The sequence below is a fragment of the Lathyrus oleraceus genome, chromosome 4 (assembly GCF_024323335.1).
Source record: "Lathyrus oleraceus cultivar Zhongwan6 chromosome 4, CAAS_Psat_ZW6_1.0, whole genome shotgun sequence".
In the NCBI taxonomy this organism is placed as follows: domain Eukaryota; kingdom Viridiplantae; phylum Streptophyta; class Magnoliopsida; order Fabales; family Fabaceae; genus Lathyrus; species Lathyrus oleraceus.
Window position 1 is genome coordinate 136,382,144 of NC_066582.1, and position 279,384 is coordinate 136,661,527.

General features: G+C 35.4%; 4 protein-coding genes, 2 non-coding genes and 1 pseudogene across 6 annotated transcripts; 5 read left to right on the forward strand and 2 right to left on the reverse strand.

Annotated features, from left to right (window-relative positions):
• Positions 1–404: 404 nt before the first annotated feature.
• Positions 405–1,364, forward strand: LOC127074086 (ethylene-responsive transcription factor ERF026). The gene has a single exon (XM_051015367.1). The coding sequence runs from the start codon at positions 462–464 to the stop codon at positions 963–965; it is 504 nt and encodes a 167-aa protein (XP_050871324.1). The 5' UTR covers positions 405–461; the 3' UTR covers positions 966–1,364.
• Positions 1,365–55,273: 53,909 nt separating this feature from the next.
• On the forward strand, positions 55,274–234,427 carry LOC127136401 (uncharacterized; annotated as a pseudogene).
• Positions 72,218–73,140, forward strand: LOC127074090 (dehydration-responsive element-binding protein 1E). The gene has a single exon (XM_051015372.1). It carries the CDS (start codon positions 72,276–72,278, stop codon positions 72,996–72,998), a length of 723 nt encoding a protein of 240 aa, XP_050871329.1. The 5' UTR covers positions 72,218–72,275; the 3' UTR covers positions 72,999–73,140.
• On the forward strand, positions 103,085–104,015 carry LOC127074089 (dehydration-responsive element-binding protein 1D). Its single transcript, XM_051015371.1, has one exon. It carries the CDS (start codon positions 103,158–103,160, stop codon positions 103,878–103,880), a length of 723 nt encoding a protein of 240 aa, XP_050871328.1. The 5' UTR covers positions 103,085–103,157; the 3' UTR covers positions 103,881–104,015.
• On the reverse strand, positions 162,456–162,562 carry LOC127077981 (small nucleolar RNA R71). The gene has a single exon (XR_007787737.1). It is a non-coding gene; the product is annotated as a small nucleolar RNA R71 (small nucleolar RNA).
• On the forward strand, positions 173,527–176,141 carry LOC127074088 (uncharacterized). The gene is made up of 3 exons (XM_051015370.1): positions 173,527–174,540; positions 175,080–175,188; positions 175,301–176,141. The coding sequence occupies exons 1-3, from the start codon at positions 173,863–173,865 to the stop codon at positions 175,801–175,803; spliced, it is 1,290 nt and encodes a 429-aa protein (XP_050871327.1). The 5' UTR covers positions 173,527–173,862; the 3' UTR covers positions 175,804–176,141.
• Positions 231,104–231,210, reverse strand: LOC127077755 (small nucleolar RNA R71). Its single transcript, XR_007787530.1, has one exon. It is a non-coding gene; the product is annotated as a small nucleolar RNA R71 (small nucleolar RNA).
• Positions 234,428–279,384: the final 44,957 nt, after the last annotated feature.

Below are 279,384 nucleotides of genomic sequence, written 5' to 3' on the forward strand. Positions count from 1 at the left end.
TTTATATTGAAAAAAAAAAATATATATATATATATATATATATAATGAAAGTGAAATCGAAGAGTTACTAGCTGTAGCTATCATGTAGACGAGTTAATTGCATTATCCATATAGAAATTGTATGTTACTTTCCTTTTGCATTATTAATCACAGAAATTGTACGTTAGCTTCGTTTTAATGAGTTGTCCATTAGTCATTGAAATTAATATAAACACCCAAAACAGTCCCCATTTTCCATTATACCCAACCCATCGTCACCATTTTCTTGTCCCAACAAAATCATCACTCAGACTCAGTTACTCCGCGAACTCGCCACGGTTTCTCCTTTATTGCGCGCATTCTACTACTCAACATCACTCATATATCTACTCTTACTATCTTCACTATCTTTATTCAAACCATTCTCTTCTTCTTAATTCATCCAATCATTCTTAGATAAATATTAATACACTTAATCAGCCATGTCTTCTTCTTCTTCTTCCAAAAGACACCCAACATACCACGGAATTCGAAGCCGGGGAGGAAAATGGGTGACTGAAATCCGCGAGCCTCGCAAAACCAACCGCATATGGCTAGGCACATTCCCCACCCCTGAGATGGCAGCCGCAGCATATGATGTTGCGGCTATGGCTCTCAAAGGTCGGGACGCAGTGCTAAACTTTCCCGACAGGGCTAGCATGTATCCGGTCCCGGCTTCCAATTCTGCCGATGACATACGTAACGCTGCCATTGCTGCAGCTGAATTCATGAACGCTGAATCCACCAATGGTGCTGGTTTTGAAGTTAATCCTTCGTATCAAACCGATCAGTTTCTTGATGAAGAAGCTATATTCTCTATGCCAAGTTTGATGGTAGCAATGGCGGAGGGAATGATGCTTTCACCTCCCAGAATGAATCCACCACCCTCTGATTACTCACATGATCAATATTACACTATGGGACAAAGTTTGTGGAACCATTTTTGATCAACCACGCTCTCTCCCTTTATAATATACATATGATATAAATTATAACTAGTACTTTTTTTCCGTTCCTAATCCCATGCACCAATCAAAGTAACTAAACTACTATATATAATGTCTTGTTAATCCAACTCAATCGGTAGTTGCCGGGACATCCGATTAGAGAGACACAGATTCAAACTTATTCACCTTGAAATGGAGTTAGACTAAGAAAAAAATAGTTTATATAATTGATTAGAGAAATGTATCTGGCGCATATCATGCATTGCACTGAGCATGATTTGCTAGAGTTTGTGTGTGTTTTGATGCTTCTGGAATCAATAGTCTAGTAGGCCTGATTGCATTTGTATTAGAATGTGTTGTTAAGTTTTTATTATATATATACGAGGCGTGAGTTTTTTTGGTGGTATATAGTTTTTCTTTTCTTTATATGCGTGATTAATAATGATGTTTAAAGAGTAATAATATGCGACAAAAAGTTCAAACCACCAACAACAGGACAAAACCAAATAGAGAAGACAATCTATTGCGATGCAAAAGTTGTAAAAGGCATGTTTGGTTGCTTTGCGTGGGAGTTGAATGATAATATGTACTTTTTTTTTTGCAAAGGAAAAGTAATTTTATTATAAAATAATCACACCAAATCCCAACCACAAGAAGTTTAGGTTAGAAATTTTCATATTTAGAATCTTTATATCATAATTTTTACGGTATTTTAATTTTTATGAAAAATATTAAAAATATATTCAAATTCATGACGTGGATTATTGTTCAATTCTTGATTTTTGATCTGAATTGTTTTTTCATCTCTTCCTTCTTCTTTTATGTATCTTTGATGATTAAGAAATTTTCATTTATTTGTTTGTGTAATAACTAGAAAGAAAGAGAACCATAATAGTATGAATATTTAAACAAAGAAAATAAATATTTATAATCCTAAAATTAAAATTCAATTCATCCTACTTTGCAACAGAAATTAAATTTCTAACACATCCAAGTACACAAAGACAACTTTTCATATATATATATATATATATGATAACCAGTATCCAAGATCAATCTATACGTCTCAATTCTCTCTATTCGTGCCTTCATTATGTTTTCCATATAAGGAATTTTTTCACTTCCTTTAATGGTTTGGATCGAAAGGAATCCTTGCATAATATGTGACACATTAGTAGTCGCACCCGAATCAAGCCACCAAGTGTTATTTGACACTTCAATAAGATTTGATTCAAATTTTATAGAAACATAAAACATATATTTCTTTTCGAACCACATCTTCCTTTTTGGACAATCCTTTTTGAAGTGTCTGTTCTCCTTGCAAAAATAACACTTCTTCTCCTTTTGAACTCCACCCTTATTAACCTTTAAAGGAGTTTTCCCCTTCTTCTTGTCTGGCTTGACCTTACTGCAATTGACTCCATCATGAGTCGTGAGATTATTAGAATGATCTTTCATTTTCTTTAGCCTCCCTTCTTCTTGAACCAACATGACCTTAATTTCTTGAAAGTTTCATTTTTTTTTTGATGGTGTAATTATTCACCTGGAACTATCCAAACTCAAGAGGAAGCGAGTTAATGATAAATTGTACAAGAAAAGATTCATTCACATCCATACTTAAGGACTTCAACTTTGCTTCCAAATTTCTCATTTGAGTCACATGATCATGAATGGGTCGAGATCATTTAGAATTTTTAGTCGTCAACTCACTCATCAAATTTCCCACAACAGATTTGTCTATAATTTCAAATTTTAAATACTCTTTAACATGTCCACTGATTGAGATTTTTCATGCAATAAATACAAGTAACAGTAACGTGAGAAGTCATCAATAAAAGTGATAAAATACTTTTCTTCTCCCCGAGAAGGAATATCGAAGGGACCATAAATATCAGTGTGTATCAATTCAAGGAGTTCACTACTTCTTGTAGACAAACTCTTAGATATTTGTTTGGTGTGTTTTTCTTTAATGCAATCTGAATATATATTTCAGTCACCAAAATTCAATTGAAGTAATATTTCACCTTTCATTAACCTCATTACTCTTTCTTTAGATATGTGACATAATCTTGGAAGCCACAAATAAGCAGAACTCTCATTATTTGTACTTCACTTACTACCAACAATATGTTCAATATTTAAACAGAGATCCTTTAAAATTAACATCAAGATTAAAACGAAATAAACCATCAACTAAAATATCAGAACTTTCAAGTGTTCTTGTTTTTCTAAAGGTCCCTATTTATAGTCATCTTACTCCAACAATCACATTTTATTTCAAGAGTTATGTCCCAACATCCATGAAGAGAGAGAAGAGAGATTTAAATTTTGAATTTCAAAATAAAATCCCATTGGCTTAATTATCCATCAATCCAAATAATCATCATATTAGGGTATCCTTCATTTAAGCCAAACTTTTAATTACATGAGTCATAATTTATGGATTAATAAATTAATCCAACAGTCTAAAGAGGATTAGAATCAATGGGATACATATGGAAGATACGAGGAAGCAACGAACGAGAACAAAAGCACAACCTTTTACTTCACTAAAATTCCAGACAACTTTGGAGCAAAGAGATGTACAAAATATTCAGAGAGTATGTAAACATTGATGTAGTAGTAATACCATCAAAGAAGGATAAACATGGAAAAAGATATGGATTTACAAGATTTTTTTTAATGTAATAGACGAGAAAAGCTTTGCATTAAAATAAGAAAATATAATAACTGCTAGTCAGAAAAGTTTCGTCAACGATCATATTTCAAAGGAAAAATGATGTCAGAAAGGAAAAAGATGAAAGGAAGAAGAAACCCTACAACTGGCGTACAAAGACAACCCCGCAAATATTGGATGAAAGATATAACACATGGTGGCATGCAGAAACATATTCAGGTGCAGAAGGGAAGTTATAGGAAAAACTAAAAAATGGAACCATAAACGCATTGTGATACTAGGGTAAGAAGAACATACATGAAGGTAGTCGAGAATAATATTCATTACAAAATAACTCAACATAAATGTGTCAAAAAGGAAACAAAACTCGTGTTCGCTCAATTGGAATTCAACACTGAGGAAGAGGAGATGGGAAGATTTAGGAAAGCATACACATGAAGAGTTGAGAATTCAGGCATGGCATACAACATTCAGGAAGTCTTTCACACAGAGGGATATTTTTCAATCAAGAGCGATCAAAATAGAATGAGAAGATCCTTTATGTTCAATCTAATCAATCATCGTTTTAATTATGGTTCATCGAATTTTTAGATCCCTGTTTCACAGAAAAGCTCTGTGAATTAAAAGAATGAATTATCCTAGATCCAAATCCAGGTGTATGCTAGAATTACCAAAGAATAGAGGTAATTGCCTTCAAGATCATACTGAAGATTCCTGATAAAACTTTTGATCTCGTATTACCTCAATTATTCTTCACTGACGCGATACTTACCTTGACGACTTCGAAGATACGGAAGTTCATAGCTACTGCTGGAGAAGATCATTCACTGGAGCACCTTCTTCAAGCAACGAATGATCTCCAAATGATGAACAAACATCGCCTCATGTTAGATCTTATAGATTGTGATGAAGGTCGTATTGCGACTAAATCTACTTAGTTGCAACCAAGTGAAATGAAGTTCTAGCGTAAATATATATGCGGTTAAAGAAGTAATCATTATGGATAATGCTACGCAACCCCATGATGCGAAGTGTTGAACGTTCCAACTATAATACACCTTATCATCAACCCTTAGATTCGAAGCTCTATTACTTTAGCGACGACCTCCTAGTAATATTTCTCTTCCATATGGTTGTTAAGAACTACATCAAGAAATAAAGATGTCCGGGAATAAATACATTCGAAGAACGAGAACATTGAGCAAACTAAAATTATGAGTTACCCGACGATCACAAACTGACACATGAGTCTGTATGAGATAATTCATAGGAAACGGTCTTTGAGCATCAATGTATGGTCCAACATGGCCAAAATACCAGATCTCTATAGTTGGGCCTGCAGGATAACAGTAATTCACTAAATACACACATGGGAGTGACACCCCAGACTCTGGTAGCGGGGAAGCGAAGTCTCATCAAATATGCTTCTGGTCGGCATATATATTTGTTGGTGTAAGCCCTAGAGGCCAATACTTTTGGTACTTGTATCGAATTATTTATTAATAATAAAAGGCTTTTTCTTTATTATGTTTGTTTAATAAAGTCCCTAGAATAGCTAGTCTGTTTAATGTATCAAGTATGACTTAATCATGAGATCACATTAAACATAAGGACATTATTCTTAAAGTATCCGTAGTCGAGCTTTAGTGTGAAGTGGGATAACATTAAAGCATTAAGACTATTATGTTTGTAGACTGATGATCACATCTCATGGATCATGGATAAAGAGTTATCAAGTCTTAAACATAGGTATGAATATTAGGAGTAATATTTACACCGGATTGACCCGCTATGAGAATACTATATAGAAAGTTATGCAAAGTGTCATAAGTTATTCTCATGGTGATAATAGTGTATACCACTCTTCGACATGAAACCACCATGGATCCTAGATGTATAGTCGAGTGCTTTATTGCTGATCCAACGTTGTCCGTAACTGGATAACCATAAAGACAGTTGATGGGTACTCCACGAAGCATGCTGAGGGACATGAGTGACCTAGATGGAATTTGCCCATCCTGCATAACAGGATAAATGTCTATGGGCCCAATATTGAACTGGACAAGGATGACACGGTCTATGCCTTGTGTTCAATATAGACATAAGGGCAAAAGGATAATTATACACATAAGTATTATCACAGAAGGTTTTGTCAGATCACATGACATTTTCGTGTCTTGGGTAGCAGTGATGTGTTGCTAGATACCGCTCACTGTTTATTATGTTAAATGCGTGATTTAATATAATTGCCAACGTCACGAAAACCTACAGGGTCACACACAAAGGACGGATTGATGAGAGATAGAGTAACTAAGGAATACCGTAAGGTACGGTGCCCTTAAGTGAATTATAGAACATCGTAAGGTACGGTGTACTTGAGTAGAATACGAAATATGGTAAGGTACCATGGGCTTAAGTGATTTTGGGCATATTATAAGATATGAGCCAAAATACACTTAAGTGGGCTTTTTAGCTTGAAGCCCACACAAGTGGTTCTATAAATAGAACCCTTGTGCAGAAGCATTCAGCGCGGTTGCATTATTTTCGTTTTCTCTCTCTCTCTCTCTCTCTCTCACTCAAAGCCTTCATTCGTACCAGCTAGCACTGAGATTGAAGGAATCCGTTCGTGTGGACTGAGTAGAGACGTTGTCATCGTTCAACGTTTGTGATCGCTCCGTGGATTTGCATCAAAGGTTTTGATCGTCACAAGAGATCTGCACCAAAGGTTTCAATCGTCACAAGAGGTAAATATTCTATCACTGATCATGACCATTCATAAGGATCTCTAAAGGAGAAAATTTTAATTCCCGCTGCGTTTTGGATCGCAATTCTCCTGCAATATTTAATCCCTCTCCCTACATCATCGTTCGCTAAGGATATTATCAGGTGAAATAAGTGAGTCAAACTCCATCAGTGAGGGTCAGGGTGACAAACCTCTAAAGGAAACTCACCATCGTCTGACCATACTCTTGCCCCAATAGAACCCGATCATAATTGACCCAGGCAAGTATTCACGCCAAAGTAAAAGAGGAACAAGGGTTTCGTTGTCCCATTGATCAGAAGTCATTGTGCCAAAATATTTAAAAAAATAATTGTTTGGCTCCATAATCTCCGCAGTTGTCCTTAAGTCATGCCCTCAGCGAAGCCGACCGTCCCACTGTACCCATCGGCTACGAAGATCCAGATACGTCCAAAGTGGACCAACACTTTATTGGGAAGATATAAATAAGGCTGGCTACACTGATACTCTGGCTATCTGAAGAAAATATGATAAAAAGAGAACATTGTCTCCTTACTACTGCTTTTATTAGTTAGAAACTCTGTAAAATTTTACATTGTTTCGATATTTGGTATCCTAATTATTAAATGCTTTAATCATGAAGATTATTGTGTGTTCTGTGTAGGATGGTATGACTTAGTATTTTAAGACACACTTCACGTTCAAGAAGCACTCATCTAAATGTAGCTAGCGCATCCCCCTTAGGAGTTAGCCAATCCAAGGGCATTATGCGGTGGAGTCCCAAGACGTCCTTCTTGGTCTGAATCATACCTCAGGGGAAGGGACATGAATCATATCTTTTTTTGGAGAACGATCCTCTAGGACGCGGAGCACAACAAAAACATTTGACCACGCCTTGTCAGGTTAAGACCCTACCGTGGGGACAACAAATACGCATTAAATTAGTGAATGTTCAACACAACAAATAAATATATAAATAATTCACTGAATTCTAGGCACAACAAATAAATACACACTGAATTAGTGGATGCAAATTACAGAGAACAAACACATCAATTGAACATGGTATCAAACAACATTTAATGCGTTAAACCATGAATTGCAAGAGACCATTGTCAGGAAAGTTCAAAGAGCACATCAAGTACTTTGACGTAACGAGACACCTCTTTTCCACCTGAAGAAAAGTCATAAGGATTCTCTCACCCAAAGCATACAACACTTTGCAGGTATAATGGTGCTGGCTCACAACCCCTGGTGAACACTGATGATGCCCGTGAGGAAAACAAACTTTACATTTGCGGGGATAACAAGTAAACCCTGACACTGCAATAATTTTCTTGGACTAGAAGTAGCAAGAAACAAGTGAATCAACATCAATCAAAGAAAGTATGTCTTGGATATTTTCTCAACTGCTGGAATGCTAGGTTGCAAACCCGATACTACCCCAATGTCAAGAGACATTCGCCTCCACTTTAATGAAGGAAGACCTCTATAAGACCTAACTTCATATAGACGTCTAGTTGGCCAATTGATCTATATCCTTAACACACGCCCATACATTTCCTTTGTTGTCCAGCAATTGAGCGAGCACATGACCAAGCCTACCATAAATCATCATAACAAAGTTATTCGTGTTCTTTGATATTTGAAGGATTTTCTTGCTCAGGGATTGTTCTTCCCCTTCATCATCAGCTCTACAAAATAAGGACTTTTCAGATTTTAAATATGCCACATGCCCACATACTAGAAGATCTATTAGTGGATACTACATTTTTTAAGGCAAACCTCATATATCATGGAAGTCCAAGAAACAAGCAACTATTCTCACAGCTCTATCGAGGCAGAATACAACACAATGGCTTCAAAAATTTGTGAAATTCAATGGCTCACCAACATCTTACATGAACCACATCTCCCTGTTATTCAACCTTCTCTGTTGTATTGCGACAACGCTTTTGCATGTCACATTGTAAGCAACTTTTCGTTCCATGAATGCACCAAACATATTGATTTGGATTGTCACATTGTTTCTTCCACTCAACAAGTCGTCGACATTCTCACGATACCGCTCAACCTAAAGCCCTTCCATCTCAACCTCTCCAAACTCGAAGTTCATTCTATTTACCCTCAAACTTGTGAGGAGTATTACAAATTTAACTATTTTTATTGAATTTTTTATTATGTTATACAATTATTGAGCTTTAGAAAATTTGTTAGTCTCAATCCAAGTGATATATATATATATATATATATATATATATATATATATATATATATATATATATATATATATATATATATATATATATATAGATAGATAGATAGATCACTTGACCTTCACATTATATTCAATAATTATACATTTCATCTATTCATTTATTACGATCAAATGGATCTCATTCATTCATCATGTAATATAATTATTTTTAAAATAAAAAAAGAAGATAACAAAATTTTAAAGTAGAAATATAATTTAAAATTAAAAAAAAAACTTTAAAAAAACTTTAAAAAAAACTTTAAAAAAAACTAAAAATCTTTTTGGTTAAACCTTTATCTATGTTTATGAAATAAAAACTTCAAAATATTTTTAATAGACACTGAAAATCAATTTAGTCAATTGTATTTTTGATATTTTTAAAATATCATTTTTTAAAGAATTTTTTTCAACAGTGAGTCATTCAATTTAACCCTTTTAATATTTATACAATTTTATTACGGAGATACAATTATTGGAACGAGTCACACAATTCAATTCAATTGACAATTCTCTAAATCTGCCACCATTCCACTATTCCCGTATGATTTTCCCGGTTCAATGGTGAAGTCGTTTTTGAAAGATTGCTTTCAATCGTTTCATCGTCTCTCTTACAATCATGGGAATCATAGGACCTAAGACCTATATATAGGCTGGTGGAAAAATATATAGCAAGAGTGTAACGACTCAACAACTCTTATGATGTTGCAGTCTAAGTTGAACCTGTAAGCGAATCAATTTAATTAGGGATATGCCGAAAATGAGTGCAGCAAACATTGAAAAGTAACCAAAAGATTTTTACTACAAATGGGACATCTGTCCTATGGACCCTTCAATCTCATATCCATTTCTTATATCCAAATCCAATGTTGTGGTTTGGTGAGCTCTTTCTTTCCCCGACACCTTAAATTTGTCCTACAAGATTTTAAATTGAAAGGTGCATGCATAATATTTCTTCCATGTATTGGGGCTTACGCGGAGAGATGTGAGGATGTTAACCAATGTGATAAATTAATCTACTAATTTATCATTAAATCAATTATTCAATAAATAATTTATTTTCATTCATTTATTAAATATAAACAACAATAATAACAATCATTTTATCTCACTAAATAGGGTTGTCTACGTATTGATGATTTACATCTCCTTCTATTTCTCCATCATTTTGTATTACGTATTTAAGATATTAAAATTTTGTGACTTGAGGGATAATATGGTCTCTGACTTTCATCTCTAAATTAGAAATATTTCTTCTTTTGATGAACTTACATTTCATATACTTCGTCTTACTTTTGATTTGACAATAAATATGTTTCTAAAACTCGTTTCAAGTCTCCAACCTCTTATTTAAATCCTCAGTCAACTCTCCAAGAAGGACTATATATTCATCCGCAAAAAATATGCATCTCATAGATAATTCTTGGATGTGTTTAGTGAATACATCCAAAATTAAGGTAAAAAGGTAACAGTTTAGGGTTGAACCTTGAGGCAAACATATTGTAATCGGAAAATCATGTGTCTCTCCACCTTGTGTATGCTCGCAAGCCGATATCCCTTCATACATATTTTAGATAGTTCGAATATATGCAATCATAACCTCTTGTTTCTATAGGGTTTTTCACAAAATCTTTTTAGTCACTCTATCTTACGTATTTTCCAAGTCAATATGATGAATTTAACATCGAACATATTTTAAAAATTCATTTGAACATTTTTATTGTTTATTTAATATTTAATAAATCACTTTTATAATAAAACAGTAAAAAAATCATTTATATAAAATATAAAAGTTAAAAATTTATAATGTAAATGACTTATTTTTTTTTTTAAATTCATGGTAGAAAATCAATTAAAACAATTAAATAAAAATATATTTAAATTGTTTTTTTAATTAATTAAATAAAATGTTATGTTTGATTTTTGCAACCGAAAGAGAAAATTAACTAAATACATGCATTTAAAATTTGATAATTAAATATGTTAGAAATGAGGTTGACTTGAGTATGTCTTGTTACTTCTAAATTGGTCTTGCCGTCGAATTTATTATTATACGTTGATGCTGATTTTTAATTGTGTTTAATTCTTGTAAATTAGCAATTTAATCTTTAACTTTAAACTAATATTTAATCGTGTAGCAAATTACAATTTAAATTTAAAATTAAGCTAATTGTTAACAAAAATTAACCGCTTTTAAGGTTTACCTCTATCTCTAGATAGTCAAAGGAGAATTTATTTTGGTTTTAAAAAAATAGATTTTTTTTTTATATTTTTGAAAATGGATTTTACATAAATATTTTTTAAAATATTACAAATATTTTTAAATTTGTCTTTTATAAATTAAAAGATTAAATTTGTCATTCTAAAAATATATTATTGAAGATCAAAACATAGTCAAAATCACAAGTTTTTCAAAAATTTATATCTCAAACATGATTTTTATAAAAAAAACTATTTGAAATAGCTTCAAAATTAAGTGATTTTTTGAAATTTTGATATCCAATTTTTTTTTCCGATAAAATGATGAAATATTTAAAATAACATTTTAAGAATAATTATTCAAAGCAAATTTTCATTTGAAACTTTTATAAAAAGTTTCAATGTAAATTTATTTTACACCAAAATATGTAACACTATAAAAATCATTTTAAAAAACAACCAAAACAAACGAACCCAATATCTAATTCAAAATATTAATTAATTCCTCTCTCATATCACAAAGGAAATTATAAATCAATTTAATTTAAAGATAATTAATTAATAAAAAAACATGACAAATAGATAAACAACAACAACAACAACAACATAATAATAATAATAATAATAATAATAATAATAATAATAATAATAATTATAATAATAATAATAAATCTTCAATAGTTAAATAATTCAATTAAGTGTATAAGGTTATAACAAATTCAATTACTCATCTTTAACGATTGAAAAATCTAATAATAATAATAATAATAATAATAATAATAATAATAATAATAATAATAATAATAATAATAAATCTTCAATAGTCAAATAATTCAAATAAATGTATAAGGTGATAACAAATTCAATTACTCATCTTTAACGATTGAAAAATCTGCTAGTTATCATTCACAAATAGCAGATAGTAAAAATAATTAAGATAACACAATGTGTTTAAGGTTGATGCAAAATGGTGTGCAAAAACTTGGGAAACACGGTGCATTCCTAATGAAATGTATAACGTTTTCAGAAATGTCGTGTGTTTGAAACTGAATTTGATTGAGGTGTTTTTAAGAACAAATTATTCAAAATAAATATAAAAGTGGGTGGGTGGGGTGTCTCAACTAGTGTATGTTAGTTAAGTTAAATTGACTTAAATTGTTGGTCTAGGGTTCAATCCCTTACGATGACATTTATTTTATATTTATGTATTTGTAATACTTCAACCAAATAGTATTTAGAATATCATAAATGGGATATTGAAACGGTGGTCACTCGTGTGATATAAAATAAAACAAAGGGGTTCGATGTGTAATCAACCTCATATAATATAGGAATATCGATACACTCACTCTAATGTACCATGTACACTTCAGTAGGCGAATGGCCTCACAAAACGTTCAATCCCAAACCCGACTCTTAATATAAAAGAGAATTTCACAACTTAGGATGCTACTCAACACAACAACCTACTTCACGATTTTTTTCAAATTATCTCATAACATCAAATAATTATTTAAAGCAAATACTCTCAAGGAAAATAACTTCAAACTTCAAATCAAAACAAATAATACGCCACGTTCCCGATGTTATCGATCATAGCATAAAAACCAATTAAATAGTAATAATTAATAAAAATAAACAAAAATAAGCTCTAAGACCATCTTCCAAGTCAAGCAACTACTATTGTACTTGATTGTATGTATTCCAGAGGAGTACAGACGCCACAACACCAAAGGGGTGAGAATACATCTTACAAATATTAATGGTGGAAATTAACAACATGATGGTAAACAACAACAACAACAACAAGTATAATAATCTCACAAAATATAATCACATTCCAATTTATTATGCAAATGCTATTACCATCAACTCCTTCATCAATATGCATGTGGTACCGATTTTTTGAGGTCCGAGGTTTGTTACTGGTTGGTCTATACCGGTTCCTCTTGAATCGTGACCCTTTTTGGACATGAGACATCCATGGTTCCTCTCTGAACCTAGCCATCGCTGGACCGAAGTCCTGTCTAACTTCAAAATATATGCATGTATGATCATGTATAGTCAACAGTCATGCAACTCAAGAAATCATAAAAAACATCATCAAAATAATCATAAAAAAATCATCATCAAAAATAGGTTACACTATTAAACCAAGTTTGTCCATATCAGGCATCACTTGTAATCTCACCGGATTACTAACTTCAAATATATAATTTTTTCTAATAAACAGATCTCACTATAATCCAATTGGATTACTAATTTACAAAAATATAATTTTGCCAATAAACAGACCTCATTGTAATCCCACCAAATTACTAATTTTAAAAAATAGTTATTTTACACCTCAAAATAGAGTAAAGTTGTGTTATTACTTAACAGCTCTAAATTCATCAAAGTTATTCATAAATTCTCAAAATTTTGTTATATTATTTATAAGTCAATAAAGTTCTCAAAAAGATCAAAAACAACTCAACAACATTTTTTAACTCTAAAAATGACTCTAGAGTACCCCAAAAGTACTCAAATATGCTCAAAAGTGCTATAAGACCAACTCTTCACAGATGGTAACTCTTCTAACTCTAAGGATTGATAATTTAACTCTTTTGAATTAATAGCCTTCAACAAATAAAAATATTACTCAAAAAGTAACCTTATAATGTCAACAATGCTCCAAACTCAACTTAAGTATATCCCCACTACAACAAAAATGGGTTTAGGCAACAACGAAAAACCACCCCTTAAAGGTATAAAATGTTGTAGTGCCTATATTCTGATCTTCAACTCTAAATAACTCAAAAGCAACTCTGAAAACTCTATAATAATTATACCAAATAAAATAGGACTTTAAACTCATCAAAAAGGTAACAAAAGGTCACCACACTCAAAATTGCTCAAAACTCTGGACCTAATTCTAAAATTGTTTCACATCAAAATAGCATCAAATATTATAGACTTATGATAAAATTATGAAACTCTCTAGTCTAAAATTTCTTTAAACTCTCTTTCTAACGTACTTAACTGCACCTCAAACTGACTTACTAAACTCCAGTTCTATTTGTTTCAGTTCAACCTTATCGATATAATTCCTACATAAATTTTAAAACAGAATGTCTGACTTCAAAATAGCATAGAAAATTATATATTCATAATAAATTATGAAACTCTCTAGTTTGAAATATCATTAAATCATATTTCTAATTCAACTGACTGCACCACAAACAAACTTACGAAACTTAAGTTACGCATGAAACATGATGACCAACACAAGATTGGAATTGACTACATCTCTGTTATAAAAACCAGCAAAGTGCTACTATTATAGCCCTCCTTGATCCAATTTACCTACTTCAAAATAAAGATTATTGTGTTAGCTTTCTAATGCAATCGACGACACATCTCATATCAACAAGTATATTCTAATATCACAACAAATACGTCAATCAAGAACAAATGATATTACAGTGACCATAAGGGATTTATCCTAAATCCCATTTGGTCACCTATAGAATTTTGCCCAAACGCACATATTCAGCCAAACTTATATTCATATTAAGAAAATATGTTAATGCATCAACAAAATCATTTACGATGACCATAGAAGATTTATTCCAAATCTCAATTAATCACCTATAGTACACAAAGAAACTAAGTAATTTACCGATCAATTTAAATAAGATTTTTCTCAAATTTTATTTGGTCAAACACATTACAGAAATAAAACAGAGCATAAACCTTGTCGTTGATGGGAGGGTAAGGACTCCTCACCACCCTGACTGCTTATAATCACCAATTAGTAAAGAAATTCCCTCTTACCTCGAAATTACACCTTTTCCTCTTTCTATGGCTGATTCCCCAAGATTTATGCAAATCCCAATTTCCAGATCAGCCGCTCCCAACTTTTAATTTTCTTTTCACGTAAAACCTAGTCTCTCTCTCTCTCTCTCTCTCTCTCTCTCTCTCTCTCTCTCTCTCTCTCTCTCTCTCTCTCTCTCTCTCCTCTTCTCTCTCTCTCTCTCTCTCTCTCTCTCTCTCTCTCTCTCTCAATATATAATAACCTAAGTTATTCCAAATTCCAAATGAGCTTACACCATCACACTCACACACCCAAAGGTCTGACGTTCATGATTTATTTCAAAAATTCTATTTTCTAAATAAAATATTTTATTTTATTTTATTTAAATAAGATTCTCAATTAAATAAATATTTAATAAAAATCCCTAAAATGTGAATTATTCCTAATAATTCAATTTCCTTCAATTGTTATTAAATAATTAAAATTATTTAATTATCTAATAATTTAAATGAATTATATTTTATTCCTATGCTCTCAAACTCTATATTGCTGGTATCTATTGAATTATCAAAATATCCCTAAACAACAAATAACACAAATAACACACAAGTAAACACACCATTAATTAAATAAATATTAATTTAAAATTGGGGTGTTACACAATTCCTACTAGAACTTCTCAAATCAATCATAGTTTTACGGAATTTGGGACTTCCTACTATTCCTTTCCACCAAGGTTGGTTTTACGAAGCGACTTCCACCTTTGCTTGGATTATCCTCCTGACTACAAGCTACACTCCAATATGATCAAGGAGTCTCGACATTCCTCACATGTATCTCAATTGATCCCTTTCAAAATCAATGTCATTTTATGCTCATTATCTCTTGTACGTCTAAGTATCCAAGATTCAATATTAGTTTACATTGACTTATGTCCTAGGTTACCTACAATCTTAAAGTTACCTCGCAATCATTTATTAATCATAAATAGAAAACATACATACAAACATCATAACATTTTACCATAAGATATATCTTTAAATTATTTTTTTGACGCAATTGATCGGTCATAATTAGAGTTACCAAACTCAAATTATGTTACTTTCAATTCTTCCTCAAATTTTTTAACAATGGTAGTTGAATACCATACAGTGGTAGTCGACTACCATTAATCCAGAAGTCATAATTTCACATTTTTAACATTGTTAGTTGAATACCAGATAGTGGTAGTCGACTATCACTCATCCATAAGTCAAATTTCATAAATTTAACTCCGGTATTCGAGTACCAACGGGTGTTATTCGACTACCACTCTTACCATAACCAAAAAAATGCTTTTTACTATATAATCTTGTATCTAAACAATCCCTAAGGCTCCTTTTTCACCACATACATTGCTCGGAGGTATAATCCAAACATTCAAGGGTAGGAAACAAGCATGCCTTCATAATCAAGCCATCAAAACACAATCAAATCAATTTTTTAAACATGCAAACAAGAAATTTCATAGCCTAGGATACCCATTTTCCCACATGCAACCCTAGGTTGAACTATCCTAATCATCACCTAAAGAATCCTACCCTTAAGTGATCAAGAAATTAAAATTAGAAGAAGGACGAGGATGATTGACAAAGAGCCTTGTTGATCCTAGTACTTTAATTTTTCTCTTCTTCAATGGTCCTTTATTCTTGACATGCACGTAAGATCACCATAATTGTAACAAGTTCTTCTTCTTCTTCTTCTTCTTCTTATTCTCTCTTAGACACCTCCCTTACTTATTTCCCTCTTAGGATAACTCTCTTCTATCTATAGTATCAAATTTGAGAAAAAAGGAAAAAAGGGAAGAGAAATGACGAAACTCTCTAAAAAAATGGTTTATATACTATCCTTGCATAATGACTTTTATGCACTCAAGCTTTAGGCCTAATTACAAATGTGCCATTAGTTATGATAGTATTAAAATTTCCAAGGTTTACTATGAATTTCGCACTAGTCTTCTATTAATTAAGGGGTAGGAGGAAGTGGAATAATACATTCTCCCCTCTTTAATTAAAAATTATGTCCTTAAAATTTAAAGAATTACTTGAGGAGGTGAGGGTAGTTAGCTTACATTTCTGACTCCATCTCCCATGCAGCTTTGTCGAGGTGTGACTCTGCCCATAACACCTTCACCAATGGTATCTCATTATTCCTTAGAGATTTTACTAATAATCAATTATACATCTAGGTTGTGGGTAGAATATGAGATCTACTTCAACTAAAAAAGTATCGGGAATGATAGGTTGAAGAGGATCTAGTACACATTTTTGAAGTTGAGATACATGGAATGTATCATGTAGTCCAGATAGGGAAGATGACAGTTCCATCTGATCGACTATCTCACCTCTACTCATGATCTAGTAAGGACCGATGTATCTCATAATTAGCTTCTTTTATTTGAACGATCCTTTGAGTCCTAGCTTAGGGGTAAACTTAAAAAACACATGATCTCCCTCATCAAATTCCAAGGGTCTTCTTCGTTAGTCTGCATAAATCTCATGCAAATCTTAGTCTTTCTTCATATTTTCTTGAATAGTTCTTATCTTTAGGTGGTCTCTTGGATAATTTACGGTCCTAGGATCTTTTTGTCTCTTGCTTCTTCCAAACACAAAGGAATTCGACCTTTTATTTCCTAAAAAACTTTCTATGGTGCCATTCTGATACTCAAATGATGACTATTATTGTATGCAAACTCAACCAAGGAAAATGTTGATTCTAAATTCCTTCACTCTCTAAGACACAAGCCATTAATCAAGATTAATGGTGAAATCACTCTTGTGGGCATCCTCTAGAATTACTTTCTTCAACTTTGAGTCATCTGGTACGCATATCCTCTTATTAAAAAAAATAACTCCATCCACCGATCGAGTGAAACCAGGATGTTCAACCTTAGATTTTAAATCTTGTATAAGATAATTGGGTTTTCCTTACTCTTTCTCCCTAAAATAACATATGATACTCATCGGGATGATAAAAAATCTTTCTTAAGTCCATATGAAATATAGGTCGAGGTCTTAAAATTTCTCTAGCAAGTTGTGTTCAAACATCATCAACTCTCATGTATGCATTTCCTTCCTACCCAATGCATCTTCCTTTTTATTGGATTTTCCTAGGATGGTACTTGAACTCGAAGTGATAGTCCTTCATGAACTCCATCCATATTCTATGACACATATTTAATTTCTTCTAAGGAAAAAGATACTTTAGACTTTTTCGATTACCAAACATCTCAAAGTGTTCGATATAAAAGTAATGTTTCCACACCTTGAGTGCAAATATAATCGCGGTTATAATACCCCTATGTGTATTTAATCACTTTACCATTCATTTAAGAGTAGAAGTTAATAGCTAATGGAAGATTAAGGATGTTAATATAGAACCTTAATCACTAATGAGGAAGTGATGGTAATCATTAGTAATTAGGGATAAATGACAAGGGTGTCTTGGACATTTTTCTCTAGCACTATAAAAGCCAAAACGTGTGTGTGTGTACATTCCTTGCTTTATAAATTTTTATATATATATATATTATATATAAATATATATATATATATATATATATATATATTATATATATAATATAATATATATTATATATATAATATATATATATATTATATATATATATATATATATGAATAGAGAGAGAGAGAGAGAGAGAGAGAGAGAGAGAAGAATAGAAGAATACTTGATTTCCTAAGGAAACTCCATTGCATGTGCAAAGGGTTAGTGGAGCTTGAAGGGAAAAGCAAGCTTGTTTAATTTTTCTTGTAGGAATCATCATCCTCTCTCTCGTCATCTTATCTAAATTAGGTTTTGAAATCCTAAGGTGGAGTTCTAATTATGTTTGTGGTCTAGGATTAGCACCAATCTAGGAAAATGTATGTAAGGTGAGAATTAGATAGCTTGATATTGTGTGTTCTTGCTTGATAATATTTCAAGTGATATGTTAAACCATGTTTTACTTTGATTAAGGTTGAGGCAAATGAAGATAGAATTATAACATGACCTTCTCCTTGTTGAGTATGAATAATTCATGAGAACTCTCTCACTTTGGATGTGTGTGAATATGTACTTGCATCTGCTGTTTGAAGTGTTTCTATCCTCATCATATGTTAGTACATTAACCCATTGGGTTAAGATTTATAAAAAATGATAAATTGGTGAAAATTTGACTTTTTAGCGGGGTGTAATCAGTTGCACTATGTGTTTAATCAATTACCACCCTTAAAAACTGGCCAAAAATGAGGTTGAACAAATGTTAATTTATTACGTGTTTTGTATGATCGATTACGCGCCCTAAATCCACCATAAGATAAGTTTCGTAACTCTGATTAGGACATGATCAAATGCGTTGGAAAGGTAGTTCAAATATCCCCCATGGTGAAATAAAATGATACTTGTATGCCATATTTTCTGGTATAAAATTTGGATTTTTATGAACCCTAGTTTGTTTGATTGATGGTGTGTTCCTTACTATGTTTGTAAAAAATGTGTGTATTACTTCTTGTGCCCTCTTAAACCCTAACTAGTACATAAGTTGCGTAATATGTGTTATGCTTCGGGGGGTGTGAATGTCATTTAAGAAAATGACAAACATTTGGAAAATCACTGATTCTAGGAATACGTGTATAAAACCCTTGTTGGTTTAGATAATCCTTATCTTGTGATGACATGAGAGATTAAGTGCAGTTAATTGAACTAGAAACTCTTGATAATCATGTGTAATAAGTAATGGAGATCATTAAGGAGAATGTGTGTGATTGAAAAGTGGGTTTTAACATTATAAATATTTCAAGATGAAGAATTGAATGAGTAAAACCCTAATTGCACAATTATTATTATGGATTTTCTCTATGATTGAGTATGATGCTCTTAGACTTGGTTATTAGGAAATAGTATGAGATTCATTGAGAATTGATTTAATAATAAAGATGGATTCTCATAAGATGTTAGGGTCCTAGTGAGCTAAAGAGTAATGGATAATGAAATGTGAGGAAACCCTAGGTTGATAGAGTTTACCTAGAGACATGATGTTTGGACATAAAAGGATAGTTGGTATATGAATTAAACAACCAGTTTCAAAAGAAACCAAGTTTAGATTCGTGTGGGGAATATCAAGGCTTCATGAATGTCGAGAAATTATTTACCATAATTAGGGGAGAGTTAATTAGAGTTAGTGACCTGAGTTCAAGATTATGATAAGAGTTGACCGGGGAAGGACGTTGTATTTAAAATGAACTTTTGTAACTTGTGATCAGGCCCATATGAGAGGCAGCGGTCGGGAAGAGACATTCCATATAGTAGAATAGACTTATGTGACCCGGCCCATGTGAGAGGCAGAAGACGAAGAGAGATGTTCCATTTAGCGAAGGTAGTTTGTGACTCGTGATCGAGCCCATATGACATGAAGATGCCAAAGAGAGATGTTCCTCGTTTGGTAGGGAATTTGTGACTCGTGTCCAAACTTATGTGATAAGTTGTAGTCTGGGAAGGATGTCTCATTTCTCGCGATCTCCTAAGGTAGATAATAGGTTATATGAACCGAATCATGATATTCACACAATATATGATATCTATTTAATATCGAATCCTGAAACTTGCATAATCGTATGATATGTGAAGTAAAGAAAGCAATTCCATGAATAGAATAGGGTACAAGAACCCTTAGAGTTGAGAGAACTTTGTGGTGTAGTTTGGAACCCCACTGAGATGTAGCATCTCAACCCATTCTCATAGTTTATTTTATGATAAGAAGGTATTGAGTGATGGAAGGTGCAGAAGACCTAAGGATCCGAAATATTATTTGTCTTGTTTTGTATTTCTGGCAATGTACTTTGTATTTGGAGTATTTGTCCATGATGTATTTATGAAAATACTTGATGTATAAGTATGGGAAATTTGTAGTCATGTAATTGCACACTATTGTATTTATGTTTCATTACTAGTATTGACATTATGAACGGGGTAATTCTAGGCATATCTCATTTGGGTTGTTATAGTTGGTATCATAGCAGGTTTATCCTTAATGACCTATCGACAAGTGTACCGATAACGTCGAAGTAATAATAAAAAGATCATCACCACAGGATTGTAATTTTTAAAGAGAATTATATGAGAATTTAAGCAATTAAATGGGGGGGGGGGGGGTCCATTAAAAAATGGGTTATAAAACGAGAATTTAAAAGAATGAAATTCAATATGGGAAAGACGATTAGGTCTTAATTATCGAATCCCCTTATTTTTTACCTGTTGATAAACTATATATTTATTGAGTTTCAATTAAATTATCATCTCACTACGAATTAAGAAAACCACTACATCCAATTCCTTGGTGTGCATCTCACTAATTTATACGATAATTCCCTAATTCCTTAGGCCAAATCAAAGTTAAATGAGATATTCTAAGTGCGTTAATTCATAATCAACAACTTCTAGTTACGTATTCCTAGTTAATTACGAAGTTAAATAAATTGCCTAGATCAGATAAATAGACTAATGGTCAGAAATCCCTAAATATCTAGATTGATTCGTACGCCCGTAAGCGACAAAAAACATTAAGCACAAGGATAATTTAAATAAGATAATAATAATAATAATAGTAATAAAAATAATCAATAAATCTCAAACAACCATATGATCCAAAAAAGTAAAAATAAGGTTCATCTAAAAAAGACCTAATATATGGAAGAATTTCTCTCCAAAGACTCCAATGTGCTCCAAAATCTCCCCTTGAATGTCCTTAGAAATCACTTTCTCTCTTAAATTCAGAACCCTTGAAAAAGTAGCAAAAATTCCTTTAAATATAAAATTGTGTGTCATCAAAAAATGGACTATCACACCACGACAAGTCAGTATCTTGTCGTGATGCAAATTTTAACTTTTTCTCTAACTCTTTGTTTCTTCCTTGCCTTAACTTTTTTCTCAATTATTCACACTTTTACATGGCGTTTGATCATTATTCTTCCAAATTTCCTCATAAAAAATCATGTAATGACGACTGTAATCAAAACTCCAAACTTGAATTGTTGCTTTTCCTCAAGTAACCTATCTGCACACTAAACATTCCCTCTGAATTAAAATGCTTATCCTTACCAATGAATGTTACCTTTTTCTGATCAACACTTTGGTTCCCTGCTTCGATTCAATCAACTCAAAAAGGTTCTTCCGACATACAATTACTCAACATGTTTCTCATCTCACAATGATGCACTCAATTTGACAGGGTAGTCACCCAATCAGCATACAAACACATTTAACAATGAATTTGAAAATTTTCTAATTGAATCAATCAAAGTCATGTTTAAACACACTTTTGAGGATTTTACATGTTGTAACGTGGATTATGTTAAGGTAGGATAATTTAGGATAGTAGGCTTAAACCTTTGGAGTTAGGTACCTAGTTTTCCCGAGGTTATTGAATTCCTTCCATCTCACTCTTTTATTGTTATTGTTGGTCCTGTTTTTCACAATTTTTTAAAGAATTCATTTTTAACTTCTTATTTTTCTTGTTATTTTTATTTTTGAACAATAACTATAGTACCGCAACCTCAAACGTATTTGTTGCTAACATCCAAGAGCAACCCCAAACTTATTCTTTTGCATCTAACAAGTAAAACAATTCTACCTAATTTCAAAGATGGTGGAAATAATTTATATTTCAAGTAAATGACTATATAATAAGGCTATGTCCCCCAAAATAATGGTTTAGGCTCAAATTGGTTAACCAATGGATATAATCATATTAAATATGGTGGCTTAAAAAGGCTCAGAGTTTTCAGAAAAAAACTGCTTCAATATGTATTTATGAGACCAATAGACTCAAAATCATAAAAAGTGCAAATTCCAGAAAATGACTAATGCATGGATACTCTCATAAGAAGGAAAAGTAAGGAATGGAAAATATTTGGCTTAAACCTTACAACCTGAGGAATATGGAGATTGAGCATAAGTAGTCAGTTTCCGTTTTCTTCACCAACCTTCAATCTACAAGGGAACTTCACTATTGATCTCTTTCATTCTTTATTTTTTCTAATGACTTTTTCTTTTATTTTTCATGGTTGAACTGGTAAGATAGAAAATTAAAACCTAAAAGAAAAATAGAAGCAAATAAGTTTATTAATTTCAAGAAAAGAAAAGTACAAGAGGAAGAGCTTCTAAAGATATAGCTAACACTTTTCTTTGGATCATAGTACAAAATGGGAAATAAAAAAAACTAAAACTAAAAAAACTCCTAAATCACATGTTATCAGAGTTGAAGTAGTTGCTTAGATCCTGAGTATCATCTAAAATTATTGATTCCATCTGGCCCATAGAGTCCTCCATGGTTTCCATAGTTGTTGAGATCCTGAACGTCATCCTAAAATTTTAGCTCTCCTATTCTACAAGGATTTATCTTGCTCAATGAAGCAGGTATCCGTAGTTTCAGATATGGGAAAATTTTAGTTGCATTTCCCTACTATCCGATTATTTTGTTGGTTGTCTTATCACTTTCATCTTTGTTTTTATTCCGATTTATTTAGTTTCCTTCAAGATCTCATTTCTCAAAATTGAGTTTTATTTGATTCATTTTTAGCATGCATAAAAAATTGGTTAGATTTTATCTTTATCTAAATATTCTTTGATCAATAGCATATGTTAGTGGAATGAAATCTTTATGTGTTTTCGTTCAACTTTGATTCAGAGATAAAATCTAAAAATGCTTTTGAGAATTTGAAATTTTAAAAATTTGAGATTTTATAAGATTGATTCGATTCATTCAGTTTTACACTGAATTTTTGATCCTGGTCAAATTGGACAATAACTAAACTCAGTAATTTGACCCTGATCAAATTTAACAGTTGATCCTGATCATTTTCCTATGAAGAGATTTTTCCTGATTTAATTCAAATCAATAATTGTATATGATTCAAATCAATTTCATTTTTCAAAATTCATGTTGATTCTGCTTGATTTGATCCGAATCAAATTTTGAACATGATTCAAATCAAATCCTTTTTCCAAAAATCCTTGTCAATTTTGTGTCATTTTATCTGAATCAAATTTTCAGCATGATTCGAATCACATGGCATTTGATTCGAATCGCGTTTTGCCTGACCCGAACCAAATGGAATATTTTGCAATAAAAAAACTGTTATTTATTTTATTCCACCTCATTTTTCTCATTTGATCCAAATCATATTTTTCTTGATTAAAATCTTACTAACTTTTTTCAACCATTTTGTGTGGTTTATCTCAAATACATATAAATCATTTTTGTCATCATTCTACACATAACATCAATCATTCAGTTAAGATTTTTTCGTGTGATTCTTAGTGAAAATCAATTTTCCTCTAATTTCTCACATATTCAACTTCAATTGAGTTCATATTTTGATAACGAGAGTTTTGAGATTGATTGAAGAAGGCGGGTACTTGAAACTAACTGTTCTAGGAGATCTTGTTGAGTTTTCAAGTTGTTAGCAAGATTGAGGGATTGTCAATGGTGGTGAAAAATTCCTTTGAAAAGAAGTAGGTTCTTCTCTCCAGCATTTCCTTAGTAGTAACTAAGTGAAAAACTACAGATAAAGAGGAGTTCATCTAGGATCTTAGGACAATTTCTCCGCTCAAGGAATCGGTAGGATCAAGGGGTGGATAGATACACACGAAGGCTTGGTGCAAAATTGGTGTTATTGGAAGATTCAAGAAAAGTATTCAAGTAAAGATTATGTAGAAGAGTTTGACAAGTTTGTTGTACACAAGTCAAGATCCAAATTAGGAAATTTATTTTCTCAACTGTATTGTGGATTTCTGATTGTATGAAATCTTGGAAATATTTGTCAAGTAACAAGGAACTATACAGGTTCCAATGGGAAACCATTGAGGAGTGCACATAGGCAAAGTGAGAACGAATGCCCAAGCACTATAAATATTTGTGTCATCTCTCTAACTATTACTCTTGCATTTAATTTTGTAGTGATTGCATGCTAGGTTTTTCAATTCCTTATATTATATCATTTTATTATTGATAGCAATTTATTACGTAAAGCTTTAGGTTTTGTTAGAATTGGATAATTAGTCAAGCTAGTCTTGTGATTGATAAATCTGAGAATCAATTGAATATTAGAATTCCACATTGAATCAATCGTGTACACTCTTTATGATTACACAAGTTGAATCAATTCATACCAAGCATTTTACTATTATAATTTTTGATACACACTAAGCAAACTCCATCATATCAAGTTCGAATCAAGGAGGGGAAAGACTAAACTTTTAAAAAGGGTACACGAAATTCATTTCTTTGACTCTTCTTATTCTTGAAAGTTATGATATGTGAAATATTTCATCACTATTTATGTTAGAAGGCGTGTTGAGTTTTAATGTTACATGTTGTTATTTTGATTGTGATTGATTGTTATATTTTGTTAAGATTGAAGGAGAATAGCCATCCAAGGCGCAGCGGAATTTAAAAATTTCTCCATTTAGTGATCCTTACGAATGGGCATGATCAGTGATAGAATCGTTACCTCTTGTGGCGATTCAAACCTTTGGTGCAGATCTCTAATAATGATCAAAACCTTTGATACAGATCCACGGGGCGATCACGAACGTTGAACGATGACAACGTCTCTACTCAGTCCACACGAACGGATTCCTTCAATCGCAGTGCTAGCTGTTATGAATGAAGGCTTTGAGTGAGAGAGAGATACGAAATTCCAACTCTTCAGTTGTGTTGTCTGTCTCACTGAGTCCATATGCTTCTACCCAAGGGGTTCTATTTATAGAACCACTTGTGTGGGCTTCAAGCCAAAAAGCCCACTTAAGTGCATTTTGCCCCATATCTCATAATATGCCAAAATCACTTAAGTACTTGGTACCTTACCATATTTCGTATTCTACTTAAGTACACCGTACCTTACGATGTTCCTTAATTATTCTATCTCTCATCAATCCATCCTTTGTGTGTGACCCTATAGGTTTTCGCGGCGTTGGCAATTATATTAAATCACGTATTTAACATAATAAACAGTGAGCGGTATCTAGCAACACATCACTGCTACCCAAATCACGAAAATGTCATGTGATCTGACAAAACCTCATGTGATAATAATTATGTGTATAATTACCCCTTTGCCCTTATGTCTATATTGAACACAAGGTATAGACCGTGTCACCCTTGTCCAGTTCAATATTGGGCCCATAGACATTTATCCTGTTACGCAGGATTGGCAAATTCCATCTAGGACACTCATGTCCCTCAACATGCTTCGTGGAGTACCCATCAACTGTCTTTATGGTTATCCAGTTACGGACAACGTTGGATCAGCAATAAAGCACTCGACTCTAAATCTAGGATCCATAGTGGTTTTAGGTCGAAGAGTGGTATACACTATTATCACCATGAGAATAACTTATGGCACTTTGCATAACTTTCTATATAGTATTCTCATAGCGGGTCAATCCGGTATAAATATTACTCCTAATGTTCATACCTATGTTTAAGACTTGATAACTCTTTATCCATGATCCATGAGATATGACCATCAGTCTACAAACATAATAGTCTTAATGCTTTAATGTTATCCCACTTCACACTAAAGCTCGACTACGGATACTTTAAGAATAGTGTCCTTATGTTTAATGTGTTCTCATGATTAAGTCACACTTAATACATTAAACGGACTATCTATTCCAGGGACTTTATTAATCAACCATAATAAAGAAAATGCCTTTAAATAATTCGATACAAGTACCAAAAGTATTGGCCTCTAGGGCTTACACCAACAAAGATAGTAATAGGTTTTTGTTGTTGTTTAATGGCATATGTTGTTGTGATTGAGATTGTTTTTGTATTGTTGAGAATGTTATACATTTTTGCTGTAGTTGTTACATTTTTATTGTGTTATTGTATTGAGACTGTTATTATGTTATTGACAATGTTGTTGTTGTATTGTTGTATTGTTATTATATATTATCTTTTGGTTGCAAGTATTTGGCAAATAAAGGTTATTTTCTTAGATAATCCCCCTTCATCTGGTTAGAGGCCAGTTGAGAATCGCTTCTGGCCCCGAGGTGAGTGGCACTTACCTCGTGGGCTAGCTTCATTCTCGCAAGAGCTTCTTACTCGGCATGGTTATTGTTGGCTTGGAAGTTGAAACATATAGACTTCTCCAAGAGTGATTCGCCAGGTCCCTTGAGCACGATTCTTGCTCTTCTTTCTTTCAAGTTAGATGAACCATCCACTAATATAAACCAAAGGCATGGGGACTACTCTTCAATCTACATAGTGAATTCGACTAAGAAATGTTTAAGAGCTTGGGACTTGATATTGCTCTGTGGCACGGATTATAAGTCATACTCATAAAGTTCAACCGACCATGAAACCATCCTTCCTGCTAAGTTTAGATTTTAAAGTACTTTCTTACCATGTATTTTGCTTTAATAATGATCTAGCGTCTATGAGAATAAGGCCTTATCCTCCTTTCCGTAATGTCGACCGCCAAGGATATTTGTTATGTTTTTTGATAGCGTAACTCATCCCCTTTCAAAACCTTTCTGACAATGTAAACTGGATTTTCTCCGCCCAACCCCTCCCAAACAAGGACCAAGCTTAAGGCATCATCTGTGACTTATAAGTACAAAATAAAAGGTACTCATTCTTTGGGAAAAATAAGAATGGGAGGATCCGATAGGACATTCTTGGAAAGCTTTATTACACTTTTCTGTCCATTGAAAGCTCTCTGACATCTTGAGTATTACAAAAAATGGAGGACTTGTTGCCTACACTTGGCAAGAATCTAGATAATGATGTAATTCTTTTGGTCAACTATTGAACTTCCTTCGCTGTGGTTGGGCTTCTCATGTTAATGACCGCCTAAAACTTATCTAGTTTTTTCTCGATTCCATGTCTGATTGACACAAAACCCAAAAACTTCCCTGCATTTGTTTGGATTTAGCCAAATGTTGAACCTTCTTACTGATGACAATGTTTCCCTACAATCTTCGTAGTGTCATCCTTTATCCGAAGGTTTAATCACCATGTTGTTGATGTTTACTTCAAGGTTCTAAACTATCTGATTTGAGAACATAGTATCCATGAGTCTCTAGTACGTCGCCCGTGCATTCTTCAAACCTAAAGGCATGGCACCGTAATCGTAATTATTTCGGCTCGCCATGAATTCCGTTTTGGGAGCTTTGCGGAGGCTCATCCTAATCTGGTTATAACCATAATATGAGTCCAAGAAGCTTAACATCCTGAAACTCAGCGTGTCATTGATGAGATAGTCAATGTAGGGTAATGGGTAAGTATCTTTAGGGAAAACCTATTGAGATCTGTAAAATCCATGCACATTCGCCATTTTCTCGACTTCTTATTCACCATTACTATAGTAGTTACACACGTTGGATATTTGATTTCTTGTATGTATCTTGCCTCCAACAACTTGTTTACCTCTTAGGACGGTGCTTCCATAAGATGAATAAGTTATACAATTATAACGTATTCGTCTTACGGAAGCACCATCCTAATTTGGGTTGTCTAGTGCTCTTTGGGTCCTATCTGAATAGTCTTCAGTTCTTCCACGGGCATCAACCTATCTTTCATGGTATCTCCATGTGAAATGAGATCCACATAGTGGACTTTATTTACATCTACGGATCACATGGACTCCATGTTATTTTTCTTCTTCAATTCAGACTATCTCGGTAGAATTTCCTCGCTAACTCCCGATCATCTTTTACTACGCACACTCGTCCATTGCTCAACAGATATTTCATGGTCAAATAAAACATTGGTGAAAATTCTTCCAAAGTGTTAAAGGTCGGACTGCCTATGATATAGCAGTAAGGGGATGAAGTGTTTATAACTATGTATTGCACTTTGACTGTCTTTGCACTCCCGTACTTTACGAAAGTGGTCTTGATGGTGACATAACCCAAGACTTATACTTGCTTTCCAGAAAACCTAACTAATGGTCCTTTGAATGGTTGGAGGAGTTTAGGGTCCAACTTCAAGCCTTGGAAATCCTCTCAGTAAAGGATATCCACCAAATATCCTGGGTTAATAACTACTCTATTCACGCTCCAATCTTGGATATGGAGGCTAATCACCATTAGATTATCTTTATGGGAAATAATTCCTTCTATATCTCTATGAGAGAAGCTGACAGTCAGGACTAAGGATTTTGATTCTCTGGGTGGAGCAATAGCAACATGCATCACCTATCGAGCATATTTCTTTTAGGGTGAACTAGATTCACCCCTGCCTACAAATCCGACAACTATCAGTTTCAAAGTATGGTGATCTAGACTTTGACCATGTTCTTTATGCACTTCATCAAATTTCCTGCACATATATCTACATCCGACCTCTTTGGATAAACTTCTAAATCTCCTACTTCAAGTGGTGATAGTCCTCGGTCTAGTGACCTCGTACTCTACGGTACTTACGCCATTTGTCATGTCAATCCCAATTACATTTCCCTTGGATGGGTTAGGCTCGGGAAGGATATTTGCATGGAATACTTCTTACAAAATTTGCTTGCGCCTTGTATTCAGCGGGGTGAAATACTCATAAGGCATCCGAATGGGTTTGAGTGCAAATTTTTCTCGCACATGTTCCTGATCCTAGTTCTTTCTTTGCCTTCCCACTTATGAATTTAATATACCCTTCTCCTTCACATCCATAGTCATCTTTGTTGCATTACTATCGTCATCTTTAATTTAAAATTTTGCTCGCACCATGATCTCCTGCATCAATAACACTAACTTATGGGCTAGAGACTTATTGAAATGTCCCGCCCCAAGGTCGTTCAGGAAGGCCCCTACAAACATATCTTAATTATGATGAGCGACTTTGATGGTTTCTTTGTTAAAGTGATACAAGTATTCTTGCAATGACTCAGCCTGCCCTTGGCAAATATTGAAGAGACTTGTGTTGACACCTTTTTATGCTTGTTGGCAGAAAAATGATGTATCATTTACCTAGGAAATTGTGATAACTAGTTACGGAGAACCTCATGAGACTCATGTACCATCGTAAAATGGTGTCTTTCATCATGTCTGCCATCAACTTGCATTTCAGTGAGTCAGTAGCACCAATGATGGCCATCTGAGTGTGTTGACCTTTATTTATGATATGCTCCTAAGAGTCACTCTTGCTGTTGAAAGTGGCCAACATAGGTGGTTTGAAATAATATGGGACATGATCATCCCAAATTTCGGTCGTCTGAGATTATTGGTGGATCAAATCCTCCTAGTCTTCGTCCTTAGGTTGGGTTAAATGTTGATTTTGTTGTAAGACATGCACACTGCTTTGCAACAATTTCTTATAACGACATAGATATTCCACGGCGGTGAGTAGCTCCACCACGACAGCCTACGACCCTTAATTAGTGTTGTTGGTTGCTATATACATGAGGGTGAGATTGACGATTTAAGAAGGACGAAATTACACTAGAGGTCATTTAAGTTATTTTTTTGTAACAAGTTGGTCCTTTAATTTTTTGTAACACTTTGACCCTTTAAGTTACACTAGATGTCAGTAACGGTGCAGACATGAAATATTTTGTTTTGTTTTTTCATTTTTTCAAGAAAGCAAAAATAAATCCTTCCCCTCTATTCAAGGACTCTTCTTTTTATCTTTTTCTCATACTGTACAACACAATCACGATAAAAACTTATATATTCTTAGCCTAGTCTAATGTGCAATTATATAAGGGGTTTGTGGAATCTACAATGACGGAATACATGTTGATAATAAGCTTTGTCCAACATCTGAATATCCCAATCATGCCAACCAGCCCTAGTAACTAATAAAATAATGACAGAAACTGCATTTACAACCATCACTATCCTTAAATAATATTCGCATCGCCTTAAAATGTCTCGTCAAACCATGGGATGCCAAGTCTAATTGTGAGATGAATGCTTAAGGTTATACTGGCAGTCTAGTTTGTACATATGCAGGAGCAATCAGGTTCCTTTGCAAACGACCTTTTCTCCCGGTTAATCATATAAAATGGAACAACAACTAATATTTTAGTTAACTTGGAGCTACTCTGTTGAATTGAGTCTTGTAAAATTTCTACTTGTACAACTGCAAGAAAGCATAAATGCATGGAACTAAAGTACACAATGAAACCAAACTATAAACGAAAAGCAAAACTCAGAGGAAGAAACTTTCCTCTTCACAACACCCTATATATCTCTTCAAAAACAAACACAAACTCTAATCTCTCTTGCATCAAACAAAAATCATCACACAAATTAAAAAAGACAATAAAATCTCTTCTTCTTAGCAAACAAAATCAAGAGCAAAGCATGGATACAAATAAAATCAAGGAGAACAAACAAGTATTGAATCGAAATCACAGAGGCGAAAGGTTACATATTGGGAATGAAGGTGGTTGCGAATCCGAATCAGTGGTGATCGTCTGTCTTCGGCGATGGAAAACCCGAGTGTGGTGGCGACGCTGCATTTCCAGTGGGATATTTTTTCCAAGCAGCCCTGCGTGGTGGTGGTGTTCGCCTTCAAAGGTCTTCCAGCTTCTCTCTTCCTCTCTTTATGTTACTGAGTTGTTGTTATTTTACTTCCCCTATTTGTTAATGGTTGTTGTTGCTTGTGTTGATAATATTCTTGTGGTGGTGTTGATGAATGAAAATGGGAATGGGTTTGAAAACTTAAAGATGGAGGTCTTGGTGTTGTGATGAAGAAGGAGGTTTTGTGTTTAGTGATGGAGAAAAGTGGTGGAAATCTTGATGGTGAAGGTGATGTCTAGGGAGGATGAGTGAGGCGGTTAGGGTTTAGGAGTTAACGATGGTTTGGGAGTTGTAGGGAACCAAAGGAAGAAGAAGAGAATGAGTAATAATTCCATGTCAACATGCCACATAATCATTTTTGTAATATAATTTTTAAAAAAGAATAACGGTGCTCACATTCCACATTATCATTTTTGTAATATAATTTTTAAAAAAATTAACGGTACACACATTTCGTTATTTACATGATCACGTTATTACAATTTTTTTTAAATGATCAATCTCTTATAATAAAATAATTTAAAGGATCCCTGATATAATTAAATCTTTAAAAAAATTGTGTCGGAGTTTCGGATGGGTACCAAATATTCACGCAAGAACACTAAGTGATATGATAACCCCTCTAATGCACGTGGAAAAAAAATCCACTGTGAATAACTATTCTCTAGAAAATTGAGTCTCCTTCTTTCTTTCATTGAGTACTCCTCTTATATTTGTTCTTTAATGATTGAATCTCAAACAAGAGTCTTAAGTGTCATTTTTCACTAACGAATATTTATGTCATTGGTTTGGCTCAATGAAAATTAGTGCACTTTAGAACATGTTTAGATGTCTTGTAGTGATCCTTAAATACTTGTATGTTGACAACTTGCCTAGAGTAGCCTTTGGCTCGCCTCCTCTTTGTATAGTTACTTCATTCTCGGCAGTGGCCGGACAATCCATCCCATAATTTTCCGGGATGTACCGAAACTCACTTTGATATTCTATATTATAAATTAAAATTAACGTTTACATTTTGTTTTCATAAACAGGTATTGAAAGTTGCAACAATATTAACAATTTTATCACATAGCAAGATACGTTGATTAACTCAATCGTTTTCCTTTTATATTATGGATAATAACTGTCTTAATCAGTGCATATCCAAACACACCTGGCGGTTAGACTTCGTTAAATATAAAAAACACGTATTAGACCCTGGTTCACTGAATCTGGTTCACTTAAAACTCTATTTATGAAATCTTCTATTTGGTGCTCCCTTAAGAAGCATTTATACATTTTTACTTTAAATACTATTCGGCCTTTAGGTGATGCTTCTACTATTCATTTTTTGGAACGATGAGTGGGTTTATGATTCTTTAGTCAATTTATTGGAATTGTCTACTATTATCACCTCCGTTATTTGTAACAACTCGTTTTATTTATTTATTTTTAGTAGTAATATTAATATGATTATGTTTATTAGAGTATGAGTGTATTTTTTTTTTTTGAGATTAAAAGTTGAGAATAAGTGCTAGAAAGCTCTATTAGGAGTAATTTATTTTAGTTAAACCATATCATAAAGTTATAGCAGAATATGCTAGTTCAATAATAAATTTATAAATTTATTAAATATTATAATAATATCTTATAGTAAATTAAAAATAGTAATTATGTATTTATATAATAAATTGTAGATATATGATTTGGTGTAATATTTAAGTAAAAAATTATTAGAGGTTGGAAGATAATAAAATTACTATAACATAATTTTTATAGTAAATGTATATATGAATTATATGTATATCTAATTTAGTAAAATAAAAGAATATTTATAGTGTCTATATATCAATTTACTTTTTAAAGATAGATTTTAACTTTTACTATATTATGGATGATATTATAGAGGGATAGGATTTGAGTAGTATTATTATTATTATATTATTATTTTATTATTATATTATTATATTATTATTATGATTATTATTATTATTATTATTATTATATTATGATATTATTATTATTATTATTATTCTATTATTATTGGATTATTTATTATTATTATGATTATTATTATTAGGATTATTATTGGTTTATTATTTATCTTCTTTTATTATTATTATTAGTATTAGTTATTATTATTATTATTATTATTATATTATAGTATTTATTTTATTAGTAGTTTATTTTCTTATTAGTATTAGATTATTATTATTAGTATTTTATTATTATTATTCTTTTATATAGTATATTATTTATTATTATTATAGTATTATTATGATTTTATGATTTCAGGATTATTATTATCTTATTATTATTATTATAGATTATTAGGATTATTATTCTATATTATTATTATTATGAGTATTATTATTATTATATTATATGATTATTATTAGTATTATTATGATTATATTATTATCTTATTATATTATTATTATGAGTTATTATTATTATTATTATTAGTATTATTTTAGATTATTCTTAGTATTATTATATTATTATTATTATTATATTAGTATTATTATTATTATTAGTATTATTTATTATTATTATTATTAGTATTATTATATTAGTATTCTTTTATTATTATTATTATTATTATCTTGATTCTTATTTATTATTATTATTATATATTATTATTATTATATTATTAGTATATTATTCTTATTATTCGTTTATTATATATATTAGTATTATTATTATTATAGTATATTATTATTATTATTATTATTATTAGTATTAAATTCTATTATGATATTATTATTATTATTATTATTATTTATTATTATTATTTATTATTATGATTTTATTATTATTATATTATTATTATTCTTATTATTATTATTATATTATTATTATATTATTATTATCTTATTATTATTATTTCTTTATATTATTTATTATTCTTATATTATATTATTATTATTATATTATTATTATCGATTATTATTATTATTATTATTATTATATTCTTATTATTATATTATTGAATCTCATATTTTGCTTCAAACATCTAGCAATTTCACCTCATGTTACACATACATAGTCTATACTACAAAGGTGACATTAGTCATGACACCTTAGTTATTTCTTTTTATGTGGTACAAAATCATAATGTCACTATAAAAGTAATTAATCATGAATGTCACCGCATGCTTATCTCTTATGAAATTTTTGCCTATAAACCGAGTAAAATTCCATCCCATTTTCATTCATTAATAAAAAAAAATCATCTTCACTTTCACTTTGTTTTATGATTTTGAGTTTTGTTGAGTCAAGCAAGGTTTAGTGGTGATATTTTTATTTAATTTCTCTTTTTAAACTATTTTAGAGTCATTGTATTGTTCAAATATTTTCTTGTTAAAAATTCAAAATGTTACTAACCCGTCGATAAATTTTAAAATCTATCAAATATAAAATGAGGTATAGTCTAATTAATATTTCAATTGAATATATGCTTAATAATAATAGAGATTATTATTTAAGATTTTCCAATAATAATAATTCTAGTTATTAAGAATTACATTTAATTAAATCATAAATTATTTTTTAATTATTTTTTAAAATTCGTAGAACTCGTCCGTCAACATAAATTAGGTTATTTTTTAGGTTCGAAAGGGGCATTCGAGGAATTCTTTACAACATCTTCAATAACAAAAGGTAGGAAAAAGAGTTCGCACATGTTAAGATGTTAGCATTATATATATATATATATTATATATTTATATATATATCTATATATATATATATATATATAGATATATATAGATAGATATATATATATATATAGAGATATATATAGATATATACTATATTATATATATATATATATATATATATATATTATATATATATATATATATATATATATATATAGATATATATATATATGAATAGTGGTGGCGCAAGTTCTACTAATTCTCAATTATTACTAAACAAGATTACGTGGATCTTAATTATTTATCTTAAGATTGATGTTTATTTATTAATGTTGTATTGTCAATTTATTTAATTTTATCTATGTTTAAATTATGTTCGCAGGATTATGATTGTTAGACTAAGCAAATAGTATATTACATTTGGAGGTGAGAAACAACATTATTGTTAAATACTAGATATAAGATCACTAATAACAAGAGGGAAGTGAATATTATGAATAGTTGTATTGATTAGATTCTGGCTAAAAAAAAAAGATATGGTGGACTATGTTCTTTATGGTCGTCTCTCTTTTTTTTGAAGTCTTCCACAATACTCCCTCTGTTCTATAATAAGTGATTCAGTTGACCATTTCACATAGATTAAGAAAAATGAATAAATGAGAGAGAAAATGATATTTTTACTAAACTACCCTTATCATATATTGGAAATTATGAAAATAATATTAGTTAGAGGGTAAAATTGGAAAAAGTGCGTTGAAAACTAAAATGGATCATTTATTTTGGAACACTCTTTTATTCCAAATGAGTTATTCATTATGGGATGGAGGAAGTTATATTTATGATATGAAATGAATTTATTGTGTAAACATGAGGAATTTTTACGAGAAGAGTAAGATATAATATTTTGAGGTTATTAATTCGTAATGGACACTCAACCTATGTGAATAATATATTTTATAACTAGAAAGATTGATATTATAAATCTCTGAGGATTGGAGTAGAGCTTATGGTTGGAGTTACCATGATTTGATAGTGCATATAGATTTACATTGAGGAATGTAAAAGTTCACTTCCGTGTGTATGTGAACGCGAGGTTGATCCGCCACTTGAATCCTAGCATGGATCATTAATGCACACTTAGCAAGATAAGAGATCATGATATGTTATAGAGAGGAAAAATTACTTCCTTATTCCTATAATGAGTGGTTCATTTGGAATAAAAAAGTGTCACAAAATGAATGATCCATTTCAATTTTCAATGCATCTTTTCCAATTTTACCCTCTAATTAATATTACTTCCATCATTTTCAATACATGATAAGGGTATTTTAATAAAAATATCATTCTCTCTCTTTCATTTATTCATTTTTTTTAATTTGTGTGAAATAATCAACTGGGTCACTCATTATGGAACAGAGAGAGTAACATTTAACGCTTACGCTCCACGTGAAGTCAAGTGCCACCACTCTTGATAAATGGGAGGATGTTTGTGGCAAGTGGTCTTGTGTCATCTAATCTCGGTAATTGGGGGATGCCATTGATATAATACAATGATTTGAGTCAACATACAATACAAAATTGCATTTTGGATAGATTGGAGATAAATATAGGAGAATGATGTGCTTGAATGTTTCCTATTGTTATATATATATATATTATATATATAATATATAATATATTATAATATATATATAGATATATATATAATATTATAGATTATATATATATATATATATATATATATATATATAATATATATATAATATATATATATATATATATATATATATATATATATCCCTTCATTCACTCTTTTAAGTTTGTACGTAAAATATTATCCTCTATATGTTTTGTGTTATTTTCTTTTCTATATTTTCTATAATGCACTTGTCTTCACTTCTTATATCGGTGGACATGTTAGTACCGTATGACGAGGATTTATGTTTTTTTTAACACACTGTGTAACACCTTGAATAATATGCATCTATAATCATACTATTCAAAGCATTAATACATGGTACTAAGTACAATAATACTGTCTATATGACATCTACTACACTACAATACAAGGTCAAAAACATAGTACATATACAAATCTGATGCTGATGTAAAATACTAATAAAAGAAATGCAGAGGAAACACAAGAAATTGATAATAAAGTCTTCAATCCATTAGGTCATCTTGCATTTTCCTTTGTCTTGACCCGAGTTACCTAAAATATTTAAAATGAGTGTGAAATACAACTATTTTAGTGGAGTATAACTACTACATAAGTTCACTCGGTCAAGGTGTTCTCATACTATATTCTATTCATGAAATTCTTTTCTCAACTTTGCATATCTTATGGTCATGCGAGTTTTGGTTATTCGAGATCTAATCGACCTCGTATAATAGGTGAATATCATTAACCCAATGTCTACCTCAGGAGATAACAACTAAATGAGACATCTTTCCTCGGGAATAACTTTTCACACAAGTTTGGACACCGGTCACCGATTCCCTACTAAGCGAGGAATGACTCTCCTCGACCATCGCCTCTCATATAGGACTGGTCACGGGCACAAACTTCCTTCACCATAGAGAATGTCTCTCCCCTACCACTGCTTGTCATATAGGCATGGTCACGGGTCACAGACTTCCAACAATATACCGATCGATTTTCCCCGGTCATCGCTTCTAAGGTAAGTGTGGTCATATGTCACAGACTTCCAATTAAACCTTTCCTAGTATCTGTAACAACTTTTCATGCATCCGTAAAGAGCCTTGATATTTTCCACACATATGTATACTCTTGATTTCCTGCGAAACCTATTACTTATAACACATACCAAATAGGGTATGGCTACATGTTCTAATAGCTCTAAGCTAGGGGTGTTGGACTTGAGACTTCACGCACAAGAGGGGGATAAATTGTGTGGTTTAGAAAATTGTTGTTTTGAAAAAAATTGGAAAATAAAATCAGAGTTTAAAAATATTTTTGAAAACTTAGCAGCGGAAAAATAAAAGATTAGAAAAGAAAATACGAAAAGTAAAGATTTTGAGGGAAAGAGAGGAACACCAGAAGTTATATAGGTTCAGTAAAAATTAACTTAGTCATGTCCCAAATAATTGATCTTGAGAGTTTTGAATAAATATTGAGAGCTTTTAGTAGGAAAGACTCACGAACATCTTTATACAAGGAAATGATGATTGACCTCCAACCAAATATTACAAGACTTTGGAATATATTACTTTGAGTCTTGTCTTCCAAATAATGAATCCAATCGGCTAGCCCTTTCTTCACAAACGAGGACCTTGGAGCGATTAGTCTCCAAGCTCCTTAAACCTTGCAAGCTTTTATATGGACTGAGCTCAAGAACCATAAACCTTGGTTTTACACGAGATAACCAATAACATATGAGATTTTAACACCTGGATAATCTCGAACCTATGAAGCTTTTAATACTGGGTTGAGCTTCAACCTATCTTAGTTTTAATAATGGGCTAACAAATAACCTAGGAGATTTTATCACAGGCTGATCTCCAACCTAAACTAGGACTGAATGACACAATCTCAAACCAAATATTTTTAAGGGTTTAGCTTCTAACTCAAAAAAAATCCCTAAATGGATAATATTCAACCAAGGTGTATACAAAAGATTCACATGGTGAATTTACAATTCTACCCTTTCAAAAATTAACATTATATCCTCACTCACAAAAGGACGTTTCTCACAAAACCAATTAGGTTAAAACATTTGTAAAAGAAAGTTAATAAATATATATATAATATATATATATATATATATATATAATATATATTATATATATATATAATATATATATATATATATATATATATATAGAGAGAGAGAGAGAGATAGAGAGAGAGGAGAGAAGGAGAGAGAGAGAGAGAGAGAGAGAGGTGTCAAAACAATTTTGGATGTTATGAAATGAGAAAATAGACATCTACTTATAGACTAGAGGTTGGCTCAAAAAGGAAATTGCAATAAAAGCTTTTTATGACATTATAATCGATTGACACATATTCTAAAAAGATTAGATTTTGAAATACAATCGGTTGTAAGTTTATAAAAGGAAGGAAAAGATATCTAGTCGTTGCACATCATTAAGCTGTTATCCCAATCGCTTGTGGCTCAATTTTAAATTGAGCTAATTGATTAGACAAATGCCCTAATCGGTTAGATAAGTCAAAAAAAAATCCTATAGCGATTTTGGTAGTCCTAATTCATTTGGAACAACTACATGATATTTTTGAAGGTATTTTCTTTGGTAAAAGTTATTTTGAAAATCATTTATGTGTGTGTGTGTGTGCTTTTACCCATGTACTTTTACGATAAAGTCTTTATACTTTACAATATGTTCACTCACTACTAAATTATGAGGTTCCTAAGCACTTCAAGACTTGCCAGATACTTCACTTGTGTGGACACTTGGTTGAATAACTTGAGATGAAGATTTAGAGATTACATTCTATTTGGTGGCCATTATTGGATAGTCAAGTCCATAAAACCCTAATGATAAGTGTAATACCCCAAAATTTTCCTACCCTTTTTACCTTTTGATCAAGATTTCATTTGCATACATTGAATCATATCATGCATCATCATGACCACTGCATTCGGTCATTGGCTCACAAGCATGACCACCTTCTTTGAGTTAATTTTAATATTAGGGTTTCTCATTTTCTTTTGCTTTTCAAAATAACCAAACCATCACAATAAATGGTACTTGTTTGTTCTTTTTCTCGTGTAGGTGATCATGCCTTAATTCAAGAGAAACAAAGGTCTTTTGGTCAAGGGAAATGCAAGTTTGTTTCATTTGATTCAAAAGTGGTTTATGTGTTTATTTCCATGCCATATCACTCAATCTTCATGCCATCTTCAAGATAATTCAAGCGCAAATCAATTTCTCCTCAAGGAATGCTCATTCCATCATCATTTTGGCCTAAGATGCAAGAAAACTTCATGTTTGCACAAGTGGACACAAATTTGGTTGACTTAATTTGCAAGTTTGGCATTCCTTTGGTCCAAACACCATAACTTTTTCATTTCTCAATATTTTTGGGATATTCTTTGGGCCAAATGTTCCATTTGATGTCTTCTACAACTTTGCTTCAAGGGTCAAGACTCAATTCAGCCTCTAAGACAATCAATTTTGGGATTTTGCTCAGCTGCCCATGTGTCCACAAAACTAGGTCATGACATGTTTGACCTGTTGCCTAGCCTAGGATTTCAGGTCATGACCTCAACTTTCCAAGAATTCCATTTCCACCTTAAGCATCCTTTAGAATTAGTTCTTTTTGCATTGTATTCTACTCCATGAAAGGATCATTTGGCCTAGAAAAAATTGGAAAACGCACGAGTGGATTTTATTTGGCCTAAGCATGAACATGGTGACCTGAGCTTTGTTTTGAACCGTGACCAATAATTTGGAATCATGCCAAAATCACCTTGGGACCACTTCTCACAGTGCAAACTTTCTTATCATGACCAAATGCATCTCACCACAACACAAAACGACTTGAAGTGTGCCAAATTCACAGAATTCGTGCCATTTTTCACATGGTTGGGATCTAGAATTTTCTGGTTTGGTTCACACGTTTGGGATTCAATTTCCCATGAACCTGGACCTCACTCTCTTCCCATTAAATAGAGCATCATTTTGCCTCATTTTCCAAGCTTAAAAAGCCACATAACCTCTGCCATTTTTACTCTCTAAAAGCTTAAAAAACCAGTTTATGAGTACACTAAACCAAGCTTGTTTGATCGTGTTTCTTTGCCCATAAAGCTTCATCGGAGTCCTTTGAACCTTCTCCAACTGGAACCAAGCTTCGAGACTGTCTGAAATGTTAAGACTATTTTCATTATCTTCAACCTCGAGCTTTGATTTGGACAAGGTGGATACGAGTAAAATTACACTTCAAACAAGTTACCATCCTCTTGGTCTTGATCTTCTGGTGTTAAGCTCTCAGTTACCTTTGATTTATTCATCATGTTGACTATTTAATGTAACTTTGAAACATTAGGGTTTTCCGATCTTTGAGGAAATTCTCTCTGCTCAGAGCAAATCAATTACTCTAATGCAGAGAGACAGGAACAATGATGGTAGTAGAAGCTTGCATGCATAGTGTTTGAGCTCAAAACTCCAAGTTCCCGGGTATGTAAAATCACAGTTCAGAGATTGAAGATGAAGTGCTTCGCGTGCTATTTAGCCAAATTCAAATTCTCCATCCAATCAGCGCGCGACACTTCACCTAGTAGTTGCATTTGATTTTTCTTTTTCTATTTTTAATTCATTTGATTTTTTTCTTTCAAAATTAGTTTTAAAAAGATCCTTTATTATTTTTTATTCCAACTTTTTTTCATAATTTCATAAAAACATTTTCTACCACATATAATTTTTGCATAATTTTAAAAAATCATTTTCCTTTAATTCACATTTTCTTCTATTTTTCATTTAATTTTCATTTAGCATTTTATTTTTAATCATTTTGAAACATTTTTCACTCCAACTTTTGAGGTTTCAATACTTTTAATATTTGTGATTTTCTCAAATTTTTTGGGACATTTGCTTGGTATTTTGATACCTCTTTGACATTTTCCTTTTAGTTTCCATTTAAAACCTCTTTTTAAAATTTGTTTTATCACCCTTTTTGGTTCATTTTTGTGTTGACCTCTGGTCATGTGTGGTTGATTGATGTTTCATCTTGTTCAATTGGACTTTGGATTGAGGCTATGATGATTTGAACTTTCTTCATTTCAAATCTATCATTAAATGGTCATTTGATCATTTATGATACTTTGGATTGATGACAAGTTTATTTCAAGGTATCATGAAGAAATTTGTTTGAAATTGATGATAGATATTCTCCTTGCCTTTGTGGTTGATGATCTCTCTCTCCATCTCTTTCTCATTCTTGTTTGGTTTTGACGTGTGTTACATTGTTTTAGGAGAATGATTTTGTATCATTTCTCTAACATTTATGACACATAGATTGTTATTGACCGACCTTAGATGGGTACAACTTCTACATAAGCATACTTACAATTGCTTAACATAATGGTAAATTGTCCTGACACAATCAATTAGCTTCTAACTCTCACCATTAATCATTGACTTTACTTATTGTCATTTAATTCAGTCATTTACTTCTTGTCAATTAATTCAAGTCATTTACTTTATGCCTTTAGTTTATGTTACATTTACCATCTCACTTCATACATTATTCATCTTGTCTTATTCATTTGTTGCTTCTTATCTTATTTGATTGATATGCTTATTAATCTCAATGAATCAAAACATGATAAAATGGATAGACTTGATCTTTAAGACCTTTGCTTGACTTGGAGTGATGATGAACTCTTGGACTCTTTGGACTTTGGACCTTGTACCTATGACTTAGAACCTTTGCTTGAATTGGAGTGACCTTGGACCCATAGACCCGGTGGACACTTGGGCTTGGCACTTAGCTCTTTTTATGGAACTGATGACTTTGTCATTTTTATTTTTTCTCCATTTAATTTATGTATCTTCATATTGCATTCATATATTTAGGTTAACACACATTAGCACACACATGGCTTTCTCTTGGGCTACCTAGCAATGAGACCAGGCTCAGTACACTTTGCACCCACATGGATTTCTCTTGGGCTACCTAAAAATGAGACATTAGGTTAGTCTTTGTATGATCATGCATTGTGTGTTTCTGTCCCTCTCATTCCCTCTGATTTGGCTTGATCAAAGTCCACTTGATAAACTAAATCCCTTGACTTTCCACACTTCCTCAGTCCTTGTCAAGTGCCATAAGTCCCCTGGTCACTTGATGGGACTTGCCTCTGTTACCTTGGAGTCCTAGCCTCCCTTTGAGTTTAAGACTTCAAGAGCAAGTACAAGGTTTCTAGTGGACCACAGATTTCCTCAACAAGTCTCAGCCATCAGACTCATCCTCAGAAAGTATCTCAGTAAACCTACTTCAACAACTTGTCAGTCATTGACAAGGATTTCATGCCATGAGCCTTAAGCAATAGATAAGGCATGAGAGGGAGAATTCTTATCCTCATTCTAAATATTTTGTATACGGGACGAATAACACAATTGCTCAGAGTATTCACCTCTATTCATAGACTTTAGTGCAATTCCAGTAAGTTCATTATCAAGTATGCAACCGGCCTTGTGGCTCCTCTTTTAAACTCCCTTTTGGTTTAGACACATTTGCAATTCCATTTTGAGTTGACACGTTCATGGTTATACACTCCTTCTTTGGTTAACCATTGTTTATCAGTTACAAGACCAATTCTTCCTTACCATGTTAGACCCAGTTCTTTGGTAAGATCCTTGTCATGTTAGTCCCAGTGCTTTGATAACTTCCTGTTTCCTTTCCTTACCATGTTAGACCTAGTGCTTTGGTAAGATCCTTGTCATGTTAGTCCCAGTGCTTTGATAAGTTCTTGTTTTTCTCCCTTATCATGTTAGTCCCAGTTCCTTTGGTAATATCCTTGTCATGTTAGTCCTAGTGTTTTGACAAGTTCCTTCTTTCCTTTCCTTACCATGTTAGTCCCAGTGTTTTGGTAAGATCCTTGTCATGTTAATCCTAGTGCTTTTACAAGTTCCTATTTTTTCCCTTGTGTTGTTATCCCCAGTTGCTTCGGCAAGCCTTTTCCTTTTGGCTTTTACACCACCCCTAATCATCATCTCTTTCAGTATTAGTCCTCTGAACTACGGAGCTCTGACTTCTCATTTCAATATAAGGATACGTAGGCACGAGGATCTGAATTCTTGATGAGCACCTTTTCCACCTTTCTTTTCCTTCCCCTTTTATTTCTCTGGTTCCTCGAACTACGAGGCTCTGACTTTCTCATTGTACTATGAGAATAAGTAGGCACGAGGGACCCAATCCTCCTTGAGCACTCTCTATTTAACCCATTTTCTATTTTGCATGTACATGAAGATAGCAACACCCATCCAAGTAAGAACATTCAAAATGGTTTCCATGGAGTACCATGAATGTGAGGGGTGTTAATACCTTCCCCTTGCATAACTGACTTCCTTATCCATTTCTTTGTTCCCCTTGGGTTTTATCGATATTTTCCCTTTCCTCTTTTAGGATAAATAAAGTTTGGTGGCGACTCTGTTGTATGTTCGATCGCACGACGCGTTCGAATACATTTCCGTCTAATTTCAATAAGGTTTACATCTTATCCTCTTAACTATTAATTCTTGACTTATCATAATATATTAATTAACATCATAAAAAATGATGTCATTGTTAAAAACAATTAAAAACATATCACCTGCAAAATAAGGTTTCCCAATCTCCCCACTTTTTTATGATGACAACACATCTCTCAAGTGAGGTGGTAAAATAAACAGTGTGTGTGTGTATATATATATATATATATATATATATATATATATATATATATATATATATATATATATATATAGAGATAGAGAGAGAGCGAGAGAGAGAGAGAGAGAGAGAGAGAGAGAGAGAGAGCGAGAGATAGATAGATAGATAGATAGATATAGATAGATTGATTGATTGATTGATAGATATAGATAGATAGATAGATAGATAGATAGATAGATAGATAGATAGATAGATAGATAGATAGATAGATAGATAGATATAGATAGATAGATAGATAGATAGATAGATAGATAGATAGATAGATAGATAGAGAGATAGATAGATAGATAGATAGAGAGAGAGAGAGAGAGAGAGAGAGAGAGAGAGAGAGAGAGAGAGAGAGAGAGAGAGAGAGAGAGAGAGAGAGAGAGAGAGAGAGAGAGAGAGAGAGAGAGAGAGAGAGAGAGAGAGAGAGAGAGAGAGAGAGAGAGAGAGAAAGATTAAACTCCCCCTTAGTTAAATTGAGAGTATATCATACTTGTAACATCCCAAATTCAATTCAATTAGTTAATTGAATTATTTGGATTTATTTTATTTAATTATTAGATGTTGGTGTAAATTAAAATGAATTATATGATTATATGATGCTGGAGGTGTAATGATATTGGTATGATATTATGAGAAATAAATGTGTGGTAGGATGATTAGAAAGTAATTAGAATCTTAGCATTTTAATTAAATAATGGAATTTAGTTGTTTTATTTATTTAATTAGGATAATGAGAATTTTTAATAATTAGGCTATAGCTATTTTATTTAATTGGTTGGAATAAAATAGAAGAGTAGAAATAGTGAGGAGAAAAGGAGAATATCATTAGAAATATTTTTAATTGAATAAAATAGAGCCAAAAAGAGCATGGTGGTAATTTGGAGAATAACTTGGGGGTAATGAGGAAAAAGCCTAAATGCAAAGATTAAACTAATTTTTTTTAAAATTGAGAAGTGTGGGAATTAAGAGAGTTTACAGTACGTGAAAAACAAAAGTTGGAGAAGAAAAGGAGAAGAGAAAAAGTTAGGGTTTTGATGAGGGAAGCCATAAAAGTTATTTGATTCATCTTCATTGCTGGAAATCTAAGGTAAGGGGAGAGAAATGGAATTCAATATAGGTGTATTGCATGACAGGTTAGAGATAAGAAGTCCTTAATCTCATTAATGTTCTAGGTTTTTGGTTGATAATATGTTATATGATGAAATTCTGAAAAATTGTTGGTTGATTGGTGTTTATATTTGTTGTTATACTTGAATACATGTTTGAATGATCATGAATATGGATGTATGAGGTTACGCCATTGATGAAGATATGAAAGCTTGATTTTATTCATGATTGATGATGAATTTGATGTTAAAATTATTGATAAAATTTCTATGAATGATGGTGAAACAAGTGATTTATATGATAATAATTATGCTAGTATGATTCACTGTTAAACATAATGTTTGGGTCTGTTAAATTTGTGAGAAATAATTTGGAATGATGTATGTGGGTTTTGAGATGAGAGGGGTGAAGATCGTAGGAGAGAAACTGGAATTTTTGAGAAAAACTGCAGTGTCAATCGATTGCACCAGAATTGCAATCGATTGCATGCCTTAAAAAATGAAAAAAATGAGTTGTGCAATCAATTACAATGCCTGGAAGTGTGATTTTTTCAAAGTCAGTAGCAAAACGTGATTCCGTGTAATCGATTGCACCATATTGAAGTCGTTTGCACCAGGCAAAATAGTGAAAAATTATTCTTTTATTTTTGTTGCATTGTCCGACGATTTTGGCTGTATCTTTTGATTTGTAGGTCCAAATGACGCTTTGTTTGAAGAGTTAGAAAGTTAGCGCGTAGAGCTACCTCATGGTAGTGATTGGTGAAATGTTTGAGTGGTAGTCAATTACCTACTATAGGGATATTTTTGATGACTTGTATGATTGGTTAGATGATCGTTATGTTTATACGATGATGTGTTGTTGTTTTGGTGAAGTAACATGAATGAATGTCTGTGAAGTTATGTTTGATGAGTTGTTGTTGTTTGTTTTTATTTATTGATATGGTAATATGATTTGATTGTTGTGAGTGATGAACGATGTGATGCATAAATGGTGATATGTGTATGTGGATCCTTTTGGTGAACCTTTTATGATAATGCATGTTATTGAAAGTCATGCATCATGGTGTACAAGCTTCACTCCAGTTTTGGTGTGCTCTGATCCGGTGGTATGGATCAAGAGTGAGTAGTCGGTTCTATGTGGGAACTGGTGAAGCTTTACCTATGGTGATGGGGATGATCTTTGGTGTGATTTGGTCCTATGGTGTGGATCAGGAGCAAGTAGTCGGTTCCTGGTAGAAGTTGGTGAAGCGTTATCTATGATGATGGTAACGATTTGGTGTACTCTGGTCCTATAGTGGGGATCTGGAACGAGATGAACCTGAGTGTTCATGAATGGTACCACATACATAATGAGTCAGTTGTGGAGTATATTTACATAAATTATTGCATATGTAGTTGATTGTTCATGATGTTGTTAACTGGATGTGAATGTGTGAATGTTGTCATGATTTGAGTGTGAGAACATGTTGTTGATTAGATGTGAATATGTAAATGTTGTCATGATTTAGGTGTGAGAACATGTTGTTGATGGATGTGTAATGAATGTATGCTTAAAATTCTTTATACTATTTATATTGGGTTGTTATTTATCACCCTCTTTCCTTTGATGTTGTCCACCATGGACATCTTGTAGATACTCAAGAGTAGAGTTTGTTGTTGTAAGTGAAAGTTAGCTCATGGAGTTACTTCGTTTAGTTTTAGTTGTTAGAAGTCTTGCTCTGATTTTGTAACATCAGGGTCGGGAATGTTATTTGAGTATAATGTTTTGGTGGATTTTATATCTTTAATTGGTCATATCTTGGAGTTGTTGGGAGTTGCTTACGAGAACTTTTATTTTTGGAAAATATGTTACTTAAGTGGGAGTTTGAAACTAAATATCTTATTGTGATTGCTTTATTTAAATAGAAATAGGAATGATACCACCACAATGATAAACTAAGTGAAGGTGAGCATGTGATGATAGATGTTGGTTAACGCTAGTATTTCTACTGCAATATTCCGTTGGTTATTAAATGTTTGTTTTGTTAAAGGTTTTTTTTTGTTTGTGACACCTTAGATTATCGTGTAATTCTTAAAATACAAGTTTTAGGGTTTAGGGTGTTACATAGTGGTATCAGATCCTGGTTGGTCCATCCGACAAGGTTTTATAATGTTGTTTGTTCCCTGGTACGCGACATGCGTGTGAAACACTATCGGTGATTGTTTGTTTTTCTTACTGCTTGTCTTCAGGAGTGGGATTGAAATAAGTAGGGGATAAGCTTATGCTTCTCTGAGATGTTTCAGGTGTGGAGAGTTGGTTTGTCGTGCCATTGTTTGCAAGAGTGAAGGTTGTTGGACAAGACAATGTCATTTCACAGATGGATGCAAGTGATGAGTTGTTCGTGTTTGCTAAGCAAGTGGATGAGTTCGTGAAGGACGAGGTTAAAGTGTTTATGATATTAGCTTTTATAAAGGCAGAAAGTAAAGCTGTGATTGGTGAGTTACATGTGGTGAGTGATTTTCCATAGGTGTTTCCAGATGATATTAGTGATTTGCCGCCAGAGCGCGAAATGGAGTTTTCTATAGACTTAGTACCTGGTATTAGTTCAGTGTCGATGGCTCCTTATAGGATGTCTGCTTTAGAGTTGAGTGAATTGAAAAGGAAACTAGAAGATCTACTTGAGAAGAAGTTTGTTCATCTGAGTGTTTCACCGTGGAGTGGGTTGGTGTTGTTAATGAAGAAGAAGGACGTTAGTATGAGGCTATGTGTGGACTACCGACAACTGAATAAGGTGACTATCAAAAACAAGTATCCACTTTCGATGATTGATGATTTTATGGATCAGTTGGTAGTTTCCTATGTGTTTAGCAATATAGATTTGCGTCCGGGTTATCATCAGATTCGTGTGAAGCTAGAAGATATTCCGAAGACTGCTTTCAGAATTAAGTATGGTCACTACGAGTATTCGGTAATTCCGTTTGGGGTGTCTAATTCTCCTGGAGTGTTCACGAAATACATGAATAGAATATTTCATATGTATTTAGACCAGTCCGTTGTTGTGTTTATAGATGACATCCTGATATACTCGAAGTATGATGAAGAGCATGTGGAACATCTGAGAATTGTATTGCAGTCATTAAAAGAGAACAGTTGTATGCAAAGTTGTCCAAGTGCGAGTTTTGGTTAAGAGAAGCGAGCTTCCTTGGTCATATGATTTTTAGTGGTGGTATATATGTAGATCCATCGAAGATTTATGTTATGTTATAATTGGAGACTCTGAAGTCTGTCACTGAGATTAGAAGTTTTATTGGATTGGCTGGTTACTACAGGAAGTTCATTGAAGGTTTTTCGAAGTTAGCATCGTCGTTGACCCAGTTGATTTGAAAGGGTCAAGCCTATGTTTGGGATGTGAATTGTGAAGAGAGTTTCCAAGAACTCAAGCAGAATTTGACGTTTGATTCAGTTTCTATTTTTCCAAATCCAATTGCACCCTTTGTTGTATATTGTGATGCTTCAAAGATAGGTCTGGGAGGTGTGCTGATGCAGAATGGTCAGGTGGTAGCTTACACTTCTAGACACTTAAGAGTTTATTAGAGGAATTATCCTACGCATGATCTTGATTTGACAATAGTGGTATTCATGTTGAAGATTTGGAAGCACTACATATTTGGCACCAGATTTGAGGTGTTCAGTGATCACAAGAGTTTGAAATATTTATTTGATAAAGAGGAATTGAATATGAGGTAGAGGAGATCGCTCGAGTTTCGGAAAGATTATGATTTTGGCTTGAGTTACTATTCGGGTAAGGATAATGTTGTAGTTGACGCATTGAGCGTGAAATATTTGCATATGTCAATATGGATGGTTCGAGAGTTAGAGTTGATCGAGCAATTCAAAGACATGAGTTTGGTATGTGAAGAGACTTTTAATGGTGTGAAGTTGTGTATGTCGAAATTGATGAGTGGTATTCTTAAAGAGATCAGAGAGGGTCAGAAGACCAATGTGGGATTGGTTGACCAACTTGTTTTAATCAATCAGAATAAGGGTTGTGACTTTAGAATTGATGAAATGGTGTGATGAGGTTCAGAGACAGGGTTTGTATACCAGGTGTACCTAAGCTTAAGAAGAGTATTCTTGAGGAGGGTTACAGAGGTAGGTTGAGTATTCATTCTGGGGCTACTAAGATGTATCAAGACTTAAAGAAATTATTTTGGTGGCTAGGAAGGAAAAAGGAAGTAATTGAGTTTGTCTATGATTATTCGACTTGTCAGAAGTCAAAGATTGAACATCAGAAGTCGTCGGGTCTGATGCAACCGTTGAAGTGGGAGTGGGATAGCATTTCCACGGATTTCCTAACAAGTTTACCGAAGACACAGAAAGGATGTGATTCTATTTGGGTGATTGTTGATATGCTGACTAAATTGGTTAATTTCATACCGATCAGGATCAACTATACTTTACAGAAGTTAGCTAAGTTGTATATTGAGAAGGTTGTTAGTTTTCATGGTATTATGTCAAGCATTGTGTTGAATAGATATCTGAGGTTCACGTCGAGGTTTTGGCAGAGTTTGCAAGAAGATTTGGGTACTAAGCTTAAGTTGAGTTTCACTCATCACCCGCAGACTAATGGGAAAACTGAGAGGACTGTCCAATCATTTAAGGATTTGTTGAGGGCTTGTGTGCTAGAACAAGGAAGTGCTTGGGATAGCTATTTGTCACTAATTGAGTTCACTTATAATAACAATTTCCATTTGAGTATTGGAATGACCTCGTTTGAGGTGTTGTATGGTAGGTATAACACCCTAAAACCTCACATACAAATTATCACATGATTTAATAAAAAGTACAACCACATAAGGTGTCACTCACATCAAACATATCCTGCTCCGTAACACGGGTTACATTATTTCACATAAAATATATCATCGCAACGGAGCCATCATTAAACAATTATATAAAGGTATAACATCATGTGACATTTAGTCTCAACTTCAGCTTTCATAATATAAATAAAAAAGGTTATATCAATCAACTCCAACGAATCAGTTTGAATCTCCACAAAAGAAAAACAATATTTACTTTAATATAAGCAAGATAATAAGTAAAAAAAACATTCCCAACCCGATGTTACATAATCAGAGCAAGACACCCCTAATCAAAACGATAAACTAAGGAAGTACTTCAAGAGCCAACTTCCACTTACTTCGATGAGTTCTACTCCTGAGTATCTGCATGCTGCCCATATAAAGGCAACACTCAAATAGAAGGGGTGAGAAATACATTCAAATAATAAACGACACACAAACAATCATAGTAGATTAAATACAATACAGTTCAAACATAATCCATTATACAACACAACACATGTATTCAAGTTTCACCCACTTAACCACAATGCACAATCAATATGCAATTTGACTCTTAACAATATTATAGACTCATATGCATGAGGTATCGATCTCAACAATGGTTCCAATCAACTGCAAACCCATGAGCCCTACACTGATCTCCAAGCCTTAACATCAAGCTTGAGACAATTACCGGTCACCAACATCGAAAATTATAATCGCCACTTTCACAACAACAACAACTCATGATGCATGAATGAATGTATGATAACAAGAAATCGTATCGTGTTTTTAGGATCATTTCACATGTTATCTGTCTATGTTTTTATGCATTTTATCTCCTTTTACTTCTTCTTTATTTGTTTTGCAGTTGTTATCCGATTTCATTGGAGTTTTGGAAGCCTCACAGAAAAGGAGAGAAATAGGAGCTAAAATGGAGCAAAAGAGTCATTTTTGACCATTTTGTCTAGATGGCGTTTGCCACGTGGTAGATGGAGTTCACCATCCCCAGTGCTTGCCACATCATTTAAATTTGAAGGAATGGTGTTTGCCATTATCACGCAGTAACATAACTGCGCTAGTGAGCAGTTCTTGGCCGTTTTTTCTCACCTATTTTTCCTCCACTCTCCTTGAACGATCAAAGGAAGTTATGAGGACTCAAAACCTCTATAAATAGGACTGTGGGAGATTTTTAAAGGCATCCAAGTTGTGCGGAAGCTCTTCCGAATCGCGTTTTAAAATTAAGCATAAATTACCTGTAAAAGTGAAAATAACTCACATCGAGGGATTGCCACACTTGTTCTATTTTTATTTTATTCTTCATTATACTCTTGGATCAAGAACAAGCCTGCCGTTATTTTCAAGTTGAAGTTAATTCAAGTTTTATTTTATGCAATTTCAGGTTCTTTTTACCACTTTTGATATTTGCATGTTTTACTGTTTTAATTACTTGCATGCCATGCTGCTCTTATTTTTGAATGATTTGATTATGTTTGATTCAAATAATATCATGCCTTGCTAAATTACTCTGAGTCTAGCGTATGAGGACCGTCGTTACTGACGGGACTCAGTTAAAATATTAGGCGCGAATGTATGTTTTAACTATGTTATGGCTTTAGTTTTCAAATGTATGTTTTACTATTTTGGCATGAGAGTGTGAGACAAATCAAGGTTCAATATGATAGCGTGAGAGTGTGAGGAAGGAAACAGATAGTGGAAACAAGGCATCGATCCTAAAAGCAGCGAGAGCACTTTAGGCATCATTTAGGATCCCATTTAATTTCAAAATATGCTTTCTAATTAGAACGAGCGAGCGAGAGCAAAATCCTGTGGTTAGGAGGTGTGATCTTTGTCAATAGCGCGAGAGTGTGAGACGGGACCTTTAAGTCGATATTTTCTACATAATGCAATAGAATCATATTTAGTGCCCAAATTCTACCTAAGCCCTTAGGAACACGAAATCCATATTTCTGACTCATTTTTCATCATAACTTTTAAACTGTTAGAAATTAGTATTTTCATTTTCGTTCATAACCTTATAACCTTTAGCCTTAGCTTTCCACTGCAACAATAGATAACATTAGTTTGACCATTAGCCTTTGTGGGTTCGATAATCTTTTAAAACTATACGATAGGTTGTGCACTTGCAGTCATCATCCGACAGACACGCCCGTCGCGATCAAGTTTTTGGCGCCATTGTCAGGGACTAATTTAGTCAATATTGTGAATCCTTTGTTGTGCAGTATAAACTAAAGCAACAAATTTTCTTTCTTTTTCTTTATCGATTGTATGTCAGACACTCGCTCTTAGAAGCAAGGCGTTAAAGCAACCAATTAACGATATTGAGCATTATCTTAATCTAAACGCCGAATCAAAAATTTTCGTATTAAATACGATCTTCTAGATCCTAACATCTCAATTTCAGAACCAGAACCAATTATGGCCGAAAGACCACAAAACCATACGTTGATGTATTATGATGTTCCATCGTAAGCAAAACCACATAACAACATTGCTGCCCCTGCCTTCAATCGGAACGATTTCGAGTTGAAACCTTCGCTATTATCAGCCGTTCAACAAAACCAATTTTCAGGTAGTCCTACAGACGATCCTAACTTACATTTCAGTGTTTGTGGAACCATTTGAACTTTTCCTATAAAAGTAACAATGCTTTGTTTCCACCAAACCCAACACCTGCTATTCCACATGGCTATCAGAAAGGAGACCGTGTTGCTCCACAAGCACCTAGAAAGTCAAATTTGGAGATCATGATGGAAAAATTCATAAATTCCCAAGCTCAACAAAATAAAGAATTTGAAAATCAAAATGCTCATACGAGTGAACTGATGAAAGAATTGTCAAATAAGTTTGATGTTATAGATACCCATAACAAAATGTTAGAAACCCAGATCTCCCAAGTAGCCCAACAACAAGCCACAATAGCAGCCCCAACTGGATCATTTCCTGGTCAACCTCAACCAAACCCAAAAGGCCACGCTAACGCTATCACACTTCGGAGTGGAACAGAATTAGATGAACCAATTGACCCCAGAATCCAAAACCCGACCATGTATCAAAATTCTGGTAAGGGATCCAAAAAGGTAAACGAACCAACCAAAGATGGAAAGAAAGACGAGAGCGGGAAGGAAAAAGACAAAGAACCACCTTATGTGCCTCCCCCACCATACAAACCACATGTACCTTATCCCCAAAGACTTGTTAAATCCAAAAATGAAGGACAATTCAAGAAATTCGTAGAGCTTCTGAAGCAACTTAATATAACCATACCATTCACATAAGCCATTACGCAAATGCCTTCATATGCTAAATTCCTTAAAGAGATTTTATCCAACAAGAAAAAGCTTAAGGATGATGAAACCGTTATGCTTACTACAGAATGTAGCGCTATCATTCAAAACAACATGCCTCCTAAACTGAAAGACCCTGGTAGCTTTTCCATACCATGTGTAATCGGAAAGTTTATCATAGACAAAGTTCTGTGCAATTTAGGATCCAATGTTAGTTTAATGCCCTTATCCACATGCGAAAAACTCAATCTAGGAGAATTAAGACCAACAAAGATGTATCTATAACTAGCTGATCGTCCCATTAAATTTCCCGTAGGTATGCTAGAGAATGTTTCTGTTCATATAGGAAAATTCTATATTCCTACCGACTATGTAATAATGGATATAAAGGAGGAATCCTACATCCCTATCATCTTAGGAAGATCCTTTCTAGCCACAGACGGAGCCATAATAGATGTGAAAAAAGGAAGGCTAACATTCAAAGTCGGAGAAGAAAAAGTTGAATTCCTCTTAGCTAAATTCCTACAAGCACCAGCTATAGACAAAACATGTTGTTTCTTAGACGTCCTCAATGAATGCATGAAAGAAATGGAGAAGGAACCATTTAAGTATACTGAAGTACTGAAGATTCCAACACCTCCTATATTCGAAGACGATGATTGGCATGAGCCATACGTAGATGATAGTCTGAGAGAATGTCTAGCACTAACACCAAACCCAATACCATACCCCGAGAAACCCTCAATAGAACTCAAAACACTACCCAAAGATTTAAGGCATGAATTCCTAGATACTGAGCTTGAAAGACCAGTTATAGCCAACGCTAACTTAGGACAGATAGAAAGCGAAAAGTTACTGCATGTCCTAAGAAAATATCCGACAACTCTAGGCTATAACATCTTCGACCTAAAAGGAATAAGCCCCTCTATATGTATGCATCGCATTATGCTAGAAGAGGATTGTAAAACCTCTAGAGAACATCAGAGAAGAGTAAATCCCATCTTGAGTGATGTAGTCAAAAAGGACGTACAAAAGCTATTAGAAGAAGGAATCATATACCCGATATTCGACAGTAACTGGGTCATCCTGATTCACGTCATTCCAAAGAAGGGGGGTGTTACGGTTAATAGTAATGAGAAGGGAGAATCCGTTGCAAAAAGATCTCAAATCGGATGGAGAATATGCATAGACTATAGAAAACTAAATAAAGCCACTCATAAAGATCACTTTCCATTACCCTTCATTGACCAAATGCTTGAACGACTAGCTAACCATTCCCACTTCTGCTATTTAGACGGATACTCAGGATTCTTTCAAATTCCTATCCATCCCGATGACCAAGAAAAGACTACTTTCACATGTCCTTATGGTACATTTGCCTATCGACAATTTTCGTTTGGGCTGTGTAATGCCCCTGCAACATTTCAGAGATGCATGATGTCGATCTTTGCTGATTTTATAGACGACATGATGGAAGTATTTATTGATGACTTCTATATTTATGGGAAAAGATTTGAAGGATGTCTTTCGAACCTAGAAATGGTACTTGAGAGATGCGTTAAGGTCAATCTCGTACTAAATTGGGAAAAATTCCATTTCATGGTCCGACAAGGAATTGTACTTGGGCATGTCGTATCCAATCGAGGGATTGAGGTGGATAAAGTAAAGATCGAAATTATAGAACATCTTCAACCTCCGAAAACCGATAGAGAAATTCGCAGTTTCTTAGGACATGCCGGTTTCTACCGATGATTCATTAAGGATTTCTCTAAGATGACAAAACCACTAACGAGATTATTAATGAAAGAAGCTGAACTCATATTCGGTGAAGAGTGCTTAAAAGCGTTTGAACATATGAAAAATGCTCTTATTACTGCACCCATTATGAAACCACCTGATTGGAGTAAGCCAATTGAGATAATGTGTGACGCTAGTGATTACGCTGTTGGTGCAGTCTTAGGACAAAGAGAAGATAAAAAGTGCATGCTATTTATTACGCAAGAGCCTTGAAGACTTGTGTGGAGATCTTACAATCTAGCCTCTTTGGGCCTAATCTATGGAAAGATGTCCACATAGCGATTAAAAATTACGACCGGTGCCAACGCACTGGAAATATCTCTAGATGCGATGAGATGACACTAAAAGGTATCTTAGAATTAGAAGTCTTTGATGACTAGGGTATAGATTTCATGGGTCCTTTCCCATCTTCTTTTGGTAATAAATACATACTCGTTGTTGTTGATTACGTATCAAAATGGATCGAGGCAGTAACCTCTCTCACTAAAGATGCACGAGTAGTAATTAAACTTTTCAAGAATCAAATCTTCCTGAGATTCGGTGTACCAAGACTCGTGATTAGCGACAGAGGCTCTCACTTTATTTCCAAAATCTTAGAAAGATTGTTGTTGAAATATGGAGTCCGACACCAAGTAGAAACTTCATATCACCCTTAAACAAGTGGGCAAACTGAAGTTTCCAATAGAGAAATAAAACAAATTTTGGAGTAAACCGTTGCAAACTCTAGGAAAGATTGGTCTGCAAAACTTCATGAAGCTCTGTGGGCTTATAGGACAGCTTATAAAACCCTGATAGGAACAACACCATTCAAACTGGTCTATGGTAAATCATGTCACCTGCCTATGGAACTCGAGCATAAAGCTTATTGGACGATTAAGACCCTTAACATGAATTACACAACTGCAGGTGAGAAACGGATTTTGGATATCTATGAACTAGAAGAACTTAGACTAGATGTCTATGAGAATGCCCGTATTTACAAGGAAAGAACCAAACAGTGGCATGACAAACGAATTACAAGGAGAGAATTCAATGAGGGTGACATAGTCCTTCTCTTTAATTCTCGACTCAAATTATTTCCAGGAAAACTTCGTTCTAGATGGTCAGGCCCTTTTTAGGTCGTGAGAGTTTTCCAAAGTGGAGTTGTGGAAATAAGAGGTAAAACCAATGAACCATTTGTTGAAAATGGGCAGCGACTTAAGCACTACCACAATGTAGAAAATAAGAATTTTTGGATGAGCTACAAATTATAAGAGTTGCCCGCTCTTTCGAAAGATTAGTATCGTTCCAATCGACGTCGAGCTCCCGACATTAAACGAAGCACTATGTGGAAGGCAACCCACGACCTTTAATTTTTATCTTTTCTTTTTAGTTGTTTTCATTTTTATTATTTTCACTCTATGTTTTTTTCTAGTTCTTTCTCTTTTCTATTATTATTATAACTATTACTGTTATTAGTATTACCTATTCTAACACTTAAATACGGTACCTTTTACTAATAGTATAACCTTTGTTTACTTTCAGGCTAATATAACTTAGGATAACTTATCACTAACTTAGGAGTATGGAGCATGTTGACAATATGAAGGTTGTATTTAGGAGCGAAAATCAGAGGCGTCATTTTGACATGTTAGCACAGAGGGAAATGACACTTTCTATTTATCCAGATGGACTGACCCTGGCCATTTTAGGACTGAGTGACACTGTTATGTACCTTTTAAACCAAGTAGATTGGGATAATTTTGCTGTGAGGAAGAGGTACAACCAATACCATAGGCTCACCCTTGAATTCCTGAGTTCCCTTTATTATGACCCTAATAGAGGAATATAATTTGTTAGAGGCCTGACTACATTTAGGATTTTCAGAACCAAGTACCGTTTCACCCGCCGTGAATGGATGAGTTATTAGGATTTCCTAGTGGCCCAGATACATATACCATTACCCCTGATGATGCCTTTACAAATCTGGACTTTGACTTTTTTTGGGGAACCATAACCAGAAATTATCATCCTGAACCTCACACCATGTTTTCCGAGAATATCCATAACCATGCTATCTGGTACTTTCATAAGATCCTAGATCATACCCTATTCGGTAAGGAAGAGAACATCACCTCTGTTTCTAGGGACGAACTTTTTATCCTGTATTGTGCCTCCCAAGGGAGACAAGTGAATGTCGCTGCCTTTATGTTAGAAAACCTAGACAAGATTGCCTGAGAAACCCACGATACTATTATAATTGGTGGGTTAAATAACCATGATTGTCGATGTTATAGGCTTGAGATACCCGCTTAACCATTTACATGCTTTTGGAGGTATCCGTCCCATGCACCTGAACTTCTGTTTCAACTGTGGCATCATTGCCAATATAGGACCCGCGGAGTTTGAGTTGTTAATTGATAACGAAGTAGTCATGAATTTTACACTATCAAACCATGAGAAAACCAATATCCACAACCATGCTAACTAGTTTTACAACTTAGAGGGCCAAAGTGAGTCTCTAACACCACCTTACATCCCTCAACATTATGAGAACCCATAAGCCATCTTTCTTGATGCTGATTCACACGCCTCTAGTGCTCATCATGTCATTCCTCCCGTCGACTTCGGCACTGCTATACATGCTCTGCAATCTGAAGTTGATTTCATCAGAGGAGAAGTCAATTCTGTTCGAGTGGATCTCCTCGGATTTATGGATGTTGTTAATGGGCGGTTCGATTAGGTCTTCCAGCAAGTTCATTCCTTGGAGAGCTCTTTTGGACCAAAGTGATAGCTAGTATTGATCAATTGTACTAGAGTTTTTGTATTTTCTAGTTTAGTATTTAATTGTCATCAGTATTTTTCCCTTTGTTGTTATTTTTCAGTTTGTGCTTACTTTACAATCGATATATCGACATGAACTTGTGTTACACCTACGTTTAATTAATGTATTTTGCATTTCAGTTAGTTATTTAATTGCTTATTATGTCATCCTTACAAATTTCATGCTTTTTAATTATAACTATTAATTTTAATTCAATACTTTATAGCCTTAATAAAATTTACCAGCTTTAATCTTTAGAAATTGCAAAAAAATTGTGAATTTTAGGTTAATGGCGTTCGCCATTCGTTTCGAATTTAAAAGTCCCAGCATTTTAGGCAGATGGCGTTCGCCATAAGCCTAATGGCGATCGCCATATCAGGAAAACAAAACTTTTCCTTTTTTTTCTTTTCCCTTCTGCGCGTTTTTCAAACCCCTTTTCCATTTTAAAACCCTTGAACTTCTTACTCTACACACTATTAAAACAAACTTTTCATATCCCAACCACTCCACTTCTTCCTAATCACTATAAGTTCACAACCACCTCACAATTCTTTCTATTCACTCTTCTCTTCTCCAAATAGCATAACATTCTCTTCTTATTCCTTTTTCCTTCATTCAAAAAGGTCTCCTAAAGCTGTTCGACCAAGAGGAGATATGGACTTCATGGGGACTATTTTCACCAAGGAAATTAATGGAGAGAATCAGAGGATCAGATACCACGAGCTCTTCAAGAGGGACTTCTTAGCAACACGGTACCCCGACAATGCTGCTCTTCACGATTTGGGTTTATCTGGAAGTGTCCATTGGATGCTTAACAACTTAGGTACGTATCATTTTCTTCCTTTAACTAGTCATACATTTACCCGACTTACCTACGAGTTCTTAAGCTTTTTTCGGTACACCACCCCTATAGGAGGATCCCGAACCACCGACACTGCACATTTTAGGATCTTCAACAGAACTTACGCTATTAACCAAGACCAACTGGCCGATTTACTTTCGTTCCCTCATGGAGACAATTTTGCATGCAAACACCCTTTAGAGAGCAATTGGGAATCCAACGCTCTCGACTTCTTGCAGCAACTAACGGGCAAAACAACCACCGAATGGGAAGGCCTAAAATCTACAACTATTCAAAACCCGGCCATTCGGTATTTGCACCATATTTTAGCCAACACTATTTTTGGTCGAGAGAATACAGAAAATGTGAATTTTAGAGACCTTTTTCTTATTTATTATGCATTGTCCGGAACAAAAGTTAACCTGACACCATTCTTACTCGCACACTTCCAGTCCATTAGTGTTCGGACTGGAGGTCCTATTTGTGTCGGAGGACTGATTACATCCATAGCCCTTGCTTTAAACTTAGGCACGGAGTTGGCTACGCTTGAGCCGTTAGAGACTCCATTTACCGGACAAGATTATTTTCGTAGCATGCGCCTCATTAAAAATAAACCTGACGGCAAATATTTCTTGATGATTAGTAACCGTGAGGTTAGGGGAGTTACTTTACCTTGCACTGCACGCATCAACGTGCGAATGAGCGCTAACTAGACTTTTGATCTTAACGTCCCCGATCCTGATCACATGGAGCAAGATGCTCCCCACCCTGGCACCCATGCACACATCGCACCTACTTTTCCTGACTCTTTTGTAGGTACCTCATCCGGATATCAGTCACGCGAGAAGTATGACTACACCGCCATGAGGACAGCTCTTGATGACGTCCTAAGTGAGCTTAGACATCAGAATAATGTCGAGGCGGACCATGATGTCCTACTTAGGAACATTCAGAGGTAGCTGGACGAGATGAGTGTCTCCATTGATCAGATCAGACAGACTCAACTTGACTTTGTCGAGCGGACCGAGTTCAACATGGCTGACCTCATCGACAATATGAATGGAGTGCAGATGGAGGTGGCAGGTATGAGGGAGTACATGCAGCATGTGCCCAACCCTACTTTCGGTATAAGAGGTTTTGCGCGACACAGAGGCCGCAACCGACATCATTGAGCCCCCTACCAGGTTTCTCTACTCCTTTCTCCACCTTGTACTGAAACATTGAGGATAATGTTTGGTTCAAGTCTGGGGAAGGAGCTTTACCGGTTTTCTATTATTTACTGTTTTATTTTCATTAGTTTCCTAATGAGTTATTTTTAGCATTTGGTCGAGCCATACATGTGTTGTCGAGTCCTATTGCGTGATATGTTTTCTTTTCTTTTGTTTGAAAATTCTCTTAGATTTGACCCCCAATGATGAAATGTTTTGTTCTGATTCAATGGCATGACACACCTTTAGTATAGTTTGTTTCTCATTTTTAGGCTTTGTTAGATAGACTTGGGAAAGTGTCGATAATATCGGTACCGTCCTAACACCCTAAATTCCCTAAGTATGCGATATTGATTTGAATAACCATTATGTCAATACCTTAATTGTAAGTTTCTTTAAGTAACCCCTTGAGTAGTTTATACTAGCAGGTAGCACCATCCTAAAACACACATGAGTAAGGAAGCCGATGCAAATAAGTGTATGATCTCAAACAAAAATACAAAAATACAAAATTATATAATGAATAAAATCTGTGATAATATTTGTCCCTTCTAAGTTAGGTGATCCTCACCCGATCATTTAGCCTAACGGTAAGAACTCTTAAAAATTCAGTTGATACTTAAGAAAAACTTTGCTAAGTAAGTGCGATAAAATTGAAAACGAGATCATAGTTACTAACATGTTCACCTGCCTTGATTGTGTAAGGATAACGAGCTTAATGTGATTGCGCTAGAATGAAAAAGAGGTTGAAAAGTAACAAAGAACTTAGGGTCGAGTTATAATGGCATGATTCAAATTAGTTTTGCATGTGAGGGAGTTTTTGTCCGTTTAATGCAGATGTGTGTCACTATGATATCCTTCTTATTGATGTCTAGTACCTATTTATCTAGCATTAGCCTAGTAGTCTCGTACTACTTAGAGTGTCATCGTGCCTATGTTTCAGACATTGTGTTTTAATCGTTTATCATGTGCTTTGGGTGATTTCTTGAGGACAAGCAACGGTCTAAGTGTGGAGGAGTTTGATAATGAGAAATCGTATCGTGTTTTTAGGCTCATTTCACATGTTATCCATCTATGTTTTTATGAATTTTATCGCCTTTTACTTCCGTTTTATTTATTTTGCAGTTGTTATCCGATTTCATTGCAGTTTTGGAAGCCTCGCGGAAAAGGAGAGAAATAGGAGCTAAAAAGGAGCAAAAGAGTCATTTTTGACCATTTTGTCCAGATGGAGTTCGCCACCTGGTAGATGGGGTTCGCCATCCCCAGTGCCCGCCGCATTATTTAAATTTGAAGGAATGGCGTTCGCCATTCCCCTAATGGCGTTCGCCATTATCACGCAGTAACAGAACTGTGCTAGTGGGCAGTTCTGGACCGTTTTTTCTCACCTATTTTCCCTCCACTCTCCTTGCACGATCAAAGGAAGTTATGAGGACTCAAAACCACTATAAATAGGATTGTGGGAGATTTTTGAAGGCATCCAAGTTGTGAGGAAGCTCTTCCGAATCGCTTTTTAGAATTAAGCATAAATTACCTGTAAAAGTGATAATAACTCACATCGAGGGATTATCACACTTGTTCTATTTTTATTTTATTCTTCATTATACTATTGGATCAAGAATAAGCCTGCCGTTATTTTCAAGTTGAAGTTAATTCAAGTTTTATTTTACGCAATTTCAGGTTCTTTTTATCGCTTTTGATATTTGCATGTTTTACTGTTTTAATTACTTGTGTGCCATGCTGCTCTTAGTTTTGAATGCTTTGGTTATGTTTGATTCAAATAATATCATGCCTTGCTAAATTACTCTGAGTCTGGCATATGAGGATCGTCATTACCGACGAGACTCGGTAGAAATATTAGGCACGAATGTATGATTTAACTATGTTATGACTTTAGTTTTCAAATGTACGTTTTACTGTTTTGGCACGAGAGTGTGAGACAAACCAAGGTTGAATCCTATAGCGCAAGAGTGTGAGGAAGGAACCGGATAGTGGAAACTAGGCATCGATCCTAAAAACAGCGAGAGCGCTTTAGGCATCATTTAGGATCCCATTTACTTTCAAAATACGCTCTCTAATTAGAACGGGCGAGCGAGAGCAAAATCCTGTGGTTAAGAGGTGTGATCTTTGTCAATAGCGCGAGAGTGTGCGGCAGGATCTTTAAGTCGATAATTTCTACGTAACACAATATAATCATATTTAGGGCCCAAATTCTACCTAATCCCTTAGGAACGCGGAATCCATATTCCGGACTCATTTGTCATCATAACTTTTAAACCGTTAGAAATTAGTATTTTCATTTCCGTTCATAACCTTATAACTTTTAGCCTTAGCTTTGTACTGCAACAATAGATAACATTAGTTTGACCATTAGTCTCTATGGGTTCGATAATCTTTTAAAACTACACGATAGGCTGTGCACTTGCAGTCATCATCCGATAGACACGCCCGTCACGATTATGTATGCATCATCAGAACAACTCAACAACATAAACAGTATCACATCTACCACATAACTTCCTGTACAACACCAACATGATAGTTTCACATTGAAACCATGTATCTCAACTCAACATATCATTAAAACATAACAATCAAACAACCTGCAATTATATTAGCAATTTACCACATCAATTTATTCATGCTCAATAATTTATCATAGACACATATAAACGTCTTCCACACAACATTATTATAACCATACCATTATAACAACACCATCAATATTCAACATTTACATTGTTAGCCAATTGTAATTAACATTCGCAACATCATAAAATCATCAAATACACATAATTCTCATCCATTATTAATATTATCACGACCTAATTAGCCCATGAAACTAATTCCATTTGATGGTAAATTGTGTTAGCTTTCAACGCTTTAAATGACAATTGATTTGGACTTACGGATCAAATATTATGGCCAAAACCGCCAGACAGTGCAACAGAAGACAAAACAGGCATTCTTCCAAAATGGAGTCGACCACAAGCTCGAATGTAATGATACGTCTTGTTGTTTTTCTGTAAAAACATCTTTATATTGACTTGGAGTCGAATCCAAACACATATGGGTCGACCCTAACTACTGTTTGGTTTGGTTCGATTAACTTTTAGAAATAAAATTGAACCAAACCAAACCAAATCAATGCGGTTTGGATTGATTCGGTTGGTTCGGTTTTTTACAAGATTTTTATTGTGCCATACATACACCTATAAAGAACAACATAATTTTGTGTTTAGTCATTCATACTTTACCAAATAACAACAAAATTAATCATATTTAGACAAAAACTTCACATTCAATATACAAAAATAAGATTAGACAAAAGTGGAATAAAAAACATAAAATAGTAGTATAAAATATTATAAAAAATATTACAATAAAAAAGAAAAAAATGGAGGAGAGAAGAGATTAGAGAAGATGAAAAAGAAAGAACATCAGAGATGCGAGATTAGAGTAGAAAGATGCATTAAAAACGTAATTCGGAGAGAAAATAATAACATAAAAATAAGAAAATGAAAAATAAAGAACATAAGAGATCATAGATTATAGTAGAAAATATGAGATGTACATGGCAAAGAAGATGAGAAGAATGCGCGATAATACTATTTGAGAAGGTTGAAACTAAAACCCTAAGTGTGAGTAAGAGACTATTTGTAATGTTAAGGCATAATAGGTTTGAGTTTTGGATTAGATGTGGGATAAGTGAAGTTTGGGTTATAACATAATACGGTTTGGTTTAGTTTAGTTCACGTTTGCAAAATACAAACCACAAACCAAATCAAACCGCGCGGTTTTGCTAAAAAATGGCCCAAACACATCCGAACCAAATGCGTTATTTTGCGGTTTCGGTTTGGTTTGGTTTTCTATTTTCTATTGGGTTGGTTCGATTTTGAACACCCCTACCCGACACAACATTTACAGTTAGTAAATTGAGTAATATTTACTAGCAATTCAAATGGTGAACATTGGAAGTCCATCACAAGGGATTTATATTATCTTTTGAAAACATAAATTATTGGCCTTCATTATGGTAGGTTTCATGTCATACTAGAAGGATATACCGATTCAAGTTGGATATTGAGTATTGGAGTATTATTGGGTGAATATTATTGGAATATTTTTATATATATTATTGTAATATCCCAATGATTATTATACGGACATATATATATTTTAATTATATTATACATTTTATCAGTTAAGTGCCTTAAATAATTAAATGATCAAATAGAGTTAAAAGGCTTATTAGATTTCATTTAGAAATTATTTAATTAATTAAATAATTGGGTATGAGCACAAATATGAATGGATATCAGGATGATCCATTTGAGAATAATGGGAACCCTAATTCGCCATCACACCATATATAGGCTATGCTCTCCAATATACTGTATAGAGGAAAATTATATCGTCTCCCCATCTGAAGAGAATTTGAGGCATAAGGAGTATTGGTTGAGGAAGAACAACAAAAGCCATCAACTTCTGGGTTTTAGAATTACCGCCAAAGGGAATTTTCTCAATAGATTCAAGTATTCTATAATCAATTTATCGATCCTATAATTTTATACATGTTTGTATGACTATTTTGATTCCGCATAAAATATATGTTAAAGTATGTTGAGCATGTATATATTAACACAATGGTTAAGCAATCAAGTAAACATACAATTTTAACATTACATTTGCGGGTAATGTTTATGTGAGTTTTAAATACATTCCCATTTAGTTTATTAAATTATAATTGTCTAGTAACTTTGCTTTTAGTTGAAACAACAAGTTGCAAAAGTAACATCTGTTATTTAAATTTGATTCAATTAGAATTACAAAAGATGTAATGTGTAATTTTTCATGCGAACTTTTATGGTCGACCAAAAGGAAGACACAGTTTGACCAGAAATTTGCATACCTGTGATGTTAAATATGTAGTAATTATCAAGTTTATCCACGTGGCTAATGATTGATGTCAAAGACATCAATTATCTGACAAGACTTATTACTAATGTTTGGATCATTACTTGAGAGTACCGCTTACAATTAACTCTTGCAATCAAAGATTGAGAATTGATGGTCTTTTTTGGTATCTTGTCTAGGTCTTATTAAATTTTCATATAACTTATATTGTGCATGTCTACATGGTTTTTTAGCATGCCTACTAATATTATTGTATGTTTGTTGTTCTTTTCAATGGATCCAGTTGCCACTGCTACCGCTCCAAATTTTGTTGCTCAGATTAACTTTGTCCCTATGTTGAGTGGGATGAACTTTAAGTCTTGGAAAGAATTTGTGGAGATCATTCTTGGATGCATGGATTTAGACTCATCTTTGAGGGATGAGCATCCCACCTCCACTGTTGAGAATCCAAATGAAACTAAAATAGAAAAATGGAACCGATCTAACCGAATGTGCCTCATGATGAACAAAAGATCCATATCTGAAATGATTAGGGGCTCGATTGCTGAGAGTGAAAGCGCCAAGAAGTTCCTTGAAACCGTGGAGCAATTATTTGATAAAATGATAAGGTTGAGACAAGTAGTACCTTGTCCAAACTCATTTCAATGGTCTATAAAGGAAAAAAGAACATAAGGGAGTACATCATGGAGATTCCTAATCTCGCATCAAAACTCAAGGATTTGAAGTTAGAACTTCTTGAGGATTTGATTGTGCACTTGGTTTTGATCTCTCTCCCGGCACACTTTGGGAAATTCAAAGTGAGTTATAATACTCAAGAGGACAAATGGTCTCTCAATGAGCTCATATCTCACTGTGTGTAGGAGGAAGAAAGACTAAAGAGAGATAAGACTGAAAGTTCTCACTTGGCTACCAGTTCTCTGAATAAAAGGAATAAACCTTCGGGAAATTTTTCCCAAAATAAGAAGGTAAAGGAACAACCTAAGGAAACTACTTGATTCAAATGTTGTTGGTTACCGCTCTTTGAATGATAATCTTTATATGCTTGATATTAAATGTCCTTATAACAAAATAATGCAAACAAAGTCACATGGTACAAAACGAAAATTAAATGAGAATTCTGCAACTTTATGGCATAAGCGATTAGGACATATATCTAAACAAAGAATTTAGAGGCTTATGTCGGAGGGTATTCTTAGATCCCTTTATTTGTCGGACTTTCAAGTCTGCATTCAATGTATCAAGGGTAAGCAAACAAACAAGAGGAATTTCCATGTTGAAAAAGCTAAGGATGTCTTAGAACTACTTCATACCGATATATATGGTCCTTTCCCTACATGTTCTTGGAATGGGCAACAATATTTTATTATGTTCATAAATGATTACTCGAGGTATGGATATTTGTATTTGATTCATGAGAAATCTTAGTCTTTGGATGTGTTGAAGTCATGCAAAGATGAAGTCGAACTTCAACTTAGAAAGAAAATAAAAGCTGTCAAATCCGACCGTGGCGGTGAATATTATGGTCGATATGATGGATCAGGGGAACAACTTTCAGGGCCCTTTGCGCTTTTCCTCAATGAGTGTGGAATTGTTCCGCAATACACAATGTCGGGAAAACCCAACATGAATGGAGTTGCAGAACAACGAAATCAAACTCTTAAGGACATGGTAAGGAGTATGATTAGTCATTCTTCACTTCCAGAGTGATTTTGGGGAGAAGCATTAAAGACCGCAATTTATATCCTTAATAGAGTACCTAGTAAAGTAGTAGCTAAAACCCCTTATGAGATTTGAAATGGGAAAAAGCCTAGCATTAAACACCTACACATTTGGGGATGTCCAGCTGAAGTGAGGCCTTATAGGCCTCATAAAGGTAAGTTGGATGCAAAGACAATTAGCTGTTATTTTATTGAATACATTGAATGCTCTTACGGGTACAAGTTTTACAATCCCATCACTAGAACAATTTTTGAAATGGGAAATGCAAGATTCCTTAAGGATGTAGAGTTTGGAGGGGAAGGAAGCATAAAGAGTGTTAACTTTGATGAAGAAACAGTTTCTCACAATGATCAAGTCTTTGTACCTATCTTTGTTCCAGAAATAGATCCTGAAATAAACCATGATGTTATTCCTAACATCCCTCAAGAATAAGAGAATACTGAGTTTCTTCCCCAAACACTTCCTATAGTTCAAACTCAATAACCTCAAGAGCCACCATTAAAAACATCCACTAGAGAGAGGAAGAATGCAGTTTCAGATGATTATGTTGTATTTCTTCAAGAACGTGGGGATGACATTGTTTTGACTGAGGAAGATCCTATCAACTTTAGTCAAGCTATGCGGAGTTGAAACTCTCTTAAGTGGGTTAATTCTATGAAGCATGAGATGAAGTCGATGGCTAACAATGATGTTTGGGATCTCGTTAAATTACCTGAAGGAAAGAAACCCATTGATTGTAAATGGATATTTAAAACCAAAAGGGATTCAAAGGGTAACATTGAGAGATATAAAGCTCGTCTTGTTGGAAAATGCTTTACTTAAAAGGAAGGAATTGATTATAAAGAGACTTCCTCTCCAATTTCTTCAAAAGACTCTCTTAGGATCATGATGACATTGGTAGCTCAATTTGATTTAGAGTTGCATCAGATGGATGTAAAGACTGTGTTTCTAAATGGAAACATTAAAGAGATGATATATATGGTGCAACCAGAAAATTTTGTATCAGGAGACCCAAATTCTATGATTTGCAAACTCAAGAAATCCATCTATGGCCTTAAACAGGCTTCTCGTCAATGGTATTACAAATTTCATCAAGTAATATCCTCATTTGGTTTTGATGCTAATCCAGTTGGTAATTGTGTATACCAAAGGTTCAGTGGGAGTAAATTCATTTTCTTAGTGCTATATGTAGATGATATCATTTTGGAAAGCAGCAATATAGGCTCATTGCATGAAAACAAGAGATTTCTCACAAATAAATTTGAGATGAAAGATCTTGGGGACGCCTCCTTTGTCTTAGGAATTCAAATACTTAAAGATCGTTCTCGAGGTATTTTTGGATTGTCACAAAAGAGCTATATTGATACACTTCTTGATAGATTCTCCATGAAAGATAGTAAACCAGGAGACACACTTGTTGCTAAAGGAGACAATTTTTGTCTCAAATAGTTCCCCACTACGGATCTTGAAAAGGAAGAGATGCATAAGGTTCCATATGCTTCAGCTGTGGGAAGTCTTATGTATACTCAAGTATGCACCCGTCCCGACTTAACATTCATTGTAGGAGTTCTTGGAAGATATCTAAGCAACCCTGGTATGTAGCACTGGATAGCAGTAAAGCGTGTAATGTGCTACCTAAAGAGAACAAGAAACTTCATGCTCACTTATCAAAGTCAGATAACTTGGAGATCATTGGGTATTTCTGACTCATATTTTGTAGGATTCCCGGATAGCAGACGTTCCACATTTGGTTACATATTTCTCTTGGCTGGCGGATCCGTCTCCTGGGAGTCTTCTAAACAGACTTTAGTGGCTCCCTCCACCATGGCAGCAGAGTTTCTGGCTTGCTTTAAGGCATCAAATCATGCAATCTGGTTATAGAACATTGTCACAAGTCTACACATTATCAAGAGCATTGAAAGGCCCTTGAAGGTTTATTGTGACAATAATGCAGTTTTGCTCTACTCCAACAACAATGTGAGTTATACAAAATCAAAATTAATTGATATCAAATATCTTGTTGTGAAAGAAAGAGTTCAGGAGAAGCAAATTTTGATAGAACATATATGGATAAACTTAATGCTAGCTGACCCATTAACCAAAGGTTTGACACCTCATGCTTTTCATGGGCATGTTGGTCACATGGGTCTTGGTTTTGAGATTGCCTTGATTGATGGGAGTTTTTTTTTCTTATTTTCTATGTTCTATGTTTTGGTACAAACTTTATGTTATGTTTTAATTTTATGCAGAAATAAAAACTTATGAGGTACTATTGTTATAACAATATCAAGTTTTTTGTTATGTGTAAATATTGTAATTTTGAATTGCACCTAAAGAACTTCAGTTTGATCTCACTAAAGACTCCAGTAGGACTAGTTGGAAATATGCATTATTCAGAGATCACATTGCATGAAATTTCCATGCCACTCATCCATATCGATCTATATCATCAAGTACGTTGATGTAGCGGTCGCCAAGGTTCTGTCACGTTATACGTTAGTGACGACAGCCGTGGTGGTGTCATTATTGATGTGTGAGGTGGACCGAGTTGTAAAGTTAAAATCTAAGGATAAACAGCATTCGGATGCGCACATAAAGAGCTGTGATATAATTATTAAGATATATTGTCCAAGTGGAAGATTGTTGGAATATATATATATATATATATATATATATATATATATATATATATATATATATATATATATATATATATATATATTAATTATATTAGCTATTTTATCAATTAAGTGCCTTAAATAATTAAGTGATCAAATAGAGTTAAAAGACTCATTAGATTTCATTTAGAAATTATTTAATTAATTAAATAATTGGGTATGAGCTCAAATATGAGTGGATGTCAGAATAACATATTTGGGAATAACGGGAACTCTAATTGGTCATCGCACTATATATAGACTATAGTCCCCAATATACCGTACACAAGCAAATTATCTATTCTCTCCATCTGAAGAGAATTCGAGACATAAGGAGTATCGGTTGAGGAAGAACCACAAAAGTCATCAACTTCTGGGTTTTAGGATTATCGTCAAAGAGAATTTTCTCAATAGATCCAGATATTCTATAATCAATTTATTGATCCTATAATTTTGTACATGCTTGTATGACTATTTTGATTCCGCATAAAATATATGTCATAGTATGTTGAGCATGTATATATGAATTAATTTAAATTCTAAAAAATATTACACTAGTCGATGGTGTAATTTCTTGGAAGAGGAAGAAACAAACATGTATCACTCTCTCAACCATGAAACTGGAGTTTGTGGCCCTTGCTTCTGGTGGTCAAGAAGATGAACGGATGATGAACCTTCTGTTGGAAGTTCCATTGTCTAAAGACAATGTTTCAAAGGTGTAGATATATTGCGATAGTCAAACCACTTTCGCTAGAGCATACAATCAAGTGTATAATATAAAGTATAGGCACATAGGTTTTAGACATTCCCTCGTGAGAAAATTGATTAAGGATGGAATCATTTCATTCACATATATACGTTCAAACTATAATTTAGGTGATTAATTTACTAGAGCACTGATCAGAGATTTAGTAAAGACTACCTCGAGAGGTATGAGATTAAAACTTATTGAGTAAGTGTTACACCAACGGTAGCAACCCAATCTAACATTAACCTTATATTCAATGGATAAAAACAAACTGTTAATTTGGATGTTTGTGCAACATTGTTTAATAATGTTAACTATTGCATTTGGAGGATTGAGTTTTTCAAACCCGTAATGAAGTTCAATGTTGAGAATATGTATCTCAAGTAAAGTAGATACAGTATGAAATTCATCTATGTAAATTTTGAGATACTTTCATCTAAAAGTGAGAGTTGAAGTTTCTCTCACAATAAATTCAAGAAACAGGAAAAACGCATGATCATAAATAATGTTAGGCAAGACATGTAGGCGAAGAATCATTAAAGAGTGTGTGTAAGGTAATACCGACCTAATCACAAGTAATAACAAGTTCAAAGCTTTGCTACCTGAAATTTTGATTCAATCTTGTGTTGTTTACTAAGATTAAGTTCAAATAGAAAGATATTTAACTGTATTAGTATTTTTTGTTTATTTTTCTGAAATTGGTCTTGTCATTATTAGAAAATGTGAGAGATTAGTGTAATTATTAATTAATTAGAGATTAATTAAAACACATAATCATTGTTATTTTCCAATAATAACATGACACCTTGCAAGTGAGTAAAGAGTTATAGTACTTAGTAAAGAGTTACAACACTAGATGAAAGGATGTGTTTTTATCAAGGATTACAATACTTAGTAAAAAGTTATAACACTTGGTGCAATTGTTTGTTTTATCAAGGACCACAATACTTAGTAAATAGTTACAACACTTGATAAAAAATTGTGTTTCATCAAGGGTCGTAACATTGTGAAACAACACTAAACAGTCTTATAGACTGTGTCAAATTAAAAAAAAAATATATATTATTATAGAACTTTCTTCTTACCTGTTTAAATTTCCGATTTCTTTCTTCCTTATATTCAAGTTTTAATATGTCTTGTGCAAACTCGAAGTAAGATGGATTATCCTACACATTTCTACGTGTAGACTCTAAGATAAAATATAATACTTGAAATACTATTAAGAAAGTGTGCAAATATTGGCTTTAGGGGTGATAAATTATAAAATGAGCATGAATCAAAATTAATTGGTGGCAAATTTAACATACAAGATAGTTTGGTAAAATCCAATATATAAAATTATGAAAAAAAGTGATATGTCCTGAATGTAAAATAATTTTATAATATCAATCCATCACTATCATGTATTATACTAGGTAATATTGATATTTTTAAATTAATTATATGACATGATTGAATTATAAATCTTTATTGAAGATAGTATAAAATTATTTTACATAATCATATACTAACTTTACAATCGGTGTAATAATTTTAATCTCTAAAATTATTATAGATATATTGATAGAGAAAGTTTTATAGCATCACAGTATTTATAAAGCACAACATTTTGACACACTGATCATTAAAGAATATAGACAAAAAATTTAAAAATAATTAAATTATACATAATTTAATGTCTGAGTACCCAAATAATTATAATTTGGATTTGTGACAAACTATGTGTAATTAGTTAAATAATAACTTAGTTTTAATCAATGCCAATCCAAACACACCTGGCATTGTACTTTAGTATTACTAATACTAACATGATGATGACTTTGTTAAATATAGAAACACGTTTTAGACTCTAGTTCACTGAATCTTGTGAGCCTACTCTCCCAAGAAATGTAATGTTAACATCTGTCTCAAAAAGCAAGTGTAAATCGTTGATTTGCTGTTATGTCACTGGCCCGCAACCAACACAAAAACCAACTGTTCCCGTGTCCGTGTCCACGTCGTAGCCACGTGCAACATTTCCTAATAAACCTCCAAAATATATACTTCCTCATTCTTCTCTCAAGTTCAGCATTTGTTTTTATTCAAGTAATTTATACACAAAGCAAGACAATACAAATGAAATCATCACTAGATGAGTCTAGCTACGGAGACATATCAGACTACTCCTACTACCCACCGCCATCATTATCGGAAACAAGTTGCTACGAAGAAATATTGTTAGCGTCGGAGCAACCAAAGAGGCGGGCTGGGAGACGAAAATTCAAGGAGACAAGACATCCAGTATACAGAGGAGTACGAAGGAGGAACAACAATAAGTGGGTTTGTGAGGTGCGTGTTCCGAACGACAAGTCCACGAGGATCTGGTTAGGAACATATCCATCGCCTGAGATGGCGGCACGTGCACACGACGTTGCTGCGTTGGCTCTCCGTGGCAAATCAGCTTGTGTCAACTTTGCTGACTCGGTTTGGCGGTTGCCGTTGCCGGTGTCGACTAACGTGAAGGAGATTAGGAAAATGGCGGCGGAGGCTGCTTTAGCATTTGCGGTTGAGGAGAGTAATGAACAACTGATGGTAACTAGTGATTCTGATGTTTGCAACAGCGATATTAATAGCATTGGTGTTATGGGAGATGATAATAAAAGTTTGAAGGAATTGTATGTAGATGTTCCAGGTGTATCCATATTTGAGGGGCAGGAAGTATTGCATGACTGGTTCCAGAGTATGGCAGATGAGCCTTTACGATCTCCTACGAATCCATTTATTATATGTGGTAGGGATCATTGGAATAACATTGATATTGATCAGGTTGAGGTGCCTTTGTGGAGCTTTAGCATCTAATCAAGATGTGCACCCGGTTTAGGCTTTAGATACTCTCTTTACTTATTATCTCTTTACTTATTTGTTCATGAGTATACAAAATGTATGTGTCTTTAATTACTATTTTTGGATTATATAATACCATAAATCATGTTAATCCTTACTCCTATTTTATTGTATCACAATACTGTATATATAATTATTAAGTTGTTCGGACAATTCCCTGTTTTGGATTATATTAAACTTAAATCACTGTATACTTAAATGATTACAAGATCAAAACAAAAACAAATACACAAGGCTAATCAAACATATTAGTGAGGGTGTGACAGACCCAAACAACTTAAATAAAAATGTAGAATTAAAATTAAAATTAAAAATAAAAATAAATTTACATCACTTAACAAAAAAATTTTTAAGGTATTAAATATTTGTGTTCTTGATACATATTATTTGATTCTTCGTTGAAAAGCCTTTTTTTTATACTCGTCCTTAAAAGGATGCCTATTCATATCCCATGTTAAAATGACCTCTAGTAACGTCTATCGTCTTCCCTAACTATCAAGTAACATCTTTCCTTAATTTCTGTAACTCCTATACTATCATGGAGATGTTTTGTAACCGTCATTTATGATTGTTCATATTGCCTCCTAGCACCTTTCAAGAGACCGAATCTGACTTGCTCATCCACCAGAGTCGTTATGATATTGGATCTGACTGGCTCATGTCTTGCAAGAATGTTCTCCTTGACCGAGATCCGGCTTACTTAGGATTATGCAATCCAACTTGTTTTCTCCTTTGTACTCGGCCTCCAAAACGCGATCTTTTACATAAGCCCCCGATCACAAGGTCTAATTGGATTGAAGTGCTTAGGGAGAAAAATCTTGGAATTCCTTCTTCCTTGAACCGACCACCTATTCGACAAGTTAACGTGTGATAGTGATTTAAAATATCAATAATATGACAATTTTCTCTCTCCTTGTCATGATGACTTTTATGGGAACCCTAACTTGTCATCATGGTTTTTAATTCGATACAACTTCTTAACCGTAGTAAACTTATTTTCATAAAAAAAAAACTCCTTCTCCATTTGTTCTTTCACCTAGCTAGTGACCTTTCTTTCAAGTTTTGCAGACGAGCTTCCCTTTGCTTCCTCTGTCAATCGTTGTTTTTGCAATCTCAAGCCTCAAGTATTATTTTTTATGTCTTTTTTACTTTTTTCCCCTCTTTTGTTATGGTTATAATACATGATTGTGATGATTCAAGAGAGTTTCCAACTTTCCTTACTGCTCATGAGAGAAGAAAACTCTGGAACAAATGCATGAGAGAAGTTCTAATGGAGTCAACCAGGTCTTTGATTGATAAAGAGGTTCTAAGTTATGACAAATGTGTCATCGACGACAACTATATTTCTAAGTTTCGCTTCAATAATCAGGTTTACTCTACTGGGAACAAGGAGGACATTGTGTTAGAACCCTATGTGGTTGGTGAGAGAGTCTGTATTACTCGGTCAAAGGGAGTGCCAGATGAGTATTTTTATTTTTACTCAGGGGTAATCGAGGACTTTAAAATTCGTATCCCCTTTACTAATTTTGAATCTGACCTCCTTAAAACCCTAAATGTTGTCACTTCTCAGCTACACCCAAATGGTTGCAGCTTTATTAAATCTTTTGAACTCGTCTGCGAGACGGTGGATATAATTCCCACTTTAGGTTTGTTCTTCTCATTCTTTAAGCTGAATGGAGCGGAGAAAGGAAGTTGGGTTTCCCTTAGCGGAATTCCGGGGAAGAGCTTCCTTCATACTTATGCTACCAACTATAAAGGTTTCAAGGATAAGTTCCTTTGAGTGAGGAGTGGGGAAAGGTGCCCCAAAGTTATGTATGCACTAGATGGAAACTATCATTTCCCGATTTATTGGTCGGATAGCCCACTTTCGGTTTATGGTTTTGATTATGACAAATTGAATGCTTTGGAAATCCGAGCTTTAGCCGTTCTGGATGCCTTTTTTTTTCGAGTGGTAAAAGTTAAGGACTTTATACATATGGCCGATGACCCAGAACAAATTTCTAAATTCCTGCGTAATGCTTATATATGTCCTTTATTACTCTTCGACAATCTTATTATTTTATTTTTCTGAATTTTACTTTGTTCTTTTCTTTCCAACTGATATGGAGAATCTCAAAATATCCTAACAGAAGAAGCTGATGGTGGACGCGAGAGTGAGGCGTGGGGAACAATTTGCCTCTAAGAGTGATATGTCAGGTATTCATACTCAAACTCTTAAAAGGAAGAAAATGGACATTGTCAAAGTAGCCCATGTTGTATTATAGCCTTAGACTGTCTCCATTCCCCCCTAGGGAATCAAAATCGGGTTCTCCAAAAAGGATGAAGACCCTAATGAGTGATCATGTCAGTCAGGCCGACTTGGCAATTAATATCCTGATGCATGATTCAGGTAGTAGCCATCAATCTAATCCATAAACCAAATTTAAGTTCTGGTCCAACAGTTTTTATGGCTTGAAATATCTTTATGATCATCTGAACGCAACAGAGGATGTCGAGAATGTAAAGACTATAGGTGCTCAATAGTTGACCCAAAACCTTGGACCCTACTTTATGAGATGCGCAGTTATGACCCAAGGTTTGTTTGAAGTCGATGATGCTTATGAGCAGAAAGAGATCCGTCTTAATAAGGATGTGGCCTAGCTGGAGGATACTCTAAATGTCCAGACCGACAAGATGAAGGAGCTGAACAAACAGCTGTCAGAGACGAAGAAGCAAAAGGAAACCACGGAGCCCCAGTTGTCAGAAATGAAAAAGTAAAAGGAGACCACGGAGTCCAAATATTTGGAGCTTGAAATGATCATTATCGATTTAATTCAAGATGTGGAGCAAGCTCGGGCTTTAAATACTCTCCTTACTTATTTGTTCACGAGTATACATAATGTATGAGTCTTTGAGTACTTAATTACTATTTTTGGATTATATAATACCACAAAATCGTATTTACCCCCACACATATTTTATTGTAATTATTGTATCACATGATAAAATATATATGATTATGCAAAATAGTTTTTAACAATGGTCATACGAGTATAATTAAGTTGTTCAGACAACTCTCTGTTTTGGATTATATAAAACCTAAATCACCGTACAATTTATTTGAATGACTATAAGATTAAAACAAAAATTACATATATATATATATATATATATATATATATATATATATATATATATATATATATATAAAACAAAACTCAAACATACTAAATTGTTTAATCAACAAGACAACAACCAACAAATTATGGATCAAGATGACTCATAAAACTCAAGAAAACAAATTGTCCAATGTAAACGAACAACATATAAATTTTCTTCTATGTATGACGTCTATTTGTTAAATACCTAAAACTTGAACGAAATATAAAATATTTAGAATAATTATAAACTATTATTCAACCAAAATCATCAATATCTAATTATAAATATACCCTACTATAGATCTAGACATACCTAGGTTGAAATATGGATTTTACTTTAGATGGATGGGCAAGGTAATGTAAGGTGTAATAGAAACTGTACTACTTTTCTCTTCGGTTCATTTGGCCGAGGTAAAAAAAATGACAGTGCGCTACTTTTACCCTTGCTTGGATATGTTAACTGAGAGGGAAAACTCTACCTTTCCTCTCGGTTGGTTTTAATAACTGAGGTGAATGAATGCATATTGTTATTAGGGGAAGGATTTTTACCTCGGTTGAGAGTTCCAACTGAGGGGAGTCCCTTGTTTTTTTAAATATAAACTTTTAAAATTTAACCTATTTTTTTTTGAAACAAACCTATAATACACATTATGTGAAACATAACCAAATAGCATGTTTGTGAAACTAAAATGGCACACCTATTCTTTTTTTTACAGCGAAACTAAAATATATAAATGGTTAATGATAACGCGAAAATGTATCGTATATTTGACTTGAATTGCATTGTTTTTTACTTGATTTCCATAGCATTACGCCGTACTTTGTGTTTATTTCAGGTATTTATCGAATAAGAAGTGTCTATGCAAGTAAAGCGGGAAAAAAGAAAAAAGGAAAGAAAAAGGAAAGAAAATGAAGCAAATGAAATAAGGTGGCGCCCACCACATGAATCCAAGGTGGCACCCACCACCAAATAGAAGGTGTGGCGCTCACCACATGAAGCCAAGATGGCGCCCACCACCAAATAGAAGGTTTGGCGCCCACCACCAAGCAAGAGTGGCGTCCGCCACCTAGTAAGGTGTGGCGCCCACTACCTAGGATTGTGGCAGCCGCCACCAAACTCATTCCTCCTTGTTTTTCTCCACGTCCCGTTTAGCTCGTTCAACTAACCTCTCCCCACTAGGAGATCTTCAAGGCTACTTTCAAGGAAGGAGTGGAGAGTATATATTAGGGCTTCGGTCTCCAAAACCCAGGGTGCACTTTTAGCCAAATTTTTGTTGTTAACATTTTAAGCAGATATTTACTTGTACAATGATAGTCGATATCATAACTCAAGTGTTGCCCAGTATAGACTAAGGCAAACAAAACTATTTCCCTTTTTAATTTGTCGAGCGTATGCCAAGTACTCACTCTCAAGGCGATAAATTAAAGCTACCATTCGACGAACCAAAGCGTTATCTAAGATTAGAACGCCGGATACGAGAATACCGTATCAAGTACAATATTTCAGATCCTAATATCCCTATTCCTGAACCAGTTATACAACCAAAGATGGTTGAAGGACCGCAGAACCGTCCTCTCAAGTACTATGACATTCCTTCGCAGGATGAACCATATAACAACATTGCTACCCCTGTCATAGAGGCAAATAATTTTGAGCTAAAACCTTCGTTGTTGTCATCCGTACAGCAAAACCAATTTTTTGGTAGTCTCACGGAGGACCGGAACCTACATTTCTCAGTATTTTTGCAATACGCAGGCACGGTGAAAGCGAATGGTTTCAGCCCCGAAGCAATAAGACTACATCTTTTCCCTTTCTCATTAAGAGATAGAGCTAGAGCTTGGCTCCGGCCTCTACCGTCCAACTATGTCACTACGTGGAACGAGTTGAAGAAAGTTTTCTTATCACGATATTTCCCACCTAGTAAGACGACTATGCTAAGAGCCCAAACAAACGGGTTTAAACAAAAAGACAACGAATCACTTTTTGAAGCTTGGGGAAGATACGAAGACATGATGAGGCTTTGTCCACATCATGGTCTAAAAGAGTCGTTGATCATCCATACCTTTTACAATTGTCTCTTGTACAACACAAGATTGACAATAGACGTTGCCGTAGGTGGCACACTGATGGCTAAATCTTACAATAAAGCCTATCAACTTATCGAAAGTATGGCCCAGAATCACTACCAACGGGGAAGCAAAATAACCTCCGTAGAGAAACCTCCAACGAAATGAGGTATGTACTAAATAAGTAGTCTAGACCATGTCAATGCTAAGGTAGATGCTCTCACTCAAAAGATAGAAAACTTGACCATAACACCCACAACCACTGTGGTTGCCGTAGCACCGAACTGCGAGATATGCGGAGTTCTTGGGGATGTTTCCCCTGAATGTCAACTTTTGACAGGGATCTCCAAAGACCAAGTGAATTACGCTCAAGGAAACTCCTACTCAAACACCTATAACCCGGGTTGGAAGAACCATCTGAACTTTTTATACAAAAACAATAACGTATTGTATGCACCTAACCAAGCACCAGCTGTACCACCAGGATATCATAAAACTTCCACAACTGTTCTAAATGCTCCTAGGAAGTCAAACCTTGAAATAGTGATGGAAAACTTCATAGCTACCCAAGCCCAAACAAATCAGGATTTCCTAAATTAAAACATACACACTAGTGAGCAAATCAAGCAATTAGCAAACAAAGTAGACGCTTTAGCCACCCATAACAAAATGTTAGAAACACAAATTTCACAAGTGGATCAACAAAAAGCACCTACTTCTGCCCCTACAGGGACATTTCCTGGACAACCACAACCAAACTCGAAAGGTCATGAAAATTCTATTATACTACGAAGTGGGATAGAATTAGACGGACCGACCGACCCTAGAATGCAAAGCCCGTCCATGCACCAAGACCCTAGTAAGATAACTGAGAAGGAAGACGAACTAAAGGAAGATAAAAGCAAAGAGGTCGTAGAGAAAGAAGAACCATATGTGCCTCCACCACCATATAAACCTCCTATCCCGTATCCTCAAAGACTTGTTAAGTCCAAAAGTGTAGGACAATTCAAGAAATTTGTAGAGATTCTGAAACAATTGAATATCACAAAACCCTTTACAAAAGCCATCACTCAAGTGCCCTCATACGTTAAGTTTCTTAAGAAGATCTTATCTAACAAGAATATCGAGGATAATGAAACTATTACACTTACTGTTGAGTGTAGCGCTATAATTCAAAACAATATGCCTCTAAGCTGAAACACCCAGGGAGTTTCTCCATACCCTGTGTAATAGGAAAGTTTGTCATAGACAAAGCACTATGCGACTTAGGAGCCAGTATTAGCTTAATTCCCTTGTCCATATGCGAAAGGCTTAAAATGGGAGAGTTGAGACCAACTAGGATGTTCGTACAACTTGCGGATCGTTCTGTTAAATTTCCTGTTGGTATGCTAGAGAACGTTCCAATGCGTATAGGTCAATTCAATATTCCTACTGATTTCATGATCATGGACATAAAGGAGGATTCTAATATCCCTATCATATTAGGAAGACCATCCTTAGCTATTGCCCGAGCTATTATACATGTAAAGAAAGGCAAGCTAACCTTTGAAGTCGGTGAGGAAAAAGTCGAATTCATTCTGACGCAATTCTTAAAGGAACCAGCTATAAATGATACTTGTTGTTTGCTAGATGTTGTCGACGAATGTGTAAGAGAAATGGAGAATGAACAAACTTCATACTCCGAAATACTAAATATTCCAAGGCCTCCTACTTTTGAAGATGAAAATTGGCGTCAGGAATACCAAGATGACAACCTAAGTGAATGTCTAGCACTGAAACCCAATCATATGCCTTGCCCGAAGAAACCAGCCTTAAAACTTACAACGCTACCCAAAAATTTAAGATACAAATTCCTAGACACTGAACTCGAGCGACCTGTAATAGTTAATGCAGAATCATAGCAGATAGAAACCGAAAAACCCTACATGTTTTAAGAAAATATCCAACTGCTTTAGGCTACAATATCTCCGATCTAAAAGGAATAATCCCTTCCATATGCATGCATCACATTATGCTAGAGGAAGATAGTAAGACCTCTAGAGAACATCAAAGAAGGATAAATCCCATTCTGAGTGACGTAGTAAAGAGAGAAGTGCAAAAGCTGTTAGAAGCGGGGATTATCTATCCGATATCCGATAGTCAATGGGTCAGCCCAGTACATGTCGTACCAAAGAAGGGAGGCGTCACGGTTGTTAATAATGAAAAAGGCGAATCTATACCACAAAGAGTGGTAACTGGAAGTAGAATGTGCATTGATTATAGAAAATTAAACAAAACCACTAGAAAGGATCATTTTCCTTTACCTTTTATTGATTAAATGCTTGAACGATTGGCTAAGCATTCTCACTTCTGCTATTTAGACGGTTATTCAGGATTCTTTCAAATCCCTATTCATCCTGATGACCAAGAGAAAACAACTTTCACTTGTCCCTATGGTACATTCGCCTATCGACGAATGTCGTTCGGACTATGTAACGCTCCCGCAACATTCCAAAGATGCATGATGTCAATTTTCGTTGATTCTATAGACGACATCATGGAAGTATTTATGGATGATTTCTCTGTTTGTGGGCAGAGTTTTGAAGGATGTTTATCTATAATAGAAATGGTACTTGAACGATGCGTAAAAGTGAACCTCGTGTTACACTGGGAAAAATGCCATTTCATGGTCCGACAAGGAATTGTACTTGGACACATAGTGTCTGATAAAGGGATTGAAGTTGACAAAGCTAAAATAGAAGTTATAGAAAACCTTCAACCTCCGAAAACCGTAAGAGAAATGTGAAGTTTATTAGGACACGCTGGTTTCTACTGACGAATCATTAAAGATTTCTCAAAAATCACCAAACCACTAACTGGCCTATTAATGAAAGACGCCGAATTCATCTTTGACGACAAATGCCTAACAACGTTTGAACAATTAAAAACAACTCTTATCACTGCACCTATCATGCAACCACCCGATTGGAGATTACCGTTTGAAATCATGTGTGACGCTAGTGATTATGTTGTAGGCGCAGTCTTAGGACAAAGAAAGGATAAGAAGATTCATGCAATATATTACGTAAGTAGAACCTTGGATCCTGCACAGATGAACTACGCCACCACAGAAAAGGAACTTTTAGCTGTCGTGTTCGCTTTGGATAAATTTCATTCTTACCTAGTAGGAGAAACAATAATTATCTATATTGATCATGCCGCAATTAGGTACCTGTTAAGTAAAAAGTACGCCAAACCAAGACTCCTAAGGTGGATTTTACTTCTACAAGAGTTTGGTTTAGAAATCAAAGATAAGAGAGGCACTGAAAATGTCGTAGTTGATCACTTGTCAAGGATGGAAGGTATTGAACCTGCATGAGTGCCTATCAATGATAATTTCCCTTATGAACGACTCATAGCCTAGTTGGAAAGTAATACAACTATATGCCCATTAACTTTTAATGATATCGAAACAAACAAATAATGGAAGCAATTTACACTAAAACCACATTGTCGTGGTATACTGACTTCGTCAACTACTTAGCAGCTGTGGTGCTTCCACCAGACCTGACTTACCAACAAAAGAAGAAATGCTTCCATGATCTTAAACAGTACTATTGGGACGAGCCTCTGCTTTTCAAAAGAGGCGTTAATGGTATCTTTCGTCGATGTGTCCCCAAAGATGAAGTAGAAAATATAATCTCCCACTGTCATTCTGCTCCCTATGGAGGACATGCAAGCACCTCAAATACTTGTGCCAAGATCTTGCAAGCCAACCTCTTTTGGCACACTCTGTGGAAAGATGTCCACACCGTGATCATAAATTACGACCGGTGCCAACGCACCGACAACATCTCTAGACGCGACGAAATGCCACTTAAAGGCATTTTGGCAGTAGAAGTATTTGACGTGTGGGGAATTGATTTCATGGGACCATTCCCATCTTCTTTTGGTAACAAGTACATACTCGTTGCTATCGATTACATATTGAAATGGATCGAGGCTATAACCTCTCTAACAAATGATGCACGAGTGGTAATTAGGCTCTTTAAGCATATAATCTTTCCTAGATTCGGTGTGCCGAGACTTTTCATCAGTGATGGTGGCTCCCATTTCATTTCAAAGATTTTTGAAAAGCTATTACTGAAATATGGAGTCCGACACCGCGTAGCAACCCCCTATCACCCACAAACGAGTGGGCAAGTAGGGGTCTCGAATAGAGAAATTAAGCAAATCCTAGAAAAAACAATTGCCACCTCTAGGAAAGACTGGACTTCAAAATTACACGAAGCCCTGTGGGCATATATGGCAACTTATAAGACTCCAATAGGAACTACACCATTTAAGCTGGTTTATGGAAAATCGTGTCATCTGCCGGTAGAATTAGAGCATAAAGCATATTAGGCCGTTAAGACCCTTAATTTCAATTATACTACCGCAAGCAAGAAAAGAATATTAGATATCCATGAACTAGAAGAACTTAGATTAGACGCGTACGAGAATGCCCAGATCTATAAAGAAAGAACTAAAAAATGGCATGACAATCGTATATCGAGGAAAGAGTTTAATGAGGGTGACAAAGTACTTCTGTTTAACTCCCGACTTAAACTCTTTCCAGGAAAACTTCGTTCTAGGTGGTCCGGTCCTTTGAAATTACCAAAGTTTTTCCAAATGGAGCGATAGAGATAAAGGGAAAAGCTAGTGAACCATTTACCGTAAAAGGGCAACGTTTGAAACATTACCATCACATTCACAACAAAGATTTTTTCACGAATCTAAAGCTTGCAGAGCTGCCCACTCATTCACCGAATTAACCTTTAACCTTTTGTCGAGCTTACGACAGTAAACAAAGCGCTTGGTGGGAGACAACCCACACTTTATTTTTAATTATTAATTCTATCTTCTAAATTACTATTTATTATTATTTCTTATTTTTCATTTTTTTCTTTCTTCTCTTTCATAAAGTCACTTGATATTTTTCTTTATTATTAACCATTATTGACTTAGTGTTATTGTCTACTTAAATTTATCTAGCTATTGACTTTCACAATGCAACAAGTAGACTACATGGATATCGTTTTCAGAGGTAGAGGCCAGAGGAGACGCTTTGAAGCTCTAGCTCAGAGAGAGATGGCACTAACTATATACCCCGATGGGCGTACCATGACTAAGTTAGGTATCAGAGATAATGTTATGTTCCTATTTAACCAAATTGGCCGGGATGCTTTTTCTATCAAAAGAAGATTTAGTTCTTACCGTAGGCTAACCTTAGAATTCCTGAGTTCCCTAATTTACTTGCCAAACCATGGTATTTGATTTAATAGAGGCCTTATCACCTTTAGGATGTTTGATATTGAGTATCGCTACAATCATAGAGAAATAGCTGAACTCCTAGGATGCCCAAATGGCCCCAATGCCTTTACCATCATCCAGGAAGAACTGCTTACAGACCTTGAACTAAACTACTTTTGGGGTAGCATTACCAGAAACAACCATCTCGAGCTGGATCTCATACATTCTGAGAACATCCATAACCCTGAAATTCGTTACTTTCATAAGATCCTAGCTCACACCCTATTTGGAAAAGAACAAAACATAACCTCCATGTCCAAAGATGAGCTCTTCATAATGTATTGTGCATCACAAGCTCTTCATGTTAATGCCGTTACATTTATGATAGCCAACTTAGACCGTATGGCACAAGCCAACCATGGACCAATCTTAATAAGGGGCCTAGTAACCATGACCGCAAATGCTATTGGATTGAGACAACCAATTATTAGACTTAACCCTCTATGTGGAATACGACCCATGAACATTCAGTTCTATTTCAACACTAGTATCATTAGAAACCTGGGCCCGAATGTGTTTGAATTTCTTATCAACAACCAAGTTGTGCACCTGTTTACTCTGCCAGACCATAGAACGAGTATACATGATAGGAACAATTGGATCTTTGATTTGGACGGGCCACCAGATGCACCACCCTCTCCTCTAGAGACACTCCAAATCTATTACCATTATGATACATATCTCTCTGACGTTGACTCGTGCGCCTCTGTTGTACCTGATGCGCATCCTATCGATCACGCTGCTGTTATCGACACTGTCCAGACCGACATCGCCAACCTGAGAGGCGAATTGAGCACTTTGCGCGTGGACCTCCATGAATTTATGGATGTAGTGACTGAGAACTTGGATCACATTTATCAGCACTTTTACTCGTTCGCTCCTCCTTCCAGCGGTCACTGTAATGGCTAATATATATGAGTTCTCCCGCATGACTGACATTGATTTTAGATTTTATTTTTTTCATGTTTAGATTCTTCTTGTTATTTTTACAATTTAAGAATTTTTAATTGTTTCAGTTTTATCTAGCAAATGAATTATGTTATTCTTTTCTATCTACCTCATTCTTTTCTTTTCGATTTTATGTTTAATTTCATTCTACCATACCCTATTTTAATTCTCACTTTTATGTTTCTTGTTTTTCTTTCACCTAATTATTCAAAAACTATTAAATGATGGTCAAATGAATTCACATGCAAAACGGTGGTCAAGAAAAGAAACTGCATGGTCAAACACACTCAACACAACATGTGGCGCCTGCCACACACACAGGAAGTGGCGCCCGCCACCTACACATTTGTGGCGCCCGCCACACTCACAAAGTGGTTCCTGCCACACTCCATATTATTCCTCACGTTGTACCATCAAATCCTTGGCCTATGCATGCCAGACAAGTTTTAAATTTTCTTCAACCACTTTTAATCTCCTTTGACCAATGCATTTGTCACTATTCATTGAAATTTATTCCATTCAAAACTTTCCAACTACCATTACCTCTATATAAACTCTTGCAATATAACCTCACAAAACACATTTCCATCTCACGTTTCATAAACAAAAATTCTCCTTCTTCTTACTACACGAGTTGTGTACATTTCGGTCATGGCACAAAGGCACGGATACAAAATATTTTTCAGAGCCGACAAACCGGGTGAATTGCAGTAAGAAATCTACACAGCTCTAAGCACAAGAGAAATAGAGTCAACAAGGTACACTGATGAACCTTATTTAATAGCCTTATGAATTCTTGATAGTGTTAATCATATGCTTAATACTTTAAGTTTAAATTATTTCCTATCTTTTAAAGACCCGGTATATGTCCAATTAACACTAGAATTACTTAGTTCGCTTATTTTTAGCCCCGCCCCCATCACAGGCTGTTCTAGTGGGATTGTCCAGTTTCGCCTGTTCAATGTAGAGTACACTTTTACATTTTCCCAACTAGAGGACCTGCTACAATTCCCCCACGGGGATGACGTAGTATGTGAGGTCTCAAATACTAATGGTTGGCAGCATGCCTTTCAACCATTATGGAGGGAGATAACAGGTACCGTAACACACAATTTTGAGGGAAACAGAGCCACTTTAATTCACAATCTGGCTATACTTTATTTCCGCCAACTATTGGCTTGCACTATTTTTGGCTGATCCAATTCTAACTAGGTGAACGAGAAAGAATTCTTCTATCTCTTCGCCACATTTATGCTAGAAAAGGTCAATATCGTCCCTTTCATGTTCTCTAACATGCAGGCCATAGTCAACGCGAGAAGAGAACCAATTGTTTTTGGAGGTTTAATAACCTCAATATCCCGAGTCATAGGACTCGAAGAAAAATTCTCCTGCCTAACACCGCTCCCGCCTCGTGCCATTGATATTGACATGACAAGGAGCATGAAATTGGTAAAACGAAGGCAAGACGGTAAATTTCACCTAATGGTTGCAAATAGTGTTTTTCCAGATTTCATCCTCCCCAACACAAATCGCACATATGTGCGCAATCCGGATAATTATTATTATATTCCTGAGAATGTAGCTGTTGGCGGGGACATCGATGAGGATTATGTTCAGGAGTCGGCTTCTCCTACTACTGACACACACACACACACACCACAAACATTTCTTCTGACAATGTTGCAAGTACATCATCCAGGCATAGGCCCAGAAGAAGAAATGTGGCACCTGTCACTCTTGATGACATCTATGCTGAACTGCCGCGATGTAGCGAATTAGACACTCAACGCGACCAACAAATTCAAAACATGGAAGCTCGGCAAACCGAAATGATGCAAATCCTTCGCTAGATGAAGCATGACCAGCATGATTATGCTTTCAGGAATGAACATAACATGTCAGGTTTGATCGATGAGATGGCAGCTTTGACAGTGTGTGTGGAAGATCTACAAGACTATACCTTTTATATGGGTACGCCACCTCACCAATCTGGAAATGGTAGACGTGGACGAACACGTGGAAGAGGCCACCGGTAGCAGATTTTCCAGGTTCTACCTTCCTTTCCTATCTTATGTCATTGTATTGGGGACAAATCTCGGTTTAAGTATGGGGGAGGAAGCTTTACCGCTTTTATTTATCGCTTTCTAGGTAGATTTAACTATTTTTATTTCCTTTGTTAAATTTCTAAGTGTTAGTTGAGTCAAATATTAATGCACTGTCGAGTCTTTATGCGTGGTTTTCGTTATTTAATGATTCTCCCATTTTCTTAAGCCATACAAAACTTTTGCGAAAATCTTGACTTAGAAATACAGTACATCTTTTGAAAATTCTAAACTATAAATAAAACTTAGGTTGGATTGTAGAGATTTGGAAAAACTTTACAAGATCAGTATCATTTTAACACCTTAAATCTCCCAAGTATAAGATCGATTTGAGTACTTGTCATGCCGTAGCCTTAAATTCTATCCTTTAATAATCCTTAAGTAGTTTATCTAGTAGTCTGTACCATCCTAAGCACACACTACGCAAGAAGTCGATGCAAGTAAGTGTATGATCTCAGGCTTAAAAGAGAAAAAGATATACAAAATTTATGAAAAGTGTTGTTCCTTCTAAGTTAGGTGACCCTCACCCGGTCATTTAACCCAACGGGACAACCATCTTTAGTTGTTATTTGAGCCAAAGTGCGAGAAAAAGAAAAAAGAAAATAATAATGAGATCATAGTCACTAACAGATTATCTTGCTATGAGTGTGAAAGGATAACGGGTTTAATGTGATTGCACTAGAATGAAAAAAAGGATAAAAAGAAGGATTAGTAAGGTATGCTGAGGCATGATGACATGATTCAGATTGGTTTGTATAGTAGGGAGACTTATGACAACACGATTGCGAGTATGTGTTCCAACGATACCCTTAGTGTGGAAGTTAGTACATGTTGATGTAATTTCTGTCCGAAGTAGAGTTTGTAGGCTAGAATGAGTATCCGAATGCAACTGTGTTTTTCACGAGTCTTGATACTATATGCTGCAAAATTTTACAAAACTCTTTTATTCATGTGTGCAGCATTTGCTTGAGGACAAGCAAAGGTTTAAGTATGGGGGAATTTGATAACGCGAAAATATATCGTATATTTGACTTGACTTGCATTGTTTTTTACTTGATTTCCATATCATTACACCGTACTTTGTATTTATTTCAGGTATTTATCGAATAAGGAGTGTCTTTGTAGGCAAAGCGGGAAAAGAGCAAAAAGGAAAGAAAAAGGAGGGAAAATGAAGCAAATAAAAGAAGGTGGCGCCCACCACCACAAAGCAAGGTGGAGCCCACCACATGAATCCAAGGTGGCGCTCACCACCAAATAGAAGGTGTGGTGCTCACCACATGAAGCCAAGACGGCGCCCACCACCAAATAGAAGGTGTGGCGCCCACCACCAAGCAAGAGTGGCGTCCGCCACCTAGTAAGGGGTGGCGCCCACTACCTAGGGTTGTTGCAGCCGCCACCAAACCCATTCCTCCTTATTTTTCTCCATGTTTTTCTCCACGTCCCGTTTAGCTCGTTCAACCAACCACTCCCCACTAGGATATTTTCAAGGCTACTTTCAAGGAAGGAGTGAGGAGTATATATTAGGGCTTTGGTCTCCAAAGATCGGGGTGCATTTTTAGCCAGATTTTTGTTGTTAGCATTTTAAATAGATATTTACTTGTACAGTGATAGATTCTCCACATCGGGGACTATTACGACTTTAGTTTTAGCAACTGAATTTGATTGTAACTGTGTACCCGATTTGTCAAGCGTGCCGACATTATTTGAATTTAAGAACCATCATTAATTCCAGGTTTTCGGTCTATATTCCAGGTTCTATTTTAATTGCTTATGCCTTGTCTTATGTTTATTATCATAATATCATGTTTGTTCTCGAATCCATGTCCGGCTAAACCAATCGATATCGGTATGTAAAAATCGTCGAAGCGATGAGATTTGTAAATAATTGGTGTTGACTTTTATAAAACTATTTTTCTGGTTATAGTTTCTTGTTCTAAATTTAAAACTGTTTTCATACAATAGTACAAAGCGAACAAGGGTTACAGTCAATAAAAACGAGAGTTTGAGGTTTTAACTAGATAGCTGAAACTAGGCATTAATTCTAAATGCAGCGAGAGCGCTTTAGGATTAATTAGACTCTATTTATTTCCAAAAATTACTTTTAATTCAAATGAGAGAGCGAGAGCGAAACATTCTGGTTTAAGAGTATATTCAGAGTCAATAAACACGAGAGTGTGAGAGAAAGTCTTTTAAATAAATAATTTCTACTGAAGAGTATCTTGATATTTAAGATTACACCAACTATTTATCGAATCCCCGAAGTTTGATGCATTACATACCGATATCCCGCTATTAAATATTTTTATTAAAATTTTGTTTCCGTTAGTAGTTATTTCTCATCGTCCCTCAACCCTTAGAGAAATCCTCAGCCTTAGATTTATGTAGTAACATTAGATAACGGTAAGTTCGATTGTTAGTCCTTTCGGTTCGATAATCTTTAAAACTACGTGATACGACTGTGCACTTGCAGTCACGAATCCTATAGACATACTAGTCACGCAATCAATTAACCAACAAGGCAACAACCAAGAGAAATTAGTGTGCTTGTAATTCAAAAAGTTCTAGCAAGCAAGTTGCCCAACATGAACGTGTTTCATTTATATCTTCTTGTGTGAACGGTGTCTGGTCATTAAACACCTATAATTTGAACAACATTTAAATTAGAATAACACAACAACAACATTAAACATTCAATCTCCACAACATACCAACATAAACTTTTTACTAGCTTAAAACAACAAGATTAAATTTACTTACAATAACAAAACAAAAAAAATAATTCTTTTACTTAACAACTAATATAAATAAGTTACATACATATGGATAAAGTGAATACCTCCTTCCATGAATCAACAATGCCTCTAGAGACAATATTCAATATATGTTTCATAACATATTATGCACACTTGTATCCTTTCAGTTGTAGTCTCGTATACAACTAATATTTATATAGTGATTAATACACAAAAAAAGCACATGTACTACATTAGAAAAAATAAAAGAATGTCACAAATAATACCTCGGTGTTGAATTTTCTCCTCATTTTCTTCTTTCGAAGATTTCTCTTGAAGATGCTTCTTCTGTTTCACATTTCTTCAAACACGAGGTTGCTTCATCTTTCGCAGATCGTTCAATTATTGAGTATGTTTTTTCTAAGGATTCCACTAGAGTTGTATGATAGGAGTATTATGAAGTTGATGATTCTTTGTTTTCAATGCTCGTATATGTTAGAACAAGATTTGGTTTTGCATATATACCTTGAATTTTGATGATAACAATATTGTATTTGTGTGAGAATAATTTTGGTACCCTAATGGTTTATTATTGTGTAGGTTTAACAACCAGTTCTGATTCTGAATATATGATGTGCAACGCCATCAATTTATGGACTATGTGTTCTAAATCCGCTTTTTACGCCAGCTATTAGAAGTTCTGAAAGACGTCAATATTGTTGTTGCAATGTTCTTTCTGCTTCTATGTTGATTCGCTCCTGAGAAGCTTATGAGGAGACAATATGTTGTTGCTGCAATATTCTCTCAGTTCACGCTTCTGGACGTGACTCTGATCACGAAACTTCTGAAGAATGACAAGCTTCTGAAGTTATGTTATGTAGATGAAGATTCTGAAGATATCAAGCCAGACTATTGAAGTTATCAAGGTTCTGACTGAGGATTCTGAAGACTCTAAAGATTCTGAAGACTTTAAAGATTCTGAAGAGTCTGAAGATCTCAAGCAGACTACTGACGTTGTTAAGGTTCTGACCAAAGATTCTGAAGTTTCTGAATCCAACTTTATGTTTCTGCATTTCATGCTTCATTAACTTTCATCAGGAGCCAGTGAACTTGAAGATAATATAAAATGGGAATGTGATCAAATAGTACATGGTACAAATCGAACATCCTTTCCACTACCTGATTTCGTGGGCAAGGATAGTACTATACATCACACATGTCACTGATTTTATGGGCGAAAGGACAGCACACAATATCATTCCTTTTCCATCCAACAGTGGACAACCTCTCAAATGAGCTCTCCCATTTTTCCCTCCAACGGTCGTATGCTTATGCTATATAAGTATGCATTGGAGATTTGAAGAAAAACACCTATTACACAAATATTTTGACAAGTTATTTTCTTTGTGAAAAGCTATCATTCTTTTGTACGCAGTTTTTCTTTAAGTGTTTGTTATTCATTTGTGTAAAATCTGCTTGTGTAGAAGCATTTTGTAACATACAAAATATTCTTCAAACTATTTGTTTGATTCCTTAAGGAGGTTATCCTTGAGAATACAAAGAAGGTTTTTCTTTGCGAGTCCTTAAGGAGACTAAGGTTTAGTTGGATCATTGAGAAGACAAAGAAGGTTATTCTTTGTGTTTTTTGTAATTTGTTGATTATAGTGGATTAAGTCCTTGTGTATAAGGGAAAATCACCTTGGCGGGTGGACTGGATTAGCTTTGAGTTTCAATAGAACCAGGATAAAAAATACTTGTGTTTTTATCTCTTCATTATTAACTTGTTAGTGGTGTTCTTGTTTTGGAAAAATCTTTTGCTTGTAACACTCAATTCAAACCCCCATTTCTTGTGCTTTTCACACCTTCAATTGGCATCACAGATTTGGTTCTGATTGTGATAAAAAGCTTTTATCAACACCTCATAGTGTTCAGTACCGATCTAGTTTATGTGAGAAACAATGGCTGCTGCTAATGTTGTTAATAATAATGATATAGATCATTATAGTGCAAACCACCTATTTTTGATGGCGAGAAATTTGACTATTGCAAATACATAATAGAAAGTTTCTTTCTTGTTTAAGATGTTGATCTTTGGGATCTTGTAGTCGATGGATACGTTCACCCAGTAAATGCTGAAGGAAATACTTTAGCAAGAAGTGTTATGTCTGATCAACAGAAGAAAGACTTCAAAAATCATTATAAGACCAGAATCATATTGAGTATGAGAAGATAACAAACAAAGATTCTGCCAAATTCATTTTTGACTCTCTGAGGATGACTCATGAGGGAAATGCTCAAGTAAAGGAGACAAAGGCCTTGACCTTAATCCAGAAATATGAGGCATTCAAAATGGAAGATGATGAAAAAGTTGAGACTATGTTCTCAAGGTTTCAGATACTTATCGCAGGACTTAAAGTTCTAGACAAAGGGTATTCTACAGCTGATCATGTCAAGAAAATTATCAGAAGCCTTCCCAAAAAATGGAGACCTATGGTAACTGCCTTGAAGCTGGAAAAGGATCTCAACAACATCAGTCTTAAAGAACTTGTTAGTTCTTTAAGAAGGGATGAGATCGAGCTAGAAGAAGATGAACCTCAGAAGAGAGGTAAATCTGTTTCTCTAAAATCCAAGCCTGGAAAGACAAGAGCCTATCAAGCTGAGGAAGAGTCAGAAGGATCTGATGAAGACTCGGATGATGATGATGATGAGTTGTCTCTAATCTCAAAGAGAGTCGACAAACTCTAGAAACACAGGCAAAGTGTTCAAGGGATGTTCAAATGAGTCAGAAGGACTATTGGTCACTTCGATTCTTTGTCCTGACAAAAGAAGCAAGGTTCCGAAAAAGAAGTTATTTGCTTCGAGTCCAAGGAGCCATGCCACTACAAAAATGGTTATCCTAAGCTGAAGAAGGAAAGAAGGCCAAAGAAGAACTTCTCCAAAGTCAAGAAGGGGCTGATGGCTACCTAGGATGACTCAGAGTCTAGAGAAGAAGATTCTAATGAAGAAAAAGACAACGTTGCACTGATGGCAACCAAATAGGATCCTACAAGCTCTGAAGAACCAGAAGACAAGGTATTATCAGAATCAGAATCCAACTCCGATTATGAAGAGGTATTTTATAACCTATCTCGTTCTGATATTGAATCATGTCTCTCTGAAATGCTGGAAAAGCACCTGAGTCTTCTGAGTAAATACAAGGACCTTAAACAAGTCCAATTAATTGCTTATGAAACTCAGAAAGAGCTTGAGAAAGATATTTCCTCTCTAAATGAAAAAGTATTTTCTTTAGAAAGTAACAACTCTGCTTTGAAAATCAAAATTTCAAAACTAGAGGAGGAAATAATTCCAGAAGCTTCTGGTACTGATTACATCATCAGATATGACAGAGCATTGCAGTACTTATGGCTAAAAGCATAGATATAAGCAAAATGGATTCGATAATCTATGGAGTTAGCATAAATGGAAGGAAAGGTTTAGGTTCTACAAAATCTATAAAATCTGACAAAAGTCAGAAGGTCAAACTAAAACCTATCTATGTGCATTTCTTGTCTGTTGGAGCTGAGCTTGATACTTCTGCATAAACGCAAAAGCATACTAAGGATAAGAACTTTGTTCTGAAACCTAAGTATCATGCACAAATCTCTCATGATTATCCTTTTGCTAAAAGACCCAAAGTTGTAAGAAACTCTAGGAAAACTAACAAAAGAGGACCCAAAAAGTGGGTGCCTAAGGATACAATAATTTATGTTGCAAACATCTTTAACAACTCAGCTGAAACACCAGTCATGGTACTTGGACAATGGATGCTCATGACACATGACTGACAGAAGGTCTATGTTTCAGAATTTGGAACTTAAGCCTGAAGGGTTCGTTGGTTTCAGAGGAAACTGGAAAGGAAAGATCATTGGCTCTGGAACCATTAGTAACGGTAAACTTCCTTCTATTACTAATGTTCTTTTAGTTGATGGTCTGATGCATAACCTTTTGTCTATTAGCCAACTTAGTGACAATGGTTATGATATCATCTTTAATCAAAAGTCCTGTAAGGTTGTGTGTCAGAAAGATGGTACAATCATTTTTAACGGAAAGAGGAAGAACATCATTTATAAAATTAAACTTTCTGATCTTGAAGATCAAAACGTAAAATGTCTAATGTCTGTTAATGAGGTTGGTCATTGTTGATGACTACAGTCGTTGGACATGAGTAAAGTTCTTTAAACACAAGGATGAGTCACATTTTGTGTTTTCTACCTTCCGCTCACTAGTGCAAACAGAAATGAATTGCAAAATAGTCAAAGTCAGAAGTGATCATGGTGGTGAATTTGAAAATAAACACTTTGAAAATATTTTTGATTCAGACGATATTTCCCATGATTTCTCCTGCCCTAGAACTCCACAGCAAAATGGAGTTGTAGAAAGGAAGAATATGACTTTGCAAGAAATGGCTCGCACCATGATCCAAGAAACTGATATGGCTAAGCATTTTAGGGCAGAAGCAGTTAACACAGTGTGTTACATTCAGAACAAGATTTCTATCCGAACTGTTCTGGGTAAGAATCCTTATGAATTATGGAAGAACAGAAAGCCCAACATTTCTTATTTTCACCCTTTTGGATGTGAATGTTTTATGTTGAGCACAAAAGAGAATCTTGGCAAGTTTAATTCTAAACCACATAAGTGTTTTCTGTTAGGATATTCTAAATGCTCTAAAGGCTACAAAACCTTTAACACACAAACATGGAGTGTTGAGGAGTCAATTCATGTTAGATTCAATGATAATCTTGACCCTAAAAAGTCAAAGCTAGTTGAGAAATTTGCAGATCTGGAGATCAATCTTTCATAATCCAAAGATACTGTTTCTAGAGAAAAAGACTTAGAAAGCAAAGCCAAAGAATATGAAGAAGAAACTCAACCAGAAGCAATCGTTGATCCAACTCATCAGAAGAAGAGTAGATTAAGAACTTCTCATTTTGAAGAACTGATTCTGGGAAACAAGAATGCTCCAGTCAGAACTAGATCTTCATACAAACCTTATGAAGAGACTCTTCTATGGTTGGTGTATCTGATAGAACCCACATCTATTGATGAAGCTCTTATGGATAATGAATGGATTCTAGATATGCAAGAAGAACTAAATCAATTCACCAGAAATGATGTTTGGGATATTTTTCAGAAACCAAAGGGTTTCCATGTCATTGGAACCAGATGGGTCTTCAGAAACAAGATGAATGAGAAAGGCGAGGTTGTCAGAAACAAAGCTCGACTGGTAGCACAAGGTTATAGTCAACAAGAAGATATAGACTATACAAAACCCTTTGCTCTAGTTTCCAGGTTAGAGTCTATTCGAATTTTAATTTCTTTTGCAATCAATCATAACATCATCTTTTATCATATGGATGTTAAAAGTGCATTATTGAATGGATATATTTCTGAAGAAGTATATGTGCATCAACCTCCTGGTTTTGAAAGTTTTCAAAATCCTAATTTTGTTTTTAAACTGAAAAAATATTTATATGGTCTAAAGCAAGCACAAGAGCTTGGTATGATAGACTAAGCAACCTTATGTTGGAAAATGATTTTACCAGAGGGAAAGTGGACACAACTATCTTTTGTAAAACCTTAAAGAGTGATATTCTGGTTGTGAAAATTCATGTTGATGATATTATTTTTGGTTCTGCTAATGCGTCGTTGTGCAAGGATTTTGCTAAGTCAATGCAGGCAGAATTTGAAATGAGTCTGATGGGAGAACTTAAGTTCTTTCTGGGAATCCAGATTGATCAACGGTCAGAAGGAACTTATATTCATCAGAGCAAATACACAAAGGGACTTCTGAAGAAGTTCAACTTATCAGAATGTAAGCAAGCAAAGACTCTAATGCATCCTACATGTATTCTGGAGAAAGAAGAGGTAAGCAATAAGGTAAGTCAGAAGTTATTCAGAGGTATGATATGCTCTCTTTTATATCTAACCGCTTTTAGACCTGATATCTTATTCAGTGTCTGCTTATGTGCTCGCTTCCAATCAGATCCTAGGGAAACTCACTTAATTGTTGTTAAGAGAATCTTTAGGTATCTGAAAGGTACTACTAACCTTGGTTTATTTTATAGAAAATCAAGTGAGTATAAACTAGTAGGTTATTATGACACCGACTATGCTGGAGACAGAATTGAAAGAAAAAGTACTTCTGAAAGTTTCCAATTTATGGGAGATAACTTGATCTCATGGTCCAGCAAGAGACAATCTACAATTGTGCTTTCAACAACCGGAGTTGAATACATTGCAGCTTCTGGATGCAACACTCAAATACTTTGAATGAAGAGTCAGCTGAAAGATTATCAGATATCTGAGAGTAACGTTCCTATTCTCTGTGATAATAATTCTGATTTACAAAGCTCCAAGCAAAAGTGGTTGAGAAAAGTGATCTTTATGGAAATGGAAATGAAGCTTTATGGAAAAATGATCCATGAATGGTATGTTGTTTGGATAGTGGTTCAAGCCCTTGTGTAATGCATCAATGGTTTGTGTAAAACACTCATTATGCTTAGATTTAGAAGCATCATAGGCTACAAATCAAGATCTTGAGGTTTGGCTTTGGTTTGAACATGAAACTTGACATGAAGATGAACTTTCAATTTGGCCTAACATGGTGACTTTCCTTCTTCGAAAATCCTAGCTCAAGTGCGAAAAATTCATGCCAATTGGATATTTGGGAAGATTTTCCCATCCTCTATAACTTTAATGTTGGACATTTGAATAGATTCAGCTTGGATCATAGAGATAATTGACCATCAACTTTGACAATCTTAATTGCTAAACACTTGGAAAATTTTCCAAGTGTTGAACAATTTTACAACTTTTAGATCTCATCTTCATCACTTCATATCTTCCAACCCTTATTAGATATTTGGTTAATTGTTTCTAAAAAGTTGAAGTATGGAACATCATCTACAAGTACATCCTTTGAGCATGAAAAATTATGGATCGAGGAAGAAGTTACAAAGTTGTAAAGTGGGCTTCATGAACATGCAATTTCATAACTTCGAGAAATTTTGAAAACCCTAAATTTGACATTCTTGAACTTTTTCTTGATTTTATTGATAAAATGCATTTATCAACCATATTTTCATGATTCTTGACTTGAGAAACCCATGGTTGACCAAAAAATCTCAAAAGTCAAACTTTGACCTTAAGCAAGTGACTTTTCATAAGATGAATTCCAAATCTTCAATGATCAATGAATCAAACTTATATAGCCAACTGAAGCACATGAATGGATCATAATGAAGCACTTTAGGACCTTGAATCATATTTTAAACTATTAGATCATGTCTTGGTCAAAAAGGCAACATCAGAGCAATCTTGATCAAAAACCTAATTTAGGCATCAGATGAATTTGGAACTTGTTGATCTTGAATGGATGCAATCTTGAACTTTATTATGATGAATGAAAATCACTTGACTATTATTAATGAATGATAAGCTTGAATTACTTAGGAATGCCCATAATCTTGACCAATCAATCACTTGAGCTCCTTAAACCAACACACCTACCTTGTGAAAGAATCAAACAAGACAAAACATATTTTTTATATTTTCATAAGGTTGGTAATGTATAAAAGACAAACACGTGAGATTTTTGATGCTATGCAAATGATGAAAATGAGATGGTATCTTAGGACAATGCTGGAGTGAAGAAATTACTTCTTTTCAATGGAATTTGTCACAACCATTGACAATCCCTCAATCTTGCTAAAAACCCGTTGCTTGAAAATATGACACATGCAAGTATACATGTATGTTTAAAAGTAGAAAGCTATAAAAATTAAGGATATCGTACCCACATGGAGTGAATGTTACTTAGGTTGATTTTGTAATAAACTATCTTTTGAACTTAAGCATGAACAAGGATAAAAAAATAATATATGGATGTCAAAGTTCAATCTTTCCTCTTTAAACCAGATCTAAATAATGTAATGTGAGAGTGAAATGATATCAGGAGAGTGCATGTTGATCCAAGTTCCATTAGTGTTAATTAAGTAACTATGTGTTCATGATGTGTAGTACCATGCCATGAAAGGTCGGAATGATCTAGAGGTGTCTTTCAACAACATCAAAACATGCATTACTAGGGCAAGGGAATGAATCTCTAAGTCACACTTACAACCCTAAAATATGTCCATTCATATTATGAAGTCCCTTACAGTTGTAGTCTCTTATCTCTAAGTGAACTAATCAAGTGAATATCTCTATCCTACTCTTTTCAACTACTTTTATTATGAAATCCACTTGTTTTTAGATCTCTTACAACAATAAGCTATTATCTTTTTCTAAGTTGATCACTCAAAGAATCAGATTTGTAAGCAAGTTAACACATAATAAAACAAGGCACTAAATAACACATCACTTAACATAAAAACATCATAACATTAACTTCCCATTGCTCAACATACAAAAGGTTTAACCCATAATAAGTTGAGTACAAACTACAGACATGGTTCTCAAAAGATACATTCTTAAGTAGATATTGAAGAAGAAATGTAAACCTAAGAGTAACTTGAAGACTTTTTGAGATGGATAATCAGCAATAGATGACTCCAATCGCGCTAGGGCTCATCAGCTGGTGTAGGAAATGGTGAGAAGTAGAAACTATCTCTTTTCTCTCCACTAACCTCACACTATTATCTTATATCTTGTATTTTGGAATAATGTTGGACTCCCTCTTTAATATTCATCAGAGTCTATTTATAAACCTTCACTAGGGTTTCTTGTGATGTCTTGGATCATGAGCCAAAAATAAGGAAATTAAATCAAGCACATTACATGAATCAGTGCCATCACATCATTCTTTCAAGACCCTGCTTTACTGTCCATCGATTATTTCGACTTTCATCGACAGATCGAACGCTATCACTTCCACTGGAACTTCCAGCCTCACGTGCAACTTTCTTGTTTCTATAGTGCCTCACCCACTAAGTCTTGGTCATGGGGTTTTTTCTCATATAGTTTTGTGAGACATAAGAGTATTTCTTCAAGACTTGAGAATTGTCTCGATAGAAGGAGCCAACACCAACATTCACAACTTTCCATTTCCCCCACCAATTTTGGATATCCGAGTAGGGCGTAACCATTCTCTGGGAGATGCACTTGTAGTAGGGACATAAGTCCTACCCTGGAACTTTATTGGGACTTTCCCTTTATTTTAGAAAGGTTCCTTGGGTTTGTCCTGTCGGACCAACTTCTTGGCTTGGTAAGGATTTGTCTTCTCCAGCTCTTTTGCAGCATCCTTGTCAAACACGGAGATGCACCTGGGACACAACATTAATTATGAATCTTTCAATTTTCACTGATTCAAAAATTCGACCAGTTCCTCTTCAACTTTAGGATAGGCCTTTGCAACTTGATCCTCGTTGTTTGGTTTTCCATCTTCAACCCCAGCACTGGCGACAGTGTAGACAACCATGATGTCCACTGGTTCGACAAAGAAAGCATCAATTTTTGTTTCATCTTCCTCCTCCGAGCGTGGTTTCTGCTTGTCAGCAAATTTGAGTCGGCCATCTTTGAGAGCATTTTGCACCAGGTCCCTGAAAAGTACACATTGAGAAGTATTATGACCCAAAAAGTTATGGAATTTATAAAAACCTTTTTTTCTCTGTTTTAACGGAGGGACTTTAGTCCCTTTTGGGACAATGATTTGTCCATCAGCAACCAATAAATCAAAGATTTCGTCACACTTAGTAACGTCAAAGGTATATGTTCTAGCAACAAACTTTTCATTTTTGGATTCTACGGGATTCTTCCCGTTTGAGGGTTTTAGCAGCTTGCATGTATAGGGGGCCCCAATTTTAGTCAGCCAAATTGATCTCGTTTTCCTCTACATACTCGTTCTCTAAGTCGGATGAGTTCCCTATGTTGTCGACTTCGACATAAGCTACTTTCTTTTTACTGAACTTTGAAGTTCAAACTTTTTCAGCTTTTAACCGTTCGACTTGTTTAACTCTATCGGCCAATTGGGCCATGTCCTTCAAGTATTGGATGCAAAATATCTAATGGAGTAGTCGATACCCTCTGCTGCCAATTCAACTAGCTTATGTTCTGGCAGTTGTGTAAAATATCTCGCTTTCAAGGTTCTAAACCTATTCAGGTAATTGTCGATGCTTTCATCCACCTTTCTTTTTACACTGACTAATTCTTTGAGGCTAATATTACATTTCCACATGTAGATCTGCTCGTGAAAGGCCATTTTTAGTTGTGCCTACGTAAAAATGGAATTTGGGGGAAGGGCGGTGAACCAAGTGAAGGATTTTTTTGCAATGTGTTTGGAAAATACTTGATTTTCAAGCTTTCATTGTTGGCTAAATTACCAGCCTCGGTTTGGTACTGGGCAACGTGTTCGATGGTGGACTCACTAATGTCGCCATTGAACTTGGTGTATTTTGGGACTTTCCAGCCCCTAGGCAATTCGGTTTGCCTTACATACTCAGACAACGGGGATATATAGTTTGGCTTGTGGAGGCCTACGTTAAAGCCATTCTAGACCAAAACATGTTCAATGATGTTGGTGATATTATCTTGTATCCCCATGTTATTATGTCGAGCTTGTCTCAAGACTTGGCCAACATCTTGATTGCGTCGCACTAGAACCATGTCAAGGCCTTTCGGCCTTCGATCGTTTTCGACAACCCTATTTTTCGGAGGATTGACACCTTGGGAAATGTTAGGCATTGGAATTGGTGGTGCAGGTTGTGCCACCAAAAAAATCAGCAATCCTACCCATTTGGTGGGTTAGTTGTTTATAACTCCTAGTCGTGTTTTCTAGAAGTGGGGGTAAATATGTTGTCTATCTATTGTGTAATAATTTGAACCATATCATGCTTGGTTTCATCCATAACTTCCTCATGACTTGGAGAGAGTTATTGGTTAAAAACGAAGCACCCCGCGGAGGAAAATACCCTATTCATCCTAGTGGTTGTACTAATTGGCCAAAGTTGCCCATGGTGGATGCTGAAGCCAAATATGGGTTAAAGGGCGATGATGAAGCCATCACACTCTCTGAATATATTGATGTACTATGGTGCAGGCTTGCCATCATTGCATTCGACATGCCATATAGTTGTTCCTTTTGAGGCATCGAGAAGCTTAAATAAGGATGATTTTGGTCTCGTGGATTCTGTAATTCCCTAACGAAAGTTGGTGCGAATGACACTTATGGTGATGAAATCCCCACATATGGTGGTATAGATACACCATTTCTTGGCTTATGACAGTGGGCGTTTCCTCGACTGAGGTTGGAGCCCCATAATTTCCGACACCAGTAAATGTCGGCTGTCCTCCTGGGTTTGAAGTATTACTTTGGGAAGAGTTTGGGTTTTTTTGAGACATACCAGAAAGACGCTTACGACTCCTCAAGTGCATACAACGCAGAGGACCATAAAAACGAAAGACACAAGAACAAAGCGTAAGACACTATATTTCTGCAAAAGTATTCGCACGAAAAGGTCCCACTAGGTGTGCGAATTTGTTTACCCGTGGTTTTGGTAAAAGATCACGAGTTTGAAATTCTGTGAGATTGACTCGAAAAATCTTCAAAGTAATTTGTGCAAATAATTAGTGTGAGCACACATGCGTGTGAATTGAATGTAGTGTAACAAAAGACTTTAAATGAAGTCAAGTTATGATAAATTATAAGATAAAATGAAGTAATTAACATTAAATAAAGCATAGGAAAAAGTACATGTTTCGTTTAAGGAGACAAAAATACTAAGAAAAAAGGATGGACGAACACGCATACATGTTTCTCGCTCAACTGTTTCACTCTTTAACTCGGGTACTCCAAAGGTATGAAGAGTATGTATGAAATTTTACGACCCTTGATCCCATGTATGAGTCTTCTATTTACTATATTTACAAGATAATCGTCGACGGCGGTTATGGCCACTAGGGTATTTGTTACATTTTCTCTATGTTCAGTCCTTCAGATTCTCACTAGTGCGCTTAAGTGTCTTCCAAGATGATGTCTACTTGTAACTCACGTTGAGTGGTAACTGCTTTTCCACTTCTTCACGGTCTTTTGACGATAACTGCTCTAACATGATGTCGACGATGCCTATCAAGGCCTCAGGACTTGTAAAATTCACTAAGTCTTTTATACCATATTGTTTCGTCGATTGGTCCTTTTCTAGTGGAATGTGGGCTCATGTCGATTGTCCTTCTTGGGATTCTGGACATGTTTACCCAACCATATAGGTCTTGGGGGTTTACCCCTGAGAGTCCTCCAAACCATATCTTGTTGTCTCGATGACTCGGTCGAGCCTTCGTCGTTGGTCTGTCGACGACTCACCATTAATGCTCCTCTTAAAGACGCATCATTAATGTTTTATCTAGTAAACGTCTTTTCATTGACATTCATTGTTGACTTTCTAGTCACTAAAAATTCAAGTGTAACAAGCTCAGATATCAAAGTAGAGATGTTTCCTTAAGTCTTCACGAGATCAAAATGTCTCTGAGTCTGTCAGAGTTGCCTCGATTGAAGAGATTTTGCTTCAGAGGTTTACTTTCTTCAAACTTCACTTTTCAGAGGTTGATCACATCAAAGTCCACTTCTTGACTTCTAAAACTTCAGAGTCTGGGTCGCCAGAGGCTAACTTTCTTCAAAGTTGACTTTTTCAGAGTCTATATCTTCCATCAGAATCAGAGTCTTCATAAGTGATCTATAGAGTCAAAGTATGATCTTCAGATGCAGATTCATCAAGCTTCTCTTCATTTGCTCTTAAAGATATAATCCTGCATACTTGAACAGATGTTAGACTACCCAATTATTCTTTTAAATACTTTATTATCCTCATAATCCAATGGATATAGTATCAATCATTTTTGTTCTAACAATACCTAAGAAATTAGGGAGAAATGAACGTAGAAAAAGGAAATCATTTTTGTTCTAACAATACCTAAGAAATTAGGGAGAAATGAACGTAGAAAAAGGAAAGAGAAAATTATTCATAAAATGATTTAAAGAAAATGCTGAGTATTTTAGATAGATCACAACTTCTTAAAAAAAAAATTGGTGATGAATATAATATAATAATAATAATAATAGTGGTAATATAATAAAATGAACATAATTGAGATAAAATTAATACTAGGTGACACAAATTTACGAGGTAGTTTTTTAAAAGCCAATTATAATATTATTATAGATATATAAATAGATAAAGTTTTATATCATTAGAGTCTTTAAATAGAACATTTTGACACATAACCATATAAAAAATATATAAAAAAGTTAAAAAATTTAAATAATTAAATGATACATAATTAAATGTGTGAGTAAAATAATTATTATTCGGATTTGTGACCGTAATTAGTTAGATATTAGTCTTAATCAATGCCAATCCAAACACACCTGGCATTGTATATTTCTATTTAATACTATCTTAGTACTAACATGATGATGACTTCGTTAAATGTAGAAACACGTTTTAGACTCTAGTTCACTGAATCTTGTGAGCCTACTCTCCCAAGAAATGTTTTTTTTTTCTTTGAATAGAATACTACCAACAAATGTTAACATCTGTCTTAGAAAGCAAGTGTAGAGCGTTGATTGCCCGTTATATCACTGGCCCGCAAGAAAAAGAAAAACCAACTGTTCCGTGTTCGCGTCCATATCGTAGCCACGTGCATTAATTCCTAATAAACCTCAAAAATCTACGTACTATATATACTTCACCCACTCTTCCGTCAATTTCAGCACTTGTTTTTATTCACATAATTTACTATATAAAACGCAAGACAATACAGATGAAATCATCACTTAATGAGTCTAGCTACGGACACAAATCAGAATACTCCTACTACTCAACTTCATCATCATTGGAAAAAAGTTGCTACGAAGAAATATTGTTAGCGTCGGAGCAACCAAAGAGGCGTGCTGGGAGGCGAAAATTCAAGGAGACAAGACATCCAGTATACAGAGGAGTACGAAGGAGGAACAACAATAAGTGGGTTTGTGAGGTGCGTGTTCCGAACGACAAGTCCACGAGGATCTGGTTAGGAACATATCCATCGCCTGAGATGGCGGCACGTGCACACGACGTTGCTGCGTTGGCGCTCCGTGGCAAATCAGCTTGTGTCAACTTTGCTGACTCGGTTTGGCGGTTGCCGTTGCCGGTGTCGACTAACGTGAAGGAGATTAGGAAAATGGCGGCGGAGGCTGCTTTAGCATTTGAGGTTGAGGAGAGTGATGAACAACTGATGATAAGTAGTGATTCTCATGTTTGCAACAGCGATATTAATAGCGTTGGTGTTATGGAAGATGATAATAAAAGTTTGAAGGAATTGTGTGTGGAAGTTCCAGGTGTTTCCATATTTGAGGAGCAGGAAGTGATGCATGACTGGTTCCGGAGTATGGCAGATGAGCCATTACGATCTCCGACGAGTCCATTTATGATATATGGTAGGGATCATTGGAGTAACATTGATATTGATCAGGTTCAGGTGCCTTTGTGGAGCTTTACCATCTAATCTTGATGTGTACCCAGTTTTGGCTTTAGATACTCTCCTTCCTTATTGGTTTGTGAGCATATAAAATGTATGTGTCTTTGACTATTTAATTACTATTTTTGAACTATATAATACCATAAATTATATTAATCCTTACTCCTATTTTATTTTAATTATTATATGTTTAAAATATGACATTAATTACTATGAATTGTCAGTGTAAAAAGATTTACACTATCGATTCATCACCATCATCCATTTGTATTAATTTATAAGTTTTTAAAATAAAAGTCAAACTTATTTTAATATTCAATGGATAGGATTAACTAACGGTGTAAAATTATTTTAGTCTGTCAGTGTATATCAATTAAATCCTTAAAATATTATATCAATATTTAAATATAAAGAGATAAATTTGAAAAAGTTTCTTAAGTCAAATTTCACATTATGTGTTAGTTGGAAAAAAAATTAGTCTCGCTTAGGTGAGCTATATTTCCTTTCTCACTTGATTATATACGGAAGTTATTTGTTTAATTCCAAAACACACAAAAAAATTATTTTGAGTTTTTCTTTCCTCACTCTCATAACTCGGATTCTTTCGAATTGTCGAAGTGTCAACATCTCCCCCTTTCTTTCTACTCCTTAAATTTTTCCGAATATTTTCTTGAATTCTCTTTAGAGAATCATTTAATTTCCTCTTGTTTGAGTTGAGAAATTATCAAGTATACTTTTTAGATTCTCTTTAGAGAATTAATTGAATTTCTCTTTGTTTGAGAAATCATTTTGAGTGGTCAAATGACCATTGTTGAATTCTCTTTGGAGAATTATTAAAATTTCTCTTGGTTTGAGATATTATTACAATTAGTCGTTATACTAGATACTACGAGTGATATTTATACCATATGTCGCATCTCGAAAAATACGATTCTTCGCGATGGTCGCGGAAAAATTAATGTTCGAACAGAGTCGCCACCGAACTTTATTTATCCCAATGAAGGACTAGGGAAATATCGATAAAACATTTAGGAAACGGAATAATGGTCATCGCAACCATATTCGGGTTCGGGAGTGGGTTACGTAAGGGGAAGGTATTAGCACCCCTTACGTCCGTTGTACTCAACGGGAACCTTTTAGTTCTAGTTTGTGTTTTGAGTGTTAATTTATGTTTGTTTGTTATCTTTGGGTTATTAAAAATAGAAATGGATGGGAATCTTAGAAAGGGGAAGTGGGGGTTTTTTTATTAGTGTGCTCGCGAAGATACAACAATCTCCTGCCTACGTATCCTTATGGTGTAATAAGGAAGTCAGAGCATTCGTAGTTCGGGGACTACGATTGGTTGGTGTTTTTTACCGAACAACTATTTAGATCGCGTTCTAAAGGCTAAACGTTGGCTTGTCTACTCTCGGCGGAGGCTTAAGCACTAGTTTGTTGTGCGCATTAGAAATGATTAAATAGTGTTCTTTCTAAAAAGAGTTTTGATCACACGAGGGTGACAAGCTGGATTAATATGTTGGATGTTTTGATTGGTTAAGATGTTTTGATCGCACGGGGGCGCGGAAGATATATATATTTGATGTGTTGAGACATTTTGTTGGATGACGATTACTCGGATTTTCGAGTAAGACAACTCGTATCCTAACAGTCGGGAAAGGGAATAGAAGACTCTAGACCGCTTTCTGTTTCATCTGAATAATTATGAAAAGGATTGGATAATAATTAAGGTGTTTTGAACGGATGACAATTACTCGGATGGTCGAGTAAGACAACTCGTATCCTAATAGTCGGGAAAGGGAATAGAAGACTCTAGACCGCTTTCTGTTTCATCTGAGTAATTATGAAAAGGATTGGATAATAATTAAGATGTTTTGAACGGATGACGAATACTCGGATGGTCGAGTAAGACAACTCGTATCCTAATAGTCGGGAAAGGGAATAGAAGACTCTAGACCGCTTTCTGTTTCATCTGAATATTTATGAAAATAAAGTTGTATATGGTTGACGTAGTTTAGCATGAACGACAAATACTTGAATGACTGAGTAAGACAACTCATATCCAAGAATTTGAGAAGAGGAATTGAAGACTCAAGACCATCTCCCTTTTCGTATAGTTCGTTATGAAAATGATTTGATTAAGTATGAGTTGGTAAAAAAATGACAATTGTTCGACTGACCGAGTAAGAAAACTCGTATTCGTCCAATTGAGGAGTGAAATTGAAAACTCAAAGTCATCTCCTTTTTCATTTTAGCTTAATGTGAAAATAATTTGATTTATTCGGGTTTGGAAGTTTGTAGAGGAACGACAATTATTTGAATGACCAAGTAAGAGAACTTGTATTCAAATAATTGAGGAGAAAAATTGAAGACTCAAAGTCATCTCCCTTTTCGTTTTATTATTACAAAAGGATTTGATTTGTTTGTACTTAATTGAATTAGAAATGACGACCATTTGACTAACCGAGTAAGAAAACTCGTATTCAAATAATCGAGGAGAGGAGTTGAAAACTCAAAACCATCCCCCTTTTCATTTTCAAATGAAGTGTTGTTTAGATGTGATTAAGTATTTTAATTTAACTTTTGATGTCGGATCGAGGTTTTAAAATTTGCATTCTTGTGAATGAATTGAATTTATTTGGTGAATAATCCATTTAATAGATTAATTAAAACCGAATAGGTCTCATTGTAAGAAAGCCCAAGAGTAAGCCATGTGAGGTTGATGGCGATGCTTTTTCAAGCGATCGACTTACAAAGACATTTAAAATGGGCTTGATATTAAATCAAGAATTGTGTGATTTATTTTGAAATTAAGTGGAATATTTTTTTAAATCGGTGGAATTGAAATGGTTTTGTATTGATGATGAAAAGGAGTGGAATCGAGTTTGTATTAATATGAGGGTATAGACACGTGCCACTTAATTAAATGACTAAACATGCTAAAATTGACTAAACAAAAATTAAATAATTCTTTTTAAGAAATAAAATAAAATAAAATAAAGGTATAGCTTATGCACATCTACCTGTAGTGCCATCGACCTATATTAGGTTCATATAGTGTACTTCTTTTGGAATTCCCAATTTCTCTTAACGATCTAAAAAATCAACTAAAATATATCGTAAGAGGCATGTATCCATTACACATCTTATCCTATTTTGCCTACAAACCAATTGCATGGATGAATATTTGAAACAAAAGTAATAAAATATTATAAATTAATATGCCAAACAACATTATTATTCACATTAATTTATATGGAAAATGATAATGATGGTGTTCAAATGGAGTGGTATATTTAAAGTAAAATCTCAATCTTTCAGGAATGACTCTATGTTTAAATTAAATTGGCCATACAATTCACACGATATGTCAATAGCAGCTCAAATGCATATATACAAATCTATTGTCTGAGAATATACAGTTGAAATTAAACTACATTGAATATAATATAGTGAAACAAAATTTTTAAATACAGTAGTAAATGTGTTAATCAAGTTCATTTGACTTTTCAATTTTTTTGAAGATCAACAAAAAATGCAGGAAAGTTAACACAAGTAAATAAACACCAAAATCACCCTCTTCTTTCTATCCTCACTGATGTAAACAAACCAACATAACAGAGGCAGTAAAACGTGAGAATCAAAATCTAAACCAACTCCGACTCTCTTTTTGCTAGTTACTCTTTCTTCTTGTTTTCATAAAATGCAACGCAAACTCAGATTTGCAGAAAAAGAAACGAATCGAAGTTGAACTTCAAACTTTCTCAAAAAATGAAAACAAAAATCACAAATCAAAATGCCACAAGGGATGAGGATAGAAATATGAACCTTTGATTTGATGGCGGTGAGTGTAACTAGGTGATCTCTGGTAGACTTCATGATGATCGACGATGGGCGTTGTAGAAGTACGGTCACAACGAGCTTTCCGGCGGCGACACGACGTTACTATGAAGCGATTGTTTCGTCGACGATGATAGTGGTTCAGCAGTGCCTTTGTTGTTGCGGCGGGTTTCTCACGGTGGCGATTGCGAGTGAAGAAGAAGACAACTGGGTTTGTTGTCAGTGGTTAAAGGTGGCGGAGCAGAGTGAATGTCGTGTGGTGATGGTGAATGCCGCGGTGAGTACGGCGAAGGGTTTGTGGAGGTTGGAGCGGCGTTACGGTGAAGTAAGGTCGCGGTGGCAGATGGTGGTTGTGTGGATCGCGGAATGTGAGGGGGAAGAAGGAGGTAGGCGTGAGATGAGGTGAAGAGAGATGTCTGTGTGTGTGTTTTTTTCAGAAGGGGAACAGTGAGTGAAGGGAGTAGTATTAGGTGAAGTCTTTTTATTATTATTATTTTTTGTAACGTTGGCAGGAGAGAGTGAATAAAAGGTGAGGCGGTAATGAGTGTGAGAGAGGGAAGCGTGAGAGGTAAAAGGTGTGATGGAGACGTGTGAAGGGTGATGAGACGGATGCGTGTGAGGTGTTGTCAACTGTCCAAAAAATAATCTTTCCAAATCTTTGCTAACTGGCCTTGGCAAAAGGGATCAAATGCTAATATATTTTATTCGACAATAATTATTACTATCTATTGTTAAAGAAAACTTTTATTAAAAAAATTCCTAACTAATATTTCAATTTGAATAATAATAATAAAACAATCTCTAATTTGGGTACTTAAACAAAGAAGTAAAAGGACTGATTATAAATAGAAATCGGATGAAAAAAATGCTCGAAAAATTAAATCAGACACACTAAAATGATCAGCAAAAAATATACTTATTGAAAAAAATACAACGTTTCTTCAAATTCTGAAATAAATTTTCACCGGTTAAAAGGCTCAGGCGGGTCAAAACGCAACTGAAACAGCTTCTGAAAATTACAACGAGCACACCAGGTTAAATTACATGAACTGTAGATTAATAATACTGACGTCTGCAATTTTAATTTCGAAACTTTTTATCTGCTGATTTTGTCCGTACTTGAGAAAAGATTCAACCGATTTGTCTGTATTTTTAATAAGTTTATCCTGACTAATATTTCAGGTATTATTAATGATAAAATGCATATTATGCTGTACATATGATATAAACTGAAAATTAAATCGAAATTATGAAAATTTAAATATGGCCAGACAAAATTGGGGTATGACACCATATTCGAATGATCTCTGTACAATCAGAGGATATATTTTTAGACCGATTATCTATCGTGCAAGTAGTATTCGTACAGTATAGAACTTGGTTGTTTTATCTTTGAGGTGGTGTGGTAGTTCGACTGCTTTGCATGACTTTGGACAGTGTCGCGAAACATTTTAAAGAGAGCAACCTAGTACGCGACTCGACCCGATAATTTCTTTTATGGCTAATTTTCAAAATCATGAAACAATAATTTTAAGACGTTTCGAACTACCATAGCTACAGAAGAAATTAACGGTAAAAAAATGTGGATTTAGATGGAACACTTAATAGTATTTAAGTTGAATATGATGCACATATTAAAGCGAACATTTACAGCTCAAAGAAGAAATCACCTTATGAAAAAAGAATGATTACAAAATCATATTCTGAATGGACTCGCATATGATATGTGATTATCATAGTAGTTGCGATCCTGCAAAATAGGTTTGGGATGCTCTGAAAACAAGTGTGACACGAAGAAGCTGGAGCAAAGGAGTATGCAGGAGTCGATATCTCAAGTATCAGATGGTATAGATGAAAGATCCGTGGAGACTCAATGTTACGAACTTCAAAAGATTTCTTATGAGATCATCCTAAAAGGTATGTGTTTAGATGAATCATTTAAATTTCATTTATTATTGACAAACTGCCCCATTGTTTGAAAGTTTTTAAAATTATGCTTTGCGGCAAAATAAAAGAATTTTTACTTGAGAGTCTGATTATTTGCCCGAAGAAGAATCTTAGAAACATGATCAAAGATAAAAAAAAGCCTTGGTTGTTTCAAACAACAAAAAGAAATTCGGTGTAGTCCTGAAGCCATTTGACAAGGGCCCCAGAATTAAGAATGAGAGCCCTTCAAGGGCCCCAATTACTCAAATTGATAGGCAACAACCACCACCATACCGAAATGACACTAATGTTTTCTCTTAATTTAATTGTGGAAAACTAGGTCATATGATTAAAAAATGTAAGAACAAACTTAAACCTCATGATGCCCCTAATGCACATGTTAACCTGACTGATGATAATTTACTGCTTTGATAACTGAAATCAGTGTGATTGGTGATTATGATGGTTGGTGGTTAGACATTGGCTCCTCTCGTCATGTTTGTTATGATTGTGCAATGTTTAAAATATACACGAATAAGATAGTGTTGTTGGGAGTTGCCCACACCACTAATATTGTAGGTATTGGAGAAGTGGAACATAGTCCACCTCTGAAAAAACTGTAATCTTGAAAGATGTTATGTATACTTTAGAGATTATAAAGAATCTCGTTTCTGGTTTTCTTCTGAATAAAGCATGGTTTAGTCAATCTATTGAGGTAGATTTATACACAATCACTAAAAATTATATTTTTCTGAAACTGCTATGTTTAAGACTTTTGCGAATGAAATTGAAATTCAATTTAGTAACAAGATTAAGATAATTCATAGTGATAAGAGAACTGAATATTATTTCAGCTTATTTAATTAATTTTATAAACAAAATTGAATTGTACATGAAACGACTGTACCATATTCTCCTGAAATGAATGGTAAAGCAGATAGAAAAAATAGAGCTCTTACTGAACTAGTTGTTGCTATTACGTTGAATTCTGGTGTTGCATGTCACTAGTGGGGGAAAATTTTGTTGATTGTTTGCTATGTCCTGGATAGAGTTCCCAAGTCAAAAAGTAAGATTTCTCCTTATTAGATATTAAAGAAAATACAACCAACCTTATCTTATTTACGAACTTGGGATTGTCTGGCTTATATCAGAATTCTAGATCTGAAGCGAGTCAAACTCGTTAATAGAGCCTATGAATGTTTATTCATTGGGTATGCAGCAAACAGTAAAACATATAGGTGTTATGACCTAAATTCTAAAGTGATCATAGAATCTAAGGATGTTGAATTCTATGAAGATAAATTTCCTTTCAATTTGAGAAATAGTGGGGGCACTGAATCGAATCACATTCTTGTGATAAGAAGCACTAAAAGCAACAACGAAGTAGAAATAGAACTTCGAAGAAGTAAAATAGTAAGAGTTGTTAAACACTATGGTCCCGATTATGTGGATTATAATGTAGAAGAAGATCCAATAAATCTTCAAGAAGCCTTGTCATTTATGGATGCATATTTGTAGCAATAAGCTATTTATGATAAGATAAACTCTCTGGAATCTGACATGACCTTGCCCTTAGTAGACTTGCCTCATGGTTGTAAACCAATCGTTTGTAAATGTGTTTTGAAAAAGAAACTAAAACTTGATTGAACAATGGATAAGTACAAGGTTCACCTTGTAGCCAAAGGTTTTAGGCAAATAGAAAATATAGATTTCTTCGATACTTTTTCTCCAGACACTTGAATTATATCCATTATGGTACTTATTTCAATGAATGTTATTTATAACTTAATAGTACACCAAATGGATGTTAAAATAACATTTTTAAACAGTGACTTAGAATAAGAAATCTATATGGACCAACTGGAAGGGTTTATAATTCATGGGTAAGAAAACAAGTTTTGTAAGTTAAATAAGTCTTTGTATGGTTTAAAACAAGATCCAACGCAATGACATGAGTAGTTTGATAACGTAATGATATCGAATAGGTACAAAGTGAATGAAAGTGACAAATGTATTTAGTACAAATCTGAGAATTGCATTTGCACTTTCATATGTCTCTATGTAGGCGATCTACTCATATTTGGACAAATATTCAGGCCATAAATCATGTGAAATCATTGTTGTCCAACAACTTTGATATAAAAGACCTCGGAGAAGTGAACATGATTCTTTGTATAAAGATAACAATATCCGAGAAAGGAATTTATTTGGATCAATCACACTATGTGGAAAATATCTTAAAGAAATATAATTACTTTGACTGTAAACCTGCGAGCACACCATATGATCCAAGTGTGAAACTATTTAAGAACACTGGTGAAAGTGCTAGACAAACAAAATATGTGAGCATCATTGGCAGTCTTAGGTATGCCACTGATTGTACTAGACCCGACATTGCATATGTCGTAGGATTGTTGTGCAAGTTTACTAGTAGACTGAGTAACGAGCATTGACAAACTATTAAGAGAGTCATGCGGTATTTTAAGAAGACTGTGAATCTCGGTTGGCATTATCAAAGATTTCATGTTGTACCTAAAGGGTACAGTGATGTAGATTACCTTATCAGATGATTCCAAAGCAACTAGTGGGTATGTATTCAATATAGTTGGAGGAGTTATATCCTAGAAATCAAAGAAACAGACTATCCTGGTTGATTCCATGATAGAGTTTGAGATGATATCATTAGCGAATGCTAATGAAGAAACAAGTTGGTTAAAATGCTTTCGAGCTAAGATTCCTTTATGGGAAAATCCTATGCCAAATGTGTCGATCCACTGTGATAGTACCGCAACTATTGCAAAAATTGAGAATCTTTATTATAATGGTAAAATACATCAAATAAGAAGGAATCACAACACCATCACATATTGTATCTCTAAAGAAGCTGTACGAGTGGATCATGTACGTCCTGATGTAAATTTAGAAGATCCTTTGACAAAAAGTAAGGATATAGTACCCAAAGGGAGTGAATGTTACTTAGGTTGATTTATAAGAAACTATCTTTTCAACTTAAGCATGAGCAAAGATAAAAAATAATATATGAATGTCACAAGTTCAATCTTTCCTCTTTAAACCAGATCTAAACAATGTAAGGTGAGTGATAAATGATATCAAGAGAGTGCATGTTGAGCCAAGGTCCATTAATGTTAATGAAGTAACCATGTGTTCATGATGTGTAGTGTCGTTCCATGAAAGATCAGAATGATCTAGAGGTGTATTTTTACAACATCAAAACATGCATTATTAGGGCAAGGGAACAAAACTCTAAGTCACACTTAATACCCTAAAATACGTCCATTCATATTATGAAGTCCCTTTTAGTTGTAGTACCTTATCTCTAAGTGAACTAATCAAGTGAATATCTCCATCCTACTCTTTTCAACTACTTTTATTAAGAAATCCACTTGTTGTTGGATCTCTCACAACAACAAGCTATTATCTTTTTCTAAATTGATCACTTAAAGAATCAAATTTGTAAGCAAGTTAACACATGATAAAATAAGCCACTAAATAACACATTACTTAACATAAAAACATAATAACATTAACTTCTCATTGCTTAACATACAAAAGGTTTAGCTCATAATAAGCTGAGTACAAAATACAAACATGGTTATCAAAAGATACATTCTTAAATAGATATTGAAGAAGAAATATATACCTAAGAGTAACTTGAAGACCTCTTAAGATGGATAATCAGCAGCTGGTACATGAAATGGTGAGAAGAAGAAACTCTCTCTTTTCTCTCCACTAACCTCACACTATTATATTTTGTCTTGTATTTTGGAATAATGTTGAATCCCCTCTTCAATCTTCATCAGGGTCTATTTATATGCCTTCACTAGGGTTTCTTGTGATGTCTTGTATCATGGGCAAAAAATAAGGAAAATTAAATCAAGCCCATTATATGAATTAGGGCATTCACATCATTTTTTCTTCTTAGTAAACAATAAATCAGGTACAAGGGAACAATTGTGGGAGACGTCTTGTGATAGACTATCACAATAGGGTGCAGGCGGCGATGTCCTTTCTTGTAGAGCGCGCAAATTAGTTATTGTACTATTGTACCATCTTTGTCCTATAGCGCCTCTTACTCTTATCCACTTAATTCAAAAGAATTTACTTCAGTACAAAGCAAAGTTTCTCTCCAATACGCCATTCCTTCCATGTTTCCCCTAGAAACCCATCTGCTTTCTCCATTTATCTACGTTGGCAAATTTCATCTTTCTACTTCAGCTTGCGCTCCCAGGTGTTCTCCACTATAGTCTTGCCTTAGCTTGACTGAGTTAACCTTAAATCAAGAAATAAACACCTCAAACCAACAAACTGAGCACCTATTATGCTCCTAGCCAATTACTATAAAACAACTAAAATAAACTAAAAGTAACAACTTAAAAGGCAATAAAACTATCAATATGGAAAAACTAAGGTATGTAATACTTCACTAAATATGGGTTAACACAACCTGAAAACTCAATAAGATCTCCAAGAACGGCTAGTTTCAAGTACGCGACTCCTTCAATAAATCTTAGAACTCTTGTTATCAAGATCTGAACTTAATTGAAGTTAAAGAGGTGAGAAATTCATAGAAAGACTTTGAACACTCAAAACAGAGGAAATTGATTTTCACTAAAAATCACACTGAAAAATATTAACAGAATGATTGATGTTATGTTTAGAATGATGACGAAAATGATTTATATGTGCTTGAGATAAAACATACAAAATGGTTGAAAAAAGGTAGTTAGATTCGAATCAAGAAAAATATGGTTCGGATCAAATAAGCAAAATGAGGTGGAATGAAAGAAATAAGCAATTTTTGAAAAAGATGTCAGTTGATTTAGATCAGATAAAACGTGATTCAAATCAAATGCCTTGTAATTCGAATCAAGCACAAAACTTGATTCAGATCAAATGAAACATAACTGTTAAGGTTTTTAGGAAAAAGGATTTGATTCGAATCATGTTCAAAATTTGATTATGATCAAATCAAACATGAATTTTGAAAACCGAAATTAATTTGAATCATGTACAAATTTTGATTCAAATCAAACTAGACAAAATTTGTTCCCTAGATGAATTTTGAAAACTGAAATTAATCCCGACTTTCGACATCAAGTGTAAAATTTGATCAGGATCAAATTACTGAGTTTAGCTACTGTCCAATTTAATCAGGATTAGAAATTCAGTGCAAAACTGAATGATTCGAATTAATCTTGTAAAATCTCAAAATTTCAAAATTTCAAAAGCATTTTAAGATTTTACCTTTGAATCAACTTTGACCAAAAACATAAAATAATTGCATTCCGCTAAAATATGTTAGTGAGCAAATAAAATTTAAATTAAGATCAAATTTAACAAATGTTTTATGCATGCTACAAATGAATCAAATCAAAATCGATTCCAAAAAATGCAATCATGAAGGAGACTCAAAAAATCAAAATAGAAATAAAGATGAAAGCAATAAGATAAGCAACAAAATAACCAGATAGTAGGGACATGCAATTACATTAGCTCGGTTGGATGGGCAAGGTAATGTAAGGTGTAATGGAAAGTGCACTACTTTTCTCCTCGGTCCATTTGGCCGAGGTAAAAAAATGGTAGCGCACTACTTTTACCCTTGGTTGAATATGTTAACCGATATGGAAAACTTTACCTTTCTTATCGGTTGATTTTAATAACTGAGGTGAATGGATGAACATTGTTATCAGGGGAAGGGTTTTTACCTCGGTTGGGAGTTCCAATCGAGAGGAATCCCTTATTTTTTTTAAATATAATTTTTTTAAATTTTACAAAAAAAAAATTAACCTATATTTTTTTGAAACAAACATATAATACACATTATGTGAAACAGAACCAAATGACACTTTTATGAAACAAAACTATATATATATATATATATATATATATATATATATATATATATATATATATATATATATATATATATATATATATATATACCAAAATACATTGTTTACACCAAAACTAAAATGACACACATATTCTTTATTTTATAGCAAAACTAAAATATACAAATGGTTAACCAACAATGCAACAACCAAGAGAAATTAGTGTGTTTGTAATTCAAAAAATTCTAGTTGGCAAGCGGCCCAATGTTAACGGGCATCATTTATATCTTCTTGCGTGAATGATGGTTGGTCGTTAAACATCTATAATTTAAACAATATTTAAATTAGAATAACACAACAACAATATTAAACCTTCAACATTCACAACAATAACAACATAAAGTTTTTACTATCTAACAACAACGACATTTACTTTGCTTACAATAACAAAACAATAAACTTAATTCTTTTACTTAGCAACTAACATAAATAAGTTACATACATATGGATAAAGTGAATACCTCCTTCAATGAATCAACAATTCCTCTAGAGACAGTATTCAGCATATGTTTCATAACATAATATCCACACTCGTATCCTTTTGGTTGTTGTCTCATCTACATCTAATATTTATATAGTGATTAATACACACAAAAAGCACAGAAACTACATAAGAGAAAATAAAAGAATCTCACAAATAATACTCTGGGGTTGATGTTTCTCTTCCTTTTCTTCTTTCGAAGATTTCTCTTGAAGATGCTTCTTCTTTTCTTCATAATTCTTTAGACACGAGGTTCCTTCATGTGATGTTGAATCTTCTGAAGATTTTTCAATTATTGAGTATGTTCTTTCTAAAGATTCCACTGGAGTTGTATGATATGAGTATGATGAAGTTGATGATTCTTCTTTTTCAACACCCGTATCTTCATCTTTGAGTAATTGAATTGGTTCCTTTAATTTCTCTATAATTTACTTCTTCTTGGATTTTTACAGAAATTCATGGAACTTTCAATCTTTTGATATAAGGATTGGATTAAGCTTCAAATTCTTAACTCTTAGAAATTTGTTAAATACAAACGTTCCAATACAACTTCCAATATTCTCTACCTCGTGTGTTCATCTCCTCTTTCTTGATACTTGGAGAAAATCCATATATTATTTCAAGAGTATCCCACATTTCTTTGGCGGTTTTGTAATGATGAACATAAAGAAATTTATTATCATCTAAAGCCATGGTTATAAAAGTCTTAGTTTCAAAATCTATTACATATCTTCTCTTTTCTTCTTTGTTCCAAAGAGAACCAGGTTTATTTACTACAATTCCATATTCTTGGTAAGTAGGGATAAGAAGACACCAAAAATTATAGAGGTTCGATTAAAAGAGAAAAAGACTTAATCCTCTCCCAAGAATTATTTTTGAATGTGTCCAATAAATTTGAGAGCTTTTAGTAGGCATAACTCACGAACCCCCTTATACAATAAAAATGAAGTTTAAGGCTAACCTTCAACTAAATAGTAACCTGGGGAGTGAAGCGATGACTCTTCCTTCCAAATGATGGATTGAAGCAGTTAGTCTTATTTCCAAATGAATCCTAGAGGGGTTAGTCTTCAAGCTTTTAAAATTTGTTTGGGAGCTTTTAATGATGGGATGAGCTCTTGAACATAAACCTTGATTTTATACCGAGCTAACCAATAACCTATGAGATTTTACCACCGCGCTGATCACGAATCGAAACAAGCTTTTAACGTTGGGCTAAGCTTTAACCTAAAATTGGTTTTACCACGGACTAACCAAGAACGTATGAGATTTTACCACCGGCTGATCTCGAACCTAAAAAAAAGACTTAATCACAGAAATACCAAACCTAAACTTTTTATGGGTTTAGCTTCAAACCCAAACAAACAATTACTAAACGGATATAATGTTCAACAAGGTATAAAAAAACTCACAACTTTCATTCACTTAAGAGATTAAACTCGAAAAAATACTCTGGACGATTTGTGCAAAAAATTGGATTGTGTGTTTTAGAAAAACTTGGATAAAAAATTTAGGATTAAAATAAAACTTTAAAACCACTTTAGAAAAGTTTTTATTTTATGCAGTGGAAAATAAAGAATACAGAAAATAAAATGTGGGAATATAAAATGTTAAGGGAAGAGAGAAGACACCGAAAATTATAGAGGTTCAGTCAAAAGAGAAAAAGTATTAATCCTCTCCCAAGAATTATTTTTGAGAGTATCCAATAAACTTGAGAGTTTTTAGTAGGCATTACTCATTAACTTCCTTATACAAGAAAAATAAAGTTTACGGCTAACTTTCAATCAAACAGTAAACTGGGGAGTGAAGTGATGAGTTCTCCTTCCAAACGATGGATTAAAGCAGTTAGTCTTCTTTCCATAAGAAATCTTAGAGGGGTTAGTCTTCAAGCTTTTAAATTTTTGGGGGGAGCTTTTAATACTGGGATGAGCTCTTGAACCTAAACCTTGATTTTATACCGAGCTAACCAATAACCTGTGAGATTTTAGCACCGCACTGATCATGAATCGAAACAAGCTTTTAACGCTGGGTTAAGATTTAACCTAAAATTGGTTTTACCACGGACTAACCAAGAATGTATGAGATTTTACCACCGGATGATCTTGAACCTAAACAAAAGACTTGATCACAGAAATCCCAAACCTAAACTTCTTACGGGTTTAGCTTCAAAACCAAACAAACATTTACTAAACAAATATAATGTTCAGCAAGGTATAAAACAATCACAAGTTTCGTTCAGTTAAGAAATTAAACTCAAAAAAATCCTCTGGATGGGTTGTGCAACATATTTGAGAAAATATGTTTGGGCTTGGATATTTTATGTTTGAATGTAAAGAAATTGGGTAGAAATCCCAATAAGAACAATGTAGAATTGTTCTAAGAACTAAATTAAAACAAATAACACAATAAAAGAAATAAAATAAAATTCTCTGATTAGAGAATTAAAATAAGGACATGGATTGATACATATTTTCTGACAAACACTTTTCTCTCTATGACTTGGATACTGGAGTTCTATAGAGAATACTAATAAAAATTGTGAACCTTTATTACATGAATGAAATATGCTTATATACTACATATTCATAACTATCGATAACGGTCTACTCTTCAGCACATGACACATACACCATTATATGACCTTCTCTCCTCTACTTTGCTTCCACATGTTAGTGCTTGAAATTTCCTCTACAATTCTCCTGTCAAGGAACTTCTCTGTCGAATCTTGTAGCTTGGTGTCGAAATGTCTCTAGATTACCCAATCCTTGGAATCAAGAATATGCTAAGTCCTACAATACCTGATAGGTAGGTTGAACTCACCATCTTCATACTACACTTTCATGTCGAGATATTAAACTACTGTAAATAAATTTGAGATTCTGAACATGTTTTGAAGAGAGAGTGATCTTAATCTTGTGGATATGTTCCTGAGTTTCTTTCAAACTAGTCTTAGTGGGTTTCAATACAACTTGAGTCGAAAATCACATACTAACAATATATGTATCTTAATGAAAATATATGTTACTTAACATGGATATCAATTGATGAAAAGGACACCTAATATCATTAAAATGCATAAATAATAAGTTAAGTGTCACAAATCTTTGCAAATAATATCAATAAAAATGAATACCAGCAGAGCAAACACCAAAGATTCACCCACACAATACATAAAGTTTACCCAAATTCCACTAATTTTAAGCATACGAGAGAGAGAGAGAGAGAGAGAGAGAGAGAGAGAGATGAAACAACCCTAATATAGTAAAAGTGAGATATTATATTTGAAATATAGAAGAAACACACATACGTTGGTGGAAATAACTCATTAAAGTCTTAGTTGTTGATATTGTCATTTGTCTAGTTTCATAAATCCTTGTAAATAATAACGATCAACATAAATACCAGCTGAACAAAAACCAACGATTCACTCACTCAATATAAGAAGTTATCTAAACTCCCCTAATTTCACGACATACCCCTGTTGATGTTATGCTTTCTACTCTTTTTCATAAGCATCTTATTTGAAAGGAAAAAACATAAGTCTTGAAGTACAACAAAAAGAGGTAAATGACAAAAATCATAAGATAACACAATTAGATAAAGAGAAGTTGAATAATAATATAGTTAAAATAGGAAAGGAAATTTAAAAACTAGAAGCAACATGTATAAATTATTAGAAATAACTCATTAGAGTTTTAGGATTTGTATTAATGTTTTAAAAATCGAACCGAATCGTCCGGTTCAACCGGTTGGACCGGGAATCGGAGATGAATCTGGTTGGGTCAATCTTCCAAAACCGTTGGTGGGTCAAAACCGGAGTAAAACCGGAAAAACCGTCTGAACCAAAGAATCGGAGCCGGTTTTATAAAACCTTCCAATTCAAAAAAATTCATCAAATTGACTATTTTTTAAATGCTTTTATAAATTTTAATATGTCAATATCCAAACTTAACATACATTCCGAATAACAAAAAATACTTCTAAGTTTTCTGACTCAATTATATTTTTTCTTTCAACCACACTCCATCATCATCACTCAGTCTCTTTCAAACACAATCACGATATCCAACTCAATATTGATTATCGTTCAAGTCAATATTGTTTGTTGTTGTCAATTAAGATTTATTTGTCGTAGTTCAATTCAAATTCGTTTTTTGTTGTTTAATGAAGTATATTATATTATTTATTTTTGGTATTTTATCTTATTTAATATAGGTATTCTTAATTATTTGAACTTTATTTTAATTATTATATTATATTATTTTAATTTTGATTTGAATTAGTTTAACTTAGTTTATTGTAATTATTTAATTTCTCAAATTGTTCTTAAATGAATGTAAATGAAGTGTAGAACTATGTTATATTATTATATGTATTATCGATATTGTTGTATTAAATATGTAATGAATTTTTGAAATATTTATTTTATTAAATTATGAACATATGATTATTTGTGATATATTTATGAAATTTATTTTTATATTATTAGTTTATTTAATAAACGGTTCGACCGTAGGTTTAACCGGTTGAACCAATTGAACCTTAAACCGTAAGTATCACCGATTCGATCTCTGGTCTGTTTTTTAAAACATTGGTTTGTATTTTCATTCGCAGTACTTCACAAATGCTTGTGGATAATAACAATCAACATGAGTAGTAACAAAACAAAAATAAAAAAACCAATCATTCAATGCACAAAGTTTATTCGAATTTAGTCATTCTCTACACATACCTTTGTTTATGTCATCCTTTCTATTTCTTTTCAAAAGCATCCATATTTCAAAGAAAAATATTGAACTTGGGAAATTAACAAATTAAGGTAAATGAAAAAATCTTATGATAAAACAATGTATGAGAGAGAGAGAGTGAGAGAGAGATGGAACAACCATAATATAGTTAAATTGAGATATTATATTTGAAATATAGAAGAAACACACATAATTTGGTGGAGAAACCTCATTAAATTCTTAGTTGTTGGTATTGTCATTTGTCAAGTTTCATAAATCCTTGCAAATAATAACGATCAACATAAATACCAGTTGAAAAAAAAACCAACGATTCACTCACTCAATATAAAAAGTTTATCTAAACTCCCCTAGTTTCACGACGTACCCCTATTGATGTTATGCTTTCTCCTCTTTTTCATAAGCAACTTATTTGAAAGGAAAAACATAAAACTTGAATTACAACAAAAAGAGGTAAATGACAAAAATCAATAGACAAAACAATTAGATAAAGAGAAATGGAATAATAATATAGTTCAAATAGGAAAGGAAATTTAAAAACTAGAAGCAACACGTATAAATTGTTAGAAATAACTCATTAGAGTCTTTGTTGTTTGTATCAAAGTTTTAAAAACATAATCGATTCAGTCGGTTTAACCGATTGGACCGAAAACCAGAGATGAATCCGGTTGGGTCAATCTTTCAAAATCGCTAGTGGGTCAAAACCGGAGTAAAACCAGATTGAACCGTCCAAAACCATCTGAACCAAAGAACCGGGGCCGATTTTTGTAAAACTGCCTGGTTCAAAAAAATTCATCTAATTGATAAATTTTTAAATTTTTTATAAATTTTAATATGTCAATACCAAAACTTAACATACATTCTCAATCATAAAAAAAAAACTTCTAATTTTTGTCACTCCATTATAGTTTTTCCTTCAACCACACTCCATCAGAATCACTCAGTCTCTTTTACACACAGACACGATATCCAACTCAATATTGATTGTCATTCAAGTCAATATTGTTTGTTGTTGCCAATTAAGATTTATTTTTCGTAGTTCAATTCAAATTCGTTTTATTGTTGTTTAATGAAGTATATTATATTTATTTATTTTTTGTATTTTATCTTATTTACTTTAGGTATTCTTATATTATTTTAATTTTAATTTTAATTAGTTTACCTTTGTCTATTTTAATTATTTAATTTGGTTAAATTGTTCTTAAATGAATGTAAATGAAGTGTAGAACTATGTTATGTTATTATATGTATTATCGATATTGTTGTGTAATTAATTTTTGAAATATTTATTTTATTAAGTTATGAACATATGATTATGTGTGACATATTTTTATTTTATGAAATTTATTTTTATAAACCGTAAGTTTTACTGGTTCGATCTCCGATTCAGTTTTTAAAACATTGGTTTGTATTTTCATCCGTCGTGCTTCATAATTGCTTGTGGATAATAATAATCAACATGAGTAGTGGCAAAACAAAAACAAAAAAAATCACTCATTCAATGCACAAAGTTTTTCGAATTTAGCCATTCTCTACAGATACCTTTGTTTGTGTCATCCTTTCTATTTCTTTTCAAAAGCACCTATATTTCAAAGAAAAATACCGAACTTAGGAAATTAACAAATTGAGGTAAATGAAAAAAATCTTATCATAAAATAATGTAAGAGAGAGAGAGAGAGAGAGAGAGAGAGAGAGAGAGACCATAATATAGTGAAAATGAGATATTATATTTGAAATATAGAAGAAACACACATAAATTGGTGGAAATACTTCATTAAAGTCTTATTTGTTAGTATTGTCATTTGTCAAGTTTCATAAATCCTTGCAAATAATAAGATCAACATAAATACCAGGTGAACAAAAACCAACGACTCACTCACTTAATATAAAAATTTATCTAAACTCCCCTGATTTGATGACATACCCCTGTTGATGTTATGCTTTTTACTTTTTTTTCATAAGCATCTTATTTGAAAGAAAAAACATAAAACTTGAAGTAAAACAAAAAGAGGTAAATTGCAAAAATCATAAGAAAAAACAATTAGATTAAGAGACATGGAATAATAATATAGTTAAAATAGGAAAAGAAATTTAAAAACTAGAAGCAACACGTATAAATTGTTAGAAATAACTCAATAGAGTCTTTGTTGTTTGTATCAATGTTTTAAAAACGGGACCGAATCAAGCGGTTCAACATGTTGGACCGGGAAGCAGAGATAAATCTGGTTGGGTCAATCTTTTAAAACCTCTAGTGGGTCAAAACCAGAGTAAAACTGAAAAAACCGGATTGAACCGTCCAAAACCATTCAAACCAAAGAATCTGAGCCGATTTTGTAAGATCGTCCGGTTCAAAAAAATTCATCAAAATGATATTTTTTGTAGATGTTTTTATAAACTTGAATATGTCAATATCAAAACTTAACATACGTTCCCAATCACAAAAAAAAACTTCTAAATTTTATCACTCCACTATAGTTTTTCTTTCAACCACACTCCTTTATCATCACTTCGTCACTTTCAAACATAGTTACGATATCGATCACAATATTTATTGTCGTTCAAGTCAATATTGTTTTGTTGTTGTCAATTAAGATTTATTTGTCGTAGTTCAATTCAAATTCGTTTTTTTTGTAGTTTAATGAAATATATTATATTATTTATTTTTGATATTTTATCTTATTTAATTTAGGTATTCTTAATTATTTGAACTTTATTTTAATTATTATATTATATTATTTTAATTTGAATTTGAATTAGTTTAACTTTGTTTATTGTAATTCTTTAATTTGATCAAATTGTTCTTAAATAAATGTAAATGAAGTGTAGAACTATTTTATGTCATTATATGTATTATCGATATTGTTGTATTAAATTTATAATGAATTTTTGAAATATTTATTTTATTAAGTTATGAACATATGATTATGTGTGACATAATTATGAAAATTATTTTTATATTATTAGTTTATTTAATAAACGGTTCGACCGTAGGTTTAACCGGTTTAACCTGTTTAACCAATTGAACCTTAAACCGTAAGTTTCACCGGTTCAATCTCCGGTCCGGTTTTTAAAACATTGGTTTGTATTTTCATCTGTTGTGCTTCAAAAATGCTTGCGGATAATAACAATCAACATGATTAGCAGCAAAACAAAAATAAAAATTTCACTCATTCAATGCACAAAGTTTTCCGAATTTAGTCATTCTCTACACATACCTCTGTTTGTGTCATCCTTTCTATTTCTTTTCAAAAATAGCCATATTTTAAAGAAAAATAGCAAACTTAGGAAATTAACAAATTGAGGTAAATGAAAAAATCTTATGATAAAACAATGAGAGAGAGAGAGAAAGAGAGAGAGAGAGCAACCATAATATTGTATAATGAGATATTATATTTGAAATATAGAAGAAACACACATAAATGGATGGAAATACCTCATTAAAGTTTTAGTTGTGGGTATTGTCATTTTCAAGTTTCATAAATCTTTGCAAATAATAACGATCAACATAAATACCAATTAAACAAAAACCAACTATTCACTCACTCAGTATGAAAATTTATCTAAATTCCTTTAATTTCAAGACATACCCATGTTGATGTTATATTTTCTACTCTTTTTCATAAGCAACTTATTTGAAAGAAAAAACATAAAACTTGAAGTACAACAAAAAGAGGTAAATGTCAAAAATCACAAGACAAACAATTAGATAAAGAGAAATAGAATAATAATATAGTTAAAATAGGAAAGGAAATTTAAAATCTAGAAGCAACACGTATAAATTATTAGAAATAACTCATTAGAGTCTTTGTTGTTTGTATCAATGTTTCAAAAACAGGACCGATTCGGTCGGTCAACTGATTGGACCGAGAACCAGAGATGAATCCAGTTGGGTCAATCTTTCAAAACCTCTAGTGGGTCAAAATCGGATTGAACCGTTCAAAACCATCTGAACCAAAGAACTGGAGTCGGTTTCATAAAACCGTCTGGTTCAAAAAAAATCATCAAATTGAATTTTTTTTTAATGTTTTTATAAATTTTAATATGTCAATATCAAAACTTAACATACATTCCCAATCACAAAAAAAAACTTCTAAGTTTTGTCACTCCATTATAGTTTTTCCTTCAAACACACTCCATCATCATCACTCTATCTCTTTCAAATATAGTCACGATATTCAACTCAATATTGATTGTCATTCAAGTTAATATTGTTTGTTGTTGTCAATTAAGATTTATTTGTCGTTGTTCAATTCAAATTTGTTTTTTTGTTGTTTAATGAAGTATATTATATTATTTCTTTTTGATATTTTATCTTATTTAATTTAGGTGTTCTTAATTATTTGAACTTTATTTTAATTATTATATTATATTATTTTAATTTTGATTTGAATTAGTTTAACTTAGTCTATTGTAATTCTTTAATTTGGTCAAATTGTTCTTAAATGAATGTAAATAAAGTGTAGAACCATGTTATGTTATTATATGTATTATCGATATTGTTGTATTAAATTTGTAATGAATTTTTGAAATATGTATTTTATTAAATTATGAACATATGATTATCTGTGACACATTTATGAAATATATTTTTAAATTATTAGTTTATTTAATAAACGCTTCGACCGTAGGTTTAACCGGTTGAACCAAATGAATCTTAAATAATAAGTTTCACTGGTTCAATCTTCCCTCTATTTTTTAAAACATTTGTTTTTATTTTCATTCACTCTACTTCACAAGTGCTTGCGGATAATAACAATCAACATGAGTAGCAGCAAAACAAAAATAAAAAATCCACTCATTCAATGCACAAAGTTTATCCGAATTTAGTCATTCTCTACACATACCTTTGTTTGTGTAATCCTTTCTATTTCTTTTCAAAAGCACCCATATTTCAAAGAAAAATATCAAACTTAGGAAATTAACAAATTGAGGTAAATGAAAAAATCATATGATAAAACAACGAGAGAGAGAGAGAGAGAGAGATGGAACAAACATAAAATGAAATATTATATTTGAAATATCGAAGAAACACACATGAATTGGTGGAAATACCTCATTAAAGTCTTAGTTGTTGGTATTGTCATTTGTCAAATTTCATAAATCCTTGAAAATAATAACGATCAACATAAATACCAACTGAACAAAAACCAACGATTCACTCACTCAATATAACAAGTTTATAAAAACTCGACTAATTTCACGACATATCCCTGTTGATGTTATGTTTTCTACTCTTTTTCATAAGCAACTTATTTGAAAGGAAAAACATAAAACTTGAAGTGCAACTAAAAATGGTAAATGACAAAAAATCAATAGACAGAACAATTAGATAAAGAGAAATGGAATAATAATATAGTTAAAATAGGAAAGGAAATCTAAAAACTATACGGAACACGTATACACTGTTAGAAATAACTCATTAGAGTCTTTGTTGTGTGTATCAATATTTTAAAAACATGATCGAATCAGCCGGTTCAATTGATTGGACCGGGAGTCAGAGATGAATCCGGTTGGGTCAATCTTTCAAAATTGCGAGTGGATCAAAATCAGAATAAAACCAAATTGAGCTGTCCAAAACCATATGAACCAAAGAACCGGAGCCGGTTTTGTAAAACTGTGCGGTTCATTTTTAATATCAAATTGACCATTTTTTAAAATTTTTTTTTAAATTTTAATATGTCAATTCCAAAACATAACATATATTCCAAATCACAAAAAAAACTTCTAAGTTTTATCACTCCATTATAGTTTTTTTTACAACCACACTCCCTTATCATCACTCCTTCTCTTTCAAACATAGTCATGATATCTAACTCAATATTGATTGTCAAGTCAATATTGTTTGTTGTTGTCAATTAAGATTTATTTGTTGTAGTTCAATTCAAATTCATTTTTTTGTTGTTTAATGAAATATATTATATTATATATTTTTAGTATTTTATCTTATTTAATTTAGGTTATCTTAATTATTTGAACTTTATTTTAATTATTATATTATATTATTTTAATTTTGATTTGAATTAGCTTAACTTTGTCTATTGTAATTCTTTAATTTGGCCAAATTGTTCTTAAATGAATGTAAGTGAAGTGCAGAACTATATTATGTTATTATATGTATTATCGATATTGTTGTATTAAATTTGTAATGAAATTTTGAAATATTTATTTTATTAAGTTATGAACATATGATTATGTGTGACATATTTATGAAATATATTTTTAAATTATTAGTTTATTTAATAAACGGTTTGACCGTAGGTTTAACCGATTGAATCAATTGAACATTACACCGTAAGTTTCACCGGTTCGATCTTCGATCCGGTTTTTAAAATATTGGATTGTATTTTTATCCGATGTGATTCAGAAATGCTTGCGTATAATAACAATCAACATGAGTAGCAGCAAAATAAAAAATAAAATATCCACTCATTCAATGCACAAAGATTATCCGAATTTAGCCATTCTCTACACATACCTTTGTTTGTGTAATCCTTTCTATTTCTTTACAAAAGCACCCATATTTCAAAGAAAAATATCGAACTTAGGAAATTAACAAATTGAGGTAAATGAAGAAATCTTATGATAAAACAATGTGTGTGTGTGTGTGAGAGAGAGAGAGGTGGAACAACCATAATATAGTTAAAAATGAGATATTATATTTGAAATATAGATGAAACACATATAAATTGGTGGAAATACCTTATTAAAGTCTTAGTTGTTGGTATTGTCATTTGTCAAGTTTCATAAATCCTTGCAAATAATAACAATCAACATAAATATCAGCTAAACAAAAACTAACAATTCACTCACTCAATATAAAAGTTTATCAAAACTCCCATAATTTCAAGACATACCCCTGTTGATGTTATGGTTTCTACTCTTTTTCATAAGCAGCTTATTTGAAAGGAAAAACATAAAATTTGAAGTACAACAAAAAGAGGTAAATGACAAAAATCATAAGACAAAATAATTAGATAAAGAGAAATGGAATAATAATATAGTTAAAATAGGAAAGAAAATTTAAAAACTAGAAGCAATATGTATAAATTGTTAGAAATAACTCATTAGAGTCTTGGTTGTTTGTATCAATTTTTTTTAAAAATGGACCGAATCGGCCGGTTCAACCGGTTGTACCGGGAACCGGAGATGAATCTGGTTGGATCAATCTTCCAAAATCGTTAGTGAGTCAAAATGGAGTAAAACCGGAAAAACCTTCCAAAACCATCTGAATCAAAGAACCGGAGTCAGTTTTGTAAAATCACCTGGTTCAAAAAAATTCATCAAATTAACAATTTTTTAAATGTTTTTATAAATTTTAATATGTCAATATACAAACTTAACATACATTCCTAATCACATTTTTTTTAAATTTTGTCACTCCATTATAGTTTTTCTTTCAACCACACTCCATCACCATCCCTCAGTCTCTTTCAAACACAGTCACGATATTTAACTCAATATTGATTGTCGTTCAAGTCAATATTGTTTGTTGTTGTCAATTAAGATTTATTTGTCGTAGTTAAATTCAAATTCATTTTTTGTTGTTTAATGAAATATATTATATTATTTATTTCAAAGAGAGAGATAGGGAGGGAGGGAGAGAGATATGAAACAACAATAAAGTTAAAATTGGAGAGAAAATTTGAAAAATAGAAAAAACACATACATATTTATCGAAATATTTCATTTGATAAAAATTTAACTGACATCAACAATACACAAACCTTTAAGCCTAGAACACAATAACATCCAAAACAAAACTTAAAATGCAAAACGTCATTTAAGCCAACTGATAACACAACATTCGTTAGAAACTGCATTCTCTTCCTAATGATCAATTATGCAATTATAGATTAGTATTGAAATGGGGAATACAAAACAAACAAAAATTGAATATTTTCTTGTAACTTACTCTTACACTGTTTGATTTGTAATACTGAAGTTGAGTTAACCCTAATTTGAGGCTGAGAACGGATGGTTAGCTTAATGATATTAGAAATGGTGGTGGAGTTGTTAGTGATAGAGAGGTTATGATTGTCTGTGTTTGAAAGATGATGATGACTTCGCTAAACACGTTTTACACTCTAGTTCACTGAATCTTATTTTCTTTGAAGAGAGTACTACCAATAAATGTTACTAACATCTTTCTCAAAAAGCACAAGTGAAAGACCTTATTGAAAAGATATGGTTGGATGAATATCGTTCAAAGAGCGAAAGGTCATTAAAAATAGAAACTTTCGGAACACTCATAGGTACGTTAGTTATTGATACTCATATTGCACTTTTGTCCCAAATTGAGTCATTAAATAAAAAGCTAGTTGAAGGCATCTTAAGTAAAGCTAACGTAATCTAGGTACAAGCGCGTATGTATGACTTTTATGGAGAAGGACATGAAAACGAGAGGTGTTCCTTGGAAGGGTCAAGTGAAGAAGCCCATTTTACCAATTTTCAGAAGAATAACCCTTATTCCAATACCTACAATCCGGGATGAAAGCATCACCCAAATTTCCGATGGAGCAATAAACAAAATTTAAGTGCAAATCAAGGTATGCAACAAGGCCAACAAGCTACAATCCAAAGGAAGCCTTTACAGCTGGAAGCGACCCTGCAAAATTTCATTAAGGTCATTCAGAGTAGTTTCGATTAGGTGAATAAGAACCATGAGGCAATGAGTAGGAACCATGATGTGTCTATAAAATATTTAGAGGTACAGATTGGTCTGTTATCTAGACAAATAGGTGCTTTACCTAGCTCGAGTGAAGGATTTACCGGTAACACTGTAGATAATCCTAATAATGAATCATGCAAGGTTGTAGAAACATGTTTTGAGGTGGCCACCAACAAAAGGGAAGACGAAATAGTTGAGGAGGGTTTGGTTGAAAAGGAAGAAATGAGAATTGAAAAGAAGAGTATCAATCAGGGTGACCAATAAGAGAGATGAGTTACCATTGAATAATTAATAGATAAAAACTCCCTTTGGAGAAGAACCAAGAAGCAAATCCCGAATGAGCCCAATCCAGAACTACCTAATTACATTAAATCTCCAACACCTAAAGGAAGATGAGGCATGATTGTTTGCAAAGTTTAAAGACATGTTGACTACACTTCAGGTAAGTATTTAGTTTCATGAGGTTTTAGAACTGATTCCCAAGTTTGTGAAATTTATGCAGGCATTGTTAAAGGGTACAAAGAAGAAGTTGGTAAAAGAACAGGTGAACATGATAGAGAAAGATGAGATGGCAGCGCCAAAGATGAAAGATCCAAGGAAGTTCATCATCACTTGTACCATTGGTGGAGTGAAGAACCCACGTGCTTTATGTGATTTAGGGTCTAGTATCAATGTCATGTTGTTGAATGCGTTCTAAGAATTGAAAATCGGGGAGTCATACCGAGTAATATGACTCTCACTTTAGTCGATTCATTTGGTATTGTACAAGACGTGTTAGTGCATATCGATGGCTTAGTTTTCCCTGCAGATTTTATGGTAATTGACATGAAAGGAGATTCAGGAGGGTCAGTTATTCTTGGAAGCCCATTATTGGCAACTGGGAAAATGTTAATAGATATGGATACGGTTAATTGGTTTTGAAGTTCAACAAGGAAAAGGCGGTGTTCAATGTGTATGAACGGACACCATATATGGATGGTCTAGAGACATGTCATCAACTGGAAGAAAAAGGTAGTAAGGTTGACAAAGGAATGAAAACAAGTGAATTGACCGGTGTGAGGGTATCCATTGCGCTTGACATGCCTTAGGCATGGGCCGTCAAGCTAATGACGGAAAAGAAGTGATGGATGGGAGGCAACCCATCAGTTATAACCAGTATTTTTTTTGTTTTGCAGAATTTAAACTATGTTATTCGAGACCTTCCATGAGAGTGTTAGACGGTGTGGCTAGTGATCGAGAGGGGGGGTGAATAGATCACCTCTTTGTAAATAAACGGATTTAATATTTTATCAGAGTTATTGAAACTTAGCGGAAAATTTCAGTCCCGAATCGACTTCCGTCTATTCTGAACCGCTACTAGAAAACCGGACACACGAATTTATTGCTGGATTTGAATTAGAATGACAGAAATTATTAACACTAGAATCTTATCAAATTGAATGCACTTATCACTAAATCCTAATTCCAATGAATAAAACTCAGCTAACAGTTTTGTCAAACAATTGGTGTGTATGTGATCAATGATGAACAACAGTGGACTTTAGTTAAAGAAGTTTTCTTGCCACTATTGTATCGCAAAAGGTACAGCCACAACACACTAACTGAAATTGCGAAACTGTTGAAAACGTAAAGAGAGATAAGGAAAGAATACGATACGCAGAGATTTGGTAAGGAAGTTCCCCACGTCGTCCTCGCGTGTGGGTACGTCTCCCTCTCAATTCCAAATGAAATTGAGAACTGTGATTATCAATAATGCCGAATTCGTTGATACAAGGTTACAATACAAAGACAAAATTCTAAATCCCAAGAACTTCTTCTTGTATGAAACCTCCACTTGATCTGAGCTCGATCAAGATTTTCCTGCAAGAAATTGCAAACAATTCACCGGTTCCACGACCTGTTTGCGAAATCACCCGATTTCCAAACGCAACGCTGCGGCTGAATCTGTTCTGCAAACGTGACTAACAAACCCGCAAGAACACTCCAGTTCTTGAAGGACAAACCAGTTGGTTTTTCCTCGAAACCCCCTTCAATCTTCAACTCAGCTAGATCCTCGATCGTTCCACTGAACACCTCAGTTAGATCCTTGATCGTACCACTGAACGTTATCTCATTGATCCTTTAATCCAAAGAACAAGAATGATTATGTGTTGATGTTCTTGAAGAAAAGAGATTGAGAAGATGGAGAAGATGAAGTCTCTTTCAGGTTTCTAACTGCTCAAAACAATTGCTGCTACACACTACTTTGATCTTGTGTTCAACTGTTTTTCTCTTCTGAATTCGTATCTTTTCCACTACTGTCACAATACTTCTTATATATGAAAAACATAAGTTGTTAGTAGATAAAACAGACTTATGTATTGATACATGAAGTTATGCATCGATACATACTGTAAGGTTGATGAATTTTAGAGAATTTATGTAAGCATGGATCGATACAAAATTCGTATGTATTGATACATAGATCATTTCAACTAACATGGATCGATCCATAGAGCATTATTCCTGTCCATGTATCGATACATGACTCGTATGGATCGATACATATTGAACAAAAGTGTTTTGTGGTTTACAACATATTTTATGGATCGATGCATAGGAGTATGTATTAATACATACTGACACAAAATAGTTTTTATGAGTTCTTTTTAAAAGATGTATCAATGTGGATCTTTATGTACAGTCATGAAACAATAGTATGGGATAAAAACACAAATGAATCATGTAAAACAATGCACAGCCAACAATTGGATGATGATCACACAATTTGCTATCATTCAAAATTTATTCAAAGTAAAGAATTTGCTCACAAACTCCCCCTTTTTGATGATGGCAAATTTTTGGCAAGATGTGTGATACTCCCCCTGAGTTTGTGCATATCTATCAACATATATGCATTTCTCCCCCTTTGTCAACATCAAAAAGAAGAAGAAACAGGTTTATCAAGGCAACATGTTGTAGCAGGACATGGCAAAAAAATGATAAAGAAGCTAACAATCACAAAGAAGGAAGCTTAAAGGTAAAGAATCACTCACAAAGAATGACAAATAAGGGCAATAACATCAGAAGTAAACAGAAAGTGATAAGCATTTAAGTAGTAGAACGTGTTTAAGAATTAGATAAGCTAAACCATATATTGTACAACAATTCAAAAAAAAAACTTAAGCAACATGAAATGAAATGCAGTGAAATGAAATGATGATGGTTTAATGTGGATTGTAGCCACCACAGGACTCCTCATCATCTCTATCAGGATCTCTGAAGCTTGGCGGAGGCGGAGGAGGAGGCATTGTGTCTGGATTTTGGCCCATGAAGGAGTAGTGCCTAAACCGGTCCTGAACTTCAACACTTCTAAATCTGTCCATAATACCAGGATTGGCACGGCAGTCGTCCATAAAGCCAGACATTTCATTGTAGAAGACTTGGTGCCACTTAACCAAGTCTTGGTGCCAAGAGTGTTGGTTATGGTACATCCGTGTATGCTCATCATGCCACTCACGGTGCTCCTTATGCCACTCATTTTGTTGTACATGCCAAGACCGTGCCTCGTCATGACGTTCCTTGTTGGCAAGCTCCATTTGTTGAAGCATTTGAGTGAGGTGCGCAGTAGGTGTTGAAGATGAAGCACCGCCGGAGAACGGAGGAACCGTAGGTTCAGGTACATAGTTGGTTGGAGACCACCTTTGTGGCACCCAATCACCCCAACCAGCATTGTCCTCAGCTGGAGGCACATCTGCTTCTTGCGCATCATGCATTTCTTCATCAGGTTGGTCTTCAACAACATGGATTCGTTCAGAAGGCACATCAAAATTATAGATCCTTGTTTTGGATTTCCTTTCAAAGAAGTAGAAACATTTACGGTCCTTGTCCCACCGATATCCCATATGAGATAAAGTGGAAGAGTCAAACTCTTGAGCAGCAGATGGAGATATGAGAGGAACTAGAGGGATTGCAACTTTCCAAAACTTAAGAATTTTTATTATTTGAGAAGCATAACCAAGAGCAACATTCTTGGAGCTGTTACGCACGAAAAATAGACGCTTCACAAAGTAATTAGCCCAATTCAAGGGAACCTTATTTTGCAGAATATACAGGAGATGTATGATTGCCCTGACTAACCGAGAATGTCCACTGTTTGCTGGACGCAGAATGTGCGAGATAATCCAATGAAGAATATGCGGAGTTTTCTTAATCATGCCAGACGTGACGTGTTCATCTTCACTCAGCAGTCTGTCCAGTTTCAAGATAGATGGAGTAAACTCCTTCATGTTAAATTCAGTATCAAAATGCAGGTCATGCCAGGACTTGAAATTAAGCGACGGAAGCGGAATTTGAAACACTGTTTCCCAATCAGCAGCTTCAAAATTATATGTTCTGACACCGATAGAACACTTAAACATATATCCTCTGCCAGATTGTAGGCCAGCATAAAATGCACGGATAAAATCCTCATGATAATCATCCTTTGTAGACAAAAATGACCCAAATCTTTGTGCATGTAGGAGTTCAACCACATCATTAAGATGCAAATGAATAGCATCATGTTTGTCAAAGATATGGGGTTTCATAACTAACCTTGTCTTGAAGGAATCCTCAAACTCAGTAGCAATTGCAGGATGAAGCAAGTCTAAGGCATTTGGAGGAATGTCTGGTAGCTGCTGAGAAGTATCAACCGGTTCCTTTCCTTTTCCTTTTCCCTTTGCTCTAGCTGGAATGGTTTGTGGAGGCATGGTGATGAAAGGTTGAGGGAAAGTGGAATGAATTTAGGGTTTTAGAGAGAGTGATGATGAGGAAAATTAGGGTTAGCCGCTGGTTTTGGGAGGTATGGGGACTGCTGATATGAAGTCTTAAGATAGGATGTGATAAGAGTGGCTAATGTGTCGATCCATGAGAGAGAAAAAAATGCATTTAATCCAAATAGCAGTCAGTATGTGTCGATGCATATGGCCATGGATCGATCCATATCATGCATTTTTGTTTTTAAAAGGTCTATGTATCGATACAAACGACAGATGGATCGATACATCCTGAACCAGTTTTGATAAATTTGAAATGCAGAAGATATGAATAGATGCATACATGTTTGGATCGATACATGCTGATGCCAAACCAGATTTTAATGAATTTTTATGCAGTATGGATATGCATTATGAAGTATGTCATGATAATTATGCCCAAGTATGATTCACAAATCAGATTTTTAATGTTCAAACAATATATGCAAACAAATTTACATCAACGAGAGTAAGAACTTTTGTTCTAACATACACAATCACATAGTTGTAAAAGAACTATAGAAAGGAGTGATATTACCTCTGCTGACGTAATCTTGTGATGTATAAATGACATCTAAAACAAATCTCATGAACCAAGGTGAGGCATAATATAAATAAGAACAAACATGCTTAAGACATCAATTGAGAAAGATCTAAGATCCCTAATTCACGACGAATGTTGAAGAACGGTTCTGTTGCCAAAGGTTTAGTGAATATATCAGCAAACTGATTTTTGGAATCAACATGCTCAAATACAACGTCTTCTTTCTCAACATGGTCGCGAAGAAAGTGATATCTAATCTCTATGTGTTTATTGCGTGAGTGTAAAACAGGGTTTTTAGTAAGGTTTATGGCACTAGTGTTGTCACATTTTATTGGAATACGTTTGAGTTGAATGTTAAAGTCTTGTAGTTGTTGCTTTAGCCACAAAATCTGAGCGCAACAACTACCGTCTGCAACGTATTCAGCCTCTGCAGTTGACAAAGCCACAGATACCTGCTTTTTGCTATGCCAACTTACCAAGGAGTTTGAAAACAGGTGACATGTACCACTCGTGCTTTTCCTATCTAATTTGTAGCCAGCAAAATCAGAATCGGAGTAACCTACTAAGCTACAATCACTTCCTTTGGAATACCAAAGCCCATATTTAGGTGTTCCATGAAGATATCTAAATATGCGCTTAACAGCTTTAAGGTGTGATTCCTTAGGATTTGATTGATATCGTGCACACATACAAACACTAAACATGATGTCAGGTCTAGAAGCAGAAAGATATAGAAGAGATCCAATCATACCTCTGAATTTTTTGACATCGACGCACTTACCATGCTCATCCTTATCTAGATTTCCGTTGGTAGGCATAGGGGTGTCAATTGGTTTTGAGTCATTCATTCCAAAGCGCTTGAGTAGTTCTTTGCAGTATTTTGTTTGACATACTGCTGTACCCTCATCAAGTTACTTTATCTGCAGTCCTAGGAAGTAATTCAGCTCCCCCATGAGACTCATCTCAAATTCACCCTGCATAACCTTAGAAAATTCTTCGACCAAGTGTATGTTAGTTGAACCAAAAATTATATCGTCTACATAAACTTGAACTAAAAGGATGTGCTTTCCCTTATGTTTAATAAAGAGAGTATTATCCACTTTACCTCTTGAATATCCATGATCAATTAGAAATTTGTTAAGCCTTTCATACCAAACCCGAGGGGCTTGTTTAAGACCATACAAAGCTCGTTTTAATTTGTGAACATAATCTGGATTTTCAGCATTCTCAAAACCAGGAGGTTGTGAGACATATACCTCTTCATTTATGACACCATTTAGGAAAGCACTCTTTACGTCCATTTGGTAAAGCTTAAAATTGTTAGAACACGCATAGGCAAGCAAAAGACGTATAACTTCAAGGCGAGCAACGGGAGCATAAGTTTCCTCATAGTCTATGCCCTCCTCTTGATTATACCCTTATGCTACTAAACGTGTCTTGTTCCTAGTTATCACTCCGTTTTCATCAAGCTTATTTCTAAAAACCCATTTAGTACCTATGATATGATGATCTCGCGGACGAGGGATAAATTCCCAAACATCATTTCTTTTAAATTGATTAAGCTCTTCTTGCATGACCATTAGCCAAAATTCATCAATCAAGGCCTCTTTGGCATTTTTAGGTTCTACTTGGGAAACAAAAGCGAAGTGAGAACAAAAATTACTTATCTTAGAACGAGTCATTACTCCCTTTGAAATATATCCCAAGATGTTGTCGATAGGATGGTCTTTTGAAGATTTCCAAGCTGGTGGAAGGTCATTCACTTCAGCTGTCCTTTCTTCCTCATCTTCTTCATAACTAGTATCTTCCTCCTTCTCATGGGCAGCTGTTCTGGACTGATCATTTTCCGCAACAGCTTCCTTGAGTATGTCTTCTGTAGATACACCTGCGTCATCAAAAGAAATACCTTTTCCGACACTTTTCAGATAAGACTCATCAAAAGAAACATGGACAGATTCTTCAACAGTAAGTAAACGCTTATTATACACTCTATATGCTTTACTTGATAGTGAGTATCCAAGAAAGATACCTTCATCCGCTTTTGCATCAAACTTCCCAATATTTTCCTTACCATTATTCAAAACAAAACATTTACAACCGAACACGTGAAGATGTGACAAGTTTGGCTTTCTTCCTTTTAAAAGCTCATAAGGGGTTTTGTTTAAAATAGGAAGGATTAAGATCCTGTTTAAAACATAACAAGTTGTGCTAACTGCATCAGCCCAAAAGTATTTTGGTAATCCACCCTCATTTAGCATTGTTCTTGCCAACTCCTCTAAAACACAATTTTTACGCTTCACAACGCCATTTTGTTGTGGAGTTCGAGGAGCTGAAAAGTTATGCTCAATACCATACTTGTCACAGTACTTATCAAAGTGATAGTTTTGAAATTCACCACCATGATCGCTACGGATTGTAACTATTTTGGAATTCATTTTGTTTTGGGACAGATTTGCAAAATTCTTAAAAGCAGAAAAAGTTTCATCTTTGCTATGAAGGAATATAGTCCAAGTAAATCTAGAATAGTCGTCAACAATTACAAAACCATAATAATTTCCACCTAAGCTCTTTGTCCTAGAAGGTCCAAAGAGATCCATATGGAAAAGCTCAAGCGGTCGTGAAGTTGAAATTATAGTTTTAGATTTAAAAGAGACCCTCGTTTGCTTTCCCATTTGGCACGCGTCACATAGGTGGTCTTTTGAAAATTTTAATTTTGGAAGACCGACTACTAGATCCTTAGATACAACCTTATTAAGCAAATCGAAATTAACATGCGCTAAACGTCTATGCCAAAGCCAAGAATCATCATTCAAGGTGACTAGACATTTAGTACTTGTTAAAGATACATCAAATAGGTCAGGCATATAGATATTGTTTACTCTTACACCCTTAAACACAACGTTTTGTTCAGCATGTTCAATTATGCAGCAAGTTTTTGTGAAAGAGACTTTATAGCCCTTGTCACACAATTGACTTATGCTTAACAAATTGTGTTTAAGTCCCTCTACTAGATGGACATTAGAAATAGTAGTGGTAGAGGGATTACCTACACTACCTTTGTCGAGTATAGCTCCTTTGTTATTGTCTCCATAAGTAACATATCCCTTCTTCTTTGCCTTGAAGTCTATGAAAAGCGATATGTCACCGGTCATGTGCCTTGAGCAACCGCTGTCAAGAAACCATCTTCTATCTACGGAAGCAAGGCACTCATCCTACAATATCAAAAGAGAGAAGTTGGTACCCAATTTTCATTGGGTCCAAGTGGGTAAGTGCTAACATGGTTGCCTTTTGGCTTCCATTGATAAATATCTTTAGGAACAAGAAATCTCCTAAACTTGCATTTCTCAATGGTATGGCCAGCACGACAATAATGACATAAACCATGATGATGTGTTTGTTTATTCTTGTTCATTAAATCCTTTGGAATAAAAGAGTATTTTGCATATGGTGGATTTAATGACTTGTTAAACAAGCTAGAGTCAACGGCATAAGTAACCTTAGGTTGTAACGCTTTTTCTAATTTGACCTTGAGAGTGTTTACCTCTTTTTGCCAAATATGACAAGCGTCACAATACCTAACTTTACTACATCCATCAATGTCAATATCTTTTGAATTTTCTGCAATACTAGCTTTTAACGATTCTAAATCATTTTCAGCTTTGTATACTTTACCTTCCAGAAATGAAAAAATTTGTTTATCGGAAGATAATCTTTTAAAAGCATCTACAGCTTCGTTATGCAGTTTTTCAAAAGCTATTTTCAGTTCAGAAAAAGACATAGAAGATAAATTATTATAATAGGCTTGTTTTACCTTTTTGTCATTGATTTTCTTCTTGTGGTAGGACAGATTTTTGGTGTGAGCCATAAGGCACAGATTTGCGGTTTCATCACTATCACTTGAGCTTTGTGTGCTTGATGAATCACTATCACTTTCCCATGCAATGTAAGCTCTTCTTTGTTTGTTGTACCCTTTTGGTGAAGCTTTTCTTTGATCCTTATATTTCATAGGACAGTCTGTTTTATAATGTCCAGATTTACCACAATTAAAACAAGATCCTCTTCCTCTACTATTCTTATTCTCTTCCTGTTTTGCATCTGTAGATTGTCTTTGAAACTTCATGAGGTTTTTGTCGGAATGCTTGACTCCATTCTTTCGAATGAATCTATTATATCTCCTTACAAACAGTCCCATTTCCTCATCATCTGAATCTTTGTCACTACTAGAATCATTGTCACTTTGCTCTTTTCGTGAGGACTTAGAGCTAGAGGCCACAAGAGCTATTGGCTTCTTCTCTCCCTTTTTGTCTCTTTTCTTCTCCTTTTCCTTCTTACTTTTGTTCCCATATTTTTCAAGACTTTCCAATGCTTGCTGATGTTCTTCCAGCTTTCCAAACAGAGTTGTAATCGTAAGTGTCGTTAGATCGTTGGCTTCCTTAATAGCTGTTACTTTAGGTTGTCATTCCCTGCTAAGACATCTTAGAATTTTATTAGTAGCTATTTCATTGGAAACAGGTTTTCCAAGTGCATTCAACCTATTTGTGAGATGAGTAAATCTCTTTTGCATGTCGGAGATAGATTCTCCTTGTTTCATGCGAAAGAGCTCGAACTCTTGATTGAGTGTGTTAATGCGGGTCTGTTTTACTTCAGTAGTACCCTCATGGGCAACTTCAAAAGCATCCCACATTTCTTTAGCTGTCGTGCAATGGGATACTCGATAATACTCATCAACACCAAGTGCTGAAATTAGCATATTTCGAGCTCTCCAATCACACGACCACTTTTTCTCATCTTTCTCATTCCAAACAGCTTCTGGTTTAGGAACTATGGCGCCAACCGCATTCGTCATAGTAATTTGAAAAGGACCATTTTCAATGGCAGCCCATACTAGCCTATCAACAGAATTTATATGAACTCGCATGCAGTCTTTCCAGTAGCCGTAATTTTCACCGTTGAAAATAGGCGCTCTATTATACGCCCCCTTTGGTTCAGAATCCATACTGTTACAGGCAGCCACAGAGCACCAGCGAACCGGCGCTCTGATACCACTTGTTAGACGGTGTGGCTAGTGATCGAGAGGGGGGGTGAATAGATCACCTCTTTGTAAATAAACGGATTTAATATTTTATCAGAGTTATTGAAACTTAGCGAAAAATTTCAGTCCCGAATCGACTTCCGTCTATTCTGAACCGCTACTAGAAAACCGGACACGCGAATTTATTGCTGGATTTGAATTAGAATGACAGAAATTATTAACACTAGAATCTTATCAAATTGAATGCACTTATCACTAAATCCTAATTCCAATGAATAAAACTCAGCTAACAGTTTTGTCAAACAATTGGTGTGTATGTGATCAATGATGAACAACAGTGGACTTTAGTTAAAGAAGTTTTCTTGCCACTATTGTATCGCAAAAGGTACAGCCACAACACACTAACTGAAATTGCGAAATTGTTGAAAACGTAAAGAGAGATAAGGAAAGAATACGATACGTAGAGATTTGGTAAGGAAGTTCCCCACGTCGTCCTCGCGTGTGGGTACGTCTCCCTCTCAATTTCAAATGAAATTGAGAACTGTGATTATCAATAATGCCGAATTCGTTGATACAAGGTTACAATACAAAGACAGAATTCTAAATCCCAAGAACTTCTTCTTGTATGAAACCTCCACTTGATCTGAGCTCGATCAAGATTTTCCTGCAAGAAATTGCAAACAATTCACCGGTTCCACGACTTGTTTGCGAAATCACCCGATTTCCAAACGCAACGCTGCGGCTGAATCTGTTCTGCAAACGTGACTAACAAACCCGCAAGAACACTCCAGTTCTTGAAGGACAAACCAGTTGGTTTTTCCTCGAAACCCCCTTCAATCTTCAACTCAGCTAGATCCTCGATCGTTCCACTGAACACCTCAGTTAGATCCTTGATCGTACCACTGAACGTTATCTCGTTGATCCTTTAATCCAAAGAACAAGAATGATTATGTGTTGATGTTCTTGAAGAAAAGAGATTGAGAAGATGGAGAATATGAAGTCTCTTTCAGGTTTCTAACTGCTCAAAACAATTGCTGCTACACACTACTTTGATCTTGTGTTCAACTGTTTTTCTCTTCTGAATTCGTATCTTTTCCACTGCTGTCACAATACTTCTTATATATGAAAAACATAAGTTGTTAGTAGATAAAACAGACTTATGTATTGATACATGAAGTTATGCATCGATACATACTGTAAGGTTGATGAATTTTAGAGAATTTATGTAAGCATGGATCGATACAAAATTCGTATGTATTGATACATAGATCATTTCAACTAACATGGATCGATGCAAGGCTCGTATGGATCGATCCATAGAGCATTTTGCCTGTCCATGTATCGATACATGACTCGTATGGATCGACACATACTGAACAAAAGTGTTTTGTGGTTTACAACATATTTTATGGATCGATGCATAGGAGTATGTATTGATACATACTGACACAAAATAGTTTTTATGAGTTCTTTTTAAGAGATGTATCAATGTGGATCTTTATGTACAGTCATGAAACAATAGTATGGGATAAAAACACAAATGAATCATGTAAAATAATGCACAACCAACAATTGGATGATGATCACACAATTTGCTATCATTCAAAATTTATTCAAAGTAAAGAATTTGCTCACAGAGAGGACTTAGCCACTCGAGTATGCCATTCCTTTATTATATATGTTGTCTTTAAGGAACGAGTTGTAGTTGTTGTATTATTTTTTCCAAATTTACAAGTTTATCACTTTAGCATTGAACAAATGAACTAAGAGGAACTTGATCACCAGGAAAACAACTTACAAATTGAAGGAAATGGATGAGAAAATAATAAAAGGACGTGTACCCAACCTCAAATACCTTAACTAGTAAGGTTTGAGCCAAATAAATTCCATTGTTCATTATTATTTCTTATAGAATGTATTCATGCATTATTATTTCATCCGGTTACAACTATTTACGTTTAAATTTGTCTTGATTGATTTACATACATTGAGGCAGTTGTTTGTTTATAACTTTGAGTCTTTTTAGCCACCCTGTAGTATTAGGTATATCCATTGATAACCACTTTGAGCTTAACCTTTCTTCCGGTGACTTAGTGTTAATTTTAGTCGTATGACTTGAAAGATTTTATCTTTCCACCCTCTCTTTGGAGTTAGATAGAATTATAGTTCTTAAGTTGTATGAAAAATATTAAGTTTTGGGTTGCTCTTGGAAGTGAGCAAAGTTTTAAGTTTGAGGTCGGGATACTAGAGAATATTGGTCAAAAATTCAAAATTTGTGAGAAAATAAGAAGTGGAAAAAGACACTTCTTCAAAACAAAGTGAAAAAATGCATGATAAGGACCATAATAGTAAAAGTTCTAGTACCATTAAGAAGGAACAAATAGGGAGGATAATAAAAGGAGAACTAGGCACCTAACTCCAAAGGTTTAAACCTACTTTCCCAAAAATATCCTACCCGAACATAAGCCAAGATACAACCTAAAAAGTACTCAAATGTGTGTGTTTTGATTTCCTTGATGAATTATATTAGAACATGATCAAGATAAGCATAAACGATTTTGCATGTTGATTGAGAGATTACCTTATACATTGAGTGAGTTAATGTGAGATGAGAGACAAGTTGAGTACTCATCAATGTTTGAGGACGTTTTCCAAATTTTTCAGATATAAGTTGGAAGGTAGAACAATGGTCAGGTAAAGAAAAAATTATATGGTGATTTTCATTTGTTATTGGGCAACTTGTTGTCGGTTGAAATGTGTAGTTACAAGCAAGTTACTTGAGGAGAAATAACAATTCAAGTTTGGGGTTGTGATGACAGTCCTTCATTGCATGAATTCGATCAAAGAAACATATCAAAACAAGTTAAAGAGGAGAAAAAATGAAGAAGAAAGACCAAATAATGAGGCAAAAATAGCTAAGTGTGAAAAAATATGACTTAGTGAAAAATCAGGTGAAAAGGGGAGCAAAAGCGTGCAGCTACGGGAATAATCACGCGCATCACCATGTAACATCGCACGCATGATAAGGATGTATAAGCTACATCGCGCGTATGATGGTCCCTTTTTCTAGGCTTTTATGACGTGTTGTAGTCCATTCTGAAAGATTTATAAAGAAATTTTCTGCACTTTTTCAAGGATTATGAATTTTGGCATAAGGAGTGCAATTTTTACAAGTCGTACAAGCCAAAAAGCTGCAATTCAAAAAGCAGCTGGATGAAACACAAGCTGAAAAAGCCTACACCAGCTGCGGCAATGTAAAAGGCGACTGCAGAACGCGACTACCAAGCGAAGCTGCTACCAAAACACATAAGCTGTAACAAGCCAAAACGGAAGAACAAACGCAGAAGTACAAAGCTAAAGTGCAGCTTAACAAGCCAATTGCAAATGTCGGCGACGAGAAGCGGCAACACTAAATTCCTCCAAACACAAATTGACATTTTCAACTTCAACTAACAGATTTAACCTGGAAATAATCTAACAGATTTTTTTTCAATCAAGAATCTAACTAACATAACTGACTCCAATCTCACTCCGTGAATGAATCCAACCAACTTTCCTCTCAATCCTCTAATAGAGTTAGATTTCTCTGTTAGATCCTCCTCTATATATTCAAATCAACCTTCACAATATGGTTTTCACTCTTCACTCTTCATCAACCCAGACGCATAACTTCATCCTCACTCTCTCTCTCTCTCTCACGAATTCACAATCAACTCGATTCACATTTCACTCTCACGATTTACCAACACAAGATTCAGAAGCAAGATCAGAAGAATAAAGAAGAAGAAGATCGTAACAGAAAAGTTGGAAGAATCAAAGACGGAGACATACCAATTGACGATGCACGAACGCACACTTCGTCACAACACTTCAGCGGTTCGAGCGGATTCATCATCACGCGCTTTTCTGCAACGACTCGCGATTCCACACTTCTCATCATCAACACAACGATTTGATTCACGATTTCGCTCGTCGCTCTTCATCGACCGATATACAGCGCATCACCACCAAGAACGTTCGACAAAATTCGTAGAAGCTCGTAACTCATAACGGAATTAATGAGAAGCTCCAATCAAAAAGAAATCGAAAATTTAAGAAGAAGAAGAAGAGGAAAGGCGAGAAATCAAAATTCGAACACGTCACTCGGAGTCACCGATGAATCCGATCGAACCAAGCTCAGATTCCTCGTCGATGATGGAGTGACGACTGCGAGGGTGGTTGACGCGCAAGCTCCGATTTCTCGCCAACGATGCGGTGACGACGACGAGGGTGGTAGACGCGCAAGATTTCGTTTCCTTTTTCCGGCATGAATCTCCGCGTTTGACCAAGTTCCGCGTCCTATGATTGAGGTAATTTAAAGTGTTTCAGCGTATGAAAGATTAAGGCAAATTTGTTTTCGACATGCCCAATGGAGAAGACGGACATTAGAGCTCTGTGGAAGATGTGGCCCTTTGGCCCAACGTCCAAGCAATCTCTTCTTACACCTCTTACCAGGCTTACACCCCCAGTTCCAAGGCCCATTTTCCAGCTTTTCGGGCTTGTTCCTTTTGGTGTTTGGTTAGATTAGTTTAATTAAATCTTAATAGCATGATTAGGATTAATTAGAAAAATTAGGATTAGAGGTTATTTAAAAAAATTAGAATTAATTTGAGGATTAGGAGGTTAGGAATTTTGATTAAGTTTTAGAACTAGAAATATAGAAAAATAATTAGGAATTTAGGTTTATTAAATTTTTTAGATTTAGGTTAGAATATTTGGAAAATTAGAAAAGGATAAGTAGAAATATTTTTTAGTTTAGAATTTAATTGATTTTAATTAGGATTTTCGTAAGTAGAAATTTAATTCAATATTATCCATAATTGTGAAATTACGCTTTTACCCTTAGACTTAGAAATAGGCTAATCTTGCATGCTCCCCTAGTTTTAGGACTTATATGATTTTCTAATTGGTCAATTAACCTAGATTGTCGTGTATTCATTTCTACCTATTATTTCTCATGTGGTTAACCTAGGTTCTAATTCGTGTTTAGATAGAGCTTAATCTTTAGAATTAATTTCCATTCGATTGCCTTTTATTTTCGCACTCCCTTGTACTTTACATGTACCCCTCTCCCATTTCCGATGTATGCTTTTATTTGCTTTCTTTTATTGCTTGTTAGCTATTCCTTAGGCATTAAGAGCGATCACTCTTTCAAAATCAATAAACAAACCCTTGATCCAACGTCAAGCAGTCTTTTCTTAAATCAAAATCAATAAGCAAACCCTTGATCCAACGTCAAGCAGTCTTTTTCAAATGAAAATCAATAAGAAAACCCTTGATCCAACGTCAAGCGGTCTCTTTTCAAATCAAAATCAATAAGCAAACCCTTGATCCAACGTCAAGCGGTATTTTTTCAAATCAAATTCAAAAACACAATAAATGGCGATTAGGATTATATGTCACGAGTCTTAAGTGGTAAAGAAGGGATGAGAATGAAGTTTTCCTACACTCGTTCTGAATGCTTCAAACACAAGACGTTTGGCTTGGTAGTTCGAGGTATTCACCTTTATCCATAGTCTTTAGTGCAATCCAAAATCAATAACACCTTTCTCAAAACCTAAAAACAACTTCAACACATTCAAACCTTTTGTTTGAGCCTTTGGGAGACAATCAAAAACCCTTCTTCAAGGTAATAAAATCAACAAAACCAATAAACTTTTTAAACCCACGAACTACGGGGCTCTGATTTCTCACTTCAACAAGTAAGCATACGTAGGCACAAGGATCCAATCCTTAGCGACCACACTAATTTAAAATCTACCTCCATTCCGCAAACCTTTGATAAGCAACATTTCGATAAACAACATCCACATAAGCGCAAACATCCTAGATGGTTCCCATGGAGTACCATGGATGTGAGGGGTGCTAATACTTTCCCCTTGCATAACTGACTTCCGAACCTGTTCATGGTTACGATGACCATTCTTTGGGGTTTTCTCGATATTTTCCCTTTCTTTTGGAATAAATAAAAACCGATGGTGATTCTGTATTTTTTGCGTAGCGATAACGGTGTAACTAGAAATGGTGTTCCTTCCAAGGTGATGTGGTACCTACCGATAGTTTAAAGGTTCAAGAGACTATTTGCTAATGTAAATGATGCAAAGAATACTAGATGGCATGCAGATGAAAGAGTGTGTGATGGAAAATTTGTCATGTAGCTGATTCATTGCAATGAAAGAAAATTGATTATTTGTTTCCATATTTTGCCCTTGAACCAAGGAACCTTAGGCTTGGACTTGTCACCAACAAAATGAACTCTTTTGGTAATTTGAGTACTAATCATACCTCATGGTTTGTTCTTCTCATAATTTACAATCTATCTCCATGGTTGTGCATGAATCGCAAATATATGGTGTTATCAATGATGATTTAAAATCCAAAACAAATAGGAAAGGACACAAATGTTTATTTAACGCCATTGATTGAAGATTTAAGACTTTTGTGGGAGGAAGGCATTGATGTTGATGATGTGTATACATATGATAACTTTAAGTTGTGTGTCATGTTATTCTGCACAATCAATGACTTTCCTGCATATGGTAATTTGTCTGGGTACAACGTCAAGGTACGTAAAGCGTATCCTATATGTGAATTTAGTACATGCCACCACCAATTACAAAATAGAAAAAGATTGTTTATCTCGGGCATCAAAAAAATTTAAGATCGAATCATCTATACCGTAGATTGCGAAAGGCTTTTAATGGAGAGCAATAGTTTGATATCGCTTCGAAGCCCTTAACCGGGAAGAAGGTTTATAAAAGACAATAACACATTAATTTTGTATTTCGAAAGAAACAAAAAGGGTTCGTGGAGAAAATATTTCGAAAAAGAGGTTGGTGTTCTTTGATCTTCCATATTGGTCTAGTCTTGATGTAAGATGTTGTTTTGACGTGATGCGTGTGGAGAAAAATGTATGTGATAGTTTGATTGGAACACTTATAAACATCAAAGGCAAGACAAAAAATACTAAGAAACCCCGTGAAGATATGATGGTGATGAGTATACAACAAGAGTTATCCCCAAAAGAATATAACATATTTTTCCCCAACTTGTCTCACTTTGTCTAAAAAAGAAAAAGAAAAGTTTTTAAGAATGTTTGCAGGGTATCAAAGTTCCCCAAGGGTGCTCATAAAATGTGAAGAAACTTAGGTGAAAGATCTCAAATTATTTGGCTTAAAATCTCATGATTTTCATTCTTAATGCAACAACTTCTACCAGTTGCTATCCGTGGCATTCTACCAAAAAATGTAAGGGTAACTTTAACCAGATTGTGCTTATTTTTCAATGATATATATAGTAAAATCATTTATCCTAGAAATTTAGATGAGTTGGAACATGAGGTTGAAATTATCTTGTGTCGATTAAAGATGTTTTTCCCCCATTCATTCTTTGACATTATGGTTAACTTAGTTGTTCTTCCAGTAAGGGAGAGTATAATTTATGGCCCGGTTAATTTACGGTAGATGTATCCGGTAGAGAGATACATGAATATCTTTAAAGGGTATACAAAGAATCATCACCATACAGAGGCTTTGATTGTTGAATAATACATCATAGAAGAAGCTATTAAGTTTTATACAAACTATTTGTCAGAAGCGAACTCTATTGAAATTCTTGAGTCTCGTCTTGATGGAAGATATGATGGAAGAGATACTAAAGGTTTAAATGTTAAGACTGAGATGTATTTCTTCAAGCATATTTGTATATATTGAATAACATGGATGAAATTCAACCTTACTTGACTTCTCGCAAAAGTATTATAAAGGAAAAACTCCCTTGGATGAATGAAAGATGGTTGTTGACAGAGCATAACAACACTTTCATAACTTGGTTTAATGAAAATGTTTCTAAATAGAGTATTACATCAGAGACAATTAAATGGTTGTCATGTATGCCTAAGTTTAATGTAATTACTTGGAGTGGATACAACATTACTAAATTTTCATTCTATACAAAATCAAGGGATGATCATAGTACCATGCAAAATAGTGGGTTATAGTTAAAATTTATGTACTTCTCTAGTTCCAAAGATAATAATTATGTAGTAGAATTTAGAGCGTACTTTGGGTCATTGAGGTGATTTTAGAGATTAAGTAAGTTGTTTTTAAAGCGCCTTTATTTAAGTGCAAGTGGATTGACAGTAACACTGATGTAGAAACCTATTAATTAGGATTCACACAAGTTGGTCTTCGAAAGAAAACTTATAAGAACCATTCATCATGGAAACCCAAGTAAAATAAGTTTTTTATGACACTGATCCTTCGAACACTAGATGGCCAATTGTTCTTCACGAAAATATCTTCCTAATAGTACTGATGAAAATTAACATTTTAACTATGAGCCCCCTTGTTTTGCAACACATGTACGTCGTTCCTCTGAAGAAAATGATTAAGATGATGTGAACACTCTTCGTCGTGATCATAAAGAGGGGTTATGGGAAAAGTAGTAAGTAAATGTTTTATATCGCATAGTAATTTATAATTATTCATTTTACTCATTTTTACTCCTTTTACTAAATGTTTAATGTTATTGTTGATTGTCTTAATTGGTTTCAAATGTTGTTCAACTTATAGGTGCTTAATAACCAGTGACAAATAATAGGATAAACTTTTGGCAGCCTAAAAGAGTTTCCATTTTGCTTATTGTTTTTGTTGGCTAATAATTTGTTTTAGTTTTGTTATAAAATTATAAGGTGTGTGCCACTTTGGCTTTGCATTTGGTGTAAACAATTAATATTTGTGGTACTTTTCGAGACGCCCTTCGTTACCTCGCTTCTGTATTGGATGTTAAATGCATTTCACGTCCGAGGTTAAATGTGTTTTTTATAGTAATGATTGTTGATTCAACGACGGTGAAGGCAACATTGGATACACTTGTGAGGTTATATGGTGGTGACACATCATTGAAGAAGGTAAGTTGCGGTCAGTATGCAAGCAATATGAGATTCTCAACATGAAGAACAATGAGAAGGTGTTTGATTACATCTCCAGAGTGATTGTGGTCATGAATGAGATGAAGTATTATGGAGAAACGCTCTTTGAACAAGTAATCATTGAAAAGGTACTAAGACCACTTACTCCTCGATTTGATTAAATATTTGTAGACATATAACACTATAAAGACACGAATGAAGGTGAGAAAAACAAGAAAGGGGGGTTTGAATTGTTTTGGAAAATAAGCACTTTTTAAAATAAAAACCACACAAGGAATTTATACTGGTTCGCTTATAACACAAAGCTACTCCAGTCCACCCGGCCAAGGTGATTTCGCCTTCAACAAGGACTTAATCCACTAATCTTGAAAGATTGATTACAAACAACGTCTAAGAGAAAGATCTCTTAGTCCTCTCAAGTATACAGACTGCGCAGAGTCACTTGAGGAAATACAACAAAGATAAAGACTTATGTAATCTAGAGTGCTTCTAAGATAAGCAAATGTTACAACAGTAAGAACAAAAAGTGTTTCACGTTCTAAGCAAAAGCTTCGTGAAGATTGAGAGAATAAAATGTTTTTATGTGTGTTGATGTTTCAGTATGTTCTCTATGATATTTCTCAATGTTGATTGCAGTCCTTTATATAAGAGTGAAGTAGTCGTTGAAATTGATGGCCAATAATTTGAATTAATGCCATAACTTATATAGCTTCTTGCCAACACTACTTTTTCTCCTCGAATGAATTCTTTCCAATTATAGTTCCTTTTCATTTGAATTTGGAGTTAACGTCTCTTTCTGTATTAGGAAATCCATTTCCAAACCTTTATTTGAAGTTAACGTTACTCTTTCTTTATTAGGAAATCCATGATCAGAGTCTTCATGTTTCTGGGAATCTTGGAATCTTGCTATCTGATCTTCTGATGTTGATCTCTTTTGAGTTCTGATGGTTTCTTTAGATAGCGCTGAGAGCTTCTGGAGTTTGACATACCGTTGTTCAGAGTCAGAACTTCTAGAGCGTACTTCTTGTTCAGATGCTTCTGATATTTTGTTGTTTTGCTCAGAGTTAGACTTTCTTGAACGTGTTTCTACTTCTGGTCTTCTGATAATTTGTATCTGATATGATTCTGTATCTGATGACGTCATCAGATCTCTTCCTTCTTTCCTTAGAACCCTGCACACTTAGAAACTTTTCGTTAGGGTGCCATTTTTTGTTTCATCCTTTGTTATCATCAAAATCATGGAATCTGTTGTAGAACAATTTTTGTTCTTACAATCTCCCCCTTTTTGATGATGACAAAACAAACTCAATTAGCAGATGAAACATAAACAATATCAGATCAGATAGACAAGAGCTCCCCCTGAGATAGGCTAGGGAGTTCAGAGCTTCCAAGCAATGAGGTTTCTTGATACCTTCTGCAATTTCTTAAGTCTAGTGTTAGATAAATTTATTTTTAAGAAAAATTTGTTGCAGAGTGCTTAAGGTATTTAGACAGTATTTTCATCAGAGCTATTAATGACTTCTCCCCCTTTTTGTCAGAATCAAAAAGACATAGCAAAAAAAAAGAAATTCAAGTGAAAAGCATTATATTCAGATAAAAAAGGCAACGGAGACAAGGGCAAAAAGAACAAGTAAACATCAGAAACAAGGAAAGCAAGACAACAGACAAACAAAATCCTAAGTGCCTAGGGGTTGGGAGGCGGAGGCATTCTCTGAAGCAATTGAGCTAGCATGTTCTGAATGTTGTCGTTGACAGTGTCTTGTTTATCCATTCTGGCACGGAGTTCCTTATGATCTTTCTTCAGTTCTTCCAGCGTCTGGAGAACCATAGGAACAACAGATGAGGACTCCCCCTGAATCAGAGCCTGCTGTGCTTCAGCAGCGGCCTTTGCTTCAGCTTCAGCAGCAGCTTGTGCTTCAGCTTCGGCAGCAGCAGCAGCATCGGCCAGAGCTTTAGCTTCAGCTTCCTTTGCCCTTAGGATTTCAGCTTCCCTTGCTCTTTCTTCCTCCAGCCTTCTGGCTTTTTCTTCTGCTTCTCTTGCAAGTCTCTCCTGTAGTCTTGCCTCAGCATCTCTGATAAAGTCGTTTCTGACTTGTTCAGAGATGTGCTTCAGTTTAAAAGCCTCAGAGGTCATCCAGCCAATGACTCTATTCCAGTGTGTCCTTACAGAATCGGGATCATCACTGATGCCAGAGTTACTGGTCAGAGACTTGACCTTCTGAACTGAAGCTCCTGCGAACAACATGATGGCTTCCTCAAGGGTAGGTATAGAAAGGTCAGGTTCAGAGGTATGAGGTGGAGAGGTTGGAGGGCTGAGGTTTAGTGTTAGAGGTTCAGGTTCAGCTTCAGGTTCAACGGAGGTGTTTGGCGGGGTGATATCAGAGGTGTGGAGGTCAGAGGGTTGAGCTTCAGAGGGTGTGTTTGTTGTTTGTTGTGGTGGTGAAGTTACTTCAGGTTGTGTTGGTTGTTGTGAAGCGAGGTTTTGAGCCTGAATTTGGGCTAGGGTTGGAGAGTTAGGGTCAGAGTGTTCTGGGTCAGAGGAGAGGATAAGGTATGGAGGTGATTCTGGGGCTGAAGATGATGAAGAGGAAGTGGTTTGGTTCATTTCTTCAGTTTTAGATAGAGGTAGTGATGTATGAGCAAGATTAAAATTGGGTAGAGGTTGTGAGGTTCTGGTTGTAGAAGGTGGGGTTTCAGAGGATGTGTATATAGGTGGTGTTGGGAGAGGAGTAGAAGAAGCCATAAGACGTTCAGAGGGAATAGAGGGAGCAGACTTACCAATAGTTACTTGCAGAGGTGCTGGAGATCTGGTTCCAGAAGTCTCTCCTAGTCTTGCTTTCTTGGCCTTTGAAGATTTCTTTTCAGAGGGACCTCTTTTGAACCTGACAAAGTCTTCTTCTGAATCTAGACAATCGTCCAGTCTGAAGTCAGAGATGTCGACTCCTTCATCCTTCAGACGCTGCATATAGAAGAGGATAGCTTCTCTGGGTTCATTCTTGTAGAACCTTGCAAGACCATGGGGCAGCTTCCTCTGATCTTTCAAGGCGTCCCAGGAGGTGTCCAGCATGGGTCTGACTTGAATCTTCTTCAAGATTCCCATGCTCTTGAGATTTCTGGCGTTCAGAGGCCTTCCAGTATCTATCGCCAGATCTTCCATCAGTTTGTTCTTCTCCAGATGATCTACCAGCCCATTCTCGATCAGAACATCAGACAACAGTCTTCCCATGGGGATGTAGGTTCTGGGTTTCATGTTGTTTCTTGTCTTCCTTACAGAGTCTCTGAGATATCTGAAGAGTAGTGTAGGAAGGCAGAGCTTCAAACCCTTGTGAATGCAATACAGAATGCACTTCTGATCTGTATTGATGTAGTCAGAGGAGTTTGATGTTGGGCGATGATGAATGGTTCCCAGAATGATCTTGAGCCATACTCTGAGGTTCTGATGAAGTTCTTTGTTCTTTGAAGGATTGCCTTCAGTGTTGAGTTTGAAAATGGTTGGATTTATTTCCTGAGCAATGCGCCTTGACCTAGGGTTGATGTTGTAGATCCTTCTTCCTCCATCTTTCTCCATGTTCAGTAAAGAAGCAATTGACTTTTCAGTAATCAATATCTTTACCCCCAATACGTAGGAGACGATGAAATGGTCATCAGCGTCAGCAAATCTCCAGAATTCTTTGATGAGATTTGGGTAAACAGGGCCATAAAGCCTTTGGAAGTAGTTTTCCCACCCTTGTTGACGGAGTTCTTCAGTAAGATCTACTCCATTCCTTTTCATGTTGTTGAAGTCTACCAGTGTTTCACATAAAACTTTCAGTCCCTCAAAGGGGGTTGCTAGGTTGATATGAGGTTCACGATCAAGAACATGGGGTTCCTTGTACACTGGAGTAATGGAAACGCCTGTAACTGTTGGAGTGGAAATGCTTGAACTTTGGGCAGTGGTGTTGGATTCCATTTGTTGAGAAAAGTTGAAAACTTGTTGTTGTTGAGCATCCATAGTTGATGAAGAAGAAGATGAAGATGAAGTGTTTGTAGAAATGCTTCAGAGAGGGTTTGAGAGTGAGTGAGAGTGATAAGTGTGTGAAATGTGAGAGGAGTGTTTAAATACCCTAAACGAAAACACATGCAAAACGACACACAATTCAGCGTTAGCACAGAACTCAAGTTAGCACGCTTGGGGGAAAAATGATTAAGGCTCATTAATGAATGTCTAATCCCAACAGTATGCACACTGCTCGAGGAGATCTCAATCGTCTGGCCTTTGAATTTCTTCTGGACAGCTGTCTAGAAGTTCCAAGGTTAGACGCTAAGTGCTCCACGTGTTTTGATGTATCTGATCTTCAGGAATACCAAAGGATTGGTTCCTGGAGATTTCTAACTCAGATATCTTCTTAACTTGGTAGAAGTATCAGAGTCAGAGACAGAAACTTGTTTGTTTATGTCAGAGTCTCATTTTACATCTTCAGAGGCACAATTTATTCAGGGCAATTTTGAATGTTCAGATTTTCTAAGATAAAAAGAAATTTATCTTCAGCTAAAGGCTTAGTAAATATATCTGCCCATTGATGATCTGTATCAATGAACTTCAATGTTACTATCCCTTTCTGAACATAGTCTCTGATAAAATGATGTTTTATTTCAATGTTCTTAGCTCTGGAGTGTAGAATGGGATTCTTACTTAGACAAATGGCAGCAGTATTATCACAGAAGATAGGAATGTTACTCTCGAAGATTTGCAGATCTTCTAACTGATTCTTCATCCAGAGCATCTGAGTTGTGCACAGTGATGCTGAGATATATTCTGCTTCTGCAGTAGATAGAGCAATAGCTGACTGTCTCTTACTTGCCCAGGATATCAGATTGTTTCCCAGAAGCTGGCAATTTCCAGATGTGCTTTTTCGTTCTAATCTATCTCCTGCATAATCTGCATCACAGTGACCCGAAAGTCTATACTCTGATGTTTTCTCATACATCAGGCCCAGGTTAGGAGTTCCTTTCAGATACTTGAGAATTCTCTTAACTGCTGTTAAATGAGATTCTCTAGGATCTGATTGGAATCTGGCACAGAGACAGACACTAAAGAGAATATCAGGACGAGTAGCAGTCAGATAGAGAAGAGAGCCTATCATACCTCGATAGAGCTTCTGACAAACCTTTTTGCTTACTTCTTCCTTTTCAAGAATGCATATCGGATGCATGGGAGTTTTTGCAGAGTTGCAGTCAGCCATATCAAATTTATTTAGAACATCTTTAATGTATTTGCTTTGATAAACGTATGTAACTTCTGAAGTTTGGTTAATTTGAATTCCCAGAAAGAACTTTAGTTCTTGCATTAAGCTCATTTCAAATTCTGCCTGCATTAACTCAGAGAATTCTTGACAAACAGAGGCGTTAACTGAACCAAAAATAATATCATCAACGTATATCTGGCATATCATGAGATCATTGTTAAGGTTCTTACAAAAGAGTGTGGAGTCAACTTTCCCTCTGATAAAATTGTGTTCCAGAAGAAAATTGCTTAAACGTTCATACCAAGCTCTGATACCAATTGAAGGTGAGAAAAACAAGAAAGGGGGGTTTGAATTGTTTTGGAAAATAAGCACTTTTTAAAATAAAAACCACACAAGGAATTTATACTGGTTCGCTTATAACACAAAGCTACTCCAGTCCACCCGGCCAAGGTGATTTCGCCTTCAACAAGGACTTAATCCACTAATCTTGAAAGATTGATTACAAACAACGTCTAAGAGAAAGATCTCTTAGTCCTCTCAAGTATACAAACTGCACAGAGTCACTTGAGGAAATACAACAAAGATAAAGACTTATGTAATCTAGAGTGCTTCTAAGATAAGCAAATATTACAACAGTAAGAACAAAAAGTGTTTCACGTTCTAAGCAAAAGCTTCGTGAAGATTGAGAGAATAAAATGTTTTTATGTGTGTTGATGTTTCAGTATGTTCTCTATGATATTTCTCAATGTTGATTGCAGTCCTTTATATAGGAGTGAAGTAGTCGTTGAAATTGATGGCCAATAATTTGAATTAATGCCATAACTTATATAGCTTCTTGCCAACACTACTTTTTCTCCTCGAATGACTTCTTTCCAAATATAGTTCCTTTTCATTTGAATTTGGAGTTAACGTCTCTTTCTGTATTAGGAAATCCATTTCCAAACCTTTATTTGAAGTTAACGTTACTCTTTCTTTATTAGGAAATCCATGATCAGAGTCTTCATGTTTCTGGGAATCTTGGAATCTTGCTATCTGATCTTCTGATGTTGATCTCTTTTGAGTTCTGATGGTTTCTTCAGATAGCGCTGAGAGCTTCTGGAGTTTGACATACCGTTGTTCAGAGTCAGAACTTCTAGAGCGTACTTCTTGTTCAGATGCTTCTGATATTTTGTTGTTTTGCTCAGAGTTAGACTTTCTTGAACGTGTTTCTACTTCTGGTCTTCTGATAATTTGTATCTGATATGATTCTGTATCTGATGACGTCATCAGATCTCTTCCTTCTTTCCTTAGAACCCTGCACACTTAGAAACTTTTCGTTAGGGTGCCATTTTTGGTTTCATCCTTTGTTATCATCAAAATCATGGAATCTGTTGTAGAACAATTTTTGTTCTTACAACGAACACCATGCGAATTGAAGAGCTTCATAGTAGTTTAGAGGCACAAAAGTTGTGTATGACTGAAAGAAACTCTAAAAGGGAAACAAAACAGGCTCTTAAAGCTTCTTTGTCAAGAAGAACCAGAAGTAAGCATGGCTAGAGAACAAGAAAAGGAATGGTGGTGGTGTTCAGAAGTTAAAACTCTCTAATTATGATAAGAAACATCATAATGTTCATAAGGGAAAGGAGAAGTTTGATAAGAGAAAGGTTCAGTGCTATAGTTGCAACAAGTTTGACCATTTTGTTGTTGATTGCTAGTCAAATAAGGTTAACAAGGTTGAAGAAGCCAACATAGCCAGAAGAGATTTTGATGATGAACTTGTGCTATTGACGAAATATGAGAATGTAGGTGGAACAATGGTTGACTGGTGGTATATGGACACTAGTTGCTTAAATCACATAAGTGGAAACAAGCAATGGCTAGTTGATTTTGACTTTGTAGAAAGACAAAGATCATATGTGTTGATGATGAGTATCTGAATGCTTAAGGAATGGTAAATGTCATAAGGAATTTGAACAATGGAAAATTGTAGTGATTAAGGATGTATGGTATATTCTTGGCATGATAGCTCCACTAGAATGGATATTTTGGTTTCTAAACTCTTCATTCTTGTAAGTTTGTGTCGCCACAACACTTTCCATCATATATTCCAGGTTAGAGCGAGTTTGTGTCGTAATAAAATTCTCCATTAACATTTCAAGGTTGGATTGAGAATTTGGTGGTTCCTCGGAATACTGGGAGTGGTTATTGTAGAAAAAGTTTGGGTAATCTATCCACCCTGGATTATAGGTATGGGATAAGAGTCTCCATGGTTATTATTCATATAGTCGACCATATTTTGGATAGATTTCATGCATATAATAAAAGAAATAGCAAAAAAGAAAAAAAGTTGCTCTAATCTCTATGATAACAAAATAGAATAATCAAAACGAGTTCTCTACATACAAGGGCAACGAGAGAACTATAGCAACAACAAAAAACTCTAGTCTATGCGGTGACTAAAAAGAAATTCAATATCACTTGACACACTGCAAGTGTACAACTTTGTAAAGTAGTAAAAGTTATCGAACCACAGAGACCAAAGGTGATTACCGAATTCCTTTCTATTGGTGTATATCTTGAGTGATCGAAAATATGTGTTTTATGAAACAACTTAAATTCAAAAACACTTTTGTAAAACATATTAAATAAAAATCACTTAAAATTCTCTGAAAAAAACACGACTTAGGGTTCATAATCCATGCTCTGACATATTCATATGATCCTTTCACTTATATTACAAGAATTCTGACACGGTTATAGAAAATAGATAAGTGTGGACAATACCTACTTTCTTTAGCACATTGTCCTGTCTGAGGAGAATAATTCGTCTGCTTTCACATGGCCATATTATTTGTCAGAGAATTTTTTCTTTGTGCAACTATAAAAGATGGAACTTTTCTCAATCGCTTCTGAGCACTTTAGTTGTATCAGATTTATATCCTTTCAGGTACCGATTAATATCCTTTCAGATTATGGTCGGGTACCGATTAATATCCTTTCAGATTACGGTCGATACCTAAAAACTCTTTACTCTCGTACAAGTGTTGGAATGAAAAACTCAAGTTTTAAAATAATCTCGTTGTTAAAATTCTCGTAATTGATTAGTGAATAAACTTATGAATGGTCATGAGTTAGGTTTGTTGACCCTTAGTCCCTAGTGGACAACTCCCTCATGGTGAAGAACAATACAATTAAAGCAATGATCATAATTGAAAACATGATTAACGGTAAAATCATAAATTGACAATTGTAAATAAGAATGAAAATAACATGATTGACAAAAAATTTACTTGAATTGAGATAAATCCAATGCTCTAATGGAGACTTGAATACATAGTAATACATATAAAATTATAAAAATAAAATACGTAGAACATATAACTAATATAAAGGTGGATCCAAATCTACCTCCATAAACTCTTAGAGACTATGAGTTTTTATAACAAAAGTCCTAATTGTGGGACAAAATAAATCTGATCAATGTCTATCAAGATAAAATATTCTGAATCAAGAAGTGCACAGATCCCAAAACAAAAATAGAAAATTCTGGAAAAGGAAAGAAAATCAGGGATTCCTCGCCTACCTGTCATGGCCCGTAGCAGCTGCTACGGCCGCTCGTACCAGGCCCCTGGTTTTTGTACTGGGAGAGGCTTTGAATGGGAAAAGGGACATTAGTTGCTACGACACATAATAAATGCTAGAGGTGCTCGTAACAACCCTCTGAAAAATGTATGGGAAAATCCGACATTTCGCATAATTCCTGTATTTTGCTCATTTAGGTTCCTTTTTTGTCCGAGATATTTATTAAAGGCTGAAAAACATCAAAAACACGCTACTAGAGAAAAAACATGATAAAAGAAGATAAATCAAATGAAAACGGGAAAATAATGAAGTAAAATGACTAATAAGAGTGATGCAAAAACCACTTATCAGCAAATCGGGTCACCAAAGCAAAAAAGTTCATCTTTATTGGTTACGACAAAAACTCAAAAGGCTCAAACTCTATAGTTCTGATACGAGGAACACTATCATCAGTAGAAATGTCATCTTAGACGTAGATGGAGAATGGGATTGGAGACCGAGTAATGAAGACTATAACTTCTTTCCAAAATTTGAAGAAGATGGTGTGCAACTAGAGGAACCAAGAGAAGATCCTGCTACCCCACCGACTTCACCGACCCCAAGTTATGAAGAAAGAGAAAACTCAAGTTAAAGGACTCCTCACTTTATAATTTTGCAAGATATTTACTAGGTAGCCAAAGTAAGACAATCTTACTCTTTTTTTTTTGTATATTTGTGGATTGCAAGCACATGAACTTCCAATAAATATTGGAGAAGAAGACTTAGAGAACTACCATAGATGAAGAGATCAAGGCGATAAAGACAAATGACACATAAGAGTTAACCTCGCTTCCAAAAGAGCACAAGGTGATTACTGTGAAGTGAATGTATAAAGCAAAGAAGAACTCCAAAGGAGAAGTTAAAAGATACAAGGCAAGATTGGTGGCAAAAAGGATATAATCAAAATGTTCGAGATGATGTATTCACTCCAGTTTCTCAATTAAAAATAGTTAGACTAAATATTTTGTTGGAGGCTCAAAACAAGTGGAAGATGCATAAAATGAATGTCAAGTCAGCCTTCTTAAATGGGGTAATTGAAGAAGAAGTCTACATTTAGTAACCACAAGGCTAAGAAGTCAAGTGAGAAGAAAAAAAGGTCTTGAAACAAAAAAAAAGGCACCCTACAGATTGAAACAAGCCCCAAGAGCTTGAAATGTTATATTTGACAAGTATTTCCAAGAGAAGAACTTTATCAAGTGTTCATATGAGCACACACTTTATATTAAAGCGCAAGGTGGAGATAATTTTATTGTCAGCTTGTATGTATACAACTTGATCTTCATGGGGAACAATTCAACCATGTTTGAAGAGTTCAAAAAAGAGATGACAAATGAGTTCGAGATGACTGGAATTAGATTCATGTCTTACTACCTTGACATTCAAGTGAAACAAGGAGATCAATAATCTTAATCACTTAGGAAGCCTACGGTAAGGAGGTACTCAAGAAGGTCAAGATGGATGATGCAAACCTAGTCAGCACGCCAAATATGGAATCAATTTATCAAAGCACGGGGAACGAGAACGATTATGTATCCATAACTCTTTAAGAGCTTCGTTGGAAGCTTACGATTTAACATGCACGAGGTCTGGCATCTTGTATGCGGTCAGAGTTGTCAGTCGATATATGGAACATCCAACAACAACTCATATGAAGGCGACAAACATGATTCTTTGCTACATCAAAACTACAACAGACTTAGGCTTGTACTAATCTATTTCTGATGATTATAAGCTTGTTGGATATAACGATAAAGACTAGGGAGGAGACATAGATGATCGAAAAATAAAAGATGCACTACTACAAAAGTGCTTTAAACGTCGGACGCGAAATGTATTTTACCTCGGTTGTAGTATCGGGGTAACGAAGAGTGTCATGAAAAGTAACGACTTATCACCTCGATTTATTAAACACCGAGGGATAAATTAATTTGCATATGGGTTCGAACCCTAACATCTGCATTTTTATTATGTACAAAACTAGTGCCTCATACATCTCAGTTTATAATAAAACCGAGGGGTAAGAGACATTTTTTTTAATTGAAATTTGTTACATTGTTTACGCAGAAAATAAAAAATAATAATTCGTTTACAAACTACAATGTTTACTCAGAATATTACATTGTTTACACAGAATATTAAAATAAAAATTAATTTATCGTTGAAGATCATATGTTGGATCTTCGACTCTTTGATATTTGGGCAAAATCAAATGTTTCACCTTGTAGTTATTTGTTTCTGATATAAAACAGAAAAAAAAAGTTAGAAAAAAAGGGGTTAGAAAAATAAATGATTTTCTGCTCAAATGAATATTTAAAAACACAAACCTTGAACCCAGATAATTTTCTGCACTTGCAATCCTTCATAGAGAACTCTTAATGATAAAAGTTAAAGTGGAAGATATAGATAGTTTCAAGCGCTTCATGACGCTTCTTTATAAGTTATAAATATCAGAAGACCTTTATAATGATTTTTTTAGGTTTCACGCGGATCGCTAATGGTAATGTCTTGAGAATTGAGAATCATGAAATGGACGACAATAATTTGTTTAAAGACGATGATCAATATCTAAAATCATCACACTAATTTATCCCATCAGTTTTGTTAAAAACGGATCACACTAAAATTTACGTATTTTCGACTCCGATTTCACATGCATTCTAGCTGTTTTATTATCATTTTGTTGTGTTATTACTGTGTTTTCCTTTGTTTTCAGGTTTTTACTTTAATCGGAGCCCCGATCGAGAAAAGGAGCGAAAAAAGGCTAAAAACCCTAAAATTCAGCATTTTGTGCTTATGGCCTACCCAATGGCGGGCGCCACAGACCAAGCCATGACGTGTCAAATTCAACTTCCATCAACTCCCACGTTTTCCCACTACTTCCACTAAGGCGCCCCATATTATGCTTGTGGCGGGCGCCATGGCCTTGTGGCGGGCGCCACAAGAGGAAAAACGGTTCCCTCATATTTTCAAGTTGAAGGGCATCCAAGTCATTTCCATCTTTTTACTTGCTTATAAATAGAAACACGAATTCACTTTTACAATCATCCAAACTTAGAGCAGAGGCAAACTTAGAAGCAAATTTGTTTCACTTAGGCATATATTCAGTATTTTATAGTGGTAATCGCTTCGCATTGGAGTGTTACCACAATTGTGTCATCAAGTCTGTGATAGAGTCTGTAATCGAGTTTGGAGCACTTTGGAAGGAAGTTAATCCTGCCGCCATTTTCTTTTCCGCATTGCAATTTACTCAGCCCTCCGATTGGAGCAGGTTTTTATTACTCGCCTTTACTTTATTTATTTCCCGCACTCGCCTTTACTTTATTTATTTCCCGCACTCGCTTTTACTTTATTTATTTCCCGCACTCGCTTTTACTTTATTTATTTCCCGCACTCGCTTTTACTTTATTTATTTCTCGCACTCGCTTTAAATTATTTATTTCCTCGCACTCGCTTTAAATTATTTACTTTCCGCACTCGCACTACTTTTATTTATTTTCCGCACTCGCACTACTTTTATTTATTTTAATGCACTTTTACTTTACCATGTCTAGCTAAATTTATAAGGTTAGAATATAAGGATCATAATTGAACCGATAATCCGTACAATTGTTCGTAGAAACACTTAAGGGCTATTTTAACTTTCAAATTAAGTTTTCCCGCACTTCAATTCCGTTGGGTAAGATCGAAAGCCGTCCAACGTCTATTTAAACTTAATTGTTTTTAACTATTTCAAAAACAGCGAAAACGCTTTGTCTAGTTCATTAGGAGTTTTTAACATTAAGAAGAAAAGAGATTTTAAAACTATTTTCGGACGCGTTTATAAGTTTAGAGTCTGGTTCGTAAGAACCTCTTTTGGTTAAGAAGTCCAGATTATAATTCTTTTCGACTTAGTCAAGATACTATATTTCTTAAAAATAGGTTTACTACTCTAACGCAATGCGCGCCTTTTTATAAGTGACAATAAGAGGGTTTGATTAGGGAGTACAACTCGATTCTGAATACGCGAAAGCGACAGTTCCTGTTAAATTAGTTCTTTTCAAAGTAGGAAACATTGCCCATAAGTAGCTCTATTAGCAAGTACTTGGATTATCCATTGATTACGTGAATTACATTCGACCCTGTCTTTATCAATTATAAATCTATTTCAACACTTTACTTTTCATTGCACACTACAAAAACACTTATTTCGATTGCCTTTGATAAACACCATAACGACAGATAACGATAGATTGACACTTGGTATATGTGGATTCGATAATCTTTTATATTACTCTAACGCGTTCGTATACTTGCGAAAACCAAACGCATCAAGTTTTTGGCGCCGTTGCCGGGGACCAATTTCGTCAAATTTCATTTTTCTGTTGTTATATCGTTTAGACTTAGGTTATTTCCCGCCGGTCGATGGGAAGAACTCGCAGCACCGGAAGTTTAAGTTTAGTATACCCTCTGGCGGAACCTGAACGTTACGCTCGCGCACGTTTATTCTTTCATAGAATTAAGAGAGCTATGGCCGAAGATCAAAACCAAAGACCTCTTAGGGACTTCGCTCAACCATCTAATGAAGAACCTAGTTCTAGTATAGTAAACCCAATCATTCCAGCCAATAATTTTGAACTTAAACCATCCCTATTGCAACTAGTGCAACAGAGACAATTTGTGGGTCTCGCTACCGAGAACCCTAACCAACATTTAAAAATATTTCTTCAATTAGCAGATACTTTTAAAACCAATGGAGCTTCTCCTGAGGAATATGTTTAAGATTATTTCCTTTTTCCTTCAGAGATAAAGCCCTATCATGGTTAGATTCCCTTCCACCCAATTCCATTACGACTTGGGATAACCTTAGGAGAGTTTTTCTTGCTAGATATTTTACCCCGAGTAAGACCGCCGTTCTTCGAAACCATATAACTAGATTTACCCAAAACCAAGAAGAATCGTTGTTTGAAGCTTGGGAGAGATATAAAGAGTTGTTACGAGCATGCCCACATCATGTATTAGAAAACTGGTTAATCATTCAAACCTTCTATAATGGACTTCACTATAACACAAAGATGACCATCGACGCTGCCGCAGGCGGTGCTCTGATGAACAAACCTTATCCTGAAGCTAGTGCCCTCATTGAAGATATGGCTCAAAACCATCAATCATGGGGAGTCGAACGAGCGACAGTTGAGAAGAAGGAAGCCCAAGGAGGAGTGCATGAACTAAGCTCTATAGACATGATGCAAGCTAAAATGGACGCATTAGCCTTAAAAGTCGAGCATATGTGCACGAACCCGAATACTGTAGCCGCAGTTTCGTCGGATTGTGAGATATGTGGAACCCAAGGACACCAATCCGCAGAATGCAGTCTATTGAACGAAACCCACTATGAGCAAGTGAACTACACCCAAGGGAACCCATATTCAAATACCTATAACCCTGGATGGAGGAATCACCCAAACTTCTCCTATAAAAACAACAACCCTATTCAAAATAATGCACCTCCGAGACCTAGTTATCAAGCCCCTAGATCAAATCAACCTATGCAACCTGTACCACCAAAGTCGAGCCTTGAGAAAATTATGGAAATTTTTATCACCGCTCAAACCTAACAAAACAAGGAGTTCATGAACCAAAACATTCATGTTAACGAATTGATTACTCAGTTAGGAACCAAGGTTGACCAAATAGTTACTCATACCAAGATGCTTGAAACCCAGATCTCTCAGGTAGCTTTAAACCAAGCCCCTCAGACTACACCTGGAGGATAATTCCCTGGACAACCTCAACAAAATCCGAGAGGACAAGCCAATGCCATTACCCTACGAAGTGGGAACGCTTATGATGAGCCACCAAACCCAAGATTGAGTGAACCCGAAACTTCTAAGGAATGTACCAAACCCCCGGACGAAGTAAAGGAACCAGAGGAATCTGAAAACCAGGAAGGTCGAGAGAAAGGAGAAGAACCTAAAGATAAAATTTACGTACCACCCCCGCCATATAAACCACCTATACCATATCCGCAAAGACTTAAACAAACCCAGACCAATAAACAATATCAAAAATTTATTAAAGTTATAGAAAAACTTCATGTAGAAAACCCTTTCACAGAAGCCATCACCCAAATACCTTCTTATGCAAAGTTTCTGAAAGACATCCTTACCAACAAACGTAGACTTGACGATCCGAAGCCTTTGGAATGTAATGCTATTTCCGAGGACAAATTAGCAAAGAAAGATAAAGATCCTGGAAATTTCTCCATTCCTTGCCTTTTGGGTAATCATGTCATCGAAAAAGCTTTTCTAGACTTAGGAGCTAATGTGAGCTTAATGCCTCTATCAGTTTGTGAGAGATTAAACTTAGGAGAATTACAACCCACTAAGATGTCACTTCAGTTAGCCGATAGATCTGTCAAATATCCGATAGGCATTTTAGAAGATGTCCCTGTTAGGATAGGTCAACTATTTATCCCTACTGATTTTGTCATCATGGACATCAAAGAGGACAATGATATACCAATCCTTCTAGGTAGACCATTCTTATCGACTGCAGGAGCCATAATAGATGTCAAGAAAAGAAAGTTGACATTTGAGGTAGGTGACGAGAAAATAGAATTTATACTTTCGAAATTTCTTATGGCACCTGTGATGGGAGACTCATGTTATGCCTTAGATATCATTGATGAATGTGTTAGAGAATTAGAACAAAAAGAAATTATAAAAACAATTAAGTTACCATCAACCCCCATAAAGGAAGATGATGACTTTAAAGAACCTTACATCGATGATAACCTTTACGAATGTTTATCCCTTACTCCAGATCCTATGCCATGCCCTAAGAAACCAACCTTAGAACTTAAGGAACTGCCTAAGAACCTGAGATATGAGTTCCTCGATGAAAAGATGAACCGTCCAGTTATAGTTAGTGCTACCTTGAGCCAAGGGGAAACGAACCAACTTTTAGACGTTTTACGAAGATATCCCTTAGCCTTAGGATATAATATCTCTGACCTGAAAGGTATAAGCCCATTCGTATGCATGCATCGGATTTCGCTAGAAGAAGATTCAAAACCCTCTAGGGAGCATCAGAGAAGAATAAACCCTATAATGAGTGATGTTGTTAAGAAGGAAGTTCTTAAGTTACTTGAGGCAGGTATAATCTACCAGATCTCGGATAGTAAGTGGGTGAGCCCTGTGCATGTAGTACCTAAAAAGGGAGGCATCACAGTCGTGCAAAACGATAAAGGCGAACATGTAGCAAAACGCTTAGAAGGAGGATGGCGGATGTGTATAGATTATAGAAAATTAAATAAAGCAACTAGGAAGGACCATTTCCCTTTACCATTTATAGACCAGATGTTGGAGCGTCTAGCCAGGCACTCCTACTTCTGCTATCTAGATGGATACTCTGGATTCTTCCAAATACCTATTCACCCCGAAGATCAAGAAAAAACTACCTTTACATGCCCTTATGGAACTTTTGCCTACAGACGAATGACTTTCGGCCTCTGTAACGTCCCAGCTACTTTCCAACGCTGCATGATGTCAATCTTCGTAGATTACCTAGATGGTATCATGGAAGTGTTTATGGATGATTTCTCGGTTTGCGGATTCGATTTCCACAATTGTCTTGCTAACCTTGAGAAAATCCTGGAGAGATGCGTGGAGGTGAACCTCGTGTTAAATTGGGAAAAATGTCATTTCATGGTGACCGAAGGAATAGTTTTAGGACATATAGTTTCCGAAAAAGGTATAGAGGTAGATAAAGCTAAAATAGAAGTTATAGAAAACCTAAAACCCCCAAAAACCATCAGAGAAGTCCGAAGCTTTCTTGGACACGCTGGATTCTACCAGCGTTTTATTAACGACTTCTCCAAAATAACTAAACCGTTAACCGGACTTTTAATGAAAGATGCTGAATTCATTTTTGATGAAAAATATAATGACGCATTTAATCTTTTAAAGCAAGCACTAATCTCAGCACCCATTATGAAACCGCCCGATTGGTCGGAACCTTTTGAGATAATGTGCGATGCTAGTGATTATGCAGTTGGAGCCGTTCTAGGACAAAGGAAAGATAAAAAATTACATGCCATTTATTATGCCAGTAGAACCCTAGATGCTGCCCAACTTAACTACGCAACAACTGAAAAAGAATTACTCGCTGTAGTTTTCGCTATAGACAAATTTAGATCTTATCTAGTAGGAGCAAAAATTATTGTTTACACCGATCATGCTGCCATTCGTTACCTATTAAGTAAAAAAGATGCCAAGCCCAGGTTACTCTGATGGATTCTATTACTACAAGAGTTTGATTTAGATATAAGAGATAAAAAAGGCACTGAAAATGTAGTAGCCGATCATCTTTCTAGGCTAGAACATCTAAAACCTGAACTAGTACCCATAAATGATAATTTCGCCTATGATAGACTGATAGCTAAAGTAGAAACCATTGAAGATAATAACCTAGATCCTTATGAGCACCCCCAAAATTCCTTAGTAATAAGTAACGTACCCTGGTATGCAGACTTCGTTAATTACCTAGTTGCTGATATAGTACCCCCTGATCTTGACTACCACCGCAAGAAGAAATTCTTCCACGATGTGAGAAACTTCTATTGGGACGAACCGCTCCTTTTCAAAAGGGGTAAAGATGGCATCTTTTGCCGTTGCGTTCCAGAAGAAGAGGTAAATAGTATTATCGAGCATTGTCATTCTGCACCTTATGGTGGACATGCGAGCACCTCTAAGACATACGCCAAGACTCTTCAAGCTGGCCTATTTTGGCCTACCATGTGGCGTGATGTCTATGCTTACATTGTCAAATGTGATAGATGCCAACGCACTGGAAACATTTCAAGACGAGATGAAATGCCCTTAAGAAACATTCAGGAAGTAGAACTCTTTGACGTATGGGGTATAGATTTCATGGGACCTTTTCCACCATCCTTAGGAAACAGGAATATCTTAGTAGCCGTAGACTATGTGTCTAAGTGGATTGAAGCTATAGCCGCACCCATAAATGACACTAGGGTAGTAATCAAACTATTTAAAAACTATATATTCCCTAGATTTGGAACACCACGTTTAGTCATAAGCGATGGAGGATCACACTTTATATCGAGAATATTTGACAAACTTTTAAGAAAATATGGAGTTAGGCATAGAGTAGCAACACCATACCACCCACAAACTAGTGGTCAAGTAGAAGTATCTAATACGGAGATAAAACAAATCCTAGAGAAAACTGTTTCTATTTCTAGGAGAGACTGGTCTCAGAAGCTTCAAGAAGCATTATGGGCCTATAGAACCGCTTTCAAAACCCCTATAGGAACTACTCCATATCAACTAGTTTATGGAAAATCCTGTCACTTACCTTTTGAGTTAGAGCATAAAGCCTATTGGGCCATTAAAACTTTGAATTTAGACTACCTAGCTGCTGGAGAAAAGCGTACCCTAGACATTCATAAATTAGAAGAACTTAGGAAATCTGCCTACGAGAATGCAAAAATATATAAAGAGAGGACAAAAGCCTATCACGACAAAAGAATAGTAAAGAAAAAACTTCAATGTAGGCGATTTTGTTCTCCTTTTCAACACTAGGTTACGACTCTTCCCTGGAAAGCTACGTTCAAGATGGACTGGTCCTTTCGAAGTATCCAAGATTCTGAGATCAGGAGCCGTAGAAATCAAGAACCAAACCTGTATTCCATTCATTGTAAATGGACAAAGACTGAAGCTCTACGAAGGACGAGACATTCCAGCATACTACTCAAGCCACACCCTGATTGATCCACCGATTCCTACTACTATAGGTGTATAAATTCTGATTGTCAAGCTAATGACGTTAAACAAGCGCTGCGTGGGAGGCATGGTTTTTCTTTTCATTTTACTTTTTTCGCATTTATTTACATTTATTTTTATTTTTATTTTATTTTGCATTGAGACTAAGATTTGAATGGTTTGCATTTTCAGGATCACTTTCCTAACTTTTACAGGATGTAGGGTTTTGATGACATGCATGTTGCCTATAGAGACAATGCTCAGAGGGAGCGCTACATTGCTTTGTATCAGCGCCCTATGGCACCCACAAGTTACCCTGATCAGCACTGTATGGAGGCACTGAGTATCGAGTTGAGTATCCGATTCCTTAGCCACCAGCTTCACCGGAACCAGACACTGATGATGAATATGATCGGCGAGAGAGATCTCCCGTACCACATGTGTCCCCCCATCATCCTTCACCACCACACACCGCACCAACTTCTTCTTCTGCAGGTACCACTCCTGGCTTCTATATTACAGAGGAGATGTGGCATGACCACCTGGCTAGAGAGCAAAGGCGTGATGACCTACTCTCTACCCTCCAGCAACAAATGACGGATAATATGAACTTCATGCAAGAATCGCAGCGGAGGACATACAGGTCCTACGATACTGTTCTATAGTCCCTGCAAGTGATCACAGATACACAAGCCCGTCAGCAACAATACCACCAGAGACACATGGCACTAATTGAAGCCACTCAAGGTTCCATTATAGGTAACCTTCGAGAGGTGAGGACCGCTCAGGATGCCCTACAGGCGAGGATGGATCAGAGAGACCGTCGTCGTACCCGATCACGTCGTCCACCTCAGGATGGTGAGGGCACTAGTGGTCAGCAATAGGTTGCCAGGTAACTCTTCCTTATCTTATTTCGAAACATTGGGGACAATGTTCGATTTAAGTGTGGGAGGAGACTCTATCGTCTTTTCTTTATTGCTTTTCTCGTTTATCGCTTTTTCTTTGTTGTTTTTAGATAGTTTATTTCCTTTTAGTTGTTTATTTTGCTTTTTAGTATAATGCATGAGACTGACGAGTCACCAAATATAGTAGATCCTTAGTACAATCCTACCTCCCCATACCTTTAGCCCCACCAAAAATTTTTGCAAAAGAAAATAGTGTTATTTCGAAAGTTTTCAGGTTTTAAGGACATGTTTTGAGTAAGGATGCGGTGACTTGGGAGAACTTTGCGAAACATCAGTATCTGTTTTAGCACCATAAGCTTCGTAAATATAGGAATCATTCCCGAAACCCCATATACCATGGCCTTAATCATCATTTCCGTATGAGTCCTTAGTAGTTTATCTCAGCAGTCAGCTCCGGCCTACGCATCCTCTATGTAGGGGACCGATGCAAATAAGTGAATGATCCAGAAAAACAAAAAAACAAAATAAAGCAAAAAGGCAACTCCGGTATAGGTGACCCTCACAAAGTCGTTTAAACTAAAGGATTGTAAAAAATTTCTACAAAAAGAAAAAGAAAAAGAAAAAGAAAAGCAGTACCCACTGTTGGTTGGTTCAGAGGTATCTGGCACTGAATTCGGTAGGGCGGATTACGATCTGATCCCCCACAACTACAGTTGGGTCCAATAAAAGGGTTTACACATATTTATGTGCCAAAAAACCCATGCTCAGATCATAATCACTAATAGGCCACTCTACTATGAAGCATGTACGGATAACGGGCTTAATGTGATTGCGCCTGAATGAAAAGGACACAAAAAGAGATGAAGAGGCAGGCCTAGGTATTGTGGGATAATATGGGTTGGTTAATATAGGAATGAAGTTTATGTCCGTATTCGCGGATTAGTGTCATCATGATACCCTTAGTTCACTCAGTTAGTACCTATCACTACATCCCAACTTGAACTTAGAATTTTTACCTGAAGCACTCGTTTACACCAGTTTTTCTTTTATGAGCTTTTTAATGTTTTGCTTGAGGACAAGCAAAGGTTTAAGTGTGGGAGAGTTTGATCACACTAAAATTTACGTATTTTCGACTCTGATTTCACATACATTCTAGCTGTTTTATTATCATTTTGTTGTGTTATTACTGTGTTTTCCTTTGTTTTCAGGTTTTTACTTTAATCGGAGCCCCGATCGAGAAAAGGAGCGAAAAAGGGCTAAAAACCCTAAAATTCAGCATTTTGTGCTTATCGCCTAGCCAATGGCGGGCGCCACAGACCAAGCCATGACGTGTCAAATTCAACTTCCATCAACTCCCACGTTTTCCCACTACTTCCACTAAGGCGCCCCATATTGTGCTTGTGGCGGGCGCCATGGCCTTGTGGCGGGCGCCACAAGAGGAAAAATGGTTCCCTCCTATTTTCAAGTTGAAGGGCATCCAAGTCATTTCCATCTTTTTACTTGCTTATAAATAGAAACGCGAATTCACTTTTACAATCATCCAAACTTAGAGCAGAGGCAAACTCATAAGCAAATTTGTTTCACTTAGGCATATATTCAGTATTTTATAGTGGTAATCGCTTCGCATTGGAGTGTTACCACAATTGTGTCATCAAGTCTGTGATAGAGTCTGTAATCGAGTTTGGAGCACTTTGGAAGGAAGTTAATCCTGCCGCCATTTTCTTTTCCGCATTTTAATTTACTCAGCCCTCCGATTGAAGCAGGTTTTTATTACTCGCCTTTACTTTATTTATTTCCCGCACTCGCCTTTACTTTATTTATTTCCCGCACTCACCTTTACTTTATTTATTTCCCGCACTCGCTTTTACTTTATTTATTTCCCGCACTCGCTTTTACTTGATTTATTTCTCGCACTCGCTTTAAATTATTTATTTCCTCGCACTCGCTTTAAATTATTTACTTTCCGCACTCGCACTACTTTTATTTATTTTCCGCACTCGCACTACTTTTATTTATTTTAATGCACTTTTACTTTACCATGTCTAGCTAAATTTATAAGGTTAGAATGTAAGGATCATAATTGAACCGATAATCCGTACAATTGTTCGTAGAAACACTTAAGGACTATTTTAACTTTCAAATTAAGTTTTCCCGCACTTCAATTCCGTTGGGTAAGATCGAAAGCCGTCCAACGTCTATTTAAACTTAATTGTTTTTAACTATTTCAAAAACAGCGAAAGCGCTTTGTCTAGTTCATTAGGAGTTTTTAACATTAAGAAGAAAAGAGATTTTAAAACTATTTTCGGACGCGTTTATAAGTTTAGAGTCTGGTTCGTAAGAACCTCTTTTGGTTAAGAAGTCCAGGTTATAATACTTTTCGACTTAGTCAAGATACTATATTTCTTAAAAATAGGTTTACTACTCTAACGCAATGCGCGCATTTTTATAAGTGACAATAAGAGGGTTTGATTAGGGAGTACAACTCGGTTCTGAATACGCGAAAGCGATAGTTCATGTTAAATTAGTTCTTTTCAAAGTAGGAAACATTCTCCATAAGTAGCTCTATTAGCAAGTACTTGGATTATCCATTGATTACGTGAATTACATTCGACCATGTCTTTATCAATTACAAATCTATTTCAACACTTTACTTTTCGTTGCACACTACAAAAACACTTATTTCGATTGCCTTTGATAAACACCATAACGATAGATAACGATAGATTGACACTTGGTCTCTGTGGATTCGATAATCTTTTATATTACTCTGACGCGTTCGTATACTTGCGAAAACCAAACGCATCAAAAACCGAGGTGGACATAGTTTTTTTTTAAAATTATATTGTTTACACATAATATTGAAAAATAATAATACAACAAAAGAATAATTTTGGTGTAAGAAGTCATGTGTTTCAAATATTGCATGCATCCAATTTCTAAGAGTTATCTGTTCCAACCATTGAATGCATCCAATTTTTAAAGGAATTATCTGTTCCAATATTGAAAAAATATTTTTCTGCACTTGCAATCCATCATAGAGAACTTTCTCAAGTTTCTAAATACAACAACAACATCAACACCATTTTGTGAGATGGATCCCAAAAGAATGATGCGTTTGAGTTTAGAGCGACTACATATAAGTTAGGATTATGGTAAAATCTGTTTAACGAGTGCTTTTATAGTAAAATCTGATTATCTTATCCCTCAGTTATTAAGGAAACCGACGAGATATATTATTTAGTTTACAAAAAAATATTATAATAATAAAAAAGGTTTCTGAATTGTTTTCCCCCTCATATTTTTTGAATAATCGAGATAGTAAGTTGATTGTTCCCTCGGTTTTGTTAAAATCCGAGGTAATATGTGGTTTCTGTTTCTAAAAATAAATAAATTATGACGTGCATTTGAATCATATCACTAGAATAACAATGATCATCCATATTCAAAAGCGTAATGGAATCATATCACTAGAATATCAATCTCCGTCCAAGAGAGAAACAACTGGAAACACTTACATGGAATGACAAACATCTCTTGTTATCCCTTACCAAGAACATCATAGTTAATCTTCCTCTTACCATTTTTAACTTAAAAGAAACGATAATCATCTCTAGGGAGGAAATTACTTTCCTCATACCATATGGAAGAGTTCTTTATGAACTTTTCTCTCAGTTAGAGATAGTTAATAGTGATACTATTGAAGTTGTGTGGAGTTAAAATTTTGAAAATGTGGAATAGTTATTTGTTGTCCTGTTTTTAATTAATGAAATATTTCCTTTCATATTATTGCCTATTCGTTTTTATTGATAACAAAATTTTTGAGTATTACCAATTAATAAGAAAAAAATGAAAAAAAAATTTAACTAAGAAAAAAAGGGAAGATCATAAGGTGCCAAATGAGAAATCATTGAAAAAAACCTTAAATGCAGTTACAGGGATTCAAAGCATGTTCCCTTATAGCTATATTCCTTCGGTTTTAAAAAGCACTGACGTAATATATTTATTATTTTTTATGGAGAAAATATGACGCTCAGTTATAGCTATATTACCTCGATTTTTTATTAAATCGAGGAAAAACATGTTTTTAAAAAAAATCAAACATGTCGCTCCCAAGACTTATACGCTCATTTTTTGATATGTTCGAGGTGAAAATAGTCATAAAAAATATTATTTATCGTAGTTGTGGCTTTGTTTCTACATCGAAAACACAACCTTTTCATGGATGTCAAAGAAGCATCTAATTGTCACTATTTCCACATGAGGGGCGCACTACACATCATGTGTTTGTCATGCAATCTTGTTGTGAAACCTATCAAAAGAGTTGAGTTTGTCGCAAAAGGAGTCGACCAAGATATTCATAGACAACAAGTAATCAATAGCTTTGTCAAATAACCCTGTCTTCAATGATCGAAGTAAGCACATTAGCACACATTATCACTATATTAGAGAGTGGGTATCTAACAACGATGTGTAGTTGGAGTATATGAAGACATATGGCTAAGCAACTGATATCTTTAATAATCTCTCAAGCACGAAAACTTTGTCAAGTTAAAATATTTACTTAAAGTAGTAAAATCAAGTTTAAAGGGGTGGACCTTAGGAATTTTAAACACATATTTGTGTTGTAGTAGACCAACCATCTAGAAGCCTATTCTAGAGTGATGTTTAAAAGATAATAATAAGTTACGATTTTTTTAAAATAATAAAGAAAATTTTAGATGATGATTTACCATCATTAAATTAAATTTGTGATGACACAATTCTAATCGTTAATTTAAAAATGCACTAAATAGAAATAATGTAGTTGAGTTTGTATCAAACCAAAAATTATAAACATTAGATAGTACATTTTTCCTTTTCAAAAGAATTCATATCTCTCCCGAATACTTAAACAATTTCTCCACCCAAAACTTACTTACTTCTAATAAAGACCACATCATCATGAATCAAGTTAACCCTTGTGTTTCATAAATCAAAATTATTAATAATTTCCAGATAGTACTTTAGTTTTAATTTATAAGTAGAAGAAAAGGTATCAAATTATTACAAATGGCAACTTTAAAATGTGTGAAATATTAATTTTAAATACAAACGTACCTATCTGAATAGGACAAAAAACAACAAGGAGATTGCTGTCTCACAGAAGTCAACCAGGAGAGATCTCATACACGTGCACACATGTCTAACTATCACTCACGAGTGTGAAATTCCTAAAGAGTCAAAAACAGGTCTAGTGATAGTCCAAAGTTTAAACATTGAGCCAAATATAATATAATAAAGTAATCCTCCACCTGAGATTCAAATTTCATCTCACACACATATTCATCATATGAATATGAATTAAGAAGCATCCTAGCTGCTTCTTCTCTCTGCAACCATCCCCTTGCAGTTATATTAATTTTGATACTGTCATTACAAGTCTCTCACTTACCTTTGTCTTCTTCCTACTCAATACTTTCAAGATTTCAGATCTTCACTTCCGAACCTTCTTCTCTCTTTCCCAAGTTCTTCTCAATTCTCCTATCCATCTATATATAAATAGCAGTGTATCTATACTTTTAACCATAGTTCATTTTCTTCCTCCTAGCTGCTTTTTTTCTTCCTTTTTCTTCTAAAAGGAAACACACATGGCTTCAAATATTTGCAAACCTTCTCGTCGCGATCATTCACTAATAAAACCAACCAAATGTGCTTCAAAGCCTACCCTTTTACTCAAAGACTACCTCAGGGACGATCTGAGTTCGTGTTCATCGAGCGGTTTCAAATCATTCCCGCGAAGACAATGCTGCACCACCGTTGGATTTGTCAAGGAAAAAGATCTCAAACTACAACGCAAGAAGAGGAGCACTACAAGTACACTCCCTCGACGGCAGCCCACCGTAACCGCTCTGCAGAGAGCTTCCGGAGCAGTAATAACAGCCATCAAGTCATTGTCCTCACAAAAGAAAGCTTCTACCGGTGTTCTTTCTAGAAGCTTCTCGAGGAAGCTGTTAAGCCGAAGGTTCTGGAGAAAAGCTGGGAAGGAAGAGGGAAGAGAAGGTGCACTGAGGCGTAGGAGATCTTTCCGGGAACTTCTTATCCAGGAACGAGATTATAAACCGACGTCGTTCGATGAGGATACTGTTTTCACTCCCAAAACCACCACCACCGTCTCTTCAGGCTGTTGCGGTAACAGCTGGGGAGAAAGTGAATTCACGTTTTCATCAAACGCTACTTCCTCCGACAGCTCCACTGAAAATGACCTAGTTGACGGCGTCAAAGACGGACCTCTCCATCAGCACAAGATAGAAGCCGTAACGCATGGGGTAATTAAGTCATTTCGAAATTCAATCTTTTCATTCTATTGTATACTTCTTCTGTTCGGTTTCAAATTATAAATTGTTATAAATATAAAAATAAATAAATAATTATCTTAGAATTAGAAAAGTACTGTATGTTCATCTGAAAAAACATTAATTAAAACAATTGAAATAATATTCACATAATTTTATTAGTTTATAATAGAGTACACCATGCAATTAACTAGAGGCGAGTCATCCAAGGGCAGTGTTGTACACCAAAGCGCCATCCACGGCGCTGAAACTCACTGCACTTGCTGACACAGCATCACTGCTCAACACTAGTTGTTCTCCAATTCAAATATAGGGGTAGTTTGGTAAATATCTTTACTACAAATTTGAATTTTATATAAATCTTTATTCATTTTTGTTTTACCCAACGCTATCGATTACTATTCATAATCATTTGAATGAGGATTTCTTTTAATTTAATTAGAAATTTTGATCAAGTATATAAATTACAGTTTGAAAATATGTACTTATTGAAAGGCTGTATATGATTACAGGATTGGTCAAATGAGAAGGAACAATTCAGCCCTGTATCAATACTAGATTGCCCATTTGAAGATGAAGAAGAGATGAAATCTAGTTTCATGATTAATTCTTTTTTCCAAGGTCATTCTTATATCCTTTCAACCACAAAATATCACAAAAATTTGAATAGTTTTACGTATAAATAGATTGTTTTATTTTATCTGACAAATAAAAGCAATGTTTACAATTACAGAAGCAGAAAATAAACATATACAGAAGACACTACATTTTGAGAACATATCTTCATCGGAGCCATTGGTTTTAGAGAAAAGGATCAAATGCTTAGAGCTAGAAGACGAACCACAGAACTATTCTTCAAAACAATGTTCATTGTCAGTAATTGAGTCAATTATTGGAGACAACAAAAACAAGGATGAGCTAAACAGTTTGATGATTAACACCGAGAAACTACTATTTGATTACTTAGAACAAAGCATTGAAGAAAACAATAATGCTAATCATCCAAAGAATCTTAGCCTTTGCAATGTAGTTGATGATTGGATGCGAGGGAAACCCCAAGAACCGTATTTGAGTTGGGAAGTGAAAGAAGGACGACATGTCTACATTAGTGAGATGGAGAGATGTGAAGAGTGGAAGAATTATGATCAAGAAACAAGACAACTTGTTCTAGAGTTGGAAAATGATGTCTTAACTAGTTTGGTTAACGAGATTGTCATTGATATTGTGATATGCTAGACTGGTAAGTCACACACATGAGATGTTGTAACTTGCAACTACGTTTTGCTTCCTTTATTTTGTGTTTTATGGGTTTTGTTTTTGGTCTCGTTCTCCCTATCTCAGGGAAACAAGCAGCTAAATTTTGAAACAATTTAGGATATGATGTTTATATTTGGTTTTAATGGTTTTCTTCTACGTATCTCTTGTGGTTTGGGTTAGTATTTGAGGTAATAATGATAGTCTAGAATGTAGTTGGAGTGGATAGAATAGAATGCTTAATGAATATAATGCATTGCTCTTAAACTAGTTAGTAATCACTCATTGTACTCACAATAGCTTATTTAGTAATTGTTGGTTTAAATCATAGAGGACAATAATTTTATAAATGTACTCTTTTTTATTATTTATAATAAAATATTATTATTAATGATTTTATTCTTTAAGTAATAAGGTTTTTAGAATAGTTAATAAATTTAATAAAATATTAATGGTTACTTTTTATTGTGAGAAATTATTAGATATAATGATGTTATTTTTAAAGTATATATATAGTCGAATCTAAGGGTTCAATAGGACAACTATAATTCGGATAATTATATGAGTAAATTAATGATGATATCTCACATGTCATAAATATGAGATATTGATCATTCATATATATATATATATATATATATATATATATATATATATATATATATGTTAAGAGTAATATTCTTATAACTATAGTAATGTATGTCACTCTTTGACCGAATGTCAGTAGTCTTTGCTTGAAGAGATTATCATTTTAGTATCGTCAAACATTATATGTAACAAAATAATTATAAAATAGGTTAATTGGATACTCAATCAGTCATGGGGAGGAACATACGTGAGATTTGATACTCTAATCTCAATTACAAAGACGAGTCATCACTTATGAGGTTTATAAGCAAGAAATCTCCTTATCCTTTCAAGAGTTTATTGAGAAATGTGATCTTCCTTGCACATACTCATAGTATAAACCTAATGATATAGAGGAAAATGAAGAGTTTATTTTTAATATTGTTTCCCAATCCTCCTATCAAATCAAAATTTGGGCTTGCCTTTTTCTCTCATTGTTGGTTATGTACGCCAAATATTCATCTTATTCAATATGTGTCAATTAGTATTCTCACTCTGAAAAGGTTCAACCTTAGGTCGTCTTCAAATTTGATGTTAATTTAACTTGTTTACTAGCTAACAATGTTTAGGCAAATTGAACAAGTGGGTGATCTGCCACATGAGGGAGACTAAGAGGGAGGGGAATATGTGGTCATCATATGGTGACCTATTAACCAATATTTTGGAACATTGTGGTTTAAATCTTGAGGAGGAAGATTCACAAGAGAATTCAATAAGGATAAGATGATTGATTTTGAGACAAAAATGAGGATGATCATCCAAGCTGCAAGCTTTTTATTATGAAAATTTTCAAACTCAAAAAAGCACAAATACAAACTATGGAAATTCTAATAATGGATTAAATCTACGTGATCAATGTTCATTACATTTGGAAATATCTCAAATTAGAAGATATAAAACACCAACAACTTAAATAAAAAAAAGGAAAGAAAAGATGTAGAGACACGGCTGCGTGTTACGGGTGGTTGTAGTAGGCCTATGATTTTTGTATGAGAGAAATTTTATTTTTTTTCTTTTTTTTCACGTTTAACTCGTTTTGGTTCCTTTTTCGTCAAAATAGTTACTAAAGTATGAAAATATCAAAAACAAACTATCAAAAGATAAAACATGATAAACGAAAGTAAATCGGACAAAAAAAAAAGAAAAAAATAACAATATAAAATAACTAATAAAAACGATGCGAAAACCGCTTATCAAAAATCGGACTAAAGGCATTCACACAAAAAAAAATCCTCATTCTACACGTTTGAACACATAAATAAAACGAGTATGTTTTTTTAGTAGAATGACATATATTTGAGACGGTATTAATTTTTTAATTATCATAAAATATTTAATTAATATATTTTTATAAGATCTTTCCTTTTTACGTTAGTTTTCTTAACAAATTACTCAACTTTCATATTTTTTAAAATATATATTTTTCGTGAACATTACCAAACAAATATGTAATTGACCACTAGAAATAATTTTTTTATAAAATTAATTAATGATCTTTGTAAATTTAGGTAAATAAAAATAAAATTTAATTATAATTTTGATCATTCTATTTTATTCATTCATAAAATTATTTTTTATAATTTTAATTTAAATATTTTTTATTTCTCTCACTTTTTGAATTGAAAATCAATGGAATGTCCACGATTTTGATCTATAATACGTTATTTAAAATAAACTTATAGTAAATTTTAAAATAAAAAATATGGATGAATTTCAAAACCGTTTGAATTTGAAATAAAAAACTATTTATATAAATCAATAAAAGTAGAGAGATAAAATCTATAATTAAACCTGAAAATAATTAATAAAAAGAAGAAAAAAAATGAAATAACTTATTCAATAGAAAAATATTCATTTTTTTAATCAACGTCATAAATATATAAACTAAAAAAGAAGTAGTAAAGAGAATTTGGGAATATATGACCTAAGAAAACAAAATACATTGCCAACACAATTCGAAAGAAAAGAAAAATTAAAAATAAATAAATCAAAAGGGATACTTTGAAATTCTCAGTAGTAAAAACTAATTCCGTGTAGATATATTTGAAATAATTCAATAGTAAAAACTATATTTTAAGTTTATCCATTAAAACTAGTTGTGAATAAGACGGTTCAAAATCGAACAATCTCAATAGAAAATCATAAATTAAATTAAATTAAATTAAAAATGTAAAAAATTGTATTTGATTCGGATGTGTTTGAATAATTTTTTTATCAAAATTGTGCAGTTCAGTTTGGTTTGCGGTTTGTATTTTAAAAATCGAACTAAATCAAACCAAATTGTATTATGTTACAATTCAAACCTCACTTATCTCACATCCAACTCAAAAATCCAAACCTATTTTATGCATTAATCTTACAAATATTCTCCTCCATTTTTTTATTATAATATTTTTTATATTATTTTATGCTACCATGTTATGTTTTTTATTTCACTTTTGTCTAATCTTGTTTTTATATATTGAATGAGAAGTTTTTGTCTAACTTGATGAGTTTTGTTGTCATTTTTAATGAATGAATGACTAAACATAAAGTCACATTGTTCTCTATAGGTGTATGTATAGCTAAATGTATAGCTCAATGAAAATTTTGTAAAAAATTGAACCAATCAAATCAACCAAAACCAGATTGGTTTAGTTTGGTTTGGTTCAGTTTTATTTTTAAAAGGTAATCGAACAAAATCAAACCGTATATTTATTCCTCTTCCGTTACGAATAATTTTTAATGTCAAAACCACTCCAACCGCATTATGAACTCTCGTAATTATAAAACTAATATTAGGGTCACTTAATTTAAATCAATAAAAATTTCTCTTATCTCGTTAAAAAAATATTACTTGTGGATGTTTAATATCTAATTTTAGATATAAAATCAAGAGGCTTTTTTAAATGCAAAACTATATACAAGCATTTAAAACTTTAAAATTTTTGTATATCTTAAATTTTATGAGTTTGTCTAACACATACTACTCAATTTTTTTTAACATTAAAGATGAAAATCAAATTAATTTTAATAATTTTAACTAAAATAGTAATCGTCTAAAATTGTAAACAAATATGTTTACTTGTTTAAAGTGAGGTTTTATTATTAATTAGATACGATCTAAAAAATAAAATTACGCATGGAAAAATTTTAAGAAAAAATTTGAAAATAAAATAAAAAATCAGAGAGCATATACATGGAATATACGCTGAGGGCAAAATAAAAAATATTGTTGCCAATTTTGTGTAGGTTGAAAAGTGGAGAAAGCATCTCTATTTGCGACAGCCCCTCCACCACTGGCTACCCTAATTGGAAGCTTTCTACACATATTATTCCTCAATACATGTACAAAATATGGTTCATATTATGGATTGGAGAAGCAGGCACAAATAGAAGCATATACTGGTAGCTGCTGGAGCATATGCTGCCAATTCTTCAGCTCTCATTATAAATATGTTCAACTCTCTTGCTTTTTTAATATCAAGAAATCTGAATAACTAGAGTTACTCAAATATTCAGCACTAAGCAAACCAGCTGCGGGGCTTCTCTTCTTTGGCAGACGCTAGCTCGACTGAGTAACGAGTTTGTGTGTATGTGAATGTCATTTTAGTTCCGCCAAAGGAGAGTTGCCCTGTGACTTGTTCTTGCTTAATGTATTCCCCTAGAGTCCAGATCACTCATTGTCTTAGTTCCACAAATTTCTCGGTTCGTGAGATGTATGTATTTACTATTCAACTATGATATAATAAATAAAAATCGTATTTAATCACGATTTAATATAATAAATATTTTTTAAGACTCCACTAAATTATACTTTAACTTTGACAAATCCAAAATCATGTACAACAATCTCTCTTAATATATATATATATATATATATATATATATATATATATATATATATATATATATATATATATATATATATATATATATATATATATATATTATATATAATATTAATTAATCATATTATAAAATATTTTTACTTACAAAAAGTATATATGTATGAATTTTTCTGCGATAAACAAGAAAAGTCTCATATTTAATCTATGAAATGAGTGATCATTTGCTCTATCCCTTTTTCTATATACTTAATTGTTGTGACTCAGCCTTTATATTTTGACAGTTACATACTTTGTCTCTACTGCCTTGTTTCCTCTTTATTTTTTTTTTACTGAAAGTAAAGTTGACCTCATCATACAATGTTCTTGCCCACATATGATTTGGTGTTGTTGGAACAAGACACCACAAGTTTGGTGAATAATATAATAGTGGCGTAATTTTTTTTTATTATTTTTTTATTATTTTTTTATTTTTTTTAGAGAGAGAGAGAGAGAGAGAGAGAGAGAGAGAGAGAGAGAGAGAGAGAGAGAGAGAGAGAGAGAGAGAGAGAGAGAGAGAGAGAGAGGTTATGATTGCATTAATCAAGGATGATAATGCATCTTATACATACATGAGTTACAATATGATTGGGAAACAAAATGACCAAGTGAAATAATAGAAAAGTACAAAAATCTGGCTTGTAACCGGTTACACCGTTTGGTTAACCAATTACACCTAACATGAAAATTAAATCTCCTTCAGTGGTAATTGGTTAATGTCATACGGTGAACTGACTTTGGTGTGATTTGCTTTGGAAAGCAAATGTCGCGGTTAGCAAGAGTCGCCACCGACTTTTCTTTTATCCAATAAGGAAAGGTGGAAAAGAACAGGAAAGACCTTAATTAGATTTTGGGTTCGGGAGGTACATTATACAAAGGGAAGGTGTTAGCACCCTTTGTATCCATGGTTATCCATGGGCTCTTAATTTCTTGATCACTTATATTATTTTTCTTGTCTGAAAAAGGTGTTCGTGAATTGTTTAGAAAATGTTTTGAAAAAGAGAATTTAACTTTGTAATGATTCTCGTATGAATGTATACAAAGTGGTTATCTCGTTTAGTTTTGAAAATGGTTTAGAAAAATATAACTCAGTAATGATTCTAGTATGAATGTATACCAAGTGGTGATTTTCCAGTATTTGTGAAGTGTGAAAAATATTTTTAAATTGTGAGTAAGCAATTAAGAGTTATACCTACCCAAGGTCTTGATGGGCATTTCCTATCCTTGTGAGGGTAAAACCGTCCTTATTATTGAGAAATAAGTAGTTTTATCCTTTGGATGTGAAAGGGTCATCGTAGGGTCATCGATTGGTCATTGAAAGCAACGGTGGTAAGGATACCTTAGCATTCGAAGGGACTATCATCATTTAACCGTAGGCTACACCGAAGGGTCATCGAGGGACAAAATCATATATTCGAAGGCAACATCCGAGGGGCTATGATTTATTTTAGAGGGACATGATGATTTAATCGAAGGGTCTTGGCTAAGGGTATCCCCACATTCGCGGGACATGACCGTAATACCGTAAGGCAACAAAGAGAGGTCCAAGATCACGTATTCAAAGGCAATATTTCGCAATTAAGTATTTAAGATGAATTTCCACATTATGATCAATTAGGATGAATCTCCACATTAAAATTAATTAAGTAATTAGGATGAATCTACACATTAAAATTAATTAGGCAATTAGGATGAATCTCCACATTAAAATTAAGTAATTCAGAATCCATCTCCATAAGGGTATCCCACAAATAAAGTGGAATACCTAGCCGGCCGTTTCTTCGGGAATATGTAAGCCTTTACACAATTCAGCACACGGGTTAGAACATCGAGATAAAGTACAATTGAAAATTGCACCACAAAATAAACACAACAGTCATAAGGTCAGGCCAAATAATGCAGAATTATAATAAATCTTGATTAGATAAACATAAGGCAGAACAGAAAAGAAACAAAACAGCCACTGTCCCGTTCGCTCCTGCTTCGCCTAGCGAAGGCTTAGCGAGTGCTCGCTACAGGCTCGCTTAGCGATGTGCTAGCGAGCGGCTACGGGTTTTGAGTTTGATAGCAGCATGATCTCCGGAACCCTGAGCTTTATGGCATTTAATTACAGGAATAGCATGGACAAACATTCAGGAGATTCAGGCATACTTAAATTCACATGCGAAATCAAATTACATATCCGAAAATTTAATCATGATGCCTTATGTATGTAGAGATTACCGATTAAAAGCATAGAACAGTAGTGATGCGCAAACCTGTTTGCAACTGAGCTACGATGTTGAAGGGACTGACCACTCTTGGTATCGGATGGAGTTGGGCGGAGGTAACTTCGGTGCGGATGAGCGGCCTTCAGGGTTTCTTTACTCGGAATTCTCTGAGTTAGTCTCCAGGGTTTCTATGCCAGGGTTTCTGTCCGTCTTCGTCCGTCTTCGGCCGTCCATTTTCGTGATTGAAGTGTCGGTATTTATAGTGATTGTGGTGACCTAATGGGCTCAGAATGAAGCCCAGAATTTTCTGATATCCGCAAGCTTCGCTAGGCGAGCGGTATAGCGAGGGGTTCGCTAGGCGAAGGATTTGCTCGCCTAGCGAGCAAGCCAGTTTGGGCCATTTTCTGGATTTGGCCATCTGTGTGTTGGGCCTTTGTTCTTTTGAGATTAATGCCTTGCAAAATAAGTTGGGGTGCCTTAAAAAATGCCTTGTAATGTTAACGGGCAAATTTTGGGGTATGACAGCTGCCCCTGTTCAATATTCTTGAACCGAGAGAGTTAGAATGGTATGTACGCCATTCGCGGTCTGGAGGTGGAAGATTATTGAACATTAGAATGCCCCAAAAATTTGCACTTGTTAATCAGAAGTTACTCCTGATGGAGATGGGCTTAAAGATGCCGTCCAGGAAGTTTGATGATGAAAGACCAGAACGGGTCCTACCCTGCTGGGGATAATGGATCGTACGTTAGATCGTATTTGAGTTGCATAATGAGCCGTACGTTAGGCTGTATCTGAAGAAGAAAGTAGTCGTACGCTAGACTACACCCCGGAATGTACCGTACGCTAGGTAGCATTTGAGGATTTGAAGATCCAAATGGGTCGTACGTTAGACCGTATTGGAGTTGCAGAATGAGCCGTACGTTAGGCTGTATCTGAAGAAGAAAGTAGTCGTACGCTAGACTACACCCCGGAATGTACCGTACGCTAGGCAGTATCTGAGGATTTGAAGATCAGAATGGATCGTACGTTAGATCGTATCTAAGTTGCAGAATGAGCCGTACGTTAGGCTGTATCTGAAGAAGAAAGTAGTCGTACGCTAGACTACACCCCGGAATGTACCGTACGCTAGGCAGCATTTGAGGATTTGAAGATCCAAATGGGTTGTACGTTAGACCGTATTGGAGTTGCAGAATGAGCCGTACGTTAGGCTGTATCTGAGAAAAGGGTCAGAATGGATCGTACGTTAGATCGTATCTGAGTTGCAGAATGAGCCGTACGTTAGGCTGTATCTGAAGAAGAAAGTAGTCGTACGCTAGACTACACCCCGGAATGTACCGTATGCTAGGCAGTATCTGAGGATTTGAAGGTCCAACTGGGTCGTACGTTAGACCGTATTGGAGTAGTTGAAGGTCAGAATGGATCGTACGTTAGATCGTATCTGAGAAAAGGGTCAGAATGGATCGTACGTTAGATCGTATCTGAGTTGCAGAATGAGTCGTACGTTAGGCTGTATCTGAAGAAGAAAGTAGTCGTACGCTAGACTACACCCCGGAATGTACCGTACGCTAGGCAGTATCTGAGGATTTGAAGGTCCAACTGGGTCGTACGTTAGACCGTATTGGAGTAGTTGAAGGTCAGAATGGATCGTACGTTAGATCGTATCTGAGTTGAAGGAGTCATATGTTGAGCTGAATCAGAATGAACCGTACGCTAGGCTATATCTGATAGTATTTGTATATGTTGTATTTGCAATGAATATCTAGGGTGGGCTTAAAGATGCCACCATCAGAGTGCTTGTCGGAATGGACGTTCATATGGATTATATCTGAGAGATGTAGTTGAATTGATAAAGATGTCCGTCTGAATGGACCTTTGTTTTGACTGTATCAGGAGGATAATTAACCTGAAAAACAAAGTTAGTCTCATGCCATGTCATGATGCATGAGATGTTTTATGCTTATGAAAATAAATGCGAACAATGTATGCATGCGGATGCTGTGAAATGATGTAATGAATGAATTATGCGTCTGAAAAGTTTTTTTTTGTTTTTTGTTTTTTTTGTTTTGGCGATCCCCTGGGGAAAATAAATCCCCATCTTCTGGTTGGAGATACTTGTATTGATGACCCCTTCTCATCTAGGGATACTTGATTTCTGTCTGATGGTAGAAATATTTAACAGAAGCCTGGCTGGGGGGGGGGGGGAGATGACCAATTTGTCCAGTAATGCCAATTGCTTCTGAGGAATAACTGGCTTTGCTGGGGAATAGAATTAGCAACGGATTCATTGGAAAGCATGGTTAGACCTTCTCCTCGATCCTGAAGTCTCGTAGTGATTGCTATTTCTATTTTATGCATGCATTTTTGGTACACATCGATCATATTCAAATGCACATATCAGTTCAAATTAAATCAATGGATGGTTATGCAAACAAAACAGAAAAAGTAAAACAAAAGCATCTTTTTGGAAATAAAATTATATTGATTTTGAAAGAGGGCCTATAAACAGGCAATTTGTGTACATGGAGACAGAAATCCTAGTAAGAGGAAATTGTCGAGAACATAAAGAAAAGCTATGAAGGAAAAGCCCTGTTGATTTTAATTCTACTACTGTCATTATGTCTTCAAGCGTCTCATCTCCTGCTGTCGGATAGAATTGATTGGCTTGTTCAGTCCCTTGAACTTGGATGAAGCTGTCTGAGAACGAGACATAGTCATACACTTTTAATCCCTAATTTTTGCCTGGACTGCCTTTTCAGGTTTTCAGTCCACCAGGATACCCTTTTTTGCCCAAGCCGCCTTTTCAGGTTTTCGACTTGTCGGGTGTACATTTTTATATGTTTATCCCTAATTTTTGCCCGAACCCTTTTGGTTCGCCGGGATGCCCTTACTTTTGCCTAGGTACGTCGACCTAGCGGGTCTCTTTTATGCGTAGTATTTTTTGACTATGTCTGCGTTCACGGGATGTGGGAAGTCTTCGCCGTCCATCGTAGCAAGTATCATGGCTCCACCAGAGAATACCTTCTTAACTACAAATGGCCCTTCATATGTGGGAGTCCATTTGCCCCTGGGATCACCTTGTGGTAGAGTGATACGCTTGATAACTAAGTCGCCGATTTGATACACCCGTCTCTTGACCTTTTTGTTGAATGCCTGGGTCATGCGCTTCTGATATATCTGCCCATGACAAACAGCCGCGAGTCTCTTTTCATCAATCAAATTTATCTGATCGCGTCGAGTCTGAATCCATTCATCCTCGTCTAAACCTGTCTCTTTCATGATTCTTAGAGAGGGAATCTGAACCTCTACCGGTAGGACGACTTCCATTCCGTAGACTAAAGAGAAAGGAGTTGCCCCTGTCGAAGTGCGTACTGAAGTGCGATAACCATGAAGAGCAAATGGTAACATCTCATGCCAGTCTTTGTACGTTACTGTCATCTTTTGTATGATCTTCTTGATATTCTTATTAGCAGCCTCCACAGCGCCGTTCATCTTTGGTCGGTACGGAGAAGAGTTATGGTGTTTTATCTTGAACTGCGTGCAGAGTTCAGTAATCATCTTGTTGTTCAAATTGGTGCCATTGTCAGTGATAACTCTTTCAGGGATGCCATATCGACAAATGAGATTACTCTTGATGAATCGTGCCACCACATTCTTGGTGACAGAAGCAAATGAGGCTGCCTCTACCCACTTTGTAAAGTAATCGATAGCAACAAGGATGAAGCGATGTCCATTAGAAGCCGTAGGTTTGATCTCTCCGATCATATCAATGTCCCACATTGCAAAGGGCCAAGGGGCTGTCAACACGTTTAAAGGAGCAGGAGGCACATGTACTTTATCCGCATAGATCTGGCACTTGTGACAAGTTCTGGAGTGATGGTGGCAATCAGCTTCCATGGTAGACCAATAATACCCTGATCTCAGAATCTTCTTGGCCATTGTATGTCCACTAGAGTGAGTCCCAAAAATACCGTCATGCATGTCTTCCATAATCTTTGCTGCTTCCTTTTTATCCACACAACGAAGCAAAGTCGAATCATGATTACGCTTGTATAATATTCCATTACTCAAAAAGAATTTAGCGGAGAACTTCCTCAGGAATTTTCTGTCATTGATGGACGCCCCTTCAGGGTATTCCCGAGCTTCTAAATATCTTTTTACTTCGTGGAACCAAGGTTTCTCTTCTACTTCATCAGCATTAAGTTCATAACAATATGCTGGTTCATCTAGTCGTTCAATGGTGATCCTGGGAGCCTCATTGTCCCATCTGACTCTGAACATAGATGACATGGTGGCCAAGGCGTCTGCCAACTGATTCTCTTCTCGTGGAATATGTTCGAATGTAATCTTTTCAAAGTATGGGATTAATGTCAACACCCGCTCTCGATAAGGGATGAGATTCGGATGTTTAGTGTCCCATTCTCCTTTAATTTGACTGATTACTAATGCTGAGTCTCCGTACACACTCAAAAACTTGATTCTCAGGTCTATAGCAGCTCTGAGTCCCAAAATACATGCTTCATACTCGGCCATATTGTTGGTACAATCGAAACATAGTCTAGCAGTGAAAGGCGTATGGCAACTCATGGGAGAAATAATTACAACACCAACACCATTACCCAACGCATTAGAAGATCCATCGAAAACCATAGTCCATCGGGATCCTAGTTCGGGTCCTTCATCTGGTCCAGGTTTTTCGTAATCAGTAACAAGCATGACATCCTCATCTGGGAACTCAAAATTCATAGATTGGTAATCATCCACTGCTTGATGAGCCAAATGATCAGCTAGCACGCTTCCTTTGATTGCTTTCTGGGTAGTATACTGGATATCATACTCTGTTAAAATCATCTGCCATCTCGCTATTCTTCCGGAGAGGGCAGGTTTCTCAAATATGTATTTGATGGGATCCATCTTAGAAATCAACAAAGTGGTATGATTCAACATATACTGTCTTAGTCGGCGAGCAGCCCAGGCCAAAGCACAGCAAGTTCTTTCGAGCAGTGAGTATCTTGTTTCACAGTCGGTAAACTTTTTGCTAAGGTAGTATATGGCATGCTCTTTTCGACCAGACTCGTCATGTTGCCCCAACACACACCCCATTGAATTTTCTAACACGGTCAAATACATGATTAGAGGTCTTCCTTCAACTGGTGGCATCAGGATCGGAGGTTCCTGGAGATACTTCTTGATTTTGTCGAAAGCTTCTTGACATTCATCATTCCATATCATCTCTTGATTCTTCCTCAGTAGTTTGAAGATGGGTTTGCAGGTAGCAGTCAAATGGGAGATAAATCGGGCAATGTAATTCAAACGTCCCAAGAAACCTCTGACTTCCTTATCTGTATGGGGCACTGGCATTTCTTGGATAGCTCTCACCTTAGTCGGGTCAACCTCAATTCCTTTACCACTGACAATAAACCCCAAGAGTTTACCGGATCTTACTCCAAAGGTGCATTTGTTCGGGTTCAATCTCAGCTTGTATTTCTTCAACCTCTCAAACAATTTGTACAAATGATCGAGATGTTCTTCTTCAGTATGAGATCTGGCTATCATGTCATCCACATATACTTCTATTTCATGATGAATCATATCATGGAACAAAACCACCATAGCACGCTGGTATGTTGCCCCGGCGTTCTTTAAACTGAATGGCATTACTTTGTAACAGAAAGTGCCCCATTGCGTCACAAACGTAGTTTTCTCCATGTCTTCAGGTGCCATCTTAATCTGGTTATAACCCGAGAATCCATCCATGAAGGAGAATACTTTGTGTTGAGCGGTATTGTCTACCATAACATCAATGTGCGGGAGTGGAAAGTCATCTTTGGGACTCGCTTTGTTCAGATCTCTGTAATCGACGCACATCCGCACCTTACCATCCTTCTTCGGCACTGGTACCACATTAGCAACCCATTGGGGATAAGAAGTGACAGCTAGAAAACCTGCATCAAATTGTTTCATAACCTCGGCTTTGATTTTCTCAGACATTTTAGGACGCATGCGGCGAACCTTTTGCTTAACAGGACGACAATCTTCCTTCGTTGGCAAACGATGCACTACTATATCAGTATCCAATCCTGGCATGTCTTCATAAGACCAAGCAAAAATCTCTACATAGTCATGTAACATCTGAATCAATCTTTCTTTAATACTGTTTTCCAAGCCTGCTCCTATTTTGACTTCTCTCTTGTCCACTTCAGTACCCAGGTTTACAATTTCGATTGACTCTTCATGCGGCTGTATAGTCCTTTCTTCTTGCAGTAACAGTCTGGCAAGTTCTCCAGGTACTTCACAATATTCCTCACTTCCATCCTCGGCTTGGTAGATCGGATTTTCAAAGTCATAATGAACAGTAGTAGAACTATTATCAACAGGATCCAGAGTGGGTATGGATCTGCAATTCGTTACGTGAGTGTGTGTAAGAAAACATAGCTTTTTTGGAAGATGACAGGAAAGATAAAGAGCGCAATATTTGAATGCAAAAAGTCCATTGATTTATTGAATATGAATATGCTTATGAAAATGACAAAACCCTTAACAAATTAGCTATTGTGCCCCGGGCATAGACACAATGCTTTAAGAAGTTCAACTATAAAATTTAAAAAATTGCAACACTAAGACAGACAATAACAATTACTCCTGACTAAAGGAAATCGGGATAGTGTCTTCAGCCTTCCAATTATTGAGTCCGTCACCAATTATTGGGAAAATCCAGCTATCCAGATCGCAATCGCTATCAGCATCTTCTACAACATTAATTTGATCTTTGACCATCTTTTCAGAGTTAAATCCCAGACCAGACTTGTCAGACTTGTATGGTACGTTGATCAGTTGACCCCAACCAATACGACCACCATTTTCAACCATGGCTTGAGCATCTTTCAGAGAAATCATGGCAGGAGGAGCACTAATACCCTTGGGCACACAGGAAGTTGGCTTAAGGACAGGATTAGTCGGAGGAACTACTTCAAATGACTGAGAAGGAGTCTCAAAGATTTCACCATCCATCTCGACGTATCTGAAGGCCTGCACACTACTGACAATATATTCTTCTTCTCCACACACAGTGACAACCTTACCCTCTATTGGATACCTCAGCTTTTGATGGAGAGATGAAGCTACAGCACTTGCCCCATGAATCCAAGGGCGTCCCAGCAAGCAGGAATAGGCAGGACGAATGTTCATTACGTGAAAGATAGTGTTGAAGACTTGAGGTCCTATCTTGATAGGGAGAACCACTTCACCATGGACAACACTCTTCGCACCATCGTAAGCACGCACCACAATGTCACTAGGCTTCAGTTCAATGCTTTTACAGTCAAGTTTATCGAGCACGGCTTTCGGTAGTACATTCAAAGAAGAGCCATTATCGATCAACACATGAGACAAAGTGATCCCCTTACACTCAATGGAGATATGCAGAGCTTTATTGTGATTCTTTCCTGCTGGTGTCAGGTCAGCATCAGAAAAGCCTAGGCCATTGTCAACAGCCAGGTGAGCAACATAGTTTTCGAACTGATCGACGGATGTCTCCTTAGGTACATGAGCAGTCTTCAAGAATTTTATCAACGCTTTGGCATGAGATTCAGAAGATAATAACAAGGATAACATCGAGATCTTAGACGGAGTATGCCCCAGCTGTTCTACCACATCAAAATCACTCTTGCGGATGATTTTCAGCATTTCTTCCATTTCTTGTTTGGCAACCTCTTCAGTAGTAACTTCGACGGGTGTCCCTGACTGAGAAGGGTTAACTGGTTCCTTTCCTCGGGTTTCAGGGGCGGGAGGCGAGATTTCTGGAGAGAAGATCCTTCCACTTCGAGTAACTTTACTAGTCCCAACAATGTCATTAGGATTAGCAGAATTACCAACTTACTTCATGCCATGGATGTAAATATCACCTCCATAATTCCACGGAATGGCTTTGCTTGAGGAATACGGTACTGGGCCAGGTGCAGTAATGATTAGGGGAGCTACCTTGGGCTCAGCAGTAATCTTCACAGGTACTCTAGTGGTGGTAATCTTCATTGGAACTTTGGACCTAGCGACCACAGATATTTCTTCAACAGGGTTTTCCACTTTAGGAATCTTTTCAAAGAGAATTGTACGATCATCCATCAGCCGTTGAATACCATTCCTCAACTATAAGCAATCATTGGGTCGGAGTATACAGAGATCACAACTTTCAGCACAACCTGGAAATAAACCAGCTTGCAATAAATTCTCCTTGATGATCAGGAGAGGAGATGCTAAGTCAGCTACATTGGTAATGTGAGAATTGTCATCCACAACATTAACAGTCTTGTCATGGTTAGGCATAGGAGCAGTGATGACATTAGGAGTCTCCGGAGGATCAAATTCAATTTCCCCAGCATCGATCATATCCTGAATCTTATTCTTCAACAACCAGCAATCGTTTGTATCATGCCCGGGGCTATCGGAGTGATATGCACACCTGGCATTGGGATTATAATGAGGAGAAGTAGTGTTGACATTCGCAGGGGGGCCTCTGAGGGTAATCAAATTTGCTTTTAGCATACCCTGCAGTGTCTGTGCTAAAGTCATATTGATCTTGGTAAACTGCCTCCTTGGCCTGTCTTGTCTGTGCTGGAAGTTTTGAGCTGGCGGGGCTGCAATTGTAACTGCTCCGATGGTATGGTCACGGCTTTTCTTGTTATGACTCCTTTCACCATACACAGCATTTGACTCATTCTTTCCCTGATGGGGCTTTCTGGTGCTTGCAGAGGTAGCTGCCTGTATCTTTCCACTTCGAATACCACTTTCAACACGTTCACCCGTCAATATCAGGTCAGTGAAACTCGATGAAGAACTTCCCAGTAGATGGCTATAGAATGGACCAGTCAGTGTACTCATGAACATGTCCACTAATTCTCGATCAGTCATAGGGGGTTTGACTCTGCCAGCCAAATCTCTCCATTTTTGAGCATATTGTTTGAAGCTTTCTTTAGAGCCCATAGTCATATTCTGCAACTGTAGCCGAGTAGGCGCCAATTCAGAATTGTACTGGTAGTGCTTGTAGAAAGCCGTCGCTAAGTCAGTCCAGGTGCGGATGTTAGAGCTCTCGAGCTGATAATACCACTCCAACTGTGTGCCAGACAGGCTCTCCTGGAAGAAATGGATCCATAGCTTCCTATCAGTGGTATACGGCTGAATCTTTCTCACATAAGCTCTCAGATGCATCTGAGGACAAGACGCACCATCGTACTTAGTGAAAGTGGGGATCTTGAATTTGCGAGGAATGACCACATCAGAGACCAGTCCCAAGCTTTCGAAATCCAGATCGGGCGCCTTCTGACCCTCCATAGCTAGCATACGTTCTTCCAGCAACTTGTACTTATCCTCTTTTGGAGAGTACTGTTCATCTTCATAATCTTCATCGTCGTCCTCCTGGTTGAGAGGATCAGCATTCTCCTCTTCTGAATCATTCTCCGTCTCCTCCTCTTGATCCTTCGGAAGTCTAATCTTGATTCCCGCAGCCTGTCCTTTACGCCTTCTTCCCGGGTTAATGTAACTCACATGTTTCCGGTCTTTCTTCTTCTCGAGCAAGAGAGCCTTCAGTTCCTCCTGCCCCTTGGATAAGCTCAGCATCATCTCCTGGAATTGAGCATTCTGAGCCTGGAGATCTTTGACAGTTTGTTCGAGAGCCATTTTTCTGTTTGCAATAGGAAGACCGTGAGAACATAGATCCTTTAGAATACCTGTTATGCAATGTTATGTCATGCTATGCAATGTATGAAATGTTTTCAAGGACTTTTGGAATTTAACTTTGCGTAAACCACCAAAAAGAGGGAAACTTTTATTAATAATTTCTTTAATCAATGTTTATTACAAAAGGAAATAATAAAAATACAATGAAAGCTCAAGTCTCCCAGGGACGGCTTCTTTTTGGGCGAAGATATGTATTGAGTCTTCGTTCCTCATTAAGCTGGCTGGTGAGCTCTAATACTTTTTTCCTTTCTGCAACGAACTGAGTCTCAAAAGTATCCCTTTCCTCTCTCAACTGGATCCAGGATCTCTTTAATTCTTCCACATCGATAGGCATATCTGGATAAGGAATGATCTGAGGAGTACCTCCTTCAACCTCTGGTTCAACAATCAGCGGTCCGACTGCAAGGTATGGCATGACAAGTTCACGAGCTCTGGCGCGTACCCATCTGAGATAAGGTTCCATAGGAATAGAGTTTTTCTGTCCTAAAGTGCTTCTTTTCACCATGCCCCAGGCTCGTACAAATCTCTGACGGAGACCTTGGGGGTCGGTGTCATAGTCAAACACAGTACCTTGAATAATTCTTTCATGTGGACCGTCTCTTCGAGCATAACCAAACTGGCGTAGGGCTAAAGTTGGGTTATAAGTAATACCTCCTCTTATCCCCAGGAGTGGTACGTTAGAGAATTCTCCATAACGGTCAATGATGATAACATTTTCTTTGAGATGAGGACACCAACGGATGTCTGAATGGGAAAGCGACATTATCCTTTAAGACCACTTCAAATTCTGCTCATTCTTCAAGACTGCTTGAGGAAGGTGCGAAATAAACCACCTAGATAATAAAGGTATGCAGCACATGAGAGTCCCTTGTCTCTTCATAGTACGGGTGTGAAGGGAATGCAAAATGTCTCCGAGAAAGGTAGGCACAGGGTTATGAGTGAGGAATATCTTAATAGCATTCACGTCTACGAATTGGTCTGGATTAGGAAATAACACCAAACCATAGATTAGTAATGCTAGAACGTCTTCGAAAGCATGGGCATTCATAACCTTTAAGAATTCTCGGGCCTTATTTATCAGAAACTTGGCAAGTAAACCCTTAACTCCACTTCTTGTTACCCAATTAGTTTCAATATCGGATTTTGTCATGTGTAAAGCCGCGGCAACTTCTTCAGACTTCGGAATCTTTTCTAAACCATTGAAAGGTGTTTGATCAAGGATAGGTATCCCAAGCAGCCTGGAAAACTCTTCTAATATGGGTACCAACTGATAATCTGGGAAAGTGAAGCAATGATGTTTAGGATCGAAGAATTGGAATAGGACTCTCATCATATCTTCTTTGAAATCAGTGGTAACCAAATTGAGGAGATGACCATGTTTCTTGATGAACTGAGCATGATCGGGAAGCTCTGACACCAAATCCTTTAGTTGAGGAAAGATTGCTACAAAATTGATCCGGATGGTCTTCCTGGAAGCCATAACCTGTCTAACAGAGCAAAGCTAAATCCCTAAGTCCTTGAAATGGTTAGTACAATGTTATGATGTTATGATGTTATGATGTTAAATAGATAACAAGCACAAACAAGTCACACAACAATCATCCTTAGGTTTTAAGGCTTGCATGAGTTCCATAGGTAAGTACCCTCCCCACTGAAGTTTGGTTGGTTCAACCTATCCTAGAATAGTAACCGGGTTCTAGAAGGATCTCCAATCATTGACCTTCCTTTAAGTCCACTTCAGTGCAACACCAAGTGGTTGACCAAAGCTCCCCTAAAGTCCAATCTCAGAGAGTGTAGTATCGAGTCTCAACCAACCCCAGTCGGAACCGAAGTCAGTTATCTCACTACTTTCTAATGGCTAGGATGAGTCAATTAGGGTTCTAAAGGTCTGGTTAATGCTTTGATGACACCACACGGAAGCCAAATTTTTCCTCAAGTAAACATGAGGAACATCAGGACATCCAAAGTGTCACATTAACCGTAGCCATCATTTTGACCATTCCAGTATACGCCGGATAGTCGCGATGATCTATTGCTACTTACCTAAGGTACACTAGATCCGGGTGTAGGATCTTTCACTCAAGCATAAAATACCCAGGCAATCCCTTAAAAGTAAATCAGACAATTTGAATAAGTGATCTTGTTTTTAAGGTAACCTCTCTTTTTAAGGATCCCCAGCAGAGTCCCCAGTTCTGTCATACGGTGAACTGACTTTGGTGTGATTTGCTTTGGAAAGCAAATGTCGCGATTAGCAAGAGTCGCCACCGACTTTTCTTTTATCCAATAAGGAAAGGTGGAAAAGAACAGGAAAGACCTTAATTAGATTTTGGATTCGGGAGGTACATTATACAAAGGGAAGGTGTTAGCACCCTTTGTATCCATGGTTATCCATGGGCTCTTAATTGCTTGATCACTTATATTATTTTTCTTGTCTGAAAAAGGTGTTCGTGAATTGTTTAGAAAATGTTTTGAAAAAGAGAATTTAACTTTGTAATGATTCTCGTATGAATGTATACAAAGTGGTTATCTCGTTTAGTTTTGAAAATGGTTTAGAAAAATATAACTCAGTAATGATTCTAGTATGAATGTATACCAAGTGGTGATTTTCCAGTATTTGTGAAGTGTGAAAAGTATTTTTAAATTGTGAGTAAGCAATTAAGAGTTATACCTACCCAAGGTCTTGATGGGCATTTCCTATCCTTGTGAGGGTAAAATCGTCCTTATTATTGAGAAATAAGTAGTTTTATCCTTTGGATGTGAAAGGGTCATCGTAGGGTCATCGATTGGTCATTGAAAGCAACGGTGGTAAGGATACCTTAGCATTCGAAGGGACTATCATCATTTAACCGTAGGCTACACCGAAGGGTCATCGAGGGACAAAATCATATATTCGAAGGCAACATCCGAGGGGCTATGATTTATTTTAGAGGGACATGATGATTTAATCGAAGGGTCTTGGCTAAGGGTATCCCCACATTCGCGGGACATGACCGTAATACCGTAAGGCAACAAAGAGAGGTCCAAGATCACGTATTCAAAGGCAATATTTCGCAATTAAGTATTTAAGATGAATTTCCACATTATGATCAATTAGGATGAATCTCCACATTAAAATTAATTAAGTAATTAGGATGAATCTCCACATTAAAATTAATTAGGCAATTAGGATGAATCTCCACATTAAAATTAAGTAATTCAGAATCCATCTCCATAAGGGTATCCCACAAATAAAGTGGAATACCTAGTCGGCCGTTTCTTCGGGAATATGTAAGCCTTTACACAATTCAGCACACGGGTTAGAACATCGAGATAAAGTACAATTGAAAATTGCACCACAAAATAAACACAACAGTCATAAGGTCAGGCCAAATAATGCAGAATTATAATAAATCTTGATTAGATAAACATAAGGCAGAACAAAAAAGAAACAAAACAGCCACTGTCCCGTTCGCTCCTGCTTCGCCTAGCGAAGGCTTAGCGAGTGCTCGCTACAGGCTCGCTTAGCGATGTGCTAGCGAGCGGCTACGGGTTTTGAGTTTGATAGCAGCATGATCTCCGGAACCCTGAGCTTTATGGCATTTAATTACAGGAATAACATGGACAAACATTCAAGAGATTCAGGCATACTTAAACTCACATGCGAAATCAAATTACATATCCGAAAATTTAATCATGATGCCTTATGTATGTAGAGATTACCGATTAAAAGCATAGAACAGTAGTGATGCGCAAACCTGTTTGCAACTGAGCTGCGATGTTGAAGGGACTGACCACTCTTGGTATCGGATGGAGTTGGGCGGAGGTAACTTCGGTGCGGATGAGCGGCCTTCAGGGTTTCTTTACTCGGAATTCTCTGAGTTAGTCTCCAGGGTTTCTATGCCAGGGTTTCTGTCCGTCTTCGTCCGTCTTCGGCCGTCCATTTTCGTGACTGAAGTGTCGGTATTTGTTGTGATTGTGGTGATCTAATGGGCTCAGAATGAAGCCCAGAATTTTCTGATATCCGCAAGCTTCGCTAGGCGAGCGGTATAGCGAGGGGTTCGCTAGGCAAAGGATTTGCTCGCCTAGCGAGCAAGCCAGTTTGGGCCATTTTCTGGATTTGGCCATCTGTGTGCTGGGCCTTTGTTCTTTTGAGATTAATGCCTTGCAAAATAAGTTGGGGTGCCTTAAAAAATGCCTTGTAATGTTAACGGGCAAATTTTGGGGTATGACAGTTAACACAATAGGTTAACCGGTTACAACAATAAAACACCTCTTTTCTACTACTTGGATGAGCTTTTGACCTTGCTATAACCGGTTACAGCACTTGAATTACTTGAATAACTTTCAACACACCACCTTAATTCAAGTGTTGCAAGTCTTCCATGATCATGTTCATTTTCAACCTCATGAACATATCGTTTGTGACTCCCTTAGTTAACAAATAAGTAAATTGTTCCTCACTTGTACAATATCCCAATCGTAACCTTCTGTGGCGGTAAATTCATGACCATCAAGCTATGGATAAATTTGACGTCAGTAAAACCAGAGTCACCACCGCGCTTTTATTGTTTCCAAAGGAAAATGGAAAAGTACGAACAAAACCCAAATATAAGAAGTTTTCAAATCAAAACTAATAAAATGTCAGAGATTACAGGTAAGGGGGTTGGTTACACAAAGGGAAGGTGTTAGCACCCTAAGTGTCCTAGGTACTCCTATGGAGCCCTTTTTTGTGTGCATGTGTTCTTTGGTCTAAATGATGGTTGGTAAAAATATAGAGTGGAAAGATGAGAAAAGAATTCATTAATTATATTTTTTTGTTTGACAAGACCTTCGGTCTTATGCCTACGTACCAACATAAAAATGGGGGATCAAAACCTCGTAGTTCGTGGTAAATTTTTTAAAGAAGTTAGTGAATTGATTTTAACAAGAGTTTAACAAGAAAAGGCACAAAAAGCCAAAGATTTGAATGGGGTTGTTAGTTCTTTTTGTATTTTTGAAATTAAAGTCAATATGGTTAAGTTTATTCACAAGTTTGATTTAAGAAAAAAAGTTTAAAAATTCAACGGCATAATGCCAAAGTTTCTAATCATTAAAACATGTCTAATTTTGAAATCACAATTAAAGAAGGTTTTTGAAAAGAGGGAGAGATTTTGAAATTTAAGAAGTGGAAGGAGATGAAGGGACTATCCTAGACAAAAATTAAAAGTTAAGAGTTGAAAAGATCTAACCAATGGGATGTAATCCAACAGACAAGAATGTCATATAGAAACCCATTTTCCTTTGGACTTTAGCAAGAAACAAGCATAAGAAATATACAAGCAAACCATATGAAGACCAAGGCATCAAATAAAGATATCCATAATATCTAAGCAAGCACTCCAATAGCTAGCAACCTTCAATGTCTCAGATGAAATATTCCTTTGACAAACTCATAGAAACAATCATCAAATATAATCAGTAATAATAATATAACAATTAAGCACAAAGACAAAGTGACAGATGAATCAAAGGTATTCAAGATCTTGCATCAGATGAAAGACATAGTCAAGGATATCTCAGTCTTGAAAGATGGCATTGTAGCGGTAAATCCATGCCCATTAAGCTATGGATAAGCTTAATGTCAATAAAACCAGAGTCACCACCGCACTTTTATTCTTTCCAAGGGAAAAGGGAAAAGTACGAACAAAACCCAAAGATAAGAAGTTTTCAAATCAAAACTAATAAAATGCCAGAGATTACAGGTAAGGGGGTTGGTTACACAGAGGGAAGGTGTTAGCACCCAAAGTGTCCTAGGTACTCCTAGGGAGCCCTTTTTTGTGTGTACATGTGTTTTGGTATAAAAAGAATGTTTGCAATAAACAGAGTGAGGGGGTGAGAAAAGAATTCATTAATTATACTTTTATGTTTGAATCTGGATTACATTCTCATCCATCAACTTCTGGATATCTCTCTTGACAACCGAACACCCACGGGGGTTCACACTGCATATTACACAACTGTCGTGGTCGTGTCCATAATCACTAATAGTGCACAGGGTCTTGTGCATGTCAACCAAAGATCGACGAATACGTTGCACATCAAATAATCGGAAACTCCCTGGACAACCATCTACCATATTAACAGAGGAATTACTATGAGGAGGCAATGGGTTTGCTTTAACATTTGGCGCACGATCCTCAAAGGACACCATCCCACTCTTTACTAGCTTCTGGACCTCATATTTCAACGGGTAGCAGTTCTCAATATCATGACTAGGATCCCCTTGGTGAAAGGCACATCGGAGTTCTGGCTTATACCACCATGGAAGTGGTTTTGGAATTTGTGGCGGATTTCTTGGTTGGAGTAAGTTCTTGAGAACCAAAGACGGGTACAATTCAGCATACGACATAGGAATCAGGTCAAAAGAGACCTTTTTCCTCTCAAAGTTCTATTGTTGTTGATTATTATTGGTGTTTTTATTGTAGTTGTTTGTTCTTTGTTGTAGTTGTTGTTGACGTTGTTGTTGAACTGGCATTGATTGATTATTGGAAAATACTGGAATAACAGACGATACTTGATGGTGGTGTTGACAGGGTTGTAGACTTCTTTTAACATGAGGCCTCATCTGCCTCCCCACTGACACTTCATTGGTCTCGTCTTCCTTCTTCCTAGCGAAACTGTTACCATACTTATTGCTTGAAGATACCTCTTCCTTAGATAATCGTCCCTCACGGACACCTTCTTCTAATCTCATCCCCATATTTACCATTTCGGTAAAGTCACTGGGGGCACTAGCAATCATTCGCTCGTAGTAAAACGAACTCAGGATCTTGAGAACAATCTTGGTCATCTCCTTTTCTTCCAATGGAGGGTTGATCTGAGCAGCAAGCTCTCTCCATCTCTGGGCGTACTCTTTAAACGTCTCCTTGTCCTTCTGAGACATCAACCTCAACTGGTCCCTATCCGGCGCCATATCCCCATTATATTTATACTGCTTCACGAAAGCCTCACCCAAATCATTGAACGTGCGGACACTCGCACTATCCAAACCCATGTACCACCTCAGAGCGGCACCAGTCAAACTGTCTTGAAAGTAATGAATCAGTAACTGATCAGTTTGTGTCGACATTTTCCTGGCATACATGACAAGATGGCTAAGTGGGTAGGTGTTCCCTTATACTTTTCAAAGTCGGGGACTTTGAACTTTATCGGGATCTTGACGTTCGGCACGAGGCAGAGCTCAATAGCACTCTTACCGAACAAATCTTTTCCCCTTAAGGTCTTCAACTCCTTTCGCAGCTCAAGGAATTGGTCTTTCATCTCATCCATCTTCTCATAAACATCCGGACCCTCAGACAGCTCAAAGTGATAGATGGTGTCTTCAACACGAGGAAGAGTGTGAACAAGTGGAGGAGGAACAGACATGATTGGGCTATATGTCGACATGGAAGTAAAAGTAGGCGCAAAACCTTCAGGCACAAAGTTCGGTGGCATTCCCCAAGGGAAACCGACAGGCATAGCAGGCGCAAACTGAGTGGCAGGCACGGTTGAAGTAACAACCTCTGAAATGATAGTCCTCTGAGGAAGAGGAGTTACAGGCGTTGGAGAAGATTGACTTTGAGCAGCTAACACAAACTCCATCATGGCAGTCAAGTGAGCAATCTCGTCCTTTAACTCTCAGTTCTCTTATTCCAAATGTTCCATGATTCTCGGATGATTGGCGTGAGTATTGTATCGATGAGCCAGCTTGGCTGAAGCACAGAAGAATAACCAATAAGACATCTGGCAGAAGAAAATTCTGCTATGCAAATGATGCATGAAATGTAATGCTTTGATTGTTTTTATTTTCAAGGACCATACTACTTTATTTGCAAATATATAATAACAAGTGTAACAATTTGATAGACCATAAAAATCTCTTTTATTCATATAACTGGAAGGATTACACTGAGCACAATTTCAGAAACCCAAATACAAATACAAGGGAAAAAGAGACTAATCATCCTAAGGACCCCCTAACAACGGTGTCAGATGATCTGGCTGCAGGCACGTACTTCCTTCGGATGCGTCGAATTTCGGTCTCAAAAGAAGTCTTCATCTGAGCCTTCTCGAGGACAAGCTGGTCAACAATCTTCTTCCAAGCACCGGAAGGCTGAGGCATACTAGAGGAAGATGGACCCTCTGGCTCTCTCTGTCTCTTCACTACTCGGTCTTCAAGAAGTTCAATAAGTGCATCTTTGTCCTTAGACTCAAGCTACAACTCTTCATGCTTTCTGCTCAAAGCATGGAACCGCCCTTCCCACATATCCTTCTCTTATTTCATCTTGGCGAGTGCGTCTTCCAACTCCTCTACATCTTGGTTAGGGAGAGTTAATGGCTCAACCACAACCATAGACATAGGTCTCTCACAAGCATATGGCATCTTCTACTCCAAAGCTCTCTTCTTCACCCAAGAAGTGTAAGCTTCCAAAGCTACACAGTTGCCTGGACCAAGCTCAGATCTTCCTTTCCTATGCACATTATGCCAAGCATGTACCATCTTCTGCTTCATATGTTGGGGATCTTTACCCTCTTGATAGAAAAGACCTTCTAACTGAGTGTTATTAGGTTTGTCTCTCAAGGGGAACCCAAGTTGACGACGAGCCAAAGCAGGGTTATAGTTAATTCCTCCTTGTGTACCAATGAGAGGCGCATTAGAGAATTCACCACAACTATCAATAATATCCAAGCTACTCAATGAAGAATCATACCAAACTATATCATCATTAGTGAGAGACATAAGTCTCTGAGACCACCTTAGACATTGTTTGTTCTCCATAAAAGCAGGCGTCTGAGGCAAGTGCAAAATAAACCACTAGTATAAAAGAGGAACACAACACACAATAGTTTCACCACCGTTAGAATTCCTCAAATTCAAGGAGAATTACATATCACCCAACAAAGTAGGCACAAGATTTCTAATCAAGAAGATTCTAATGGCATTAACATCAACAAAACCATCAGTGTTAGGGAACAAAGTTAAACCATAGATGAGCAACACAAAGATAGCTTCAAAAACATCCATACTACCGACTTGAGCAAAGGAAGTAGCTTTCCCAATAAGGAATTCGGAAGTCAACCCAAAGATTCCTCCTTTCTTCACCCAATTAGCCTCAATCTCAGACTTCTTCAGATGAAGAGCTTCAGCTATAAGATGTGATATGGGAATCTCCTCCAATCCACTAAAAGACACTTTGTTAGAAATAGGCATTCCCAAAAGATGGGCATACTCATTTAACGTAGGCACAAGCTAATAATCGGGAAAAGTGAAGCAACAGTATAGAGGGTCATAGAACTGAACCAACACACTCAAGAGTCCTTCCACTACATCAGCAGATAAAACAGATAGAAGCTTCCCATGATGTTGCTTGAAGTCCAAGGGATCTAATACAAAAGATGATAGCTTCCTTAACTCTTTCAAGTCGGGACATCTGAGATTGTACTTCTTAGTGTTCCTTCATCCACAATCCATGGTCTGAAAATATTTGCAAATAAAACCTCAGTTCCTTGAAGCTATTTTTGGTGTGATGAATGTTATGATGCGCATGAATGCATGAATGCAACAATCACAAATAAGGGATCACACACAAGGCAAACAAAATTCAAGGGATGAATCAAGTCATTGTCAAGATCAATCATCCATTTTGGTGGATTATGGTTTTCACCTTATCAACACCCAAGTTCCATTAATATTGACAAGACTTGATTGGATCAATCAATAATCAAGGTTTTTTTGTGAGTCACGAGCATGGAGTCAGGTTAAGAACCATCCCAAAGGAGTGTACTAAGGATAAAACATGTAGATCATGTTCTAAAAAGTTCCTAGAGTTTTAATTCCATCTATCGGATATTATATGTTAGGATGACTGACTCATCAACCCATAATATTCTCAAGAGAAACTCGTCTGAGTGTAGTATCGCATAACAACTGTTATCAAGTCTACACTTGAAGAGTCTCCGCACTACATCCTAAATAGGCCAAGTTGGGTTAAACTTTCTACGGTCCTCAGCTTCTCAGACCCCAAATCAGAGAAAGTAATACCTAACCACAAATAACGTGTGTGACATCAATAGCTCCAAAAGGGTCTCCACTGAGTAGATGGGTCTCAAGCCAACTTGTTAAGGACTACTCCACATAAGTCGAACATGACTATACCATCTTCCTATCTGAATTGCACTCAAGTTCGGGTTAGAACTTATCTCATCACTCAGATATCACCAAGCACAACAAGCAGGCTATATCATACAAACAAATATACAAACATCAAATACACAATTATATACACACAAAAAAGTAGGCTAAAGCCACTAGAGACTACTCCCCAGCAGAGTCGCCACTTAATTTCTGTAGCGTTAAATTCATGACCATTAAGCTATGGATAAACTTAATGTCAATAAAACCAGAGTCTCCACCGCGCTTTTATTGTTTCCAAGGGAAAAGGGAAAAGTACGAACAAAACCCAAAGATAAGGAGTTTTCAAATCAAAACTAACAAAATTCCAGAGATTACAGGTAAGGGGGTTGGTTACACAAAAGGAAGGTGTTAGCACCCAAAGTGTCCTAGGTACTCCTAGGGAGCCCTTTTTTGTGTGTACATGTGTTTTGGTATAAAAAGGATATTTGCAATAAACAGAGTGAGGGGGTGAGAAAAGAATTCATTAATTATATTTTTGTGTTTGACAAGACCTTCGGACTTGTGCCTACGTACCAACATAAAATGAGGGATCAAAACCTCGTAGTTCGTGATATCAATTTCAAAGTGAGTGAATTGCTTTTAATAAAAATTTAAGTTTGAAAGAGGCACAAAAGACCTAAAAAGTTTGAATGAGTGTTAGTTCTTTTTATCTTTTGAAATTTAAGTCAAGTATAGTTAAGTTCATTTACAAGTTTGATTAAGGGAAAGAAGTTTAAAAATGCAATGGCATAAGGCCAAAGTTTCTAATTTGCACTAAAGAGTCTAAGTTTGAAAATCACAAGCAAAGAAGATTTTGAAAGAGGGGATAAATTTAAAATTAAAGAAGTGGGAGGAGATAAAGAGACTAATCCTAAGCATAAATTTAAAAGTTAATGTCGCATCCGCGAAAAACAACCGGCGGGCTGAAACAAAACAACACAGAGCCGCCACCGTGCGTTATTTATCCCAAAAGAGGGAAAGGAAACGCTCAGAGTAAACCTGGAAAGGAAATGGTCTCGCGACCAAAGAGATGGGATCGGGAGTCGGTTATGCGAAGGGAAGGTATTAACACCCCTACGCATCCGTAGTACTCTACGGGATCCACGCTCTAAAGAAAGAAAAGGTTGCTAAAACAAACATCACACACACACACCGAAGACAACACAGGTGGGGGAAAAGAGGAAGAGGGATCGCTAGGACATCGTATCCTATGCCTACGTATCTCGTCTAGAACGAGAATCAGAGCTGCTGTAGTTCGGCTCACGCACGCCAAACAAGCAAACACAAACACAGACAAACATGGAGCCTGAATGCCAATCACTGGACTTACATCAGCATCCGAACCAAAACACACGCACACTGGAACCCGAATGCCACTCGATGGACTTACATCAGCTTCCAAGCACACAACAACCAAACAAGTTAATAGGGAGTCGGGAACTCGAGCCTATAACCGTCAAGCACACACACAAAAAGAAAGAAAAGTGCCCGGAGAGACCTCGCACGGTCTCCTGCCTACGTACCTCATCTGGTATGAGGATCAGGGCGACGTAGTTCCCCTGAAAGGGAAAGAAATTCTAGCCAGAAACCAAGGGGAGACACACTACTAGGGAGCTGTACTCGAGCCTAGTGTTATCATGCATCATTGCCCTATGTTATGGTTTCTATCCTAACTTGCTCAACAACAAGCTAATCCTAACCAGGAAACACAAAACACACATGCTCAATCAAAATAAAGCAAACATTCACATAGCACACACTATATCCAGTCAAGTGAGGCTCAAACAAGGGTGGACTGCCGAGGCAAGTCAACTGTACAGGGTAGTGTTCGCTCTTAACCCTGACATTGAGAGTCAGGGTGAAGCAGATGAAAGGTGAGTGAAGATGAGACTTCACAGCTCTTATCCCTGGCCAGGGAGAGCTTCAGACAAAGGAGCGTGGGTCCAGAATGGAGGAACCCTTCTACACTCAAGACTCAGACTCAACTGTACAAACGTACAAGATCTTGGGTTACTGTCCCAATGCATCAACACAGTGGTGTGAGCAGAGGGACGACTCAAACAGAATAGCAGGGGATGGATTGCACATCCCTTGGGTTCTGCCAATTGCCTCATAGAGGTCTTTACCTGCTTGGGGACAAAAGTAAACAATCACAAACATCGCCTCTTAAGGAGGACTTCAGACAGTTGCCTGGCTAAATAACAAGCCAGGTCTTCCAGACTACATGGAGACAAGAGAGTCTACCTCAATTGGTTTATACAACCAAGCAGCAGCACAGCAAGTTCTTAAAGAACTAAAGCGACTATGGTACCTGAAATCAATCTAGTACAGTCAGTATACCAATCACACAGTCAAAACAGACAAGATAAGAATCAACAATCAATGTACAATCAAACAATGCAATGTGCAAAGCACAATCAACTCAAATGAGCCAAGCATCCTACAAAATAAAACAAGTTAGTCCACAACAATTAACCAAATCAAACTCAATTAACTTGCATTATTCTCCTTTAAAGCATTTGCATCTCAACCTGAAAATCACATTCAAACGTGAGAAACAAGACCACTAGGACAAGCCTAGGGTCCAAAGGAGATGAAAAATTCAAAACAGCAAGTGAAAATTAATCAAAACCAAGATTTATCAAGCAAAAAGAGAATCCAATTGGTCTCACACCAAAACTATGCACCAAATCCATATAATATACAAAACATGCCAAACTATGCACTTTGGAAACACATTAGAGCAAACAGAATGATCACAATCAAATCAATATCAAAACAGCTCAATAAATTCCACAAATATTCAAGCCTAAACAGAACACATTCAATGAGTAGCATATCAAATTTCATGCTATTTGGATCAAGGGAAGTAGGTCAATGAAATTCATAAAGTTCAGACAAGTTCAAGCAAGCCAACACAAGGCATCAAAACAATCATCAACTTCCATCAATCATAAAACAGTGACAAAACATCATAAATGGATGGGATCAAAACCACAATGACCTATAATGTGTCTAGAATTCACATGTCAAATTTCACATCCATCCAATTAATGACCAGAATTTCACAGGCCAAATACAAACATGTGTCACAAAAAATCAACAAATGACCAAACAGGGGAGACAATTCCAATCAAATAGGAAATGAATTCAAAAATTCCAGAAAAATTCACATGTATTCTCAACATCAATATGTAATCTCATGAAAAAATCCAGCTCAATTCAGGTTCAACAAGCATAGAAAATAAAATCAAGAAGTTGCACGAAGCATGGCATGGCACAAAATGTAACACCTCTAATGATCATGTCATAACTCTCAATCCAGGAACTCAAAAATTACAAACCACATACCAAAAGGTCCAACAATGAGTCTAGAACATACATGCAAAATTGCATGAATTTCTAATTAAGCATCATCATTTCATGAGCAAAATACCAAGCAAGGTGCACAAAAGGACATGTTCATACAAACCCTAGGCCACTCCAAAATTTACACGTGCACAATTTTATTAAAAATAACCAAAAAGTAGTAGAGATCACAAGGATCATTCCACAAAAAATCTCACATTATTTGGACTAATGGTTATGAAGTTATGAATTTATTAACATGGAGAAAAATTAAAAAAATGATGAACAAGGCAAGGTGAAACATGGAGTCATGGTGAAAATAAATACAAAAGGCAAAACAGAAAATGACACAGCCAGGATTCGAAGGGAGTCCACGTTTGAAAAAGTGGCGCCAAACACCTTGCAGCATGAACAGTGGCGCCATTTTGGATCTAAATCACTTTTTTTGAAATTTTTCAAGTATTCTTCATGTTCTTCATGTGTTCATAGGCTCAAGAACAAATGTTCACCAAATTGGACAAACTTTATATCAACGGAAAGGTCTTTCCGCGTACATTCACAATCTCAAATTAATTTAGCCTAATTCCTCATGATTTAAAAAAATCGATAGCAAACATAAACATGCATGAAACTTCAAATCATCATAACTTCCTCGTTTCTCAACCAAATTTAGTGGTTCAAAGTGCAGAATTCTCTACTAAACAAGATCTATCCAAAGCATCAATCAATTTCAAGAATCATTGAAGTCGAAAACTCACCTTAATTTGAGGACAGTCGCTAAATCGCGCGTTCTAGGCCTTGAAATGTGAAAACAGAACTTCTATGATGCTTGTAGAAGTGAATGGAACAAGTCTTGTTGCTCAATTACGCACGATCTTGATGAAATCTTGAATTGCCATTGTTGCACCTCACTTTAACAGTCCAAAATTTGGCTTGGAAATGAAGAAATCTTGCTTCAATTAGCTTCAATAATGCATGTAAATGATGAATTGATGAAGAACAATGCAATGTTTTTGGAAAAAAAAAGTGAGAGAGAAAGTGAAGAGGTTTTTGTGATTTCTAGATCTAGATCTGAATTCTGTTATGATTAAGATGAAAACAGTTACAATTAGGCTTTTATATGTTATGTTAATGATGATTCTAATCCTAATTAGTGCTAATGAAATGGATTAGTGAAAATACACTTTTATGCTAAATGGCAATTTGGTAATTTCACCCACACTTATGCAATGCAATGTAACAGTGGAATTTTTTTGTTGCAGCAAGTTTCAAATGGTGTATGTGAGCTAATGCAATTGGAATTATGTAAAAACCATGAATATTTCTCAAAATCACTTTTTCCCTCCACTTTTTAAAATTAATTCACTTGAAAAATGGACTTTTTATGTGATGAGTTTTCATGACATGTGATGATGGATCATGATAGTACATGTCAAATGGAGTTTGCTCAAAGAAACCTCACTCAATTTGGCCTTGTGAATCAAAAGTTATGCCACTTTGAAATTCAACTTTTTTGGACAATGATCAATCCATAACTTGCCAACCACACATGAGAAATTCATGTTCTTGGACTTTTTGGAAAGGTGAGAGCAAGATCTACAACTTTCATGTTGAACAAAATTTCATTTGAAGCATTTTTGGACACGTAATTTTGAGGAGGAAAACTTTCCATTTTTGGCAGTTTTCAATTACAAGTCACTTTCTATTTTTGGAAAGTTTCCATCTGATTTTATTTTCTTCACTCTTGATGTTTGAAATGTCAAATGAAACTTGTTTCAACATGAATGAAGTGTCTCTAACCTCTCCCACCTCCAAATCCATCATTCTTGGCACAGTTGACCACAATTGACTTTTCTGACTGATAGATGAATTTGGCCATGCACTGATCAAGTTGAGCCTCAAACTCCTGATGACATGGCTCAATGATGAAACCCTAGCTTCCATAAGCTCAATATAATCACATGATTATCCCCATATCCATTGTAGACCCCATCTCCTTGCCAATCCCTGACTGGCCCAATGCAGATGATTCAACTGATTAGGATTGACCAGTGGTCAAAACCCTAATCCCAAGGTATCTGATCAATCTCTTGGTGATGACAAAACCATGATGATGATGATGTACCATTTCACCCAAGATCAAGCTCAATCTCTTTGAGAATCAAGAAACCCTAATTTGTTCCACCACATTCAGACAGTTAGTGATCAGTCCAGTGAAACCCTAGCTTGCATCATGATCTCTTTATCTTCTGATCAAGACTTAGGAGGATGACTTGCACAATGTAACCACATGATATGCCATATGCAATTCCTAATGACCTAAAAATGATATGCAATATGCTAAGCTAGTCCCAAGAGAGGAGGGCAAATTTTGAGGTGTTACAGCTGCCCCTATTCAATCCACTGTGAACCTGTCGATATGAATAGCCTCGGCTTTCAGATGATCAGGATGAAGAGTGATTGAATACCAAGAACAGACGAACAATTTGCACTCTGATGAGAAAATAATTAACAACGCCTGTCAGAATCGGCGAAGACACAATCTTGAAACAAGAATCCGTCTGGAACGGAGAAAGTCGGCCTGAACACCGAAACAGCAACGTCGACCTGGATACCAAAATAAATGGTAACGCAGGGATAACCATGGCCTGAACACCACATCCGCTGGGGATTATCATCTCTTTTCTTGTGCTTTTCTTGAACCCCGAAGATTTCTTTCGCGCAAATGATCCCAGATCACTGCATTTGAACCCCGACATCTTGTTTCCTTGTGATAATTCCGCTGGCAACGTCGGAAATAACACCAATCACCACTCTGAGGGCGACATACCAGAGGGCACACCTTCAACCAGGCACTGACTGATGACTGGGAAGAAACTCGATGCTTACTGAACATCGAACGATGATGTTTACAGGCATCAAACAATGATGTTTACAAGACATCGAACAAGGATGTTTTACAGGACATCGAAGAATGATGTTTTACAGGACATCGAAGAATGATCGACCAGACACTTACTGATGACTGGGAATAAACTCGACGTTTACTGGACATCGAACGATGATGTTTTACAGGACATCGAAGAATGATGTTTACAGGCATCAAACAATGATGTTTACAGGCATCAAACAATGATGTTTACAAGACATCGAACAATGATGTTTACAGGCATCAAACAATGATGTTTACAGGCATCAAACAATGATGTTTACAGGCATCAAACAATGATGTTTACAGGACATCGAACAATGATGTTTACAAGACATCGAACAATGATGTTTACAGGCATCAAAGAAAACTCGATCAGACAGGGATCGACATGACACTTATTGGTATCGCAAGGACGACATCCACATATGTCAAAACCAGGCAGACGCTTGCCGGGGAATAACTGGGAAATACTGCTGCTCCAAAATCACGATGCTGAACTCCTCAGAGTGACACCTTCCAACTTCCATCTCGCACGATAGAAATCTTCCTCCAGTATCGCACTACTGGGGAATACCATTGACCTAATGTCACAATGCTGAACTCCTCGGAGTATCATCTTTACTGACCGGCAAAACCCATTCTCGAATGGTAACCACGGCTCAAGTCGCGCTGATCGCGTAACATTCCCATCTCTTTCCGACGGAAAAGTCTCCTCCAGTATCGCGCTACTGGGGAATATTGTTGTCACGATACCAAACTCCTCGGAGTAGCATCTTCACCTTTGGGCAAAACCACCTCTCAAACGATGACCACAGTCTGAGACTAGCTCATGCTTGCAATGATGCATGATTGATTTTTCTGCGTAATGCTCCATAATTATGGAAATGCTACGCGATTTATTATGCAATATGCTATGCTTATTCTACATGATGAATGCATAAAAAAGGCATCCCCCTCAAGGGACTCTTCCGGGGAGCTCGAAACACTCTGCTGAGGAACTCGTCATCGCTCCGATTCCACCCTGCTGGGGAATAGCGCTGCTACTGGGGATAGGCATCCCTTGCTGGGGATAAACTTCTTTTGCACCCAATCCGCTTGGAATTGCTGGGGTAGCACCACCAATGCACTCTGTGGGGATACACCAATCTTGACTAGCTGGGGATATCAATCCCGACTCTGCTTAGAGAACCCTCACAAATACCTGGCGACTTCACTGGGGAAATGCTCACAGATAGCTCTGCTAGGGAAGCAGCAACCTCCAGGCCTGGCGACTGGGGAAGCATCGATCTAACACCTGCTGGGGATAACGATCCCGACCCTGCTAGGGTAACCACAGACCTTGGATCTGTTGGGAATTTGGTCCTCCTGACTCTGCTTGGGGATATACATCCCGACTCGTCTGGACCTTTTCTGCTCCATCATCTTGTACTCCCAACCGCTCCGCGCTCGACGGAAAGCGAACTTCTGGGGACTATACAGACTTTTCAATTTTCCGACTTTGAAGAGTCTTCTTGATTAATTCCAAGGATCGTCGTACGTCTCACCGTCGTCCTTTCGTCATTCTCGTTCATTCATTCGTCCCTGATTGGACTCCAGGGGGATTTGTTTTGTCAACAGCTTCCGCATCATAACCTGCAAGTGAGGGAAAGATATCTAACAGCACCTGCAAAAGAGATCGTTAGATAAAACCGTGCCCCAGGCGTATCAAAATTCCAACACTTGGGTCACTCAACCTTCCGAATAAGATTTCAAGCTTTCAATCTTATAGACATGCATTGGAAGGGACCTGTATGTCTTAAAATGCAAGATTCTTTATAAAAAATAATCGGATGTTTTTGCAATCAAAGCGGTAATGAAAAACAAAAACAAAATTATTTGACTGAATATGCATTTTATTGATTGAAAAAGTGTGGCTCAAACTGAGCAATACAAAGGAAGCAATTCCTGAAAAGAGGTAATTGCGCACAAAAGGAAAAATCTATCCTAATGGCAATGTGAAACCCGTGATCTCACCGAGTTCCAACTCGGTTACACCCCATATGTCCTCAGACTCTCCGTGCTTTCTGCCTTCTGAACAAGACGATTCTGACTAATCCCTACGGGGTATTATCCATGATGCTTTAACCAAAGCGCAAACGATCATGCTAGGCGCAGTTGTTCGTTTCAATCCCTCTTTTGCCTGGACCGCCCTTTCAGTCCACCGGGATACCCTTTTTTGCCCAAGTCGCCTTTTCAGGTTTTCGACTTGCCGGGTGTACAGTTTTTCTTTTTATCCCTAATTTTTGCCCGAACCTTTTCTTTCTGTTTTTTGGTTCGCCGGGATGCCCTTTTTTGCCTGGACTATTTTATTCTTTTCGTCCAGCGGGTCTTTTCATACGAAGTATTTTTTAACTGCGTCCGCATTCACAGGGGATGGAAAATCTTCGCCATCCATGGTCGTTAGCAACAAGGCTCCGCCAGAGAAAACCTTCTTGACCACGAATGGACCTTCATAATTGGGTGTCCATTTGCCCCTTCGATCGTTTTGAGGAGGAAGGATCCTTTTCAGCACCATATCACCCACGTGATATACTCGAGGTCGTACCCTTTTGTCAAAAGCACGCTTCATCCGCTGCTGGTACAACTGCCCATGACAGATGGCTGCCAGCCTCTTCTCTTCAATCAGGCTCAACTCTTCGTACCGGGTCTCTACCCATTCAGCCTCTTGCAATTTTACGTCCATCAGGACTCTCAAAGAGGGAATTTGAACCTCAACCGGTAGCACCGCTTCCATTCCATATACCAATGAGAAAGGAGTTGCCCCAGTAGAAGTACGCACTGACATTCGATACCCAGGCAATACAAGCTTCGTATTCAGCCACCCTTGCTGGTGCATTCAAATATTATCCGGGAAACGACGGGAACATGGGATCCCTTTTTTGCGTAACCAACACGGCACTGACTCATCCATATTAACCCCATCAGACATCAGAATCCGTTCGGATTCAGGGTCAGGCCCCTCCTCCGGGATCGGTTCCTCACAATCTTTCGATTTGAGCACCTCGAGATGTCCTCATCAGGGAACTCAAACTTCATCGGTTGATAATCCTCAATGGGTTGCTGGTCGAGGTAATCAGACAATACACTCCCCTTGATTGCTTTCTGAGAGGTATATCGAATATCTTATTTAATCAAAATCATTGGCCCTTTCGCAACCCGTCCGGTCATTGCTGGCTCTTTAAACACATACTCAATCGGATCCGTCTTGGACATCCACAAAGTGGTATGAACCAGCATACACTGTCTCAGTCGGCGAGCAGCCTATGCCAAAGTACCGCAAGTTCTCCCGAACAGTGAATGTATTATTTCACAGTCGGTAAACTTTTTGCTAAGGTAAATTGCATGCTCTTTTCGACAAGACTCGTCATGCTGACCCAATACACCTCGTAGACCCCTCGAGGGCCGTCAAGTACCAGATTAACAATTGCTCCTTCCACAGGAGGCATCGAAATCAGAGGTTCCTGCAACTTATCTTTTTATTTTAATATGCCCCTTGGCAATCATTATTTCACCTGACCGTTTAATCTTTTCTTGAATGGGTTCCCACGTGGCTGTTAGAGGAGATGTGAACCATGACATGTAGTTCAATCTACCTAGGAGACCACGAACCTCTCTTTCTGTTCTCGGTTCAGGCATTTCTCTTTTTTTTTTTTTTTTTTTTTTTTTTTTTTTTTTTTTTTAAGCAGGATCAACCTTGATTCCTCTCTTACAATGAACCCCAGCAGCTTACCGGACCGCACTCTGATAGTGCACTTATCTGAATTCAACCTCTGTTTGAATTGTCTCAACCGGTCTACTCAGCTTGGCCAGATCTGCCAGATGCCCCTCTTCTGTTTGGGGACTTTGCTATCATGTCATCAACATAGCATTTGATTCCATGATGAATCATATCATGAAACAAAGTCACTCCGATACGTGGCACCGGCGTTCTGCTTCTCTAGAGGACAGTCTTCTCTCCATGGCAGCTTGTGCACAACGACATCGGTATCCGCTCCTGGCATATCCTGACATGACCAGGTGAAGGTATCCACATGATCTTTCAACAGGGCTACCATTCTTGACTCGCCTCTGAAGCGGCCCCAATTTTCACTTCCTTTCTGACCTCAGCGGTACCCAAATTAACGATCTCAACTCGCTCTTCATGCGGCTGAATCACCTTCTCCTCTTGTTTCAACAACCTGGTTAATCTTCCAGCAGATCACAATCTTCTTCGCCTTCTTCTTCGGCATGATAGATCGGATTGTCGAAGTCATACAGAGGTGTAACCGAATTGTTATCAAAGAGATCCGGAGAATTGTCACTTTTCGAAGTCGGAACGAGACAAATCAAAAAGGGGAAAAATGAAAACAAACATTGCCATTTTTATTTGTTTTTAAACTGCAAAAATAAATGAAAAACAGGGAACACCGCTTTTAACTGAAAAACATCCATTTATTAATGATGCAGAATGTTGCACAATGAAACATGAGGTGGCCCTTACAATGGACCATTACGTGTCGGGCAACACGTATGGCTTTCATGCAAATAAAACTGAAAACAAGAAACATTACTCTTCCAGTAGAATGACAGTGATGATCTGTTTTAGGCCTTCCAGCTTCCTGGTACGCACGACTTTATCCAACCATCAACCCCGCAGTCACTGTTGATCTCTCCACCCATTGCACAGGCATGATCCGAATCTACAGCAATTGCACTCACCATCGCCTGACCATGCGCCGGCATGGGATTAGCATTAACATTTGGAGACGGTGCAAAATTGATGGCCTTGGAGTCTACCAGATCCTGGACAACATTCTTGAATGCTCTACAACCCTCAATGTTATGCCCCGGTGTTCCAGAATGGAATTCACACTGGGCGTTCTCGTCATAGTTAGGAGGCCTCTGATCTGATCTCAACGGAGCCATCGTCCTTGGCTGAACCAACCCCAGATCCATCAATTTCTTAAACAGAACAACATATGTCACGGGTGGCCTATCAAAATGGCGATCAATCCCCTTTCCTCTCACCTGGTACCCATCTCTCTGTTGAGGTGGCTGACGTGGCTGTCGTACTGACTGATTACCAGTAGGGGTGGTTACCGCAGCAGTGTGCTGGTAGTAACGATCCCTACCGTATCCTCTCTGAGTATACACAGCACTTGATTCACCTTCATTCTTGCGCTGACCATTCCCGAATGGCTTCTTCGATGCTGATGACGAAGCATTACCACCCTGGATCTTCCCCATTCTCAACCAACTTTCAATTCTCTCCCCAGCCACCACAATGTCAGCAAAGCTGGTGACGGGACAACCCACCATTCTTTCAGCAAAAACCCCCTGCAGGGTACCCATGAAGAGATCAGACATCTCTCTGTCCACCAGTGGAGGTTGCACTCTGGCAGCCAACTCCCTCCACCTTTGCGCATACTCTTTAAACCCTTCACTTGACTTCTGAAACATACCCTACAGCTGGGTACGACTAGGAGCCATGTCAGCATTGAACTGATACTGTTTAAAGAAGGCATCGCCAAGATCCTGCCAGCTCTTAACATCAGAAGATTTCAACTTGGTGTACCACTCCAAGGATCCTCCAGACAGACTGTCCTGGAAGAAGTACATCCATAGTTTTTGATCCATCGTGTATGCAAAGATCTTGCGGACAAAGGCTTGAAGATGAGTCTCTGGGCAGGAACTCCCATTATACTTATCAAATGCGGGCGCCTTGAACTTCTGTGGGATCACAATCCCCTCAACCAGCCCCATGTTTGACATATTTACCACACCGGGAGTGGCATAACTTTCAAGAGCTCTGATCTTCTCAGCCAGCAACTGAATCTCCTTATTATGAGGTTGGGCACCATACTGACCGAACGGTTCGTTATGCATGGAGAATTGATCAGCTTCTCGGTCCTCCTCTCTGTCGTCATCAACCCCAAAGAATGGAGGGAACAGACTATCTTTCAGATTCTGACCAGGTTGACCACCTGTGGCAGCGCCAAACCCACCAACATTATTATTTACCATACCCACAGTTGCTCTCTTGCCACCATCTCGAGAACCGCCCAGCCCCTGGTTGGAGACACCATCCAGGTTGACACCACTATTAGCCGCCGAAGCCCGCTCGAGCTTCTCGACTTTGTCAGCTAGAGCTTTCTGACCAACTGCAAAACCCTGCATGATGTTGATCAGCTCATTCATTTTATCTTTTAGCTCGAGAACGTCTGTATTTGGGAGATCCATCAGCCTTGGAGTATTGCGTCTGGTGAAGTGTCTGTGAGGACGGGTTGAGTGCAAAGGTACAACTCTACGAGCACGAGCAATGATTCCTGAAACAATCACGCACGTTAGAACTGATACCTGCAAAACAGCAAACAGGTTAATATGCATGAATGCAACGTCTATCCATACGAGGAAGCTTTTGTCTTTTGATCCTGGTTTCATCGAGACAGATAATATTTTGACATCCACATTCTGAATTTCAAGATGTCTCTCAACCAGATTCTCAATCAATAATACTCCCCATATGGCTAGACGTAGTTTAGGTGCAGATGAATGCAAAATGGGAATGATGCTGATGTATGAATGCACTGCATTGCCATCCTCCAAGTCCTCTGATCATTTACTGCACTGAAACCCTGATCTTCGAACCGATCACAACCATCTGAAGGAATATGTAACCACAAATCCAACTCAAGGGTTCCGAAATAAACGGAAGACAGATACATCATCATCATCACCAAACAATCTCTGAGCAGATACCCATAACCATTTCTGAATCGGCCCGGGGAATCCTGAAATAAACGGATCCCCACTAATAAATAACACGGACATCACTCCGGCGTCTCGGAAATAAACGGCCATAAATCCGACTTATAAATATGACTCTGATCCACGGAACCATCAGTCACCATCAAAGTCACCAACAGAACATGCATCTGTAAGAATCACCCTCCCCTCACAGGTAAATTCTAATCAGGTCATCCTAAGGCGGATAATAGTCTCGACAATCGGGCAGAGATACTCAATGGGTTTGCCCTTTCGGGTGTGCCATTGTAGCTCTCCTGAGATCGTCTAAACCAAAGATCCGGGAAATGATCGGTCACCGAAGTCAACAACTCAGATGAGGTGACTCAACCAGAGTGGATACTCCACAAAGGAAGGGCACTATCAAATGAACCTCGTCCGGCTTGTGGTATGTCACGTTGCAACAATATGCTGATAAAGCAAATGAGGAACGTGAGACCACACTAATCCTAGGTGTATACTCGGGCCTGGGTTTTAGCCCCACTCAGAACACCCACCCCAAAACAAAGGAACCACCTGCACAGAGGACATCAACATGATAGTATGATGCATGCAAATATTTATGCAAACATATACACAATCAGAATAATAAATGCAATAAATAAAGCGGTACAAAGCAACCTAAACCCTATCCTAGAACGCTAGGAGAGACTCGCTTAGGGAAGATGGACCAGCACAGGTCAACATCTTAAATCCCCAACAGAGTCGCCAGCTGTCGCATCCGCGAAAAACAACCGGCGGACTGAAACAAAACAACACAGAGCCGCCACCGTGCGTTATTTATCCCAAAAGAGGGAAAGGAAACGCTCAGAGTAAACCTGGAAAGGAAATGGTCTCGCGACCAAAGAGATGGGATCGGGAGTCGGTTATGCGAAGGGAAGGTATTAGCACCCCTACGCATCCGTAGTACTCTACGGGATCCACGCTCTAAAGAAAGAAAAGGTTGCTAAAACAAACATCACACACACACACCGAAGACAACACAGGTGGGGGAAAAGAGGAAGAGGGCTCGCTAGGACATCGTATCCTATGCCTACGTATCTCGTCTGGAACGAGAATCAGAGCTGCTGTAGTTCGGCTCACGCACGCCAAACAAGCAAACACAAACACAGACAAACATGGAGCCTGAATGCCAATCACTGGACTTACATCAGCATCCGAACCAAAACACACGCACACTGGAACCCGAATGCCACTCGATGGACTTACATCAACTTCCAAGCACACAACAACCAAACAAGTTAATAGGGAGTCGGGAACTCGAGCCTATAACCGTCAAGCACACACACAAAAAGAAAGAAAAGTGCCCGGAGAGACCTCGCACGGTCTCCTGCCTACGTACCTCATCTGGTATGAGGATCAGGGCGACGTAGTTCCCCTGAAAGGGAAAGAAATTCTAGCCAGAAACCAAGGGGAGACACACTACTAGGGAGCTGTACTCGAGCCTAGTGTTATCATGCATCATTGCCCTATGTTATGGTTTCTATCCTAACTTGCTCAACAGCAAGCTAATCCTAACCAGGAAACACAAAACACACATGCTCAATCAAAATAAAGCAAACATTCACATAGCACACACTATATCCAGTCAAGTGAGGCTCAAACAAGGGTGGACTGCCGAGGCAAGTCAACTGTACAGGGTAGTGTTCGCTCTTAACCCTGACATTGAGAGTCAGGGTGAAGCAGATGAAAGGTGAGTGAAGATGAGACTTCACAACTCTTATCCCTGGCCAGGGAGAGCTTCAGACAAAGGAGCGTGGGTCCAGAATGGAGGAACCCTTCTACACTCAAGACTTAGACTCAACTGTACAAACGTACAAGATCTTGGGTTAATGTCCCAATGCATCAACACAGTGGTGTGAGCAGAGGGACGACTCAAACAAAATAGCAGGGGATGAATTGCACATCCCTTGGGTTCTGCCAATTGCCTCATAGAGGTCTTTACCTGCTTGGGGACAAAAGTAAACAATCACAAACATCGCCTCTTAAGGAGGACTTCAGACAGTTGCCTGGCTAAATAACAAGCCAGGTCTTCCAGACTACATGGAGACAAGAGAGTCTACCTCAATTGGTTTATACAACCAAGCAGCAGCACAGCAAGTTCTTAAAGAACTAAAGCGACTATGGTACCTGAAATCAATCTAGTACAGTCAGTATACCAATCACACAGTCAAAACAGACAAGATAAGAATCAACAGTCAATGTACAATCAAACAATGCAATGTGCAAAGCACAATCAACTCAAATGAGCCAAGCATCCTACAAAATAAAACAAGTTAGTCCACAACAATTAACCAAATCAAACTCAATTAACTTGCATTATTCTCCTTTAAAGCATTTGCATCTCAACCTGAAAATCACATTCAAACGTGAGAAACAAGACCACTAGGACAAGCCTAGGGTCCAAAGGAGATGAAAAATTCAAAACAACAAGTGAAAATTAATCAAAACCAAGATTTATCAAGCAAAAAGAGAATCCAATTGGTCTCACACCAAAACTATGCACCAAATCCATTTCATATACAAAACATGCCAAACTATGCACTTTGGAAACACATTAGAGCAAACAGAATGATCACAATCAAATCAATATCAAAACAGCTCAATAAATTCCACAAATATTCAAGCCTAAACAGAACACATTCAATGAGTAGCATATCAAATTTCATGCTATTTGGATCAAGGTAAGTAGGTCAATGAAATTCATAAAGTTCAGACAAGTTCAAGCAAGCCAACACAAGGCATCAAAATAATCATCAACTTCCATCAATCATAAAACATTGACAAAACATGATAAATGGATGGGAACAAAACCACAATGACCTATAATGTGTCTAGAATTCACATGTCAAATTTCACATCCATCCAATTAATGGCCAGAATTTCACAAGCCAAATACAAACATGTGTCACAAAAAATCAACAAATGACCAAACAGGGGAGACAATTCCAATCAAATAGGAAATGCATTCATAAATTCCAGAATAATTCACATGTATTCTCAACATTAATATGTAATCTCATGAAAAAATCCAGCTTAATTCAGGTTCAACAAGCATAGAAAATAAAATCAAGAAGTTTCACAAAGCATGGCATGGCACAAAATGTAACACCTCTAAAGATCATGTCATAACTCTCAATCCAGGAACTCAAAAATTACAAACCACATACCAAAAGGTCCAGGGATGAGTCCAGAACATACATACAAAATTTCATGAATTTCTAATTAAGCATCATCATTTCATGAGCAAAATACCAAGCAAGGTGCACAAAAGGACATGTTCATACAAACCCTAGGCCACTCCAAAAATTACACGTGCACAATTTTATTAAAAATAACCAAAAAATAGTAGAGATCACAAGGATCATTCCACAAAAAATCTCACATTATTTGGACTAATGGTTATGAAGTTATGAATTTATTAACATGGAGAAAAATTTAAAAAATGATGAACAAGGCAAGGTGAAACATGGAGTCATGGTGAAAATAAATACAAAAGGCAAAACAGAAAATGACACGGCCAGGATTCGAAGGGAGTCCACGTTTGAAAAAGTGGCGCCAAACACCTTGCAGCATGAACAGTGGCGCCATTTTGGATCTAAATCACTTTTTTTGAAATTTTTCAAGTGTTCTTCATGTTCTTCATGTGTTCATAGGCTCAAGAACAAATGTTCACCAAATTGGACAAACTTTATATCAACGGAAAGGTCTTTCCGCGTACATTCACAATCTCAAATTAATTTAGCCTAATTCCTCATGATTTAAAAAAATCGATAGCAAACATAAACATGCATGAAACTTCAAATCATCATAACTTCCTCGTTTCTCAACCAAATTTAGTGGTTCAAAGTGCAGAATTCTCTACTAAACAAGATCTATCCAAAGCATCAATCAATTTCAAGAATCATTGAAGTTGAAAACTCACCTTAATTTGAGGACAGTCGCTAAATCGCGCGTTCTAGGCCTTGAAATGTAAAAACAGAACTTCTATGATGCTTGTAGAAGTGAATGGAACAAGTCTTGTTGCTCAATTACGCACGATCTTGATGAAATCTTGAATTGCCATTGTTGCACCTCACTTTAACAGTCCAAAATTTGGCTTGGAAATGAAGAAATCTTGCTTCAATTAGCTTCAATAATGCATGTAAATGATGAATTGATGAAGAACAATGCAATGTTTTTGGAGATTTTTGGAAAAAAAAGTGAGAGAGAAAGTGAAGAGGTTTTTGTGATTTCTAGATCTAGATCTGAATTCTGTTATGATTAAGATGAAAACAGTTACAATTAGGCTTTTATATGCTATGTTAATGATGATTCTAATCCTAATTAGTGCTAATGAAATGGATTAGTGAAAATGCACTTTTATGCTAAATGGCAATTTGGTAATTTCACCCACACTTATGCAATGCAATGTAACAGTGGAATTTTTTTGTTGCAGCAAGTTTCAAATGGTGTATGTGAGCTAATGCAATTGGAATTATGTAAAAACCATGAATATTTCTCAAAATCACTTTTTCCCTCCACTTTTTAAAATTAATTCACTTGAAAAATGGACTTTTTATGTGATGAGTTTTCATGACATGTGATGATGGATCATGATAGTACATGTCAAATGGAGTTTGCTCAAAGAAACCTCACTCAATTTGGCCTTGTGAATCAAAAGTTATGCCACTTTGAAATTCAACTTTTTTGGACAATGATCAATCCATAACTTGCCAACCACACATGAGAAATTCATGTTCTTGGACTTTTTGGAAAGGTGAGATCAAGATCTACAACTTTCATGTTGAACAAAATTTCATTTGAAGCATTTTTGGACACGTAATTTTGAGGAGGAAAACTTTCCATTTTTGGCAGTTTTCAATTACAAGTCACTTTCTATTTTTGGAAAGTTTCCATCTGATTTTATTTTCTTCACTCTTGATGTTTGAAATGTCAAATGAAACTTGTTTCAACATGAATGAAGTGTCTCTAACCTCTCCCACCTCCAAATCCATCATTCTTGGCACAGTTGACCACAGTTGACTTTTCTAACTGATAGATGAATTTGGCCATGCACTGATCAAGTTGAGCCTCAAACTCCTAATGACATGGCTCAATGATGAAACCCTAGCTTCCATAAGCTCAATATAATCACATGATGATCCCCATATCCACTGTAGACCCCATCTCCTTGCCAATCCCTGACTGGCCCAATGCAGATGATTCAACTGATTAGGGTTGACCAGTGGTCAAAACCCTAATCCCAAGGTATCTGATCAATCTCTTGGTGATGACAAAACCATGATGATGATGATGTACCATTTCACCCAAGATCAAGCTCAATCTCTTTGAGAATCAAGAAACCCTAATTTGTTCCACCATATTCAGACAGTTAGTGATCAGTCCAGTGAAACCCTAGCTTGCATCATGATCTCTTTATCTTCTGATCAAGACTTAGGAGGATGACTTGCACAATGTAACCACATGATATGCCATATGCAATGCCTAATGACCTAAAAATGATATGCAATATGCTAAGCTAGTCCCAAGAGAGGAAGGCAAATTTTGAGGTGTTACAGTTAAGAGTTGAAAAGATCTGACCAATGGGATGCAATCCAATAGACAAAAATGTAATATAGAAACCCAATTTTCCCTTGGACTTTAGAATCAAGCAATATCAATACACAAATAGAAAGATGAAGAGCAAGGCATCAAATAAAGATAGTCACATCCAAGCTAGCAACTCCATGATCTTCTTCATAATCTTCCCCGTGTATCAGATGACATACTCCTTGAATGGCTCAGAATAAGGCATTAGACACAGGTTCAAAGTAACATTTGCATCAAGGCCCTGTAGTAGATGAACTCAGATGGATCTCAACACTCGTATCAGAGGGAAGTTTAATTCACAAGCACTCGATTTCAGAAAAGTTGGCATTAGCCAAGTCCTTTTGCATAGGGAATGTTGCCTAGTTCTAAGTCCAAGTCTCAGATCAAATCCAATAGTCTACACAAACATTTTTTTAAGAGTTTTTGTTGTTATTATGTACATTAAGGTCAAAAGGTCAAAAACACAAACAAAGTACACAAACAAGTATATATAATCACAATATAAGATTCAAGTGAGCAAAGTAAAAATGGCATCAATATAAACAAGTTAAATGGTATGAATAATGGCAAATGATAAATGACTTGAATTTAAAGTTCATAAAGTAAATGACTTGAAATTAAAAGTTAGTCAAATGTTAGTTGATTAGAAGTTAGTATTGCTTTTGCTTTTCAATGCTTAAGTCATTCTTTGGAGAACACCTAACCCTATATTCACAAGCATGAATCCTTGAACCAATACATCTTCCAAAGGAAGGAAAAAAGGCCAAATTTCCACACAATACCATGAAAGGGGGAGACTTACAATCTCACTTACTAGAATGCTATGCTTTTGGGTCAAAATTTAGCATTATGTTAAGCAATCGTAATTGGACTTATGTAGAAGTCACAACTATCTGAGGTCGGGCAATAGAAATTTTAGTGTTAATGCATGTTAGAGATATGGTATTATGAACCATATTCCTAAAACATACCACACTTAAAACAAATGGCAAAAGGGTGGACCTAATCTCATCCATACTTATATTGGTTTATGAACCAATTAGCCTTAGGATATAGAGACATCATAGGTCAATGAAATGGATAGGATAGAAAGGGATTGAAGATGAAGAGGGAGAGGAAATGAGACAAACACAAATTGGTCATGGGAGGACTTTTACCAAATTAAAGTCATTCATTCATTTTGGGAGATGAAATGTATATTTCATCAATCCCCTGAATCCAATGATTTTAATCCAACAAAGTCAAATCAATCTTGTCCAAGGCCCAAGCAACATAGTCAAACTCAACAAGTCAATGGAAATAGCTCAACACAATTTATTCACAATTAAACAAATTAAAATCAATTAAAAATGCATTAAATTAAATTATGTTTGATCAAAAACCTAAAACCTCTTCAAAACACCAAATAAATGTCCAAGAGATTTATGATAGGTCAAACAAGGTCAAAGGACTTTGGAGAAAAAAATTCATAATTTTTGGAAACTTAAAAGTATTTTTAAACAATTAAAAATATGCACAAAAACAATTAAATCATGAAAAATATTAATATTGATCCAAAAAATAATTTTAATTCAGAAAATAAAAGAGAAAAATATTTGAAATTTTTTGGTGAAAGTCCCATATTTTTTGGATCTATATTAAAATTAGTATGAATTAATGAAAATAAGGCAATTAAAATGAAAATCAGAAATTACAAAAAAACGTGGACCACTTGATCTCCCTCATTAATTGAGGTGGTAGATCAAGTGGATCTGATAGCGCGTTCCAGCATTCACCAAGTCAAATGTCTCACACGCGTGGTAATCACTTTGTACGCCCTAGATTAAAACAAATTGAAAATATCATGTGGTTCAGAAGGATGCCAACACATCGCCGGAGCCAGAGCTCCGGTCTTCTTATCTAGTGGACCTCACCGGATTGGTCCGCCCTCAACCATCACCAAAATAAAAAAGGAGGAGATGAATTTAAAGAAAAAATGCTCAGGAGCTCGAATCTGGCCTCAATTTTGTCTAACCCCAAGTATATAGAAAGATACAGGGAGATGTAACTTGAGGATCATGACCTGAGTTGTTTCGATTTGACCTCTAAGTAACTCAATCTTGTTGCCTACATTGGTAGAACTTCATACAACCAAAAATCAACAAGAAAAATGGAGAATTGAGTGAGAATCGAAGAGATGAGAAATTCTGAAAATCACCTTCAATGTAGCTTCAGATTGACACGATCTTGCTTTCAGTTATGCTTGGCCTTGCTTCAGATGCTTGATAGAGTGGAAATGGATCAAAGAGAAGGAAGGACTCTTGGAGTTTCAATCTCAAAACAGTTGAGAGATTCAAACTCAATTTTCAAAGAAAATCTTCAAGCTTATCCTTTGAATGTAAGGGTTTAGGGTTGCTGATTCAAAGCTTGCGTGCCAGGTTCTTTAATTCTGAGCAAAAGGAGATTGATAGCCAAGGAGATTGGTAATTGCATACTTCCATTTTTGGCCAAAAGTTGGAATCTCCCTTGCATGCTTGCATGGGCGTGTGATAGGCCCATCAAATGATGCATTTAGGTCCAAAATCATTAGTAAGCAATGCTGAAATCATATGGAAAGGCCATACATTCGTGTATGAGAAGTGGAACTTCAAATCTTCCAAATGGTCCTTCAACTTTAAGCCATACGCAAGTCATTCATACTTTATCCAAATGAGAAGAATTTAAACTTTTTGGATAGGTTAGATCAAGAGGAATAACTTTCATGTTGAACACTTTTTTCATTTGAAGCTTGGATCATGATGAATTTTGAGGTGGAAGTTTGGAAAATTAAACATATCAAAAAAATTCTAAGTATCAAGCCATATGTTCACTTCTTCCACCTTGAGTAACTTTTTATATGGGCTTCAAATGAAAAATATTCCTTCATCAAAGTTGTAGCTCTCTCAAATTACTTCAAATGGGCCACAAATATGACATCATTTGGATTTAAAATGAAGGAGTTATACATTTTAGAAGTTGAGGAAAATCACTTGTTCAATGGTATTAGCCCAAAATGACCTATAATGTTTCTATTTATCACATGTACTTGCAAGTTGAATTTGCACTTCATCCAAACATTAAAGTTGAAGTAGATATCTTTAATTTGATAATTAAATTTGAATTACTTTCATCTCATAAAAATTGAGCAAGTTATGGTCTTGGGAAGTTGACCTCCAAATTAGGGTTTAGATAAAATGACCTATAATCTTTCACCATAAAAAATGACTTTACAAGGCAAAATAGATCTTGACCTTAACATTAAACTTGTTTGTAATGTCATTTAGAGTAACTTTTCTCTTGGAATCATTTTCATATGACAAAAATTGTAGGAGATAGGGTCTAGGTAACCCCAGTTTTGACCAGTTGAATTCCTCTGGTCAACCTCCATGAACCAACTTGCTAAATTGATATTATTTTGACTTTTGGGACTCATGGAGGATCATATATGCATAATATGATGAAGTTTTAAGTATCCCTTGAAATATTTGACCAAGTGGTGAAGAAACTTGTTGAAGAAGTCACATAAGATACCCAGATGACTTAGGGTTTCCAAAGCAAACCAACTCCAAACTCCTGATGATTTCTTGATAAAAATAACATGTGAAGATCTCAGGGATCCATATATGATACTTAGAGCCTTAGTAAACCATTTCTTGACTGAGCTCCTTGCAATGAGGGTCTTAAACCCTAGATGTGAGCTTGATAGAGCATAGGTGAGCATGTGCACTACCTACAAAGAGTTAAACTATACAATGCCATTTTTGGTATTTTGGTTAGTAAACAAGGAAAATGAAGTATGATACACTTAGATGTGCTTGGTGATCTCTCCCAATGTAAACCCAATTAATGAGGGGTAAGGAGGAGTCAAGGTGTGATCCCAATGCTAATGCATATGTCGAGAATAGCATGAGGGATCTTAGGGTCAAAATTGGGGTCTTACAGGCATTGGCCAAGTCCTTTAGCATTAAGAATGTTGCCTAATTCTAAGTCCAAAACTTCAGATCAAGTTTAACAGTCCACCAAGATGTTTTTCATAGTTTTTGTTGTTATTAAGTATTTTAAGGTCCTAAAACTACAAACAAAACAAAGACAAACAAACAATGTATGCAATCACAAGATATGACTCAAATGAGCAAAGTGAAAAGTACTTGAAACATAAACAAGTTGCATGAAATATAAATGTAAATGAATGATAAAGGTACTAAAATGTAAATTGCATTAAGTAAATGACTTGAAAGAAAATCAACATTAACAAGAAGTTAGTCAATGGTTAGTCAAATGTTAGTGAAGAGTTTTAATTGATTAAGTCATTCTTTGGAGAACACTCAACCATTCATTCACAAGTATGAATCCATGAACCAAGACATCATCCATGAGAAAGGGCTCCAACTTGGATAAATTAACAAGTGTGCCACTAGCTCTCATGAATGGAAAAAGGTCAAGTTTCCACACAATACCGTGAATGGGAGACTTACAATCTCACTTACTAGAATGCTATGCCTTGAGGGACAAATTTAGCTATATGTTAAGCAATTGTAATAGGACTTATGTAAAATTCACAACTATTTGAGGTCGGACAATAAAAATATGGGTGTTAATACATGTTAGAGATTTTATACAAAGAACCAAACTCCTAATACATGCAAAACACTAAAAGAAATGGGAAAGATCTATCTCAGTCAGACTCATGTTGATTCATCTGACACAAGGTCATTGATGAATCAACTAGCATTTAGACACTAGAGAAATCATTGGTCAATGATGGATTGGGGAAGAATAGAGATGAAGGTGAAGAGGGAAGGGGAAATAGAAATCCAAATTGATCATAGGAGGAATTTCATCTGATCAATATTATCCATTCACTTTGGGAGATGAAATGTACATTTCATCAATCCCTTAAATCCTATAGTATTGGTCAAATAAAAGTCAAATCAACCATGATCAAGGCCAAATAGAAAGTCAAACATCACAAGACCATAAAAATGGCTCAACATAATTTTTGAACAATTTTTTAATTAATAAACAATTTTAAAATGAATTAAAATGCATTTTTAAATGGACAAAACCTCAAATCCCTTCAAAACACCAAATAAATGGCCAAGGGATTTATCCTAGGTCAATCAAGGTCAAAGATCCTTAGACAAAAAATTTCATAATTTTTGGAAAGTCATAAGTATTTTAAAATATTTAAAAATAAGTCAAAATCATTTTATTCATGAAAAATATCAAAATTACTCCAAAAAATGATTTTAATTCAAAATATGGAAGAGCAAAATATTTAAAGATTTTTGGTGAAAGTCTCATGTTGTTTGGATTAAAATGAATTTAATATGAATTAAACAAAATAAATGGGTTAAATGGAAAATCAGAAATTAGAAAAAACACGGGCCATCAGATCTCCCTCACTAATTGAGGTGGTAGATCTGATGGTCAAGCGTGAGCGTTCTATGGTGCACTGCAGTCAACGCGTCACATGCTTTGTATTTAAAAGGAATGACTCGAATTAATACGTTCCAACATGATCAGATGGCCATGAGGCGTGCCAACACACCACCGGAGCCCTAGCTCCGGTCATCTTCTCCGGTGGACCTCACCGGACTGGTCCACCACCAAAGTTCACTAAAATAAAAAGTGCATACACTAATTTAAAGAAAAAAATGCTCAGGAGCTTGATTCTGGCCTCAATTTCACCTAATTCCAAGTATATTGAAAGATATGTGGACTTGAAGTTTGAGGTGCATGATCTGAGTTGCTTCGAGTTGACCTCAAAGAAACTCAATCTTGTTGCCTACATTGGTAGGACTTCAGCCAACCAAAAATCAATCAAAATAGTTGAGAATTGAGGGAGAATCGAAGAAGACAAATTCACAAAAGTCACCTTCTGTTTGCAGTGATGAAGCTTGATCTGGATCTCAAATGGCTTGGGTTTGCTTCTACTTGTTCGCATGAGATGAAATGAAAGCTTAATTGGCTTGGACTCTTGGAGTTTCAACTTCAAAACAGAAGTGAATTTGAAACTCGATTTTCAAATGAAAACCTTCAAGATTATCCTCTAATGGTGACGGGAAGGTTGTAGGAGCAAAGCTTGGGACAAGGTTCTCGATTCTGAGCAGCTAGTGATGTATATATAGGCTCTTGTATTGCTTTCCACACACTTTCAAAAACTTGTCATAAATAGAAACCCTTGGTTATATGGTTGCATGGGCGTGTTCAAGGCCCATTGAATGATTCCAAAAGATCCAGCATTATGTGCTAATCAACCTGAAATGATATCATGTGGTCATGCATTAGGGAAATGGAAATTGGACATTGATCTTACCAAATGAAGCCATGCATTACACCCATACGCAAGTCACTCAAAAATGCTCTAAATGCCATGATCTTGGATGTTTCAGAAAGCTAACATGAACGGGAGAAACTTTGATGTTGAAGACTTTTCCATTTGGAGCTTGGATAATGATGAATTTTGAGGTGAAAGTTCGAGAAATCAAACATAGTTGAAAATTTTCTAAGTACAAAGTCAAATGACCACTTCTTCCACCTTGAATAACTTTTTCTATGAGCTTCAAATGAAAGTGGTTTCTTCGCCAAAATTGTAGCCATTTCATTCCTATTAAATTTGGTCACAAATTTGACACCATTTTAATTTGGCATGAGGGAGGTATAGATTTTAGAAGTTGAGGAAAATTGCTTGTTCAATGGTAATGGCCCAAAATGACCTATAATATTTCCTCTTAGCACATGCCCTTGCAAGTTGAATTTTCCATTTCTCAAAGAATGAAAGTTGGAGATGACATCTTGAAATTGATCATGAAACTTGGATGGTCTTCATATGATAAAAATTTAGCAAGTTATGATCCTTGGAGGTTGACCTCCTAACTAGGGCACAGGAAAAATGACCTATAATCTTTCACCATAAAAAATGACCTTCCAAGCAAACATAGCTCTTGATGTCAACATGAAAGTTGTTTGGATTGTCATAAAGAGTAACATTGATATTGGAATCATTTTCATATGACAAAAATTGTAGGAGATAGGGTCTAGGGAACCCTAGATTTGACCAGTTGACTTTCTCTAGTCAACCTCTTTGAACCAACTTGCAAACTTGAAGTTCTCTTGATATTTGGGGCTCATGGAGGGACATATATGCTTGAGATGATGTATAATGAAGTATCCCTTTATATTTTTGATCAAATGATGAATAAACTTGCCGAGGAAGTCACACAAGATACCCAAATGAATTAGGGCTTCCAAGGCAAACACGTTTCAAACTCTTGATGAATTCTTGATCAAAATGACAAATAATGAACATGGGGATCCATATATGATGTTTAGAACCATTAAGAACCTTTCCTTGATTGATTTCCTTGCATTAAGGGTCTCAAACCTTAGTTGTGAACTTGTTGGGGGCATAGATGGACACACACCTACAAAAGAAACAAAGCTACACATAGACATATTTTTGGTATTTTGGTTAGTAAACAATGAAAATAAAGTATGATACAATCAAATGTGCTTGGTGATCTTTCCCAATGCAAACCCAATGAATGAGGGGTAAGGAGGATTCCAAAGTGTGATCCCAAAGCCAATGCAAATGATGAGATTGCATGAGGGATCTTAGGGTCAAAATTGGGGTCTTACATCTTCCTTCACTAATATGTTCCCTAAAATAGTGAAACTTCATCTCAATATGCTTGCTCCTCCCATGTGCAATTGGATTCTTAGAAAGATTAATCACGAAAACATTGTTAACTAGGAGTGTGACAGCCTCACCCTCACTGCTGCCCAACTCCTCAAATAGATTCATAAGCCACTCGACTTGGCACACACATAACGAAGTGGAAATTTACTCGACCTCACAAGATGATACTGCAAATACCAGTTCCTTCTTCGAACACCATGAGATTGGTTTCACACCAAACATAAATATGTATCTAACTATATACTTCCAGTCATCTTTATCTCCGCATCAGTTGGAATCGGTAAAACCGATCAAATTCCATTTTATGCTAATATCCTCTGCGGGAAATAGAGTTCTGCAACCAACAGAACCTTTGATGTATCATAGGATCCTTTTGACTGTTGCCAAGTGAGACACCTTCGGTTTCCCCATGAACCTACTCACAATACCGACACTAAATGCCAAGACCGGTCGCATATTGCACAAGTAAAGCAAGGATCCAATAAACCTCCTACATTGAGTTGGATCAACATCTTTCTCATCCTCATTCTTAGACAACTGTAACCTTGGTTCATCTAGAGAAATGACATCATTGCAATGCTCCATTTCAAACTTCTTCAATATCTCAAGAGCATATCTTCTTTGGTGCACGAGCAGTCCCCTTTTGGACTTGTGGAACTCAATATCAAGGAAGCATGTTTTGAGACCATGGTAAGGCATCTCAATCTATTTCGTAAGTTCACTCTTGAACTTTGAAATACACTTTCAATTTCTGCTTGTGATCAATAAGTCATCTACATGTAGAAAAAGGATAATTACTCTTTCACTTGTATTTTGATAACATGAAACTATATCACTTTTTTAGACTTGATTTAATTAAATTATATCGTTATTTGATTCAATTTACTTTATATTATTCGATATTACTCGGCATTTTCTTATTATTTATTTCAGGTATCATTATTTAAAGCACATGTGAAAAAGAAAGAAAAGGGGTGCAAAAAGAAGATTTTCTAGGAAAAGCAGCAAGCTGAAGCGAAAGCAATTTTTAAGGTTAATTAAATTCTAATTATTTTCAAAAATTATTTTTAAAAGTTAAATGTGAGGACGAGAGTCAAGCATTTAAGTTTAATCATATAATCTAAGTCAACAGAGCGAGAGTTTGAGACGAGGGCGTTTAAACGGTTAGTATTTTCTCAAAAGGAGTTTCTATAGATTCTATTATTTTCAAAAGTGATTTTAGACTTAACGAAATAGTGAGAGCATACGTTAAAATATAAAGTCATAGTCTGATTCAACAGAGCGAGAGTTTGAGGAAAAGACTTTTAATTAATAGTGTCTACTGAAAAGACTTATTTTAAAATTAAGAAAAAGACCAACGAAGATTTGATTCCCCAAATACGACGAACTACATACTGATATCCATATTATTTGATATTTTATCTAGATCCAAATTTAGTTTTATTTTTTCCCCTAATCATTAAAGTATCATCCGCCTTAGCTTTACGCAGTAACCCTAGAAAAACGGTAGATCGATTCATTAAGTCCCTGTGGGATCGATATCTTTTAAAGCTACGCGATTAGACTGTGCGCTTGCAGTTAGTACCCCAATAGACTCATAAAGTCGCGACCAAGTTTTTGGCGCCGTTGCCGGGGACTTTTATTTAGTCGATATCGTAACTCTTCTGTTACGCTGTAGAGACTAAGGCAATTTTTATTTTTTCCCTTTTTCGTTGATTTGTATGCCACACACTCGCTCACAAGGCGAGCCATATTACTTACGAATCAACGACGTCGAACGATATCTCCAATTATTACGACGAATTCGGGAGTATCGTGCTAGAAACAATCTTCCTCCAATCGAAGTTCCTGATCTCAAAAATCTCCTTCCTTTAACGATACCAGTGATGGCCGAACCAGCTCGTGCTCTTCGAGATTACGCTGCTCCATCACAGGATGAGCCGCATTCGAGTATTGCTCCACCCGCAATCGAAGCGAACAACTTCGAACTTAAACCTTCGCTGTTGCAGGCAGTGCAACAGAATCAATTTTCTGGAAATCCTACCGAGGATCCAAACCTTCATTTATCCGTATTTGTCCAATACGCTGACATTGTTAAAGCTAATGGTGTCACTTCAGAGGCAATTCGACTTCGTCTCTTTCCTTTCTCGTTAAGAGATAAAGCTAGAAGATGGCTTCAGTCTCTTCCTTCCAACTCAGTCACCACATGGAATGAGTTGAAGAAAGTCTTTCTTGCCCGATATTTTCCTCCAAGCAAAACAGCTATGTTAAGAGCCCAGATAAATGGATTTAAGCAAAAAGATAACGAATCTATTTTCGAAGCATGGGAAAGATACAAGGACATGATGAGACTTTGCCCACACCATGGTTTAGAGGACTGGTTAGTAATTCACACCTTCTACAATGGTCTCTTGTACAACACAAGGTTAATAATAGACGCCGCCGCCGGTGGTGCGCTTATGGATAAACCTTACACCGACGCTTATCAACTTATCGAGAGCATGGCCCAAAATCATTATCAGTAGGGAAGCGACCGAACAGTGGTAGAAAAACCTCAAACAAAAGGTGGCATGTACGAGATAAGTAGCCTTGATCATGTTAATGCAAAAGTGGATGCTCTTGCCCAGAAAATTGAAAGTTTAAATGTATCACCTCCAGCCACCGTGGTTGCCATAACTCAAAATTGCAAGGTCTGTGGAATTCAAGGTCACACTCCTACAGATTGTCAACTCCTAACAGGAATTCAAACAGAACAGGTGAACTATGCTCAAGGAAATCCTTACTCGAATACCTATAACTCAAACTGGAAGAACCATCCTAATTTCTCGTATAAAAGTAACAACGCTTTATACGCACCAAGTCAAGCTCCAGCTGTACCACCTGGATATCAAAAGCCGACCCCATCTACACCTAACAATAACGTTCCTAGGAAATCCAACTTGGAAATCATGATGGAGAACTTCATAGCTTCTCAACAGCAAACCAATAAAGAGTTCTTAAACCAGAATGTACACACTAGCGAACAGATTAAACAACTAGCAAGTAAAGTAGATGCCCTGGCTACCCATAACAAAATGCTTGAAACACAAATCTCGCAAGTAGCTCAACAACAAGTGTCTACTTCTGCCCCAACTGGTACATTTCCTGGACAGCCACAACCTAATCCGAAAGGCCACGCTCACGCAATTATATTACGAAGTGGTACAGAGGTAGAAGGACCATCTGACCCAAGGATTGAGAACCAAAACTCTAAAAAGTTAACTGAGGAAGAAGGTAAATCTAAGGAAAAGGAAGAGTGTAATAAGGAAACCGTAGAAAAAAAAGAACCTTATGTACCTCCACCGCCTTACAAACCACATATCCCTTATCCTCAAAGGCTAATTAAAACCAAAAACGCAGGCCAATTTAAAAAATTTGTTGACCTACTGAAACAATTAAACATCACAATTCCTTTTACAGAAGCTATTACACAAATGCCCTCATATGCTAAGTTCTTAAAAGAAATTTTATCTAATAAAAAGAAACTTGAAGATAACGAAACTGTTACAATCACTGCTGAGTGTAGCGCAATAATCCAAAATATGCCTCCTAAACTTAAAGATCCTGGTAGTTTTTCTATACCCTGTCATATAGGAAAATTTGTCATAAACAAAGCTTTATGCGATTTAGGAGCCGGTATCAGTGTTATGCCCTTGTCCATATGCAAGAAACTTGAAATGGGAGAATTAAGACCAACTAAAATGTCTGTGCAATTAGCAGATCGTTCTGTTAAATATCCCGTAGGAATTCTTGAAAACGTTCCCGTGCGCATAGGTCAATTTTACATTCCCACCGATTTTATAGTTATAGACATAAGAGAAGATGAAGTTACCCCCATTATATTGGGAAGACCCTTCTTAGCAACTGCCGGTGCTATCATAGACGTAAAACGAGGACGACTCACTTTCGAAGTAGGAGAAGAGAAAATTGAGTTTATTCTTTCCCAATTTTTGAAAGCACCTGCGATAGAAGACACATGTTACTTCATGGATATCATCGATGAATGCATAAAAGAAACAGAATTCGAAAATGACGATTTGTCCGACTATCGTGTAGAAGACAGACTGAACCAATGTTTAGCAATAACATCAGATCCTACGCAATGCCTTAAGAAACCAACCCTCGACCTGAAAACACTTCCCAAAAATCTGAGATATGAATTCCTAGACTTAGAACTTGAACAACCAGTAATAGTCAATGCAGACCTAGGAAAACTTGAAACCGAAAAACTCCTACATATCTTAAGAAAATATCCAACCGCATTAGGATACAACATCACCGATCTTAAAGGGATAAGTCCTTCTATTTGTATGCACCGCATCATGCTAGAAGAAGACTGTAAGACTTCTAGGGAACATCAGAGGAGACTAAACTCGATCATGAGTGAGGTAGTGAAGAAGGAAGTAACGAAGTTATTAGAGGCGGGTATCATATATCCTATATCCGATAGTAAATGGGTTAGTCCTGTACACGTAGTACCAAAGAAAGGAGGTATAACAGTGATCGAAAATGAAAAAGGAGAAACTATAACCAAACGAATTGAATCGGGATGGAGAATATGCATTGATTATAGAAAGCTAAACAAAGCAACCCGAAAAGATCATTTTCCTTTACCATTCATAGACCAGATGTTAGAACGACTAGCCAAGCATTCTCATTTCTACTATCTGGACGGTTACTCAGGTTTCTTTCAAATACCGATTCATCCTGATGACCAAGAAAAGACAACGTTCACATATCCTTTTGGTACCTTCGCTTATCGACGAATATCGTTTGGCTTGTGCAATGCTCCTGCAACTTTCCAAAGGTGCATGATGGCAATATTCGCCGATTTTCTCGAAAATATCATGGAAGTCTTTATGGATGACTTTTCCGTATGCGGGCAAAGTTTCGAAGAATGTCTCGAAAACCTAGAAAGAGTTCTAGAACGATGTGTAAAAGTAAACCTAGTACTTAATTGGGAAAAATGTCACTTTAGGGTACAAGAAGGAATTGTTTTAGGACACATCATATCAAATAGAGGAATTGAAGTAGACAAAGCCAAAATAGAAGTAATCGAAAACCTTCAACCTCCGAAAACCGTGAGGGAAATACGAAGCTTCTTAGGACATGCCGGTTTTTACCGACGATTCATTAAAGATTTCTCTAAAATAACTAAACCTTTAACCGAATTATTAATGAAAGACGTTGAATTCATCTTCGACAATAAATGTTTAGAAGCATTTCAAACACTTAAACAAGCATTGATCTCCGCGCCCATAATGCAGACCCCGGATTGGAATGAACCTTTCGAAATAATGTGTGACGCAGGTGACTACGCCATAGGCACTGTTCTAGGACAACGAAAGGATAAAAAACTTCACATCATATATTATGCGAGTAGAACTCTAGATGAAGCGCAAATGAATTACGCCACGACCGAGAAAGAACTTTTAGCAGTAGTATTTGCACTAGATAAATTTCGTTCCTACTTGGTCGGAGCTAAAATAATCGTTTACACTGATCACGCTGCCATTAAGTACCTCTTAACAAAAAAGGACGCTAAACCTAGACTCCTAAGGTGGATCTTGTTGCTACAAGAATTTGATTTGGAAATCAAAGATAAAAAAGGAACTGAAAACGTAGTAGCAGATCACCTCTCTAGACTCGAAAACCTGGAACCGGAAAGAACATCGATCAACGATGATTTCTCGTACGATAAACTTATAGCTAATTTGGAAGAAAATAGAGCTGACAAACAGGTAGAGACCATCTTGGTTGTATGCGTTACACCATGGTACGCTGATTTTGTCAATTATTTAGCCGTCGGAGTGGTTCCACTTGATTTATCCTACCAACAAAAGAAACGATTCTTCCATGACATAAAACATTATTACTGGGACGACCCTTTACTTTTCAAAAGAGGCTCCGATGGTATTTTCCGTCGCTGTATACCTGAAGAAGAGGTAGAAAGTATAATCCAACATTGTCATTCCGCTCCTTATGGTGGACATGCAAGTACATCCGAAACCTGCTCTAAAATCCTACAAGCCGGTCTTTATTGGCCAAACATATGGAAGGATGTACATACCGCTGTCAAGAAATGCGATAGGTGTCAACGCACAGGAAACATATCTAGACGTGACGAAATGCCACAAAAAGGCATTTTGGAAGTAGAAATTTTTGATGTGTGGGGAATAGATTTCATGGGACCTTTTCCACCTTCTTTTGGTAACAAGTACATACTCGTAGCGGTTGACTACGTATCAAAATGGATTAAGGCTATAGCTTCTCCAACAAATGACACACGAGTAGTAATTAAACTCTTTAAGAATATAATCTTTCCAAGATTTGGTGTCCCAAGAATAGTCATCAGTGACGGTGGATCTCATTTCATATCTAAAATACTCGAAAAATTATTGTTTAAGTATGGTGTAAAACATCGAGTAACAACACCTTACCATCCTCAAACTAGTGGACAAGTGGAAGTGTCTAATAGAGAAATTAAACAGATATTGGAAAAAACTGTCGCTACATCGAGGAAAGACTGGTCATCAAAATTACCCGAAGCTTTATGGGCATATCGAACCGCTTACAAAACTCCCATAGGAACAACCCCATTTAAGCTTATTTATGGTAAATCGTGTCACCTCCCAGTGGAGTTAGAACATAAGGCCTATTGGGATATTAAAAATTTAAATTTAAACTATAAGGCCGCCGGTGAAAAGCGAATTCTAGATATAAACGAATTAGAGGAACTTAGACAAGATGCATACGAAAATGCTAAAATATACAAGGAAAGAACGAAAAAATGGCATGATAAACGTATATCAAGGAAAACTTTCAAACAAGGCGATGTAGTCCTATTGTTTAACTCTAGACTTAAGTTATTTCCAGGAAAACTACGCTCTAGGTGGTCTGGCCCTTTCAAAGTCACTAATGTCTTTTCTAGTGGGGCTGTAGAAATTAAAGGAAAATCTATTGAATCATTTATCGTAAACGGGCAGCGTCTAAAACATTATCATTATGCTGAAAATAATGAAGACTCGCAAGTCCTGCACTTAGACGTATTGTCTCCAAAATTAATAGATTAACATTTAATAGTTTTCTGTCGAGCTTGCGACATTAAACAAAGCGCTTCGTGGGAGACAACCCACAAATTTTTATTTTTCTTTGATTATTCTTTTGATTTTATTCAGCTTTCATTCTTCATTTTCTTTATTTTATTAAATTTTTCTTCTTTTCTTCTTTCGGCATCTGGCCAAATCCTGACTAAAATTCTTGTTTTTCTTTTCTTTAGTTAACACTGACCTGATGGCATATATTGATCACATGGGTATTAATTTCCGAGGGAGAGCTCAGAGACAGAAATTTGAAGAACTTGCTGAGAGAGAGATGCACCCAAATTCTTATGCGGATGATTGTGCAATGATCGTACTTGGGCTAAGAGATAGTGTCCTATATCTGCTGAATCAAATAGGGTGGGAAACCACTCCTATTCGGAGACAATTTGTTACTTACCGGAGGCTAACTCTAGAATTCCTTAGCTCCCTGATTTATTTACCGAACCATGGAAAAGGAATAAACCGAGGTTTCATTCAATTCAGGATGTTCAATATGGAGTATCAGTATAACATTAGAGAATTTACTAACCTCTTAGGGTTCCCTACTTTTTTTGACACATTCACCATGAACCAAGAGGACCTCTTTGAATATCGAGAGCTTGAGCATTTTTGGGGAAGTTTGACGGGAAATGACGAACCTGAGGAACATGAGTTTCTTTCTGGAAACATACATAACCCAGCTTTTCGTTATTTCCACAAGATCCTAGCACACACTCTTTTTGGGAAAAGTTCAAACATTACCACAGTATCACGTGATGAACTTTTCATAATATTTTGTGCTTCCCAGAATCGTCTAGTGAATGGTGCCACTTATATGTTGGTAAGTTTTGACCTCCTTATTCAAGATGACCGTGCACCGATTCAAATAGGGGGATTGATAACTATGATTGCTAATGCTATTGGATTGCGCCAACCCATGCTTGATTTGAACCCTTTTTGCGGTATTCAGCCTATGAATATAAATTTCCTTTTCAACACTATGTTTATAGGAAACCTTGGACCTGAAGAGTTTGAACTATTAATTAACAACCAAGCTTTTTACCTATTCACCATGCCTAGCCCGATGACTAGTGTCCATAACCGAAATAATTGGCTCTACAACCTGGATAGAATGCCTTCTCCTGTTAGATCTGTTGAAACCATCCAAGATTATGAGATTCTTGACAGCAAGATTTCTAATGTTGAGTCTGATCCGCAGACACCAACTGGTTACCATGATGCTGCCTCCCCACCTCATCCTATCCCGTCCGCAGAATCGGCAGTACCTGATTTTAGACATCATATGCCCGGAACTGATTATAATACCGCTATTCAAGCTTTGATGTCAGAACAAGATGCCATTAGAGAAGAGTTAACTATGATGGGACATGAATTTATGAAACACATGAGTAGAATGACAAATCAATTTCACGAGTTGCTACACCGTGTCAATTCCTTTGCTCCTCCGACGAGAGATTCTACAAGTGGCTAGAAGAATTGCAGTTAACTAGTTTTAGTCTTAGGAAATTTATAGTTTCGTTTGACAATATTTTTAATCTTAGGATTTTCTTTCGCATGTTTTATTTTATCTTCAGTCAAATATTACATTATGTTTATTTTTATGAAGCTACTGGCATTATTGGTTAAGTTGAATTTCATTTTGATTTATGCACTGTCTAAAATTACCAATGCTGATATATATTGTATGCTACTACTTACATGCTAAATTTCTGATCACATACAAGTATACACTACTCCTAATATTATATACTGCCAGCTGTATTTTTGCTTATTAGAGAAAAAATATATATTCTATGGTGTAGTAAAGTAGCATCCATGACACAATTTATAAAGTCAAAGTAGCATTGATATTTATGGTCATGGCAATTCAAAAAAAAAATAATAATAATAATAAAACAAAATTTTCCACCCTGCATCGTGACAAACGTTTTGACCGTTGCAAACTCAGAGGTGTGACGAGCGTCACGCATGCTGTCACGGTCGCAACACCCCCATGACGCCCGTCACGCATGCTGTCGCGAACGTGACAACTTGCTTTCTCGTAAATGCTTTTGACCGTTATGCTGTCACGAACGTGACACAATGCTGTCACGAACGTGACACACTGCTGCCTCGTAACCGTGTCATGACCGTTACCCCCATTCAATTCACCTCTTTATCCCCCATTAATTTTTTTTTCACCAACTTCTCCTCCCAATTTCAAAACTCTTTCTTTAAATACCTTCACCACATTTCTCTTCCTACGCCACATCATTCCAAAAACCACTCTTTACAAAAAAAATTCATCCCCTTTTCCTTTTTTTTTCTACCTACCAATCAAAATGGCGGAGAACCAACATCAAGAAATGCAATTTGGAAATATTATTTTCCGAACTGAAGATAGTAACTATCAACGGGAGCAGTTTGTTCGTTTCCAGCAACGCGGTGTCACATCTACCAGATACCCAGATTTCAATTGCTTACAAGAATTGGGATTACATCAAGGAGTGCAATGGCTGCTTAGGCTATTCGACTTAACCTTTCTGTGCACACAAAATCACCCAACATACCCATCACTAACCTTGGAGTTTTTAAGCTCTTATTCATACACCACTCCAACCGGTGAGGACGAGTATTTAACCGGTGTCGCAAAATTCCGTATGTTCAACATTGAGTACGCACTATCTCAAGAACAGTTGAGTGCCATGCTACGTTTTCCTGACGGAGACGACGTCTACCCAAGAATCCCTCCAAACTCAGAGTGGAACACGATCGCATTCGAACTTTTTGGAAAAATATTCGGTGTGGTAACCACCAATTGGGATGCATTACTTGCTTCACACATACACAACCCCACTATCCGGTATTTTATCCGTATTTTGCAAAACACCATCTTTGGAAGAGCCAACAACAACAAAGTTAACGCGAAAGAATTATTCTTCCTACACTGCATCTTTTCAGCAAATACAAGGGTCAACACCGCCTCTTTCTTACTTCACCATATCCGTACCCTTTGTGCTCGAGGCAATCAACCTTTTGTGATTGGAGGCTTAATAACCACCATTGCACTCGGTTTAAATTTAGGGGACCGACTTCAGAATTTGCAATCTTTGCCACCCCTGTTTATGGATATCGGCTACTGTCGCTCCTGCCGCTTAATCAAAAATAGTGTAGGCGGGAATTATTATCTTATGGTGAATAACCAAGAAATCCCAAGCATCGTTTTGCCCAACATTGCACTCACCGATGTTACTAACCCCAACAGATTCATCTACGATTTGAATGCTCCCGAACATACCATGCCTACATAAGCAAACCCGCCCCCAGACGAGTTTGATGAAATGGAGCAAGGTGATCAAGATCCTGAACAACATTCTGTCCCACATAATCCTTCCGATAATGTAGCTGGTCCATCCTCCCGACATCGTCGAAGAAGAAGGCCTGCAACAAATGATGACATCATGGATGCTATTGAACATCAAGGCCAACGGCTTGATGCCATGCATGCGCAGAATAACGAAGTAATGCAACTGATGCGCCAGATGCAACAACAACAACAAGAGTGGAATGCAATAACCGACCAGAGGTTCACTGACTTGCTTAACAGGTTTGATGACTTGGCAGTACGTGAACGATCACCGGGTCCGAGAACAAGAGGACGCAGGCAGAATTGAGTTTACGTACCATCTTTTCCTTTTTTTTCGCTTTTTTGAAACATTGGGGACAATGTTTCATTTAAGTGTAGGGGGGATAACTTTGTTTCATTCATGTTAAGATTTCCTATCAGTATGTTTATTTCCCTTCCAAGTATGTTATTTCCCTTTCAATAATAAAACTTTTCTTCTTAAGTCAAGTCCCTAGTGTGAAAATTTTTATTATCTATTCCCCTCAATTTTCTTGAGCCATAACAAAATTCAACACACTCAATAAGTATAAAGGTTGCTTATTTTATAAAACTTGAGTGAAATTAAGACAAAATTATTACCGCCCCAACACTCTAAAAACCTCAGCATGTTAGATCAGTTTAAGTACCTATTATACCAATTCCTTGAACTTTTAGTTTTATAGTAACCCCGAGTAGTTTATACGAGAAGTCGACACCATCTTAATAGTAAACTACGTGGAGAGCCGATGAATACAAGTGAATGATTCCCAAAACAACATATTAAAAATCAGGAAATGCACTAATTAAGTTAGGTGATCCTTACCCGATCATTTAATCCAAAGGTTACGGACCCTACAAAAACATGGTATGAACGATCCATTGTGAGTTGGTTCAGCGGTTTCTGGTGCTGAACTTGGTAGGGCGGACTACGGTCCGATCCCACGCAATTTGCAATAGACTAAATAAACAAGTTATCCAACTTATGTACCAGAACTTCTAACTAAAAGGGGATCAGAATCGCTAACCGGTTACTCCACTATGTGTGCAAAAAGATAAAGGGCTTAATGTGATTTCGCTCGAATGAAAACGGGTGAAATAAGAGTAAAAGAACTAGGGTGAGCTATAATAGCATGACTCGAACTAGTTTGCATAAGGTGGGGTTATCTAGTGTTGTTACGGTAGTTTTTGATGTTAAGATTAAACTCAGGTTATTTCTAACGAGATTTACTTGCAACCTATTACGAATTGATGTGTGTTTGGAAATTTCATCTGGCTAATATTTAAAAATAAAAAAAAACGATTTCTACATTGTTTCTTGCTTGAGGACAAGCAAAAGTCTAAGTGTGGGGGAGTTTGATAACATGAAACTATATCACATTTTTAGACTTGATTTAATTAAATTATATCGTTATTTGATTCAATTTATTTTATATTATTCGATATTACTCGGCATTTTCTTATTATTTATTTCAGGTATCATTATTTAAAGCACATGTGAAAAAGAAAGAAAAGGGGTGCAAAAAGAAGATTTTCTAGGAAAAGCAGCAAGCTGAAGCACCAAAGCCCAGCCCACGTTTGGAACAAAGAAAATTGTTGTCACGACCGCAACAAGCACGTGCCGATCGCCACGTCCTAAGACCTAGTTTTACGACCGTAACACATAGTGTGACGGACGTCACACATTCCACTCCTATATTTTGGGCTTTACGTGCGTAACGGAGTGGACGGTTTCCCCAAAATTCTCTCATGCACTCGGAGACGCTTTGAACGATACTGAAGGCACATTCTAGGAGACGGTTATCTTGGGAGGTTAATATAAATAAACCTCACAAAAGCCAATTGAAGCTCTCTCTTCTCCGTACAATTTTTCCAGCATTCTAATTTTGCAAGCAATTTATTTCTTTCTTTTTTCTAGTTTAATTTCTGAAGCATACAATTTACTTTCTCACGACAGTTTCTACACCGGAAACTATTGTGTAATTTTTACTAGATCTAACCTTACGTTAGATCATAGTATTTTATTTCCTTGTTTTTACTTTCCTATCTGATCGAGAATTGTGAAGAACAAATCCAACCGACTTGTGGTGGAGCATTCGAGCATCGAAGCGTAGGAGATAAAATCCAGATTTCTAGTATTTTTCCAGGTTCATTAATTAATTGATTTATCGTTTTAATTTACATATGCTTTGTTCCGTTGTTTATATATGTTGTTTGTTTGATATGGCCATATTTATGCATGATTATTGTTTATGCATGTTCATCATGTCTGGCTAATTAATTTAGATATCGGTATGTAAAGTAAGCGGAATAAAGGAATCAAAGTTGAGTTGGTTTAAATTTATTTCATAATATAGTCACTCTTTTTCTGGTCTAAATTTACAAAGTTAATACCAAGGTTTTTGTACGAGAGTAAAAGACATAAAGAAGTTAAAATCAATAGAACGACGGTTTGAGTTTTTAACTGGACAGTGTAAATTGAACATTAACTTTAAATCAGGGCGAAAGCAATTTTTAAGGTTAATTAAATTCTAATTATTTTCAAAAATTATTTTTAAAAGTTAAATGTGAGGACGAGAGTTAAGCATTTAAGTTTAATCATATAATCTAAGTCAACAGAGCGAGAGTTTGAGACGAAGGCGTTTAAACGGTTAGTATTTTCTCAAAAGGAGTTTCTATAGATTCTATTATTTTCAAAAGTGATTTTAGACTTAACGAAATAGTGAGAGCGTACGTTAAAATATAAAGTCATAGTCTGATTCAACAGAGCGAGAGTTTGACGAAAAGACTTTTAATTAATAGTGTCTACTGAAAAGACTTATTTTAAAATTAAGAAAAAGACCAACGAAGATTTGATTCCCCAAATACGACGAATTACATACTGATATCCATATTATTTGATATTTTATCTAGATCCAAATTTAGTTTTATTTTTTCCCCTAATCATTAAAGCATCATCCGCCTTAGCTTTACGCAGTAACCCTAGAAAAACGGTAAATCGGTTCATTAAGTCCCTGTGGGATCGATATCTTTTAAAACTACGCGATTAGACTGTGCGCTTGCAGTTAGTACCCCAATAGACTCATAAAGTCGCGACCATATTTGTCTTCACATACACTCCATGTTCGGATACACACTTCTTAAATCCAACATCCTTTAGGAAAGCATCTATTCTTTTATTCCAAGCTCTTTGAGCTTTATTCAAACCATATAGCTTTTTCTTCAACTTGTAGAACTTCAGGTTTTGGTCTTTCACAATAAAACTAGGGGTTGTCCTACATATACCTCCTCTTCAAGCGGTTCGTTCAAAAACATGTATTTGACGTCCATTTGGTAGATATGCCAATTGTGGTTCTTTGCAATGCCAACAACAAGTCTAATGGTTTCAATCCTAGAAACTTGTGCAAATACCTCTTTAAAGTTTATGCCACCTATTTTCAAAAATCACTTAGCCACCAATCGAGCCTTATGCTTGATTATCTCACCCTTGGTATTTGCTTTCCCTTTTAACACCAATTTCACACCAATTAGCTTCTTTACTTTTTATAGATCAACCAACTCCCAAGTATTGTTCTTCTCAATGGATTTCAGCTTCTCCTTCATAGCACAAATCCACTTTGGATCACTTAAAGCATTTTCTATATTGGCAGGTTCAGATTCGACCATAAGTGAAGAATGGACAAAATCACCATCATCATTGGCTTTGTTGTCTTGGAATAGCTCACAATCTTGGAGTCTTTGAGGCAAACCCCTTTGCCTTGTCGACCTTCTAATATTTGCTTCATTTTAGGCCTCGACGATAGGTTGTTCTGCTCTTCCACTTTCTTCAGAATTGGAAATTTTGAACCTCTAACTGATTACATCTTTTTGGTAATCGGTTAATGCCTGCATGTAACTAGTTAACGTCTGTTGGTAACCAGTTACACCCTGCTGCACTTGCTTCAATTCATAGATTACGACGTCCCTATTAATTACGATCCTCTAGTTTACAACATTAAATAGTTTATAACCACCAGTAGAGTGATATTCAATAAGTAGCAACACTTGTACCTTGTCATCCAACTTCTTCCTAAGTTGTCCCAGAACATGTCGGTATGCTACAGAACCAAAGACTCTCAAATGGTTCAGATTCAGTTTAAATCCTGACCATGTTTCCTCCAGTGCCACATTCTCAAGCTTCTTTGTAGGGCACCTATTCAACAAATAGGCAGTTGTGGATACTGCTTCTCCCCATAACTATTTCAGCAAATTCCTCCCCTCAAACATGCTTCTCACCATGTTCATGATCGATTTATTCTTTCTTTCGGCTACACCATTTTGTTGTGGTGTATAGGATGGTACTACCTCATTTACAATTCCTTCTTGATCACAAAACTTCCCAAAGTCATTTAGGGGTGTGCTATGAGTAACCAATTAATGTGAATCAACCCATTTTAATGGTTATGGTTCATAAACCAAACCACTTGTCACAAAAACCAGTTTGAAATTCATAACCGATTCCGAACCGGTTTAAAACCGGTTCTAGATGTGTTTGATTGTAATTAAAATTACCTAATTAAATCTAAAATTTGCTCCCTTTAAATTAATTTCAATTTAAAAATTTAAATACTTAAAACAAATTTTGTGAGTCTTTAAAAATATTTTTTTCTTCGAAAATACAAAAAAAAATTATAGAAAAATAAAAGATTTTGGAAATTAAAAATATATATATTTTTTAAATATTTTTTTAAAAATAATATATATATATTTCTATTCAAAAAATAATAAATGCAATTTCTTTTAGGAATGAAAAAGAATTTTTATTCTGAAAAAAAAAAAAAAATATACTTGTTTTTGAAAAAAAAATGGTTTTTTCTGGAAATTTTAAAAAAATTGAAAACAATTTTTTTTCAGAAAATAAAAAATTATTTTTTATTCTATAAATTAGAAAAAATTATTTTTTTCAAAAGTTAAAAACAAAGTCTTGTTTTTTAATAATTTTTTTACTAAAAATAAAAAAATAATAATAATAAATTTTCTAAACAAAATATTTTATTTATTTAGAATAGAAACTTTCAAAAATAAATATTTTTTTCCAAACATAATGTTTTTTTCAAAAAAAAAATTCTAATTTTTTCTTATTTCGAAAAAAGTTCTTAATTTTTTAAATTAAATTTTTATTTTATGAAATTAAAAAAAGTTTTCAATTTTAAAAATTTGAAAACATAAAATAAGTTTATAATTGCGAATTGACTATAAACAATTTATAAATATAAACTAGTTCTAAACTAGTTTTAAATTGAATTAAAATTATTTTAACAATTTATTGTATTTTGATTAAAATGGTTAGTGTAAACTGAACCGTACATGTGGTTTGGTTCAGGACAGTTCATGAATCATGAACCATCAACAAAATTCTGGATATAAACAGAAGCATAAAAGACAAACCAAATAGTCAATCCATATTTTCTTTTACTATGAGTGATCTTTTAATAATAATGTTTAGTTCTTCATGTCATTGATATAAGAGAATAGAGAGAGCGATAGTTATGAAGTACATACTAAGAATCTCTACATCTATATGTATTAAGAGAGAAAAAAGAGTGAATATACATTGAAAAATAAAAAAGTGAAAAATGAATATATGTATAATATGCTTGCAAAACATAATATTATAAATAATTTCATTTCAATTTAATAATTAATTGTTTAAAATTATATTTTAAACTCAAAATTTATTAATGTGTTGCTAGGGAAATTTAACTCTCGTCATAATGTGTATATGACGAACCATGAAAAGAGACAAGTATATAAATTTAATACATAAGAAAAATTGGGTACCCAATACCTAAACCACATTATTATTATTATTATTATTATTATTATTATTATTATTATGTGTACTAGTTTATATTTGGATAACAAAATGTATACCTACTTTTATTGTTTAGCATTTGGATTGAATTTTAAAAAGTTGAACAATTTTCCACACCTCTACCCTTCATGCATTTGACACTCATATAAGAGTATTTATTCCCTTACCTTAATTTCCAGCAATCTCCAAGCTCTAGCTATGACTCTTTGCAAAGGGATACAATCAACAAGAAGAAATGGATTTTGATGAAACATATGCTCATATAGCCATATTAGAAATCATAAGGATGTTATTATCTTTCTCTTGCATCATGTATTTCAAATTATTTCAAATGAATATAAAAAGTATTTTTCTAAATGGCTACATTCAAGATGAGGTATTTGTTGATCAAACTCTAGGTTTTATTAACCCAACCTTTCCATATCATATTTTCAAACTTAAGAAGACACTATATGGGGTGAAACAAGCCCCTGGAGCATGGAATGACCGCCTAAATAAATTCTTACTTGAAAACAAGTTCCAAAGAGGACAAGTTGATAAAACTCTTTTCATCAAGAATACTGAGCATGACATCTTGTTAGTTCAAATCTGTGTCGATGATATTATCTTCAGTGCTACTATCAAATCCTTGTGCAAGAAATTCTTGGAGATTATGCAAAACGAGTTCGAAATGTCCATGATGGGAAAGTTAAAGTACTTTCTAAGAGTCAAAATTCATCCAATTAAAAATGGAACATTAATAAATTAAGCTAAGTACTATAAATAGTTGATAAAGAGATTTGATATGGAGAAGTTCAAAGTAATAGCAACCCCAATGTTAACCTCATGCAATCTTGACAAAGACAGAGATCGAAACTAGTTGAAGAATGCAAATACTGAGGTATGACAAGATCTCTAATTTATCTAACTACATCGCATCATGATATAATGTTTGTTGTATGTATGTGTGCATGCTTTAAAGTTTCCCCTAAGGAATCACATATCAGTTATATAAAGTGCATAGTAAGATACCTCTATAGCACACAACAATTGGGTCTATTGTACCCTAAGGAATTAGATTGTGACTTAGTTGGGCACTTCGACTCCGATTTTATTGGGTGCAGATTGGATAGGAAAAGTAGCACCGATACATGTCACTTACTTGGGAACTGTCTTGTCATATGGCATAGCAAGAAACAAACAAGTTTCACGTTATTGTGGGTAGCTGTTGCGCTCAACTTATTTGGATGAAACAACAACTCAGTGAATAGGTTGTAAACCTTGGAGTTATTCCAACAAGATGTGACAAAACTAGCGCCATAAACCTAAAAAAACATGATACTTCACTCTCGGTCTAAACACATTGAAGTTAGGCAGCACTTTATTAGAGACCTTATTGGAAAAGGGGAATGTGTACTTGAATTCGTAATTTTTATCTAATCAACTTGCAGATAGTTTTACTAGACCCTTTTTGAAAGAAAACTTCTTTTTCATAAGAACCAAATTAGGAATATTAAAAGAATAATGCATGGACTAAAAATTCCTACATGTTATATATGTGCCTATGTTGATCTATGTGCTTATGTTTTCATATCTTATTTCTCGCATTGCTTAGTTTTATCCACCTTTTTTATTTTGACAAAGGGAGATAAGTATACTCTCAAGGGGAGTAGAGTATACTCTATACTTAATTGAGGTGGAGTTTAATCACTCCAAACATATATTTTTTACTTCTTTTACCACCTCCCTAAGATGCGTTGTCTTCATAAAAAAGGGGGAGAACATGGATCTATGTGTTTGCAGATATAAAGTTGAAATATCAAGTTTCAATGATGACAACGATGATTAAAGTCGATGGCAATAACTTTCAAATCTTTGATGATGGCGACCTAACCATAGAAACATCTCATACTTCATCAATAAAAATAGACTCAAGATATAAGTGCCTATATGATCAGAAGCATCTAACAAAGAATCTTGAAGCCTTAAATAAAGTGTGAAAGCTCATCAGGTCGTGTCTGTATGTCTGTTTGTGTAACCCGAGTATTATAAAAGTAAGGAAGTAACTTTGAAGTACTAAGGAAACTCACACACGCACATCTTAAAATATCTTTTTCAAACATTTTTATCTTGAAAACTATTTTCTATGTCAATCCATGTGATTAAGAAGCTATCCGAATATTTTTTGGACTAACCAATCGATTGGAAAAAAATTCTTAGTCAGTCAATCGATTGGAGCATTAAGCCAATTGATTGGAAATGGTCCAAACGATTAACCAAACGATTAGGACATCACCTTAATGACTTGCAACGACTTTATATCCAATACTTCCTTTTTGGGCATGGTAATCGATTAAAAATGATTTGGCCAATCAATTGAAGTATTATGTTAATCGATTGGATCATTATTTTCTGCCCATAGATTATTTATTTTTATTTCCAAATCTTATATAAAGGAGGCTCGCCTCCACTTAATTTCACGCCACTTTCCAAAGCTTTACATTTTATTTGGAATTTATCTCTTGATTTTCTTTCTTTTTCTCCCTATAAACACTTTTATTTCACTTAAAGTTGCCATAGTGTTTTTGAGTGAAACTTTTCTTGTGAGGAATATTTTGTAAGTGGTTGTGCTGCCTATTTATTTCTTGGGAGTGCTAAATTGTGTTTGGTTTTTGAGATAAATCAGTCATAAAATCACTGTTTTGGTTTATTGAGCTTTTCCAAAAAATGTTTTGCTTTTGGTTATTGAGATCATCCAGAAAATCCCTAACAAGGTTCTTTAGCTTAGCCTATGGTAAAACATATATTTAGATGGAGATAAGCCTGTGAAAAACTCGAGATCAACTTGTATAAAGGTTCGTGGGCATAACTTTTAAAAGCTCAAATTTATAGTCAAACTCCCAAGAAGACCTTATGGGGGAAGGACCAAGCCAACGTTCGGCCAAACCTGTATAAATTTCAAGTGAAATCTTTCTAACCTTATCCTTTTAATTTCTACCATTTAATTTTACTATTTTTTTGCAGCAATTCACTCTTAACAAACTACTAACACGATCTTAATCGAGAAAAGTGTAAAAGAATTTGTGAATTTTAAATACAACAATTCAACCTCCTCTTGTTCTTAAAGTCACTTGTACAATATATTTTACGTACAAAGTTAAACTAAATCAAATTTTAATTGAGGATTGCTCCAAATCTCATTCTTGCTGAAGATCTAATCGATTAAACCTTAGCTATAATCGATTAAAGAGTTCGTTTTGGATTTTTTTCTTCGACTCTCTCTTTTTTGGAGAAAATGTCCATAAATTACATGGATTATGTTATGGAAAATAGGCCTAGGATTTGTGCTTTATAAAGTTATGCTCTCATTTATTTTTTTGAATCCATGTCCTTCTTTCTTCTCTATATTCTTATGTGAGCTTCTTCTCTGAGCCATTATTATCATCACCTATGGCTCCAATAATAAGCCTCCCTGCTCAAAGCTCTTATTCAATAAAGTTTCTCTTGGAAGTATCATATTTAAGAGTTCAAGAAAGTCAAGATTTTTCCAATCGCAAATATTTGAAGCTCGTCGTCATGGAAGGAACTTTTGTTAGGGAATACAAACCCTGGGAGAAAATTTGTGGAGGTATGCTAAGAGATTTTTTTACCAAGATACCGGATCAAGTGTTTATGGATCTTGTTAAAGATTTATACTCAAATCTTAAGATAGAAGGTTTATCTCTGAAGACTTCGAAGAAAGGAGACAATATTACTATTCAAAGAGATACGTTTGGAATAATGTTTGAGTTACCTTTCTATAGATTAACTTACACCTATTATGTACTCTTAAATTTCAAGTATTCCAAACTCTCCAGCGCCATCTTTACCTTCTTCATGAATCCCATGGAAGAAAATAAATTTCCTCTCAAAACAAGTTTTTTGAAGGCCAAGATTCGAGTAGCACGCCATTTTCTCACGCGGATACTCATCCCTAGATAAGATAATCTTGAAGTCACTACAAGACAAGATGCGGTTCCTTTGTAGCTGCTAAATCAACAGTTTTAGATAAATTGGGTTGATGATATGTTTCTCTACATGCTCTTCTACAAGCAGACTCATTCGACAAGGTTACCATATAGAGCATTGATCACCAACATCTTAGCTACTCCTAGAGTCGATACTATAGGTGAATTAGTGGATCCAATCCACTATAAGACTAACCAATCTTCTCTCAGTAGTATGAGAGTTCAATTTTTTCGAGGAGAGCTAAGGAATGACTCCATGAATGAAGTTGAAGATTTAGTCCAACCAACTACAACAAATGATGAAACAATCAACACCCTTTTAGAAATATCTCAGCAGAACACTCCTGTTATTTAAAGTGTGGTGAAGTATATGGTGATTATTAAGAGGAATACATCAAGAAAAGCCCTTATCAAAGATCATGATAATAATAAGAACAAGTTATTGTCCTACTTTTGTGTTTCTTTCGTTTTAAAGTGATTATTTCCTATTTGTTTCCTATTTGTACTTGAATTAAGTTGTTTTTTAATTAATGATGTATGACTTTCATTTTAAATTACTATTCATGCTTTGGTGATATATGTGCTCGAATACCTATCATTTATGTTTATTTGTTTTTCACGCCTTTTTGATAATGCCAAAGGGGGAGAAGTATACTCTCAGGGGGAGTAGGGTATAATTTTTATATTTGTTAGGGGGGGTTTAACCACTCTAGTCTATCCCATTTGTTTCTTTGTTTATCCACCTCCATAAGAGATATGTTTTCATCATCAAAAAGGGGAGAATATGGATCTACGTGCTTACAGGTATGAAGTCTGCAATAACATGTTTGATTTTGATGTTGACAACACACTTAAGAGAAGTCTTGATTAGTTGTGTCAAGCAAGGCTTTTGGTTTGGATTATGACAAGTGAAGTTATCATGTGATGTGATCAAGTAATGGGGCTTAAAGATCAAGGTCTAATGTGATCAAGTGATGGTGCTTGAAGATCAATGTATGATGTAACACTCTAAATCCCAAAACTCATATGAAAATATTTAATCGATAATTTAAGGTGTCACCACGAAAACCTGATGCAGCTGCAAGTGCACGACTGTCTCGAAGTAATAAAATAGATATATAACCACATAGACCAATGGTTCAAGTATAGAATTCTTGTCCTATCGGTGTATATCTAGAGAAATTAAAAAGAGATATTTTAGTAAACAACTTAATAGTAAAAGAAATTCAATAGAAATAGCTTAACAAAATAATCACTTAAATGTCAAATTTGGGAAAAAAGGACTCGAGGTTTCAGTTAATATTTCTAACACTATCATATGCTCCTTGTTAGACCTATTACAAAATATTTGCATAAATTATAGAAAATAGATAAAATTGGGAACTAGTTGTTATCGATAGCGCATTTCCCCTATCGTCGATGAATAATCCGTTGGCTTTTGCATCGCCCAGATTATTGTTCGAAGAGTCATTACTTTTTCCTAGCTATATGTTTTCTTAAATTCTTCTGTCGGTTTTTTCATCTCCGGATTAGGTTGTTTAAAAATCCGCGCTCCAGTATCGACACATGTCCTTTCAGACTACGGTCGATACTTGAGAACCCTTAGTTTCGCAACGAAGTTGGAATGCATGAACGCAGATTATAAAATAAGTTTAATTACAATTCTCACAATCGATAGTAACGAATCATACGTCGGTCATGAAATAATCTCCATAACCTCAAGTCTCTAGAGAATTACTCACTCATGGTGAGGGTAAACACAATCATAGAGGTATTCATCATGAAACTCATAACAATCAATCACAAAAGATTAATGATATAAAGAGAATGAATTATAAAACCTGAATTATGAATAAACCTTATTCCACAAATTTCTCCCTTGGAGACTTGAGTTATAGAGAAAAATAGAACAAAAAAAACTTAGAAACTATGAATGAAAAGTGACAAAAGTTGGGAAACCTAAACTCATAACAGGTTATGGGTTTTATAGAAAAATAATAACAGTGAAAAAAATATATTTGGTTCAATGTGAAATATTCGTATTTGATACATATACAATATTTCCTAAGATCCACAATTAAGAGTGAATCAATCTAATTAAGGAAGCAAAAACAAATCTTTAACTTTCTCTCGCCTCCCTACCACGGCCCGTAGCAGCTGCTACTGGTGGCCATAGCAGGACCCTGTCTCTACTATTGGAAAAGCTTCAAAAGGGCATCTAGGGCATCTTGTTGTACAACCCCTAGCAGCTTCTACGGGTGGCCGTAGCAGCTCCTTGGTTTTTGTATGGGAGAAATTTCCTTTTTCCGTTTTGCCCCATTTTGTTGTCTTTAATTCCTCTTTTTCTAGGATGCTCATTAGACCTTAAAGTTAGCAGAAAAACATAAACCAAAGCATAAAATATGATAAATGAAAGGAAATCATACAAAAGGCGGTAAAATACTAAATGAAAACTACTAGAAATAACAATGCAAAGACCATTTATCAAACTCCCCCTAAACTTATATTGTTGATTGTGCTCAAGCAACAAAGCGGTCATATCATGATAAAGCATACGAAAATGGGGTCAATAATAATCATACATGAGTCTTTGTTCCGACCGGCTAGGCCTAATTTTCTTGGTAGTCATTTGTCAATATTTGCAAGAACACTAATCGCGGTAAAGCCACATACCTAAGTCTCCCTTTTGGACACCTCTCCAACTATGCTTTACGATTAAGTCTCTTTTTTTCTTCCCCTTTAATTCAGGAAATAATATTAAGGCATTTGGAATTATTTATATCGTCACATGTACAAGATCGATCGAGAACTTTTTGTCTAGGCACTTTTTTATTACTTTTTCTTTATCGATGAATTTATGCACTTTGGCATTTATTGGTCCACTTTGGGACGATATTTAAGGTTCAACCGCCGTTAGGCTAAATAACCGGGTGAGGGTTAGAAGGTCTAGTTGCCTTTATTGTATTTTCATCATTTTGGTGCCTAAAATAATTTGTTTCTTAACCAATCTTACATGCATGCAAGTATAAATTAAGTTGGACCGTCAATATAAACTAATCAGGGAATACTTCTCTGAGCCGAGTACCATGGCACAAACTTACATATTGGACTCATGTCCTTACTCTTGGGGACCTAAGGTGTTCGGGTAATACCTAAGTTTTCAAACGTTCCCAATTTCCCTAGTCCTAGCCTTTCTTCCCTCAAACTCTATATACTTTTCCATCTTCCCCACAAACGAAGCTTGTCATAATTTTTTTTTTCACGGTCTTAGTTTTGGGAAAAACTATGAAAAAGTTGTCTTATTGCATCAATCAAACTAGAAAACTGGAAAACAAGAAAGAAACATCAACATAAAAATACAAGAAAATAAATAGATACCCCCCCCCCCCCCCCAAACTTGAACCAAACATTATCCACAATTTTTTAGCGTAAGAAAGAGAGAGTAAAACTCACAAGAACGTCACTCGGGAGGTGGGAACCATAACATGAGTTGTTACAGGAGGTCGTAGCAGGCCCCCGCCTCTACTACTAGAAAGGATTCAAAAGGGGGTCTAGGGAATCTTGTTGCTACGTTCTGTAGCAGCTCCCTGGTTTTTGTATGGGAGAAATTGCCTTTTTACCGTTTTTCCCCATCTTGCTTGTCTTTGATCCCTCTTTGTCTTGGATGCTCGTTAAACCCTAAAATTAGCAAGAAAACACAAACCAAAGCATAAAACAAATGAAAGAAAATTGGACAAAATACGATAAAATACTAAATGAAGACTACTAGAAATAACGATGCAAACACCACTTATCACAACCATCCAAAAACTTTCAAAACCATTTAACAACATGTAGCGGAATTAACATAAGAAAACTTCAAAATTAAATTTCACAAATAAAGTATTAAGTTTTAAACCATATAATTCATCATTAACTCAAAACATAATAAAAACGCCTTGTTTCTGATGTTACAGATCAGAGCATTTAACCGACTAAAAATGATAATGATAAAATAAATAAAGATGAGCTCCAAGAAGCTATCTTCCACTCACAACAACCAAACTGTACTCTTGATTATCTGCAAGATTTCCATGGTGAATAACATAAAGAAAAGGGGTGAGAATACATTCATATATGTTATTGGTGCATAAAACAGCAAGGATAGAACAATTAGCACATAACATAGTCATATGCAAACGACAACAAGAATCACAATGTAAATGTATCAATGAAATGTACGCCTCCTCCAAAAATGCATGTGGTACCAAAAGTTATGATGTCCGAGTTATTTTACGGAATTATCTATGTCTCCAATTCTTCTATGGTAAATGTTCTCTATGAACAATGATATTTTCACTAGCTCTCTCTGAGCACTAGATCTCGTCACTGGCTCTCTCTGAGTACTGGACCTCGTCGAACCGAAGTTCTACCTATCTCCGATATACATGAATGCATGGGACTCAATAATAATTCTCAAAATACATAAGCAACAATTCAACTAAAAAATCAAAGAAACAACATTCATAATTCGTACTCAAAAAATATTCTCTATGAACAAAATGTCCTCTCTAGACAAGGTTCTCTCTGAACCATAATTTGCCAAGGCAAGGCCAACAGAGTAGTTATCTCTGAAGTACGCAACTCAAAAATATGTTATACAATAATAATTCAATTATAAAAACATGTTATATTCACACATACTCATCAACAGTATAAAGTATTAGCATATTATCACAATACCACTCACCAACAGATTAATTCATATTATTACTTATATCAGACCACCAACAGGGTAAGGCAACAACTATTCAAGGCAACTTCAGCCTTATCAAAACATCTCTAAAATATTCATATTACTCAGGTTCCAACTCAAATCTATAATATTATTATCAATTACTCAACAACTAAATTTTAACTTTTTTTCCTTAACAACCTTAGACAAATAAAAATATTACTCAAAAGGTAACCTTATAATGTCAACATTGCTCCGAACTCAACTCAAATATATCTTATATTCTGATCTCCAACTCTAAACAACTCAAAAGAAACTCTAACAACTCTATTAAAACTCTAACCAAATAAAACAAGACTCTTAAACTCATCAAAAAGGTAACAAAAGGCCACCACACTCAAAATTACTCAAAATTATGGACCTAACTCTAAAATTGTCTCACTTCAAAATAACACAAAATATTATAGACTTATGATAAAATTTTGAAACTCTCCGGTCTAAAAGATATTTAAACCCTCTTTTAAATGCATTTAACAACACCTCCAACACAGTTACGAAACTCCAATTCTATTTATTTCAGATCAGTCCTATCGCAATAATTCATGTATAAACTCTAAAATAGAATGTTTAACTTCAAAATAGCACAAAATATTATATACACATTATAAAATTACGAAACTCTCTAGTTTGAAATATCATTAAATTCTCTTTATAACGCAACTAACAACACCCCAACAGGACTTACGAAACTCAAGTTATGCATGAAACATGATGACTAACGCAAGACTGAAATTGACTACGCCTCTGGTATAAAAACCACCAAACTACTACCGTTGTAGTGCCCCTAGACCCAATTTCTCTACTTCAAAATAAAGATTATCATGTTAGCTTTCGAATGAAACTGATGACACCCCAAAATACACTGAAATACAATATCGATTAATATGGCTCAAACATCATAAATCTAACATGTTATCACAACAACATCATGGATTCAACTATTTAAGGATTATAATTCTAAATCTCGCCTTATCATAATGCATCAACAGGGAGAAGGTCAAACTCAACCTTTGCCTTATTGCAAGGCGTTAACATAATGTATTATCACTTGAGTTCACATGGGTTAACCATGGATAATAGAAATCAACAAACATCACAATTAAGCAGTCATAACAACCAGGATAAAACTATTTAAATTTTATATTTTCGCCTTATTGAATCAACAGAGTTATCATATTAAACTTACCTTATCAAAAGATATCAACGCAGATTATCAAATAAGGTCAACAATGATCAAGTACAAACAGATAAATATTATCATAATAAACGGCTTAGAAGGTTTTGCCCAAATCTTCTTTGGTCACAAACATCATCAACAGAAAGAGAAGAAGGTAAGAGGGTAAAAACTCTCACTACCAATTTGCCTAAACACCCACATATGAACAATATCCCTCCTTACCTCGAAGGTTTGAAGATCGTCAAACTTATTTGAAGATCATTAATATTCTAACTAAAAAATATATATAGTTACTCAAATAAACTCAATTAGTGAAATAACTCTATTATTTCACTAATTCTAACACACCCTTAATTCTTACTCAAGACACATATTTCTCAATAATGTCTAATTATTTAATAAATCATTTAATAACAATAATAATTCTAAATATTCCAACAACTCTCACCACACCCTAGCCCTTACTCAAAATACCTCTTACTCAGTAATTTCTATTTCTCTATTATCTCTAATATTAATTTAAAAATACTCCTAAAATTCTATTATTTCTAATATAAATTAAATCAACAAGAATACTAATTAAATATCTACCCCTCCTCAATAATTCTATTTAATTAAAAAAACACTCAAATAAATATTATAAATTCAATTAAAAGGAATGATTAAAAATTATGGTGTTACATATGATGTGTTTAAGTGGTGGTCTACTCAAGAAATAAAGACTTTTTTGTAATGATCAAGATATCAAAAATCAGGTGTTGTGGTAATATGTTATTATAAAAGTTCTTGTAGATCAATTTATCAAAGGCTATCCTTAGAGGACAACACCTTATGTCAAGCGGCATTCGGTGAAACCAATGAAGATCTATGATCAAGCAGTTGTATAATGATGGTGTATATCTTGAAGAAGTTGTCTAAAGCCTCATAAAAATAAGTTTCAAGGTTCTAGTGAAGTGCTAAAGCCAAAGATAATGTGGCAAGGAAGCAGAAGTTCCAGAGTCGTGAAAAAGAGCAAGTGTGAAAGCTCTATGTGTTTGGGTCGAGTGATTTGTGTTTGTAAAGGTATAAGATTGCATCTCAATTTTACTAAGGAAAAGCACACATGCATTTTCAACCTTTTCGAAAGCCTCTCTTTGTTTATTAAAATCACCACACACAAAATTCGTACTTAGCTAATAAGCTAAGAACTCAAAAAGTTGTTTATGAAGGATTTTTGCACTATATAATCGACTAGCCCTTAGACATGATTTATTATTCCTTTTGTAATGCCCCATAATCAACTATTATGGTTAATAGTCAATTAAGAAACAAATCTTTTAAAAACCTTTTATTTTTGGACTTAATAATCGATTCTTTGGATTGCCTAATCGATTATCAACATTGAAAAGGCTCATGACTATTTTCCTTTTAAATCCACATTTCATTATATAAGTAAAGGGCTCCTCTCTCATTTCTACCAACCATAACTCGTATTTGAAACACCTTTCTTTCACTCTCTTCTTTATCTCTTTATTTTCTCACATTTTCCTTAGTGCTTTTGAGAGTGAAATCTTTATATCTATGAGGTGTTTTAGTATGGCTTTAGGACAATATTATAAATCCTCTTTGGGAGTTTTTGTTTTTCTTATGAGCTAAACTAGTGGAAAAAAATTGTTTAGTTGTCGAGGTAAACTAGTTAAAACCTCAATTTGTTTGGGGAGATCTTTGTAGTTAAAACTCTCAGTCGATTCATGAGCTTAACGTGCTATTAAAAGCTCTCAATTGGTCATGGAGGTCTCGTTAGTTAAATATTAGTTATTGGTTGGAAAGTTAACCATTTTATAACTCTAATATTTGTATAAGGAGGTTCAAGGGGAAAACCTGTCAAAATATCTCATCATAGTGAAAAGTCCCAAGAAAGAATTCTTGGGGAAAAGAGTAGACCACTTCATTAGGTCAAATCTCGGGTGCTTTACTCTCCTGCCTTAACTATTTACTTTCTAGTTATTTACTTCCCCTGTATTTCCATCTATCTAATTTTATAATTTTTTGTTGCTTTTATCTTGTTTGTTTTAGAAAAAAATCAAAATTTTATTTTGTTGAAAATATTATTTGAAAATGGTTTTCCAAAACTATACAATTCACTCCCTCTTGTGTTTATTTAGATAGGAAATAGATAATAGCATGTAGTTGAGCTTCCTGGGTAATATCCCACCCCAATTTTGTCCTTACCCTTTTTCATATCATATGGCTATGGGCACTTGAATTTCATCTGATGCTAGGATGAGAGGTCCCTAGGTCATTGCTTCATTCACCAATTCATTCCTCATGATCATATATCATTTCATGGTCTTTGGATTACATTTTAATGCAAATCAGACCAAAGTTAACCAAAATTCAACTTATGGTCTAGTTGATCAATTTAATTGTTTTCTTAAGCATCATGTTAAGATGGTTCATTTCATTCATCAAATTGCATCCATGAATAAAAGTTAAAGTCTAGGAAAAAGTCAACAAATTAAGTGACTTGAGCTAAAATACAAAGGGTGATTTCCTTTCATGTGTCTCCATTCATTTTACAAGAATCATGTGCATTACAATGGTTATGTACCATTCATACACATTTGTCCATCTTATCCTCTTATTCTTTTGTTAATTTGCAAAAGTTAATTCAAAGGAATTTCGACCAAAATAATTTATATATGGAATATTACATTCTCATTTATCATTCATTCATTCTTCAATCACCAACATCATCCAAGAACAAATAAAGGCAAATGGAAATGAAGTGAATAAATGTTTAATTGAATTTCCATAATCAATTAAAATTTGAACAAAACGAGTTTTTATCCATCATCCGTACATGTTAAATTTTAACTTCACATGATTATAACCATGATGATGCATAACCTCATCCAAAATTCAAACAAAACTCAAAATAATGTGAAATGAAAAGGAAATAAAACTGCATTGGAAAAGAATCATTTGATTTTATTCATTCATTATACAAGCATGTACATGTAATTTTATTACATAACATGAGCATGGCATCATACACATGAATTCACAACAAAACTTTACACATGGGTGGTTAAAACTTCACACGGTTTTCTTCTCCTTAAATCCCTCTAAATCAAGTTGCAATTTACACAAACTTCACCACATGATAACTCACTAAAATCACATACTTCCCACACTCAATTCATACTAATTCTCAACAAACTTACAAGATACTTTCACATTTTCACACACTTGGAAAAGCTCACAGACTCACATAAATCAACCCTATTCTCATCCTATTTAAACTTACATTAATCTTTAGGAGTAGGAGCCACCAATTACACAAAATATTCAGAGCCAATAATCACACATTGAGAGCACCAAACTTCACAACACTTCAATCCTCTAAAAACCTTCACTAAGGTTCATTCTCATAAACATTAGGCTTCTCATTGAAGCTCTAATTAAGCTGGGAATAACCTTCTCCTAGTAGCTTCAATCAGTACCACCTCAGTAGTAGCAGAACACACGCAGATGTTTGTCATACTCTAATTTTTAGTCATAATATCCCACATATCATTTGCATCCTTGCACACAAACAAAGTCGTACCTTGGTCCTTCATCATATCCATATTTGGGTTTGCTTTTTGCAGGGATGACCAAGCACCTATTTGTTGTTTTGTCTTACCTTTGTGTTTATATGATTAATTACTTATCTAACCACTAATCAAAATATAAAAAAAATATGTTTTATTTTTCTTAAGTTTATTTTGCATAATAGGGCTTTGCAATCAAGAGCATCTCAAATTTTTGTGGCTTGTTTCTCAAGCAAAGTCAAGGGTTCATGTGTTTACTTCCATGCTTTCTTCAACAAGTAACTTCAAGCTTTGAGAAATTTAATCAAGATGAAATAAAGTACACCTTATTTTGAATTCATATGATCTCCCGTGTGCTTCTAAATGAAAGTAAAGTTCAAGTACACAAGCTTGTTCCAAGTGGTTTGACCAAAAAGTCAACATTTTGAAGTCAAGGTTCCAAGGATCACAACTCCTTCAATTCTCAACATTTTTAAACTCTTATTTTTGAATATGACTCTTATTAACACCCTCTACAACATCTATTTACATGAAAAGAGACAATTATGCTTGGAGGGTCATTAAAAGTTTGGAGACATTATAGGTCATTTATGGACTTAGTGAAATTTGACCTATTTTCAAGTGACTTTTCCCCAACTTTCAAAGATTATAACTCCTCCAATTTTCAACATATGAGGATGATTATTTTTGCACAATGTCATTTGTGATTCCCTCTACTAGTTTGCTTCAAGGATAAGGGTTAGAATATGCTTGGAAGACCATGGAATTCATTGAAACATTACATGTCATTTTCAGCCATGCAACACTCGAAGTTTTCTAAGTCATATGATCAGTTTTTCATGCCAAATTCAACATGATATAACTCTGTGCTCAAGAATACAAATGAAAAATTTCTTGGCACATTATAATCTTTTCCATTATGTCAACACATTGCAAAAAGAATGGGATCAAAAAGCCTCTTGAGTAGGAACCCCATTGAGTTTAACATGGTGACTTGTAACTGACGAAATTACCATTGCCCAAATTTTGAGTTTCGCTAATCTCAATTCCAAGCCAAATTAGCATGTGTTTTGGACCTAAACATGTCTAAACAAGTCTCCAGAAGTTAATTGACCCTTAAAACGCATCATTTGGTTGAGTTTTGAGGGAGTTTCAAGTCACAATTTTCTCACATTCTGATCAAATTTGTTTTGCACGAATTTTGTATCATTCGACACGTATTTGGATCCAAACACATTCCCTATAAATAGAGGAAGCTACTTTCCAAGATTTTGAGAGCCAAGAAATCCCTTCTGCAACTTGAAATTTTTCCAGAAAATTCAATTATCGTGTTTTGAGTTTCAACTTGTTTCAATCCAATTTCTTGATTCCATTAGCATCTTTGGCATCTTCTGAAACTTTTACAAGAATTCCCAAGTTACCATAATGTAGTCATTCACTCTTTAATGCTTTCCCCTAACTTATCTAGTGTTGATTGAACATGTTCATCATTTAATTTAAACTTTTGTGACTTGCTTATTTCTGAAACTTCTTTGAAATTACCTTTGCTCAATTTATATAAATGAATTTGGAGCATGAGGTAAAATTTGAGATGAGAAGAGGATCACATTGGTGGTGGTGTCGTGTTCTGAATTTACAAACGATGAAGCTCCGGTGAGAGCTCATCAGAGAAGACGACTGGAGTTTTCTCAGGTTGTTTGAGTTTGGCCAGACACGTTAGAGGAACGAAATGTTCTGATTGATTGGATTTGAATTGGATCTCGTGTATTGCTTGCAGCGTGTTCCATTGTATTCTCTAATATGTGGAGTGTTAGATCTACTACGTCAATTAATGAGGAGTGATCCAACGCTCAGTGTTTTTCCTGATTTAATTATTTTTCTTTTATTATTTTTAATTGCTTTTTCTTTTAAAATTCATAGTAATTTTATTTTTTATTCAAAAAATCCCAAAATAATTTCTAAACTTCTCTTTTATTTTTCTTCATCTAATTTTTATTTTTCCATATTTATTTCACTAATTTTATGTTTTTCATGAATTTTCTCTTTTCTCCTTTATTTTAATTGGTTTAAAAATAGTTTTCTGCATTTTTTAATTCTGAAAATTTTATTACACGCTTTTTATTTTATTTCCAACCTTCCGTAGTTTTCTTGGCCATTTATTTAGTGTTTGAAGGACTTTGTGGATTTTTCACTTTATTTCTATTTTAAAATTCATTTAAAAAATACTTTTGGTGCATTTTTATTTTTTAATTGCATTTTATATTTGTGTGACCTTTGTGAACTTTTATTGACCTTGGATCATGATGGTTTAGACTTCAAGTCTCATCAAACTCAATGGATCTTGGGTGTTGATAGGGTGAAAACCCTAATCCACCAAAATGGATGATTGATTTTGATGATGACTTGATCAAACTTTTGGTCCAATTTGGGTGTGACTTATCTTGTCTCCTTCTTCTTCATCTACATCTTTTCCCTTTGATCAATTGGATGGTTTATGTTCATCTTGTTCATGATGTATGGATTAGTACTTGATGAACTTTCATCATTTCAAATCTATCTTCTAAGTGATCATGGATCACTTAAGGTACTTTGGATTGATGTATAAGTTTGTCCTAAGTGTCATGAAGTGTGGATTGAAGTAATTGACCATCCTCCTAACCTTTGTGCTTGATTATTCCCTCTTTTCTTTTTTGTGTGGCATAATTTTAGGAGAATGATTTACATATCATTTTTCTAGCATGTATTAACACAAATATTATTATTGATCGGCTTCAGATAGTTACGACTTCTACACAAGTCCAATTACGATTGCTTAACATAGCGCTAAATTTGCCCCAAAATTAAATGCATTTTTATAAGTGGGATTGTAAGTCTCCTACTCCTCATGGTATTGTGTGAAGATATTGCTCCTTTTCCATTTATGAGAGCTAGTGTCATATTTATTGATTTTATCCAAGTTGAGGCCCTTCTCATAAATGATGTATAGGTTCATATTTTCATGTCTGTAGGTGAATAGTTGAGTATTGTCCAAAAAATGACCAAACCATCCTTCATTATAATTTCTAACCTCATTTACTAACATTTTACTTGTGTTAAACTTTTATTTCCAAGTCATTTACTTTATACTTTATATTTAGCATTCCATATCATATTATTTGTGATTATGTCATTTGTTCTTTGTTCATTTGGACTTCTTTTCCTTTTAAGATACTAATAAAGAAAAAACCTAAAAAAGAACTTGATTCTCCTGATTCATGGACATGTGGTTAATATCCTTAGCAGTGTTGTGGAGTTATGGACTTAGAATTAGAATCTTGACCTTTGCTCTGAGGCTTTTGATTTGAGACCTTAGAGTTTATCTGGTACCTTTGACTTCGGATTTCCTTTAGAGACTTGGTTGAGTTAGTCTGGTTTCATCTGATACATGGATTATTATTTGCTTATTATGGCTTTCTTGAGGCTTAATCCAAAGGAGGGAATTCTTGCTTGACTTATGTCATAAAGCTTGTTATCTCTTGGATAGATCTTTCCTCCCTAACTTTTACTTTATGCTCTAGGATAGTCTCTTCTTTTCCTCCCCTTTCTTTAATTTTCAAATTCTTCTCTCTTTTTCAAAACCTTCTTGTTTTTAACTTGAACCACTTTCTCAATAAATCTTGACTTTTGTCAAGTGATTTTCAAAACCTTTTTCCTAATAAATGCTAATTCATCTTAAGCATATTCAGACCAATTTCAAAAGACCTAAAAAATGTATAACTCATTCAAACTATTTTGTGCCTTTGGTGCACTTTTTCTTTTAAAACTTTTCTCAAAGTTTAGACATGAGTCATTTCCATAGTTGAGATATAATTCTCATATCCCCATAGTATTGATGATAAATCTTATCCATCTAAGAGAGTTAGTGGCATACTTGTTGATTCTTATCCAAGTTGAGCCCTTCTCATGATGATGCAAAGTTCTCATACTTGTGGGTGACTAGTTGAGTATTCTCCTTAAAATGACAAAATGTCTTTTCATTAAAAATGAATCAAAACAAACACCTTTTTTATTTTTACCACGAACTACGAGGTTTTGATCCTCCATTTCACTTTGTTGGTACGTAGGCATGAGACTTCAAAAGGTCTTGGCAAACACAAAAATCATAAAAAAATATTTCTTTCCCCATCTCTCCAATCTTTTGCAAACAGTACCTACTTTTAAACCAAAAGGCACATTTTCAAAGAGGTACCATGGATTTTTAGAGTGTTAATACCTTCCATTTGCATAACTAACCCTCAGATCCTTATCTCTTTTATTAGTTTTGTTTTAAAACTTCTTCGGGTTTTTTTCGTACCTTTTTCCTTTTCCTTTGGAAACAATAAAAGCGCGGTGGCGACTCTTACTTTATGAGTTAAGTTAATCAATAGCTTAGTCTCAAAAAATTTACCGCTACAAGGTTGGAAAATAAAAGTAGAAAAAGAAGAAGGAATCAGAAGGAGAAAATGAGGAAAGGAAGCGGAAAAGAAAGGCTAAGATCACATTACCGGAAAATTCTCCTCGTTGGAGTTCTTCATCGAAGCATCTTTGTTCTAATTTGGTACTTTTGCATTGATTTAATGCATTTTCTTTCTTGATTTGTGCTTTTGCATATGCCATAGACATTTTCCCTAAGTTAATCATTAATGTTTTGGTTTAGATTGAATTAACTTTTTGAGGTTAGGGCTTTGTTTTCTATTTGTTCGATCTAGCATGATTTGGTTTTGATTTGTATGTTTTGATGATGAGAACATGTTTAGAGGATTAAACTGGGTAAGGTTTATGTTGAAGATTTTTGAATTTGATAACGTTTTCGTGAAATATGGGTAAATCCCCAAGAACATTAATGTGTTCTTGAGGTGTTCTTCATAATATTCATTATTTTATGGGAAAAACGATGTTATGATTCTATAGAAAGGCAGACGATTTTGATGGTTGTTAGTTAGAGAGAGACAACAAGGAGAGAAATGAGAGAGATACCATTGATCTCCTCCTTTGTGTAGTCCACATCTCATCATTGTTGGCTATCATGTGACATCCTCCCTAGCCATTGGAACTATGTTGACTGCTCAAGTATGTAGATCTAAGGGTTGATAAGAACCTTTGATCATGGTTAGATCAAGGCTATCTGATCTCAATCGAATGGCCAGGCATGAGTCAATGGTCGACTCACACTCTTTCCCCTTTGATTTTTCAGCCAGACTCGGCCATTAAACATGGGCCTAAGCATTATGCTAATGTTCACCCCATGGGTTTCAAGTCTGCACCCCTCCCCCCCCCCCCCCCTATTTTCCTTTTTTTATTTGTTTTTTAGTTGATGGTCTTAAGCCCACTTAGCACTTTTTGCTAGCCTAAATTGTCCCATTTTTGTTTTCAACCCCTTTGCTTATTTTCATATTTTATTTTATTTATTTATTGTTGATTTTCTCTCATTATTAACTTGGGCACTATTTCCCTTTCTCTCATTAAAATTCAAAACAATTTCCCAATTAAATTAAAACCAATATCATACCAAAAAAAATCAAATCACTTGATCAACATCAAGTCTTTTTCCAAACTTAATCAAAAGCACGTCAAAAATCTTTTTCACAATAAACGCTGATGAAAAAGGGTCTCTTGTACGTATGTCTATGTTGATCTTTGAATACTTGGATGCAAGACGTACATCTTGCCTTTCGAGTATTCATAATCCTCCCAAAATATAATAATACAAATGAATTCAACTTGTCTTTCGTAGACGAAAAAGTATTTCTTGGGTGTACATCCCCGTTGATCCTCGAGTACTTGGATATAAGTCGTATGGCTTGTCTTTTGAATAATTGTCATCTTTGAAAGATCCTTACTCCATTCACAACTCAAACATATTTTACAAATAACTCTGACAAAAAAAGATCTCTTAGACGTATATCCCTATGATCCTCGAGTATTTGGATATATGCCATATAACTTTCCTTTTGAATACTCATCATCCACCTAAAAACAATCTCAACCCATCAACCCTACTTTTTCTTCCTTAGCGCAACTGAAAAACATTTTCATAAACGAATGATGTTTTATCCATTCTAACGCGATACAAACAAATGCTTCAGCCTCTCACGCACGAGCAATGAGAAACGTTTAACTGCTAGAATGTGACATAAACATCATTCATAAAAATCAACCAACCAACAAACATTCTCTACCAAGAACTACGTAGCTTTGAGTTCGCATTACACATGGGGATATGTAGGAGCGAGATTCAACGTCTCGTCAAGCACCCTAATAAAAAACTTATTTTTAGTCCTATTTTCTCTTGTAAATATTATACAATAATTAGAAAAAAATCAAATAATGCAAGCTAACACTCATATTCGCAAAGCCGATTAAAAGGTTCTCGTTGAGTACAACGGATGTGTGGGATGCTAATACTTTCCCACCAATAATTGATTCTCAAACTTGAATTTGGTTGTGACAACCATATATTTGTTCCTTTAGGGTTTTATCAATGTTTTCCCTTTAAAAAATAAACTTCGGTGGCGACTCTGTTGTTATTTCGAGCGTTCGTATGCTCAGGCATTTTATGCGCCGCGATAGGTAAGGCATTATTCCTCTGAAAATCTTGTTATTAACTTATTTAATCGAAACTTATCGATATGGTATATTTTTATAGATAGGAAGAGTCATATTTCATTAGCTAAGAATAAGGCAATGATGGCATGGTCCAAGGATCACCATGGTGAGACTCAGACGTCCCTTCATAATGATTCTACCAGCTTCCAGACTCGTATAATCAAAAGGAGGAAGAGTGTGGTTGAGGGGAAAATAGCGAAGTTCAATCCTATAAAAAATATTGCATTATTCTTTATATGTATGGAAAAATTCTCCTCAAGCTAAGAATAGTTAGGTTGGTTATAGAAAAAAGCCAATAATTATGGACGCCACTACTTTGATTGATTTTAAGGCTGAATGTGTCATGGTGGGGATTGATAATCACTAACATAGTGGTTCATGTTCTTTTCTGAATGTAGGGTAGAAACATTTTTGGGATAAAATTGTTGATGGTTTGGCATACCTTTATGACCACCTTAGTGCCAACGAGAATATGTAGAACGCAAGGTCTATGGTAGCTCAGAAGATGCTCCAATTTCTCAGTGTTTATTTTGTGAGGAGTTTCACGCAAGGGTGGGCTCTATTTGAAGATTCTAACCTATTCTTCCATCGGGAGAATGGCTTGAAATATGAATTATAAATATGAAGGAGAGACTAGAGGTTGATCAGACACTGCAGACCTCAACCAACGAGAGAATGACATCTCTAAACAAGTACATGACAGATGCTCATAATGCTCTTTAGAAGACGGATCAAGAGAGGGGCTATTTACAAAAAGAAAAGAAGTCTATAGAGATGTCCCTTAAGAAACAAAGCACTCACTATAAGATTGAGGTGGATAGTATCAAGAAGGACTTGGATGAGGCTTGAATTGAAGGACTCCTTCTAGAGGATGACAAGTTTGAAAAGGCCAAGGCCCACATGTCTTTTTTGTATCATGGGCTTGATATTAGTGCGATGTAATATTTTAAGGTAGTGATGGATGGAAGTCTCATAGACAAAACTGATCCAGATGGAAACAACATACCTTTCGCCAATGTTGAGACATCGCCCCAGAAAATATGGAGGAGATATTCCAAGAGATCATGGAATGAAAAAATACTTCGAAGGAGAACCCATGTGAGATTGCCCCCAACAATTAAAATGTTTGTTTTTATTTATTTAATTTTTTCTGGACCAAACTATTTCTTCCCTATCAAAAAAGGGTTAACTTTTGTAATTGTACTTCCTTTAAAAAAATATAATTTATATATTTTTCTAAATTTCGTAATGCTATGTATTTTTTGTTGTGTCATGATTTTTTTGATATTGTACATTTGTATGTTTATTATTTAACATTTTTTTTCGGGATATATGTAAGATATGTTCCTATGTTGCATTGATATGCACTTTATTTCTTAGGAGCCTTTAGGTTTTTCAAGGAGCGTCTGGTGGATTCGTATGCTTTCTTCTTAGGAGTCTTTGATTTACGAAAGGATAGTCCAATGGGTTCCTGCGCTTTCTCCTTTAGGAGTCTTTGATTTACGGAAGGAGAGCTTTATGGATTCATGTGTTTACTTTCCCAAGAGTATTTGATTTATGCAAGGATATCTCGGTGCGTTCCTGAGTTTTCTCCCATAAGAGTATTTGATTTATACAAGGAGAGCCTAATATTTTCATGCAATTTCTCATTTATGAATGTAGTGGTAAAAATTTTGAGATCAAGCTATCAATTAACTTAACCCACAAATCAAGAGCCACCGCCGCGTTTTTATTGTTTCCAAAGGAAAAGGGGAAAAGTACGAACAAAACCCGAAGAAGTTTTAAAACAAAACTAATAAAAAGAGATAAGGGTCCGGAGGTTAGTTATGCAAAAGGAAGATATTATCACCCTAAACATCCATGGTACTCCATGGGAACCTCTTTGAAAATATGTACATTTTGATTTTAAAAGGGTGTTGTTTGTAAAAGATTGGAGAGATGGGAAAATAAATATTTTTTATGACTTTTGTGTTTGCCAAGACTTTTGAAGCCTCGTGACTACGTACCAACAAAGTGAAATGGAGGATCAAAACCTCGTAGTTCATGGTAAAAATAAAAAAGGAGTTTGTTCTGATTCATTTTTAATGGGAAAGACATTTTGTCATTTTTAGGAGAATACGCAACTAGTCACCCACAAATATGAGAACTTTGCATCATCATGAGAAGGGCCCCAACTTGGATAAGGATCAACAAGTACGCCACTGGCTCTCTTAGATGGAAAAGAATTATCATCAATACTATGGGGATAAGAGAATTATATCTCAACTATGGAAATGACTCATGTCTAATACCTTGAGAAAAATTTTAGAAGGATAAGTGCACAAAGCACAAAATGATTTGAGTGAGTTATGCATTTTTAAGTCTTTTGAAATTGGTCTCAATATGATTAAGATGAAATAGAATTTATTATAAAAAAAAGGTTTTGAAAATCACTTGACAAAAGTCAAGGTTTATTGAGAAAGTGGTTCAAGTTTAAAAAACAAGAAGATTTTGAAAAAAGAGAGAAGATTTAGAAAGTTAAAGAAGGGGAGGAGAAGAAGATACTCTCCTAGAGCATAAAGTAAAAGCTAGGGAGGAAAGATCTAACCAAGAGATAGTAAGCTTTATGACATAAGTCAAGAAAGAATTCTCTCCTTTAGATTAAGCCTAAAGCAAGTCAGAATAAGAAAATAATAATCCATGTATCAGATGAAACCAGAGCAACTCAACCAAGTATGCAAAAGGAAATCCCAATTCAAATGTACCAGATGGATTCTAAAGTCTCAAATCACAAGTCCCAAAGAAAATGTCAAGATCCTAATTCTAGGTCCATAACTCCACAATGATGCCAAGGATAGTAACCGCAAGTCCATGAATCAGGATAACCAAGTTTCTTTTTAGATCTTTTCTTTATTAGCGTCTTCTTTACAATGATATAAAAGAAAAGTCCAAATGGACAAAGAACAAATGAAAAAATCACAAACAATATGACACGGAATGCTAAATATAAAGTATAAAGTAAATGACATAAAGATAAAAGCATAAAGTAAATGACATAAAATAAAAGCATAAAGTAAATGAAATTTGAAGTAAAAGTTAATACAATAAGATGTTAGTAAAGGATGTTAATAATCAAAGATGAAAGATGTTTTGGTCATTTTCTGGAGAACACTAAACTATCCTCCCACAAGCATGAAAATATGAACCTATACATCATTTATGAGAAGGCTCCAACTTGGATAAAATCAACAAGTATGCCACTAGCTCTTACAAATGGAAAAGGAGGAACATTTTCACACAATACCATGAGGAATAAGAGACTTACAATCTCACTTATAAAAATGCCTTTGTTTTTCTTAGGATAAATTTAGCGATATATTAAGCAATCATAATTGGACTTATGTAGAAGTCACAACTATTTGAGGTCGATCAATAATAATGTTTGTGTTAATACATGCAAGAGAAATGATATGTAAATCATTCTCCTAAAGACATGCCACACAAAAAAGAAAGAAAGGGGACGATCAAGCACAAAGGCTATGAGGGTGGTCCATTACTTCAGTCCATAATTCATGACACTTATGACAAGTACCTTAAATGATCCATGATCATTTAGAAGGTAGATTTGAAATGATGAAAGTTCATCAAGTACCAATCCACACATCATGAACAAGATGGACACAAACCATCCAATTGATCAAAGGGAAAATAAGGAGATAAAGAAGAAGGAGACAAAATAGGTCACACCCAAATTGGACCAACAGTTTGATCAATTTATCATCAAAATCAATCATCCATTTTGGTGGATTAGGGTTTTCACCTCATCAACACCCAATATCCATTGGGTTTGATAAGACTTAAAGTCCAAACCATCATGATCCAAGGCCAACAGAAGTTCACAAGGGTCACACAAAATAAAAATGCAATTAAATGAAATAAAAATGCACCAAAAGTATTTTTAAATGGTTTTTAAAATAGAAATAAAATGGAAAATCCATAAAATCCTTCAAAACACCAAATAAATGGCCAAGAAAATTATGGAAGATTGGAAATAAAATAAGAAGCATATAATAAATTTTTAAGAATTTAAAAATGAAGACAAGTATTTTTAAACCAATAAAAACAAAGGAGAAAATATAAAATTCATGAAAAATAGAAAATTAGTGAAATAAAATGTAAAAAAAATAAAAATCAGATAAAGAAAAATAAAATAGAATTTTAGAAATTATTTTGGGATTTTTTGGATGAAAAATGAAATTACTATGAATTTTAAAAGAAAAATAAATTAAAAATAATAAAAGAAAGAGAATTAAAAATCAGAAGAAAAAAATGGAGTGTTGGATCGCGCTTCATTAATTGACGTGGTAGATCCAACACTCCATATGTTAGAGAACACGATGGAACGCGTTACAAGCCAAACACATGATCCAGTCTAAATCCAACCAATCAGAACACTTCGTTCTTCCAAAGTATCTGATCAAACTCAGACAACCTGAGGAAACTACGGTCGTCTTCTCCGATGAGCTCTCACCGGAGTTTCATCGTTTGCTAAATACAAGACACGAGACCACCACCACCGTGATCATCTTCTCAACCCAAATTCAACCTCATGCTCCATATTCATTTATATAAACTGAGCAAAGGGAATTTCAGAGAAGTTTCAGAAAAAAAGCAAGCCACAAAAAATAAAATAAAATGATGAACACGATTAATCAACACCAGATAAGTTAGGGGAAGCATCAGAGAGTGAAGGACTGCATTATGGTAACTTGTTTGAGTTCAAATGATGCTTAGAACTACCTTGTCTAAATGGTGATCAGAAGTTGATGAAGCTCAATCTGGTTAGAGAACTTTAGAAGGTCTCATAGCGTGGGAATTGTTGCAAAAGTCCCAGAGGATGCCGAAGGTGCTAATGGAATCAAGAAATTGGATTGAAACAAATTGAAACTCAAAACACGATAGTTGAATTTTCTGGAAAAATTTCAAGTTGCAGTAGGGATTTCTTGGCTCTACAAAGCTTGGAAATGAATGCAATAACTTCCTCTATTTATAGGGAATGTGATTGGATCTAAACACGTGTGAAATGATGCAGAATTTGTGCAAAATGAATTTGGTCTGAATGTGAGAAAAGTGTGACTTCAAACTCATCAAAACTCAGCCAAATAATGCATTTTAAGGGTCATTTAACTTCTGGAGACTTATTTAAACATGTTTAGGTCCAAAACACATGCTAATTTAGCTTGGAATTGAGATTAGTGAAGTTCAAAACTCGGGCAATGGCAATTTCTTCAATTACAAGTCACCATGTTCAACCCAATGGGGCACTCCACTCAGGAGGCTTTTTGATCTCATTCTTTTTGAAACGTGTTAACATCATGGCCAAGATTACAATGTGCCAATAAAGGTTGAATTTGGAGGCTTGAGCACAAAGTTATGTCATGTTGAAGTGGTCATGAAAAACAGATCATATAACTTAAAAAATTTGAGTGTTTCATGGCTGAAAATGACCTATAATGTCTCAATGAATTACATGGCCTTCCAAGCATATTCTAACCTCGATCCCTTAAAGAAAACTTGTAGAGGGAGTCACAAATGACATTTTGAAAAAAGAATCAGCCTCATATGTTGAAAATTGGAGAAGTTATAAATCTTGAAAGTTGGGGAAAAGTCACTTGAAAATATGTCAAATTTCACTAAGTCCACAAATGACTTATAATGTCTCTAACCTTTTGTTGATCCTCCAAGCATAATTGACTCTTATGATGTAAATAAAAGTTGTATAGGGTGTTGATAAGAGTCATATGCAAAAATAATAATTCAAGAATGTTGAGAATTAAAGGAGTTGTGATCCTTGGAACTTTGACTTCAAAGTGTTTGCTTTTTGGTTAAACCACTTGGAACAAGCTTGTGTACTTGGAATTTCCTTGAATTTCAAAGCACATGGGTGATCATATGAACTCAAAATAAGGTGTCCTTGATTGCCTCTTGATTAAATTTCTCAAATCTTGAATTTTCTTGTTGAAGAAGGCATGGAAATAAACACATGAACCTTTGGCTTTCTTTGAGAAGTAAGCCACAAAACTTTGAGATGTTTTGATTGAAAATCCCTTACCTTGCATAATAAACTTAAGAGAAACAAGACATATTTTTTCTATTTTGATTAGTGTTTAGATAAGAAATTAATCATATAAACACAAAGGTAAAATATCAATAAAGAGGTGCTTGGTGATCCCTGCAAGAAGCAAACCCAAAGATGGATAAGGGGAAAGACCAAGATGTGACCTTGTTTGTGTGCAAGTGATGCAAGTAATATGTAGGATCTTAGGGTTAAAAATTAAGGTATGATAAAGAGTCTTCTATTTATGCAAGGAGTGCTTGTTGGCTTCCTGTATTTCATATCTTAGGATTCTCTGATTTTAGGTCAAGCTTCTATCTGGCCGCACATGTAGATTTATTAAAAGTCCATGCCCTTGTAAGGGCAAAAAGTGTTATTTATAAATGCTATTTTATTTCACAATATTCAATTTCTTAGATAAAATTTATCCTCGAAGGCTTAACTAAAATAATGTCTCTGGTTTGTGATGTTCCAAGTTCTTGGAGTTTCATTGCCTTTAAATTATTGAGTTTGTATGCTCCCTAGGATAGTTTCTGATGTACCTAGATAGGTCCTTCCCAATAGTCTTCCTTTCATGTATGGGGATATTAATTGTTTTAACACCATGTCATCTTCCTATATTCTTCTAGGTCTTACTTTGGTGTTATATCTCCCCTCCGCTCTTTGCTTTTCCGCAAAATCCTAAATTTTTTCCATTCCCCTGATTTATTCTACAAGATCGGCTGAACTTTTAAGCTCGACATGATTATCGATATCATTAAAGTAAACTATCATACAAGTAGGTGTGTTGATCTTCATTAGGAGCATTGCATCATACCATATGCCATCTAGAAAGGTGTCTCCTTGGTAGATGAATATGGGGTCGTGTGATAAGACCACAACACTTTTAATACTCAACAACATCCTCCATATTTAAGTTATAGAAATATAAAATGGGTTCTTAATATTGAAAAGAGTTCTTATATGGTTTACCTCATGAAGTTTCTTGGACCAGACTCCTTTTGTTTTGTCCAACATTTTCCTCATGCCGAATATGATGATCTTGTTGGTAAACTCCGCTTGACTGTTTTCTTGGGGGTCGTGATCGAAATGAATTTTTGTATTCCCAAATTAGAAGTTAACCATCGTAGCACTGTAAAAATGAGTCTCATTGTTAGAGACTATCATCTTCGATTGTTCAAACCTGTAGATAGTATTATGCCAATAGAAACAATGTACTCTTTCAGCGGTTATTTTGGCCACAACTTTAACATCTAACCATTTTGCGAAATAGTCGACCACGACTAGTAGGAAATTTTAATTTCCCAGGGTTCAACAGGAAAGGTCCAAATATGTCCATTCCCCATTGATAAAAGGGGCAGCAGATTATGAATAAAATTTGAAAATCTCTAACATTTATCGCATCGATTGATGAACTTGGCAATGTCTCCGAGAATCTTAGGATAATAATACTTAGCTCTTAGAAGTTTTCTTACTAGCGCTCTTCCTCCAATATGGAATCCATAAATGTCTTTGTGCATCATAGCTAACACCTAACGAACCTCTTCTTTTACTTTGCACATTCACACATACGTAGATCTCCCCATCTCATAAAGTGTGTCTGCCACCCTGACATATATAGTTGAAATTTGATCTCATTATTCTCTAATGTTTAGTCGAAAATATTTAATGATGGTAGATATCCAACCTTTGATGATATAAAGCATCATCACTTGAGCGACTTTAGCCTCTGTGTTTTGCATCTCTAAAATATCCTAGATCACCGCCCTATCGAGACTTGTTTCCCTTATACTGGAAATCTTCAATAGTAGGTCATCTCAGAGGTTATTTTCCCAAGTTACATGAATAATAACAAAAAACTAGAAATCTTTTTCTATTTTTTTGGATTTTCTATAAGTACATAATAACAAAGATTCTTTGGTCTGAATCACCTTTTACTTGATTGGTGATTATCTTGGAGTCACTTCTCGCCATAAGGAAAGTGAATCCTACTTTAACGACTAACCTCATTCCAACAATTAAGGCCTCATACTTTTTTTGGTAGTTACTGGCATTGAAACCAAATCATAAAGATTGTTCTAACAACACGTTGCATAGTCATTTATGAAAGGAAATCGCGATACAAAATGCAAAGGAAAATAAAATTTCCCTTTAGTTGACCCTTACGAATGATGCATGAGCATGATATAATGATTACCTCTAATATTGATTAGCACCTTTGATGTAGAATCAGAGTAATGATCACGAGTGTTGAATAAAAAACAATGCATCTACTCAGTCCACACGAATATAGTATTGTCATATTTGTGATAGCTGCTAGGAATGAAGATTTTGAGTGAGAGAGACAGAGAGAGACAGAGAGAGACAGAAATTATAGATAACGTTTCACAAACTGAATTTCATCAAGTGTGTAAGCATCTGCAAAAGGGTTCTATTTTGTGTGAGCAGTAAGCTAAAAAGTCCACTTAAGTGCATCATACCATATGGTGTACTGTATCTCACTTAAGCGCATGTTACCTTAATGTATCATGTATTCCACTTAAGTGCATCATACCTTACGGTGTTCTATAATTCACTTAAGCGCATTGCACCTTACGACGTTCTTTACTTCTCTTATTTATTCTATCTTTCATCAATCTTTCCTTATGTGTGGGACCTTGTAGGTTCATATGACGTTGGAAATTATATTAAATCACATATTTAATATAATAAATAGTGAGGGTATGTAGCAATACATCATTGCTACCCAAGTCACAAAAATGTCATGTGATATGAAAAAAACCTTATGTGATAATGCTTGTGTGTACAATTACCCTTTTCCCCTCATGTATATATTGAACATAAGGAATAGATCGTGTCGCCCTTGTCTAGTTCAATATTAGGCCCTTAGACATTTATCCTGTTACACACGATGGGAAAATTCCATCTAGGTCACTCATGTTACTCAACATGATTGTAGAGTACCCATCAATTGTCTTAATGGTCATTCAATTACAAACAATATTTCATCAATAATAAAGTACTCGACTCCACATCTGGGATCCATATTGGTTTCAGGTCGAAGGGTGGTATACACGAATATCACCATGAGAATAACTTATGACACTTTGCATAACATTATATGTAATATCATTATAACGGGTCAATCCAGTATAAATATCCACATTATTAATGAATCATGAGATGTGATCATCAGTCTATCCATATTATTGTCTCAATGCTTTAATGTCATCCCACTTCATAATAAAGCTCGACTACAAATACTTTAAGAACAGGGTCCTTATGTTTAATGTGATCTCATGATTAAGTTACACGTAATGTTTCATTAAACATACTAGATATTCTAGGAACTTTATTATTGTAGAAAGGCAAACATAATAAAGAAATGTCTTTAAATTACTAATAAATAATTCTATACAAGTATCAAGTTCTAATAAAATTATTAGGCTCTAGGGCTTACACCAACAATCTTCCACTAGCACTAGAGCCAATTAGACATACACCTAATACCCATAGATCTAGTATGGCCATCATGCTTTTGCAGCGCAAGAGGCTTTGTCAGTGGGTCAACGACATTGTCAAGTGTTGGAACTTTGTATATCTTCACATCTCATATATCTATTATCTCTCAAATGAGGTGATATCGCCTAAGTATGTGTTTGGATCGTTGGTGAGATTTAGGCTCCTTAGCTTGTGCGATAACACCATTGTTATCACAATAGAGATAAATGGGATCCGCAATGCTATGGATTATGCTAAGTTCAATAATAAACTTATTGTTCCAAACAACTTCCTTTGCTACATTTGAGACGAAAATATACCCGGTCTCGGTTGTAGAATTAGCAATTATATCATGCTTTGAACTTTTTCCAACTCACAATGCTATCTTTTAAGAAAAACACATAACTAGATTGCGATCTAAAGTCATCCTTATCTGTCTGGAAGCTAGCATCGTTATATCCAATTACAATGAGCTCTTCTTGACCTCCATATATCAAGAACGAGTCCTTATTCATTGTTAAGTTCTTAAGGATATTATTGACAACAACCCAATGAGAATTATCGGGATTAAATTGGTACCTACTCGTTGCACTTAAATCATACAAGACATCTGGTTGAGTACAAAACATGGCATACAGGATAGATCATATTGCATATGCATATGGAATCTTATTAATCCAATCCCTTTCTTCCTTAGTTGAAGGGGGTTATATTTTCTATAGACACAAGCCAAGTTGCATATTTATGAATCCTTTCTTGGAATCATGCATATTAAAGAATCTCAACACTTTGTCTATGTATGTACTCTAACTTAGGCTAAGCAATTTCTGTGATCTATCTCTATAGATCCTTACTCCTAATATATAGGTTTCTTCACCCAGGTTTTTCATAGAAAAGAATTTCCATAGACAACTTTTCACTTGCTACAAGGTAGGGACACCGTTTCCAATGAGTAATATGTCATATACGTATAATATTAGGAAGACAATCATGATCCCACTAACCTTCTTTTAGACACAAGGCTCATCTTCATTTTTGATGAACCCGTATTGTTTCACTATTTCATAAAAATGAAGAGTCTAACTTCTGGAAGTTTGCTTTAATCCATAGATTGATCAATATAACTTGCGTATCTATTGGGCTTCTTCTTGTATGTCAAATCCTCCAGGTTGTGCCATGTACATATCCTCAAGAAGATTCCCATTAAGGAAAATAGTCTTGACATCCATCTTCCATATTTCATAATCATGATATGCAGTGATATCAAGTAAAATCTGAACAGATTTGAGCATTGCAACTGATGAAAATGTTTCATCATAGCCTACACTATGAATTTCCTTATAGACCTTAGAAAATAGTCTTACCTTATAGATATGTACCTTAACATTCATGTCAGTCTCCTTTTTGAAGACCCACTTGCATCTTGTAGGATTAACTCCTACAAGAGACTTTACCAAGGTCCAAACCTAGTTTGTGTACATGGAATGCATTTCATATTTCATGGCTTCTAGCCACTTCTCAAACTCAGGACTAGCAATGGACTCTTTGTAGGTCACAAGTTCATCTTGATCCATGAGTAATACATCACCTTGATCAATTGTGAGATATCCATATCTCTCATGTTGGTGACATAACTAGCTTGACCTACGTTGGTCTTGTTCTACTCGAGGAGGATGCTTTTCCACAACCACTTATGTATCCTGCTATAATTCCTCCATATGTATGTCAATGCTTTGTGATTCTTAAATTTCTTAAATCTCTACTTTCCTCCCAATTATTCCTTTGGAAATATAGTCCTTTTCTAGGAATACTCTAGTTTGAGCGACAAACACTTTACCCTCAAAAGGTTTGTAGAAGTAATTCCCTCTTATTTATTTAGGATACCCCCATAAATAAGAATTTGTTAAATCTGGGCTTAAGCTTAGTTGAAAATTTTAATTTCACATAAACTTCACAGCCCCAAATCTTCATGTAAGACATATGTGGTCTCTTACCACTCCATATCTCTTATGGTGTCTTCTCAACCTCTTTAGATGGAATAAGGTTAAGTGTGTAAGCTGCTGTCAATAGAGCATGTACCTAAAAGGAGTTTGGAAGATCAACGTGACTCATCGTGGATTTAACCCTATCTAAAAATGTTTGGTTTCTTCTCTCATATACACCATTCTATTTTGGTGTTCCAGAAGGAGTAAGTTAGGATAGAACCCCACAGTCTTTCAGAATGGTCACTAAATTCAAGGCTTAAAATTTCACCACCTCGGTCTGATCAAAGGGTTTTAATATTCTTGCCTAGTTGAATTTGTACTTGATTTTTAAATTCCTTGAACTTTTCAAAGGATTCAGATTTGTGTTTCATTAAATAGATATAGCCACATCGGCTAAAATCCTTAGTAAATGTGATGAAATATTAAAAACCTCCTCTGGCTGGTGTCTTTAGTGGCCCACATACATCATTATGTATAAGGGACAAAACATCATTACCTTTTTAACCTTATTCTGTGAATGAGGACTTTTTCATCTTTCCAATTAAACAAGATATGTATGTCTCCTATGATTCAGAATCAAAAGAGTGAAAGAGTCCATATTTATGGAGTTTAGAAATGTGTTTCTCATTTATATGGCCTAAGTGACAACGCAAAAGGTAAGTTGGACTTAACTCGTTAGGTTTCATCCTATTAGTATCAATGTTATAAACGGGAATTTCAAGATCAAGCACATATAGTCCATTGTTCATTTGTGCAGTAACATAGAATACATCATTCAAATAAAAAGAACGACGATTGTTCTTTATTAAAAATGAAAAACCAAACTTGTCCAAACAAGAAACAAAAATAATATTTCTGCTAATTGCAGGTACATAATAACAACTCTCTAACTAAATTATTAAACCACTAGGTACAATCAATACATAAGTTTCTACGGCTAAAGCAACAACCTTTTCTCCATTGCCAACTTGTAGATCAACTTCATCTTTTTCCAATTCTCTACTCCTTTTAGACCCTACACATTAATACAAATGTGAGAACCATATCCAGTATCCAATACCCACGATGCAGAGGTAGATAAGTTTATTTCTATAACAAAAATACCTAAAGTTGAAGTCTCTACTCCATTCTTCTTATCTTTTAGGTACTTTAGGCAGTTTCTCTTCCAGTGTATGGTCTTACCACAATAGAAGTGATTGTATTCCTTTGTTATACATCCACTAGGCTTAAAAGCAAGAGCACTAGGTTTGGATATGGAAACTTCATTGCCTTTCCCTTTGCCACCCTGCTTGGTGGGACTTTTGTTCAGCTTTTTTTTATTACTGACCATCAGAATGTCCTTCCCTTTTGATTTCAGATTTTGCTCATCAAATCTCAACATGCCTAGAAACTATGGCAGACTTTTGTCTATATAATTCATATCAAAATTAAGGACAAACTAAGTGAAGCTCTCCAATGGGCTAAATTAGTCACATGCTCTAGAAGGATCAAATCATTCGCAAGCTCCATTCCGATGGGGAAACTTAACCTTTGAAGGTTCTCCACATACCCAATCATATTGAGTACACGGGGACCTACAGGGGCTCCCTCAACTATCTTTCCTTGAAAAATGGCTTTGGAAACTTCAAACCTCTCATTCCTAGCCTTCTCTTGATAGAGCATCTTCAACTTTTCGATCATATTGAACGTTGCCATGTTCTCATGTTGCTTTCACAATTCTGAATTCATAGTAGCCAGCATGAGGCAAGCAGTTTCATTGTCATCATTGACATGTTTCTTATAAGCACCTCTTTCAGTTTTAGGAGCAGAACTAGGAGGCTCCTCTTCAGGAACAAATGTCTCTAAGACATACAACTTTTTATCATGTTTGAGGATAATACTTAGGTTTAAGTGCTAATCTAGAAAATTTTCCCCAGATAATTTTTAAAGGTCTTAGGTTTTTATCATGTTTCTTATAAGCATGACTTTCACTCTTTGGTTTCATCAAGGATTAATCGCAAAATGTTGTTAGATGTGTTTATGATCATGGTAATCTACATAAAGATATTGTGAAGATATCAGTATCATTAAAAACATATTCAATAAGCCCCTTGATTAAATATGCTCCCACTATTATACTCAAACCAAATGACATTTACCATTTGTTTCAGAAAATACCATTGGAAGATTTTCTAGTGGATCTTGATCCATATTTCACTTTGTTTTAAGTCAGTGTTAGGCCATATACCAAAAACTATGTTATTTAGGTAAGAACTCCTTCTAATTTTATCTAATACAATTCTTGAATATTACCAGTTGGGTGAATAATTCCTTATTCTAATTCATCATATTGATTATTCTCAACTCTTGCTTCTAAACATATACAATCTTATTATAATTAGTTTAGTTAAGTTCGGCCCATTTTTTTAGCAACTAGGTTTATATTTATCCTATCACACCTTACTAAGATAGAACATGCACCTCACGTTAGGC

Coding starts and splice junctions, on each gene's coding strand:
- LOC127074086 (XM_051015367.1), top strand. CDS start 462: ATGTCTTCTTCTTCTTCTTCCAAAAGACACCCAACATACCACGGAATT.
- LOC127074090 (XM_051015372.1), top strand. CDS start 72,276: ATGAAATCATCACTAGATGAGTCTAGCTACGGAGACATATCAGACTAC.
- LOC127074089 (XM_051015371.1), top strand. CDS start 103,158: ATGAAATCATCACTTAATGAGTCTAGCTACGGACACAAATCAGAATAC.
- LOC127074088 (XM_051015370.1), top strand. CDS start 173,863: ATGGCTTCAAATATTTGCAAACCTTCTCGTCGCGATCATTCACTAATA. Junction 174,541..175,079: donor TAGAAGCCGTAACGCATGGG/GTAATTAAGTCA, acceptor ATATGATTACAG/GATTGGTCAAATGAGAAGGA. Junction 175,189..175,300: donor GATTAATTCTTTTTTCCAAG/GTCATTCTTATA, acceptor TTACAATTACAG/AAGCAGAAAATAAACATATA.